Below are 285,120 nucleotides of genomic sequence, written 5' to 3'. Positions count from 1 at the left end.
ATATTCGATGATCCGTTGCAGAAGTCGTTCGTCCCGTTGCCATCTTTGGCTTCCTCCTACCTTTAAGGATCTTTTCGTTGTTGTTGTTGTTGTTGTTGTTGTTGTTGTTTAGGTTATTGTATACAGGGACTCTGAGGGTGTTGCCTGCTGTTAATGTTTTGGAGGAAGGAGTAGCCTTGGGGGTGAGACTGACCCCGGTACGATGGACCCAGCGGGGGAGTCCTTGGACTCTCACTGCAGTTGGTGTGCTGAGTATCACAGTGTAGGGGCCTGTCCACTTCGGTTGTAGGTTTTTGTGAGGGTCGGGTTGGCAGATAAACACGTCTGTGCCTGCAAGACAGTTGTGTTGAGAGGACAAAGAGGTGTTGACAGGAAGGGGCATGGCCTCATCTGCTGCTTCATGAATGAAAGACCGTGTCTGGATTAAGGAAGGGAGGTAATTCCTGAGTGGCTCAGCGTCTGGTAAGATGGAGGCCCCAAGACAAAAGTTTGGTCATACATGATTTTGAAGGGACTATAAAAAGAGGGTGACTTTGGTGTTGTGCAGAGTCTCATGAGGGCAAAAGGGAGATTTTTTCCTCCACGCCTGGTGGGTTTCTAGAGCCAGCTTGGTAAGTTGGGCTTTAAGGACAGAGTTAACTTTTTCAACTTTGCCGGAAGATTGAGGCCAGTAGGGTGTGTGGAGGACCCATTTTATACCTAAGGATGTAGAGACACCTTGGGTAATTTGGCTGATGAAGGTGGGCCCATTGTTGGACTGGATGGATGTTGGGAGTCCGAAACAGGGAATTATATGCATGATGAGAGTTTGTGTGACGACATTTGCACCTTCTGAAGTTGTTGGGAACGCTTCTACCCACCCAGAAAACGTACAAAGATTAGAAGACAGTGGAACCGTGTATCAGGCGGCATGTGAGTGAAGTCTACTTGCCAATCTTGCCCGGGTACCCAGTCCTGGGCTTGGTGGGTAGGAAAAGGCAGCGGCCAGAGGGAGCCGTGGGGTGACACTGAGTGGCAGATAGAGCAGGACTGGGTGATTTCTCGAACGTGGCTGGAAAGGTGAGGACGAGTGAGAATAAGGCGGAGAAGTTGTAAGAGAGGTTTGTAGCCGACATGGATTGAGTTGTGGAGACTTTGGAGGATAGGGATTGTTTGAGAGTGAGGAAGAACAAAGCACCCTTCCTTGACATACCATAGTCCTTGCTTTTGAAGGTTTTGGGCTCGGAAGTCCTCCTTTCCTTCTGAGGAATAAAGAGAAGAGAACAAGGACAGGGACAGAAACTGGCCTTGCATGGGTTGTAGGGCTACTAATTTGGCTACCTGATCTGCTAGTGCATTTCTGGCCGATATAGAATTGTCTGGGGTTTGGTGACCCCTGCAGTGAACGATGGCAACTTTCTGTATCGGTTCGAACCCCGAGAGCGCGCCAACAAATAACACAAGTTGGTGTGGAGCAACATGCTGCTTTAATGAGCGCCTGGGTGCAGACGGGCTGAGGCCTAAAATGGCGTCAGCACCAAATGAGGACGGGGCAGGGGTTTATAGTCTCCTGTAAACGGGACGTGTCTCAGTCTGATGTAACTGCTACACAGTACCTGGATGGCCTCTCTCTCGGTCTTCAGGGTGTATGTGTCTTCCGGCCAGCTCTCTTCCTGCTTCTGCTGTCCTGCTGACGCATGCTGCTGGCGCAAGTGGTCTTGCGCCTTGGGACTGGCTCTGAGGAGGGAGGAGTTATTCACCCACCACCCCCAGCTTCCAGGCCCCAGGGAAAGTCTTTCATTCATGTCTGAACATGGCCAAAAATAAGAGCATTCCTGAAATCAAAATGACCAGCGTCCCTCTGTCCTGGCCAATATGAGTGGCTGCTGCTTCTTTACCCAGTAGGGCTCTAGCTGCTTCCTTTTTTTTCTTTCTGGATAAGAATGACCAAGATACTCAATCACAGAATTCCCCACTTCCTGACAGCATCCAAGGCAGAGCAAAGCTAGACTTCCTCAAGTCCTCCCCAAAACACAAATGCAAATTCTCTGTCTTTTCATACCCTCTTACTGAGACTCTCCAAGTTTCCCCATGGTGTGTGTCCTCCAGCACTGCAGTGCGTGGTAAACCCAATATGTTTAGCTCCGGTGTGATCCTGTGGGTCTTTGGCTAAAGACTGATGTCCTCAGCTACTTGCCTTCCAGTTCCTGTGTCACTGAGAAGTGCATTACATTTAGAAAACAAGATGAAACATAACTTCAGTATAAATCACTTAATCCTCCTTTTAAGACTGAGAATTCTTTGTAATTATAACATAAACCAGAGTCAATGGTGGTCAGTGAAAAGACAAGTGCTTTTGCCTAGGAATACAAATTTTAATGAGTGCCTATTAAAACAGGCCCTCCTTTTAACTTCTTCCTTATTTAATACTTAACGTAAGAGGAAGGCCAAGGGGGCTGATAAAGAGTGTTCATGTCTGGAAGGTCAGACCCCAAGGAGGAACATGCAGAGAGCCTGATCCACAAATGCAAGGAAGGAAAAGGCAGGCTCCCCACTGTTCCAGGCGAGAACATAGCCATGAACCAGGGAGACAGGGTCCCTGCTCACTGGAGGCAAGTGTTCTCATGAGAGGAGATAGCAAACAATGAACAGGATAATTTCAGAGAGTCGGCGGGGGCTGGTGGGGTGCGTGACATTAGAGGATGAAGAGGGGTGGACTCATAAAAGATCAGTTCTAAATATTGCTGAAGCATTAGCAAAAGAAGATGAGCTATACCTTTTTTCTACAATGCATATATGCTGTCCAGATGCCACCAGACTTCTGGGAATTTCTATAATGAATTCCAGATAATGTAACAATACTTTGTAAAGCAGTAACTTATACATGGCTGCTGACTAGGAGCTCAGCTGGTGCCATTGACCAGGAACCCAGGCTGTGCCACATTTGGACCAAGGTTATAAATGCAGTTGCTGCCTACCCCTCCTCAGAATGAGTATAGGATGATGACACGCTGAACTGCCACTAAGGTATACAAATATTCAATTTCTAGGTAATTCTTTTTTTTTTTTTTGAGACAGAGGCTCAGTGTGTCACCCAGGCTGGAGTGCAGTGGTGCCACCTCGGCTCACTGTAACCTCCACTTCCTGAGTTCAAGCAATTCTCTTGCCTCAGCCTCCTGAGTAGCTGGGATTACAGGTGTGTGGTAAAGGGAGAACACAGAATTATTATTCCAAGCTCATGTGTCTTATAGACAGTATCATCACAGCCTTCCACTCATTCCATAGCCATTTATGAAGTCCCTATCATGCCCAGGGTCTGTGCTGTGCTATGGATGAAGCATGCGTGAGTGAGACTTGGAGACCCCAGGGTTTCTCAGGGAGCTGGACTGTGTATTGCATGACTCCCGGCTAATTTTTTTTTTTTTTTTTTTAGTGGAGACGGGGTTTCACCATGTTGACCAGGCTAGTCTCAAACTACTGACCTCAAGTGATCCACCCGCCTCAGCCTCCCAAAGTGCTGGGATTACAGACATGAGCCACCACACCTGTCCAATTTCTAGGTAATTCCTTATTGTAGCTATGGAATCACTTATCTTGGAAAAACAATAATCAGGAACATAGATAATTGGGTAATGACGATCTGGGATTGTATTTTTCCATATTGGCTCAAAATCGCTTCACTGAGCCTCCAGAATCCCCAGTGTAGAAGGCCAGCGTGGTGGAGAGGCAAAGCTGCCACTCAGAGCAGCCACTGTCTGTGCGGGTTGGAAGTTTGCCTGCGGCCAGGCAGTTCCCTCGCACTTACGGGTGAGTGCTCCATCAAAGGGGGCCGTTCTGCTTCCAAATACTAAAGGAGCAAAGCATGAGCTGGGGCCAGCAGCTTCAGAGCAAGTTCCCACCATGAGGCTGCCCACAGGGTCAGAAGGAGCCATCGTTCATCCTTCTGTAGAGCCACCCAGCAATGCCCTTGACTTGCATAAAGTCTCTGGCACTCATAGCCTTCTCATCAGCAGCTGCTGCTGCAGCCTGCAACAGGCTAATGGTACCTGGGCTCACCAATAATTACACAGGTGACAGCTCCTCATTTGTAATAAACATCAAGAGAAGGGCTTTTGCTGTCACCCTCACCCCAAAGTGTCAGTCACAGCCGCACAGCACTCCCCCAACCCCTGCCCCAGCCATCTGTACACAAGCCAAAGGCTTCCAATGACTCCCCAGTGACCTAAAAATGAAGGAAGTCAAGAAGCTCCGCACCTGGGCTCTGAACTTCGTTCCAACACAATTTTCTCCCATTCCATATCAGGCTTCCTTTGGTGCAGACTTTCTCCCTTCATTGAGCCTGCACTTTCTCATTCTATGCCTCTGCCCTCAATATCCTTCCCACCTAGGACCCCCTCCCCCAGGTGGGCAGGACCAAATTCCACCTGCCATTATTCAGGTCCTGGTTCTCAGGCTTCCTCCTCCCCAACACCTGCTTGCACCGTCCCAGCGGAGAGGAATCTTGCCTCCTCTGAGCCCCTTGGGACCAGTTCTGGGCTTCCGGCTTTCATGTCTCATCAGCCACCTGCAATACACAGTCCAGCTCCCTGAGAAACCCTGGGGTCTCCAAGTCTCAGTCACACATGCTTCATCCATAGCACAGCACAGACCCTGGGCATGATAGGGACTTCACAAATGGCTATGGAATGAGTGGAAGGCTGTGATAATACTGTCTATAAGACACATGAGCTTGGAATAATAATTCTGTGTTCTCCCTTTACCACTTCTTCCTTTCTTCGTTTGTTTTACTTATGTATTTTTTTGTCACCTGCCTTTGAAATTGATTCTGCCTGTTCCCAATTTTCCACCTCTAAAGTCCTCCACCCATTCCAAGAAATGTTTTCCGTTTTTCCTCCCTTGTATGTCTTTCCATAAAAAATAAAAGTCTTTCACTAGAACAGACAAAAATACAACAAAGAATGAAAAAACCAGAACCCAGGAGGAGATGTGATTTTACCAGGGATATGTCAAGACTCTGTGAACTTGCATAGTTCACAAGCACGTGGAAGCCCATGGTAGGATTCATAGGAGTGTGCTAGGGCCTCTCTAACATCTAACACACATAGGAGTGTGCTAGGGCCTTTCTCCTGCTCAGTGTCAGGGTCCTTTCAGAGACTCCTTATGAGTCTCCAGGCTTTTATCTCTTTCCCTGTTCTGGCCACCAAAAATCAGCCTTCATCCTCTCCTAACAAAGCAGCCCGTCAGTGTCCCCTAGGGCCATTCTCTCCCCATCTGCCTAAGGCCAGTTCACCCATCACCTGCTTTCTCCTCTTCATCTCTTTTGCTGCCCAGGAAGCAAGTGTGTGGAACCTTTTCTTTGTGTGTTTTTGACAGGAAGCAGGCACTAGTCAGCAAGCACACATTTGCAGAGGTTCCGGAAGTTCTTATGCTCATGGTTCCTGAAGGACCCAGTAGACTTGGCCCTCCACTTACATCAAGCTTGAGGTTGGGGCTCACTTGTCCCCTCACCCTCTACCCTTCCCTGAAGGCCGGGAGTCCTTTCCTCCACCATAGTCCTTCTTCCAAGACAATCCGGCAGGACAAGTGTGATCCCCTGTATCAAGCAGGCGACTCTTTGTCCATTTCTACCTAAGGAGCAAATAGAAGTAATGTCAAGATTGTCAGAGTCTCGCTCTGTCGCCCAGGCTGGAGTGCAGTGGCGTGATCTCCGCTCACTGCAAGCTCTGCCCCCGGGTTTGTGCCATTCTCTTGCCTCCCAAGTAGCTGGGACTACAGGCGTGAGCCACCGTGCCCGGCCACAGAGGGGTCACTTTCTTTAGGAAACTTTTAAAACCTGTAGAACCTCATGTATCTGGAATAATTCAGTATCTGCCCAAAGCTAGGGAAATAAATGGACCCGCTGCTCAGAGCCCTGTGGTCTGTAGCAACCACCATTTTGACAGTGTTCTATTTCTTTAAATAGTCACGCCTTCTAGCCCAACACAGTGTCTTCTTAATCACTAATTTGTCATAACATGTGTCTAAGCAGTTGAGAACATCCCAACAGAAACAACTTTAAGAATCCAAGACTCTCAAAGCAATGGATTCACTGGCAGAGGGGCTGGCATGTGGGCTGTGGGTTGCTGAGGAAACCGCTTTCTCCTGGAAGGCATCCCGAGAATGGGAGAAGCTCCCTTACCACTGAAATGTGGATTAAAGCCTAAACTTCCTCCCAGGCCAAAAGAAGAGAGGGGCCCTGTACTGAGAAAGTCAGTCTTCTCTCTTGTGAAGAAACATTTGGATGTTACTTAAAAAAAAATTGTTGCTACTGTGAAGGAACAGTAAGTTGTAAAAGGAGAGAGAGTTTCTACAGCACAGGAGTTAACAGCAAATGGCCTTTGGGCTCAGGTGGCCGTGGCTTGAATTCTGGCTGTGGCACTACTAACTACCTTGTCCCAGTTATTTACCCTTTGTAAGTTTAACGATCCCCAATATAAATGGGAATGAACCTGCAGCCATGTCACAGCACAGCTACACGGCTCCCATGAGAGGCGTCCATGTGACGTGCTTAGCACGGTTGCCCGCACACTGTCGGGGGTGGATTGAGGCGGGCTCATGCTGCTGTTAGGATGCTTATGATGATTACTGTGTTACGCATATGATGCTCCCAGGAAGTTCCAGTTTTTGAGGGGTGGGGAGGAAAGGAGGATTTGTCCCTGGACTAAATTAGAAAGCAGCAGTGAACTCAGAGACACAGAAGGGGCTGTGCTGCTCAGATGTAGGTCCCTGGTGTCTTAGTCCCAAGAAGTTCACAGCTGGACTCCTTGGGACTAACTATACTGCCCAGTGGCCAGAGGAGGATGTGGACGGTAGCCCCAGAACTTGAAGGGTTCTCTAAGCCTTTCCTCTCAAGGCACTCATTCTGGAGTTTTTGTTTTTTTGTTTTTTTGAGACGGAGTCTCTCTTTGTCGCCCAGGCTGGAGTGCAGTGGTGCAGTCTCGGCTCACTGCAACCTCTGCCTCCCGGGTTCAAGCGATTCTTCTGCCTCAGCCTCCCGAGTAGCTGGGATTACAGATGTGCACCACCACACCCAGCTAATTTTTGTGTTTTCAGTAGAGACAGGGTTTCACCATGTTGGTCAGGCTGGTCTCGAACTCGTGACCTCATGATCCACCTGCCTCGGCCTCCCAAAGTGCTGGGATTATGGGCATGAGCCACCACGCCCGGCCCATTCTGGAGTTTTAAAAGAGTAGCACCTCTCTAATCAAGTACCACACATAAAGACCTGCATTCAGCCAGACTTCACAGTCCCAATAAATAACTCCACTGAACCCCTACCCCTCTGAGATGTTGTCAAGGGTCAGATAAAGTAGCTGTCTCTTTGGCCAGGGTAAAAACTAAACTGCTTTGTCTTATTTAACAACAACAACAACAACAACAAAAACGAAAGCAGGCTGGATGCAGTGGCTCACCCCTGTAATCCCAGAGCTTTGGGAGGCTGAGGCAGAGTATCACAAGGCCAGGAGTTCAAGACCAGCCAGGGCAACATAGGGAGATCCCATTTCTAGAAACAAAAATTAAAAATTAGCCAGGTGGTCGGGCTAATTATGAAGTGTATACAGTAGTCCCCCTTATCTGTGGGGGATATGCTCCAAGACCCTCAGTGGATGCCTGAGACTGCAGATAATACTGGGCCCTATATGTACTGTGTTTTTTCCTAAATTGTACACATACACCTATGCACAGTATGGGATTTGCAACCACAACTAATAATAAAATAGAACAATGATAACAATATGCTGTATTAAAAGTTATGTGGGCCAGGCGCAGTGGCTCACGTCTGTAATCCCAGCACTTTGGGAGGCCGAGGCAGGCGGATCATGAGGTCAGGAGATCGAGACCATTCTGGCTAACATGGTGAAACCCCGTCTCTACTAAAAATACGAAAACAAAATTAGCCGGGCATGGTGGCAGGCGCCTGTAGTCCCAGCTACTCAGGAGGCTGAGGTGGGAGAATGGGGTGAGCCTGGGAGGCGGAGCTTGCAGTGAGCCAAGATTGCGCCACTGCACTCCAGCCTGGGTGACAAAGTGAGACTCCGTCTCAAAAAAAAAAAAAAAAAAAAAAAATTAGCTGGTTCTCAGGAGGCTGAGGCAGGAGGATTGCTTGAGCCCAGGACTTGCAGGTTGCAGTGAGCTAAGATTGCACCCACCACTGCACTCCAGCCTGGGCAACAGAGCAAGACCCTATCTCTAATATATATTAAAAATTGTAAAAATAAAAACAACAGCAAGGACACTCTCCATGGGGCAGACATCAACTCTGGAGCTTCTCCTCTTCTGTTTCCCAGACTGAAGGGAGTCAGGGAGCCGTGGAGTCCTGTGGTGCCTCTCTGTGGGGCCTGGTGAGATATGTTTCCACTTCCACATCATTTTCAACAGTGTCACCATGAAGCACATGGGCAGACTGAAGTGGAGCTGAAAACTGGTCGGCTTCCAAAGAAAATTACCATAAATGGGAAACCTGAATATAGCTATTCATCCTCTAGCTTCAGGCTATGAATGGCTCATTAATTAGGGCCAGAAAACAGTGGTGCCGTCTCAGACAGGATGGCAAAAAGGAAATTCTTCTTAACCAGGGGCCATGGCTAAGATTGGTGTTCCCGGTGCCCAGCCCAGCTGTAGGCACATGGTAGGTGGTCCTCACGTGGGGAATGAAGGAATCAATACAAGGTTGGTGTCAAAATATTGGGGTTTAAGCCCCTGCTCCACCATTTCCAGACACCACAAGCCTGCAAAAATCCTTTCCAAATTCCAGATTTCCACCTCTGTAAAGCAGACAATAAACAACACACATCTCAAGAACATTGTGAGAATTATACAGGCTAATTCCAAAGAAAAGGGTTTTTTTTGTTGTTTTTGTTTGTTTGTTTGTTTGTTTGTTTTTTGAGACAAAGTCTCGTTCTGTCGCCCAGGCTGGGCTCACTGCAAGCTCCGCCTCCTGGGTTCACGCCATTCTCCTGCCTCAGCCTCCCAAGTAGCTGGGACTACAGGCGCCCACCACGAAGCCCGGCTAATTTTTTGTATTTTCAGTAGAGACAGGGTTTCTCCGTGTTAGCCAGGATGGTCTAGATCTCCTGACTTTGTGATCCGCCCACCTTGGCCTCCCAAAGTGCTGGGATTACAGGCATGAGCCACCGCGCCCGGCCCAAAGAAAAGTTTTTAAGAGATACAGATTTTATATAAGAAAGAGAGAAAGGAACTGAACATTCCCTTAAAACCTGTATTTCACTAAGCAGACTGAGAAAGACCTTTCACATCCACTGCCCTGTGTAATAGAATACAATGTGGTTTATTATCAAGTATTCATTAATGAAGTGTTGATTGACCTACTTTATAGTGGAGGATTCGGCTGCTTCCTCCAAAGCCATCACTGCTCGTTGGAGTGGTGGGCTGCTCCTGGACCAGTGCTGCTCACAACCTGCCTTCCTTCCACTACCCGGGAAGAGCCGCATCCCTGGGTGGGGAGCTCAGCGTGGATGCTTGGAACTGTAAGCCTTGCTTGGGTGGATTGTGCACCTTCCATCAGGGCCTGGGGCAATGTGACTGACCCAACTCAGAGGAATTGTGCCACCATTTATGATAAATGCTGAGTGTGTTTAATTTATAGTAGGCTCTTTATAATCTAGATTTTCTTGGGCACTCTGGCAGGCAAAATAAACAGGTTCAATTAACTGTTGACTAACAGATCAATAATGGACCTGAAAACAGACAATCCAGGTGGCATTTTAGGGTCTAATAAAACTTCCTAAACATCTGCTTGGCTTCCTCCCCATCTCACTGCTCCCTCTCCCTGATCTCATTCACCTTTTAGAGGGTGGTGAGAGTATGCTGACAAGGAAGACTCCTAAACTTATGTAAGAAGGGACAGCCAGTCAAGAAAGGACCCACCTATTAGCATTGCCGTGAGAGCTGAATTCAGCCATGTGCTTAAATAAAAGAAATAACTTCCATTTACTGAGCCCCCACCATGTGCCAGGCACTGTGCTGGGCACTTTGCATGTGCTGTGCAGAATCCCTGTGAAATAGAAATTATTATTTCTATTCTGCAGATGAGGCTCAAACAAGATAAATAACGTGTCCAAGCCCCCAGAAGTACATTAAATGATAGAATTGAAATCAAATCTGTCTGACTCCTAATCTATGTTTTAACCAATACATCCCCCCCATAGCCTACCTGCTATGGTCTGAATGTCCCCCCAAATTCATGTATTGAAACTGAACTCCCATTGTGGCGGGGTTAAGAGGTGAGACCTTTTGGGGAGTGGTTAAGTCGTGAGGGCTCCACCCTCCTGAGTGGATTAGTGCCTTGCAAAAGGGCTGAAGGGAACTAGCTCAGGCCCTTTTTTGCCCTTCCGCCTTCCACGCCATGGGGACACAGCATTCTCCCCTTCTGCCACATAAAGACCCTCACCAGACACTGAATGCCACACCCTTGAACTTGGACTTCCCAGGCACCAGAACTGTTAGAAATAAATTTCTATTGATTATAAATCACTCAGTCTGTGGTATTTTGTTATAGCAACACAAACAACAAAGACACCACCAATTGCCTCTCACGTTGACAACCCAGTATGTGTGACTTCTGCTCTCCTCCCCTGGAAATGCCAGTAACATAGAGATTAGCCAGTTTCATTCATGACAACTAGCTCAGCAATCAGTTTAAACATCTATACATATTTAATCACAGACCTGCTTGTAAATCGATTTCCCATGAAAACTTAAACTGGACAGGATTTGACAGTCACTCAGATTCCGGTCACTTCTGGGGGTGCAGAAGAGCAAACAACAGGCTTATAGCACAGGAGAGGCCCAGTTTGAATCCTGACTCTGCCTCTTTCTGGCTGCATTGGTTGGGTTTTCATTTGCAAACAGTAGAACCCATCTGTAGCCAAAAACCAGCCTATTGAAAGGGAGCTTATCAAGATGACGGGAGGGCTGGAGATCCACGCTGGCCAACCGCAGAAGCCCGGTGAGGCTGGGCCCAGCCAGGGTGATCACAGGAACATCCTAAAGGATGCCACCCTTGCCCCACTGGGCAGTCGACTCCCTGCTGAGCAGCATCGTGGATTCTCCCCGCCTCTCCTTTCCAAGTCAGCGTCCCGGGAACAGCATCCAGTGCTCATGCTCAGGCCATCACCTGCTGCCTCCCTGTTGGAGGCTGAGAGAGAACATCTGCCCTGCAGGCTCCGCCCTCCCACTGTGGAGCTTAAGGGAGCTCTGTGCTTCACATCGTGCAGGTGTCCCATGAGTGGTAACCCCCTCCCTCTCCCCCTTCCCCTCCCTCCACCACTGATGGCTGTAGCTCCTCCAGTCTACCAGACCCTTGCAAATAGTCCAGCTCCTGCCCAGCCTCTGAGAAGCAGGAACTGGTGACGGTCATCCCATCCTGACACTTCCCCCTCTTCGCTGCTGTGGCCACTTGCTGTCCCCTGGCCACAAGATGTGAGCTTTTCATAGAGTCCCTGAATGGTTCTGCATTGCTGGTCACAAAAGATCTTTGTTTGTTTGGTTGGTTGGTTGGTTTTTTGAGGTTTTTTTTTTTTTTTTTTTTTCTTTGAGATGGAGTCTCGCTCTGTCACTCAGGCTGGAGAGCAAGTGGTACAAACTCTGCTCACTGTAACCTCTGCCTCCCGGGTTCAAGTGATTCTCCTGCCTCAGCCTCCTGAGTAGCTGGGATTGATTACAGGCACATGCCACCACATCCAGCTAATTTTATTATTATTATTATTTTTTATATATATATATTTTTTTTTTTTTTTTTGAGACGGAGTCTTGCTCTGTCACGCAGGCTGGAGTGCAGTGGCACGATCTCGGCTCACTGCAAGCTCTGCCTCCTGGGTTCACGCCATTCTTCCACCTTAGCATCCTGAGTAGCTGGGACTACAGGTGCCCGCCACCATGCTCAGCTAATTTTTGTATTTTTAGTAGAGACAGGGTTTCACCATGTTAGCCAGGTTGGTCTCAATCTCCTGACCTCGTGATCCACCCGCCTCGGCCTCCTAAAGTGCTGGTATTACAGGCGTGAGCCACCGTGCCCGGCCAATTTTTTTATTTTTAATAGAGATGGGGTTTCGCCATGTTGACCAGGCTGGTCTCGAACTCCTGACCTCAAGTGATCTGCCTGCCTCTGCCTCCCAAAGTGCTGGGATTACAAGTGTGAGCCACCGTGCCCGGCCTGGTTATAAAAGATCTTATTAACACTGGGCTACAAGTGAAATGATGGAAAGACAGCAAATCAGTTGCAGGAAATATTCTGAGAATTTCTTTTAGAAGTCATAGGGACCCCAGAGAGAGCATTTCATTTGATGACAAGTGATCTGGGTTCAAAAGCAACCTCTGTTACTAACTAGTGTGACCCTGGGCCTGTGCATTCACCTTCCAATGTTTCTTTCCTCACCTAAGAAATGTAGTAAATAATATTTCCTGAGCAACCTGCAACTTGAAAGTCAACAAGTGCCTCCCATAGAAAGAGCTGCACAAACAAAGGTTGTCTTTGAGAGGGCAGAGGGAGAGCTGTGCAAGGGAAGGACAGGACTGTGGAGGGTGTCTGACCTTCCATATGGCTCCTGCTCTGCTCAGTTCAGCCCAAAGGCAGAGCCAATACAGATTTCCCAGCCATAGGCGCCAGCACACCTACTTGTAGGGGCCTGTCCTTCCTACAACAGCAGTGGGTGCCCAGAATCCTGCCTCTCTAAAACTATATTCACTCTGTCTACATAGCTTTCAAAGTGCATGTTCTGATGCAGTAGGTTTAAAAATCAGCCTTTTTATATGTCTTTTCCCTTTGCTGTGGCTCTATCATGCAAAGCCTCATTGGGAACTGGCTAATACAGCTCACCCTCTGTGACAGACTTGCGGCTCATCCCAGATGACCACTTACACATTCTCACCAACCACATATGAACAGAAGAGCATCTTGTAGAAAGACCGAACCCATGCCCTCCCCTCTTCCCCAGCCTGGAATGAAGTAGCCACGTTTACAGAGGAAAAAGACATAAAAATCAGCTTTTTCAACACTGTCAGCACTATGGGTGGTTTCTTTCTAAAGCCAGAAAATTTGGTAAAAATGAAGGGTAGCTTAAATTTGACTTGGTGAAGCCAAGGGAGAGACAAACATAGTTATCCTAAGCAGTACTGCAGCAAAGTAAAGTATGATTGCTTCCCTTCTTTGAAGATAACTCCAGCCACCATTTTTCTCAGAAGTCCTAACTTTTGCATTATGTGTGGGTATGAACTTATATACCCACGAATATTTATAATTCCAAGATGCAACACTCACGCTTGCATTTTCTAAAGTCAAAGGCATGGAAATGTCTGTGACGCTGTGTTGGAAATCAGATAACTTGCTAGCTGCGTATCACAAAGGAAATGCAAAGAAAACAAAGGATCTACAATTGTTAACTTAATGTCCCCTGTCACTCAAGGGACTTTTGAGAAACACAATTTATAACTGTATTAATCTTTTCCAAACACAGACTTCAAAAATAAGCAATAACCTACTCTGATAATAACTATATAGCTATGAAAAAAATCACTCATTGAATCATAATTTGATTAGTCCTTTTTCAGGAGGCTCTGCGATAAAACTTTGCTTTATATACAGGATCACAGACTTTTGGAGATTGATGAAGCCTTGTTCCATTCCCTAATTTCGTATTCAGATGAGCAAAGTTGACCTGGAACAGTCAACTGGCTGTTCCAGGGTCACCCAGCAATAGTGGGCAAGGGAGAGCAGAACCCGCCCACTACTTTGACACTGGTGTCCCTCCGTTGCCCCACCTGTATACAGCAAGCATTTATTTATTATCACCCCATTTGCTCCACGGAAGATGAAATACATAAAAGGCTCCATACCAGGACCAACAAAGCCTACCTAATGAAAAGAGACAGGTCGCAAAGCATTTGGCAGGAACGGAGTCATTTCAGGTGGTGACTGGTTTTAGTCTAATTTATTTCTGAGTGAGGAAGATGCATTGATTCATTTTTCTCTCAACCTAGTCAGACCACTAGCTTTTCATCATCGTACATATCCATTTGTTACATGTTCTTACCAATGCAAGTTCCTGTTCACAAGTATTTCAAACATCAAGATTTTAAAATGTGTCTTGAACCTAAAACCATTTTTATCATTACAACCTCAACTTATAAACAGGTTGTGTTCAGAAGTCCATTTGCACATCATTTTTGTTTTATTTATTTATTTTTAACTTTTTTTTTTTTGAGACGGAGTCTCGCTCTGTTGGTGGAGCTGGAGTGCAGTGGCGCGATCTCGGCTCACTGCAAGCTCCACCTCCTGGGTTCACACCATTCTCCTGCCTCAGCCTCCCGAATAGCTGGGACTACAGGCGCCCGCCACCACGCCCGGCTAATTTTGTTTTTGTATTTTTAGTAGAGATGGGGTTTCACCATGTTAGCCAAGATGGTCTCTATCTCCTGACCTCGTGATCTGCCCGCCTTGGCCTCCCAAAGTGCTGGGATTACAGGCGTGAGCCACCGCGCCTGGCCTATTTTTAACTTTTTGAGACTGAGTCTCACTCTGTTGCCCAGGCAGGAGTTCAGTGGCATGATATTGGCTCACTGCAACATCTGCCTCCCAGGCTCAAGCAATCCTCCCACCTCAGCCTCCCAAGTAGGTGGACCATAGGTGCACACCACTATGCCTGGCTAATTTTTTGTATTTTTGGTAGAGATGGGATCTCACCATGTTGCCCAGGCTAGTCTCAAACTCCTGAGCTCAAGCAGTCCACCCACCTTGGCCTCCCAAAATGCTTGGGATTAAAGGCGAGAGACACCACACCTGGCCTTGCACTTCATGTTTAGAACCTGGAACTTATTTTCTACCAGAAAGGATTCTAAAAATAGAAATTAGGTGCCCAGCCAGGTCTTCCCAGGAGTCTAACCCACAAAGCCCATAGAGTCACTCAAGCGGCCCCCCGAGGACTCAGGACCCGGGAATCTGAGCCCCTCCTCTTTCCTGCTTCTCCTTCATTCAGGTGAGGACAGTAGTAGGAATCCAGCCCTTTTCCTCTCCCAAAGTCCAGTAAAAGAAAACCCAGAGAGCACACCTGAAATGGAACCTCTTCCATGTGACTGAGAGCCAGTTCAGCCATGGTGTGGCCAAGATTTTCATTTGGATTCCTCCTGCTGCTGGGGGACAAACGGCTCCCCTAGAGCCTCCTTCCTCAGACCAATTGGCTGTGGGCCTTTTGCACTGGAAATTCGGGAAAATCTTGTAATACAAATCTAGCTGACAATGAAGGTTCCTGAAAGTTCTACCACTGTCTTCCTAATTCCAACAAGATAAACAGTTTATACCCACCTCAGTGAGATAAATACAGGCTTTGGAGCCAGACGAAACATGAGTCTAAATCTCTGCCTTCCACTTTCTAGTGAAGTGTCTAGTGTCTCCGTGAGACAGTGCATATGTGGACACTTTTATCCCTGGTGTCCGGTGCTCCCCACTCTATGGCACCAATCTCCCTCAGGAGTCTCCCTTCTCCCAGCAGCATTTCCGGTCACCAGATGCAATGAAAAAGGAGAGAAAGGTAAAGTGAGAAACACTAAACAAAGGAATGGTGATACGGCACAGGTTTCTCTTAGGGCTTAATTCTTCACAGTGTCATGGGGTGAAGAAGGGGAGCTCTCTTTCCCAGGAGGATGGAGGAAGAAAGGAAGGCAGGTTCTATGATCCCCACAAGACCTGGGACTCCCTGCTCACCAAGCCCCATTCTCACTTGGCTTTCCCAAGTGTGCTGAAAGGAAGGATCACAAATACTTGGGAAGGTGAAAGAATAAAACACACTCCACCAGCCTGAGCTCCACCTGCCTTTAGAACTACTGATAAACATCAGGGATTTTTCTGTGCTAGCAAGGAGGGACATAAGTCTAATCATGCACATCTGTTTTACAAAGTTATCCATCTCCTTCTCCCAGCAAACCCCTCTGATTTGAGTTCTACTCCAAATGCCAACCACCTCTGCAGGGTTTCCCATGATGCCTCATTCATTCAGCAGATGCACATTAATCACCTATGATGTGTTCATCATTGTGCCCAGTGCTGGAGTCACCAACCACAGGCCATGCAGATAAGGCAGAGGGCAAGTGTGCTAGCTTGAGATTGGACTTGCTCCTGGGCAGCCCACCTCCGTTCCTTACCAAAGTGCCTTCAATCGCTGGACTCCAGGCTTCAGGCTCCACCAGTTCACACAGCCCTTCACACTCCACTTTTACATGTCTCTGTCACCGAGGGACTGGGACATGCAATCCCTTGCTTGAGTCACATGGTTGGTTAGTGGCACAACAGGAACTAGAATCATGGACCCTCCTCTGCTCCTCCCTGGACCACTAGACCAGGTTTCCTTTGAATTGTCTACTTGGTCAAGGCTGAGGTTGAAAGTAGGAAGACATAGCCGAAGTTTAATGGAAGAAGGAAGGTGTATGAAGCCCAAATCACATCCACACATCAGTTTTCTCCTTGTGCTTTAGTTTCCTTGGATGTGAAATGAAATTGATAAATGAGAATCCGGTCTCCAGATGATTCTCCTGAACTGCCCCTCCTGGCAGAAGAGCAGGAGTGAGTATATGTTTTGCTCCTAAGGAACAAAACCCAGCCCACAGCAGCCCTCTACAAAGCAGTAATTTTTTGATGTTCCTTGTTTTCATTGAAAAAGAAAATCAAGTCCAGTTCTGCATTTTACACCGTAGTACAGTTGGATTTGTTTTAATATAAACAAATATGAATATGCTTATCCTGTACAAATTTTTGACCAAAATGAGTCTCTGGAGCAATGCACCAGCTGACCCTGTGGTTTCTTGCACTTTTGTCACTCATCTGAGTACTAACGGGTACATGGCTCAGTGCAAGATGTGGAGACTTACACATCTCCTAAATCTCACCCGCACATCATGCAGGCCTACACTTGAGCTTCAAATAAAAAGCTGGGGAGTCACACTCAGGTTTGGATAATGAGTACCGAGAAGAGATCAATTCAATAATGATTTTTGCATTTATATGTGCTCCATATAAATGACCTCCCCCTTGCACCCACACCAGCTTGGCCCAGGGCCCAAGTGACCCCTGGAAGAGGTTCAGTCAGGTGCCAGGCAGAGTTGTCCGCTGGAAAGAAACACACCTGCTCCCGCTTAACAAACTAGCATACCGTGGGTCTTCACAATAATGTGGAACAATGAGGGATTGCTTTTCAATGTTTAAAATCACTCCATCATTTACTAATCACTAAAAAGTTTATTGTCAACTTCTTGTGAAAAGCAACCACACTTCTTTTTGATAGCTCTTAGTAACCAAAACTTTTTTTTTTTTTTTTTTGAGACGGAGTCTCGCTCCATCGCCCAGGCTGGAGTGCTGTGGCGCGATCTCCACTCACCGCAAGCTCCGCCTCCCGGGTTCACGCCATTCTCCTGCCTCAGCCTCCCGAGTAACTGGGAATATGGGTGCCTGCCACCACTCCCAGCTAATTTTTTGTGTTGTTTTTTTTTTATATAGACGGGGTTTCACCGTGTTAGCCAGGATGGTCTCAATCTCCTGACCTCGTGATCCACCCGCCTCAGCCTCCCAAAGTGCTGGGATTACAGGCGTGAGAGCTACCGCGCCCAGCCAGTAACCAAAACATTTTTAAAATTGTATTTAAGCACTTCCTTTTGTAGGGTAGCTAATGAACTGTGCAGGTATCTGCTCAGATTTTGGAATTTTCGTATGTCCTCTCTGTGGGATGGATGGATCCCTCATCCATCCACTGAGTTAGAACTGGTAAGAGTTTCCAGCCTTCTGATTTTCTGAACACGCAGTGCTGAGGTTAAGATGGAGGGCAGCAGTTAGTGGGAACCCTTTTGTTATCTATGAGGCTTCATTTGCCTACACTTTCATCATTTCTGAACCTCCATAGGGCAGTTTATTGTATTATAAAAGGTTATTTGCATAAAAATCTTCATTTGTTTTCTTGAAATTATGTTAACAGAAAAAACAGCACATGACAGTATAAACACCTCTCACACAAACAGCTATCAAGAGATAATTTAAATGTTTTCTAGGGAGGCCGAGGTGAACAAATCGCTTGAGGCCAGAAGTTCAAGACCAGCCTGGCCAACATGGTGAAATGCTATCTCTACTAAAAATACAAAAATTAGCTGGGTGTGGTGGTACATGCCTGTAATTTCAGCTACTGCCGCGAGGGGGTGGGGGTTGGGGGTGGGGGGCTGAGGCAAGAGGATTTCTTGAGCCCAGGAGGCAGAGTTTGCAGTGAGCTGAGATTGCCTGGGTGACAGACAGAGACCCTGTCTAAAAAAAAAAAAAAAAAAAAAAAAATTTAAATTTAACATTTATGAGGGCCTTTTTTCTATGAAGTTGCCTGTATTTCCATTTTTTTTTCAAAAAGTATATCTCTATTGGAGTTAAAAATGGTTTGATGGAATAATAATATTTCAACTAATTGAAATTATATTTTAATTATTATCCATCTCCAATATTTATTATAGTCCTAGTGTACGGTTTGTTGAGCCCATATTTTCCCTGAGGACTGAAGTCACTGTGAGTAAACTGCCACAAGGTTATTTTATTTCTGGAGGTTGCCTCCCCTAAGTACTGTGAAAACCTGTCATCTTGACGGGCTGCCAACATGGACATTTTCTCATTCACCGAGTAGGAGAAGTCTGCAGGCACTTTTCATTAATTAAGAATTCATGGCCCGGCGCGGTGTCTCACGCCTGTAATTTGGAAGGCCGAGGCGGGCGGATCACGAGGTCGGGAGATCGAGACCATCCTGGCTAACACGGTGAAACCCCGCCTCTACTAAAAATACAAAAAAATTAACCAGTGCGGTGGCGGACACCTGTAGTCCCAGCTACTCGGGAGGCTGAGGCAGGAGAATGGTGTGAACCCGGGAGGCGGAGCTTGCAGTGAGCCGAGATCCCGCCACTGCACTCCAGCCTGGGCGACAGAGCGAGACTCCGTCTCAGAAAAAAAAAAAAAAAAAGAATTCACAGCAAAAGATAAAAGCTTTTATTTTTGTTATTTATTTTTGTTTTATGAATGTGGCCCTTTCAGCTTTATAAGAACAATCCAAATCGGTGTGCGAAAACCACACACAACCACTCTCCCGAGGAACACACATCCAGGTAGCCGAAGCCTGAATGAAACAGTATGTTTGCCCTTGGTTTTCATGGAAGCCTCAGGTCCTCCTACCGCCTCCCCAAGGCCTGTGCTCATAGCTTTTCTAGGCCCTAGGAGACTGGACCCGGGCAGCTAGCTCACCTCTGCCTCGCTCTTTAACTGCAGCGCCCTCTGGTGTACGTCTTGATTTTAGCAGCCGAAGTCACTGGCCCTGTGTCATGCTGCTGGTGCGTCCTGGTGGTAGTTTTATCTTCTGTTTCTCTCAGGTAGCATCTAGAGATAAGTTAGAACGACAAGAGTTTGTAAGAAAAAAATAACAATAAAAACTCTGGAAGCCAGACTCTCCAATGCCCACCATAAAATGCCAAGGAAATAACCTCACTCTCCCCTAAGGACCTGGAGACATTGGCTTAGGAACTCACCTCAAAGATCATTTAGGGCAACTGCCTCATCTGAAAGACAAGAAATGAACACCCGGAGGAGTTAAGTGGCTTGTCAGGCTGATACAGTGAGTTGGGTTGACCACCTAGGCCTTCTGCTATCTATGATGGAAAGAGCTACAATTCACTGAGTATTTATTACCACGAGCCAAGCACTATGCTAAGTCTATTACAGGCATTGGCTTATTTGAGGCCCACAGCAATATATTGAGGTGGGTACTATCATGATGCCTATTTTACACACAGAGAAGCATAAGCTTTGCGATCAAGACTGAGGAAACGTGCATGCTCCATGTCACACAAACACAGGTTTTGAAGCAGGCAGTCTGACTGCAGGGCCGGTGCTTGAAACCACTACTGATCTTACTGTCTTTGTGGCAATTGTATACTTAGATATGGATATGCACATATGTAGATACATGGATACAGGTGTATGGATGTACATGAATTTACACGTGTATGATATACCAGTAAGCAAGATATGGTATCATTTTGCATATTTTGAAACTTAAACCAAATGGTATTATAATTGTATGTACTTGGAGGGCAGATGGGGGAAGGATAAATCCATTCCACCTGCTTTCTGCTGTGCCTTCCTATACTACAGAAACAGGAAAGCTAAAAACTACATTTCCCAGACTCCTTTACAACCAGAGTCAGGATGTGGTGCAGATTCAGTCACTCTAATGTGGGGGAAATGCAGCAGGGACCAGGCATCTGTTGCTCTTGCTGCCAAGCCCAGCGGGGGAGATATTCAGGTTTCTGGGCAGCATTAGCGGAGGTCTTGGGCTCTGGTCGCTGGCTCTGAGGTGCTGAGAGCAGGGCACGTGGCATCCACTTTGAAGCTGAAAATCTTCGCAGGCACAGTGGGGTCTGGAGCAGGCAACAGCGGATGTGGCTTCTGAGGGTGGTAGGTTTCTGATTATGGATGGGTTCCTTCCTTGTCTTGGTGGCTTCCTAACTGTGGCAGTAGTGATGTGGTAAAGAGTCGGCAGCCTTTTGATCCTAGTGGCTCACATGGGCTTTGGATGGCTTCATGGGGCTATGCAAACAGATGTTGGAGTCCAGAGTCTGCCAAGAGTGGGACTGGACCCTTGGAGTAAAGGTGGACTGAAGGTCAACCAGTCTTCAAACAGAAGGCAGTCCAGGTTCAAGGCTTCTGAATGTCCCAAAATATCTCAATTCCTGCAGCAAAATTCAAACAATTTTATAGCTACCAAGTGCCTGATATAAGCAAATGAAATTCATTTCTGGAGGAAGGAAATATCATCCTACTTTTTTTTTTTTTTTTTGAGATGGGGTCTCATTCTGTCACCCAGGCTAGAGTGCAGTGGCACGATTACAGCACACAGCAGCCTCCACCTCCCAGGCCCAGGTGATTCTCCCACCTCAGTCTCCCGAGTAGCTGAAACTACAGGTGCATGACACCACGCCCAGCTAATTTTTGTATTTTTACTAGAGACAAGGTTTCACCATGTTGCCCAGACTGGTCTCAAACATCTGGCCTCAAGCCATCTGCCCCACCTCAGCCTCACAAAGTGCTGGGATTATAGGAATGAGTCACTATGGCCAGCCCATGCTACACTTTATATTCTGTCAACAGCAATTTTTAAAACATCGTATCCAGAACATAGACAAAGATAACCAACCACATAGGGAGATAAGATAGCAAAAATGAGAACCAGCTGAAATGTGCAACAGAGACAGAAGATACATGGACCCTCTAGATCAGTACTCTGATAGAAATATAATGCAAGCCACAAGTGTAAGCCACACAGGGAATTTTAAATATTCTAGTGAACACATTGAAAAAATAAAAAGAAACAGATGAAATACATTTTTACAATATTTTTAACTCAATATGTTTTAACTCCATTTTTTTAACCAAAACTATTATTTCAACATGTCATCAATAGACAAATGAATAATGAGACATTTGACTTTTTTTTTTTTTTGAGACAGAGTCTCACTGTGTCGCCCAGGCTGGAGTGCAGTGGCGTGATCTTGGCTCACTGCAAGCTTCGCCTCCCGGGTTCACGCCATTCTCCTGCCTCAGCCTCCCGAGTAGCTGGGACTACAGGCGCCCACCACCACGCCCGGCTAATTTTTCGTGTTTTTAGTAGAGACGGGGTTTCACTGTGTTAGCCAGGATGGTCTCGATCTCCTGACCTCGTGGATCCGCCCGCCTCGGCCTCCCAAATGCTGGGATTACAGGCGTGAGCCACTGCACCCGGCCAACATTTGACATTTTTATACTAAACCTTTGAAATTTGGTGTGCACCGTATACTACAGTACATCTCAATTCAAAGTAGTCATATTTCAACCTCTCAATAGCCTCATGTAGCTAGTAACTGCTGGGTTAGACCTCGCAACTTTAGATTTTAGAATTATCTGGCCAGATGTGGTGGCTCACGCCTATAATCCCAGCACTTTGGGAGACCAAGGCAGGAGAATCACCTGAGGCCAGGAGTTCAAGACCAGTCAGGCCAACATCATGAAACCCTGTCTCTACTAAAAATACAAAAATTAGCCGGTGTGGTTGGGCACGTCTATAGACCCAGCTACTCAGGAGGCTAAAGCACGAGAATCAATTGAACCCAGGAAGTAGAGGTTGCAGTGAGCCGAGATGGCACCACTGCACTTCAGCCCGGGCCACCCAGGAGACAGAGCGAAACTCTGTCTCAAAAATAAAATAAAATAAAATAATTATCAGGCAGGGATTTAAAAATAACTATGCTTACTATGTTTCAATAACTTAAAAAAATGAAAAAACAACAGAAAAAAATTCATTACTTCAAATGTAAGATATATGGGCTATGGAATAATCTATAAGTATAAAACTAAATAACTGGAATGAAGAACTCAACAGATGGCTTTAATAGCAAATTAGACAGAGCTGAAAAGAGAAGTGTAAACTGGAAGACGGGTCAAGAGAAACCATCTGGAATGCAGTACAGGAAGACCGAAGGGTAGAAAAATTTAGAAGAGACAGTAAAATTCAGAAGCCACAGCTGCTGTGGCAGACACTATGGAATGGTTCACCCCACATTTAATTGGAATCCTAAAAGGACAGGTAAAAGACAACACAGAAGGCATATTTTGAGAGACAATGGCTGCAAATTTTAAAAACTGGCTAGGAGGCTGTTATCAAATTGTCTTTCCTATTGATTGTATTTTATCAACAGCTGCTTTTAAATTTTTCTCTTTTAAGTTGTTCTCTTCAAAGATATTCTTCTTGAAGACGACCTTTAAGATATTCTGCAATTTCATCACAACGCACCTAGGAGTGAATTTATTTTTATTTATTCTAATTGAGATTTGTTTTGTTTCCTAAAATTGAGAATCTATGTCTTTCATAAAATCTGGAAAGTTCTTAGCCATCAGCTCTTTGAAAATTTCCTCTCCCTCATTTTCTGCTCTCCTTTTGGAAGTCCAATTAGAGGCAGGTTGGCCTTTTTCATTGTACCTCCATATCTTTACACTTCTCTCTTGCAGTTGCAGCATGAAACTCTCTCTCTACCAAATTTTGAATGATTTCTTCAGATCCATCCAGTTCAGTGACTTCATCCTCTATTTAATATGCTGCTTCATCCGTGTGTTGAGTTTCAAATTTTAATTAACATATTTTTCATTGCTGTAAGTGCTGCTTGGTTTTTTCTATTTTAGATACAACTAGTCTTTTTTGACAATGTCTCAATATTTGCAGTGTGTTTTATTCTTTTATGTCTTTAATGATTTAAGGATACATATTTTACTATTTTCTTTGTAGTTCTAATATCTGTAGTTCTTCAGGGCCGAACCTACTCTGTGGGATTGGCTCACTCACTTACTGTGGTTTGACTCGACACATTCTGTAGGTTTCTGAGCTTTTTGTGGCATGGCTTTCTTACTGCAGGAAACCTCTGCTGCCTACGTGAGGTTGTGTTCTGCAGAGATATTATGTTTGATTCTGTTCAATGCCTGTGGATCTCCACAAGCCAGGGATCATTTTTGTTAATTTTTTGGCTTGCACATTCCCGGATCAGTCAGGTAGAAAACATTCTAACCCTTAGGAAAGCTGCAGCAATGAATCCTCGGGGCAGAGTGCTTTACTGGATTTTACATGCATAGTGCTGCTCTCGCTGGTCATCATTGGTGCTGCTGTGGCTCTTTGTTAGTTTCTTGGGTGGAAGAGGCACCTCAGCAAAAAAGCTTTGAAAACAAGATTTGAAATAACTTTATTTTGAGCAAAAGCTTTTCCTGGTTTTCTTGCTCTGTTGTTGCTATGGCACGTGGTGCCTGCCAGTTACAGCTAAACAGTCAGTTTTGCCGTTTCTAGGCAGAAAAATGCTCAAATCCCAAGTAAATGTCCAGGCATCCCAGGAGGTGACTCTGGTAATGTGTATTTTCATTACTCATTTCCACTCTTAAAGGTACAATTCTCCTGATGTTTTAACATTTTCTAGGGTGCCATCCTGTATGTTAAATCCAAAACTGATGATTTCTTCTCAAAGGCAGTGTTACCATAATTGACACAGTTTAGATATATTATAAAAAAGTATTGAAATCTATTCAACATTGTTCATTAAGCTTCTGTTAGGGTCATAAAATATCCTGTCACGTCTGATTAACTCAACTAAGTTCAGTTTTTAAACGACACTGCTGTTCTACAATGTGCTATTTGTTGTTAAAGCCTAGAATTTATAAGTGTTTCCAGTAACTGAAAGAGATTGGGTATTTTACTAAGATATCTATTACAATTATCATAAATTTAAGACTGTGGGCCGATTTTATGAAATCTATAAAATATAGAAATGATAGGAAGTAAAAATGAATTTAATAGAGTTCTAGCATTCATTTTGTCTAAAAGCCAATGTCCAGTGAAAACATTGTTGTTTTTCTCTTCTGCAAACCTGAAGCAAGCACTGCTAGAAATGTGATTTTCTACAGAATTGGCATGTTAGTAAGATGATTCATGACTGAAGTAATATCATTCATCTGTTTAATGTTTATAGCTTGGGAACATGCCTTATCATATGGCCAAATGCCTACATGTTTCAATATACTCCCAAAGATAAGAGACTTTAAGCTCCTATGTTCACAAAGGAGTATTGTCTGTAAATTACATCTCAATAAATTTAATATTTATAAAAGATAGAAGGAGAGAAGACTAGCAGTAGTCGAATAAGAGAAAACCAATAAACTTGTCCAATCTACAAGTGCTTCTATGAAAAGGTAGGTTAAACTAGAAACCATTCTCCACCTCTTTGAGACTGTGACTAACAGCCTGGAACGGTACAAATCCACTGGATGAAGACAGGAAAGAATCTCAGGCTTCTGGCTCCCTCCCCCATATTACCCCAGAGAAACAATGGAAGGAAGAAGGAAACATTTGGCCCTCAGACTACACAACAGCAACCCTGGTTGCAAGATAACAATGGAGTATTCTTTCTAAAATATGAAGGAAAAGAACTTCAGCCTAGAATTTTATATCCAGTCAAATTCTCATTTAAACAGGAAGATATCTTTTCTGTTGCAGCTATAACAAATTGCCACATACTCACCTGCTTAAATCTGTACATCTTTATGATTTCACGGTCCTCTAGGTTGCAAGTCTGAAATGGCTTGATTCGTTTCTCTGCTCCCAGTTCCTCAAGGTCAAGGTCAAGGTCAAGGTGTCCACCCGCTGGGCTCTGATTGGGAGGTTCTGGGAAGCATCTGCTTCCAAGTGCTCTCAGGTTGCTGGCAGAATCCAGTCCTTGGACCTGTGGGACTGAGGTCTCAGCTTCCCTGCAGGCTGTCAGCTGCAGCCCTTCCCTAACTCCTAGAGGCCCCTCTCCAGTCTTGCTCATGGCCCCCACATCTCAGAGCCAGCAACAGTGCATGGAATCCTTCTCATGCTTAGAATCTCTCTGACATTAGACGCTATTTCTTGGCTCCAGCCTGAGCAAATTCTCTGCTTTTTAGAGCTCATGTGATGGCACTGGGCCCACTCAGAGAATCCAGGAAAATCTCTCTATTTTAAGGTCAACTGATGAGTAGCTTTAATTATGACTGTGCAGAGCCTAGACTAGCGGTACCTAGACTCTCAGTGCCCAGACTAGTAGTACCTAGACTCACAGTACCTAGACTAGCGGTGCCTAGACTAGGAGCAGCTGGTTTCTCTAGGCCCCTCACCCCTTATTATCTCCATCCCCTTCTTCCTTGTCCCCTTTCCTTTCCCATTTCCATTCCCACTTTCATATGCATTCCTTCTTTGCTTAAAATACTGGATTTTCCTGCTGCTGGTACGTACCAGGCTCAAACAAACAGGCTAAGACAGCCGTTAGTTGTCCTATCATCAGTGTTTTCTAGAACATATTGTTCTAGAAAGGTACAGGAAACTTGAAGGGGCAGCTGCCGAATCCTGCCCACCACGGTGTATTAGAAATATTCAAAACGTAGAAAACTTGAAGGATATTTGTCTCCTAAAGATCCAAGTTGGAAATAGTTTAGAGGAAGTTACCTCAATAGCAAGAGAAACACAGGAGATGCGACAAGAGAACCGAGGAGGACAAGTGACTAAGGAATCTATTCCAGATTACTGTTATCCCACAACAAGGGGAAATGTGAAGTTAGGATCACAGAAACAGAGAAGTGTAGCTAAGAATAACCGAGAATTACAGCTAGGAAAGATATCAGGAAAATGGGGCTGGAGGTGGCACACGAAAGGGATAGGAAAACATGCTGAGACTTCTAAAATTAGGAATAAAACAAAACCAATAATACCAATAAATGTGACACATATTGGTATGAGTCATAGGTTAAGGGCAGCCACCCTGAGAAGAAAACTAGAATGTATAACTTTTAAACCAACAGAAAAAAACCCTCAGTATACTAAATAGAACACAGTTATGGAGGGGAAATGCCAGCAATAAAAAACACAATAAATACATGTGCACCAGGCACAGTGGCTCATGCCTGTAATCCCTGCACTTTGGGAGGCCAAGGCAGGAGGATCACTTGAGCTCAGGAGTTCAAGACCAGCCTGGGCAATATAGGCAGACCCCATCTCTACAGACAAATACAGAAAATTAGCCCAGTGGGTGGCGCATGCTTGTAGTCCTGGCTACTTGGAGGCTGAGGCAGTAAGATGGCCTGAGCCCAGGAGTTACAGGCTGCAGTGAGCTATGACCACGCCACTGCACTCCAACCTGGGCAACAGAGGAAGACCCCATATCTTAAAAAAAATAAATAGATAGGCTGGGCACGGTGGCTCATGCCTGTAATCCCAGCACTATGGGAGGCAGAGGTGGGTGGATCACGAGGTCAGGAGATTGAGACCATCCTGGCTAACATGGTGAAACCTCGTCTCTACTAAAAATACAAAAAAAAAAAAAAAAAAGAAAATTAGCTGGGCGTGGTGGCGGGCACCTATAGTCCCAGTTACTCGGGAGGCTGAAGCAGGAGAACGGTATGAACCCAGGAGGAGGAGCTTGCATCAAGCCGAGATCGTGCCACTGCACTACAGCCTGGGCGACAGAGAAAAAAATAAATAAATAATAAATAAAAAAGATGGCAGAGCTAAATCCTAAACAGTAGTAATTACAATAAAAGTGAACTACTAAACTTATCACATAAATCACTGAAACTCCCAGGTTGGATTTTAAAATATCGAATAATATACACTATTTTCAAAAGACAATGTTAAATGTAAAGATTAAAAATAAAACGTGCTGTATCTGCGAAGAAAGGCTACTTTTTAATTTTTTTGGTATTTGTTTCTTTTAGCAACTACAATATGCTTTATTGTTCTTGGAAAGGGCTCAGGGTTTGGCTTTAAATCAGGCTGCACGCTTTTCATCAGTCTCGCATCGCTCTCCCCATGCCAAGCTGGCTCTAGCTAGCAATGTCGCATTAAATCCCAGGGCAACCTTCAGGAACTTCCAGAAGCCTCCCCTCTCCTGACCCCCTGCAGTCCAAGACCCCCATATTTGCCCACACCCCTGCTTAGGGTCCAGCCCCAGAACTCACTGCCCCGCCCCAACCTGCCCCGCCCCAACCTGCCCCGGACCAGCCTGGCAGCAGGAGCAGAGGCTGGAGGCAAACACCCAACTTCGCGCCAGCACCTGTGCCACTGGGGACCAGGAGCCCAGGGTGTGACACACCCAGAGGAAGCAGAGAGCCGCTGCGTGAGTCATCCTGGCCCTCAAGGCTGTCACAGCTCCAGTAGCCCTGCCCCGCCCACTTGCAACTCCAGGCCATGGGGCAGGAAATGCTTGAATCCTTGCTACCTCTCAGACCCCAACCCTTCTTTTCTCCTCTTTCCTCCTGGCCCGGTTATCTTTTCCCATTTCCATTCCCACTTTCAGACTCATTCCTTCTTTGCTTAAAAGGCAAGTATGTCAGCCATGCGCGGTGGCTCACGCCTGTAATACCAGCACTTTGGGAGGCCAAGGCGGGCGGATCATGAGATCAGGAGTTCGAGACCAGCCTAGCCAACATAGTGAAACCCCATCTCGACTAAAAATACAAAAAAACTAGCCGGGCGAGGTGGGGGATGCCTGTAATCCTAGCCACTCAGGAGGCTGAGGCAGGAAAATCGCTTGAACCCGGGAGGCGGAGGTTGCAGCGAGCCTAGATCACACCACTGCACACCAGCCCGGGCGACAGTATGAGACAACGTCTCAAAAAAAAAAAAAAAGGCAAGAAAAAGACAAGATTTTCCTGGCCCTGGTGCACTCTAGGCTCAGTCAAACCAACTGAAGACAGCAGTTTGCTGTCCGTCATCACACTATGTTTTCTAGAAGATTCTATCCTGATGAAGCACCCCCAGACTGGTTGAAAACCAAAGTTGCTCTTCCTTGGAAAATCTTTGTGGACACCCAGGTGGAGATTCAAATTTCCAAGTTGGGGCCAGGCGCAGTGGCTCACGCCTGTAATCCCAACACTTTGGGAGGCCGAGGCAGGCAGATCACCTGAGGCCAGGAGTTCGAGATCAGCCTGGCCAACATGGTGAGACCCTGTCTCTACTAAAATTGCAAAAATTAGCCGGGGGGTGGTGGCAGGTGCCTCTAATCCCAGCTACTCGGGAGGCTGAGGGAAGAGAATCGCTTGAACCCGGGTGGCAGAGATTGTAGTGAGCTGAGATCGTCCCATTGCACTCCAGTCTGGGCGACAGAGTGAGACTCTGTCTCAAAAACAAACAAACAAGAAAACAACAAATAAAACCCAACAACTAAAAAAGGCAAAAAAAAAAAAAAAAAAATTACCAACCTCGATGCTGCCACCTTCAGGCCGCTGGGGGTTACAACCTCCTCTCCAGCTCCCCTCTGAACCTGTGCTATTCTTCTGAGTCCCATTCACTCCCACAACTGTCTCATTCATTCACTGGTGCACTCAGTCTCCAACCACACTTACATCATGTCAGGCTCACCAGCTGATGGAGAGAAAAAGCATCCTCTGTGGGTCTGAAAAACATGCCTGAGTCTTGATGGTGGGTCTTGTTTTCATTTCCTCCCCATCACAGCGCCCCCAGGGCCATGAAGAGGCCGTGGCCTGGGCTCAGAGATCCAGCTCTCCTCAGGGTGGGCCTGGCAGTTGCTGACTTCAGGGAGAGCGGGAGGCCTCACAACTGAAATAGGAGACCTGCCCTGGGTCCTTAGCATGTGCAAGGACAGGGTTCCTTGTAGAATCTACTCATTTCATCTGTGTTCATAGCATTTGTCATTTTCCACATGCGGACATCCATTCCTAGAAAGCTGAAGAAGCTTGCACAGGAATATTCAGCCACAATATCAGCTGACTTCCATATCTGAATGCATGATCTCTAGATCCCGGCCATTACAATAACATTTGGGCCACTTCTATCCCCATCCTGGGCAGGCCTGAGTCTGTTGGCCAGATGCCTGCAGCAGGGGTGAGTCAGGAGGGCCCAGGTGTGCACAAAAGCCCCTCCTCCTGTCACCTGGCTGTCCTGCTTGGGGCTCTCCTGCCAGCCTCCTTCTACCTTCCTCCTGTTCCCCCAGTCACTGGCCCAGGTCACCTGGCCTCGGGGTGGTGCTGCCAGGGCCTTCCCAGAGGCCTCCTCCCAGGACTAACCTGGGCTCCTGCCCCCAGCCCTGTACATGGGAGGCTCTTCTCACACACAGATCCTGGGACCCGCCAAGCTCTGCCCCTCCCAAATCTGAGAACTGCCCACCCTTGTGTGTCTGTTGTCCTCCAAACTACCCTCCACATGGCCCCTCCTGCACAGAGGCTCTAGTGCATCAGGCCAGAACCTTCTAGGCTCCTGTGTCCCTGCCCAGTCACAGAGGTGGCTGCCCTCCATGACTCTGTCCTGAAGCAGAAACAGGCCCTGGGCTTTGTCCAGGCCTCCTCCTCTTTCCCACAGCCTCAGGACCCTCGGGATTGATGATCACCAGGTGCAGGTGATCCCAACATGAAGACTGTACGGAGTGGGAGGTCTGTGCCGATTTTTCTCATTCAATAGGGAATGGACTGAGTGGCTGGGGCCTGAGTGGCACTCAAGATCTCTGCCCACTCCTCATCCCAGGCTAAAGCCCTCCCTTGCAGCCAAGGGCCACTGGGCCCATCACCTCCCTCTGGCTTCTGCCCACAGATCTAGATGTTTCCATGGTGACTGAGACGAGGATACACTCGGGTTGCCGCTTTGAGGATGGCTGCAGTCACCATCCAGGGACAGGGCAGAGATGCGCCTGCAGCCATGGATTTGGGTGTAGCTGGCCACAGATGGGTGTGCAGCAAAGTGAGCCCCACGCATGCGTAGACCCTCCCTCGGCTTCTGCTCTCCATGGAAACACAATTGATCATTTGATCACTGATCACGGTAGGCCACTAGGGCTTTCTTTTCTTTCTTTTTTTTCCCAGAAGTCATAAAGGGATATAGAATATACTTTATTCTATATGTATTCTATATATTCCTCATGCTTTTAGTGGAGAGGCAAAGAAGGTCTGCTCCGGACTGGGAAGCAGCTGCGCCCTGGACGGAGAGGGGCGGGGACTCCTTGGCGCAGGCTGAAGGAGGGCAGGTGTCGCTGGCGGAGGCAGTGACGGGGGGACACAGCCGCCACTGAATATCCCTGTGCAAGTTTCTTCGCTTTCCTGTGCATCAGTGCTTACACTGGGGTAATAATAAATGGTGTGTTAAAAAATTAAATGAGGCGGTCAAGAAGGAACCGCGTCCTGGCCCGCGCGGAGCCCGGGGTGGAGGGTAAGGGTTGGCCAGAGGGGGCCGCTGTCAGGCCACGAGCCCGGGGCGGGACGAAGAGGAGCCACAGCAGGCACAGGCTACCCGGGTCCCAGCCTGGGGTGGGGCGGGGAAGGGCGGGACGGGGCGGGATAGGGCGGAGCATCCCTCCAAACATGGGCAGGCATAGGCTCCCCTGGATCCCGGGGCGGGGCGGGACGGGACGGGGCCGAGCACACTCAATCACTAGCTGGCATGCGAGGGCCGAAGTGATTCATCCGCTGGTCTCCACATCGACTGCGCCTTGTGTCCCGGGCGCTCTTGTTCTACAATGGCAGCGGCCGCCAGCCCCGCGATCCTTCCGCGCCTCGCGATTCTTCCGTACCTGCTATTCGACTGGTCCGAGACGGGGCGGGCCGGTGAGTTCGGGGATGGAGCCTAAGCGGGGCGGGGGCCAAACCTGGGGGGGTGTGGACTGCAGCGGGTTTCAGAGGAGGGAAGGCTTCTAGAAGGACCGGCGCTATCTCCCCGGACTGCCCCCACGCTCAGTTCCGATTCGCTGCTCTTTCGCCAGGTCCGCTTCCTGCGGCTGCTGCTTGCCCTGCAGGGCAGGAGGGGGGTCAAAGAAGGCGAAAAAAGAACCGCAAGAGGGTGGAGGGGCCAAAAAGCTGCAGAGGGCAGGTGGGGAGGGGATCCCTGGTGCAACCCCGCAGCCCCACTCGTCCTCGGGAAGGAGAAACCAGAGCCCCCGGAACCCGAGCTGGGGTCAAGACAGGGGTGACGCCAGCGTCATATAGAATAGTCACTAAGCAGACAGGAGTCAGCAAACCCTTTCTAGAAAGGAAAGGCTGAAGGCAGTTTGGTCCTCGCCTACCATGGGTTCTCTGTCTCTGTGTCAAGTCCTGTCCCTTTGTAGAGCAACAGCAGGCAATGGCAACCTGCAAATAAAAGAGAAACCTGAAATGGACCCGGTCCTAGGTTGCAGACTCCAAATGAGGGCACATGCTGTGTCCTGGCAATTGCTGCCCCATCCCCTAGGGTGTCATCTCTAAGTTGTGTAAGTTGAAGAGTCACAAGTGTGTCCTACCCTGCCTGTGGCTTCTGGGAGGTGTGGATGTGATGAATGTGAGGGGGAGTCCCATGGTTCGGGGCCTACTGCTCCCCTCCTTTGTTGCTGAGTAGCATTAACGGTCCTCAGGGGCCATTCAGGGACCCTCCCTGAAGCCTCAGGTGTGACCTGAGGGTGGGGGGGTGTAGCCATGTGGTGTCCTGGGGATCAGAGCCAACTGCTTGTGCAGCTTCTTGGTTCCCTGTGGCCCTGCTCCTGCCCATCCCAGGAGACCCACCTGTGTCTTCTCACTGTGGGGCCTATCTTCCTAATGACCTAAAGGGTGAGGAGCACACCCTGTGATGGGCAGCTCTGAGGCTGTGTGGTCACTGCCCTCCCATAGCTGGAGGCCCATCTCCACAGGGGCCCAGGACCACAGCAGGAGCCACTTTTAAATGAGGGGATTTCATTGCTGTGAGTGGCACAGCTTTGCTTCTGAGCACTAGGGGACCCTGTTGTGATTCTGTGGTTGGGAATAGCCATGAAATCCACATAGCACCTTTTCCAACCACACATGCCTCTGGGATCTTAGGGAGTCCAGGGTCAAATAGCTGTAGTGGCAGGTCCAGCCACACCCCTCATCACAGGGTGTTTATGGCTGCATCCCAGCTACAAGAGCAGAGTTCAGTAGTGACAGGGGAGGTCATATGACCAGCACAACCTATAATAGTTACTACATTAACTACAAACACTATCCATTCCCGGTAGAAATCCAGGAAATGTGAAATTACCGTTGAATGGGTCTATGAACCCAGCACATCCCTCTAAGCTGGACCTGACACAGATGTCCATCTGTTACTTTGCCCCAAATGCACCTCATGAGTAACAGGGGAGCAAGTTAATGCTTCACATCCCTGGGAAGAGCTCGGATCACACACTGTGTCCACTAGGAGTGTCTGAGTATTTGCTGTTTCATGGTGTACGGTTACCAGAGTGACTACCCATCTGGCTCTCTGGGGGAGGCTGAAGGAGTCATTGCAATTGCTGTGGGGTTGAAGGAGCCCACCAGGGGCTCTGGGCTCTCCTTCTAGTAATGGACTCTGGGTCTGAGATGTGGCTCAGTTCTTAAAGCTGGGCAAGGGAGCTCAGTTATTTCCCGGGGTGACAACTTTCAGCCTCCTGGTCATCCATCCTTGCATTTTGTCTTTGTGGTAATTATTTAAATCTAGTAGTATCCGGGTGGAGTCTCCATCTCTTTTGGATCTTGGACCCTTTTGTTCTATGAGCCATGGGCATAGCTTTGTAAGACTGAGATCCCCAGCTAGCATTGTGACTTCTCTAATTATTTCCATCATTGCACCCTCCTTCCTGCTGACAGTTGACGGCCTCCACTTGAGATCTGTTATTTCAGGATTTTCCATCCCCGTTACTACCGGGAGCCCATTTCAGGAAGAGCATCTCCTACCCCTGACCCTGGGCTTCAGCAACAGGCATCCCTGAGCTTCTTGACAGTCTGCTGCCTTCTCCTGGGGCCTTCTTTATATGCTAGGTAAACAGGAGTCTTCCAGGCTTCCCCTGAGCACAGAGGGTGAACATTGTTGTGGATTTTCATACTGCAGTCACTCTGGCATGGGCACTTCTCTTAGTCTTTTGTTCCTTCCTGTACAACCTGCCACGTAAGACCTGGGTTTTCTGTTTCATGCGGTGTGGGTCATTCCTTTTTCCAAGGTTCCAAGGGCAACCTACTAGCAGATGACCACATTCCAGGGAACTTACCATGTCTTGTTACCCATAATAAATGAACTCATCCTTATCCAATGTTGACTACATCGTACCCACTGCACCATGCTCCAACATCCTCAGGGTGCCCTCCCATACTCTCCCGACTCTTGCAGTCCACCTGGGCTGCTCCTGCAGATCCTGCCATCTAAGTCCTTCTTCCTGTAGTGGGCCTGCCACCTCCCTGGCAGGGTCCTGTGCTGATGGATGTGAGTATAGGCCTGGGCAGAGTGGGGAGATGGACATGTTAGCGACCCATGGTTCCTCCACAGGCAGAGACCACCGTCCAGGAAGAGAAATCCATGCTCTGCCAGCCCAGCCCTTCAGGAAACCCTCTTGCTGTCACAGTGTTTGGGGTCTTTCCCCCACCCCAACTCTCTCTGGTGTTTTTTCTTTTTTTCCATAGACACTCACTCTCTCTGGTATAACTTCACCATCATTCATTTGCCCAGACATGGGCAACAGTGGTGTGAGGTCCAGAGCCAGGTGGATCAGAAGAATTTTCTCTCCTATGACTGTGGAAGTGACAAGGTCTTATCTATGGGTCACCTAGAAGAGCAGCTGGATGCCACAGATGCCTGGGGAAAACAATTGGAAATGCTGAGAGAGGTGGGGCAGAGGCTCAGACTGGAACTGGCTGACACTGAGCTGGAGGATTTCACACCCAGTGGTGAGTGAAAGAGACCAAGGACAGAAGGGAGCAGACTGTGGGCTCAGGGGCTGTGCTGTGTGTGGGGAGAAGAAATTAGACATGGGACCTCCATGAAGCCCAGCAGCAAGGGCAGGACTTGGAGGAGACAACAGGACCAGATGAGAATGGTCTCAGCATAGGAGGATGTGGGACAGGGAAGAGAATTTGTAAAGACCAGGGCTGATCTCTTTCTGATTGGGGCAGGACCCCTCACGCTGCAGGCCAGAATGTCTTGTGAGTGTGAAGCCGATGGATGCATCCGTGGATCTTGGCAGTTCAGCTTCGATGGACAGAAGTTCCTCCTCTTCGACTCAAACAACAGAAAGTGGACAGTGGTTCACGCTGGAGCCAGGTGGATGAAAGAGAAGTGGGAGAAGGACAGCGGACTGACCACCTTCTTCAAGATGGTCTCAATGGGAGACTGCAAGAGCTGGCTTAGGGACTTCCTGATGCACAGGAAGAAGAGGCTGGAACCCACAGGTAACTGACAGGAGAGCACGTTGGAGATGCCATCGAGTTACACCCTTGTCTGTCAGTGTCTGAGTATGGTGGGTGTGGGTGTATGGGTGTGAGTGAGTGTGAGTCTATGTGTGTGTGAGTGTGAGTGTGTGTTTGAGTGAGTGTAAGAACATGAACCCCTCATGGGGGCCTCCTCCTTGGGGTGCCTATGCTCTCCCTCCTGACTCCTCTTCCTCACTGCACTTGCTTTTGCTCCACTCACTGTGGATTTCTCACCAGCCTCGAAACTGTGGGCGTCATTGTGTTTCTAGACCTTTCTCCTTAGATTTTCCTCCTCCTAGGCATTACTTTTCCTTTCCTCTCCCTTGGTCTGTTTCTGGAAATACATCAAAACCACCTCGAATGGCAGCCCCGAGACTCTCCTGTCCGGAGCCCTGGGGCATCACATCCTCTTCCGCCACAGCAGGAGGGTGGGCTATGCTGTCACCTTGCTTCCCTCAGCAGCTGTGTGAGCTCCCTGAGGACAGGGGACACCCCCTCTCCCTTCCGACCCCCAGGACCTGTCACAGCGGCTGCCCCACAGCAGGGGAGACAAATCCTCTGCCTTCCCGGATGACCTGGGGTAGCAGGAGCTAAGGAGCCATCTCCTCAGATTTGGGGCATGGACAAGAGTTGTCACTTTTGTGTTTCCCTTTCAGCACCACCCACCGTGGCCCCAGGCTTAGCTCAACCCAAAGCCATAGCCACCACCCTCAGTCCCTGGAGCTTCCTCATCATCCTCTGCTTCATCCTCCCTGGCATCTGAGGAGAGTCATTTAGAGTGACAGGTACTGTGGGCAAAACTGTGAGGGGAACGAGAGACAGATGGGTGAGGTGGGAGGAAGGGAAAGGAGAATTTCCAGAGCCCCACCTCTCCCCATGGCCGGGAGCTTCTCGTTCTGACATGAGACAGGTGAATGAGACCTGGTGTCGCCTGTTGGCAATGATCTGGGCAGCTCAACCTTGAGTTCTGATGGATTCTCACCGTCAGGGCCAGAGGGAAAGGGAGGGACCCATATCAAGGCTCAGGGCCTGTTGAGTTCAAGAGGGTTTAGACAGTTCAGGCCTATTTCACAGCAGGTTTCTATCTGGGAAGGGTAGTGGTGTGTGGCCTGCAGGCAGCAGGAACTCAGGCATGGGCAGTCTGCACAGTAGGAGAGGAGTAGCATGGCCACTTCACCAAGGATGTCAAGGGAAGGGGTGTCCCTGGAGGAGGCTAAGAAGAGAGAAACCTGGGGGAATCCCAGGACGAGGGGTCTGTGAGGGCCTTGGCCCACCCAGTTCCTAAGGCTGCATTCCCAGAGAGAGCACCTTGAGTCCCAGCAGTTAAGGTGGAAGGTGAAGAGTAGAGCGTGTCCAGGATGAGCTTTAGGAAATGGCCGAGCCCCTTGGACCCATGGGATTCCTGGCTGGGCCCTGGGGCGATGCCACTGCCATTCTGCCTCCTGCACACTCCAGATCCTGAGTCAGCTGATGGCCCTGCCTGGAGCAGAGTGGACTCAGATAGGGCGCCTGAGCGCTGCTAGAGGTCCGTGGTCATCACTGAGCTTGGCCAGGAATGAATGGGGTGGGGCAGGGACAGTCCCATTCAGAGCTATGGGTGCAGCTCCCAGGGTGAGGAGAGGCTGAGAGCGAAGGAGAAAGAAGGTTTGCCTACAAACCCACCCAAGGCCAGGGAACATGGATCCAGAGACCTCTCTTTGGACAGGGCTCCCCCAGGTCCTCTAGACCCTTCTATGAAAAGGAGGAGCAGGCCCTGAGTGAGGGTGCAGACCCCTCATTACCAGCCTCAGTTCTGAGCCCCTATGGGCTGTAACAGGACCTGGGCTGCCTCTGTGGTGTGGTAAAGGAGGGTGGAGGTTGGGAAAGGCTGCACAGCCAGGGGTAGGGTTGGAGGGAAAAACATGTTCCTTATCTGGGGGAGAAGCTCCGAAATGGGGAGGGCCTGGGAGGGATCACCCAGGAGAACAGACCCAGGTTTTTCTCAGCCACTTAAACAAACACTTCATCTTTCCTCAAGGTAGAAGATGATATCAAGAAGCCTCTGTTAGCCTGGTCTGGTTCCTGCTCTCCCTTCAGGGAGGCCGCCTGTCTACTCACCACTGTGCCTTTCTGGAAAGCAGGAGTTCAAGCCTTAGCAAGCCCACAGGCCCCCAGCAGATGATGAGGACATTGTCGACTCAACATCTCAGGCCACTCATTACCTTCGCTCATGATCCCAGCAGCCATTTTTCTTAACACCTTCTGCCAGTTTCTCTCGGTGCTAATGGATGGAATTTCTGCACAAGTTTTAACTGAACAAGAAATCCCAGCAAAAGGCATTTTCTTTCTACTTCTTTGATTGTGGAAAAGCAGACATTCCTCTGAAGCATGACCTTATTCTTCGAAACGGTATTGCTAGTAAAATAGCATGCAGGACTTCAGACCTCAGGGATCCTTTCCATGCACTGACCAAGAATTGTATTAATCCTTTTTATCATTATAGTTTTTTTACATTTTCTCATTCTGTCAACCATATTGGAGTGAAGTGGCATAGTCATCACTCACTGTAATCTCCAACTCCTGGGCTCAAGTGATCCTCTAGACTCAGCCTCTAGAGTAGCTGGGACTACAGGCGCATGCCACCATGCCTGGCAAATTGTTTTATATTTAGGTAGAGATTGGGTCTTCCTATGTTGCGCAGGTAATAAAACTGTGAAAATCCTGGAATATAAGCTAACAAATACCAATGTCGACATAGGGCCTGGCAAAGATTTCATGAAGAAGACACTAAAAACAATTGTAACAAAAACAAAAATTGACAAATGGGACCTCATTAAACTAAAGAGCTTCTTCACAGAAAAAGAAACTAGCAACACAGTAAACAGACAGCCTGTAGAATGGGGAAACTATTTGCAAACTCTGCATCTGACAAAGGTCCAATATCCAGAATCTACAAAGTACTTAAACAATTCGACAAGCAAGAAGAAAAAACCCAATTAAAAAATGTGCAAAGACATGAACAGACACTTTTCAAAAGAAGACATACAAGTGGCCAACGAACGTGAAAAAATGTTCAATATCACTAATCATCAGATAAGTGCAAATCAAAACTGCAATGAGTTACGATCTCTTACCAGTCACAAAGTTGGAGATGGTGGTGAGGCTGCAGAGGAAAAGAAACAGACACTGTTGGTGGGAAAGCAAACTTGTTCAGCCGCTATGGAAAGCAGTTTGGAGATTTCTCCAAGAACTTAAAATATAACTACCATTCAAGCCTGCAATCCCACTACTCGGGATATATCCACAGGAAAAGAATTCATTTTATCCAAAAGACACCTGCACCAATATGTTCATTACAGTGCTATTCTTACTAGCAAAGACACAGAATCAACCTAAGTGCCCAGCAACAGTGAATTGAATGAAAAAAATGTGTTACATAAACACCATGGAAATCTATGCAGCCACGAAACACAGCAAAATCATGTCCTTTTCAGCAACATGGATGGAACTAGAGGCTATTACCCTAAGCAACCTAATGTAAGAACAGAAAACCACATACTGCATGTTCCCATTGGAAAGTGGCAGCTACACATTGAATTCACATGAACCAGAGGCACTGGAGATCACTAGACAGGTGAGACAGGAGGGGCACCTGGGCTGAAAAACCACCTGTTGGGTACCATGCTTACTGTTTGAGTGATGAGATCATTGGGACACCAAGCCTCAGCCTCCCAAAATCTACCCATGTAACAAACCTGTATGTGTACCCTTTAATCTATAATAAAGATTAAAATTAAAGATTCGTAAGTAAAATAAAATGACATAGAGCCCTCCAAAAAATGGGGTTAACTGAGTGGAACGAGAGAACTTTGCACTATGAACGCTAACCCAGATCAAAAACTAAACTCTAGTCATTTAAAATAATCGTAAGTTGTATATGATGATAATTGTATAAAAGTTATACGTGAAAGTGCCAAACCCTAAAATTAAACACTGTATAATGAAATTATACAAGATTTCCATTTCCATCTTGTTCTTTATACCCTTACTTTTTTTTTTTTTTTTTTTTTTTTTTTGCCAGTTTCAAGTGACATTTTTTTTGTTTATCCTCAGGAAATCCTTGCTGTCAGCCTTCTCCTTCTACACCCACCCCCTCCTTTTCCACTGTCCACATCAGCTCTTCCTCTGGTCTGGGACTGTGGCATTCTTGGCACTGAAGGCATAAGAGCTGCATTCAGCCTCAGGAGAGACGAGGACACAGGGCAGGTTGTGGAGGTGGTCTCACCATTGGAGGGGAACCTAACAGCTTAGGCCCTCTATCACAGATGGCTATGTTTCTCCACCAGGTTAGCTACAACCAAGCCAACCTTGCCCCTTTCCTCATTGTTTTTTTTCTAATTCTTCCCAACTCGTACTTGAAAATTTATATTCTCCCTCCTAATATTTCTTTGTACTTCTTGTCTTCACAATATATCCTGATTTATTGTGCCCAGAAAACAGTGGACTCACCATGTCCGTGACAGCTGCAAGGCCACAGTCTCCACTCACTGGAGGGGCACGCTGGGCTTGGAGCCCCTCAAAAGCCCCTGCCCCAGAGAACTCTATTTGACTAGTCTGGGACTCACTGGAAAAGCCCCATTCATTGGGTTTGTCATTATTTGACCTGCTGAGGTCTCTCTCTAGGGGAAAAGCCAGATCCTCAGACCACTGGCTAAAAGCAATCATTCCAACTGTACAACCTCACCGTTTGCATGTGGGACAAACAAGAGCCTAGTGGGGGAAATTGAGAGAAAGATTTGGGGAATAAGATGTGCATAGGGGCTGGCACGTGCCCAGGAAGCACCTGAGAAGGCCACATCTCTGACCTTTGGCTGACCTGGATGTTGTGTGCAGGCAGGAAGTGGAGCTGCAGTGGTGACATCAGCTGCTCGCCTGAGTGCGGCAGGGGCAGGAGTGCACCACACACACAAAGCCCTCCGCACTGGGGAGAGACTCACCGGCTCAAGGCATTGATGCAAACCTCTGTCCAACCTCACCTAACTGAGCAGAGACTTCAGGGTCCACCTGTGACAGGGAATACAGATGTTATAAGATCCATTCAGGAAAGTCACTAAACAAGCAGCAGCAACACACCTTGAAGAGAGGGGACATCTGATTCTCAGAGATGCCACGTTGTATTCTTGTAAACGTTCAGTTTCATCTCAAAAAACATAAGATGTGCAAAGAAGCAGGGAAGGATCCCCAGACACAAACAAGGAACCAGCCCTTGGAACTGTCCCCAAGGAAGCCCAACCATTGGCCTTAGTGAGTTACTCACTGTCACTCCGAGGCGATGGCAGTCAAGGGGAGACTGTGTGGAGGAGGCTGTCCAGCTTCCTCATTTCCATGGAGGACTCAACAGATGTGGTGCTAGAGACTGAATGTCTATGTCCCCCCAAACCTAATCCCCAATGTGTACTAGGAGGGGGAAGTTTGATAGGTCATTAGGTTTTGAGAGAAAAGCTTTCAAGAATGGGGTTGGAGGGCCAGGCATGGTGGGGTCATACCTGTAATCCCAACATTTTGAGGGCCTGAGACCAGAAGATCACTTGAGGTCAGGAGTTCAAGACCAGCTTGGCCAACAAGGTGAAACCCTGTTTTTGCTAAAAATACAAAAATTAGCCATGGTATGGTGGCAGGCACCTGTAATCCCAGCTACTCGGTAGGCCAAGGCAGGAGAATCACTTGAACCCAGGAGGTGGAGGTTGCAGTGAGGCAAGATCGCGCCATTGCACTCCAACCTGGGCAACAAGAGGGAAACTTTGTCAAGGAAGGAAAGGGAAGGGAATGGGAAAGGGAAATGGAAACTGAAAGGGAAGGTAAAGGAAGGGAGAAGGAAGGAAGGAAGTTAGGAAAAGAAGGAAGGAAGGAAAAGGATATAAAAGGAAGGAAAAGAAAGAGAAAGAAAAGAAAAAAGAAAACATGGAAGTAAATCCTTGTGACGTTGGGTTTGGCTAAGGCTGCTTAAGTACTGTATGCCAAAGCACTAGTGACAAAAGAAAAATACTAATTTGACTTATTCCAATGGTAAAACTTCTGTGCTTATAAAAGAATGCCATTTAGAAAGTGAAAAGACAACTTACAGCATGGAGAAAAAATGTGCAAATTATATATCTGGTAAGGGACTGGTATCCTGAATCTATAAAGCACTCTTACAACTCAATATTGTAAAGATAAATAATGCAATGTAAATATGTGGAAAGGATTTGAATGGACATTTCTCCAGAGAAGTATACATTGGTCACTAAGCCCATGAAAACAGGCTCAATACTAACAGCCATGAGGGAAACGTAAATCACACCCACAAGGAGATGCCACCTCACAGCCAGTAGGAAGGCTGTCATCATAATCACAGTGAGGACATGGAGAGACTGGATCCTTCACCCCTTCCAGGGGCAGAGCAAAGAGAGATGGAGTCGGGGTGGAGTGTGGGCGAGAGTGTGGTCTGCAGGGCTGTGATGGTGAATATTAGGTGTCCAGTGTGGATGGTCACCATACCATGGACTGCCAGCGGGGCTAGAGGAGAGCAGGCGGGAGAGGGTGGGGTGACTCTGCGGGTGGAGCTCTCTGGCTTCTCTTTGCCTTCCCTGAGAGTTCTTGCTTCCTTCCTCCTTGGACATCAGACTCCGGGTTCTTTGGCCTTGGGGCTCTGGGACTTGCACCAGCAGTTTCCGACTTTCGGGGTCTCTGGGACCTTTGGCAGGGGCTGAAGGCTGCCCTGTGGGCTTTTCTGGTTTTGAGGCTTTCTGACTTGCACTGGCCTCTGCTGGCTTGTCTCCTCCCCAGCTTGCAGACGGTCTACCATTGGACTTTGTCTTGAAATCGTGTGCACCAATTTTCCCTAATAAATTCCCGTTCATATATATACCTATATCCCGTTGGGGCCGTCACTCTGGAGAACCCTGACTAACTGGGGGTGGGAGGTTGTCCCTGTGTCACCCTTTCCCCATTTTCGGGGCGAGGGTTTCTTCTGGTTCTCCTGCCACCTGTTTCTCCTTCCCTTTTTCCCGTCCTCTCTCTGAACGTACTTTTCCACACGTTCTGGGCTCAGGACGTCCAACCTGGAAGGGGCCTCAGCCCAGCGGAAGAACCAGGGACCCTGTGCTGCAGGCGACGGGGTGGGGAAGGGGATGACTAGAAGCTCCTGGCCCGACCCGTGGACCCTAAGGACCAAGTGGATCACGGGCGCCACCCACCAGCACCGTCAAAGCAAGCAGGAGGGGGATCCGCGTGGGAGCCGCTCTGTTGGAGCCCCAAGGACCCCAGCTGGAAGGTGACGTCTCCGCAGGAGCCAGGTGTAAAGTCCTCCCAGCTCCCCGCACCAGGCTGTGGGAGGAAACCAGCAGTCACCTCTGATTTCCCCTCATCTCAAGCCCCAAGAAAAAAACTTATCCCTGCCACGATGGGCTAGTCCTCCCACGTCTTCCAAAGGCGTTTCTGCCCGCAGTGACCCGCCCGGGGCCAGTCCCTCCCGGTGGGACATCCGCGGCAGCCGGGCGCCCCCTGTGGGGCATCAGGCTAGTGGAGGCCCCAGCCTAGTAGTTCATCTACCTGAAGAGATAAAAGATCTTTACAGGAGAACTACAAAACACTGCTAAAAAAAAAAAAAAAAAATCAGACACAACACAAATGAATGGAAAAAAATATTTCATGCTCATGGGTTGGAAGAATCAATATAGCTAAAATGGCCATACTTCCCAAAACAATGTATAGATGCAAAGGTATCACTATCAAAATACCAATATTGTTTTTCACAGAATTAAAACAATCTATTCTAAAATTTATTTGGAACCAAAAGGAAAAAAAAGTTCAAGCTGTCAAAACAATCCTGAGCAAAAAGGACATGTGGAGCTCACATGGTTCCAACCCTCAGCCTAAAGTCAAGCCCAGAATAGATCAGCCTAAGCCCAGCCAAACCAAAGGTCCGGGAGAGAAAAGCAAATGCTAACTGTCTGTGACACTGACCTTCAAAGGGGCCTGTCACGTTATGTGGGTCATCCCAGCAACAATGAAGATATTTCTGTATCAGTCAGTCAGTAAATAATTATTGACAATGTGCTAGAAAGGTGGAGTGATTTGAGTAGATTTTCTCCCTATTCTCATAGAGATTACTTTCTAGAGGGGAAGACAGATGATGGATGAATAAATATAAATTATTCTCTCACGTTGGTGCAGCGGTAATCTCGGTTTTTGCCATTAAAAGTAATGGCAATAAAAAGCAGGGAGGAGCCGGTGCTGCAGTTCATTAAAAGTAATGGCAAAAACTGTGATGACTTTGCACCAACCTGATAGAATGATTACGAGTGTGCAAAACACTGCAATGGGAAAGTTCCAAGAGCTAGAATAGCATCTAGCTTCCTGGAGTCAGGAGACAGGGGTTGGCAACCTAACCAAGGTTAAGTCCAAGTGATGGGGGCAGGCAGGGAGTGGTATTTCAGTGGAGACTCCAAAGATAAATGGTAATTAGAAAAGTGAACCCAGACGATGAGAGAGGGAAGTGTTTCAGGCAGAGAGAATAGCGTCTGCAAAGGCCTATGTGGGGAGGATGTCGTGTGTTCATCGACCTGAGGGGTGCTCTGCAGGCTGGAACTGAGCAGGCTGAGAGGAGGATGGGGAGCCGGGGAAAGGCACCCCACGCAGAGGGCACAGCAGAGTCAGAGGCCCGGAGTCGGGCCTGAGCCTGTGTGGTTTGAAGAACTGACAGAGGCCTTTCTGGCAGGAAAGAGAGCAGGGCCGTGCTGGGCACTGTGGGCTGTGGATGGGAGCTGGCATTTATGCTCGAGTGATGGGAACGTGTTAGAAGATTTTAAGGAGGGCAGTAATATTTGGGGATAATGTGTATTCTGGGAATCTCAACAAACTAAATTCATAGTTTGAATGTTCATAAGACTTCTGCACAGGCAGAGAGAAATAAGATCATTTCTACAGCTGTGACATAAGATCATATTAAAAAATATTACTAAGTTTTTAAAGGTCATTTCAAATGGTGGATTTCTATCTTATATTTGAACACAAGTAGATTGCAAGGTTGGGGAAAGCAGAAAAGTTTCCTGACCTGTGTGAACGTAAAAGAAATATCAATCTGAAAGCAAAACATTTATTCATTTACATCCTCTGCAGTTTTCTTGACTGCTGAATTTCATAAGAAGGGATTGTTCATGAGGGTCATGGAGCTGGGGACCTGGGGAGGAGCCGGTGTTGATCTTCTTTGAGGGTCATGGAGCTGGAGATCCGAGGAGGAGCCGGTGTTGTTCTAGTTTGAGGGTCGTGGAGCCGGAGACCCGGGGAGGAGCTGGTACTGTTGTTCTGGTTTGAGTGTCGTGAAGCTGGAGACCTGGGGAGGAGCCAGTTTCGTTCTAATTTGAGAGTCGTGGAGCTGGAGACCCGGGGAGCAGCCGCTGTTTTTTTAGTTTGAGGGTCGTGAAGCTGCAGACCTAGGGAGGAGCGCTGTTGTTCTAGTTTAAGGATCGTGGAGCTGGAAACTCAGGGAGGAGCCGGTGTTGTTCTAGTTTTCAGGTCGTGGACCTGGAGACCTGGGGATGAGTGGTATTGTTCTTGTTTTAAGGTCATGGAGCTGGAGACCCAAGGAGGAGCCATTGTTTTTTTAGTTTTAGGGTCATGGAGCTGGAGACCCAAGGAGGAGCTGGTATTGTTCCAGTTATAGAGTCGTGGAGCTGAAGACTCAAGGAGGAGCTTGTGTTGTACTAATTTGAACGTTGTGGAGCTGGAGACCCTGGGAGGAGCTGTGTTGCCCTTGTTTGAGGGTTGTGGAGCTACAGACCCAGGGAGGAGCAGTGTTGTTCTAGTTTGAGGATCATAGAGCTGGAGAACCAGGGAGGACCTGGTGTTGTTCTAGTTTGAGGATTGTGGAGCTGGAGACCTGGGGAGGAGCTGGCGCTGTTGTAGTGTGAGGTGCATGGAGTGGAGACCCAGAAATCAGCATTATTGTTTTAGTTTGAGAGTCATGGAGCTGGAGACTCAAGGAGGAGCTGGTGTTGCTGTTTAAATTTTAGTGTTGTGGAACTGGAGAACCGGGGACGAGTTGGTGCTGCTGTTCTAGTGTGAGGGTCATGGAGCTGGAGACCTGGTGAGGAGCTGGTGCTTCTGTTGTTTAATTCAAAGGGTGGTGGAGCTGTAGACCAAGGGAGGGGCTGGTGTTTTTCTAGTTTGAGGCTTGTGGAGCTGGAGACTCAGGGAGGAGCCGGTGCTTCTGTTCTAGTGTGAGGGTTGTGGAGGTGAAGACCCAGGGAGGAACTTTGTTGTTCTAGTTTGAGGGTTGTGGAGCTTGAGACCCAGGAGGAGCTGGTGCTGCTGTGGTTTCAGGTTGAGGGTCATGGAGCTGGAGACCTAGGGAGGAGCTGTGCTGTTGTTCAATTCTGGGGGTCGTGGAGCTGGAGGGCGGGGAGGAGCTAGTTCTGGTGTTCTAGTGTGAGGATCATGGAGCTGTAGACCCAGGCAGGAGCCAGTGCTGCTGTGTAGTTTGAGGATCGTGGAGCTGGAGACCTAGGGAGGAGCTGGTGCTACCACCATTTAAGTCAGAGGGTCATGGATCTGGAGGTTTGGAGGAGGAGTCCATGCTGCTGTTCAACTGTGGGTAGGATCCAGTGCTTCAGTTGAAGTCTGAGGGTTTGAGAGCTGGAGATCCAGGAAGGAGCCGATGCTGTTCTATTTTAAGGGTCGTGGAGCTGGAGACCCTAGGGAGAGGCTGGTGCTGCTGTTGTAGTTTGAGGGTCATGGAGCTGGAGACCCGGGTAGGAGCCGGTGCTGCTGCTGTTCATGTTTGAGGGTTGTATAGCTGGAAACCCAGGGAGAAGCCAGTACTATCGCTTTTAAAGTTTGAAGGTCATGGAGCCTGAGACCTGGGGAGGAGCCAGTGCTGCTCTTCAAAGGGCTCCTCCTCAGATCTCCATTTCCACGACCTTCACACTAGAACAGCAGCAGCAGTTCCTCCCCTGGTCTCCAGCTCCATGACCCTCACACTAGCAGCACTGGCTGCACCTTGGGTCTCCAGATCCACCACCCTCAAACTAGAACGGCAGCAGCAGCTCCTCCCCGAGTCTCCAGCTCCACAAGCCTCAAACTAGAACAGCAGCACTGGCTCCTCCCTGGGTCTCCAGCTCTATGACCCTCAGACTTGAGGAGCTGGAGACTCAGGGAGGAGCCAGTGCTGCTATTCTACTTTGAGGGTTGTGGAGCTGGAGACCCAATGTGCATCTGCAGCTGCTCTTCTAGTTTGAGGGTCTTGGAGCTGGAGCCTTTGTGAGGACCTGGTGCTGCCTTTCAAATCTGAGAGTCGTTAATCTAGAGATCCAGGGAGGAACCGGTGTTGCTGTTGTAGTCTGAGGGTTGTGGAGCTGGAGACCAAGGTAGGTGCTGATGCTGCTGCAATTCAAGTTTGAGGGTGGTGAAGCTAGAGACCCAAGGAGGAGTCAGTGCTGCTGTTCCTGTCTGAGGGTTGTGGAGCTGGAGACCCGGGGAGAGGCTCATGCTGCTGTTCTAGTTTGAGGGTCATGGAGCTGGAGATCCGGGGAAGAGCTGTTGCTGCCGTTCAAATCTGTGGGTCCTGGAGCTGGAGCCCTGGGGAGGAGCCGGTGCTGCCATTCATGTCTTAGGGTCATGGAGCTGGAAACCTAGGGAGGAGGCAGTGCTGCTGTTCTAGTTTAAGGATTGTGGAGCTGAAGACCCAGACAGGAGCTGGTGCTACCGCTGTTTAAATCTGAAGGAAGGTCGTGGAGCTGGAGCCTTGGGGAGGTACCGGTGCTGCCTCTCAAGTCTGAGAGTCATTGAGCTGGAGATCCAGGGAGGAGCCGGTGCTGCTGTCACAGTTTGAGGATCGTGGAGCTGGAGATGGGAGGAGCTGGTGCTGCTGTTCAAGTTTGATGGCTGTGGAGCTGGAGACCTAGGGAGGAGCTGGTACTACCACTGTGTAAGTCTGAGGGTCGTGGAGCTGGTGGCCCTGGGGAGGAGCAAGTGCTACAGTTGAGGGTCTACAGTTTTGAGGGTCAGGGAGCCGGAGACCCAGGGAGTAGCTGGTGCTGCTGTTTTAGTTTGAGGGTCTTGAAGCTGGAGCCTTGGGGAGGAGCCAGTGCTGCCTCTCAAGTCTGAGAATCATTGAGCTGGAGGGAAGCTGGCGCTGCTGTTGTAGTTTGAGGATCGTGGAGCTGTAGACCCGGGGAGGAGCTGGTTCCGCAGTTGAAGTTTGAGGGTCGGGGAGCTGGGGAGCTGGAGATCTTGGGAGGAGCCAGTGCTGCTGTTTAAGTCTGAGGGTCGTGGAGCTAAACATGGAGCCAAATTTGGGGAAGTAGAGAGAGAGAGTCACAGGACGCCACTTGAAACTTTAGATGTAGCTGTACCCCAAGCAAGTTAAGCTTGGGAACTTCTCAATTCTAGTGATTAATACATTCTTTTTCCTCTTACACACTTTGGATTTGTTTTCTGTCTCATGAGACGGAAAGACAATGATTAATACCCTTAAGAATTGAAAAGCTTAAAAAAACTAAATGATGTTGGTAATAATAATAATAATAATAGGAATTAAACCATCATTATCCTGACTGACAGAGACGAAATTACACACACACACTATATATATTTTCAATGTTAGTAAAATAAAAAAGGAATTGAAAAATAGACCCAAGCAAAGCTATAAAATCTTCTTTCATGGAGACGCAATGGAGGACAGAGATTAATCTGAGAGCTGCTGTTAATGGAGAAACTGAGAATTTACCATTTTTCCTGTGAGGTTTTGGTGCAGAATGATATTCTGTGAGTTCTGGCAGCTGAGTCACTTTGCACAGCCTGGTGATGCAGTTGGTGTCACAGAAGGACCCTGTCCCAGCTGATCCTGCCTCTCTGCTATGATGAGTGTGGCCTCTTATGCCCGACAACTGACTGTGTCTTGAGAGGAGACCAGGCCCATGAGCACAATGGTATCCATGGTGAGGTTCCATGGATGGAACACCATGGGTGTTCCTGATGTTCCTTCCTGATGTGTATCTGCCAACTTGCTATTTAATGGATCTTTTTTATAATTGCCTTCTAAACATTGAACAGAAGTAAGTATTTATACAATATGGGTAGAATATCGACACGTTGGACACACAGGACCTCCACCAAGTTTAGGAAATAGAATCTGAAGAGACTTAACTTTGGATGCTCCCTGGAGGCCCCTCCTGAATCCCAGTCCCTTCCCTTGTACAGAGGGAATCACTTTCTGCTTTAGTCTTTATTATTCCCATACTTTTCTTCTTAGTACATTTCTTTCACCATGTATGTGTACATCCCTAAACAATATGCCATTTAGTTTTTGAACTTTCTGTTGTCTTTTTGAGACAGGGTCTTGCTCTGTTGCCTCAGCTGCAGTTTTTGAACTTTGATGTGAAGGAATTCTTTTGTGTGGCTGCAATGGGTCTGAGCATTTGCTTGATGTCTATTTTTGTCCTCCATTCTCTTCCTGAGACCCACCCACATTGACGTGATTCATTTTCATTGCTGCGTGATCTTGATCTTCCGTGGTATGAGGGGAACATGGGAAATGTCTTCATTTTCCTGTTGATGAGTGTTTGGCCAGGTTGGGGCCCTTAGGGCTGTGTTGCTAGAACGTTCTTGAGCATTTCTTTTGTACAGAAGTGCAAGTTTCTTCTGGTCTGTAGCTTTCAATTTTTAAAACTTCATCCCTGGTAAGACATGTAATTTTCCTCATAACCCGCAACACACATCCTTTCATATACAAGTATACTAAAAAAAAAAACAAATTCACAACCATTCTTAGAAGGGGCTGAGTGTTCTTGTTGCTCTCCGTTCTCCCCAACCCTTGCATTTATTGGATTGTGGGGTTTTTGCCAGTCTAGTGGGTGTCACGTGATACCTCATCTTGTTAGGCTGAAACCCTCTTCATGTTTTTATTGGCCATTCCTTCACATTTTCTCTTCTGTGAAGGGCTGGTTCAACTCTTTTGCCCATTTTCCCTTCAGTTGTCTGAATTTTTGCCTTTTTCTTTTATTATTATTATTTGAGATGGAGTCTCACTCTGTTGCTCAGGCTGGAGTGCAATGGCATGATCTTGGCTCACTGCCACCTCTGCCCTCCTGGTTCTAGTGATTCTCCTGCCTCAGCCTCCAGATTAGCTGGAATTACGGGTGCATGTCAAACTCTCCCTTCTGGCTGGCAGCCTGTGCATCACTCACTCTTCATTTCTAGACCACCAGGAATTCAAGCCTTAGCAAATCCAGAGGCCTCCAGCAGATCAGGATGACCCCATAGACTCAGCATCTCAGGAGCCTTAATCCCTTTGGCAATAATCCTATTGCTGGAATTTCTTAAAATGCTTTGCCATTTTCTCTTGTGCTACCTGATGGAAGAATTCCTGCACTTAAAGTTTTAACTTATTGAAGAAGAAATCTCAACCAAAAGAACATTTTCTGTCATCTTCTTTGGTTGTGGAAAAACAGATGCTTCTCTAAACCATGATTTTGTTCTTCTAAAGCATTGCCACTGAAATACCATGGCCGACTTCAGAACACCAGGGATTCTTTTCATGTCGTGAATCAGAATTTTCTAATTTGTTCATAAGAAAATATATAGGCATGATTCTTTCCTTTGGTAATTTATCTGCTACTGATATTTAATTAAAAATATCTATTTTCTTTCTTTCTTTCTTTCTTTTTTTTTTTTTGAGAGGCGGAGTCTCGCTCTGTGGCCCAGGCTGGAATGCAGTGGCGCGCAATCTCAGCTCACTGCAAGCTCCGCCTCCTGTGTTCCTGCCATTCTCCTGCCTCAGCCTCCCGAGTAGCTGGGACTACAGGCGCCCACCACCATGCCTGGCTAATTTTTTTGTATTTTTAGTAGAGACGGGGTTTCACCATGTTAGCCAGGATGGTCTCGATCTCCTTGACCTGGTGGTCCGCCTGCCTCTGCCTCCCACAGTGCTGGGATTACAGGCGTGAGCCACTGCGCCTGGCCAAAAATCTCTATTTTCTAAAATATTTATTGACTTCTGAATTTTGTGTTATAATCCAGTAGAGAATTAATGGGATTTCATTCTTTCTTCATGTGATTGAGTAATAAGCTAGGGATTCCGCTAGACTCTTTGGGAAGAAGGTAACTAAACAATACTTCTAAATTACAGGACCTCTGACTGTCAGTCTTGAACATTGTCCTAATACTTGACAGACACCAATGTTCCTATTCTTAAAAGACGTGACTGGCTGGGCACGGTGGCTCACGCCTGTAATCCTAGCACTTTGGGAGGCCAAGGTGGGTGGATCACCTGAGGTTGGGAGTTCACTACCAGCCTGACCAACGTGGAGAAACCCCGTCTACTAAAAATACAAAATTAGCTGGGCCTGGTGGTGGGCGCCTGTAGTCCCAGCTACTTGGGAGGCTGAGGCAGGAGACTCGTTTGAACCCTGGAGTTGGAGGTTGCAGTGAGCCGAGATCGCGCCATTGCACTCCCACCTGGGCAACAAGAGCGAAACACTGTATCAAAACAAACAAACAAACAAAAACAGGCTGGGCGCGGTGGCTCACGCCTGTAATCCCAGCACTTTGGGAGGCCAAGGTGGGTGGATTACAAGGTCAGGAGATCGAGACTATCCTGGCTAACACTGTGAAACCCTGTCTCTACTAAAAACACACACAAAAAAATTAGCCGGGCGTGGGGGCGGGTGCCTGTAGTCCCAGCTCCCCGGGAGGCTGAGGCAGGAAAATGGTGTGAACCTGGGAGGCGGAGCTTGCAGCGAGCCAAGATCGCACCACTGCACTCTAGCCTGGGCAACAGAGCAAGACTCTGTCTCAAAACAAAACAAACAAACAAACAAAAAACCTTTTTCTGGTTTGGCCCCAGTACACTACACCCTGGGCAGTGACGTTCCTTGTCATCCCTCAGCCCTGACCACAACTAATTCTATTAGAAGTAATCTCCACATCAGATTAATCTCTATTTTTAAGAGTTATTTTATTGCTCTGTGGACAAAAGATCAGATTTGGAATGTATAAAAAACTCCTTCAAATAAATAAGAATACATCTAATTCTCCTACGATTGGGCAAATGCCATGAGCAGTTCAGAGATTCCGAAGAAGCCCATGAAAGATTTGACATGTCCCACATAATCAAGATAACACACATGAAAGGACAATGCAATGCCCTCTCACACCCATTCTACTGACAAATGTTTAAATCTCTCTACACCAGGTGGTGGGCAGGAAGTGGAACATCAGAGACTTCTTCCATTGTGGGTAAGAGTCTATATTGAATCGTTCCTTTGACATAGACTCAGGTGATATCCAGGACAGTGGACGCTGTGCTCATCCCACTACCCAGCAATCTGAGTCAGTTTCAGGCTCCAAGCGTGTTCCAGAAAGCATGGAGATATTTGGTTGTTTACTTTACTGTTGTTTTCATATTAAAAAGTTAGCAATAAAACATTCCACTAAAGTACAGCATGTTTTCTCATGTTGGTGTTAGATTTCTGTTTCTATGTCAGACTAGAACATCTGAACTAGCAAAAGATTAAGCAACCAAAACGCTGGATAAAAAGATGTTAAATCTTTCAAATATATTAATGAGGACCTCTGAGTGACACACAGGAAGAAGTACCACATCAATCCAAATCTCTCCTCATATTTCCAGAAATACAGAGGTCAAGTAATGGGGCAAATAAAACACCCTGATCTGTATTTTCAGTAAAATAAGTAGATAAAAAATGCCTAAAGCCATCAGATCCTTGTTGGTAAAACAGATAATCAAAACAACTGGTGAACTTTGAGTGGTGTCTGAGCATGAGATGGATGTAACGTATGGATGTGAAATCTGTTTTGGTGATTGTATTGTGCTTATTAGGAGAGTGTCGTGGTTGTTAGGAAGAACACTAAAGTATGGGGCATGAGGTGGCATCATTAAAGATGAGGCATCAGCGTGGCAGCTCCCTCTCAAGTAGTGCAGGCAGAGAAGTTCTCTGGATTCTGCCTGCAAATACTTTGCAATTCTTGCTTGTTTCAAATTTTGTTGTTGTTGTTGTCGTTGTTTACTAGTTGAAAATAGGAACTTAAGAAAAATGTACTTTTCAGAAACTGATGTAAAGATATAAATCCCTCAATAAATCCACTATGGTTTCTTCTCCTCCTCCGAAGCCAGGGCCTCCAGGTGTTTCCCTCTCACCCTCTGTTCTCTGCTTGAGGCAGCTTCTCCTCCCTTCTCCTCTCCTGCAGGCAACTCCTAGGTCCTTCTAGAGCCTGAAGCAGCTCAGCCCAAAACAGGAGCTGGGGTCATTCAGGTTCACAGGCCTTGACCCTCACTTGAATGCAGGAGCTGGCAGGAGGTGAGTCAGATAAAAGGCTCAGCAGCTATTCCGAGATTAGATCAGCTGTCTTAGCTGCCTAGGTGTGTTCATGCGTGTGCATTGTATGTGTGTATGTGTGTCTGTGTCTGTTTATGTGTGCATGTGTGTGCATTGTATGTGTGTATGTGTGTCTGTGTCTGTTTATGTGTGCATATGTGTTTCCATGGATTTTCTGGCTGGAACTCATGACTATAATAGGAATTTCCCACACATCCTCCCTGTCCCTTCTCACCTCCTGACATCTCTTCTTTTCTGATCCTCTATAGTCAAACCCTCCTGGCCTACTCCTGGTCCTATCTAGTTGCCTTCAGGCTTTCTGTTCTGGTGCATCTTCTGGCAGGTATCATATTTCCCACCAGCTCAGAGCCAGTCATGCTTTAAAAGTTGGGCACAAATGTCATCTCCCGTTAGGTTAGCCATACCTTCTTGTACTAGGATTCTCCAGAGAAACAGAAGCAAGTGTGTGTGTGTGTGTGTGTGTGTGTGTGTGTGTGTGTGTGTGTGTAGTGGGGGAGAGAGAGAGAAAGAGATTATTAGAAATTGCCTGTCGCTAATATGTGACTGGCAAGCCCACAATCTGCAGTGTGGGCCACCCGGCTGGAGACCCAGGAGAGCTGATGGGGCAGGTGCAGTCTGCGGAGAATTTTTCTTTTTTGGAGAGGCCAATCTTTTAGATGTTTTCAAGACTTCCACTAATTAGATTCAAGCCCACCTCTGTTACAGGGGTAATCTGCTTTACTCGGCGTTCACCAATTTAAACGTCAATCTCATCCAAATCACCTTCCAGGTTGACACATCACATCACACCTCCCCAGGCTAAATTATTCCCCCCTCCTGTGTCCTGAACCCACAGTGAGAGGATTTCACTGTGTGAGATCAGATTGAATGAAGAAAATGTGGCCCATATACACCATGAAAATCTATGCAGCCGTGAAAGACAACAAAATGAAGTTCTTTCCAGCAACATGGATGGACCTGGAGGCCATTATCATAAGCAACCTAACACAGGAGTAGAAAACCACATGCTGCAGGTTCCCATTTACAAGTAGGAGCTAAACATTGAATACACATGAATGTAAAGATGGAGACACTGGAGATCACTAGACAGGGGAGGGAGGAGGGGAACGTGGGCTGAAGAACCACCTGTTGGGTACCATGCTTACTGGCTGAGTGATGGGATCACTAGGACCCCAAGCCTCAGCCTCCCACAATTGACCCATATAACAAACCTGCATGTGTACCCCTTACAATAAGAATTGAAATAAAAAATGAATAAATAATTAAAATGACATGAGGCCAAAAAAAAATAATTAAGTGGTAGGAGCAAGAGAGAGCTCTGCACTATGAACTCTATCCCTGCTCTAAAAATATACACTCTAGTCATTTAAAATAATTCTAAGGTGTATGATCATAATTTTATAAAAATTACATATGATTACACCAAAACCCTAACATTAAACACCGCGTGATAGAATTTCAGATGATTTCCACCTTGTTCTTTATACCCTTCTTTTTTGTCATATTTTCCAGTGATATTTTTTGTTTATTCTCCACAAGTCATTGCTTCCAGGCGTCCCCTTCTGCACCCACTCCCTCCTTTTCTACTGTCCACCTCAGCCCTTCCTCTGGCCTGGGACTGTGGCTTCCTTGGCACCGAAGGCACAAGAGCTGCATTCAGCATCAGGAGAGAAGAGGATGCAGAGAAGGTTGTGGAGATGGTCTCGACATAGCAGAGAAACCTAACAGCGCTCAGTCTCTATTGCAGATAGCTGCGTTTCTCCACTATGTTAGCTGCAACCAAGCCAAACTTGCCCCTTTCCTGATTGGTTTTTCTCTCACTCTTCCCAACTCCCACTTGAAAATTCACATTCTTCCACCTACCATTTATTTCTACTTCTTGTCTTCACAATATATTCTGATTTACTGTGCCCAGAAAACACTGGTCCCACGATGTCTTAAGTTACCATCTAAAGTGTAGTGAATGAATGAACAAGAAAGAAGCCCCTGCCCCAATCACTGCCTCTGATTTATTCACTCACAGGGTTAGTATAGCCTCAGCACCAACAATGGGCTGTGCTGCGGATGCTTCCCTGAGGAAAACAGACAAAATCCCTGCTCCAGTGGGGACAGCAGGTGAACGTAATGAGCAGGTGCATTGCCTCAGGCATAGGAAGGTGACAGATGATTCGGGGGCGGGGAACAAGGTTGTGGGGAGGAAGAGTGGGAGGGGAGCCCCCAGGTCCTCAGTAGCCTGAACAGGAAGTTCTCCCAAGAAGGTGACCTGTGAGTCCTGGCTTCAAGGAGGTGAGCATTCCCTCAGGAGGCAGAGCCGGCGAAATGGCCTAGAGTGGTCCAGGGAAAATCCAGAAGGTGCCTCCGTAAGATTTTCAAGACAACCTTAAAACAAAGGCTGGGTGCGGTGGCTCACAGCTGTAAATCCCAGCACTTTGGGAGGCCAAGGTCAGTGGATCACGAGGTCAGGAGATCAAGACCATCCTGGCCAACATGGTGAAACCCTGTCTTTACTAAAAGTACAAAACTTAGCTGGGCATGGTGAGGTGTTCCTGTAGTCACAGACACTCAGGTGGCTGAGGCAGGAAAATCACTTGAATCCAGGAGATAGAGGTTGCAGTAGGCCGAGATCACGCCACTGCACTCTGGCCTGGGGACAGAGCGAGACTCTGTCTCAAAAAAACAAAACAAAAGAAAACAAAAAACAAAACAAACAAAAAAGAAATACCGGAGAATGTATTTTGTAAGTAATTAGGACCAAAAAATCAATATTTATCACCGAGCAATTTAATCATGATTTAAGAAAATATTTCACATGAATTGAAAAAGTAGTATGTTTATTTCGTTTTTTTTTTGTTTTTTTTTTTTTTTTTTTTTTTGAGCTGAAAGGGCCAGGGGTCATTAATTAACAGCAGTTTATACACATTTGTTTCCTTCCCACGGTTGTTTCCTTCCCAGGGCAGGCCCAGAGCCCTTGAGAAGGGCAGTCTCTGAATGAGGGAGCCAGGAACGCAGGTTGGACACATCCTCGGCGGCACATCCAGCCCCAACAGTATACAATCCTTCAAGTTGGAATTCCGTTGGGTATTTGAGAGGGACCAAGGTTGGGGGTAGAGAGGGAGTCTTCAACAGGACTCACATCTCAGTCCAGGCCTCCTCACTATCCAAGTCCATACAAGTTTTAGGACCCTGAGGGGCAACAATCAGGCCTACCCACCTCAACAGGGGCAAATTCTTCCATCTGTGCCCAGTTCACACACACCCGCTTCCACTGGTCGCACAGTTCAGGAGAATCACCCTTATGGTAAGACACAGACCACGTCCTCACTGCCCCTCCCCGGCACCTCTCTTCAGCGGCACCTGTGCAGGAACTGCTGGGAAGATTGAGACCTGCCTTCTAAGTTCAGCCACATGTGCCCTCATCCACAAATCTTTCATCAGTGACAGGATGAAGGCCACACGTGGACCCAGGTGGACACCTGTGCTCCCCAGTCCATCACACGCTGCCCTGCCTGTGTGCTGCCAGCTGCTGGTTCCCAAGCCAAAGCTCCAGCAGACCCCGAATTGGGACCTAAAGCCAGTTTGCATAGGCACTTGGCAATTTTTGGTAGGGAGGTGGATAAAAAAGTAGATGGGTGTGAGAAGAATGAAAGAGTTTCATTTGATAGACTAATTAGAGATCTGAAGTGATTTTACTTTTCTTTCCTTCACTTTAAGCAAATCATGAAATTTCACAGTCATTTCTGGGGAGGGGGCAGAAGGAAGGCGGTGTTAAGAATCATCGGGTCTGTGGGCCGTCGGTCCATGGAAGTGAAGGCAGGGTGGGCCCTCACTGGGGCAGCTGGAGGAGCACGGACCGCCCCGCCGGCAGGTAGGTGATGTTCCGAGAGCCTGAGAGCTGGTGCGCCATGTCCTCTGCAGCTTCCAGCTTGCTCAGCTCCATCAAGCTGTCCCCTGAGGTGGCCAGTTCGTTGGCAATCAGCTCAGCTTCCTTGGAGTCGCCCTCAGTAGAGATGATGGCCACCTTTTTCTGCTGCTCAGCCTTTTCCACAATTCTGGCCCTCTCTGCTTCCTGCTGAGCCACCTGTTTGGCTTCCACCGCTTCTGTGAACAACTTCTCGAAGGCCAGATGTGTCCAGGACACAAAGATGAGCCCAAAGATGGCTGCTTGCTCTGTAAGGTCGTCGCTCACCTGCCTGGAAACCAGCTCTCTCTGGGTGATTAGTTCTCCAGCATCAAAACGAGCCACCACTGACTTGAGGATCTCAGTCATGATGGACGTCAGCACACGCTCATCATAGTCCTCTCCGATGATGGCGAAGATGCGAGGAAGCTGGCTAGAGACGGGCCGGAAGAGGATGCACAGTGTGATGTTGACATTCTGTAAATGTTTGCTACCAGTAATGACTGGCACAGTATGTGGTCGAGAACAGCAGTCAAAGATCACTGATTTCTGTACCCATGGGATGAGAAAGTGAGTCCTTTCCCTACCACAATGTCTGGTAATCCACGGAATCATTCAAAGATGACAGCTCTGTGCCCAGCATCCGTATTATATAAGCCTGACTTCACCATGCCTCCTGCAACAGCTAAGGCCAGGCCAAACTTGCCGATGGACTCAAACACTTTGGCAGCCATGTTTTCTTCTGCTGGATCCTCTCACACCTGTTTCCACTCTGACCTCCACAAGAATTCCCCCTATTTCATTCTTAAATAAACACATGTGTTTATTAATGGACATGTGTACCTGTTGGGCACTGAGCAACTTCTCAAACCTTGCAAGCAGATTGGACACAGCCATCCTCATTTCCTATTTCATACCGATTTTTGCAGTGGTTCTTGGTTTTTTATAACAACAACTGTTGAAATCACAGATTTTAAAAATACTATGTCATCTAAAGCAATGTTCCATAGTCTAATGTTGAAATTATAAAAAATCTTGGACTAGTACTTTCTAGTGTGGTCCAGCACACTATTTCAATAGGCCGAGAGGGTTTGCTCAAGGTGCGTTTGTGCCCTGAGCTCCTTGGCACACAGCTTGGGATCCACAGCCAAGGGCTACAGAGAAGACAAAACAGACGTTGACATCATGGTGGATGAGGGGTCCATAAAGAGTTCCTTTTTAGGGGTTGGGGCAGTTCCTCCCACCCTGCAGATCAAGATGCTCTGAGAGTAAAGAGCAGAGGGGTGCTCTCTGGTGGCCCAGCAGTTCTGCCCCACGGGAGAGGTTTCTCGTCTGCTGCAACGTAAACCAATAGGACTCTGCTTCATCCCAGAACCAAGGGGACCAGGAAGGAAGGTCAGAGTGAGGAGCTGTCTGAGTGTTTCAGATCACACAGTGACATCCTGATTGACGACTTCAGAAATCCTTCATGAGTGAGGAGGCAGCCCCTGAGGTGACAGGTGAGTGGGCAGGATGGGCCAGACATGACAACTCTTGAGATGACACCCAGTTTCTTCTGTGTGTTTATGTGTCTTTGCATGTGCACGTGCATTTGTGTGTCTGTGTCTGTATTTCAGCATACATTTGTGTATGTGTGTGTCTTTGTGTGAGTGTATGCATATGTGTGGTGTGAGTGTGTGAGAGACTGTGCGTGCATATCTCTGTGTGTGTTTGCGTGTGTGTGTGATAACATACATGTATGAATGGTGAATTGATTTCCTGGTTGATTTGCTGTGGATGGAGACAGGGACTCCAGGGGGGTTCCTGCCCACCCCTCCTTCCCTATCTTCCCTCCTGACATTCCCTCCTCCCTGTGGAAAGAGTCTACCCCAGTAACTGAGGGTTCGTTAGTGCAGACTTCTCACAGATTCCCAACGTTCTATGATATTTGTACCCCCAGGCCACCTCCTCATCCTTGTCCCTCTGCCAGGTGCCCTGTTTTCTCTTCCCACCTGGCTATGCTGTATTCTTCCCATTCCCAAAAGAAGAGTCTGAAATGCCACCTCCCGAGAAGCCTCCATGCAACTCCCCAGGCAGAATGCATCACCCACCTCTTCTGTACTCTGATAGCCCCAACCACCTCGAGGACATCACATCAGCAGTAGCAGCCACGTGGGCATTTGTTTCTGTCCCTGGATTCTAAGTTCCTGAAGGACTGGACACATCCATCACCCACATGTAAACCCAGCACCTAGCACAGTGGCTGCCATACAATAGGGTTTAAGACACATGGGAGGAATCCAATCATCAGACTACCCCAGGGCTGCTAGAACTCAGAAAGGGATCCCCATCATTTGGGTGATTGGACGAAGGTCTTCATTTCTGTTCTTTCCAGCACCAACCTCCATGGCTCCGCTCATCCCTACTCCTTCCTCCTGTTAAGATTGGCCGGTCAGGAGAGGTGTAGAGGCAGGAGCAGCTACACCTTGTCTCCTCCACCACCCACAGTGGGGTGCACCCTTGATGGGACCTGGTGAGCATGACAGCCCCTGAGCCGTGGGGACCTGGAGCCTCTGCAGCCCCACAGAGACCAGGAGGAGCTGTTCAGCCACTTGCAGAGACAGCCAGAGAGTGCTTCAAGGACTGCATGGAGCTCTGCAGAAGCGGGGAGTTCAGGGGCCTCTTTTGAGGGGCATGAGATATTTAGGCAGGATCATGTCTACAAAAGAGGCTGTCACTTTGGCTTATCAATACTTTCACCTCCTTACCCCTTCCAGATCAGAGTGGGCGCTTTACTTGTTTTTATGGATTATTGTGTCAACCAAAATGAGAGGTCAGAATCACCCTAAACACTTGAAACTTCTTCAAGATTTGACGAATGCACAACATTTTAATACCACTTCTATCTTTAGGAAGCTGTGGCTAAAGAAAACATTTTATTATATAGCATTCCCCAAATTACTTATACAGAATTTTAAAAATCTACATAATGTCATACAACCATGTGAAAAGTAAAAACTAAAAAGCAATAACTTTTTGGGCCAGGAGTGGTGGTTCGTGTCTGTAATCCCAGAACTTTGGGAGGCCAATGCCGAGGATTGCTTGGGGCTAGGAGTTGGAGATGAGCCGTGGCAACATGGTGAGACCCTGTCTCTACAGAAAATTTTAAAATAGACCAAGTGTAGTAGCATGTGACTGTAGTCCCAGCTCCTCAGGAAGCTAAGGTGGAAGGATCACTTGAGCCTGGGAGTTTGAGGTAGCAGTGAGTCATGGTGGTGCCACTGCACTCCAGACTGGGTGACAGAGTGAGAGCCTGTCTCAAAGAAAACAACAACAACAACAGCAACAATAACAGCAGAAATAACAAAAAAAAATTTAAACTCCAATAAGCTAAATTGACAGAAGACTTGTGGGACCCAAATGACCAAATCATGCAATTTCTTACTTTTGAGGTATTCAGGGGTGTGCTGAGTGTTACTATTCTCAGAAGGTTACATCTCATGAAATATAATTTCCTCTGGCAAATCCACTCCTTAGTCCAGGTCCTCTGAGAAGCAGATGCCTACATAGGATTCATGAGGGGACTTCATTGGTGGAAACCCTGGGAGAACCATTCAGCAGGAGGCAGTTCTGACACCAAGTGCAGGAGGAGGGACAGGAGGTGGGGCAGGTGCATCCTACACTGCAGTGAATGGTGCTGGGACAACTGGATGCCGCATGCAGAAGAATGAGGCTGACCCCTTCCTTACAGCACACACAAAAACTAGCTCTAGATGAATGGCAGATGTCCACCTAAGACATGAAACTATGACAGTCTCAGAAGAAAGTAGAGCAGTAAATTTTTGTGACCCCAGATTTGGCTAATGCTTCTTAAGTACTGTATGCCAGTAGCATAAATGGCAAAATAAAAGGTAGTTTAATTTCATTTCATGCTAATGTAAAACCTCTGTACTTCAAAAAGGCTTCCATTTAGAAGGTTAAAACACTTTAAAAATTTAGAAAATGTTTGAAAATCATATATCTGGTAAGGGGCTGCTATGCTGAATAAATAAAGAACCCTTGCAACTCAACATTATAAAGCAAAATAACCCAAGTTAAATATATGCAAAGGATTTGAATAGATATTTCTCCAAAGTGAGACACAAAGTGGTCACAAAAGAATAGAAAATTTTAGGCAGCAGTTTCAGGTGACTAGCAAAAGGAATTTGTTGAAATATCTGTTAGGCTCTGGGCTGATAAAACCCTAAAAGACAGGATGTGGACCAAGCTGGCTAGGAAAGAGTAGACCAAACATGGCCCTGGATTTGACCTAGGTTTCACCTAGGACCTCATTATATGCTCATTAACATACTAAACACACACCCACCAGTGTCCTGGCAATTCTGAGAATACCCATATTGGGTGTAAAAATGGGTGGCACCACAGTTCTGAGAAATCTCCACCTTCTTCCAGGAATTTTCATGAATATTCCACCCCTTGGTTGAAGAAACGCTGAAAGTTGGCAGCCCCAAACCCCCTTGCCCCTGCCTCTCTCTTGAGTTCCCCTGCACTCCCTTTACTTGACTGTGTACTTTTCCTTTTACAATAAATCTCCATCCTTTCTCTATTTTCCTACTCGTCCTTGAATTCATTTCCTCATGCGGTGTCAAGAGCCCCACACCGGCTAGAGTCGGGGTCCCATCAGCGTTTGGGGACCTCCCCTTGCCCACTGGCATCAGAAGAAGAATGCAAATGGCAGTGAGCCCAGGAAAAGGTGTTCAGTGTTCACAGCCCTCAGGGAAATGCCAATCGCACCCACAAGAGGAAGCCTCATCCCGCTGAAATGGCTGATCCCAAACACAGTGAGGGTGGAGGGGATGGGGCTTGCGTTCCTTACAGGGCAGAGAGCAGGAGACGGAGAGTCGGTGGAGTGTGGGGGCTGTGCGTGTCACCCTCTCCCCATTTTCGTGGTGGGGGTTTCTCATTGTTCTCCGGCCTTACCTGCTTCCTTCCTCTCCCTTTCTCCCGCCCTCCCTCCGATCCTTCTTTTCCACCCATCCCAAGGTTTTCTCTGCCTCACGACGTCCATGCTCCGGGCGCCCAGCCCAGCGGAGAAACCAGCAGCCCTGGACCGCGAGCGGCGGGGTCGGGGAGGCGACAACGGGAAGCCCCTGCCGGACCCTGGACACTCAGGACCTAGTGGGTCCCGGGCGCCCTCCCGCAGCAGCCCCAGGGCAAGGAGGATGGGGGTGCTCGCGGAGGCCACACTGCCGGAGCCCCACGGATCCAAGCGGGACGGTGAGGTCTCCACACTGAGCCGGTGGCAAAGTCCCCGCGAGGATGAAGTAGGAACCCCGTGCTCCTCACCCCACCAGGCCCCGCATTTCCTGGCTCCTTCCCTTGCCGCTACCGGCGAGTCCTCCCAGGTCTTCCAAAGGCCGTTTTGTCCGGACGCTGTGGACCCGGAGGCCCGGGGGCATCGGCCGGAAGCGGGGCACCAACTCCGCGGTCTCCACTGGGCAGGACCCGGGTCCAGAGCTCGGGGACAGCGGGCGCCCTGGGAGGAGCGCGCAGAACTCGGAGAGGACGCGGCGGGGTAGAAACTGAAACCCCCAGGAGAGAACTTTCCCCGAAAGTCATCTGTGGTTGAAATCAGCAATCACCTGTAATGTCCCCCCTGTGACAACACCATTGGGTAAATATCTAGAACCAGCGCCTCATCACTGCAGCAGCCTCGTGCGACTCTGCCCAGATTGCCCGTCCCCGGACTCTCGTAGCCCACAACAGATCAGGCGAGCTCAACTGGTGACCGTCGCCGGGGCTCCCGGCCCCACCCTTCCTTACTACTTCACCTCCATATATTCACGTGTATCAGGATCCAAACCATGAAAAGTCATGTGTGAAAGGCTCCCCGGCCCCTGCCTGCGTCCACTCTCATTGGCCACACAGACGAAACTTTATTGGATTCTTTTCATCTTTCCAGGGAATCTTTGCTCCATTTCAAATGCATATGAATACATATTCTTCATTCAGACTTGGATATTTTTGACTCTTGATGAACCCTGTCACCTTGTCCCTCAGGAAGCCTGTACCAGTTTCCCCTCCCTCTACAGTGGATGTTTCACCATCCTCTGCCCAAGCTGGGTCATCACAATCACAGACAAGAGTGTCACCAGCATTGCCATCCCGTGACATGAGACGCTTTAAAGGTGCATTACTTTGCACAGCAATTCTGTGTCTGGAAATCTATTCTACACAATTGAATTGAGATTCATTCAAGCACACTTTCTGCAGCATTTGGTTTCTGTAAAAATAACTGACTGGAGACCATCTGGATCTTCAGACATAGACACTGGTTACATTTGTTGTGATGCAGTCATTCTATACAATATCGTGCAGAGAAAAAAAGGAAAAGAATCTGTATGTGTGGGTCTTGGAAGATCTTCAGAGTGTTTTATTTTGAGATAGAACCTGCATGCAGCAGAGTGCCTATGGGCTTATATTTAAAAACCAGCATTGATATGTATACACATCTCTACTGTTAGTAAGGAAAACAGTGTTTCCACAACTTATTGCTAATCTGTTTATCCGTTTTAGGAAAAATCAATATAGTTGAAAAGCCATGGTGGCAGGAATTGGTCATCACCGATCCAGATTCTACACTGCCCTACAGATGATCCCAACTGAGGTTGCCAGAGGAACAGGATGTGGAATGCAGTCACGTTTCAGAAAGGAACGTAAAGTCAATCTGGACCAGGAGTCTTGCCCTGACCTCTGCCTCTTCACCCAACCCCCACCTGGTCAGGCAGTGCCCTAGAGGGGCTGGGAGGATGCTGGGAGGGCAGTGATGATGGGGAGCCAATGGTGAGAGCATGGTGAACACAGTGAGCCTGGACCCTACAGTGTCTGGGAAGGAGCTGGTGTGATGCTGGGAGCATTGGGAAGGCAGCGAGCCTGGGCTCAGCACTCACTGCTCCTCCCATCTGGGACAGGATTGGGGTGGCTGATGAGAAAATTTTCCTGAGTAGCACAGTCCCCAAGCCTGGCAGAATGACTCGCCCCGATTGCACTCACAGCCAAGACCCACTTGGACCCTGGGCCGATCTACCACATGGCATGGTAAAGGCAGGAGTGTGACTACTACTGAGGCTTCTGCTAGGGCATGGGGAACAGCAACCCGAGGGGCTCAGAGGGAGGCTCAGACTACCCTGCACCCCACTCTCCCACACTGAGTGGGGAGAAAGCCTTGAGCCCAGGAGATTGAGGTTTCGGTGAACTATGATCGTGCCACTGCACTCCAGACTGGTCATACACATGCTCACACGCACAAATTAAATTGTGGCATGATACATGTAACATGAAAGTTTGCATCTTAACCATTTTTAAATGTAAAGGCATCTTTTTCAAAATGCAATATTTCCACCTGCCTGAGCAATCCTAGGCCTTCTTCACCTGAATTTTTTCTTCCTAAAGCAAGGACCACTTTAAAACAGACAGTGTTAGCTTTCAATAGCTGTTGTAAAAAAATACTGCAAATTTAGTGGCTTAGCACAAGACATATTGATTTTCTTATGGTTCTGGAGCTCAGAAGTCCGAATTGTCTCAGGGGGATAACGTCACTGCGCTGTCAGACCTGTGTTCCTTCAGGAGGCTCTCAGAGAGAACCTGTCTCCTCCTTTCCTTTTCCAGCTTCTCCAGCTGCCCACATCCATGGCACAGGACCCATTTCCCACCTACAAATGGAGCTCCACCAGGCTGGGTCCTCAGTGTGCCCTCTGTCTCGTTCTCCCTCTTCTGTCCCCATCTTCCTATATAAAGATCCTGTGGTTACAATGGACCCCTGGGAAATCCAGAGAATTACCCCATATCCAGGACAGATGATGAGCAACCTCAGCTCCATCTGCAGCCTTCATTCCCCTTTCCATGGAACCCATTGCAGAGGTTCCAGGGACTCGGACCCGCATCTTGTCAGGGAGGTGGGGGTGAGGGTAGAATGATTCTGCCCAGCACCCATATCGTATACTTTTTATATTTATCATTTTTCCACCTTAAAATGGCAGAGGGAGCAGAGCAATCTTGGAGAAGAGATTTTGCATCCTATTAAAATTAAGCATGCAGCTCATCCCTCTGCTTTTAGCACTTTGTAAGGCCAAGGAGGAAACATTGCTTGAGCCAGGAGGTCAAGGGTGCAGTGAGCTATGATCACACCACTGCATGCCAGCCCAGGTCAGCCCAGGAGGTCAAGGGTGCAGTGAGTTATGATCATGCCACTGCATGCCAGCCCAGGTCAGCCCAGGAGGTCAAGGCTACAGTGAACTACGATCATACCACTGCATGCCAGCCTTGGTCTGCCCAGGAGGTCAAGGCTGCAATGAGCTATGATCTTGCCACTGCATGCCAGCCTGGGTATCAGAGTGAGACCCTGTCTCAGAAAATAAAATAGCATAAAATAAGATTAAAAGTTGTTTTTAATCCAATCTAGGTTGTGATAAATTAATATATTAATTGCTATTCCCCAGGAAAACCACTAAGAAAGTAAGATTTTAAAAATAATCAAGGAAAAAGAAACAAAAGGAAACCAAAGTGATGCAGTAGAAAATATCTATTTAACACAAAGGAAGGAAATAATGGTGGAAAAGACCAACAGGAAAGATATAGGACACATGGAAAAGTAAGAGCAAGGTGACAGGTGTAAATTCTGCCTTAGCAGTAATTCCATTAACTCTCAAACTATTAAATACTCAAAAGCAAAAGCAGAGGTTGACAGAATGCATTGTATAAATGATCTAAAGATACAATATAGATCCAAAGATACAAGTAGGTTGGAAGTAAAACTATGAAAAAGATAAAGCACACCAATAGTAAAGAAAGACAGTTGAGATTGCTAGTAACAATTTTTTGTCTGTGTTTCTAGAGACAGGGTCTTGATTTGTTGCCCAGGCTGGCCTTGCTCCTGGGCTCAAGCAATCCTCCGATCTCGGCCTCTCAAAGTGCTGGGATTACAGGTGTGAGCCACAGTGCCCGGCCTGAAATTAATAATATCAGGCAATATGGTCTTTAAGACAAAAATATTTTCCAAAACACTCTTTGAAAACGAAATGATCAAGAAGAAAATGACAAGGAAAATCAGAAAATACTTTAAGGTGAATTAAAACAAAAACACAGTATATTATAACTTATGAGAAGTAGCTAAAGCAGTCCTTAGAGGGAAATGCATTGCTGTCAGTGTGAATATATTGAGAAAGAGAAAAGAAACAAAGGAGTAATCTCAAATTGAGAACCTAATATTTCACTTGAAGAAACTCAAAAAAGAAGCCATCTACTCAAAATAAATAAACAAAGAATAGAAATTAGAGTGTAAATAAATGAAGTAGAGAAGAGAAAAACATTGGAGAACTCAACAAAACCAATAGCTGAGTCTTTGAAAAGCTTGTTCATTGGCATTGGAGGTGGCTTTGATGGATTTCTAGAAACAGACCACAGAGAGGAAAGGAAAAGTAATTCTCAAGAGAGGGAACACTAAGGAGAAAGGTCTGAAAACACAGTGACACCCACAGTTTTGAGGCTCGTGAGAAATCCACAGTGAGTGGAGCAGAAGCAAGTGCAGTGAGGAAGAAGAGTCAGGAGGGAGAAGAGAGAAGAGGATGGGAGAGCACAGGCACACCAGCATGACTAGGAGGAGCCTCCCATGAGGGGGTCATGTTCACAGTCGCACACACACTCACACACACACTCTCACACATAAACCTACACCGCCCCCCCCCACACACACACAAGGGTGTACTTCAACGGCATCTCCAGGGTGCTCCCAGTGCTCCCCTGTCAGTTACCTGCGAGCTCCAGCCTCTTCTCCCTGTGCATGGGGAAGTCCCTAAGCCAGCTTTTGCAATGTCCCTTGGAGACCTTCTGGAAGAACATGGTCACTTCCCTTCATTCTTCCACTTCTCTTTCTTCTGTCTGCCTCCAGCATGAATCACTGTCCACTTTCTCTTCTCTGAGTCAGAGAGGAGGAAGATCTGTCTATCAAAGTCTAAATGCCAAGATCCACTACTATGTCCATCACCTTCCCGCTCACGAGACATCCTGGCCTGCAGGGTGAGGGGTTCTGCCCCCTTGGAAAGAGATTAGCTCTGGTCTTGACACATCCTGTGCTACCACCCTGTCCCACTTCCAACCTCCTGCTGTTGCTCTCGCTGCCACATCCTGTCCTTGCCTCTGGCCCTCTCGGATTTATATTGCTACAGGAAATCAATAATTGCCTCCAACCTACTACTGTGTCTGCTCCCTCCTGTCCTGGACCATTTTAAACTTATCCCTGGGTGTGTCATTCTCCAGCTGAATGTCCAGCAGTTGCTCTGTGAGCATGTCCACCACCTTTTTCAGTACTGGATTCTGTGCTTTCCAGGCCCGTGTGACATTTATTTTCTTTTGCAGGGAACTGAAGGATTTAACTGTGTTGTTGCAACAGTCAGAGAGAAGAAAAATCTTTTTATCCACCTGACCTTGAACCTCGCACTACCGTGGTTCAGATCTGAACTTAGGGATGATGATGACATCATAGCAAAGAGAGTGAGGGCCTGAGCAGGAGAAATGTAGGTGACGGTTGGGTGGGAGTAAAAGGACAGCTAGACACCACTCCCCCACACTGTGACAGCAAGAGGATGCCTCTGGAGAGATGGGTTGGCCAAGTAAGAAGTCCCCTCCTGGCCAGGCATGGTGGCCTATGCCTGTAATCCCAGCACTTTGGGAGGCCGAGGTGGTCAGATCACCTGAGGTCGGGAGTTTGAGACCAGCCTGACCAACATCGAGAAACCCCATCTCTACTAAAAATACAAAATTAGTCAGGTATGGTGGTGCATGCCTGTAATCCCAGCTACTTGGGATGCTGAGGCAGGAGAATCGCCTGAACCCAGGAGGCAGAGGTCGCAGTGAGCCAAGATCACGCCATTGCACTCCAGCTTGGGCAACAAGAGCAAACTCCATCTCAAAAAAAAAAAAAAAAAAAAAGAAAGTGAAAAAGAAGTCCCCTCTCCAGGGCTATGGCCTCCACCAGGTATAGGCGAGTGCTCCTCCCTTGCTTGAAGACAAGGAGGAGGAGGAAGACCCTGCCTGCTGAGAAACCACATGTCCCAGGAAATGTCCCAGTGCCCCTATGTCCACATTGTTAACACATGACCATGCCGGGGAGGTGCCTGGCCTGCTAGAGGAGGAAGGGCCTGGATGGCAAAGGATCCTTGGCAGCAGCCCATGTGGATTGCGGGAGGTGGGAGAGGGGAGGGGCTGCCTCTGAGGATGCTGAACATGTTGAGGGTGGGGTGAGGACAGAATCCAAGTTGGATGATGGAGAGGTAATTATCATGGTCACAGGATTTAACATGTCGGTAAAGCACCCGGTGATGGTGCTCATCTGCTGAGAGGATGCATTCTGGCAACCTTGAACAAAGAGATGATCCATACAGCAAAAAACGGAAAATCCAGAACTTCTAAGGCAGGGAACAGAGCAAGGGATCAAAGAGTCAGAGAAGTGCCCATGCTGGAGGGGTCTGAGTGTGAAAATCCAGAACAATGTCCATCTACGGTGCTCATGGGAAGCCTGGAGGACTCCTGTTCACCCAGCATATAAAGAAGGCCCTGAGAGAAAGCAGCAGAATGGGAAGAAGCCCAGGGATGCCTGTTGCTGAAGGCCAGGGTTGCAGACAGGAGATGCTGTTTTTGAAATGGGCTCCCAGGAGTAATGGGATGAAAAATCCTGGGCTCAACTATCAGTAGCATGGAAGGTGCAGTGATGGAAAGAATTGGAGAAGTCACAATGCCAGCTCGGGACGTAAGCCACAGAGAGCTATGCCAATGGCTCATATAAAACAAGGAGATCTGAGAGGCAAGCAACACAGAGACCCAGCCCGGATACAGCTGGATTGATATAATTATAACAAGTGAACATTAAACACAAGGATGGATGACCTGGAGGCTGAAACTAGGCAGTCTATTAAAAACCGGGCTTCTCTGACCAACTTGCAAAACCAAGCCACTTCTCAGACTCTGAAGCCATTACTAGAAGGAGACACCAGGTTCCAATGAGGAAGGACCTTTCAACCCCACCTCAAGTGCAATGAGTCTTTCTGGCCTTCCGCATAGATATTTATGGCCTCTAGAGTTTGCTGTGAATGGTGATTTTGTAAACTCTTAAAGGTTTGCAGGGAATATATTCTCTGTCATAACTACTTAACTCTGCTGTTGTAGCTCAAAAGCACTCACAGACAATCCATAAATGATGAAGGAGGCTGGACCTGTTTTGAGCATCCTAGGACCCAGGACACCCTAATCTCCTAGAGGTACCTGTGGTTGCAATTACTAATTGGAAAATCACAACATGGATGGTTAGTGTTACAGAGGCAAGGCAAGGACACTGACAGCAGGGAAATCCCAACATTAAAAAGTGGCTCCTGTAGAGTACTGGCAGAGATGGGGCCTTTAGCCATGGGAGGGCAGTGATCACACAGCCTCAGAGCTGCCTGTCACTGAGTGTGCTCTTCACTCTCTAGGTCATTAAGAAGATAGGCCTGGCAGTGAGAATACGAAGGTGGTTATCCTGAGATGGGCAGAAGCAAGGCCACAGGGAACCAAGAAGCTGCACAATCAGTTGGCTCCGATGCCCAGGACACCACATGGCTGCAATCCCTCACCCTCAGATCACAGCTGTGGTTTCTGGGAGGATCCCTGATGGCCTCCATAGAGCAAAGAAGCTACTCAGCAGCCAAGGAGTGGAGAGTAGGCTTCAAACCATGAAACCCCACTGCCATTACATCCAACCACCCAGAAGCCACAGGCAGGGTGGGAACCACTTCTGATTCTTCAACCAGCAGCTGAGACACCACTTGGAGATGACACCTTAAGGGAAGGGGCACCAATTGCTGGGACACTGTAATCCATTTATTTGGGTCAGCAACCTAGGACAGTGTTCAAATCTGGTCCCTCTGTCATTTGCAGGTTGTCCTGGCCTGCTGTTGCTCTATAAAGGAACAAAACTTGACACAGAGACAGAGAAACCATGGCCTGCAAAGATCAAAGTGCCTCCCACCTTCCCTTTCTAGAAAGGTTTTGCCAACCCCTGTTTACATAGTGACTATTTTCTATGATGCTGGCTCCCCATTAGGAAGAACAGGCAGGGCTGGGACCCAAGGGAAGAGTGGGTGCCTCTACTCACCAGCGTTCCAAGGGTCACGAACAAAACAATGAAAGAATAAAAAGGAAAAATGAAAGCACAGACTTACTGAAATTAAAGTACACCTGACCGAGTGGTAGCTGGCTGGGGGAAGCCCCTCAAGAATGCAGCTGGTTACAGAATTTTCTGGTGTTGGAATACCCTTAGTGGTTTCCCATTGGTTACTTGGTTACACTCTATGCAAATGAGAGAGTGGCCTGTGCCCAAGGGAACAATCAGAGACTGAAGTGAAGTTACAAAGTTACACCCTATGCACCTGAAGACTGGTTGCAGAAGGGGACCAATCAGAGGTAATTTCAGCTTTTCATCTGCAAGAGAGTGGAAAGTGGAGAGGTCGCGGATTGTCAAGGGAGTATCCTCTGGTCCTTTTGTTGCTTGGGCACAGAGAGGTGGGGCTCCTTTTGATTCACTTCTTTTTTTTTTTTTTTTTTTTTTTTTTTAACCCTGAGTGGACACAGCACATGTTTCAGAGAGCACAGGGTTGGGGGTAAGGTCATAGATCAACAGGATCCCAAGGCAGAAGAATTTTTCTTGTACAGAACAAAATGAAAAGTCTCCCATGTATACTTCTTTCTACGCAGACACGGCAACCATCCGATTTCTCAATCTTTTCCCCACCTTGCCCCCTTTTCTATTCCAGAAAACCGCCATCGTCAACATGGCCCATTCTCAATGAGCTGTTGGGTACACCTCCCAGACGGGGTGGTGGCCGGGCAGAGGGGCTCCTCACTTCCCAGTAGGGGCAGCCGGGCAGAGGCGCCCCTCAGCTCCCGGACCGGGTGGCTGGCCAGGCGGGGGGCTGACCCCCCCATCTCCCTCCCGGACAGGGCGGCTGGCCGGGTGGGGGGCTGACCCCCCAACCTCCCTCCCGGACGGGGCGGCTGGCCGGGCGTGGGGCTGATCCCCCCACCTCCCTCCCGGACGGGACGGCTGGCCGGGCGAGGGGCTGAGCCCCCCACCTCCCTCCCGGACGGGGCGGCTGGCCGGGCGGGGGGCTGACCCCCCCCACCTCCCTCCTGGACGGGGCAGCTGGCCGGGTGGGGGGCTGAGCCCCCCACCTCCCTCCCGGATGGGGCGGCTGGTCGGGCGGGGGGCTGACCCCCCCACCTCCCTCCCGGATGGGGTGGCTGGCTGGGCGGGGGGCTGACCCCCCCACCTCCCTCCCGGACGGGGCGGCTGGCTGGGCAGAGGGGCTCCTCACTTCCCAGTAGGGGCGGCCGGGCAGAGGTGCCCCTCACCTCCCGGACAGGGCGGCTGGCCGGGCGGGGGGCTGAGCCCCCCACCTCCCTCCCGGATGGGGCGGCTGGCCGGGCGGGGGGCTGAGCCCCCCACCTCCCTCCCGGATGGGGCGGCTGGCCGGGTGGGGGGCTGACCCCCCCACCTCCCTCCCGGATGGGGCAGCTGGCCGGGTGGGGGGCTGACCCCCCACCTCCCTCCCGGACGGGGCGGCTGGCCGGGCGGGGGGCTGACCCCCCACCTCCCTCCCGGATGGGGCGGCTGGCCGGGAGGGGGCGCTGACCCCCCCCACCTCCCTCCCGGACGGAGCGGCTGGCCGGGCGGGGGGCTGAGCCCCCCACCTCCCTCCCGGACGGGGCAGCTGGCTGGGCAGAGGGGCTCCTCACTTCCCAGTAGGGGCGGCCGGGCAGAGGTGCCCCTCACCTCCCGGACGGGGTGGCTGGCCAGGCGGGGGGCTGAGCCCCCCACCTCCCTCCCGGACGGGGCGGCTGGCCGGTCGGGGGGGCTGACCCCCCCCCACCTCCCTCCCGGACGGATCGGCTGGCCAGGCGGGGGGCTGACCTCCCCACCTCCCTCCCGGACGGGACGGCTGGCCAGGTGGAGGGCTGACCCCCCCCCACCTCCCTCCCGGACGGGGCGGCTGGCCAGGTGGGGGGCTGACCCCCCCACCTCCCTCCCGGACTGGGCGGCTGGCTGGGCAGAGGGGCTCCTGGCTGGGCAGAGGGGCTCCTCACTTCCCAGTAGGGGTGGCCGGGCAGAGGCGCCCCTCAGCTCCCGGACCGGGTGGCTGACCAGGCGGGGGGCTGACCCCCCCACGTCCCTCCCGGATGGGGCAGCTGGCCGGGCGTGGGGCTGACTCCCCCACCTCCCTCCCGGACGGGGCGGCTGGCCGGGCGGGGGGCTGACCCGCCCACCTCCCTCCCGGACGGGGCGGCTGGCTGGGAAGGGGCGCTGACCCCCCCCACCTCCCTCCCGGATGGGGCGGCTGGCTGGGCAGAGGGGCTCCTCACTTCCCAGTAGGGGCGGCCGGGCAGAGGCGCCCCTCAGCTCCCGGACCGGGTGGCTGGCCAGGCGGGGGGCTGAGCCCCCCACCTCCCTCCCGGACGGGACGGCTGGCCGGGCGGGGGGCTGAGCCCCCCACCTCCCTCCCGGACGAAGCGGCTGGCTGGGCAGAGGGGCTCCTGGCTGGGCAGAGGGGCTCCTCACTTCCCAGTAGGGGCGGCCGGGCAGAGGCGCCCCTCACCTCCCGGACGGGGCGGCTGGCCGGGCGGGGGGCTGACCCCCACCTCCCTCCCAGACGGGGTGGCTGCCGGGCGCAGACGCTCCTCACTTCTCAGACGGGGTGGCAGCCAGGCGGAGGGGCTCCTCACTTCTCAGACGGGGCGGTTGCCAGGCAGAGGGTCTCCTCACTTCTCAGATGGGGCGGCCGGGCAGAGATGCTCCTCACATCCCAGACGGGGTCGCGGCCGGGCCGAGGCGCTCCTCACATCCCAGACGGGGCGGTGGGGCAGAGGCGCTCCCCACATCTCAGACGATGGGCTGCCGGGCAGAGACGCTCCTCACTTCCCAGGTGGGATGGCGGCCGGGCAGAGACGCTCCTCACTTTCCAGACTGGGCAGCCAGGCAGAGGGTCTCCTCACATCCCAGACGATGGGCAGCCAGGCAGAGACGCTCCTCACTTCCCAGACAGGGTGGCGGCCGGGCAGAGGCTGCAATCTCCGCACCCTGGGGGGCCAAGGCAGGCGGCTGGGAGGTGGAGGCCGTAGCGAGCCGAGATCACGCCACTGCACTCCAGCCTGGGCACCATTGAGCACTGAGTGAATGAGACTCCGTCTGCAATCCCGGCACCTCGGGAGGCCGAGGCTGGCGGATCACTCGCGGCTAGGAGCTGGAGACCAGTCCGGCCAACACAGCGAAACCCCGTCCCCACCAAAAAAACACGAAAACCAGTCAGGCATGGCGGCGCGCACCTGCAATCGCAGGCACTCGGCAGGCTGAGGCAGGAGAATCAGGCAGGGAGGCTGCAGCGAGCCGAGATGGCAGCAGTACAGTCCAGCTTTGGCCCGGCATGAGAGGGAGACCGTGGAAAGGAGAGGGAGAGGGAGACAGGAGAGGGAGAGGGAGAGGAAGACGGGAGAGGGAGAGGGAGACGGGGGAGGGAGAGGGAGATGGGAGAGGGAGAGGGAGAGGGAGACGGGAGAGGGAAAAAGCTTGATTCACTTCTAAGAAGTCAGAGCAAATCACCCTTAGGTTCCCTACATCCAGACCCTATTCTCCTGCCTCACTGAAGCCTCCTTCAATGGATTTGGGGGTGAGGTGGGCCTATGGGGTGACGAAAGGTGACAAGGTTGGGTAGAGAGGGAGTAAAAGGATGTGACTTGGGTGGTGGCAGTGAACGGTGAGGGGAGGGGTGGGAAGTGTCTGCTGATCTCCTGGATGCAGGTAAGTGTCTGCAGCAAAGTGCAGGGGGAAGTTCAAGGGCAGGGAGCCCTGGGGGTGCTGGAGAGTTTGTGAGGTGGAGAGTGGATGAGAGCAGAGCAGGCCTGTGGCTGCTGAGGGCGGGGGTCTGGGGTTGACTCCCTGCGGAACCATCCACTTTCCCATACCCCTAGCCACACAAGGTCCCCCGCCTCCCGCACCAGACATGACCAGGGAAGAGTAACCTTGGTTTACAGATGCTCTCCGGCCCCAGCTGTATAGAATCTGCCAGAAAACATTTCATCCCTCCTCACCTCCCTCTTCCCCACCACTCCAGACTACAGCTCCCTGCTGCTGGCTAGGGCTCCCAGTTCCCAAGGGCAGGTGAGGCTGGAGAGGGGGCGCTTTGCCATCATCTCGCCCTCTCCAGCCCTCTCACTGCTCCCCTCCTGCCATTACTCCTTCGAGGACCAACTCGGTGATGGTGGCCACTGCTGCTGGGAACCTGGAGCCAGGAGGAGGACAGCCCAGGAGGAAGCACAGTGGCAATGCTGAGTCTCAACCTCGCCCCCCAGGCTTTTACAGGGCTAGGTTCGGCATGTTCCCAACCACCAGCTGGAGCCAGTCCACGCCCCACCCACCTGCTCTTTCTCCAGATCCAGAGGAATCGCTCTGACCCTTTTTTTGTATCTGCCCCTCACCCCTTCTTTTCTCCTTCCCTTCCCTCCTGACCCTTCCTTTTCCCATTTCCATTCCTGATTTCAGGCTCGTTTCTTTAAACAAAGTTTAAAGGGCAAGGTTTTCCTGCCCCAACCACTCACAATTGTACCCTCTGGGTTCAATCAAAGGGGCTAAAGAGAGCAGCTTGCTGTCCTTCTTCAATAATGTTTTCTAGATTTTATCCTGCTGGGGCCCAGACCAGCTGCAAACCAAAGTTATTCTTCCTTGGAAAATCTTTGTGGCCGCCCAGGCGGGCATTCACATTTCCAAATTGTGCCAGCAGTGAGGTCTCCAACCACGATATCCTCACCTTCAGGCCTCTGGGAGTTACAACCTCCACTCCAGCTCCACTTCTGCACCTGGGGTTTTCCCCTGAGCCCCATTCACTCCCACAACTGTCTCATTCATTCAGTCATTTACTCAGCCTCCAGCCACCCTTAAATCATGTTAGGCTCACCTGGTGATGGAGAGTAAAACCACCGTCCTCTCTGGGTCCAGTCTTTGACTTCATTTACACCCATTCAAAGAGCCCCCAGGGCCATGAAGAGGCCATGGCATGATCGCAGGGCTCCAGCTGTCATCTGGTTGGGTCTGGCCTTTGCTGATGTTATGGAAGGCAGGGCTCAAATGTGAAATAGGAAACCTTCCCTGAGTCCTTAGCATGTGCAAGGACAGGGTTCCTGGCATAAACTGCTCATTTCCTCTGTGTTCATAGTATTAATTTCCACATGTGGACATCCATGCCCAGAAAGGTGAAGAAACTTGCACAAGAATATTCAGCCACAATGCCAGCTGACTTCCATGTCTGAATGCATGCTCTCTAGATCACGGCCATTATAATCACCTTTCAGCCACGTCTATCCCCATCCTGGGCTGGCCTGAATCTGGTGGCCGAGAGTCTGTAGCAGGTGTGAGGCAGGAGGGCCCAGGTGTGCACAGAGTCCCCTCCTACTGTCACCTGGCTGTGCTGCCTGGGACTCTTCTGCCAGGCTTCTGCCTTCCTCCTGTTCCCCCAATCCCCCAGTCACTGGCCCAGGTCACCCAGCCTCAGGGGTGGGGGCTGCCAGGGCCTTCCCAGTACTCTCCTTTCAAATGCTCCTGTTCCCAGCCCTATGCATGGGAGGCACTTCTCACACACAGATCCCTGGACCTGCCAAGCTCTGCCCCTCTCAGATCTGAGAACTGCCCACCCCCGTGTGTCTGTTGTCCTCCAGACCACCCTCCACATGGCCCCTCCTGGACAGAGGCTCTAGTGCATCAGGCCAGAAACTTCTAGGCTCCTGTGTCCCTGCACAGTCACAGAGGGGCTGCTATCCCATCCCCCTGTGCAGAAGCAGAGACAGTCCCTGGGCTTGGTCTAGGCCTCCTCCCCTTTCCCGCATCCTCAGGGCTCTGGGGATTGCTGGTCACCAGATGTGCATCCTCCCCACATGGCAACTGTGTGGAGAAGAAGGTCTGTGTCTATTTTACTCATTTAATAGGGAGAAGGCTGAGTGGCTGGGGGCAGTGTGGGACTCAGGGGCTCTGCCCATTCCTTATCCCAACAGCCAGGGATCGCTGGGCCCCCCACCTCCCTCTGCCTTCTGCCCACAGGTCTAGATGCCTTCATGGTGACTAAGACAAGGGGGCACTTGGGGTTGCCCCTTTGATAATGAGTCCAGTGACCATCTAGGGGCTGAGCAGAGGTGTGGGTGCAGCCATGGATTCAGGTGTGGTTGGCCACGGATTGGTGTGCTGGAAAGTGAACCCCATACACGTGTAGACTCCTCCCTCGGCTCCTGCTCTTCGTGGAAACACAACTGATTACATGATTGAGCAAGTTGTTCACTAGGTCTTTTTAGGAAGGGATGTAGTATATTCTCAAAGACCTCATGCTTCTAGCAGAGAGGCAAAGAAATGTGTGAGCAATTGTCACACAGGGAGATCTGGATGCACCCACTGTGAACCCAGGTCTCAGGGAGCAGGAGGGTGTTCTGTATTGTGGGAACATGCGGGACACACATGGGAGGGGGTATTTGTGCCCGGCTTTGAAGGATGGCTGGCTCTTTGCCCAGGGGGAAGAGGCCAGCAGAATGCGCTGACAGTTGGGAACCACCAGGAACTTTCAGTTGAACCTGCTCTGCTGAGCCCCCTGTGCCATCCGTGGACCTGGGCCAGGGCGGCTGCTGAACTGGGAGCTCAGAGGTAATCTCTCTGAGGAGCTTTCTAAATCAGCAAGCGTGTCACAGGTTGAGATTCTAGGGATGAGGTCCTCAGTGCTGTCCTCGATTTTAATGAGCAGCCTTTTGGCCAGTCTGCACTGGGTGAAGCAGAAGCAAGACATAAATTTTTAAGATAATTTTTAAAGCTGCTTAATTTTGGTAAAAACGTAGAACACAGAATTTACCATCTTGACCAATTGTTTACTATACAATATGTTGTTTTGAACCTCTGAAACCCTACCTGCTGTTTCTGTAATAAAACCTAGCCCAGGCCGGGCACGCTGACTCATGCCTGTAATCCCAGCACTTTGGGAGGCCGAGGTGGGTGGATCACCTGAGGAAAGGAGTTTGAGACCAGCCTGGCCAACAAGGTGAAACCCCATCTCTACCAAAACTACAAACAATTCGCCGGGCTTGGCGGTGGGCACCCGTAATCCCAGCTACTCCAGAAGCTGAGGCAAGAGAATCGCTTGAACCCAGGAGACAAGGCTGCGGTGAGCCGACATCGGGCCGCTGCACTCCAGCCTGTGCAATAAGAGAGAAACCCCATCTCCAAATAAATAAATAGATAAAGAAATAAAAAATAAAACCTAGCCCGGACTGTAACCACGCCCACCGGGGACGGGGGAAGTAGTGGAGGGGATACGAACAGACCCATGGCTGTGCCCAGGGCGGGGTGAGCCAGGGACCCCGCGGCGCAAGGGGAAGGAGGGAGAGTGCCGCGGACCCAGGCGGGGACAAGGAGACGCCGAGGCCGCTGAATATTCCTCTGCACGTTTCTTCACCATTAATAAAAAATGCTATAATGATTAAATGAGTCTGTCGTGGAAGGAATCGTGTCCTGGCAGGAGTGGGGCCGGGGCACGAGGCCACCAAGCTGCCGGAGCGGGTGAAGAAGGGAAGGGACACTAGCATGGAAACTGGACTTTGTCCAGACAATGAAACGAAGAGGTGGAACGCGCCCAGTAACTACGCCCAGTAGCACTAAAATCTGGCTTTTCAGAACCGAGGTGACTCATTCCCCGGTACATTCCCCAGTAACTAACAGTATATAAGCCAGCCTTTCAGCACAGAGGTGATTTCATCTTCCAGGATCCACGTTGATTAAGTCTCTTGTCCCCAGCCCTCCTGGTCCCCAATGGCAGCAGCCGCCATCCCAGCTTTGCTTCTGTGCCTCCCGCTTCTGTTCCTGCTGTTCGGCTGGTCCCGGGCTGGGCGAGACCGTGAGCTGGTGGATGGAGCCTAAGCGGGGCGGGGGCCAAACCTGAGGGGCTGTGGACTGCAGCGGGTTTCAGAGGAGGGAAGGCTTCTGGAAGGACAAGGGAGATCTCCCCGAACTGCGCCCCCCGCTCAGTTCCCCTCCTGGGCTCCTTCCCGCCGGGTCCACTCCCCAGGGCTGTTCTTGCCCCAGGAGGGGCAAAAAAGAGCAGGGTGAAAATGAGGCTGGCAGGAGGGTGGAGAGGCCAGAGGGCTGCGAGGGCTAGGTGGGGCCCGGATTCCTAGTGCAGCCCGGCAGTCCCACCCGCCTTTCGGAAGGAGAAACCAGAGCCCCCCCGGGAACAGAGCTGGGGTCAGGACTGGGTGTAGGGGGGTTCCACAGGGATACAATCACAGACGCCCCCACCAGCCACAAGCCTGCTCTGCTCTCACCTGCTCTCTACCACACAAACCCTCCAGCACCCCCAGGACTCCCTGCCTTTGTTTTCCCTGCACTTTCCTGTAGACACACTCACCTGCACCCAGGGGCTCAGCAGATACCCGCCACCCCTCCCCTCACCATCCACTGCCACCACCCAGGTCACATCCTCTTACTCCCCACCTCAGCCCAGCTGGTCACCCCTGAGGTCTCCCCATCCATGAAGGGGCCCTCACCACCTCCTATACCACGTAGCATCTTCTGCTTCTTGGCTGAGGACACACCCCAGCAAGCACACCCCAAGATCCCCTCAGAACCTGTGCAGGGGGGATGGGAAGCACCATTTCCTCCAGGATGACCCTGGGAACTCTGGTGAGTAGAGGCACCCACTTCTGCCCTTGGGGCCCAGACCGCCTGTTCTTCCTACGGGGGTGCCAGCATCATAGAGAATAGTCACTGTGTAGACAGGGGTCAGCAAACCCTTTCTAGAAACGGAGGAAGGATGCCCTGTGATCTTTGCAGGCCATGGGTTCTCCGTCTCTGTGTCTAGTCCTGTCCCTTTGTAGAGCAACAGCAGGCAATGGCAACCTTCAAATAGGGGGGACCAGATTTGGACCCTGTCCTAGGTTGCTGATCCCAGATCAGGGGATTACAGTGTCCCAGTGCCCCATCCCCTAGGGTGTCATCTCCAAGTGATGTCTCTGATGTCAGTTGGAGAGTAGAAGGTGGTCCTACCTTGCCTGTGGCTTCTGGGTGGTGTGGATGTGATGGGAGTGGGGGTCCCATAGTTGGGGGCTTATTCTCCCCTCCTTTGTGCTGAGTGGCATCCACGGGGACCATCAGGTACCCTCCCTGAAGCCTCAGGTGTGAGCTGAGGGTGAGGGGGTGCAGCCACGTGGTGTCCTGGGGATCGGGTCCAACTGCTTGTGAAACTTCTTGGTTCCCGGTGGCCCTGCTCCTGCCCATCCCAGAAGAACCACCTGCGTCTTCTCACTGCTGGGCCTATCTTCCTAATTACCTAGAGGGTGAGGAGCCCACCAGTAATGGGCAGCTCTGAGGCCTTCAGCAATAGGCATCCCTAAGCTTCATTCCATTCTGGTGCCTTGTCATGGGGCCTTCTTTATATGCATGGCAAAAGGCCCCATCTCTGCCAAGGTGCAGTACTCTACAGGAGCCACTGCTTAATGTTGCGATTTCCTTGCTGTGAGTGGCATTGCCTTGTCTCTGAACATTCACATGGAATCTCTGTTGTGATTCTCCAATTAGACATTGTGACCACATGTACCTCTAGGATCTTAGGGGGTCTTGGGTCATTGGGCACTTAAGGTAGGTCCAGCCTCGCTCATCATTCACGGATTGTCTATGGCTGCTTTTGAGCTTCAACAGCAGAGTTGAGTAGTTACAATGGAGAATATATTCCCTGAAAACCTTTACATGTTTACAAAATTGCCCTTCACAGCAAACTCTATTCGCCATAAATATCTCTGGAGAAGGACACAAGAACTCACTGTCCTGGCTGCAGGGTTAAAGGGTCCTTCCTCAGTAGAAACTGGTGTCTTCTTCTAGTCATGGGTTCAGGGTCTGAGAAGTGGCTTCCTTCTGCAAATTAGGCAAAGCAGCCTCGTTCTTGATGGACTGGCTACTTTCAGCCTCCTGATTTGGTTTATCTCTGTTTCTTGTAATTATTTAAATCCAGCAGTATCCGGGGTGGGTTTCCATCTCCTTTGGACTTTGGACCCCTTTGTTCTATGAGCCATGGGCATAACTTTGTATAACTGAGGTCCCCAGCTGGCATTGTGACTTCTCTAATCATTTCCATCATTGCACCCTCCTTGTTCCTGACAGTTGACAGCCTCCACCTGGAATTTGTAATTTCAGAATTTTTCATCCCATTACTCTGGGAGCAGATTTCAGGAACAGCATCCCTACCCCCAACCCTGGCCTTCAGCAATAGGCATCCCTAAGCTTCATTCCATTCTGGTGCCTTCTCATGGGGCCTTCTTTATATGCTGGGTCAACAGGAGTCCTCCAGGTTTCCCATAAGCACAGTGGATGGACATTGTTCTGGATTTTCACACTTAGACCCCTCTGGCATGGGCACTTCTCTGAGCCTGTGATCTCTCCCTCCACTAACTGCCTTAGAATTTCAGATTTTCCATTTCTTGCTGTGTGGACCATCTCTTTGTCCAAGGTTTCAGGAAGGCCTCCTCATAGCAGATGCCTGCCATCACCAGGGGCTTTGCCAACATGTTAAATCCTGTGACCATGATAATTAACTCTTCTTTATCCAATGGGGTTCCATCCTCACTCTGTTCAACCACGCACCAGCATCCACAGGGGTGGACCCACACCCTCTCCCACCTCCCGCAGTCCACGTGGGCTACTGCTGAAGATCCTCTGCCATCCAGGCCCTTCCTCCTCTCTTGCTAGAGAGGCCTGGCACCTCTCTAGCAAGGTCATGTGTTGACTGATGTGGGCAGAGGGGCAGTGGGACATGTCTGGGGACATGTGGTTTCTCAGCCGACAGAGACATCCTCCTCCTCCTCCTCCTTGTCCTCATGCAAGGGGCGAGCACTCGCCTTAAACTTGTAGACACCACAGTTCTGGAGGGGGCACTCCTTCCTGGGCCAGCCCAGCCCGCCAGAGGCATCCTCTTATTGACACAGCGTGGAGGGGGGCTAACTAGGGGTCTTTTTCTCCCCACCCACCCCTCACCTGCCTTTCTCCACAGACCCTCACTCTCTTTGCTATGACATCACCGTCATCCCTAAATTCAGACCAGGACCATGGTGGTGTGCGGTTCAAGACCAGGTGGATAAAAAGACTTTTCTTCACTATGACTGTGGCAACAAGACAGTCACACCCGTCAGTCCCCTGGGGAATAAACTAAATGTCACAAAGGCCTGGAAAGCACAGAACCCAGTACTGAGAGAGGTGGTGGACATACTTACAGAGCAACTGCTTGACATTCAGCTGGAGAATTACACACCCAAGGGTAAGTTTCAGATGGCCCAGGACAGCAGGGAGCAGATACAGTGGTAGGTTAGAGGCATTTATAGTTTTCATGTAAAAATACAAAAGGGTCCTGGGCACGGTGGCTCACGCCTGTAGTCCCAGCACTTTGTGAGGCAGAGGTGGGCCGATCACAATGTCAGGAATTCGAGACCAGCCTGACCAACATGGTGAAACACTGTCTCTACCAAAAATGCAAAAATTAGCCAGGCATGGTGGTGCATGCCTGTAATCCCAGCAACTTGGGAGGCTGAGGCAGGAGGATCCCTTGAACCCAGCAGGCAGACGCTGCAGTGAGCCGAGGTGGTGCCACTGCCCTCCAGCCTGGGCAACAGAGTGAGACTTTGTCTCAAAAAAAAAAAAAAAAAAAAGCCAGGTGTGGTGGCTCAAGCCTGTAATCCCAGCATTTTGGGAGGCTGAGGCAGGCAGATCATGAGGTCAAGAGATCGAGACCATCCTGGTTAGCACAGTGAAACCCTGTGTGTACTAAAAATACAAAAAATTAGCCGGGTATGGTAGCGGGCACCTGTAGTCCCAGCTACTCTGGAGGCTGAGTGAGCCGAGATCGCGCCACTGCACTCCATCCAGCCTGGGTGACAGAGCGAGACCCTTTCTCAAAAAAAAAAAAAAAATACAAATGGGAAGGTCATCTTACCCCTCAAGAGTCTAGAGGCAAGGCCAAGATGTAGCAGAGAGAGTAAGGCCAGGAAATTGTAAGGGGAACAGGATGGGGGTGCAAAATTTGTCAAGACCAGAGCTGATCTCTCTCTGATGGGGGCAAAACCCCTCACCCTGCAGGCCAGGATGTCTTGTGAGCAGAAAGCCGAAGGACACAGCAGTGGATCTTGGCAGTTCAGTTTCGATGGACAGATCTTCCTCCTCTTTGACTCAGAGAAGAGAATGTGGACAACGGTTCATCCTGGAGCCAGAAAGATGAAAGAAAAGTGGGAGAATGACAAGGATATGACCATGTCCTTCCATTACATCTCAATGGGAGACTGCACAAGATGGCTTGAGGACTTCTTGATGGGCATGGACAGCACCCTGGAGCCAAGTGCAGGGGGTAACAGGAGAAAAAGAAACGGGGATCTCAAATGAGATCAGAAATGGTGATCTCAAGAAATTAGTTCTTGAGTTCAGCTTCAATCATCCCAGTGTACACGTTTATGGTAAAATGACCTCCTCGTGGGGTGCTCCTCCTGGGGGTGCTGGCATGCCTGTGCTCTCCCACCTTCCTCTTCCTTCTCCCTCCTGACTCCTATTCCTCACTGCACTTGCTTCTGCTCCCCGCACTGTGGATTTCTCACCAGCCTTGAAACTGCAGGTGTCACTGTTTTCAGACCTTTTTCCTTAGTGTTTCCTCTTTTGAGAATCACTTTTCCTTTCCTTTCCCTGGTCTGGTTCTGGAAATCCATCAGAACCACTTCCAACACCAGCCCAGAGATCCTCCCCTCCCCAACTCTGGGTCATCACCTCCTCTTCCCCCACAGCAGGAGGGTGGGGTGCGTTGTCACCTTGCTTCCCTCAGCAGCTGTGTGAACTCCCTGAGGACAAGACACACCCCGTCTCCCTTCCTAAGCCAGGACCTGTCATACTGGCTGCCCCACACCAGGGGGGAGGGGACAAAACTTTTGCCTTCCAGGATGAGCTAGGGTGGCAGGAACTGAGGAGGTGTCTCCTCAGATTTGGGGCCTGGACAAGGGTTGTCACTTTTGTGTTTGCATTTCAGCACCACTCGCCATGTCCTCAGGCACAACCCAACTCAGGGCCACAGCCACCACCCTCATCCTCTGCTGCCTCCTCATCATCCTCCCCTGCTTCATCCTCCTTGGCATCTGAGGACAGTCCTTTAGAGTGACAGGTACCGTGGGCAGAATTGGAAGTGGAGCAAGGAGCAGGTGGGTGAGGAGGCAGGATGGGGAAAGAGAATTCCCGGAGTCCCGCCCCTCCCTGTGGCTGGGACCTTCTCATCCTAACATGAGACAGGTGAATGAGACCTTGTGTCGCCTGTTGGCAATGTTGGCAATGACCTGGGCAGCTCAGCCCTGAGTTCTGATGGATTCTCACCTTCAGAGTCCAGAGGGAAAGGGAGGGGCCCATACCAAGGCTCAGGGTCTGTTGAGCTTGAGAAGGTTTAGCAAGTTCAGGCCTGATTCAGAGCAGGTTCCTATTCAGGAAGGGTGTGTGGCCTGCAGGCAGCAGGTATTCAGACATGGGCAGTCCTCTTAATTGGGTTAGGTGCATCATGGTAGCTTTACATGAGGTGTGACAAGGGAAAGGGGATTCCATCTCTGAGGCTAAGAGAGAGATCTGGGTGTAATCCCAGGAGGAGGGGGCTGGGAGAGCCTTGGTACACCTAATTGAAAAGGAGGGAGTGCAGGGCTGCCTTCCCACAGAAAGTGGCTTAGGTTCCAGGAATTAAGGTGGAAGGTGAAGAGTAGAGGCTGTTCAAGAGAAGGATTTTTAAAAAGTCAGTCCCATGTACCCGTGGGGTTTGAGTCTGGGCCCTGAGGCAGCTCCCCTGCCATCACCCTCCTGCACACCCCAGATCCTGAGCCCAGTCATAGCCCTGCCAGGAGCAGAGTGGACTCAGAGGAAGGGGCATCTGAGCTGCTGCTGGGGTTCCACGGGCACCACTGGGCTGGATAAGGAATGGATAAGGTGGAACAGGAACAGTCACCTTCAGAACTATGGGTGCTGCTCCCAGTGTGAGGTGATGCTCAAGAAGAAGGGGAAAGAAGGATGTTTGCCTGCAGGCCCACCAAAGGCCAAGGGCACAGGAATACAGAGCCCTCTCTTTGGAAGTCTGCCCCACCCCTTGCCATGTTTTAGACCCTGTCATCAGATGATAAAGAGGGCCTTGAGTGAGGGCGTGGACCCATCACTACCAGCTTCAGACCTGTGGGCCCCTCCACTCCATCCCCTGGTCAGGTGCAGGGCCTGGGCTGACTCTGTGATGTGACAAAGGAGGAAAGAGGTAGGTCCAAGCTGCAGTCGCCAGGGTTGAGGCTCAAGGGAAAAATAGGTCCCTTAGTGCAGGGGGTTCTGAGACATAGAGTGACTAGGGAAAGATTACCGTGGAAAAGTGATCCGGGTTCTCTGCCTCTTAAACCAATATTTGGGTCCTTTCTGAAGGTTAAAGATGATACCAAAAAGCCCCTGTGAGCACGGTTTGATCAAACTCACCCTTCTGTCTGGCCAGCTGCCCACCACCTACGGTGTATGTCCAGCGGCCTCCAGCAGATCATGATGACACCATGGACCCAATAGCTCATTCACTGCCTTGATTCCTTTTGCCAACAATTTAACCAGTGATTATTCCTAACGTATTATGCAATTTTCTGTTGGTGCTACCTGATGGAATTCCTGCACTTAAAGTTCTGGCTGACTAAACAAGATATATCATTCTCTTTCTTCTCTTTTTGTTTGGAAAGTCAAGTACTTCTTTGAATGATGATCTCTTTCTTGCAAATGATATCGTCAGTAAAATAATCACGTTAGACTTCAGACCTCTGGGGATTCTTTCCGTGTCCTGAAAGAGAATTTTTAAATTATTTAATAAGAAAAAATTTATATTAATGATTGTTTCCTTTAGTAATTTATTGTTCTGTACTGATATTTAAATAAAGAGTTATATTTCCCAAAAACCTACTGAGTTTAGAATTTTGTTGTATTACTCAGTAGAGAATTAATGTTATTTCATTTTTCCTCCATGATATGGAGTAATAAATGAGTGATTCTGCCAGACTTTGTGTGGAAAAAGAGAATCTACAAAACATGGCTGAAAAAAATCAGAGACAACACAAATACATGGAAAAATATTTCATGCTCATGGGTTGGAGAATCAATATAGCTAAAATGGCCATACTTCCAAAAGCAATTTATACATGCAACACTATCTCTATCAATACCAATGTCATTTTCCACAAAATTAGACAAATCTAATCTAAAAGTTCTTTGGAGTTAAAAAAGAGCCCAAATAGCCAAAACAATCATAAGCAAAAAGAACAAAGCCAGAGACACCACATAGCCTGACTTCAAACTATAATATAAGGCTACGGTGATCAAAACAGAATGGTACTGGTACCAAAATAGACACTTAGATCAGTGGTACAGAATAGACAGCTCAGAAAGAAACCTTCACACCTTCTAACTTTCAACAAAATCAACAAAAAAAGCAATGAGGAAAGAGTCCTAATTCAATAAATGGTGCTGGGATAACTGGCTAGCCATGTGTAGGAGAATGAAACTGAACCTCTACCTTTCACCATATATGTAAAATAACTCGACATGAATTAAAGATTTAAATGTAAGTCCTAAAACTATAAAAATCCTGGAAGATAACCTAGGAAATGCCACTTTGGACATACGGCCTGACAAAGATATCATGATGAAGACACCAAAAGCATTTGCAACCAAAAACAAAAATTGACAAATGTGACCTCATTAAACTAAAGCGCTTCTCCACAGTAAAAGAAATTAGCAACACAGTAAACAGCCTATAGAATGGGAGAAATATCTGCAATCTATGCATCTGGCAAAGCTCTAATATCCAGAATCTACACGGAACTTAAACAACTCAACAAGCAGGAACAAAATTGCAATTAAAAAATAAGCAAAGAATGTGAACGGACACTTTTCAAAAGAAGACCTGCAAGTGGCCAACGAACATGAAAAAATGCTCTTTAGGAAGCCGTGGTGGGCAGATCATGAAGTCAGGAGTTTGAGACCAGCCTGACCAACATGGTGAAACTCCGTCTCTATTAAAACTACAAAAATTAGCCAGGCATGCTGGTGCATACCTGTAACCTGTAATGGTGCATAGTCTAACGTTGAAACTATAAAATACCTTGGACTGGTACTTTCCAGTCTTTTCCAGCAGATGGCACTGCTCATCTTTCAAATATTTCAATAAGCCCAGAGGGTTTGCCAACAGCGAGTTTGTGCCCTGAGCTCCTTGGCACACAGCTTGGGATCCACAGCCAAGGGCTAGAGAAGACAAAAGAGACATTGACATCATGGTAGAAGAGGAATCCATAAAGAGTTCATTTTTGAGGACTGGGGCAGTTCCTCCCACCCTGCAGATCAAGATGCCCTGAGGGCAAAGAGCAGAGGGGTACTCTGGTGGCCCAGCAGTTCTGCCCTGGGGGAGGATTCTCTTCTGCTGCAGTGAAAACCAACAGGACGCTGCTTCATCCCAAGGGGACCAGGAAGATAGATCAGAGTGAGGAGCTGTCTGAGTGTTTCAGATCACACAGTGACTGCCTGCTTGATGGCTTCAGAACTCCTTCATGAGCTGGGAGACAGCCCCCAAGGTGAAAGGTGTGTGGGCAGGATGGGCTCGGCATGACAACTCTCAAGATGACACGCAGTTTCTCCCATGTGTTTCTGTGTGTCTTTTTGTGTGCCCGTGTATGTGCATGGCTGTGTCTGTATTTCTGCATGCATTTGTGTATGTGTGTCTGTGTGAATGCGTGTGCCTGTGTGGTGTGAGTGTGTGTGAGAGATTGTGCCTGCATGTCTCTGTGTGTGTGCATGTGTGTGTGTGTGAGATAACATGCATGTATGAATGTTGAATTGATTTTCTGGTTGACTTGCTGTGGAGGGAGACAGGGACTCCAGGGGGCTTCCTGCCCAACCCTCGTTCCCTGTAGCCAGTAGCACAAATGGCATAATAAAAGGTAGTTTAATTTCATTTCATGCAAATGTAAAACTTTTGTGCTTCCAAAAGAACTCCAATTAGAAGATTAAAAAAAAAACTTCCAGAACGAGAGAAAATCATTGAAAATCATATACCTAGTAATGGACTGTTATTCTGAATATATAAAGAACTCTTCCAACTCAATATTACAAAGGGAAATAACCCAATTTAAATATATGCAAGGAATTTGAATAGACATTTCTCCAAAGTGAGACAGGTATACTACACGGTGGTCTCAAAAGAATAGAAAGTTTTGGGCAGCAGTTTCAGGTGACTAGCAAAAGGAATCTGTTGAAATATCTGCAGCGGCTCTGGGCTGATAAGTTGCTGAGAAACAGCATGTGGACCAAGCTGACTAAGAATGAGTGGATCCAACATGGCCCTGGATTTGACCTAGGTTTCACCTGGGACCTCATTACATGCTGATAAACACACTAAACACACACTAGCCAGCTCCCTAGCAGTTCTGAGAATACCCATATTTGGTGTAAAAATTCGGGGCACCAGAGTTCTGAGAAACCCTGTCCTTCTTCCAGGAATTTTCATGAATATTCCACCCCTTGGTTGAAGAAACCAGGAAAGGTGGCAGCACCAAACCCCCTTGCACCTGCCTCTCTCTTGAGTTCCCCTGCACTCCCTTTACTTGAGTGTGTACTTTTCCTTTTACAATAAATCTCCGTCCTTCCTCTATTTTCCTACTGGTCTTCGAATTCACTTCCCCAAGCGCTGCCAAGAGCCCCGCACCGGCTGGGGTCGCGGTCCCACCGGCGTTTACGGACCTCCCCTTGCCCACTGGCATCAGAAGAAGAATGCAAATGGCAGTGAGCCCAGGAAAAGGTGCTCAGTGTCCACAGCCGTCAGGGAAATGCCAACCGCACCCACAAGGCGACGCCTCACCCCGCTGGAATGGGTGACCCCAAACACTGTGAGGCTGGAGGGGGTGGGGCCTGCGTTCCTTACAAGGCAGAGAGCAGGAGACTGAGAGTTGGTGGAGTGTAGGGCTGTGCGTGTGTCATCCTCTTCCCGTTTTCCTGGCGGAGGTTTCTCTTTGTTCTCTGGCCCTCCCTGCTTCCTTCCTCTCCCTTTCTCTGGTTCTCCCTCCCATCCTTCATTTCCAACCATCCCAAGGTTTTCTCCGCCCCACGACATGCATGCTCGGGGCCCCCAGCCCAGTGGAGAAACCAGGAGCCCTGGACCGCGAGCGGCGGGATCCGGGAGGCGACAACCTGACGCCCCTGCCGGACCCTGGACACTCAGGACCTAGTGCGTCCCGGCGCCCTCCTGTAGCGGCCCCAGGGCAAGGAGGATGGGGTTCCTCGCAGGGCCCACACTGTCGGAGCCCCACAGATTCGAGCGGGACGGTGAGGTCTACACACTGAGCCGGTGACAAAGTCCCCGCGACGATGAAGGAGGGACCTCGTGCTCCTCACCCCACCAGGCCCCGCATTTCCTTGATCCTTCTGACACGGGAACCGCGGGTCCCTTGCCGCGACCAGCGAGTCATCCCAGGTCTTCGAAAGGCCGTTGTTTTCCGGACGCTGTGGACCCGGAGGCCCGGGGGTATCGGCCGGCAGCGGCGCACCCACTCCGGGGTCTCCACAGGGCAGAACCTGGGTCCGGAGCTCGGGCGAAGCGGACGCCCTGGGCGGAGCCCGCAGAAGCCAGAGTGGACGCGGAGGGGTGGAAACTGAAACCCCCAGGAGCGGAACTTTCCCCCAAAGTCATCTGTGGTTGAAATCAGCAATCGCCTATAACATCCCCGGTGTGTCAACACCGTTTGGTAAATATCTAGAACCAGTGCCTCGTTACTGAAGCAGCCCCGCACGCCCCTGCTTGGGTTCCGCGTCCCAGGACCCTCGGGGCCCTCAACAGATCAGACGAGCCCATCTGGTGACCCTCCCTGAGGCTCCGGCCCCACTCTTTCTTACTTCTTCACCTACATATTTTCACGTGTTTCAGGATCGAAACCATGAAAAGTCATATGCGAAAGGCTCCCCCGCCCCTGCCTGCATCCAATCTCATTGGCCACAGCCCGGAATGAGACATGATTGGATTCTTTGAATCTTTCCAGGGAGTCTTTATGCCATTTCAAACGCATATGTATAGATATTCTTCATTCAGACTTGGATATTTTTTGCTCTTGATGAAACCTGTCTCCCTGTCCTTCAGTTTCCCCTCCCGCTATAGTGGATGTTTCACCATCTTCTGCCCAAGCTGGGTCATCACAATCACAGACAAGAGTGTCGCCAGCATTGCCATCCTATGACATGAGACGCTTTAAAGGTGCATTAATTTGCACAGCAATTCTGTGTCTGGAAATCTATTCTACACAATTAAGTTGAGATTCATGCAAGCACAGTTTCTGCAGCATTTCGTTTCTCTAAAAGTAACTGACTGGAGACCGTCTGGATCTTCAGACACAGACACTGGTAACATTTGTTGTGATGCAGTCATTCTATGTAATGTGCAGAGATAAAAAGGAAAAGAATCTGTATGTGCAGGTATTGGAAGATCTTGAAAATGTGTTGAGATAGAATCTGTGTTCAGCAGAGTGCCTATGGGCTTATATTTGTTTTAAAAATCAGCATTGATACATGTACACATCTCTACTGTTAGTAAAGAAAACAGTATTTCCATAACTTATTGCCAGTCTGTTTGTCCGTTTTAGGAAAAATCAATATAGCTGAAAAGCCATGGTGGCAGGAATTGGTCATCACCCGCCAAGATTCTACACTGCCCTACACATGGTCCCAGCTGAGGTTGCCGGAGGAACAGGATGTGGAATGCAGTCACGTTTCAGTGAAGAACCTGAAGTCAAACTGGACCAGGTGTCTTGTCTTGATCTCTGCCTCTTCACCCAATCCCCACCTGGTCAGGCAGTGACCCTGGAGGAGCTGGGACCATGCTTTGTGGGCAGTGAAGATGGGGAGCCAATTTTGGGAGCATGGTGAACACGGAGAGTCGGGACCCCACAGCAACTGGGGAGGAGCTGGTGTGATGCTGGGAGCACTGGGAAGACAGGGAGCCTAGGCACAGCACTCACTGCTCCTCCAGTCTGGGATAGGATTGGGGTGGGTGATGAGAAAAGTTTCCTGAGTAGCACAGTTTCCAAGCATGGCAGAATGGCTGGCCCCGGTTGCCACTATGCCCAGCCCATCCTACACTTTATATTCTGTCAAGAGCAATTTTTAAAACACTGTATCCAGAACATAGACAAAGATAACCAACCACATGGGGAGATAAGATAGTAACAACAGGAACCAGCTGAAATGTGCAACAGAGACAGAAAATACATGGAACCTCTAGATCAGTCCTCTGATAGAAATGTAATGCAAGCCACAAGTGTGAGCCACACAGGGAATTTTAAATATTCTAGTGAACACACTGAAAAAAGTAAAAAGAAACAGGTGAAATATATTTTTACAACATTTTTAACTCAATATGTTTTAACTAAATTTTTTTAACCAAAATTATTATTTCAACATGTCATCAATGGAAAAATGAATAATGAGACATTTTGACATTTTTATACTAAACCTTTGGAATTTGGTGTGCACCATATACTGACAGTACTTCTCAATTTAAACTAGTTGTATTGCAAGCTCTTAATAGCCTCATGTAGCTAGTAACTGCTGGGTTAGACTTTGCAGCTTTAGATTTTAGAATTATCTTGCTGGGCGCGGTAGCTCACCCCTGTAATCCCAGCCCTTTGGGAGGCCAAGGCGGGTGGATCACCTGAGGTCGGGAGTTCGAGACCATCCTGACCAACCTGGTGAAACCCCTTCTCTACTAAAAATACGAAAATTAGCTGGGTATGGTGGTGCGCGCCTATAGTCCCAGCTACTCAGGAGGCTGAGGCACAAGAATCAATTGAACCCAGGAAGTGGAGGTTGCAGTGAGCCGAGATCATGCCACTGTACTTCAGCGCTAGCCAGCAAGTGAGACTCTGTCTCAAAAAAAAAAAAAAAAAAAAAAAAAAATTAGAATTATCAGGCACGGACTTAAAAATAAATTTTCCTGGTTTTCTTGCTCTGTTGTTGCTATGGCACGTGGTGCCTGCCAGTTAGAGCTAAACAGTCAGTTTTGCTGTTTCTAGGCAGGAAAATGCTCGCATCACAAGTAAATGTCCAGGCATCCCAGGAGGTTTCTCTGGTAATGTGTATTTTCATTAGTCAATTCCAGTCTTAAAGGTACTATTCTCCTGACTTTTTTAACGTTTTCCTAGGGTGCCACCCTGTATGTGAAATCCAAAATTGATGATTTCTTCTCAAAGGCAGTGTTACCATAATTCACACCATTTAGACATATTATAAAAAAGTGTTTAAATCTATTCAACATTGTTCATTAAGCTTCTGTCAGAATCATAAAAATATCTTGTCATGCCTGATTAATTCAACTGAGTTCAGTTTTGAAACAGCACTGCTGTTCTACAATGTGCTATTTATTGTTTAAGCCTAGAATTCATTAGTGTTTCCAATAACTGAAAGGGATGGAGTATTTTACTAAGATATCTATCATAAATTGTAATAAATTTAAGACGGTGGGCCGGTTTTATGAAATCTATAAAATATAGAAATGATAGGAAGTAAAAATGAATTTAATATGGTTCTAGCCTTCATTTTGTCTAAAAGCCAATGTTCAGTGAAAACATTGTTGTTTTTCTCTTCTGCAAACCTGAAGCAAGTAATGCTAGAAATGTGATTTTCTACAGAACTGACAGGTTGGTAAGACGATGCATGACTGAAGTAATATCATTCAACTATTTAACATTTATAGCCTGGGAACATGCCTTATAATATGGCCAAATGCCTACAAGTTTCAATATACTCCCAAAGATAAGAGACTTTAAGCTCCTATGTTCACAAAGGAGTATTGTCTGTAAATTATATCTCAGTAAGTTTAATATTTATGAAAGGTGGTAGGAGAGAAGACTAACAGTAGCTGAATAAGAGAAAAACAATAAGCTTGTCTGATCTACAAGTGCATCTATGAAAAGGTAGGTTAAAGTAGAAACCATTCTCCACCTCCTTGAGACTGTGACTAACAGCCTGGAATGGTACAAATCCACTGGATGAAGACAGGAAAGAAGCTCGGGCTTCTGGCTCCCTCCCTCATATTACCCCAGAGAAACAATGGAAGGAAGAAGGAAACACTTGGCCAACAGACTACACAACAGCAACCCTGGTTGCAAGATAACAACGGAGTATTCTTTCTAAAATATGAAGGAAAAGAACTTGAGCCTAGAATTTTTTATCCAGTCAAATTCTCATTTAAACAGGAAGGTATCTTTTCTGTTGCAGTCATAACAAATTGCCACATACTTACCTGCTTAAATCAGTACATCTTTATTATTTCACAGTCCTCTGGGTTGCAAGTCTGAGAGGGCTTGATTGGTTTCTCTGCTCCCAGTTCCTCAAGGTCAAGGTCAAGGTGTCCACTTGCTGGGCTCTGATTGGGAGGTTCTGGGAAGCATCTGCTTCCAAGTGCACTCAGGTTGCTGGCAGAATCCAGTCCTTGGACCTGTGGGACTGAGGTCCCAGCTTCCCTGCTGGCTGTCAGCTGCAGCCCTTCCCTAACTCCCAGAGGCCCCTCTCCAGTCTTGCTCATGGCCCCCACATCTCAGAGCCAGCAACAGTGCATGGAATCCTTCTCATGCTTAGAATCTCTCTGACATTGGACGCATCTTTCTTGGCTCCAGCCTGAGAAAATTCTCTGCTTTTTAGAGCTCATGTGATGGCACTGGGCCCATTCAGAGAATCCAGGAAAATCTCTCTATTTTAAGGTCAACTGATGAGTAGCTTTAATTATGACTGTGCAGAGCCTAGACTAGCGGTACCTAGACTCTCAGTACCTAGACTAGCGGTACCTAGACTCTCAGTACCTAGACTAGTGGTGCCTAGACTAGGAGCAGCTGGTTTCTCTAGGCCCCTCACCCCTTACTCTCTCCATCCCCTTCTTCCTGGCCCCCTTTTCTTTCCCGTTTGCATTCCCACTTTCATACTCCTTCCTTCCTTGCTTAAAATACTGGATTTTCCTGCGGCTGGTACGCTCCATGCTCAATGAAACAGGCTAAGACAGTGGTTCGTTGTCCTATCATCAGTGTTTTCTATAACATATCGTTCTAGAAAAGGTACAGGAAACTTGAAGGGGCAGCTTCCAAATCCTGCCCACTGCAGTGTATTAGAAATATTCGAAATTATAGAAAACCTGAAGGATATTTGCCTCTTAAAGATCCAAGTTGGAAATAGTTTAGAGGAAGGTACCTCAATAGCAAGAGAAACACAGGAGATGCGACAAGAGAACCAAGGAGGACAAGTGACCAAGGAATCTATTCCAGATTACTGTTATTTCACAACAAGGGGAAATGTGAAGTTAGGATCACAGAAACAAGGAAGTGTAGCTAAGAATAACCGAGAATTACAGCTAGGAAAATTATCAGGAAAATGGGGCTGGAGGTGGCACGTGAAAGGGATAGGAAAACATGCTGAGACTTCTAAAATTAGGAATAAAACAAAACCAATAATACCAATAAATGTGAATACATATTGGTATGAGTCATAGGTTAAGGGCAGCCACCCTGAGAAGAAAACTAGAATGTATAACTTTTAAACCAACAGAAAAAAACCCTCAGTATACTAAATGGAACACAGCTACGGAGGGGAAATGCCAGCATTAAAAAACACAATAAATACATGTGCACCAGGCACAGTGGCTCACGCCTGTAATCTCTGCACTTTGGGAAGCCGAGGTGGGAGGATCGCTTGAGCTCAGGAGTGCAAGACCAGCCTGGGTAATATAGGCAGACCCCATCTCTACAAACAAATACAGAAAATTAGCCCAGTGGGTGGTGCATGCTTGTAGTCCTGGCTACTCGGAGGCTGAGGCAGTAAGATGGCCTGAGCCCAGGAGTTAGAGGCTGCAGTGAGCTATGACCACGCCATTGCACTCCAGCCTGGACAATAGAGAGAGCTAGTATCAAAAAAAATACAAAATAAAAAAATGGCATAGCTAAATCCTAAACAGTAATAATTAACAATAAACGTGAATTACTAAACTCATCACATAAATCAGTGAAACTCCCAGGTTGGATTTTAAAATATCGAATAATATACAGTATTTTCAAAAGGCAATGTTAAATGTAAAGATTAAAAATAAAAGGTACTCTATCTGCCAAGAAAGGCTACTTTGTTTTTTTGTATTTGTTTCTTTTAGCGACTACAATATGCTTCATAGTTCTTGGAAAGGACTCAGGGTTTGGCTTTAAATCAGGCTGCACGCTTTTCATCAGTCCCACATCTCTCTCCCCATGCCAGGCTGGCTCCAGCCTGCAATGCTGCATTACATGCCAGGGATACATTCAGGAGCTTACAGAAGCCTCCCCTCCTCCTGACCTCCCTGCAGTCCAAGAACCCCCATGACCCCTGCTTAGGGTCCAGCCTGGAACTCACCGACACGACCCACCCTGGACCATCCTGGCACCAGGAACACAAGCTGGATGCAGACACCCAACTCTGTGCCAGCACCTGTGCCACTGGGGACCTGGAGCCCAGGGCGTGACACACCCGGAGGAAACAGAGGGCCCCCACGTGAGTCACCGCGGCTCTGGATGCTGTCACAGCTCCAGTGGCCCCACCCCGCCCACTTGCAACTCCAGGCCCTGGGGCTGGAAATACTTGGATCCTGGCTCCCTCTCAGACCCTAACCCTTCTTTTCTCCTTCACTTTCCTCCTGGCCCCCTTATCTTTTCCCAGTGCCATTCCTGCTTTCAGACTCATTCCTTCTTTGCTTAAATACAAGATTTTCAGCCAGGGCGTAGTGGCTCACAACTTTAATCCCAACACTTTCGGAGGCCAAGGCTGGAGGATCATGAGGTCAGGAGTTCGAGACCAGCCTGGCCAACATAGTGAAACCCCGTCTCTACTAAAAATAAAAATAAAAAAAATTAGCCAGGCGTGGTGGTAGGTGTTTGTAATCCTAGCTACTGAGAAGGCTGAGGCAGGAGAATCACTTGAACCAGGGAGGTGGAGGTTGCAGCGAGCGAAGATTGTGCCACTGCATACCAGCCCGGGCAACAGTACAAGATTCTGTCAATAATAATAATAATAATAATAATAATAACAAAGGTAAGATTTTCCTGGCCATGGTGCACCCTAGGCTCAGTCAAACCATATGAAGACAGCAGTTTGCTGTCCATCATCACACTATGTTTTCTAGAAGTTTCTATCCTGATGAAGCACCCCAGACTGGTTGAAAACCAAAGTTACTCTTCCTTGGAAAATCTTTGTGGACACCCAGGTGGGCATACAAATTTCCAAGTTGTGGCCGGGAGCAGTGGCTCACACCTGTAATCCCAGCACTTTGAGAGGCCGAGGCAGGTGGATCACCTGAGGCCAGGAGATCGAGACCAGCCTGGCCAACATGGTGAGACCCTGTCTCTACTAAAATTGCAAAAATTAGCCGGGCACAGTGGCAGGCGCCTATAATCCCAGCTACTCGGGAGGCTGAGGCAGGAGAATCGCTTGAATCCAGGAGCCAGAGGTTGCACTGAGCTGAGATCGTCCCACTGAACTCCAGCTTGAGCAATAGAGCAAGACTTCATCTCAAAAAAAAAAAAAAGTAGGGACATGGATGAAGCTGGAAACCATCATTCTCAGCAAACTATCCCAAGGACAAAAAACCAAACACTGCATGTTCTCACTCATAGATGGGAATTGAACAATGACAACACTTGGACACAGGAAGGGGAACATCACACACCAGGGCCTGTTGCGGGGTAGGGGGAGGGGGAAGGGATAGCATTAGGAGATATACCTAATGTAAATGACGAGTTAATGGGTGCAGCACACCAACATGGCACATGTATACATATGTAATAAACCTGCATGTTGTGCACATGTACCCTAGAACTTAAAGTATAATTAAAAAAAAAAAAACTAAAACACGAAAAATGGGCAAAAAAATTTACCAACCTCGATGCTGCCACCTTCAGGCCCCTGGCTCCCCTCTGCACCTGTGCTATTCCTCCCAGCCCCATTCACTCCCACAACTGTCTCATTCATTCACTGGTTCACTCAGTCTCCAACCACACTTACATCATGTCAGGCTCACCAGGTGATGGAGAAAAAAATCATCCTCTGTGGGTCTGAAAAACATGCCTGAGTCCTGATGGCGGGTCTTGCTTTCATTTCCACCCCCTCACAGCACACTCAGGGCCATGAAGAGGCCACGGCCTGGGCTCAGAGCTCCAGCTCTCCTCAGGGTGGGCCTGGCAGTTGCTGACTTCAGGGAGGGCAGCAGGGCTCACAACTGAAATAGGAGACCTGCCTTGGGTCCTTGGCATGTGCAAGGACAGGGTTCCTTGTAGAATCTGCTCATTTCATCTGTGTTCATAGCATTTGTCATTTTCCACATGCGGACATCCATGCCCAGAAAGCTGAAGAAGCTTGCACAGGAATATTCAGCCACAATATCAGCTGACTTCCATGTCTGAATGCATGATCTCTAAATCACAGCCATTACAGTCACTTTTGGGCCGCTTCTGTGCCCATCCTGGGCTGGCCTGAGTGTGGTGGCCAAATGCCGGCAGCAGGGGTGAGGCAGGAGGGCCCAGGTGTGCACAGAGGCCCCTTCTCCTCTCACCTGGCTATCCTGCTCGAGGCTCTCCTGCTGGCCTCCTTCTGCCTTCCTCCTGTTCCCCCAGTCACTGGCCCAGGTCACCCAGCCTCACGAGTGGTGCTGCCAGGGTCTTCCCAGTGGCCTACTTCCAGGACTAACCCGGGTTCCTTGTCCCCAGCCCTATGCATGGGAGGCTCTTCTCACAACACAGATCCCCAGACCCACCAAGCTATGCCCCTCCGAAGTCTGAGAACTGCTCGCCCCCGTGTGTCTGTTGGCCTGCAGACCGCTCTCCATGTGGCCCTTCCTGGACAGTGGCTTTAGTGCATCAGGCGAGAACCTTCTAGGCTCCTGTGTCCCTGCTCAGTCACAGAGGTGGCTGCCCTCCCATGACCCTGTCCTGAAGCAGAGACAGGCCCTGGGCTTGGTCCAGGCCTCCTCCTCTTACCCACAGCCTCAGGACCCTAGGGATTGCTGGTCACCAGGTGAAGGTCTCCCCACATGAAGACTCATTCAATGGGGAACGGGCTGAGTGGCCGGGGGTAGAGTGGGCTCAGGAGCTCTGCCCACTCCTCACCCCAGGCTAAGCCCTCCGTTGCAGCCAGAGGCCACCGGGGTCTCCACAGGGCAGAACCTGGGTCCGGAGCTCGGGAGAAGCGGACGCCCTGGGCGGAGCCCGCAGAAGCCAGAGTGGACGCGGAGGGGTGGAAACTGAAACCCCCAGGAGCGAACTTTCCCCGAAAGTCATCTGTGGTTGAAATCAGCAATCGCCTATAACATCCCCCGTGGGACAACACCGTTTGGTAAATATCTAGAACCAGTGCCTCGTTACTGAGGCAGCCCCGCACGCCCCTGCTCGGGGTCCGCGTCCCAGGACCCTCGGGGCCCACAACAGATCAGGCGAGCCCATCCGGTGACCCTCCCTGGGGCTCCGGCCCCACTCTTTCTTACTTCTTCACCTACATATTTTCACGTGTTTCAGGATCGAAACCATGAAAAGTCATGTGTGAAAGGCTCCCCCGCCCCTGCCTTCGTCCACTCTCATTGGCCACAGCCCGGAATGAGACATGATTGGATTCTTTGAATCTTTCCAGGGAGTCTTTATGCCATTTCAAACGCATATGTATAGATATTCTTCATTCAGACTTGGATATTTTTTGCTCTTGATGAAACCTGTCTCCCTGTCCTTCAGTTTCCCCTCCCGCTATAGTGGATGTTTCACCATCTTCTGCCCAAGCTGGGTCATCACAATCACAGACAAGAGTGTCGCCAGCATTGCCATCCGTGACATGAGACGCTTTAAAGGTGCATTAATTTGCACAACAATTCTGTGTCTGGAAATCTATTCTACACAATTAAGTTGAGATTCATGCAAGCACAGTTTCTGCAGCATTTAGTTTTTCTAAAAGTAACTGACTGGAGACCGTCTGGATCTTCAGACACGGACACTGGTAACATTTGTTGTGATGCAGTCATTCTATGTAATGTGCAGAGATAAAAAGGAAAAGAATCTGTATGTGCAGGTATTGGAAGATCTTGAAAGTGTGTTATTTTGAGATAGGATCTGCGTTCAGCAGAGTGCCTATGGGCTTATATTTACTTTAAAGACCAGCACTGATACATGTACACATCTCTACTGTTAGTAAGGAAAACAGTATTTCCATATCTTATTGCCAGTCTTTTTAGGAAAAATCAATATAGCTGAAAAGCCATGGTGGCAGATATTGGTCATCACCCGCCAAGATTCTACACTGCCCTACACATGGTCCCAGCTGAGGTTGCCGGAGGAACAGGATGTGGAATGCAGTCACGTTTCAGTGAAGAACCTGAAGTCAAACTGGACCATGTGTCTTGTCTTGATCTCTGCCTCTTCACCCAACCCCCACCTGGTCAGGCAGTGACCCTGGAGGAACTGGGACCATGCTTTGTGGGCAGTGAAGATGGGGAGCCAATTTTGGGAGCATGGTGAACACGGAGAGTCGGGACCCCACAGCAACTGGGGAGGAGCTCATGTGATGCTGGGAGCACTGGGAAGACAGGGAGCCTAGGCACAGCACTCACTGCTCCTCCCATCTGGGACAGGATTGGGGTGGTGATGAGAAAAGTTTCCTGAGTAGCACAATTCCCAAGCATGGCAGAATGGCTGGCCCCGGTTGCCACTATGCCCAGCCCATCCTACTTTATATTCTGTCAAGAGCAATTTTTAAAACACTGTATCCAGAACATAGACAAAGATAACCAACCACATGGGGAGATAAGATAGCAACAACAGGAACCAGCTGAAATGTGCAACAGAGACAGAAAATACATGGAACCTCTAGATCAGTCCTCTGATAGAAATATAATGCAAGCCACAAGTGTGAGCCACACAGGAAATTTTAAATATTCTAGTGAACACATTGAAAAAATAAAAAGAAACAGGTGAAATATATTTTTACAACATTTTTAACTCAATATGTTTTAACTAAAATTTTTTAACCAAAATTATTATTTCAACATGTCATCAATGGAAAAATGAATAATGAGACATTTGACATTTTTATACTAAACCTTTGGAATTTGGTGTGCACCATATACTGACAGTACTTCTCAATTTAAACTAGTTGTATTGCAAGCTCTTAATAGCCTCATGTAGCTAGTAACTGCTGGGTTAGACTTTGCAGCTTTAGATTTTAGAATTATCTTGCTGGGCGCGGTAGCTCACCCCTGTAATCCCAGCCCTTTGGGAGGCCAAGGCGGGTGGATCACCTGAGGTCGGGAGTTGGAGACCATCCTGACCAACCTGGTGAAACCCCTTATCTACTAAAAATACGAAAATTAGCTCGGTATGGTAGTGCGCGCCTATAGTCCCAGCTACTCAGGAGGCTGAGGCACGAGAATCAATTGAACCCAGGAAGTGGAGGTTGCAGTGACCTGAGATCATGCCACTCCACTTCAGCCCTGGCCAGCGAGTGAGACTCTGTCTCAAAAAAAAAAAAAAAAAATAAAATAAAATAAAAATTATCAGAGTTATCAGGCAGGGATTTACAAATAATTATGCTTACTATGTTTCAATAGCTTTAAAATAATGAAAAAAATCATTGAGCAAAAAATTTTCCTGGTTTTCTTGCTCTGTTGTTGCTATGGCACATGGAACCTGCCAGTTAGAGCTGAACAGTCAGTTTTGCTGTTTCTAGGCAGGAAAATGCTCACATCACAAGTAAATGTCCAGGCATCCCAGGAGGTTTCCCTGGTAATGTATATTTTCATTAGTCAATTCCAGTCTTAAAGGTACTATTCTCCTGACTTTTTAATGTTTTCCTAGGGTGCCATCCTGTATGTGAAATCCAAAATTGATGATTTCTTCTCAAAGGCAGTGTTACCATAATTCACACCATTTAGATATATTATAAAAAAGTGTTTAAATCTATTCAACATTGTTCATTAAGCTTCTGTCAGAATCATAAAAATATCTTGTCATGCCTGATTAATTCAACTGAGTTCAGTTTTGAAACAGTACTGCTGTTCTACAATGTGATATTTATTGTTTAAGCCTAGAATTCATTAGTGTTTCCAATAACTGAAAGGGATGGAGTATTTTACTAAGATATCTATCAAAATTATAATAAATTTAAGACTGTGGGCTGATTTTATGAAACCTATAAAATATAGAAAGAATAGGAAGTAAAAATGAATTTAATATAGTCCTAGAATTCATTTTGTCTAAAAGCCAATGTTCAGTGAAAACATTGTTGTTTTTCTCTTCTGCAAACCTGAAGCAAGTAATGCTAGAAATGTGATTTTCTATAGAACTGACAGGTTGGTAAGATGATACATGACTGGAGTAGTATCATTCATCTGTTTAACATTTATAGCCTGGGAACATGCCTTATAATATGACCAAATGCCTACAAGTTTCAATATACTCCCAAAGATAAGAGACTTTAAGCTCCTATGTTCACAAAGGAGTATTGTCTGTAAATTATATCTCAGTAAGTTTAATATTTATGAAAGGCGATAGGAGAGAAGACTAACAGTAGCTGAATAAGAGAAAAACAATAAGCTTGTCCGATCTACAAGTGCATCTATGAAAAGGTAGGTTAAGCTAGAAACCATTCTCCACCTCCTTGAGACTGTGACTAACAGCCTAGAACAGTACAAATCCACTGGATGAAGACAGGAAATAAGGTCAGGCTTCTGGCTCCCTCACCCAAATTACCCCAGAGAAACAATGGAAGGAAGAAGGAAACACTTGGCCAACAGACTACACAACAGCAACCCTGGTTGCAAGATAACAATGGAGTATTCTTTCTAAAATATGAAGGAAAAGAACTTGAGCCTAGAATTTTATATCCAGTCAAATTCTCATTTAAATAGGAAGGTATCTTTTCTGTTGCAGTCATAACAAATTGCCACATACTTACCTGCTTAAATCAGTACATCTTTATTATTTCACAGTCCTCTGGGTTGCAAGTCTGAGAGGGCTTGATTGGTTTCTCTGCTCCCAGTTCCTCAAGGTCAAGGTCAAGGTGTCCACTTGCTGGGCTCTGATTGGGAGGTTCTGGGAAGCATCTGCTTCCAAGTGCACTCAGGTTGATGGCAGAATCCAGTCCTTGGACCTGTGGGACTGAGGTCTCAGCTTCCCTGCTGGCTGTCAGCTGCAGCCCTTCCCTAACTCCCAGAGGCCCCTCTCCAGTCTTGCTCATGGCCCCCACATCTCAGAGCCAGCAACAGTGCATGGAATCCTTCTCATGCTTAGAATCTCTCTGACATTGGACGCATCTTTCTTGGCTCCAGCCTGAGAAAATTCTCTGCTTTTTAGAGCTCATGTGATGGCACTGGGCCCACTCAGAGAATCCAGGAAAATCTCTCTATTTTAAGGTCAACTGATTAGTAACTTTAATGATGACTGTGCAGAGCCTAGACTAGCGGTACCTAGACTCTCAGTGCCTAGACTAGCAGTATCTATACTCACGGTACCTAGACTAGCGGTGCCTAGACTAGGAGCAGCTGGTTTCTCTAGGCCCCTCACCCCTTATTCTTTCCATCCCCTTCTTCCTGGCCCCACTTCCTTTCCCATTTCCATTCCCATTTTCATAATCATTTCTTCTTTGCTTAAAATACTGGATTTTCCTACCGCTGGTATGCACCAGGCTCAAACAAACAGGCTAAGACAGCCGTTAGTTGTCCTATCATCAGTGTTTTCTAGAACATATCGTTCTAGAAAAGGTACAGGAAACTTGAGGGGGCAGCTTCCAAATCCTGCCCACCACGGTGTATCAGAAATATTCAAAACATAGAAAACTTGAAGGATATTTGCCTCCTAAAGATCCAAGTTGGAAATAGTTTAGAGGAAGGTACCTCAATAGCAAGAGAAACACAGGTGATGCGACAAGAGAACCGAGGAGGACAAGTGACCAAGGAATCTATTCCAGATTACTGTTATCCCACAACAAGGGGAAATGTGAAGTTGGGATCATAGAAACAAAGAAGTATAGCTAAGAATAACCGAGAATTACAGCTAGGAAAATTATCAGGAAAATGGGGCTGGAGGTGGCACACGAAAGGGATAGGAAAACATGCTGAGACTTCTAAAATTAGGAATAAAACAAAACCAATAATACCAATAAATGTGACACATACTGGTATGAGTCATAGGTTAAGGGCGGCCACCCTGAGAAGAAAACTAGAATGTATAACTTTTAAACCAACAGAAAAAAACCCTCAGTATACTAAATGGAACACAGCTACGGAGGGGAAATGCCAGCATTAAAAAACACAATAAATACATGTGCACCAGGCACAGTGGCTCATGCCTGTAATCCCTGCACTTTGGGAGGCTGAGGTGGGAGGATCGCTTGAGCTCAGGAGTTCAAGACCAGCCTGGGTAATATAGGCAGACCCCACCTCTACAGACAAATATAGAAAATTAGCCCAGTGGGTGGCGCATGCTTGTAGTCCTGGTTACTCGGAGGCTGAGGCAGTAAGATGGCCTGAGCCCAGGAGTTAGAGGCTGCAGTGAGCTCTGACCACGCTGCTGCACTCCAGCCTGGGCAGCAGAGGGAGATCCCATATCTTAAAACAAACAAACAAAAAAGATGGCATAGCTAAATCCTAAACAGTAATAATTATAATAAAGGTGAATTGCTAAACTCATCACATAAATCAGTGAAACTCCCAGGTTGGATTTTAAAATATCAAATAATATACACTATTTTCAAAAGGCAATGTTAAATGTAAAGCTTAAAAATGGAAGGTATCTACCAAGAAAGGCTACTTTATTTGTTCGTTCGTTTCTTTTAGCGACTGCAATATACCTTATTGTTCTTGGAAAGGGCTCAGGGTTTGGCTTTAAATCAGGCTGCATGCTTTTCATCAGTCCCACATCTCTCTCCCCCTGCCAAGCTGGCTCCAGCTAGCAATGCCACATTAAATTCCAGGGAGACCTTTAGAAACTTCCAGAAGCCTCCCCTCCTCCTGACCCCCCACCCCTGCAGTCCAAGATCTCCCATGTTGGCCCACGACCCCTGCTTGGGGTCCAGCCTGGAACTCACTGATCCGACCCACTCCGGACCAGCCTGGTAGCAGGAGTAGAGGCTGGAGGCAAACACCCAACTCTGCGCCAGCACCTGTGCCACTGGAGACCTGGAGCCCAGGGTGTGATATGCTTGGAGGAAGCAGAGGGTCCCTGTGTGAGTCACCCCGGCCCTCAAGGCTGTCACAGCTCCAGTGGCCCCACCCCGCCCACTTGCAACTCCAGGCCATGGGTCCAGAAATGCCTGGATTCTTGCTCCCTTTCAGACCCCAACCTTTCTTTTCTCCTTCTCTTTCCTCCTGGCCCCCTTATCTTTTCCCATTTCCATTCCCACTTTCAGACTCGTTCCTTATTTGTTTAAAGCACAGATTTTCGGCTGGGTACTGTGGCTCATGCCTGTAATCCCAGCACTTTGGGAGTCTGAGGTGGGCAGATCACGAAGTCAGGAGTTCAAGACCAGCCTGGCCAACATAGTGAAACCCCGTCCCTACTAAAAATACAAAAAAATTAGCTGGGTGTGTTGGCGGGCACCTGTAATCCTAGCTACTGGGGAGGCTGAGGCAGGAGGATCTCTTGAACCTGGGAGGCGGAGGTTGCAGCGAGCCGACATTGCACAACTGCACACCAGCCCCTGCGACAGTGAGAGACTCTGTCCAAAAAAAAAAAAAAAGGCAAGATTCGTTTGGCCCTGGTGCACTCTAGGCTCAGTCAAACCAGCTGAAGTCTATCATTATGCTGTCCATCATTATGCTATGTTTTTCTAGAAGATTCTATCCTGTTGAAGCACCCCAAGACTGGTTGAAAACCAAGTTACTCTTCCTTGGAAAATCTTTGTGGACACCCAGGTGGGCATACAAATTTCCAAGTCTTGGCCAGTTTCAGTGGCTCACACCTGTAATCCCAGCACTATGGGAGGCCGAGGCAGGTGGATCACCTGAGGCCAGGAGTTTAAGACCAGCCTAGCCAACATGGTGAGACCTGTCTCTACTAAAATTGCAAAAATTAGTTGGGCACAGTGGCACGCCCTGTAATCCTAGCTACTTGGGAGGCTGAGTTAAAAGAATCGCTTCAACCTGGGAGGAGGCGGTTGCACTGAACTGAGATCATCCCACTTCACTCCAGCCTGGGCAACAGAGTAAGACTCAGTCTCAAGAAAAAAAAAAAAAAAGACAAAAAAGTATTACCAACTTGTGCCAGCCATGAGGTCTACAACCTCGATGCTGCCACCCTCAGGACGCTGGGGGTTACAACCTCCACTCCAGCTCCCCTCTGAACCTGTGCTTTTCCTCTGAGCCCCATTCACTCCCACAACTGTCTCATTCATTCATTGGTTCACTCAGCCTCCAACCTCCCTTAAATCATGTCAGGCTCACCAGCTGATGGAGAGAAAAATCATCCTTTGTGGGTCTGAAAAACATGTCTGAATCCTGATGGTGGGTCTTGCTTTCATTTCCACCCCCTCACAGCACACTCAGGGCCATGAAGAGGCCATGGCCTGGGCTCAGAGCTCCAGCTCTCCTCAGGGTGGGCCTGGCATTTGCTGACTTCAGGGAGGGTGGCAGCGCTCACAACTGAAATAGGAGACCTGCCCTGGGTCCTTAGCATGTGCAAGGATAGGGTTCTTTGTAGAATCTGCTCATTTCATCTGTGTTCGTAGCATCTGTCATTTTCCACACACGGACATCCATGCCCAGAAAGCTGAAGAAGCTTGCACAGGAATATTCAGCCACAATATCAGCTGACTTCCATGGCTGAATGCACAATCTCTAGATCCCGGCCATTGCAATAACCTTTGGGCCACTTCTATGCCCATCCTGGGCAGGCCTGAGTCTAGTGGCCAGATGCCTGCAGCAGGGGTGAGGCAGGAGGGCCCAGGTGTGCACACAGGCCCCTCCTCCTGTCACCTGGCTGTCCTGCTTGGGGCTCTCCTGCCAGCCTCCTTCTGCCTTCCTCCTGTTCCCCCAGTCACTGGCCCAGGTCACCCGGCCTCAGGGGTGGTGCTGCCAGGGACTTCCCAGTGGCCTCCTCCCAGGACTAACCTGAACTCCTGCCCCTAGCCCTGTACGTGGGAGGCTTTTCTCACACACAGATCCCTGGGCCCACCAAGCTATTCCCCTCCCAAATCTGAGAACTGCCCACCCCCGTGTGACTGTTGTCCTGCCGACCACCCTTCATGTGGCCCCTCCTGGACAGAGGCTCTAGTGCATCAGGCCAGAACCTTTTGGCTCCTGTGTCCCTGCTCAGTCACAGAGATGGCTGCCATCCCATGTCCCTGTCCTGAAGCATAGTCAGGCCCTGGGCTTGGTCCAGGCCTCCTCCCCTTTCCCACAGCCTCAGGACCCTGGGGATTGATGGTCACCAGGTGAAGGTCTCCCCACATGAAGACTGTGTGGAGTGGGAGGTCTGTGCCTATTTTTCTCATTCATTGGGGAACGGGCTGAGTGGCTGGGGGCAGAGTGGGACTCAGGGGCTCTGCCCAGTCCTTACTCCAGGCTAAGCCCTCCCTTGCGGCCAAGGCCCCCCACCTCCCTCTGGCTTCTACCCGCAGATCTAGATGGTTCCATGGTGACTCAGAGGAGGATGCACTCGGGTGTCCCCTTTGAGGATGGCTGCAGGGACCATCCAGGGACTGAGCCGAGGTGCGGATACAGCCACGGATTTGGGTGTTGTTAGACACAGAAGGGTGTGTAGCAAAGTGAGCCCCACGCATGCGTAGACTCTTCCCTCGGCTTCTGCTCTCCATGGAAACACAATTGATCACATCATGATTGATCACCGTAGCCCTCTAGGGCTTTCTTTCTTTTCTTTTTTTTTTTTTCCAGAAGTCATAAAGGGATATAGAATATACTCAAAGTCCACCTCATGCTTTTAGTGGAGAGGCAAAGAAGGTTCGCTCCGGAATGGGGAAGCGGCTGCGCCCTGGACGGAGAGGGGCGAGGACTTCGCGATTGCAGGCGGAGGGAGGGGGTGTGTCGCTGGCGCAGGCGGTGACAGGGAGACACCGCCGCCACTGAGTATTCCTATGCAAGTTTCTTCACCTTCCTGTGCATCAGTGTTTACACTGGGGTAATGATAAATGCTGTGTTGAAAAATTATTTGATGGGGCCATGGAAGGAACGGAAGGAACGGCGTCCTGGCCCGCTCGGGGCCCGCGCACGCCGCCCCCAAGCCGCGGGGGCGGGTCGGAGGGGAGAGTTGCGTCAGCCAGGCCGCTGTCAGATGACGAGCCCGGGGCGTGACGGGGTGGAGCATCCCCAAAAAAGGGCATGCCTAGGATCCCGCCCAGTATATCTTTGCGCGCGGCGGAGCGGGGCTGGGCAGCTTTATAAACAGCCGTGGTGTGAGCCTCGAAGGGAACCATCAGCGCCTCCTGTCCACGGAGCTCCAGGTCTACAATGGCAGCGGCCGCCAGCCCCGCGTTCCTTCTGTGCCTCCCGCTTCTGCACCTGCTGTCTGGCTGGTCCCGGGCAGGATGGGACGGTGAGTTCGGGGATGTAGCCTAAGCAGGGCGGGGGCCAAACCTGGGAGGTTGTGGACTGCAGCGGGTTTCAGAGGAGGGGAGGCTTCTGGAACGACTGGCGCGATCTCCCTGAACATCGCGGTCTCCCCGAACGTCGCGGTCCCTCCGAACGTCGCGGTCTCCCCGAACATCGCGGTGCCCCCGAACATCGCTGTCTCCCCGAACATCGCGATCTCCCCGAACATCGTGATCTCCCCAGACATGCCCAGCTGAAGGCACTCAGTTCCCCTCAGTGGCTCCTTTCCGCCGGGTCCGCTTCCTGCGGCTGCTGCTTGCCCCGCAGGCCAGGAGGTTTCTGGAAGGACCGGTGCTGTCTCCCCGAACATCGTGGTCTCCCCGAACATCGCGGCCTCTCCGAACATCGCCCTCTCTCCGAGCAACGCGATCTCCCCGAACATCGCGGTCTCCCCGAACATCGCGATCTCCCCGAACATTGCCATCTCCCCGAGCATCCCGATCTCCCTGAACATGCCCGGCTGAAGGCACTCAGTTCCCCTCCGCGGCTCCTTTCCGCCGGGTCTGATTCCTGCGGCTGCTGCTTGCCCCGCAGGCCAGGAGGCTTCTGGTAGCACCGGCGCGATCCCCCCGAACATCGCGTTCTACCCGAACATCGCGATCCCTCCGAACATCGCGGTCTCCCCGAACATCGCGGTACCCCCGAACATCGCCGTCTCCCCGTACATTGCGATCCCCCGAAACATTGCGATCTCCCCGAACATCGCGATCTCGCCGAACATGCCCGGCTGAAGGCACTCAGTTCCCCTCCGCGGCTCCTTTCCGCCGGGTCTGATTCCTGCGGCTGCTGCTTGCCCCATAGGCCAGGAGGCTTCTGAGTGGACCAGCGCAATCTACCCGAACATCGCGGCCCCCCCGAACATCGCGGTCTCCCCGAACATCGCGATCCCCCAGAACATTGCGGTCCTCCGGAACATCGCGGTCTCCCCGAACATCGCTGTCTCCCCGAACGTGCCCGGCTGAAGGCACTCAGTTCCCCTCCGGGGCTCCTTTCCGCCGAGTCCGCTTCCTGCAGCTGCTGCTAGCCCCGCAGGCCAGGGGGAGTGTCAAAGAAGGCTGAAAAGGAATTGCAGGAGGGTGGAGGGACCAAAAGGCTACAGAGGGCAAGGTAGGGCGGGGATCCCTGGTGCAGACCCGCAGCCCTACTGGCCCTAGGGAAGGAGAAACCAGATTCCCGAACCCTAGCTGGGGTCAGGACAGGGGTAAAGGGGAGTTCCACAGGGACGCGATCACAGACTCCCCCATCAGCCACAGCCCTGCTCTGCTCTGACCTGCTCTTCACCACACAAAGCTTCCAGCAGCCCCAGGGCTCCCTGCTCTGGAACTTCACCCCTACACTTTGCTGCAGACACTCACCTGCACGCAGGGGCTCACCAGACACTTGCTACCCTTCCCCTTACCATTCACTTTCACCACCCAGGTCGCATCCTTTCACTCCCCATCTCAGCTCACCCCTGTCACCACACAGGCCTCCCTCACCTCCCCATCCATGAAGGAGCCCTTAGCACCTCCCCCACCAACTAGCACTTTCTCCCCTTTTGCCTGAGGACACACCCCAGCAAACACACCCCAGGCTTTCCACAAAACTTAGTGCAGGGGGGATGGGAAATCCCATTTCCCCCAGGATGACCCTGGGAGCGCCCTTGAGTAGAGGCGCCCACTTCTTCCCTTGGGTCCCAGACCCGCCTGTTCTTCCTACTGGGGAGCCAGGGTCATATAGAATAGTCGCTACGCAGACAGGAGTCAGCAAACCCTATCTAGAAAGAAAAGGCTGAAGGCACTTTGGTCCTTGCTGGCCGTGAGTTCTCTGTCTGTGTGTCAAGTCTTGTCCCTTTGTAGAGCAACAGCAGGCAATGGCAACCTGCAAATAAAAGGGAGACCAGATGTGGACACTATCTTAGGTTGCTGACCCCAGATGAGGGCACATGCTGTGTCCTGGCAATTGTTGCCCCATCCCCTAAGGTGTCATCTCCAAGTTGTGTAAGTTGAAGAGTCACAAGTGTGTCCTACCCTGCCTGTGGCTTCTGGGTGGTGTGGATGTGATGGATGTGAATGGAGGTTCTATGGTTCTGGGCCTACTGCGCCCCTCCTTTGCTGCTGGGTGGCATCATAGGTCCCTCAGGGCAATCAGGGACCCTCCTTAAAGCCTCAGGTGTGAGCTAAGGGTGAGGGGGTGCAGCCATGTAGTGTCCTGGGGATCGGGGCCAACTGCTTGTGCAGCTTCTTGGTTCCCTGTGGCCCTGCTTCTGCCCATCCCAGGAGACCCACCTGTGTCTTCTCACTGTGGGGCCTATCTTCCTAATGACCTAAAGGGTGAGGAGCCCACCCTGTGATGGGCAGCTCTGAGGCTGTGTGGTCACTGCCCTCCCGTAGCTGGAGGCCCATCTCCACAGGGGCCCAGGACCACAGCAGGAGCCACTTTTAAATGAGGGGATTTCACTGCTGTGAGTGGCACAGCCTTGCTTCTGAGCACTAGGAGATCCTGTTGTGATTCTGCGGTTGGCAATTACCATGAAATCCACATAGCACCTTTTCCAACCACATATGCCTCTGGGATCTTAGGGAGTCCAGGGTCAAATAGCCGTATTGGTAAAGGTCCAGCGTCACCCCTCATCACAGAGTGTGTATGGCTGCATCCCAGCTACAAGAGCAGAGTTGAGTAGTGACAGGGGAGGTCATATAACCAGCACAACCTATAATAGTTACTACGTTAACTACAAACACTATCCAGTCCTGGTACGAATCCAGGAAATGTGAAATTACCATCGAATGGGTCTATGAACCCAGCCCATCCCTCTAAGCTGGACCTGACACAGGTGTCCATCTGTTACTTTGCCGTAAATGCACTTCATGAGTAATAGGGGAGCAAGTTAAGGCTTCAGGTCCCTGGGAGGAGGTTGGATCACACACTGTGTCCACTAGGAGTGTCTGGGTATTTGCCATTTCATGGCATACAGTTACCAGAGTGAATGCCCATCTGGCTCTGTGGGGAACTCTGAGGGAGTCATTGCAGTTGCTGTGGGGTTGAAGGAGCCCACCAGGGCCTCTGGGCTCTCCTTCTAGCAATGGACTCTGGGTCTGAGATGTGACTCAGTTCTCAAAGCTGGGCAAAGGAGCTCAGTTATTTCCTAGGTTGACTCCTTTCAGCCTTCAGGTCATCCATCCTTGCATTTTGTCTTTGTTTGTTGTAATTATTTATATCTAGCAGTATCCGGGTTGAGTTTCCATTTCTTTTGGATCCTTGACCCCTTTGTTCTATGAGCCATGGGCATACATTTTTAAGGCTGAGGTCCCCCACTGGCATTGTGACTTCTTTAATTATTTACATCATTGCACCCTCCTTCCTGCTGACAGTTGACCGCCTCCACTTGAGATCTCTTATTTCAGGATTTTCCATCCCCATTACTACTGGGAGCCCATTTCAGGAAGAGCATTTCCTACCCCCAACCCCAGCCTTCAGCAACAGGCATCCCTGGGCTTCTTGATAGTCTGCTGCCTTCTCCTGGGGCCTTCTTTATATGCTGCATATACAAGAGTCCTCCAGTCATCCCATGAGCACAGAGGATGGACATTATTCTGGATTTTCATACTGCAACCACTCTGGCATGGGTGCTTCTCTGAGCCTTTTGATTCTTTCCCTTACACCCTGATGTAGAAGTTCTGAGTTTTCAACTTCTTGCCCTGTGAACCATCCCTTTACAAGGTTCCAGGAATGCATGCTCATAGCAGATGGGCATCTTCACTGGGGCTTTGCCAACGTGTTAAATCATGTGACCCATGACAATAATCATTTGCTTATATAAACTTAATTCTGCCCTCACCCCACTCACTGTGCTGGAGCATCCCAGGGCAGCTCCCACACCCTCTCCCACCTCCTGCAGTCCACATGGGCTGCTGCTGAGGGTCCTCCTCATCCAGGCCTTTTCCTGCCACAACAGGCCTGGCACCTCCACCACAAGGTCATGTGCTGACTGATGTCGGCACAGAGCAGGTGGGACATGTCTGGAGGGGACATGTGGTTTCATGGCTGCAGGAACCTTCCCCTCTGTGTACTCAAGCAAGGGAGACGCTCTAGTCATTAACTAGTTTTCATGACAGTCCTGGCTGGGTCATATCTTGCTCTGCCAGCCCAGCCCCTCAGAGGCCTTCACTTGCAGTCACCATAAGCGGGAGGAGGGGATACAGGTTCCATTTCCTCCCACACCAACCCCCTCCTGTGTTTTTCTTCCACAGACACACACTGTCTTTGCTATGACTTCATCATCACTCCTAAGTCCAGACCTGAACCACAGTGGTGTGAAGTTCAAGGCCTGGTGGATGAAATGCCTTTTCTTCACTATGACTGTGTTAACCACAAGGCCAAAGCCTTTGCTCCTCTGGGGAAGAAAGTCAATGTCACAAAAACCTGGGAAGAACAAACCGAAACACTAAGAGACGTGGTGGATTTCCTTAAAGGGCAACTGCTTGACATTCAAGTGGAGAATTTAATACCCATTGGTAAGTTTAAAATGGCCCAGGGAGCAGACACAGTAGTAACTTAGAGTCATTTATTGATTTCATATAAAAAATAAATCAGAAGTTTGTGTCACCCAAGAGGTTGAGGAGCATGGGCCGGATGCAGCAGAGAGAGCAAGTCCAGGAGCCAGGAAAGGAAGCAGGGTGGGGCTCAGGCTTTGTCAAGATCAGAGCTGATCTCTTTGCAATGGGGCAGAGCCCCTCACCCTGCAGGCCAGGATGTCTTGTGAGCATGAAGCCCATGGACACGGCAGAGGATCTTGGCAGTTCCTCTTCAATGGACAGAAGTTCCTCCTCTTTGACTCAAACAACAGAAAGTGGACAGCACTTCATCCTGGAGCCAACAAGATGACAGAGAAGTGGGAGAACAGGGATGTGACCATGTTCTTCCAGAAGATTTCACTGGGGGATTGTAAGATGTGGCTTGAAGAATTTTTGATGTACTGGGAACAAATGCTGGATCCAACAAGTAAGTGAGAGGGGGATAAATGGAAGCTGTCTCGAGTTCAGATCTTATCAGCCGGTGTATGTGTGTGAGTGCGTGTGTGTGTGTGTTTGAGTGAGTATGAACATGACCCCCTCATGGGGGGCTCCTCCTGGGGGTCCTGGCATGCCTGTGCTCTCTCATCCTCCTCTCCCTTCTTCCCCCTGACTCCTCTTCCTCACTGCACCTGCTTCTGCTCTACCCACTGTGCATTTCTCACCAGCCTCAAATCTGTGGGTGTCATAGTGTTTCCACACCTTTTTCATTAGTGTTCCTTCCTCCTAGAATCACCTTTTCTTTCCTCTCCCCTCGTCTGTTTCTGTAAATCCATCAAAATCACCTCCAATGCCAGGGCCTGAGGCCCTCCCCTCCCTGGCCCTCGGACATCACCTCCTCTTTCTCCACAGCAGGAGGGTGCACTGTGCTGTCACCTCGCTTCCCTTAGCAGATGTGTGAGCTCCCTGAGGGCAGGGGACACCCCCTCTCCCTTCTTACCCCAAGACCTGTCCCAGAGGTTGCCCCACAGCAGAGGGGGACAAAAGGTCTGCCTTCCAGGATGACCTGGGGTGGCAGGAGCTGAGGAGACATCCCCTAAGATTTTGAGCCTGGACAAGGGTTGTCACTCCTGTGTTTCCATTTCAGAACCACCCTCTCTGGCCCCAGGCACAACCCAACCCAAGGCCATGGCCACCACCCTCAGTCCCTGGAGCCTTCTCATCATCTTCCTCTGCTTCATTCTAGCTGGCAGATGAGGAGAGTTGTTTAGAGTGACAGGTACTGTGGGCAATATTGGGAGGGGAGCAAGAGGCAGATGGGTGAGATGGGAGGATGTGGAAGGAGAATTCCCAGAGTCCCAGAGGCTGGGAACTTCTCATCCTGACATTAGACAGATGAATGAGACCTGCTGTCACCTGTTGGCAATGACCTGGGCAGCTCAACCTTGAGTTCTGATGGATTCTAACTGTCAGAAGCCAGAGGGAAAGGGAGGGACCCATACCAAGGCTCAAGGCCTGTTGAGCTTGAGAGGGTTTAACCAATTCAGGCCTGTTTCAGAGCAGGTTCCTATTCGGGAAGGGTAGTGGTGTATGGCCTGCAGGCAGCAGAAACTCAGGCATGGGCAGTCTGCACATTAGGAGAGGAGTAGCATGGCCGCTTCACCTAGGAAGTCAAGGGAAAGGGCATATCTGGAGGAGGCTAAGAAGAGAGTGATCTGGGAGAATCCCAGGATGAGGGAGCTGTGAGGGCCTTGGCCCACCCAGTTCCAAAGGCTGCATTCCCAGAGAAAGCAGCTCGGGTCCCAGCAGTTAAGGTGGAAGGTGAAGAGTAGAGCGTGTCCAGACTGAGGTTCAGGAAAAGGCCAGGCCCCTTGGACCCATGGGAGTCCTTGCCCGGCCCCGGGGGCGATGCCCCTGCCATTCTGCCTCCTTCATACTCCAGATCCTGAGCCAGCTGATGGCCCTGCCTGGAGTAGAGTGGACTCAGGCAGGGGAGCTGAGCTGCTGCTGGAGTTCCATGCTCACCACTGAACTTGGCCAGGAATGAATGGGGCGGGGCAAGGACAGTCCCATTCAGAGCTATGGGTGCAGCTCCCAGAGTGAGGAAAGGCTGAGAGTGAAGGGGAAAGAAGGTGGTTTGTCTACAAGCCCACCCAAGGCCAGGGAACGTGGATAGAAAGAGCTCTCTTTGGACAGGGCTCCCCCAGGTCCTCTAGACCCTTCTATGAGAGGGAGGAGCAGGCCCTCAGTGAGGGTGCAGACCCCTCATTACCAGCCTCAGTTGTGAGCCCCCCTGGGCTGTAACAGGACCTGGGCTGGCTCTGTGGTGTGGTGAAGGAGGGTGGAGGTTGGAACAGGCTACAGAGCCAAGGGTAGTGTTGGAGGGAAAAACATGTTTCTTATTTGTGGGAGAGGTTCCGAAATGGGGAGGGCCTGGGAAGGATCACCCAGGAGAACAGACCCAGGTTTTTCTCAGCCACTTAAACCAATGCTTCATCTTTTCTCAAGGTGGAAGATGATATCAAGAAGCCCTTGTTAACCTGGTCTGGGTCCTGCTCTCCCTTCAGGGAGGCCGCCTGTCTACTCACCACTGTGCCTTTCTGGAAAGCAGGAGTTCAAGCCTTAGCAAGCCCACAGGCCCCCAGCAGATGATGACATTGTCGACTCAACATCTCAGGCCACTCATTAGCTTTGCTCATGATCCCAGCAGCCATTTTTCTTAACACCTTCTGCCACTTTCTGTCGGTGCTAATGGATGGAACTCCTGCACAAGTTTTAACTGAACAAGAAATCCCAGCAAAAGGCATTTTTTTTCTACTTCTTTGATTGTAGAAAAGCAGACACTTCTCTGAAACATGACCTTATTCTTCCAAACAGTATCGCTAGTAAAATAGCATGCTGGACTTCAGACCTCAGGGATCCTTTCGATGCACTGACCAGGAATTGTGATATTCCTTTTTATTTTTATGGCTTTTTACAGTTTCTCATTCTGTCAACCATATTGAAGTGAAGTGGCATAATCATCACTGACTGTAATCTCCACCTCCTGGGCTCAAGTGATCCTATAGACTCAGCCTCTAGAATAGCTGAGACTACAGGCACATGCCACCAGGCCTGGCAAATTGTTTTATTTTTAGGTAGAGATAGGGTCTTCCTATGTTGCCCAGGATGGTCTTCAAATCTTGGTCTCGAGCAGTGCTACCACCTTGGCCTCCCAATGCTCTGGGATTACAGACATGAACCACAGTGCCTGCTGTAGAAATTTTTAATTATTTAATATGAAAATATTACATTCATGATTATTTTATTTAGTAAATAAAATAATAGAGAGCCCAGAAATCAACCTGCAGACCTAGCGCCATCTAATCTTCAATAGAAATGGGCAATGTGGGAAAGACTCCCTATTCGAAAATTAGTGCTGGAATATCTGGCCAACCATATGCAGAAGAATGAAACTGCATATATATTTTACATATACTTCTCCCCATATATGTAAAATAATTCAATATGGATGAAAGATTTAAATATAAGTACTAAAACAGTAAAAATCCTGGAATATAACCTAAGAAATACCAACGTGGACATAGGGCCTGCAAAGATTTCATGAAGAAGACACTAAAAACAATTGCAACAAAAAAAGAAATTGACAAATGGGGCCTCATTAAACTAAAGAGCTTCTGCACAGAAAAAGAAACTAGCAACACAGTAAACAGACAGCCTGTAGAATGGGGAAAACTATTTGCAAACTCTGCATCTGATGAAGGTCCAATATCCAGAATCTACAAGGAACTTAAACAATTCAAGAAGCAAGAAGAAAAAACCCAATTAAAATTGGGCAAAAGCATGAACAGACACTTTTCAAAAGAAGACCTACAATTGGCCAACAAACATGAAAAAATGCTCAGTATCACTAGTCATCAGATAAGTGCAAATCAAAACTGCAATGAGTTACCATCTCTTACCAGTCACAAAGTCAGAGATGGTGGTGAGGCTGCAGAGCAAAAGAAACAGACACTGTTGGTGGGAAAGCAAACTTGTTCAGCCGCTGTGGAAAGCAGTTTGGAGATTTCTCCAAGAACTTAAAAATAGAACTGCCATTCAATCCCGCAATCCCACTACTTGGGATATACCCACAGGAAAAGAATTCATTTTATCGAAAAGATACCTGCACCAATATGTTCATTACAGTGCTATTCTCACCAGCAAGGACAGAGAATCAATCTAAGTGCCCAACAACAGTAAATTCAATGAAAAAAATGTGGTACATAGACACTATGGAAAACTATGCAGCCATGAAACACAAGAAAATCATGTCCTTTTCAGCAACATGGATGCAACTAGAGGCTATTATCCTAAGCAATCTAATGCAAGAACAGAAAACCACATACTGCATCTTCCCATTGGAAAGTGGCAGCTAAACATTAAATTCACATGAACCACAGATGCTGGAGATCACCAGACCGGGGAGAGAAGAGGGGTACCTGGGCTGAAAAAACACCTGTTAGGTATCATGCTTACTGTTTGGGCGATGGGATCATTGGGACACCAAGCCTCAGCCTCCCAAATTCTACCCATGTAACAAACCTGTATATGTACCTTGTATTATATAGGTTGAAATTAAAGATGAATAAATAAAATAAAATGACACAAGGCCAAAAACAAATGGGTTTAACTGACCAGAGCGAGAGAACTCTGCACTATGAACCCAAACCCAGCTCAAAAAGATAAAATCTAGTCATTTAAGATAATCATAAGTTGTATGATGATAATTGTATAAAAATTTGTATGATGATAATTGTATAATAATTACACATGAAAGTGCCAAAACCCTAAAATTAAACACTGTATAATGGAATTACAGATGAGTTCCATCTTGTTCTTTATACCCTCACTTTTTTTTCCATTTTCAAGTGACATTTTTGTTTATCCTCAGGAAATCCTTGCTGTCAGCCTTCTCCTTCTGCACCCACCACCTCCTTTTCCACTGTCCACCTCAGGCCTTCCTCTGATCTGGGACTGTGGCTTCCTTGGCACTGAAGGCCCAAGAGTTGCATTCAGCCTCGGGAGAGAGGAGGATGCAGGGCAGGTTGTGGAGGTGGTCTTGACATTGCAGAGGAACCTAACAGCTCGAGCACTCTATCTCAGACAGCTGCGTTTCTCCACCAGGTTAGCTACAACCAAGCCAACCTTGCCCTTTTCCTCGTTTTTTTTCTAATACTTCTGAACTCGTACTTGAAAATTTATATTCTTCCTCCTAACATTTCTTTCTACTTCTTGTCTGCACAATATATCCTGATTTATTATGCCCAGAAAACACTGGACTTACCATGTCCATGACAGCTACAAGGCCACAGCTACAAGTCTCCACTTGCTGAAGGGGCACCAGGGGCTTGGAGCCCTTCAGAAGCCCCTGCCCCAGAGAACTCTATTTGGCCTGTCTGGGACTCACTGGAAAAGCCCCATTCATTGGGTTTGTCATGGTTTGACCTGCTGAGGTCTCTTTCTAGGGAAAAGCCAGATCCTCAGAGCATTGGCTAAAAGCAGTCACTGCAACCATGCAACTCCACCGTTTGTATGTGGGGCAAACAAGAAGCTAGTGGGGGAAATTGAGAGAAAGATTTGGGGAATGAGATGAGCATAGAGGCTGGCACATGCCCAGGAAGCACCTGAGAAGGCCACATCTCTGACCTTTGGCTGACCTGGAGGTTCTGTGCAGGCAGGAAGTGGAGCTGCAGTGGTGACATCAGCTGCCCGCCTGAGTGCGGCAGGGGCAGGAGTGCACCACACACACAAAACCCTCCGCACTGGGGAGAGACTTGCCGGCTCAAGGCATTGATGCAAACCTCTATCCAACCTCACCTAACTGAGCAGAGACTTCGGGGTCCACCTGTGACAGGGAATACAGATGTTATAAGATCCATCCAGGAAAGTCACTAAACAAGCAGCAGTAACACACCTTGAAGAGAGGAGACATCTGATTCCCAGAGCTGCCACATTGTATTCTTGTAAACATTCAGTTTCATCTCAAAAAATGCAAGACATGCAAAGAAGCAGGGAAGGATCCCCAGACACAAACAAGGAAACGGCCCCTGGAACTGTCCCCAAGGAAGCCCAGCCATTGGCCTTAGTGAGTTACTCACTGTCACTCCGAGGCGATGGCAGTCAAGGGGAGACTGTGTGGAGAAGGCTGTTCAGCTTCCTCATTTCCATGGAGACAGGACTCAGCAGAGGTGGTGCTAGAGACTGAATGTCTATGTGCCCCTAAACATAGTGCCTAATGTGTACTAGGAGAGGGAGGCTTTGATAGGTTATTAAGGTATGAGAGAAAAGTCCTCAAGAATGGGGCTGGCTGGCCAGGTGTGGTGGCTCACGCCTGTAATCCCAGCACTTTGTGAGGCTGAGGGGGGTGGACCACTTGAGGTCAGGAGTTTGAGACCAGCCTGGCCAACATGGTGAAACCCCATTTCTGCTAAAAATACAAAAATTAGCTGTGCATAGTGGCAGGTGCCTGTAATCCCACCTACTCGGGAGGCTGAGACAGGAGAATTGCTTGAACCTGGGAGACAGAGGTTGAAGTGAGCCAAGACCGCACCATTGTACTCCAGCCTGGGCAACAAGAGTGAAACTTTGTCAAGAAAAGAAGGAAGGAAGGAGGGAAGGAATGAAGAAAAGAAGGAAAGAAGGTAGGAAGGAAAGGGAAGGAAAGGAAGGAAGGAAGAAGGAAGGAAGGAAAAAGGAAGGAAGGGAAAGAAAAAAAAAGAAAACATGGAAGTAAATCTTTGTGACTTGGGGTTTGGCTAAGACTGCTAAAGTAGTGTATGCTAAGGCAATATTGACAAAAGAAAAATAGTTTCATTTGACTTATTCTAAAGGTAAAACTTCTTTGCTTCAAAAAGAATGTCATTTAGAAAGTGAAAAGACAACTTACAGCATGGAAAAAATATGTGCAAATTATATACCTGGTAAGGGACCAGTATCCCAACTATATAAAGCACTCTTTGCAACTCAATATTGTAAAGAGAAATAATGCAATATAAATATGTGGAAAGGTTTTGAATGATCATTTCTCCAGAGAAGTATACATTGGTCACTAAGCCCATGAAAAGAGGCTCAACATCAATAGCCATTAGGGAAATGCAAATCACAGCCACAAGAAGATGCCACCTCACACCTAGTAGGATGGTTGTCATCATAATCACAGTGAAGACAGGGAGAGACTGGATCCTTCACCCCTGCCAGAGGCAGAGCTCAGGGAGTTGGGGTCGGGGTGGAGTGTGGATGAGAGTGTGGTCTGTGGGACTGTGATGGTGAATATTAGGTGTCCAGTGGATTGGATAAGGGATGCCTAGATGGCCGGTAATGTATTCTTTCTGGGTGTGTCTGTCAGGGTGTTGCCAGAGGAGACTGACATTTGAGTCGGGGGACGGGGAGAGGAAGACCCCTATCAGTGTGGGTGGGCACCATACCATGGGTTGCCAGCTGGGCTAGAAGAGAGCAGGTGAGAGAGGGTGGGGTGACTCTGTTGGCGGAGCTCTCTGGCTTCTCTCTGCCTTCCCTGCAGGTTCTTGCTTCCTTCCTCCTTGGACATCAGACTGCAGGTTGTTTGGCTTTCCCTCCTCCTGACAGGTGACAGCCTCCACCTGGGATCAGTTATTTCAGATCATTACTCCTGGGAGTCATTTAGGGGACAGCATTTCCTACCCCCAACCCTGGCCTTCAGTAACAGGTATCCCTGAGCTTCTTGACAGTCTGCTGCCTTCTCCCAGAGCCTTCTTTATATGCTGGGTAAACAAGAGTCCTCCAGGCTTCCCATGAGCATAGAGGACGGACATTGTTCTGGATTTTCACACTGACACCCCTCTGGCATGGGCACTTCTCTGAGCCTGTGATCCCTTCCTCTATGCCCTACCTTAGAAGTTCTAGATTTTCTACTTCTAGCCTTGTGAACCATCCCTTTTCCAAGGTTTCAGGAATGCATCTCATAGCAGATGGGCAGCATCGCCAGGGGCTTTGCCAACTTGTTAAATCCTGTGACTATGACAATAATCTCTTTATTATACAAATTGGATTCTGTCCTACCCCACCCACTGTGCTGGAGCATCCTAGGGCAGCCCCCACACCCTCTCCCACCTCCTGCAGTCCACAGGGGCTGCTGAGGAAGATCCTCCTCATCCAGGCCTTTTCCTGCCACAGCAGGCCTGGCTGCTGACATGACAAGGTCATGTGCTGACCGATGTGGGCAGAGCCCAGGTGGGATATGTTTTGGGAGGACACGTGGTTTTATGGCTGCAGGGACCTTCCTCGCCTTGTACTCTAGCAAAGGAGACACTCTAGTCTTTAACTAGTTGACATGACAGTCCTGGCTGGGGCACATCTTGCTCTGCCAGCCCAGCCCCTCAGAGGTATTTACTTGCAGTCACCATAAGGGGGAGGAGGGGTCTCAGGTTCCACTTCCACCCACACCACCCCCCTCCTGTGTTTTTCTTCCACACACACACGCTGCCTTTGCTATGACTTCATCGTCACTCCTAAGTCCAGACCTGAACCACGATGGTGTGGAGTTCAAGATCAGGTGGATAAAAGGCCTTTTCTTCACTATGACTGTGTTAGCCATAAGGCCAAAGCCTTTGCTTCTCTGGGGAAGAAAGTCAATGTCACAAAAGCCTGGGAAGAACAGACTGAAACACTAAGAGACGTGGTGGATTTCCTCAAAGAGCAACTGCCTGACATTCGAGTGGAGAATTGAATATCCAGTGGTAAGTTTAAAATGGCCCAGGACAGGAGGGAGCAGACACTATAATAGCTTAGAAACCTTTAATGTGTTCATGCAACAAATAAATCAGGTGGGCATCCCAGCGTGTGTGTGCCTAATCTCAGCTGGTCCACCTGAGACAACCTGAACACCAACCCTAGTCTCCCACGCGGCCCCTTATCCACTCCGACAAGATGAAAGAAACAATCATGAACCAGGAAAAACTTGCCGAACTGCAGGCACAAGTGTGCATTGGTGGGAAAGGACCTGCTTGCAGAAAGAAGAAGGTGGTTCATAGAACAGCCACAGCAGAAGATAAAAACTTTCAGTTCTCCTTAAAGAAGTTAGGGGTAAACAATATCTCTGGTATTGAAGAGGTGAATATGTTTACAAACCAAGGAACAGTGATCCACTTTAACAACCCTGAAGTTCAGACATCTCTGGCAGGGAACACTTTCACCATTACAGGCCCTGCTAAGACAAAGCAGCTGACAGAAATGCTACCCAGCATCTTAATCCAGCTTGGTGTAGACAGTCCGGCTAGTTTAAGGAGACTGGCTGAAGCTCTGCCCAAACAATCTGTGGATGGAACAGCACCATTTGCAACTGGAGAGGATGATGATGATGAAGTTCCAGATCTTGTGGAGAATTTTGATGAGGCTTTCAAGGATGAGGCAAACTGAATTGAGTCAACTTCTGAAGATAAAACTTGAATAAGTTACTAGGAACTGCTATTTTATATTATGACTGCTTTTTAAGAAATGTTTGTTTATGGATGTGATAAAATCTAGGTGTCTAATACTTTTGAGCCCAAGCCTCTTGGACACTGAGCTCTTTTCAGTTTTTGCATATACACAATTTATTCTTTGCAGCTAATTAAGCCAAAGAAGCCTGAGAATAAAGTTTGAAAAAAAGGTTAATAATGTTCTTAGCCTAGTTAAAAAATAATTAATTAATTAAAAATAAACAAATAAATCAGGTTTATATCACTTGAGAGGTCAAGGAGCAAGGGCAGCAGAGAGGAAAGGAAGCAGGGTGGGGCTCAGAATTTGTCAAGATCAGAGCTGATCTCTTTCCAAAGGGGCAGAGCCTCTCACCCTGCGGGCCAGGATGTCTTGTGAGCACAAAGCCCATGGACACAGCAGAGGATCTTGGCAGTTTCTCTTCAATGGATAGAGGTTCATCCTCTTTGACCCAAACAACAGAAAGTAGACAGTGCTTCATCCTGGAGCCAAGAAGATGAAAGAGAAGTGGGAGAAGAATGGGGATGTGGCCATGTTCTTCCAGAAGATTTCACTGGGAGATGGAAACTTGGCTTGAGGAATTCTTGACACACTGGGAAAAAATGCTGAAGAGAACAAGTAAGTGGGAAGAAAACAAAGGTAGCTGTCCTGAGTTCAGATCTAATCAGTCCAGTGTGTGTGTGTGTGTGTGTGTGTGTGTGTGTGTGTGTTTGAGTGAGTGTGAACAGGACCCCCTCATGGGGGGCTCCTCCTGGGGGTGCCTGTGCTCTCCCATTCTCCTCTCCCTTCTCCCTCCTGACTCCTCTTCCTCACTGCACTTGCTTCTGCTCCCCTCCTTGTGGATTTCTCACCAGCCTTGAAACTGCGGGTGTCACTGGGTTTCCAGACCTGGAAAAGTGATCCGGGTTCTCCTTCACCATTTAAACCAACATTTGTATCCTTTCTGAAGGCTGAAGATGAAACCAAAAAGCCCCTGTGAGCACGGTCTCGATCAAACTTTCCCTTCTGGCTGGCCACCTGCCCACCACGTACTGTGTATGTCCAGAGGCCTCCAGCAGATCATGATGACACCATGGACCCAATAGCTCATTCGCTGCCTTGATCCCTTTTGTCAACAATTTTACCACCGGTTATTCCTAACATCTTATGCTATTTTCTCTTGGTGTTACCTGATGGAATTTTTGCACTTAAAGTTCTGGCTGACTAAATAAGATATGTCAACATTTTCTTTCTTCTGCTTTTGTTTAGAAAATCAGTTACTTCTCTGAATGATGACCCTGTTCTTCCAAATGATATTGTCAGTAAAACAATCATGTTAGACTTCAGACCTCCAGGGATTCTTTCCATGTCCTGAAAGATAATTCGTTAAATATCTAATAAAAAATTATATTAATGATTGTTTCCTTTAGTAATTTGTTGCCCTCTACTGATATTTAAATAAAGAGTTCTATGTACCAAAAACCTACTGAGTTTGGAATTTTGTTGTATTACCCAGTAGAGAATTAATGTTATATCATTTTTCCTCCATGATATGGAGTAATAAATGAGTGATTCTGCTAGATTTTGGGTGAAAACAGAATCTACAAAACATGGCTGAAAAAATCAGAGACAACAAAAATACATGGAAAAATATTTCATGCTTATGGGTTGGAGAATCAATATAGCTAAAATGGTCATACTTCCAAAAGCAATTTATAGATGCAACACTGTCTCTATCAATACCAATGTCATTTTCCACAAAATTAGAAAAATCTAATCTAAAAGTTCTTTGGAATTAAAAAAGAGCCCAAATAGCCAAAACAATCATACGCAAAAAGAACAAAGCCAGAGACATCACATTGCCCGGCTATGGTGCCGGGCGCGGTGGCTCACGCCTGTAATCCCAGCACTTTGGGAGGCTGAGGCGGGCGGATCACGAGGTCAGAGATCGAGACCATCCTGGTTAACACGATGAAACCCCGTCTCTACTAAAAATAAAAAAAAAAAAAATTAGCCAGGCATGATGGTGGGCGCCTGTAGTCCCAACTACTCGGGAGGCTGAGGCAGGAGAATGGGGTGAACCCGGGAGGCGGAGCTTTGAGTGAGCCGAGATCGCGCCACGGCACTCCAGCCTGGGTGACAGAGCGAGACTCCATCTCAAAAAAAAAAAAAAAAAAAAAAAAAATATATATATATATATATATATGGCTATGGTGATCAAAACAGAATGGTACTGGTACAAAAATAGACACTTAGATCAGTGGAACAGAATAGAGAGCTCAGAAGGAAACCTTCACACCTACAGCCATCTAACCTTCAACAAAATCAACAAAAATAAGCAATGGGGAAAGACTCTCTATTCAACATATGGTGCTGGGATAACTGGCTAGTCGTGCAGAGGAATGAAACTGAACCACTGTCTTTCACCATATATGTAAAATATCTCAACATGGATTAAAGATTTAAATGTAAGTCTTAAAACTATAAAAATCCTGGAAGATAACCTAGAAATACCACTCTGGACATAGGACCTGGCAGAGATTTCATGATGAAGACACCAAAAGCAACTGGAACCAAAACCAAAAATTGGCAAATGGGATCTCATTAAACTAAAGAACTTCTTCACAGCAAAAGAAACAAGCAACACAGTAAACAGCCTATAGAGTAGGAGAAATATCTGCAAACTATGCATCTCACAAATGTCTAATATGCAGAATCTACAAGGAGTTTAAACAACTCAACAAGCAAGAGGAAAAAACCCAATTAAAAAGTAAGCAAAGAACATGAACAGACGCTTTTCAAAGAAGACCTGCAAGTGGCCGACAAACATGAAAAAATGCTCAATATGAATCATCATCAGAGAAATGCAGATCAAAACCACAGTGAGCTACCATCTCATACCAGTCAAAACGGCAATTCTTTTTTTTTTTTTTTTTTTTTGAGACGGAGTCTCGCTGTCTCCCAGGCTGGAGTGCAGTGGCGCAATCTTGGCTCACTGCAAGCTCCGCCTCCCGGGTTCACGCCATTCTCCTGCCTCAGCCTCCCGTGTAGCTGGGACTGCAGGCGCCCGCCACCAGGCCCGGCTAATTTTTTGTATGTTTAGTAGAGACGGAGTTTCACGGTGCTAGCCAGGATGGTCTCAATCTCCTGACCTCGTGATCCGCCCGCCTCGGCCTTCCAAAGTACTGGGATTACAGGCGTGAGCCACCGCGCCCGGCCCAAAACGGCAATTCTTAAAAAGTCAAAAAAACCACAGATGTTGGTGAAGCTGAGGAGAAAAGGGAACACTTAGACGCTGTTGCTAGGAAAGCAAACCAGTTCAGCCACTACGGAAAGCAGTTTGGAGATTTCTCAAAGAAGGTAAAATAGAACTACCATTCAACCCAGTAATCCTGTTGCTGGGGATATATCTAAAGGAAAATAATTTATTCAATCAAACAGACCCATATGTTCATTGCAGTGCTATTCTCATGAACAAGGACGCAGAACCAATCTAAGTGCCCAGCAGCAGGGGACTGAATGAAGGAAGCGTGGTATGTATGCACCATGGAAATCCATGCAGCCACGAAAGAGAACAAAATCATGTCCTTTTCAGCAACATGGATGGAGCTGGAGGCCATTATCCTAGGTGACTTAACAGAAGAACAGGCAACTGCATTCTGCAGGTTCTCGTTTATAAGAGGAGGGCTAAACATTAAATATATATGAATATAAAGATGGGAACCACAGACACTGGAGATCACTAGACAGGGGAGGGAGGAGGGGCATGTGGGCTGAAGAACCACCCACTGGGTACCGCGTTTACTGTCTGGGTGATGGGATAGTTGGGACCCCAAGCCGCAGCCTCCCACAATTGACCCATGTAACGAACCTGCACGTGTACTCTTTAATCTATAAAAAGAGTTGAAATTAAAAATGAATAAAGAAAATAAAATGACATGAGGCAAAAACAAAAAATGGGTTTAACTGACAGGGGTGAGAGAGAACTCTGCATTATCAACTCTAACCCTGCTCTAAAAAAATATACTCTAGTCATTTAAAATAAGTGTAAGGTATATGACCATAATGTTATAAAAATTACATATGATTATACCAAAACCCTAACATTAAACACTGTGTAATGGAATTATGGATAATCGCCATCTTGTTATTTATACCTTTCTTTTTTGTCCCATTTTCAAGTGACATTTTTTGTTTATCCTCAGGAACTCATTGCTTCCAGGGGTCCCCTTCTGTACCTACCACCTTTTCCACTGTCCACCTCAGCCCTTCCTCTGGCCTGGGACTGTGGCTTCCTTGGCACTGAAGGCACAAGAGCTGCATTCAGCCTCAGGAGAGAGGAAGATGCAGGGCAGGTTGTGGGGGTGGTCTCAGCATTGCAGACGAGTCTAATAGCGCCCAGTCTCCATTGCAGACAGCTGCATTTCTCCACCATGTTAGCTACAACCAAGCCAACCTTGCCCCTTTCTTGTTTGGTTTTTGTCTCACTCTTCCCAACTGCTTCTTGAAAATTCGTATTCTTCCACCTAACATTTCTTTCTACTTCTTGACTTCACAATGTACACTGATTTGTTGTGCCCAGAAAACACGGGTCCCACCATGTCGTAAGTTACCATCTAAAGTGTAGTGAATGAATGGACAGGAAAGAGGCCCCTGCCCCAATCACTGCCTCTCATTTATTCACTCACAGGGTAAGTACAGCCTCAGCACCAACAATGGGCTGTGCTGCGGATGCTTCCCTGAGGAAAACAGACAAAATCCCTGCTCCAGTGGGGACAGCAGGTGAACGTAATGAGCAGGTGCATTGCATCGGGTGTAGGAAGGTGACAGATGATTCTGGGGGCGGGGAACAAGGTTGTGGGAAGGAGACTGGGAGGGGAGCTCCCAGGTCCTCAGTAGTCTGAACAGGAAGGTCTCCAAAGAAGGTGACATGTGAGTCCTGGCTTCAAAGAAGTGAGCATTCCCCGCAGGAGGCAGAGCCCGCGAATATGGCCTTGAGTGGTCCAGGGAAAATCCAGAAGGTGCCTCCGTAACATTTTCAAGACAACCCCAAAACAAAAGAAATATCGAAGAATGTATTTATTAAGTAGTTAGGACCAAGAAAGAAATATTTATGACCTAGCAATTTAATCACCATTTAAGAAAATATTTCACATGAATTGAAAAAGTAGTATATTTATTTCATTCTCTCTCTTTTTTTTTTTTTTTTTTTGAGCTGGAAGGGCTGGGTGTCTTTTTTTTTTTGAGCGGGAAGGGCTGGGTGTCTTTTTTTTTTTTGAGCTGGAAGGGCTGGGTGTCTTTTTCTTTTTCTTTTTCTTTTTTTTGAGCTGGAAGGGCTAGGTGTCTTTTTTTTTTTTTTTTTGAGCGGAAGGGCTGGGTGTCTTTTTTTTTTTTTGAGCTGGAAGGGCTGGGTGTCTTTTTTTTTTTTTTTGAGCTGGAAGGGCTGGGTGTCTTTTTCTTTTTCTTTTTTTTTGAGCTGGAAGGGCTGGGTGTCTTTTTTTTTTCTTTTTTTTTGAGCTGGAAGGGCTGGGTGTCTTTTTCTTTTTCTTTTTCTTTTTTTTGAGCTGGAAGGGCTGAGTGTCTTTTTCTTTTTCTTTTTTTTTTGAGCTGGAAGGGCTGGGTGTCTTTTTCTTTTTCTTTTTTTTTGAGCTGGAAGGGCTGGGTGTCTTTTTCTTTTTCTTTTTTTTGAGCTGGAAGGGCTGGGTGGAAGGGCTGGGTGTCTTTTTCTTTGTTTTTTTTTTTTTTTGAGCTGGAAGGGCTGGGCGTCTGTTTTTTTTTTTTTTTTGAGCTGGAAGGGCTGGGTGTCATTTATTGACAGCAGTTTATACACATTTGTTTCCTTCCCATGGTTGTTTCCTTCCCAGCACAGGCACAGAGCCCTTGAGAAAGGTAGTCTCTGAACCAGGGAGCCAGGAACGCAGGTCAGACACATCTTTGGCAGGCAAGTTCAGCACCACCAGGATGCAATCCTTCAAGTTGGAATTCCGTTGGGTATTTGAGAGGGACCACGGTGAGAGGTAGAGAGGGAGTCTCCAACAGGACTCACATCTCAGCCCAAGCCTCCTCATTATCCAAGTCCGTACAAGTTTTAGGACGCTGGGGGACAACAATCAGGCCCATCCACCTCAACAGGGGCAGATTCTTCAATCTGTGTCCAGTTCACACACATCTGCTTCTGCCGGTCGCACAGTTCGAGAGAATCAGCCTTATGTTAAGGGACAGACTGCCTCTTCTCTGCCCTTCCCTGGCACCTCTCTTCAGCGGCATCTGTGCAGGAACTGCTGGGAAGATGGACACATAGACACTGGTTACATTTGTTGTGATGCAGTCATTCTGTGCAATATTGTGCAGAGATAAAAAGGAAAAGAATCTGTATGTGTGGGTCTTGGAAGATCTTCAAACTGTTATTTTGGGATAGAATCTGCGTGCAGCAGAGTGCCTATGGGCTTATCTTTGTTATAAAAACCAGCATTGATACGTACACACATCTGCACTATTAGTAAGGAAAACAGTGTTTCCATAACTTATTGCCAGTCTGTTTATCCGTTTTAGGAAAAATCAATATAGTTAAAAAGCCATGGTGGCAGGAATTGGTCATCACCAGCCCTGATTCTACACTGCCCTACACATCATCTCAACTGAGGTTGCTGGAGGAACAGGATGTGGAATACAGTCACGTTTCAGAGAGGAACCTAAAGTCAAACTGGACCAGGGGTCTCGTCCCGACCTCTGCCTCTTCACCCAACCCCCACCTGGTCAGGCAGTGACCCTGGAGGGGCTGGGATGATGCTGGGAGGGCCGTGAAATGGGGAGCCAATGGTGAGAGCATGGTGAACACAGAGAGCCCAGACCCCACACCATCTGGGGAGGAACTCATGTGATGCTGGGAGCACCGGGAAGGCAGGGAGCCTGGCTGCAGCACTCACTGTTCCTCTCATCTGGGACAGGATTGGGGTGGATGATGAGAAAAGTTTCCTGAATATCATAGTTTCCAAGCCTGGCAGGATGACTCACCCCGGTTGCACTCACAGCCAAGACCCACTCGGCCTCTGGACCAATCTACCGCAGGGGATGTTAAAGTCAGGAGTGTGAATACTACTGAGCCTTCTGCCAGGGCATAAGAAACAGCAAGTATAGGATGACCAGCAGGAGGCTCAGACTACTCTGCCCCCCACTCTCCCACTTTGAGTGGGGAGGAAGCCTTGAGCCCAGGGGGTTGAGATTTCAGTGAACTATGATCGTGCCACTGCACTCCAGACTGGTGACAGAGCAAGACTCTGTCACACACATGCTCACACACACAAATTAAATTGTGATATAATACATGTAACATGAAAGTTTCCATCCTAACCATTTTTAAATGTAAAAGTGTCTTTTTCAAAATGCAGTATTTCCACCTGCCTGAGCAATCCTGGACCTTCTTCACCTGAATTTTTTCTTCCTAAAGCAAGGACCACTTTAAATCAGACTGTATTAGTTTTCAATAGCTGTTGTTACAAATTACTACAAATTTAGTGTTTTAAAACAACATACATTCATCCAGGCACGGTGGCTCACGCCTGTAATCCCACCACTTTGGGAGGCTGAGTTGGGCAGATCACGATGTCAAGAGATCCAGGCCAACATCACAAAACCCCGTCCTACAAATAATACAAAAACTAGCCAGGCGTGATGGCATGTGGCTATAGTCCCAGCCACTCAGGAGGCCGAGGCAGGAGAATCATTTGAACCCGGGAGACGGGGTTGCACTGAGCCGAGATCATGCCGCTGCACTACAGCCTGGTGACAGAGCGAGACTCTAACTCAAAAACAAAACAAAACAAAACAAAACAAAAACACACATTGATTTTCTTAAATTCTCCTATGGTTCTGGAGCTCAGAAGTCTGAATGGTCTTTTGAGGCTAACATCACTGCGCTGTCAGAGCTGTGTTTCTTTGGGAGGCTCTTGGAGAGAACCTGTCTCCTCCTCACCTTTTCCAGCTTCTCCAGCTGCCCACATCCATGGCACAGGACCCATTTCCCCACCTTCCAATGGAGCTCCACCAGGCTGGATCCTCAGGGTGCCCTCTGTCTTGTTCTCCCTCTTCTGTCCCCATCTTCCTGTATAAAGATCCTGTGGTTACAATGGACCCCTGGGAAATCCAGAGAATTACCCCATCTCCAGGACAGATGATGAGCAACCTCAGCTCCACCTGCAGCCTTCATTCCGCTTTCCATGTAACCCAGTGCAGAGGTTCCAGGGACTCGGACCTGCATCTTGTCAGGGAGGTGGGGGTGGGGGTGGGATGATTCTGCCCAGGACCCATACCATATACTTTTTATATTTATCATTTTTACAGCACAAAATGCAGGAGGGAGCAGAGCAATATTGGAGAAGAGATTTTTCATCCTATTAAAATTAAGCATGAGGCACACATCTTTGCTCTCAGTACTTTGGGAGGCCAAGTAAGAAATATTGCTTAAGCCCAGGAGGTCAAGGCTACAGTGAGCTATGATCATACCACTGCATGCCAGCCTGGGTCAGCCCAGGAGGTCAAGGGTGCAGTGAGTTATGATCACGCCACTGCATGCCAGCCCGGGTCAGCCCAGGAGGTCAAGGCTACAGTGAATTATGATCATGCCACTGCATGCCAGCCTGGGTCACAGAGTGAGACCCTGTTTCAAAAATAAAATGACATAAAATAAGATAAAAAGTTGCTTTTTATCCAATCTAGGTTGTGATAAATTAAGATATTAATTGCTATTCCACAGGAAAACCACTAAGAAAGTAACATTTTAAAATAATTAAGGGGCCAGGTGTAGCGGCTCATGCCTGTAAACCCAGCACTTTGGGAGGCTGAGGCGGGCAAATCCCCTAAAGTTGGGAGTTTAAGACCAACCTGACCAACATGGAGAAACCCTGTCTCTACTAAAAAATACAATAAATACATATGGAAAAGTAAGAACAAGGTGACAGGTGTAAATTCTGCCTTAGCAATACTTCCATTACCTCTCAAACTATTAAATACTCAAAAGCAAAAGCAGAGGTTGACAGAATGCATTTTATAAATGATCTAAAGATACAATGTAGATCCAAAGATACAAGTCGGTTGAAAGTAAAAGTATAAAAAAGACAAAGCACACCAATAGTAAAGAAAGACAGTTGAAATTGCTATTAATGATTTTTTGTCTGTGTTTCTAGAGACAGGGTCTTGATTTGTTGCCCAGGCTGGTCTTGCTCCTGGGCTCAAACAATCCTCTGATCTGGGCCTCTCAAAGTACTGGATTACAGGTGTGAACCACAATGCCCAGCCTGAAATTAATAATATCAAGCAATGTGGTGTTTAAGACAAAAATTTTTTCTGAAACACTCTTTTAAAACTAAATGATTAAAAAGAAAATCACAAAAAATCAGAAAATAAGATAAATTAAAACAAAAACACAGCATATTATAACTTATGAGAAGTAGCTAAAGCAGTTCTTAGAGGGAAATGCATTGCTGTCAGTGTGAATATATTGAGAAAGAGAAAAGAAACAAAGGAGTAATCTCAAATTGAGAACCTAATATTTCACTTGAAGAAACTCAAAAAAGAAGCCATCTACTCAAAATAAACGAACAATGAGTAGGAATTAGAGTGTAAATAAATGAAGTAGAGAAGAGAAAAACATTGGAGAACTCAACAAAACCGATAGCTGAGTGTTTGAAAAGCTTGGTCTTTGGCATTGGAGGTGGCTTTGATGGATTTCTAGAAACAGACCAGGGAGAGGAAAGGAAAAGTAATTCTCAAGAGAGGAAACACTAAGGAGAAAGGTCTGAAAACACAATGACACCCACAGTTTCGAGGCTGGTGAGAAATCCACAGTGAGTGGAGCAGAAGCAAGTGCAGTGAGGAAGAAGAGTCAGGAGGGAGAAGGGAGAGGAGGATGGGAGAGCACAGGCACACCAGCATGACTAGGAGGAGCCCTGTGGGGTGACATTGCTGGGCTGAGATTGAAGGTGAAAGGATGTGACCTGTTTGGCGGCAGTGGGTGGTGAGGGGATTGGGAGGGAAGCGTCTGCTGGGCCCCTGGTTGCAGTTGAGTGCACCAAGTGCAGGGCGAAGTTTAAGGGCAGGGAGCCCTGGGAGTGCGGGAGGGTTTGTGTGGTGGAGAGCCGGTGGGAACAGATCATCTGTGTTTGTCCGGGATGTGTGTGCTCCTGTTTCTGCGACATCCCCTCCCTCACCTCTGGTCATGCCTGTGTCCTGGTAGCTCAGGCTCCTTCAGCCCCAGGGCGCAGTGGAGGTTCCAGCCTCAACACAGAGTCCCGCCGTGTCCTCTGGCCCCCTCCAATCCTCTCGTCCCTCCCATCCTCCTGCTATTATAGAAGATAGAAAGAAATCATTTACGTAGATAGGGTAAAGAGAGTCCCCGTCAAAAAACTTTCCTCCGAACAAAAAGCACCTCAGAAATTGCTCCCTTTCTAAGCTCAAGCAGTTCAAAGAAATCACTTGTCTTCTAACAAAGAGCATCCTAGAAGATCAGGCTGTAAAACACAGATAAGCAACTCACAGAAGGAGCACATAATAGGCACAGAAGGGGGAGCTTCCTGGATAATGACCGAACTTCACATACAGAAGATGGAAACGGAGCCTCAATGAGCACATTCCTGTCCTTTTTTTTCTTTTTCTTTTTTTGAGACGGAGTTTCGCTATTGTCGCCCAGGCTGGAGTGCAATCGCGCCATCTCGGCTCACCGCAGCCTCTGCCTCCCGGGTTCAAGCGATTCTCCTGCCTCAGCCTCCCAAGTAACTGGGATTACAGGCGCCCGCCACCATGCCCAGCTAATTTTTGCATTTTTAGTAGAGACGGGGTTTCACCATGTTGGCCAGGCTGATATCGAAATCCTGACCTCAGGTGATTCACTGGCCTCAGTCTCCCAATGGGCTGGGATTTCAGACATGAACCACTGCGCCTGGCCTCTGTCCATTTCTTTAGGCACACTGAGATAGGGAAGCCGGAAGCGCGCATGGGGTGGGGATGCCTGCAGCTGCAAGAAGGTGCCTGGGAACAGGCACAGAAACTCTTCATCCCCTTTTGTCACAGGCAGGTAAGCAGCGCAGAGCAACACAAACCAAGAGCCTGACTGTATGATCAAAGAATGGGGTGTGGGCTGCTAGAGACTCTGCCCTATGCAGATAGCACACCTGGTCCTAACCGCTTCTTCGGGCCCTATGGAGATAAGACACCCCCTCCTCACTGGCCCATTTATAAAAACTCTGACATTTTTACTACAACCTGGCAACCCGTTCGGGACACCTCTCTGTGACAGAGAACTGTTCTTTCCTTTCGCCCATAAAACTCCTGCTCCAATCTCACTACGTGGATTTGCGTCCCCGTCCTTGATTTCCTTGGCCGCGAGACCAAGCATTTATTCCAGACGACCAGCTGTTTCACTGCCCTTAGTTTCTGGTCTCGTTTCCGCCACTGTGTTTTCTCGGGCCGGGAGAAGCAGCCCCAGGGACGCGACAGGGGCAGAAGGAGCCCTGCGTGGGGAATTGAGAAGGGTGCGGCGCGGTCAGAAAGATCCGTCCTCCGCGACGCCCTCTCCTCTTTCTCCGACCCATTCCTGGAACTCACCGGCTCGCGCCGTCCAGGGACAGTCCTGCAGCAGAAGCAGAGCCAGGATGCAATGAATCAACGTGGGGCCCTCAGCCAGCGCCTTTGGGACCGGGACCTGGCGACGGAATGCCGAGGACACCGGTGTTCGCCGCGCAGGGGAAACTGCGGAGCTTCCCGCTGAGCCGTCTGGGGCTTTGGTCACCCGGGTGGAGCCGAAGCGCGGAGAAAAGTCCTGACCTTTCACTCCTCCTGTCTCCTGCTTCCCATCCTTCCCAGGAGATCATTTCACTTCATTGTTTTGCAAATCTTTTCTCCCATCTGAGCGCTACTTCTTTGTTGTCTTAAATGAGTGTTTCACAAAGAGCACGGATTGGGTTTTGTACTTTTTTTGTGTGGTTCGTTTTTGTGTGTCTGTGGGTGGTGAAATCGGGTCGGAGTCGCTCTAAAGTCATTTTTGTCTCTTGCGCGCCTCAGGGAGGATATTAAAGGCTTTTGTGGATTTCAACCGCTAAAGCCTTTCCTCAAAGTTCATTGCGAGGGGTTTCAGTTCCGCCCGGCAGCATCCCTCAGGGTTCTGCGCGCTCCCGTGGCACCGTCTGCGCCCGAGCTCCGGTCCCGTCCCGATTGCCTGATGCCCCGCAGGGAGCGCCCAGCGGCCGCCGATGTCCCACCAGCAGGCACCGGGCGCCTTGCGGGACCCGCGGGCGGAACTGCCTTTGGAAGACGCGTGAGAACTCCACCCCATCGCGGCAGGGGACAGTTATTATCTCCGAGCTTGAGGTGAGGGGAAATCAGAGGCGGCTGATGGTTTCCTCCTACAGCCTGGTGCGGGGCGCGGGGAGGACTTTACACCCAGCTCCTGCCGAGACGTGACCTTACAGCTGGGGTCCTTGGGGCTCCAAAAGTGCGGCTTCCGCGCGGATCCCAGTCCTGCTTGCTTTGAGGCTGCTGGTGAGCGGCGCCTGCGCAGGGGAAGTTGTGTGCCCGAGTTGCTTACCTGTGTTTTATTGATCTTCTAGACCGCTCTTTGTTAGAAGAGAAGTGACTTCTTTGAACTGCTTGGGGTTAGAAAGAGAGCAATTTCTGAGCTGTTTTTTGTTAGAAGGAAAATTTTTTGCCGTGGACTATTTTTACCCTATCTACCTAAATGATTTCTTTCTTATCTCCTATAACAGCAGGAGGATGGGAGGGACGAGAGGATTGGAGGGGGCCAGAGGACACGGTGGGACTCTATGTTGAGGCTGGAACCTCCACTGCGCCCTGGGGCGGAAGGAGCCTGAGCTACCAGGACACAGGGGTGACCAGAGGTGAGGGAGGGGATGTCGCAGAAACGCAAGCACAGAAATCCCAGACAAACCCAGATGCTCTGTTCTCACCGGCTCTCCACCACACAAACCCTCACGCACCCCCAGGGCTCCCTGCCCTTGAACTTCCCCCAGCACTTTGGGTCCAGGGGTCGGGCCAGGGGCTTCTCGTCGTTCACTTCCCTACCCCTTCGCCTGCGGTCCAGGGCTCCTAGTTACTCCGCTGGGCTGGGGCCCCTTCCAGGATGGACGTACTGAGGCTGAGTAAAGCCCGGGACGTGTGGAAAAGTAGGTACGGAGAGAGGACAGGAGAAAGGGAAGGAGAAGCAGGTGGCAGGAGGACGAGGAGAAACCCCCGCCCCGAAAATGGGGAGAGGGTGACACAGGGACAACCCCCCCACCCCCGGGTTAGTCAGGATTCTCCAGAGGGACTGCATCAATAGGATATAGGTATATATATATATATATATATATATATATATATATATGAAAGGGAGTTTATTAGGGAGATTTCGCGCACGCGATTTCAAAGCGAAGTCCAATGGTAGACCGTCTGCAAGCTGGGGAGGAGACAAGTCAGTAGAGGCCAAAGTCAGAAAGCCTCAAAATCGGGGAAGCCCACAGGGCAGACTTCAGCCCCCTGCCAAAGCCCCCAGAACCCCCAGAAGTCGGAAACTGCTGGTGCAAGTCCCGGAGGCCAAAGGCCAAAAACCTGGAGTCTGATGTCCAAGGAGGAAGGAAGCAAGAACCCGCAGGGGAGGCAAAGAGAAGCCGGAGAGCTCCGCCTACGGAGTCACCCCACCCTTTCCTGCCTGCTCTCTTCTAGCCCGGCTGGCAGCCCATGGTATGAGGCCCACCCACACTGATAGGGGTCTTCCTCTCCCAGTCCCCGGACTCAAATGTCAGTCTCCTCTGGCAGCACCCTGACAGACACACCCAGAAAGAGTACATTACCAGCCATCTAGGAATCCCCCAATCCAATGCACTGGACACCTAATATTCACCATCACAGCCTCGCATGCCACACTCTCATCCACACTCCACCCCGACTCCATCACTCTGTGCCCTGCCTCTGGCAGGGGTGAAGGATCCAGTCTCTCCATGTCTTCACTGTGATTATGATGACAGCCATCCTACTAGGTGTGAGGTGGCATCTCCTTGTGGGTGTGATTTGCATTTCCCTAATGGCTATTGATGTTGAGCCTCTTTTGATGGGCTTAGTGACCAATGTGTACTTCTCCGGAGACATGTTCATTCAAAACCTTCCCACATATTTATATTGCATTATTTCTCTTTACAATACTGAATTGTAAGAATGCTTTATATATTCAGGATAACTAGTCCCTTACCAGCTATATAGTTTGCACATATTTTCTCCATGCTGTAAGTTGTCTTTTCACTTTCTAAATGACATTCTTTTTGAAGCACAGAAGTTTTACCTTTGGAATATGTCAAATTAAACTATTTTCATATTGTCAATAGTGCCTTGGCATACACTACTTAAGCATCCTTAGCCAAACTCAAAGTCACGAAGATTTACTTACGTGTTTTCTTTCTCTTCCTTCCTTTCTCCCTTCTTTCTTTCCTTCCTTCCTTCCTTCCTTCCTTCCTTCCTTCCTTCCTCCTTTTCATGACAAAGTTTCACTCTTGTTGCCCAGGCTGGAGTACAATGGCAGAATCTTGGCTCACTTCACCCTTCATCTCCCAGGTTCAAGCGATTCTCCTGCCTCGGCCTCTCAAGTAGCTGGGATTACAGGTGCCTGCCAACATGCATCTCTAATTTTTCTATTTTTAGCAGAAATGTGGTTTCACTATGTTGGCAAACCTGGTCTCGAATTCCTGATCACAAGTGGTCCGCCTGCCTCAGCCTCCCAAAGTGCTGGGATTGCAGGCGTAAGCCACCACACCTGGCCATCCAGCCCCATTCTTGAGGACTTTTCTCTCATACCCTAATAACCTATCAAAGCCTCCCTCTCCTAGTACACATTAGGCACTATGTTTAGGGGCACATAGACATTCAGTCTCTAGCACCACCTCTGCTGAGTCCTGTCTCCATGGAAATGAGGAAGCTGAACAGCCTCCTCCACACAGTCTCCCCTTGACTGCCATTGCCTCGGAGTGACAGTGAGTAACTCACTAAGGCCAATGGCTGGGCTTCCTTGGGGGCAGTTCCAGGGGCCGTTTCCTTGTTTGTGTCTGGGGATCCTTCCCTAGTTCTTTGCACATCTTGCATTTTTTGAGATGAAACTGAATGCTTACAAGAATACAATGTGGCAGCTCTGGGAATCAGATGTCCCCTCTCTTCAAGGTGTGCTACTGCTGCTTATTTAGTGACTTTCCTGGATGGATCTTATAACATCTGTATTCCCTGTCACAGGTGGACCCTGAAGTCTCTGCTCAGTTAGGTGAGGTTGGACAGAGGTTTGCATCAATGCCTTGAGCCGGCGAGTCTCTCCCCAGTGCGGAGGGTTTTGTGTGTGTGGTGCACTCCTGCCCCTGCCGCACTCACTGCAGCTCCACTTCCTGCCTGCACAGAACCTCCAGGTCAGCCAAAGATCAGAGATGTGGCCTTCTCAGGTGCTTCCTGGGCACGTGCCAGCCCCTATGCACATCTCATTCCCCAAATCTTTCTCTCAATTTCCCCCACTAGCCTCTTGTTTGCCCTACATGCAAACGGTGAGGTTGTATAGTTGGAATGATTGCTTTTAGCCAATGCTCTGAAGATCTGGCTTTTCCCCTAGAAAGAGACCTCAGCAGGTCAAAGGAGGACAAACCCAATGAATGGAGTTTTCCAGTGAGTCCCAGATAGGCCAAATAGAGTTCTCTGGGGCTGGGGCTTTTGAATGGCTCCAAGCCCAGCATGCCCCTTCAGCAGGTGGAGACTGTGGCTTTGCAGCTGTCACGGACATGGTGAGTCCAGTGTTTTCTGGGCATAATAAATCAGCATATATTGTGCAGACAAGAAGTAGAAAGAAATGTTAGGAGGAAGAATATAAAGTTTAAGTACGAAGGGAAGAATTATAAAAAAAAAAAAAAAAAACCAATGCGGAAAGGGGCAAGGTTGACTTGGTTGTAGCTAACCTGGTGGAGAAACGCAGCCGTCTGCAATAGAGGACCAGAGCTGTTAGGTTCCTCTGCAATGCCGAGACCACCTCCACAACCTGCCCTGCGTCATTCTCTCTCCCGAGGCTGAATGCAGCTCTTGTGCTTCCAGTGCCAAGGAAGCCACAGTCCTAGGCCAGAGGAAGGGCTGAGGTGGACAGTGGAAAAGGAGGAGGTGGGTGCAGAAGGAGAAGGCTGACAGCAAGGATTTCCTGAGGATAAACAAAAAATGTCACTTGAAAATGGAGAAAAAGTAGTAAGGGTATAAAGAAGATGGAAATCATCTGTAATTCCATTATACAGTGTTTAATTTTAGGGTTTTGGCACTTTCATGTATAATTTTTATACAATCAGCATCACAGAACTTATGATTATTTTAAATGACTAGAGTTTTTTTTTTAAGCTGGGTTTGGGTTCATAGTGCAGAGAAAAATGGGGTTAACTCTGGTCAGTTAACCCCATTTTTTTGGCCTTATGTCATTTTATTTTATTTATTCATTTTAATTTCAACCTATATAACTGATTAAAGGGTACACATACAGGTTTGTTGCATGGGTAGATTTTGGGAGGCTGAGGCTTGGTGTCCCAGTGATCCCATCGCTCAAACAGTAAACATGGCACCTAACAAGTGTTTTTTTTAGCCCAGGTGCCCCTCCTCTCCCTCCCATCTAGTGATCTCCAGTGTCCATGGTTCATGTGAATTCAATGTTTAGCTGCTAGTTTCCAATGGGAACATGCAGTATGTGGTTTTCTGTTCTTGCATTAGGTTGCTTAGGATAACAGCCTCTAGTTCCATCCATGTTGCTGAAAAGGACATGATTTTCTTGTGTTTCATGGCTGCATAGATTTCCATGGTGTCTATGTACCACATTATTTTTTCATTCAATTCACTGTTGCTGGGCACTTAGATTGATTCTGTGTCCTTGCTGGTGAGAGTAGCACTGTAATGAACATATTGGTGCAGGTGTCTTTTTGATAAAATGAATTCTTTTCCATGGATATATCCCGAGTAGTGGGATTGTGGGATTGAATGGTAGTTCTATTTTAAGTTCTTGGAGAAATCTCCAAACTGCTTTCCATAGTGGCTGAACAAGTTTGCTTTCCCACCAACAATGTCTGTTTCTTTTTCTCTGCAGCCTCACCACCATCTCTGACTTTGTGACTGGTAAGAGATGATAACTCATTGCAGTTTTGATTTGCACTTATCTGATGATTAATGATATTGAGCACTTTTTCATGTTTGTTGGATACTTGTATGTCTTCTTTTGAAAAGTGTCTATTCATGTCTTTGCCCATTTTTTAATTGGGTTTTTTGTTCTTGCTTGTTGAATTAAGTTCCTTGTAGATTCTGGATATTGGACCTTTATCAGATGCATAGTTTGCAAATAGTCTTCCCCATTCTACAGGCTGTCTGTTTACTGTGTTGCTAGTTTCTTTTTCTGTGCAGAAGCTCTTTAGTTTAATGAGGCCCCATTTGTTAATTTTTTGTTGTTGCAATTGTTTTTAGTGTCTTCTTCATGAAATCTTTGCCAGGCCCTATGTCCGCATTGGTATTTCTTAGGTTATATTCCGGGATTATTACAGTTTTGGTACTTACATTCAAATCTTTCATCCATATGTAGTTATTTTACATATATGGGAAGAGGTAGGGGTTCAGTTTCATTCTTCCGCATATGGCTGGCCAGATATCCCAGCACTATTTGTCGAATAGGGAGTTTTTCCCCCATTACTCATTTCTGTTGAAGATTAGATGGCTTTAGGTGTGCAGGTTTATTTCTGGGCTATTTTGTTCCACTCATCTAACTGTCTATTTTTGTACCAGTGTTGGTCTGTGTTGGTCACTGTAGCCTTATAGTATAGTTTGAAGTCTGACAATGTGATGCCTCTGGCTTTGTCCTTTTTGCTTAGGATTTTGACAGTTCGAGCTTCCTTTCTTTTTTTCTTTCTTTCTTTTTTTTTGGCTCTAAACAAATTTTAGAAGAGATTTTTCTAATTCTGTGAAAAATAATATTGGTATTTTAATAGAGATAGCTTTGCATCTATAAATTGTTTTGGGAAGTGTGGCCATTTTAGCTATATTGATTCTTCCAATCAAAGAGCATGAAATATTTTTTCCATTTATTTGTGTTGCCTCTGATTTTTTTCAGCAGTGTTTTGTAGTTCTCTTGTAAAGATCTTTCATCTCTTCAGGTAGATGAACTACTAGGTACTGCACTTTCCTTGTGGCTGTTGTAAATAAGATCGTGTTCTTGCTTTCATTCTCAGCTAGAATGTTGTTGGTGCATAAGAATGCTACTGATTGTGTACATTGATTTGGTATCCTGAAACTTGACTGAATTCATGCATCAGTTCCAGGAGCCTTTTGACAGAGTCTTTCGGGTTTTCTTTTTTTTGTTTTTTGAGATGGAGTCTTGCACTGTTGCCCGGGCTGGAGTGCAGTGGTGCGATCTCGGCTCACTCCAAACCTCCGCCTCCTGGATTCAAGCAATTCTCCTGTCTCAGTCTCCCAAGTAGCTGGAATTACAGTTGCCCGCCACCACGCCCTGCTAATTTATTTGTATTTTTAGTAGAGATGGGGTTTCACGATATTGGCCAGGCTGGTCTCAAACTCCTGACCTCGTGATCCACCCACTTGGGCCTCCCAAAGCGCTGAGATTACAGGTGTGAGCCACCATGCCGGGCCGTCTTTCGGGTTTTCTATGTATGGAATCACATCATGGCAAAGGGAGGTGCTTTGGCTTGTTCTTTTCCTATTTGAATGCCTTTTCTTTTTTTGTCTTGCCTTATTCTTCAGCTAGGATTTTCCTGCTGCCTCCTTCAGGCCTCTGGGGGTTATAACCTCCATGCCAGCTCCCCTTCTGCACCTGGGGTTTTCCTCTGAGCCCCATTCACTCCCACAACTGTCTCTTTCATTCACTTGCTTGCTCAGCCTCCAGCCACCCTGAAATCATGTCAGGTTCACTTGATGAAGGAGAGAAAAACCAACCTCTGTGAGTTTGAAAAGGACTCTGGATTCCTGATAACTGTGTCCTGGGTCCCCGTGGTTGCTGGAGGAGGTGCATAATTGCTAGATCACAGCCATTACAGTCACCTGGCTGCTTCCATTCCCAGCTTCCGTGGGCCTGAGTCTGGTGGCCAGGAGCCTGCAGCAGGGGTGAGGCAGGAGGGCCCAGGTGTGCAGAGATGCCCCTCCTCCTGTCACCTGGCTGTGCTGCCCAGGACTCTCCTGCCAGCTTTTTGTCTTCTTCCTGTTCCCCCAGTCACTGGCCCAGGTCACCCAGCCTCGGGGTGGGGGCTGCCAGGGCCTTCCCACTGGCCTCCTCCCAGGACTAAACCGGGCTCCTGTCCTCAGCCCTAGGCATGGGAGGCTCTTCTCACACACAGATCCCGGGACCCACCAAGCTCTGCCCCTCCCAAGTCTGAGAACTGCCCACCCCCGTGTGTCTGTTGTTCTCCAGACCACCCTTCACATGGCCTCTCCTGGACAGAGGCTCTAGTGCATCAGGCAAGAACCTTCTAGGCTCCTGTGTCCCTGCACAGTCACAGAGGTAGCTGCCATCCTATGCCCCTGTCCGGAAGCAGAGACAGGCCCTGGGCTTGGTCCTGGCCTCCTCCTCTTTCCCAAAGCTTCAGGGCCCTAGGGATTGATGGCCACCAGGTGAAGGTGATCCCCACATGAAGACTGTGTGGAGAGGGAGGTCAGTGCTTACTTTTTGTCATTTAATGGGGAAAGGGCTGAGCGGCTGTGGGAAGAGTGGGACTCAGGGGCTCTGCCCAGTCCTCACCCCAAGCTAAGCCCTCCCCACCAGCCAGGGGCCACTGGGCTCTTCATGTCCCTCATATTTCTGCCCACAGGTCTAGATGCCTCCGTGGTGACTGACACGAGGATCTGCTGGGGATTCCTCAGTTGTGGTTAAATGAAGTGACAACATGGATGAACCAAATGGAGAGGAGGTACAGCTGCAGACTCAGGCCTGGGCGACCATCGATGGCTGTGTGGTAAAGCGAGCCCCAGGCGGAAGGAGAACCCTCCCTCAGCTCCTGTGCCCATGGAAATCCAACCCTTCACAGATCTGAGTCTCATCTGGATTAGGCCATATATTTAGGTGATGAAGGGACTCTGGGCCTGAGCTGCTTCATTCTCTAGAGGGGCCTGGGGGCTGCCTGCAGATGAGGAGGGGGCAGGAGAAGCTGCCTGAGGCTGAGGGATGAGAAGGAAATGCCTGGAGGCCCTGGCTTTGCAGGAGGGGGAGGAGCTCTGCAGCCATTTATGGAGGTATTCACATCAATTTCTGAAAAGTAAGTTTTTCTTCAATTTCTATCTTCAACTAGTAAAAGAAATATGAAACAATCAGAATGAACAGAGTGGTTGCAAGCACATTACGGAGAACTTCTCTGCCTGCGCTACTTGAGAGTGAGCTGTCACACTGATGCCCCATCTTAATGATGCCACCTCATGCCCCATACTTTACTGTGGTTTCCTTGCAAACCAGGACAATCTCCAGATAACCACTGTGCAAACTCCAAATTAGATTTCACTCTAGACATTACGAACACCTCATGCTCAGATGCCACTCCGGGTTCAGCAATTGTTCTAAGAATGTCTTTAATCACCAGGGAGCTGATATATGTGGGCATTTCCTACCCCCTTATTTTCCTAAATATATACATTATGGTGTTCTATTTGTCCCAGTGGTAGATCTATATATTTTTGGAAATATGGAAAGTGATCTAAATTGATGTGATTATTTTTATTGCGTGTAAATCTGCAATCCTCACTAACATGTTGGAAAAGTTTAACATTTCATCCTGCATTTGGATTGGTTCATTTTTGCCAGTTCAGATTTTGTAGTCTGATGTAGAGCAAAAGAGAAATCTTTCATCAACATTGAAAAGCATCCTGTACTGTACTAGCATATTTCATTGCTAACTTTTTGCTATGGCAAAGAACAGCACAGTCCGCAGTCTAGTATCTCCATGCTCTCTGGAACGTTTGGAGCCCCAAACTGACTCTGGGATTGCTGGTTAGTGGGATGAGCACAGCGTCCGCTGTCCTGGATACTGCCTGAGTAGACGTCAAAGTAGTGATTCAATCTGGACTCCTACCTACAATGTAAGAAGTCTCTGATATTCCATTTCTTGTCCACCAATTGGTAGACACAGATTTAAAAAATTATCAGTAGGATGGGTGTGCAGGGGTAGACCATTGTTCTCTTTATTGTGTCAGAGCTATGAAAGCTTTCACAGGTTTCTTCAGCATCTCTGAACTGCTCAGAGCATTTGCTCAAGAATTAGGTGTACTTTATTAATTTCTAGGAGTTCTTTATGTAGTCTGCTCCTGATCCTTCATCTGTGGGGGAATACAATAACTTTTACAAATAGAGATGTACCTGTGGTGAGGATTTCTTCTACTAGAAGGAGCGTGGTCAGGGCTAAAGAATGATGAGAAAAGCCACTGCTGAGCATGGAGTGGGCTGGGGCCAAACCAGGAAGCATCACATTCTGGAAGCAGGGATAGAGGCAGGAATATCTGCCAGCCCCCAGGGCATCAGGACAGTAGTGAAGACTGATAGCAAGGCTGCTTGTAAATAGACTGACAGCCAGCCTGCTTGTAAATTAAAAGTGATCTTTAAAGTCTCTGTTTCCAAAAGATATCTAGCAGCATCCCTAGTTGTATTACTAAAAACAACATGGCAGAATAATGAAATTCCATTAATTCTCTACTGGGTATAAACCAAAATTCCAAAGTCAATAAGGTTCTTTGAAAATAGACATCTTTATTTAACTATAAGTCTAGGCTAATAAATTACTAAATAAAATAATCATGAATGTAATACTTTTCCGTATTAAACAATTTAAAATTTCTACAACAGGCACTGTGGTTCATGCCTGTAATCCCAGAGCATTGGGAGGCCAAGATGGGAGGATTGCTTGAGGCCAGGAGTTGAAGACTAGCCTGAGCAACATAGGAAGACCCAATCTCTACCTAAAAATAAAACAATGTGCCGGGCATGGTGGCATGCGCCTGTAGTCCCAGCTATTCTAGAGGCTGAGTCTAGAGGATCACTTGAGCCCAGGAGCTGGAGATTACAGTGAGTGAAGACTATGCCACTTCACTCCAGTATGGTTGACAGGATGAGAAAATGTAAAAAACCATAAAAATAAAAAAATTAATACAATTCTTGGTCAGTGCATCGAAAGGATCCCTGAGGTCTGAAGTCCAGCATGCACTGGAAGAATAAGCAATACTGTTTGGAAGAATAAGGTCACGCTTCAGAGAAGTGTCTGCTTTTCCACAATCAAAAAAGTAGAAAGAAAATGCTTTTTGCTGGGATTTCTTGTTCAGTTAAAACTTGTGCAGGAATTCCATCCATTAGCACTGAGAGAAAATGGCAGAAGGTGTTAAGAAAAATGGCTGCTGGGATCATGAGCAAAGGTAATGAGTGGGATGAAATGTTGAGTCGACAATGTCCTCATCATCTGCTGGGGGCCTCTGGGCTTGCTAAGGCTTGAACTCCTGCTTTCCAGAAAGGCACAGTGGTGAGTAGACAGGCGGCCTCCCTGAAGGGAGAGCAGGACCCAGACCAGGCTAACAGAGGCTTCTTGATATCACCTTCCACCTTGAGAAAAGATGAAGCATTGGTTTAAGTGGCTGAGAAAAACCTGGGTCTGTTCTCCTGGGTGATCCCTCCCAGACCCTCCCCATTTTGGAGCCTCTCCTCCAAATAAGGAACATGTTTTTCCCTCCAACCCTACCCCTGGCTCTGTACCCTGTTCCAGCCTTCACCCTCCTTGAGGCTGGGAATGAGGGGTCTGCACGCTCACTCAGGGACTGCTCCACCCTCTCATAGAAGGGTCTAGAGGACCTGGGGGAGCCCTGTCCAAAGAGAGGTCTCTGGATCCATGTTCCCTGGCCTTGGGTGGGCTTGTAGACAAACCACCTTCTTTCCCCTTCACTCTCAGCCTTTCCTCACCCTGGGGGAGCTGCACCCATAGCTCTGAATGGGACTGTCCTTGCCCTGCCCCATTCATTCCTGGCCAAGCTCAGTGGTGAGCATGGAACTCCAACAGCAGCTCAGCTCCCCTGCCTGAGTCCACTCTGCTCCAGGCAGGGCCATCAGCTGGCTCAGGATCTGGAGTGTGCAAGAGGTGGAATGGCAGGGGCATCGCCCCAGGGCCCAGCAAGGACTCCCATGGGTCCAAGGGGCCTGGCCTTTTCCTAAATCTCACCCTGGACACGCTCTACTCTTCACCTTCCACCTTAACTGCTGGGACCCGAGCTGCTTTCTCTGGGAATGCAGCCTTAGGAACTGGGTGGGCCAAGGCCCTCACAGCTCCCTCGTCCTGGGATTCTCCCAGATCACTCTCTTCTTAGCCTCCTCCAGGGACGCCCTTTCCCTTGACATCCTTGGTGAAGCAGCCATGCTGCTCCTCTCCTACTGTGCAGACTGCCCATGCCTGAGTTCCTGCTGCCTGCAGGCCACACACCACTACCCTTCCCGAATAGGAACCTGCTCTGAAACAGGCCTAAAATGGCTAAACTCTCTCAAGCTCAACAGGCCTTGAGCCTTGGTATGGGCCCCTCCCCTTCCCTCTGGTTCTGACAGTGAGAATCCATCAGAACTCAGGGCTGAGCTACCCAGGTCATTGCCAGTAGGTGACACTAGGTCTCATTCATGTCTCATGTCAGGATGAGAAGGTCCCAGCAATGGGGATGGGTGGGACTCTGGGAATTCTCCTTCTGCATCCTCCCACCTCACCCATCTGCTTCTTGCTCCCCTCCCAATATTGCCCACATTACCTGTCACTCTAAAGAACTCTCCTCAGATGCCAGGGAGGATAAAGCAGAGGATGATGAGGAGGCTCCAGGGACTGAGGGTGCTGGCCATGGCTTTGGGTTGGGTTGTGCCTGGGGTCAGAGAGGGTGGTTCTGAAATGGAAACACAGGAGTGACAACCCTTGTCCAGGCCCCAAATCTTAGGGGATGCCTCCTCAGCTCCTGCCCACCTCAACTCATCCTGGAAGAGCTTTTGTCCCACAATGCTGTGGGGAAGCTGCTGTGACCGTTCCTGGGTTGGGAAGGGAGGGGGGTGTCCCCTGTCCTCAGGGAGCTCACACAGCTGCTGAGGGAAGCAAGGTGACAGCACAGCCCACCCTCCTGCTGTGGCGGAAGAGGAGATGATGCCCCAGGGCCAGGGAGGGGAGGGTCTCGGGGCTGGCATTCTAGGTGGTTTCGATGGATATACAGACACAGAGACAAGGGGAGAGGAAAGGAAAAGTGATTCTAGGAGGAAGGAACACTAACGAAAAAGGTCTAGAAACACTATGACACCCACAGATTCGAGGCTGGTGAGAAATGCACAGTGGGTTGAGCAGAAGCAAGTGCAGTGAGGAAGAGGAGTCAGGGAGAAGAAGGGAGAGGAGGATGAGAGAGCATAGGTACGCCAGCACCCCCAGGAGGAGCCCCCCATGAGGGGGTCATGTTCACACTCACTTAAACACGCACACACAGACACACACACACACACACGCACTCACACAACGGGCTAAGATCTGAACTCAAGAGAGCTGCCTTTTTTCACCTCTCACTTACTTGTTGGATCCAGCATTTGTTCCCAGTATATCAAAAGTCTTCAAGCCATGTCTTACAATCCCCCATTGAAATGTTATGGAAGAACACGGTCACCTCCTTGTTCTCCCACTTCTCTGTCATCTTCTTGGCTCCAGGATGAAGTGCTGTCTACTTTCTGTTGTTTGAGTCAAAGAGGAGGAAAGTCTGTCCATTGAAGAGGAACTGCCAAGATCCTCTGCCATGTCCGTGGGCTTCATGCTCACAAGACATCCTGGCCTGCAGAATGAGGGGCTCTGCCCCATTGCAAAGAGATCAGCTCTGATCTTGACAAATCCTGAGCCCCACCCTGCTTCCTTTCCTGACTCCTGGACTTGCTCTCTCTGCTGCATCCGGCCCATGCTCCTCAACCTCTTGGGTGACACAAACTTCTGATTTATTTTTTACAGGAAACCAATAAATGCCTCTAAGATACTACTGTGTCTGCTCTCTGCTGTCCTGGACTATTTTAAACTTACCGATGGGTATTACATTCTCCATTTCAATGTCAGGCAGTTGCCCTTTGAGGAAATCCCCCACATCTCTTAGTGTTTCAGTTTGTCTTAGTGTGCTTGTGTGGGAGAGAAGGGAGAAATCTCTTAGTGTTTCAGTTTGTTCTTCCCAGGTTTTTGTGACATTTACTTTCTTCTGCAGAGAAGCAAAGGCTTTGGCCTTGTGGTTAACACAGTCATAGTGAAGAAAAGGCCTTTCATCCACCAGGCCTTGAACTTCACACCATCGTGGTTCAGGTCTGAACTTAGGAGTGATGATGAAGTCATAGCAAAGACAGTGTGTGTCTGTGGAAGAAAAACACAGGAGAGGGTTGGTGTGGAGGAAAGTGGAATCTGAGACCCCTCCTCCCCCTTATGGTGACTGCAAATGAAGGCCTCTGAGGGGCTGGGCTGGCAGAGCAAGATGTGCCCCAGCCAAGCCTGTCATGTCAACTATTAAAGACTAGAGTGTCTCCCTTGCTTGAGTACATGGAGGGGAAGGTTCCTGCAGCCATGAAACCACATGTCCCCTCCAGACATGTCTCACCTGCCCTGTGCCAACATCAGTCAGCACATGACCTTGTGGTGGAGGTGCCAGGCCTGTTGTGGCAGGAAAAGGCCTGGATGAGGAGGACCCTCAGCAGCAGCCCATGTGGACTGCAGGAGGTGGGAGAGGGTGTGGGAGCTGCCCTGGGATGCTCCAGCACAGTGGGTGGGGTGAGGGCAGAATTCAGTTTAGATAAACAAGTGATTATTGTCATGGGTCACATGATTTAACACGTTGGCAAAGCCCCAGTGAAGATGCCCATCTGCTATGAGCATGCATTCCTGGAACCTTGTAAAGGGATGGTTCACAGGGCAAGAAGTGGAAAATCCAGAACTTCTAAGTCAGGGTGTAGAGGAAAGAGCCAAAAGGCTCAGAGAAGCACCCATGCCAGAGTGGCTGCAGTACGAAAATCCAGAACAATGTCCATCCTCTGTGCTCATGGGAAGCCTGGAGGACTCCTGATTACCCAGCATACAAAGAAGGCCCCAGGAGAAGGCAGCAGTCTATCAGGAAGCCCAGGGATGCCTGTTGCTGAAGGCTGGGGTTGAGGGTAGGAAATGCTGTTCCTGAAATGGGCTCCCAGTAGTAATGGGGATGGAAAATCCTGAAATAAGAGATCTCAAGTGGAGGCCATCAACTGTCAGGAGGAAGGAGGGGGCAAAGATGGAAATAATTAGAGAAGTCAATGCCAGGTGGGGACCTCAGTCATACGAAGGTGTGCCCATGGCTCATAGAACAAAGGGGTCAAGAATCCAAAAGAGATGGAAACTCAACCCGGATGCTGCTAGATTTAAATAACTACAACAAACAAAGACAAAACACAAGGATGGATGACCTGGAGGCTGAAAGGAGTCACCCCAGGAAATAACCGAGCTCCTTTGCCCAGCTTTGAGAACTGAGTCACATCTCAGACCCAGAGTCCATTACTAGAAAGAGAGTCCAGAGGCCCTGGGGGGCCCCTTCAACACCACAGCAACTGCAATGACTCCTTCAGCCTCCCCCAGAGAGTCAGATGGGCATTCACTCTGGTAACTGTACACCATGAAACAGCAAATACCCAGACACTTCTGGTGGACACAGTGTGTGATCCAACCTCCTTCCAGAGATCTGAAGCATTAACTTGCTCCCCTGTTACTCATGAGATGCATTTGGGGCAAAGTAACGGATGGACACCTGTGTCAGGTCCAGCTTAGGGGGATGTGCTGGGTTCATAGACCCATTCGATGGTAATTTCACATTTCCTGGATTTCTACCGGGAATGGATAGTGTTTGTAGTTAATGTAGTATCTATTATAGGTTGTGCTGGTCATATGACCTCCCCTGTCACTACTCAACTCTGCTCTTGTAGCTGGGATGCAGCCATACACACTCTGTGATGAGGGGTGACGCTGGACCTACCAATATGGCTATTTGACCCTGGACTCCCTAAGATCCCAGAGGCATGTGTGGTTGGAAAAGGTGCTATGTGGATTTCATGGCAATTGCCAACCGCAGAATCACAACAGGATCCCCTAGTGCTCAGAAGCAAGGCTGTGCCACTCACGGCAGTGAAATCCCCTCATTTAAAAGTGGCTCCTGCTGTGGTCCTGGGCCCCTGTGGAGATGGGCCTCCAGCTATGGGAGGGCAGTGACCACACAGCCTCAGAGCTGCCCATCACAGGGTGGGCTCCTCACCCTTTAGGTCATTAGGAAGATAGGCCCCACAGTGAGAAGACACAGGTGGGTCTCCTGGGATGGGCAGGAGCAGGGCCACAGGGAACCAAGAAGCTGCACAGGCAGTTGGCCCCGATCCCCAGGACACCACGTGGCTGCACCGCCTCACCCTCAGCTCACACCTGAGGCTTCAGGGAGGGTCCCTGATTGCCCTGAGGGACCGATGATGCCACCCAGCAGCAAAGGAGGGGGGCAGTAGGCCTGGACCCATGGAACCTCCATTCACATCCATCACATCCACACCACCCAGAAGCCACAGGCAGGGGAGGACACACCTGTGACTCTTCAACTTACACTACTTGGAGATGACACCCTAGGGGATGGGGCAGCAATTGCCAGGACACAGCATGTGCCCTCATCTGGGGTCAGCAACCTAGGACAGTGTCCACATCTGGTCTCCCTTTTATTTGCAGGTTGCCATTGCCTGCTGTTGCTCTACAAAGGGACAGGACTTGACACACAGACAGAGAACTCATGGCCAGCAAGGACCAAAGTGCCTTCAGCCTTTCCTTTCTAGAAAGGGTTTGCTGACTCCTGTCTGCGTAGTGACTATTCTATATGACCCTGGCTCCCCAGTAGGAAGAACAGGCGGGTCTGGGACCCAAGGGCAGAAGTAGGCACCTCTACTCACGGGCGCTCCCAGGGTCATCCTGAGGGAAATGGGATTTCCCATCCCCCCTGCATTAAGTTCTGTGGAAAGCCTGGGGTGTGTTTGCTGGGGTGTGTCCTCAGGCAAAAGGGGACAAGGTGCTAGTTGGTTGGGGGAGGTGCTAAGGGCCCCTTCATGGATGGGGAGGTGAGGGAGGCCTGTGGGGTGACAGGGCTGGGCTGAGATGGGGAGTGAAAGAATGAGACCTGAGCAGCAGAAGTGAATGGTGAGGAAGTGGTGAATGGTGGGAAGTGTCTGGTGAGCCCCTGGGTGCAGGTGAGTGTCTGCAGCAAATTGCAGGGGAAGTTCCAGGGCGGAGCCCTAGGGGTGCTGGAGGGTGGAGAGCGGGTGAGAGCAGAGCATTTCTGTGGTTGGTGGGGGAGTTTGTGACCGCATCCCTGTGGAACCCCGCTTCACCCCTGTCCTGACCCCAGCTAGGGTTTCGGGGGCTCTGGTTTCTCCTTCCCGAGGGCGAGCAGGGCTGCGGAGCTGCATCAGGGATCCCCGCTCCACCTTGCCGTCTGCAGCCCTTTGGCCCCTCCACCCTCCTGTGGTTCCTCTTCCGCCCTCTTTAAAAACCCTCCTGGTCTGCAGGGCAAGCTGCAGCCGCAGGAAGCGGACCCAGCGTAAAGGAGCCGCAGCGGGGAACTCCGGGGGCGGGGGGGCCGATGCTCGGGGAGATCGCGCCGGTCCTTCTAGAAGCTTCCCTTCCTCTGAAACACGCTGCAGTCCACAGCCCCCCAAGTTTGGCCCCAGCCCCCGATTAGGCTCCATCCCCGAACTCACCGGCCCGCCCTGACCCGGACCAGCCGGAAAGCAGTAGCAGAAGCGGGAAGCACAGAAGGAACGCGGGGCAAGCGGCCGCTGCCATTGGGGACCTGGGGCGCAGGGGACGGGAGTCGGGGTCGAGGCAGATATGGGCGGAGGAATCGCCTGGTGCCTCCCATTCAGGCTAGTGAATTGGACCGCTCCGCCCCGTCCAGCCCCGTTCCGCCCCGCCGCAGGCTGGGATCCAAGGGGCGTGATCCGACGGCTGCCCTTGTTTGGGCATGCTCCACCCCGCCCTGCTCCGGGGCTCGTCACGTGACAGCGGCCCCGGCGGGCGAACCCTCCCTCTCCACCCCAGCCCCGCGGCTTGGTGGCTGCGTCACCGGGCTCCGCGCGGGGCAGGACACGGTTCCTTCCATGACCGCCTCGTTTAATTTTTCAACACAGCATTTATCATTACCCCAATGTAAACACTGATGCACAGGAAGGTGAAGAAACTTAACAGGAATATACAGTGGCGGCGGTGACCCCGTCACCGCCTGCGCCAGCGACACACCCCCTCCCGCGCCAGCGACACACCCCCTCCCTCCGCCTGCGTCGCGGAGTCCCCGACCCTGTCTGTCCAGTGCGCAGCCGCTTCCCCAGTCCAAAGCGGACCTTCTTTGCCTCTCCACTAAAAGCATGAGGAGGTCTTTGAGTATATTCTATATCCCTTTATGACTTTTGTAAAAAAAAGTAAAGAAAGCCCTAGAGGCCTACCGTGATCAACCATCATGTGATCAATTGTGTTTCCATGGAGAGCAGAACCCGAGAGTAGGGGTCTACGCATGGGTGGGGCTCACTTTGCTGCACACCCATCTATGTCCAACCACACCCAAATCCATGGCTGTATCCGCACCTCGGCTCAGTCCCTGGATGGTCCCTGCAACCATCCTCAAAGCGGACACCCGAGTGCATCCTCCTGTGAGTCACCATGGAACCATCTAGATCTATGGACAGAAGCCAGAGGGAGGTGGGGAGCCCAGTGGCCTCTGGCTGCAAGGGAGGGCTTAGCCTGGGGTGAGGAGTGGGCAGAGCTCCTGAGCCCACTCTACCCCCGGCCACTCAGCCCGTTCCCCATTGAATGAGTCTTCATGTGGGGAGACCTTCACCTGGTGACCAGCAATCCCTAGGGTCCTGAGGCTGTGGGAAAGAGGAGGAGGCCTGGACCAAGCCCAGGGCCTGTCTCTGCTTCAGGACAGGGTCATGGGAGGGCAGCCACCTCTGTGACTGAGCAGGGACACAGGAGCCTAGAAGGTTCTCGCCTGATGCACTAAAGCCACTGTCCAGGAAGGGCCACATGGAGAGCGGTCTGCAGGCCAACAGACACACGGGGGTGAGCAGTTCTCAGACTTCGGAGGGGCATAGCTTGGTGGGTCTGGGGATCTGTGTTGTGAGAAGAGCCTCCCATGCATAGGGCTGGGGACAAGGAACCCGGGTTAGTCCTGGAAGTAGGCCACTGGGAAGACCCTGGCAGCACCACTCGTGAGGCTGGGTGACCTGGGCCAGTGACTGGGGGAACAGGAGGAAGGCAGAAGGAGGCCAGCAGGAGAGCCTCGAGCAGGATAGCCAGGTGAGAGGAGAAGGGGCCTCTGTGCACACCTGGGCCCTCCTGCCTCACCCCTGCTGCCGGCATTTGGCCACCACACTCAGGCCAGCCCAGGATGGGCACAGAAGTGGCCCAAAAGTGACTGTAATGGCTGTGATTTAGAGATCATGCATTCAGACATGGAAGTCAGCTGATATTGTGGCTGAATATTCCTGTGCAAGCTTCTTCAGCTTTCTGGGCATGGATGTCCGCATGTGGAAAATGACAAATGCTATGAACACAGATGAAATGAGCAGATTCTACAAGGAACCCTGTCCTTGCACACGCCAAGGACCCAAGGCAGGTCTCCTATCTCAGTTGTGAGCCCTGCTGCCCTCCCTGAAGTCAGCAACTGCCAGGCCCACCCTGAGGAGAGCTGGAGCTCTGAGCCCAGGCCGTGGCCTCTTCATGGCCCTGAGTGTGCTGTGAGGGGGTGGAAATGAAAGCAAGACCCGCCATCAGGACTCAGGCATGTTTTTCAGACCCACAGAGGATGATTTTTTTCTCCATCACCTGGTGAGCCTGACATGATGTAAGTGTGGTTGGAGACTGAGTGAACCAGTGAATGAATGAGACAGTTGTGGGAGTGAATGGGGCTGGGAGGAATAGCACAGGTGCAGAGGGGAGCTGGAGCGGAGGATGTAACCTCCAGGGGCCTGAAGGTGGCAGCATCGAGGTTGGTAAATTTTTTTGCCCATTTTTCGTGTTTTAGTTTTTTTTTTTTTAATTATACTTTAAGTTCTAGGGTACATGTGCACAACATGCAGGTTTATTACATATGTATACATGTGCCATGTTGGTGTGCTGCACCCATTAACTCGTCATTTACATTAGGTATATCTCCTAATGCTATCCCTTCCCCCTCCCCCTACCCCGCAACAGGCCCTGGTGTGTGATGTTCCCCTTCCTGTGTCCAAGTGTTGTCATTGTTCAATTCCCATCTATGAGTGAGAACATGCAGTGTTTGGTTTTTTGTCCTTGGGATAGTTTGCTGAGAATGATGGTTTCCAGCTTCATCCATGTCCCTACTTTTTTTTTTTTTTGAGATGAAGTCTTGCTCTATTGCTCAAGCTAGAGTTCAGTGGGACGATCTCAGCTCAGTGCAACCTCTGGCTCCTGGATTCAAGCGATTCTCCTGCCTCAGCCTCCCGAGTAGCTGGGATTATAGGCGCCTGCCACTGTGCCCGGCTAATTTTTGCAATTTTAGTAGAGACAGGGTCTCACCATGTTGGCCAGGCTGGTCTCGATCTCCTGGCCTCAGGTGATCCACCTGCCTCGGCCTCTCAAAGTGCTGGGATTACAGGTGTGAGCCACTGCTCCCGGCCACAACTTGGAAATTTGTATGCCCACCTGGGTGTCCACAAAGATTTTCCAAGGAAGAGTAACTTTGGTTTTCAACCAGTCTGGGGTGCTTCATCAGGATAGAAACTTCTAGAAAACATAGTGTGATGATGGACAGCAAACTGCTGTCTTCATATGGTTTGACTGAGCCTAGGGTGCACCATGGCCAGGAAAATCTTACCTTTGTTATTATTATTATTATTATTATTATTATTGACAGAATCTTGTACTGTTGCCCGGGCTGGTATGCAGTGGCACAATCTTCGCTCGCTGCAACCTCCACCTCCCTGGTTCAAGTGGTTCTCCTGCCTCAGCCTTCTCAGTAGCTAGGATTACAAACACCTACCACCACGCCTGGCTAATTTTTTTTATTTTTATTTTTAGTAGAGACGGGGTTTCACTATGTTGGCCAGGCTGGTCTCGAACTCCTGACCTCATGATCCTCCAGCCTTGGCCTCCGAAAGTGTTGGGATTAACGTTGTGAGCCACTACGCCCTGGCTGAAAATCTTGTATTTAAGCAAAGAAGGAATGAGTCTGAAAGCAGGAATGGCACTGGGAAAAGATAAGGGGGCCAGGAGGAAAGTGAAGGAGAAAAGAAGGGTTAGGGTCTGAGAGGGAGCCAGGATCCAAGTATTTCCAGCCCCAGGGCCTGGAGTTGCAAGTGGGCGGGGTGGGGCCACTGGAGCTGTGACAGCATCCAGAGCCGCGGTGACTCACGTGGGGGCCCTCTGTTTCCTCCGGGTGTGTCACGCCCTGGGCTCCAGGTCCCCAGTGGCACAGGTGCTGGCACAGAGTTGGGTGTCTGCATCCAGCTTGTGTTCCTGGTGCCAGGATGGTCCAGGGTGGGTCGTGTCGGTGAGTTCCAGGCTGGACCCTAAGCAGGGGTCATGGGGGTTCTTGGACTGCAGGGAGGTCAGGAGGAGGGGAGGCTTCTGTAAGCTCCTGAATGTATCCCTGGCATGTAATGCAGCATTGCAGGCTGGAGCCAGCCTGGCATGGGGAGAGAGATGTGGGACTGATGAAAAGCGTGCAGCCTGATTTAAAGCCAAACCCTGAGTCCTTTCCAAGAACTATGAAGCATATTGTAGTCGCTAAAAGAAACAAATACAAAAAAACAAAGTAGCCTTTCTTGGCAGATAGAGTACCTTTTATTTTTAATCTTTACATTTAACATTGCCTTTTGAAAATACTGTATATTATTCGATATTTTAAAATCCAACCTGGGAGTTTCACTGATTTATGTGATGAGTTTAGTAATTCACGTTTATTGTTAATTATTACTGTTTAGGATTTAGCTATGCCATTTTTTTATTTTGTATTTTTTTTGATACTAGCTCTCTCTATTGTCCAGGCTGGAGTGCAATGGCGTGGTCATAGCTCACTGCAGCCTCTAACTCCTGGGCTCAGGCCATCTTACTGCCTCAGCCTCCGAGTAGCCAGGACTACAACCATGCGCCACCCACTGGGCTAATTTTCTGTATTTGTTTGTAGAGATGGGGTCTGCCTATATTACCCAGGCTGGTCTTGCACTCCTGAGCTCAAGCGATCCTCCCACCTCGGCCTCCCAAAGTGCAGGGATTACAGGCGTGAGCCACTGTGCCTGGTCCACATGTATTTATTGTGTTTTTTAATGCTGGCATTTCCCCTCCGTAGCTGTGTTCCATTTAGTATACTGAGGGTTTTTTTCTGTTGGTTTAAAAGTTATACATTCTAGTTTTCTTCTCAGGGTGGCTGCCCTTAACCTATGACTCATACCAATATGTATTCACATTTATTGGTATTATTGGTTTTGTTTTATTCCTAATTTTAGAAGTCTCAGCATGTTTTCCTATCCCTTTCACGTGCCACCTCCAGCCCCATTTTCCTGATAATTTTCCTAGCTGTAATTCTCGGTTATTCTTAGCTACACTTCCTTGTTTCTGTGATCCTAACTTCACATTTCCCCTTGTTGTGAAATAACAGTAATCTGGAATAGATTCCTTGGTCACTTGTCCTCCTTGGTTCTCTTGTCGCATCTCCTGTGTTTCTCTTGCTATTGAGGTACCTTCCTCTAAACTATTTCCAACTTGGATCTTTAAGAGGCAAATATCCTTCAGGTTTTCTATAATTTCGAATATTTCTAATACACTGCAGTGGGCGGGATTTGGAAGCTGCCCCTTCAAGTTTCCTGTACCTTTTCTAGAACGATATGTTATAGAAAACACTGATGATAGGACAACGAACCACTGTCTTAGCCTGTTTCATTGAGCATGGAGCGTACCAGCCGCAGGAAAATCCAGTATTTTAAGCAAGGAAGGAAGGAGTATGAAAGTGGGAATGCAAACGGGAAAGAAAAGGGGGCCAGGAAGAAGGGGATGGAGAGAGTAAGGGGTGAGGGGCCTAGAGAAACCAGCTGCTCCTAGTCTAGGCACCACTAGTCTAGGTACTGAGAGTCTAGGTACCGCTAGTCTAGGTACTGAGAGTCTAGGTACCGCTAGTCTAGGCTCTGCACAGTCATAATTAAAGCTACTCATCAGTTGACCTTAAAATAGAGAGATTTTCCTGGATTCTCTGAGTGGGCCCAGTGCCATCACATGAGCTCTAAAAAGCAGAGAATTTTCTCAGGCTGGAGCCAAGAAAGATGCGTCCAATGTCAGAGAGATTCTAAGCATGAGAAGGATTCCATGCACTGTTGCTGGCTCTGAGATGTGGGGGCCATGAGCAAGACTGGAGAGGGGCCTCTGGGAGTTAGGGAAGGGCTGCAGCTGACAGCCAGCAGGGAAGCTGGGACCTCAGTCCCACAGGTCCAAGGACTGGATTCTGCCATCAACCTGAGTGCACTTGGAAGCAGATGCTTCCCAGAACCTCCCAATCAGAGCCCAGCAAGTGGACACCTTGACCTTGACCTTGAGGAACTGGGAGCAGAGAAACCAATCAAGCCCTCTCAGACTTGCAACCCAGAGGACTGTGAAATAATAAAGATGTACTGATTTAAGCAGGTAAGTATGTGGCAATTTGTTATGACTGCAACAGAAAAGATACCTTCCTGTTTAAATGAGAATTTGACTGGATATAAAATTCTAGGCTCAAGTTCTTTTCCTTCATATTTTAGAAAGAATACTCCGTTGTTATCTTGCAACCAGGGTTGCTGTTGTGTAGTCTGTTGGCCAAGTGTTTCCTTCTTCCTTCCATTGTTTCTCTGGGGTAATATGAGGGAGGGAGCCAGAAGCCCGAGCTTCTTTCCTGTCTTCATCCAGTGGATTTGTACCATTCCAGGCTGTTAGTCACAGTCTCAAGGAGGTGGAGAATGGTTTCTACTTTAACCTACCTTTTCATAGATGCACTTGTAGATCAGACAAGCTTATTGTTTTTCTCTTATTCAGCTACTGTTAGTCTTCTCTCCTACCACCTTTCATAAATATTAAACTTACTGAGATATAATTTACAGACAATACTCCTTTGTGAACATAGGAGCTTAAAGTCTCTTATCTTTGGGAGTATATTGAAACTTGTAGGCATTTGGCCATATTATAAGGCATGTTCCCAGGCTATAAATGTTAAATAGTTGAATGATATTACTTCAGTCATGCATCGTCTTACCAACCTGTCAGTTCTGTAGAAAATCACATTTCTAGCATTACTTGCTTCAGGTTTGCAGAAGAGAAAAACAACAATGTTTTCACTGAACATTGGCTTTTAGACAAAATGAAGGCTAGAACCATATTAAATTCATTTTTACTTCCTATCATTTCTATATTTTATAGATTTCATAAAACCGGCCCACCGTCTTAAATTTATTACAATTTATGATAGATATCTTAGTAAAATACTCCATCCCTTTCAGTTATTGGAAACACTAATGAATTCTAGGCTTAAACAATAAATAGCACATTGTAGAACAGCAGTGCTGTTTCAAAACTGAACTCAGTTGAATTAATCAGGCATGACAAGATATTTTTATGATTCTGACAGAAGCTTAATGAACAATGTTGAATAGATTTAAACACTTTTTTATAATATGTCTAAATGGTGTGAATTATGGTAACACTGCCTTTGAGAAGAAATCATCAATTTTGGATTTCACATACAGGGTGGCACCCTAGGAAAACGTTAAAAAAGTCAGGAGAATAGTACCTTTAAGACTGGAATTGACTAATGAAAATACACATTACCAGAGAAACCTCCTGGGATGCCTGGACATTTACTTGTGATGCGAGCATTTTCCTGCCTAGAAACAGCAAAACTGACTGTTTAGCTCTAACTGGCAGGCACCACGTGCCATAGCAACAACAGAGCAAGAAAACCAGGAAAATTTATTTTTAAGTCCGTGCCTGATAATTCTAATTTTTTTTTTTTTTTTTTTTGAGACAGAGTCTCACTCGCTGGCTAGCGCTGAAGTACAGTGGCATGATCTCGGCTCACTGCAACCTCCACTTCCTGGGTTCAATTGATTCTTGTGCCTCAGCCTCCTGAGTAGCTGGGACTATAGGCGCGCACCACCATACCCAGCTAATTTTCGTATTTTTAGTAGAGAAGGGGTTTCACCAGGTTGGTCAGGATGGTCTCGAACTCCCGACCTCAGGTGATCCACCCGCCTTGGCCTCCCAAAGTGCTGGGATTACAGGGGTGAGCTACCGCGCCCAGCAAGATAATTCTAAAATCTAAAGCTGCAAAGTCTAACCCAGCAGTTACTAGCTACATGAGGCTATTAAGAGCTTGCAATACAACTAGTTTAAATTGAGAAGTACTGTCAGTATATGGTGCACACCAAATTCCAAAGGTTTAGTATAAAAATGTCAAAATGTCTCATTATTCATTTTTCCATTGATGACATGTTGAAATAATAATTTTGGTTAAAAAAATTTAGTTAAAACATATTGAGTTAAAAATGTTGTAAAAATATATTTCACCTGTTTCTTTTTATTTTTTTCAGTGTGTTCACTAGAATATTTAAAATTCCCTGTGTGGCTCACACTTGTGGCTTGCATTACATTTCTATCAGAGGACTGATCTAGAGGTTCCATGTATTTTCTGTCTCTGTTGCACATTTCAGCTGGTTCCTGTTGTTACTATCTTATCTCCCCATGTGGTTGGTTATCTTTGTCTATGTTCTGGATACAGTGTTTTAAAAATTGCTCTTGACAGAATATAAAGTGTAGGATGGGCTGGGCATAGTGGCAACCGGGGCCAGCCATTCTGCCAGGCTTGGAAACTGTGCTACTCAGGAAACTTTTCTCATCACCCACCCCAATCCTGTCCCAGATTGGAGGAGCAGTGAGTGCTGTGCCTAGGCTCCCTGTCTTCCCAGTGCTCCCAGCATCACACCAGCTCCTCCCCACTTGCTGTGGGGTCCCGACTCTCCATGTTCACCATGCTCCCAAAATTGGCTCCCCATCTTCACTGCCCACAAAGCATGGTCCCAGCTCCTCCAGGGTCACTGCCTGACCAGGTGGGGATTGGGTGAAGAGGCAGAGATCAAGACAAGACACCTGGTCCAGTTTGACTTCAGGTTCTTCACTGAAACGTGACTGCATTCCACATCCTGTTCCTCCGGCAACCTCAGCTGGGACCATGTGTAGGGCAGTGTAGAATCTTGGCGGGTGATGACCAATTCCTGCCACCATGGCTTTTCAGCTATATTGATTTTTCCTAAAACGGACAAACAGACTGGCAATAAGTTATGGAAATACTGTTTTCTTTACTAACAGTAGAGATGTGTACATGTATCAATGCTGATTTTTAAAACAAATATAAGCCCATAGGCACTCTGCTGAACACAGATTCTATCTCAACACATTTTCAAGATCTTCCAATACCTGCACATACAGATTCTTTTCCTTTTTATCTCTGCACATTACATAGAATGACTGCATCACAACAAATGTTACCAGTGTCTGTGTCTGAAGATCCAGACGGTCTCCAGTCAGTTACTTTTAGAGAAACGAAATGGTGCAGAAACTGTGCGTGCATGAATCTCAATTTAATTGTGTAGAATAGATTTCCAGACACAGAATTGCTGTGCAAATTAATGCACCTTTAAAGCGTCTCATGTCATAGGATGGCAATGCTGGCGACACTCTTGTCTGTGATTGTGATGACCCAGCTTGGGCAGAAGATGGTGAAACATCCACTATAGCGGGAGGGGAAACTGAAGGACAGGGAGACAGGTTTCATCAAGAGCAAAAAATATCCAAGTCTGAATGAAGAATATCTATACATATGCGTTTGAAATGGCATAAAGACTCCCTGGAAAGATTCAAAGAATCCAATCATGTCTCATTCCGGGCTGTGGCCAATGAGATTGGATGCAGGCAGGGGCGGGGGGAGCCTTTCGCATATGACTTTTCATGGTTTCGATCCTGAAACACGTGAAAATATGTAGGTGAAGAAGTAAGAAAGAGTGGGGCCGGAGCCCCAGGGAGGGTCACCGGATGGGCTCGTCTGATCTGTTGAGGGCCCCGAGGGTCCTGGGACGCGGAACCCAAGCAGGGGCGTGCGGGGCTGCTTCAGTAACGAGGCACTGGTTCTAGATATTTACCAAACGGTGTTGACACACCGGGGATGTTATAGGCGATTGCTGATTTCAACCACAGATGACTTTGGGGGAAAGTTCCGCTCCTGGGGGTTTCAGTTTCCACCCCTCCGCGTCCACTCTGGCTTCTGCGGGCTCCGCCCAGGGCGTCCGCTTCGCCCGAGCTCCGGACCCAGGTTCTGCCCTGTGGAGACCCCGGAGTGGGTGCGCCGCTGCCGGCCGATACCCCCGGGCCTCCGGGTCCACAGCGTCCGGAAAACAACGGCCTTTCGAAGACCTGGGATGACTCGCTGGTCGCGGCAAGGGACCCGCGGTTCCCGTGTCAGAAGGATCAAGGAAATGCGGGGCCTGGTGGGGTGAGGAGCACGAGGTCCCTCCTTCATCGTCGCGGGGACTTTGTCACCGGCTCAGTGTGTAGACCTCACCGTCCCGCTGGAATCTGTGGGGCTCCGACAGTGTGGGCCCTGCGAGGAACCCCATCCTCCTTGCCCTGGGGCCGCTACAGGAGGGCGCCGGGACGCACTAGGTCCTGAGTGTCCAGGGTCCGGCAGGGGCGTCAGGTTGTCGCCTCCCGGATCCCGCCGCTCGCGGTCCAGGGCTCCTGGTTTCTCCACTGGGCTGGGGGCCCCGAGCATGCATGTCGTGGGGCGGAGAAAACCTTGGGATGGTTGGAAATGAAGGATGGGAGGGAGAACCAGAGAAAGGGAGAGGAAGGAAGCAGGGAGGGCCAGAGAACAAAGAGAAACCTCCGCCAGGAAAACGGGAAGAGGATGACACACGCACAGCCCTACACTCCACCAACTCTCAGTCTCCTGCTCTCTGCCTTGTAAGGAACGCAGGCCCCACCCCCTCCAGCCTCACAGTGTTTGGGGTCACCCATTCCAGCGGGGTGAGGCGTCGCCTTGTGGGTGCGGTTGGCATTTCCCTGAGGTCTGTGGACACTGAGCAGCTTTTCCTGGGCTCACTGCCATTTGCATTCTTCTTCTGATGCCAGTGGGCAAGGGGAGGTCCGTAAACGCCGGTGGGACCGCGACCCCAGCCGGTGCGGGGCTCTTGGCAGCGCTTGGGGAAGTGAATTCGAAGACCAGTAGGAAAATAGAGGAAGGACGGAGTTTATTGTAAAAGGAAAAGTACACACTCAAGTAAAGGGAGTGCAGGGGAACTCAAGAGAGAGGCAGGTGCAAGGGGGTTTGGTGCTGCCACCTTTCCTGGTTTCTTCAACCAAGGGGTGGAATATTCATGAAAATTCCTGGAAGAAGGACAGGGTTTCTCAGAACTCTGGTGCCCCGAATTTTTACACCAAATATGGGTATTCTCAGAACTGCTAGGGAGCTGGCTAGTGTGTGTTTAGTGTGTTTATCAGCATGTAATGAGGTCCCAGGTGAAACCTAGGTCAAATCCAGGGCCATGTTGGATCCACTCATTCTTAGTCAGCTTGGTCCACATGCTGTTTCTCAGCAACTTATCAGCCCAGAGCCGCTGCAGATATTTCAACAGATTCCTTTTGCTAGTCACCTGAAACTGCTGCCCAAAACTTTCTATTCTTTTGAGACCACCGTGTAGTATACCTGTCTCACTTTGGAGAAATGTCTATTCAAATTCCTTGCATATATTTAAATTGGGTTATTTCCCTTTGTAATATTGAGTTGGAAGAGTTCTTTATATATTCAGAATAACAGTCCATTACTAGGTATATGATTTTCAATGATTTTCTCTCGTTCTGGAAGGTTTTTTTTTAATCTTCTAATTGGAGTTCTTTTGGAAGCACAAAAGTTTTACATTTGCATGAAATGAAATTAAACTACCTTTTATTATGCCATTTGTGCTACTGGCTACAGGGAACGAGGGTTGGGCAGGAAGCCCCCTGGAGTCCCTGTCTCCCTCCACAGCAAGTCAACCAGAAAATCAATTCAACATTCATACATGCATGTTATCTCACACACACACACATGCACACACACAGAGACATGCAGGCACAATCTCTCACACACACTCACACCACACAGGCACACGCATTCACACAGACACACATACACAAATGCATGCAGAAATACAGACACAGCCATGCACATACACGGGCACACAAAAAGACACACAGAAACACATGGGAGAAACTGCGTGTCATCTTGAGAGTTGTCATGTCGAGCCCATCCTGCCCACACACCTTTCACCTTGGGGGCTGTCTCCCAGCTCATGAAGGAGTTCTGAAGCCATCAAGCAGGCAGTCACTGTGTGATCTGAAACACTCAGACAGCTCCTCACTCTGATCTATCTTCCTGGTCCCCTTGGGATGAAGCAGCGTCCTGTTGGTTTTCACTGCAGCAGAAGAGAATCCTCCCCCAGGGCAGAACTGCTGGGCCACCAGAGTACCCCTCTGCTCTTTGCCCTCAGGGCATCTTGATCTGCAGGGTGGGAGGAACTGCCCCAGTCCTCAAAAATGAACTCTTTATGGATTCCTCTTCCACCATGATGTCAATGTCTCTTTTGTCTTCTCTAGCCCTTGGCTGTGGATCCCAAGCTGTGTGCCAAGGAGCTCAGGGCACAAACTCGCTGTTGGCAAACCCTCTGGGCTTATTGAAATATTTGAAAGATGAGCAGTGCCATCTGCTGGAAAAGACTGGAAAGTACCAGTCCAAGGTATTTTATAGTTTCAACGTTAGACTATGCACCATTACAGGTTACAGGTATGCACCAGCATGCCTGGCTAATTTTTGTAGTTTTAATAGAGACGGAGTTTCACCATGTTGGTCAGGCTGGTCTCAAACTCCTGACTTCATGATCTGCCCACCACGGCTTCCTAAAGAGCATTTTTTCATGTTCGTTGGCCACTTGCAGGTCTTCTTTTGAAAAGTGTCCGTTCACATTCTTTGCTTATTTTTTAATTGCAATTTTGTTCCTGCTTGTTGAGTTGTTTAAGTTCCGTGTAGATTCTGGATATTAGAGCTTTGCCAGATGCATAGATTGCAGATATTTCTCCCATTCTATAGGCTGTTTACTGTGTTGCTAATTTCTTTTACTGTGGAGAAGCGCTTTAGTTTAATGAGGTCACATTTGTCAATTTTTGTTTTTGGTTGCAAATGCTTTTGGTGTCTTCATCATGATATCTTTGTCAGGCCGTATGTCCAAAGTGGCATTTCCTAGGTTATCTTCCAGGATTTTTATAGTTTTAGGACTTACATTTAAATCTTTAATTCATGTCGAGTTATTTTACATATATGGTGAAAGGTAGAGGTTCAGTTTCATTCTCCTACACATGGCTAGCCAGTTATCCCAGCACCATTTATTGAATTAGGACTCTTTCCTCATTGCTTTTTTTGTTGATTTTGTTGAAAGTTAGAAGGTGTGAAGGTTTCTTTCTGAGCTGTCTATTCTGTACCACTGATCTAAGTGTCTATTTTGGTACCAGTACCATTCTGTTTTGATCACCGTAGCCTTATATTATAGTTTGAAGTCAGGCTATGTGGTGTCTCTGGCTTTGTTCTTTTTGCTTATGATTGTTTTGGCTATTTGGGCTCTTTTTTAACTCCAAAGAACTTTTAGATTAGATTTGTCTAATTTTGTGGAAAATGACATTGGTATTGATAGAGATAGTGTTGCATGTATAAATTGCTTTTGGAAGTATGGCCATTTTAGCTATATTGATTCTCCAACCCATGAGCATGAAATATTTTTCCATGTATTTGTGTTGTCTCTGATTTTTTTCAGCCATGTTTTGTAGATTCTCTTTTTCCACACAAAGTCTGGCAGAATCACTCATTTATTACTCCATATCATGGAGGAAAAATGAAATAACATTAATTCTCTACTGAGTAATACAACAAAATTCTAAACTCAGTAGGTTTTTGGGAAATATAACTCTTTATTTAAATATCAGTACAGAACAATAAATTACTAAAGGAAACAATCATTAATATAAATTTTTTCTTATTAAATAATTTAAAAATTCTCTTTCAGGACACGGAAAGAATCCCCAGAGGTCTGAAGTCTAACGTGATTATTTTACTGACGATATCATTTGCAAGAAAGAGATCATCATTCAAAGAAGTACTTGACTTTCCAAACAAAAAGAGAAGAAAGAGAATGATATATCTTGTTTAGTCAGCCAGAACTTTAAGTGCAGGAATTCCATCAGGTAGCACCAAGAGAAAATTGCATAATATGTTAGGTATAACTGCTGGTAAAATTGTTGGCAAAAGGAATCAAGGCAGTGAATGAGCTATTGGGTCCATGATGTCATCATGATCTGCTGGAGGCCGCTGGACATACACCGTAGGTGGTGGGCAGGTGGCCAGCCAGAAGGGTGAGTTTGATCGAACCGTGCTCACAGGGGCTTTTTGGTAACATCTTTAACCTTCAGAAAGGAAACAAATGTTGGTTTAAGGGGCGGAGAACCCGGATCACTTTTCCAGGGTAATCTTTCCCTAGTCACTCCATGTCCCAGAGCCCCCTGCACTAAAAAACCTATTTTTCCCTTGAGCCCCAATCCTGGTGACTGCAGCTTGGACTAACCTCTTTCCTCCTCTGTCACATCACAGAGTCAGCCCAGGCCCTGCACCTGACCAGGGGATAGAGTGGAGGGGCCCACAGGTCTGAAGCTGGTAGTGATGGGTCCGCCCCCTTACTCAAGGCCCTCTTTATCATCTGATGTGAGGGCCTAAAATAGGCAAGGGGTGGGGCAGACTTCCAAAAAGAGGGCTCCATATTCCTGTACCCTTGGCTTTGGGTGGGCCTGCAGGCAAACATCCTTCTTCCCCCTTCTTCTTGAGCCTCTCCTCACACTGGGAGCAGCACCCATTGCTCTGAAGGTGACTGTCCCTGTTCCACCTTATCAATTCCTTGTCCAGCCCAGTGGTGCCGGTGGAACCCCAGCAGCAGCTCAGACCCCCCTTCCTCTGAGTCCACTCTGCTCCAGGCAGGGCCATCAGTGGGCTCAGGATCCGGGGTGTGCAGGAGGATGATGGCAGGGGAGCTGCCTCAGGGCCCAGACTCGAGCTGCACGTGTCCATGGGACTGACTTTTTAAAAATCCTTCTCTTGAGCAGCCTGTACTCTTCACCTTCCACCTTATTTCCTGGAACCCAAGCCACTTTCTGTGGGAAGGCAGCCCTGCACTCCCTCCTTTTCAATTAGGTGTACCAAGGCTCTCCCAGCCCCCTCCTCCTGGGATTACACCCAGATCTCTCTTAGCCTCAGAGATGGAATCACCCTTCCCCTGTCACACCTCATGTAAAGCTACCATGATGCACCTAACCCAATTAAGAGGATTGCCCATGTCTGAATTCCTGCTGCCTGCAGGCCACACACCCTTCCTAAACAGAAACCTGCTCTGCATCAGGCCTGAACTTGCTAAACCCTCTCAAGCTCAACGACACTGAGACTTGGTATGGGCCCCTCCCTTTCCCTCTGGACTCTGAAGGTGAGAATCCATCAGAACTCAGGGCTGAGCTGCCCAGGTCATTGCCAACATTGCCAACAGGCGAAACAAGGTCTCATTCACCTGTCTCATGTTAGGATGAGAAGGTCCCAGCCACGGGGAGGGGTGGGACTCCGGGAATTCTCTTTCCCCATCCTGCCTCCTCACCCACCTGCTCCTTGCTCCACTTCCAATTCTGCCCACAGTACCTGTCACTCTAAAGGACTGTCCTCAGATGCCAGGGAGGATGAAGCAGGGGAGGATGATGAGGAGGCAGCAGAGGATGAGGGTGGTGGCTGTGGCCCTGAGTTGGGTTGTGCCTGAGGGCATGGCGAGTGGTGCTGAAATGGAAACACAAAAGTGACAACCCTTGTCCAGGCCCCAAATCTGAGGAGACACCTCCTCAGTTCCTGCCACCCTAGCTCATCCTGGAAGGCAGAAGTTTTGTCCCCTCCCCACTGGTGTGGGGCAGCCAGTATGACAGGTCCTGGCTTAGGAAGGGAGACGGGATGTGTCTTGTCCTCAGGGAGCTCACACAGCTGCTGAGGGAAGCAAGGTGACAATGCACCCCACCCTCCTGCTGTGGGGGAAGAGGAGGTGATGACCCAGAGTTGGGGAGGGGAGGATCTCTGGGCTGGCGTTGGAAGTGGTTCTGATGGATTTCCAGAACCAGACCAGGGAAAGGAAAGGAAAAGTGATTCTCAAAAGAGGAAACACTAAGGAAAAAGGTCTGAAAACAGTGACACCTGCAGTTTCAAGGCTGGTGAGAAATCCACAGTGCGGGGAGCAGAAGCAAGTGCAGTGAGGAATAGGAGTCAGGAGGGAGAAGGAAGAGGAGGGTGGGAGAGCACAGGCACGCCAGCAACCCCAGGAGGAGCACCCCACGAGGTCATTTTACCATAAACGTGTACACTGGGATGATTGAAGCTGAACTCAAGAACTAACTTCTTGAGATCACCATTTCTGATCTCATTTGAGATCCCCGTTTCTTTTTCTCCTGTTACCTCCTGCACTTGGCTCCAGGGTGCTGTCCATGCCCATCAAGAAGTCCTCAAGCCATCCTGTGCAGTCTCCCATTGAGATGTAATGGAAGGACATGGCCACAACCTTGTCATTCTCCCACTTTTCTTTCATCTTTCTGGCTCCAGGATGAACCATTGTCCACATTCTCTTCTCTGAGTCAAAGAGGAGGAAGATCTGTCCATCAAAACTGAACTGCCAAGATCCACTGCTGTGTCCTTCGGCTTTCTGCTCACAAGACATCCTTGCCTGCAGGGTGAGGGGTTCTGCCCCCATCAGAGAGAGATCAGCTCTGGTCTTGACAAATTTTGCACCCGCATCCTGTTCCCCTTACAATTTCCTGGCCTTACTCTCTCTGCTACATCTTGGCCTTGCCTCTAGACTCTTGAGGGGTAAGATGACCTTCCCATTTGTATTTTTGTTTTTTTTGAGAAAGGGTCTCGCTCTGTCACCCAGGCTGGATGGAGTGCAGTGGCGCGATCTCGGCTCACTCAGCCTCCAGAGTAGCTGGGACTACAGGCACCCGCCACCATACCCGGCTAATTTTTTGTATTTTTAGTACAGACAGGGTTTCACTGTGTTAACCAGGATGGTCTCGATCTCTTGACCTCGTGATCCGCCTGCCTCAGCCTCCCAAAATGCTGGGATTACAGGCTTGAGCCACTGCACCTGGCTTTTTTTTTTTTTTTTTTTGAGACAAAGTCTCACTCTGTTGCCCAGGCTGGAGTGCAGTGGCACCACCTCGGCTCACTGCAGCGTCTGCCTGCCGGGTTCAAGGGATCCTCCTGCCTCAGCCTCCCAAGTTGCTGGGATTACAGGCATGTGCCACCATGCCTGGCTAATTTTTGCATTTTTGGTAGAGACAGTGTTTCACCATGTTGGTCAGGCTGGTCTCGAATTCCTGACATTGTGATCGGCCCACCTCTACCTCACAAAGTGCTGGGACTACAGGCGTGAGCCACGGTGCCCAGGACCCTTTTGTATTTTTACATGAAAACTATAAATGCCTCTAACCTACCACTGTATCTGCTCCCTGCTGTCCTGGGCCATCTGAAACTTACCCTCGGGTATGTAATTCTCCAGCTGAATGTCAAGCAGTTGCTCTGTAAGTATGTCCACCACCTCTCTCAGTACTGGGTTCTGTGCTTTCCAGGCCTTTGTGACATTTAGTTTATTCCCCAGGGGACTGACGGGTGTGACTGTCTTGTTGCCACAGTCATAGTGAAGAAAAGTCTTTTTATCCACCTGGCCTTGAACCGCACACCACCGTGGTCCTGGTCTGAATTTAGGGATGATGGTGATGTCATAGCAAAGAGAGTGAGGGTCTGTGGAGAAAGGCAGGTGAGGGGTGGGTGGGGAGAAAAAGACCCCTAGTTAGCCCCCCTCCACGCTGTGTCAATAAGAGGATGCCTCTGGCGGGCTGGGCTGGCCCAGGAAGGAGTGCCCCCTCCAGAACTGTGGTGTCTACAAGTTTAAGGCGAGTGCTCGCCCCTTGCATGAGGACAAGGAGGAGGAGGAGGAGGATGTCTCTGTCGGCTGAGAAACCACATGTCCCCAGACATGTCCCACTGCCCCTCTGCCCACATCAGTCAACACATGACCTTGCTAGAGAGGTGCCAGGCCTCTCTAGCAAGAGAGGAGGAAGGGCCTGGATGGCAGAGGATCTTCAGCAGTAGCCCACGTGGACTGCGGGAGGTGGGAGAGGGTGTGGGTCCACCCCTGTGGATGCTGGTGCGTGGTTGAACAGAGTGAGGATGGAACCCCATTGGATAAAGAAGAGTTAATTATCATGGTCACAGGATTTAATATGTTAGCAAAGCCCCTGGTGATGGCATGCATCTGCTATGAGGAGGCCTTCCTGAAACCTTGGACAAAGAGATGGTCCACACAGCAAGAAATGGAAAATCTGAAAGTCTAAGGCAGGTAGTGGAGGGAGAGATCACAGGCTCAGAGAAGTGCCCATGCCAGAGGGGTCTAAGTGTGAAAATCCAGAACAATGTCCATCCACTGTGCTTATGGGAAACCTGGAGGACTCCTGTTTACCCAGCATATAAAGAAGGCCCCATGAGAAGGCACCAGAATGGAATGAAGCTTAGGGATGCCTATTGCTGAAGGCCAGGGTTGGGGGTAGGAGATGCTGTTCCTGAAATCTGCTCCCAGAGTAATGGGATGAAAAATTCTGAAATTACAAATTCCAGGTGGAGGCTGTCAACTGTCAGGAACAAGGAGGGTGCAATGATGGAAATGATTAGAGAAGTCACAATGCCAGCTGGGGACCTCAGTTATACAAAGTTATGCCCATGGCTCATAGAACAAAGGTGTCCAAGGTCCAAAAGAGATGCAAACCCACCCCAGATACTGCTGGATTTAAATAATTACAAGAAACAGAGATAAACCAAATCAGGAGGCTGAAAGTAGCCAGTCCATCAAGAACGAGGCTGCTTTGCCTAATTTGCAGAATGAAGCCACTTCTCAGACCCTGAACCCATGACTAGAAGAAGACACCAGTTTCTAGTGAGGAAGGACCCTTTAACCCTGCAGCCAGGACAGTGAGTCCTTGTGGCCTTCTCCAAAGATATTTATGGCCAGTAGAGTTTGCTGTGAAGGGCAATTTTGTAAACATGTAAAGGTGTGCAGGGAATATATTCTCCATTGTAACTACTCAACTTTGCTGTTGAAGCTCAAAAGCAGCCATAGACAATCCATGAATGATGAGCGAGGCTGGACCTGCCTTAAGTGCCCAATGACCCAAGACCCCCTAAGATCCTAGAGGTACATGTGGTCACAATGTCTAATTGGAGAATCACAACAGAGATTCCATGTGAATATTCAGAGACAAGACAATGCCACTCACAGCAAGGAAATCGCAACATTAAGCAGTGGCTCCTATAGAGTACTGCGCCTTGGCAGAGATGGGGCCTTTTGCATATAAAGAAGGCCCCATGACAAGGCACCAGAATGGAATGAAGCTTAGGGATGCCTATTGCTGAAGGCCTCAGAGCTGCCCATTACTGGTGGGCTCCTCACCCTCTAGGTCATTAAGAAGATAGGCCCAGCAGTGAGAAGACGCAGGTGGTTCTTCTGGGATGGGCAGGAGCAGGGCCACCGGGAACCAAGAAGCTGCACAAGCAGTTGGACCTGATCCCCAGGACACCACGTGGCTGCACCCCCTCACCCTCAGCTCACACCTGAGGCTTCAGGGAGGGTACCTGATGGTCCCCGTGGATGCCACTCAGCACAAAGGAGGGGAGAATAAGCCCCCAACTATGGGACCCCCACTCCCATCACATCCACACCACCCAGAAGCCACAGACAAGGTAGGACCACCTTCTACTCTCCAACTGACATCAGAAACATCACTTGGAGATGACACCCTAGGGGATGGGGCACTATTCACTGGGACATTGTAATCCCCTGATCTGGGATCAGCAACCTAGGACAGGGTCCAAATCTGGTCCCCCCTATTTGAAGGTTGCCATTGCCTGCTGTTGCTCTACAAAGGGACAGGACTGGACACTGAGACGGAGAACCCACGGCCTGCAAAGATCACAGGGCATCCTTCCTCCCTTTCTAAAAAGAGTTTGCTGACCCCTGTCTACACAGTGACTATTCTCTATGACGCTGGCACCCCCGTAGGAAGAACAGGCGGTCTGGGCCCCAAGGGCAGAAGTGGGTGCCTCTACTCACCAGAGTTCCCAGGGTCATCCTGGAGGAAATGGTGCTTCCCATCCCCCCTGCACAGGTTCTGAGGGGAGCTTGGGGTGTGTTTGCTGGGGTGTGTCCTCAGGCAAGAGGCAGAAGGTGCGACGTGGTGTAGGAGGTGGTGAGGTCCCCTTCATGGATGGGGAGACCTCTGGGGTGACCAGCTGGGCTGAGGTGGGCAGTAAGAGGACGTGACCTGGGTGGTGGCAGTGGATGGTGAGGGGAGGGGTGGCGGTTGTCTGCTGAGCCCCTGGGTGCGGGTGAGTTTCTACAGGAAAGTGCAGGGAAAAATTCAAGGGCACGCAGCCCTGGGGGCGCTGGAGGGTTTGTGTGGTGGAGAGCGGGTGAGAGCAGAGCAGGCTTGTGGCTGGTGGGGGTGTCTGTGATCGCGTCCCTGTGGAATCCCGCTTCACCCCTGTCCTGTCCCCAGCTCCGGTTCCGGGGGCTCTGGTTTTTCCTTCCCGAGGGCGGGTGGGACTGCCAGGCTGCACCAGGGATCCCCGCCCCACCTCGCTCTCTGCAGCCCTCCGGCCCCTCCACCCTCCTGCCAGCCTCCTTTCCACCCCGCTCCTTTTCGCCTCTTCCTGGGCAAGAAGCAGCCTCGGGGAGTGGACCCAGCGGGAAGGAGCCGCCGACCGGAACTGAATGGGGGCACAGTTCGGGGAGATGTCCCCCGTCCTTCTAGAAGCCTCCCCTCCTCTGAAACCCGCGGCAGTTCACAGCCCCCCAGGTTTGGTCCCCGCCCGGCTTAGGCTCCATCCACGAACTCACCGGCTCGCCCAGCCCGGGACCAGCCGGACAGCAGGAGCAGAAGCGGGAGGCACAGAAGGATCTTGGTAGCGGCGGCTGCTGCCATTGGGGACCCAGAGAGCTAGGGAGGAGAGACTTGATGGAAGGAGAGCCTGGAAGATGAATCACCTCAAGGTTTTAAAGCCTCCCTATGTATGGGCGCGCCCCACGTTTCCCGCTGTCATAGCGTCACGCGGCTAGAAATATGATTGGCTGCCCTGACGGTGTCCCTCCCCTTTCCGGGCGTCCCTCCCCTTTGTCCCAGCCCCCTTCGGGTTGGTGTCTGGGTGTCAGCCCGGCTCCTGCCAGGACACGGTTCCTTCCACGACAGACTCATTTAATCATCACAACTTTTTTTATTGAAGGTGAAGAAACTTGCAGAGGAATATTCAGAGGCGGCGGCGTCTCCCTGTCCCTGCCTGGGTCCGCGACACTCTCCCTCCCTCCGCCTGCGCCGCGAGTTCCCTGGCTCATCATGCTCTGGGCGCAGCAACGGGACTGATCGCGTCCCCTCCACTACTTCCCCAGTTCCCAGTGGACGTGATTACAGTCCGGGCTAGGTTTTATTATTCATTTATTTATTTAGAGACGGAGTTTCGCTCTTGTTGCCCAGGCTGGAGTGCAGTGGCGAGATCTCGGCTCACCGCAATCGCCGCTTCCCGGGTTCAAGGGATTCTCTGGCCTCAGCTTCCGGAGTAGCTGGGATTACAGACGCCCTCCACCAGGCCCGGCGAATTGTTTGTATTTTTGGTAGAGATGGGGTTTCATCTTGTTGGCCAGGCTGGTCTCAAACTCATGACCTTAGGTGATCCACCCATCTCGGCCTCCCAAAGTGCTGGGATTATAGGCGTTAGCCACCGCGCCTGGCCCGGGCTAGGTTTTATTACAGGAGCAGCGGGCAGGGTTCCAGAGGTTTAAAACAACATATTGTACACTAAACAACTGGTCAAGATGGTAAATTTTATCTTCTATGTTTTTACCAAAATTAAACAGCTTTAAAAATATATATTAAAAATTATGTCTTGTTCCTCCTCTGCCCAATGCAGATTGGCCAAAAGAGTCTACTTATTAAAATCGAGGACAACATGGAGGACCCCGTTCCTAAAATCTCAACCTGTGACACACTTGCTGATTTAGAAAGCTCCTCAGAGAGATGGGCCCTGAGCTCCCAGTTCAGCAGCCTCCCTCGCCCAGGTCCACGGATGGCACAGGGGGCTCAGCAGAGCAGGTTCAAGTGAAAGTTCCTGGTGGTTCCCCACTGTTAGTGCATTCTGCTGGCCTCTTCCCCCTGGGAAAAGGGCCAGCCACCCTTCAAAGCTAGGCACAAATGCCCCGTCCCATGTGTGTCCCTCATGTTCCCACAATACAGAACACCCTCCTGCTCCCTGAGACCTGGGTCCACAGTGAGTGCATCCAGATCTCCCTGTGTGACAACTGCTCACACAATTTAATTTGTGTGTGTGAGCATGTGTGACAGACTCTTACTCTGTCACCAGTCTGGAGTGCAGTGGCACGATCATAATTCACTGAATCCTCAACCTCCTGGGCTCAAGGCTCTCAATATTGGAGAGTGTGGGGCAAGATAGTCTGAGCCACTAGCTGAGCCGTCCTCTTGTTACTGTTTCCTATGCCCTGGCAGATGCCTCAGTAGTATTCACTCCTGGATTTACCATGCCCTGTGTTAGATTGGTCCAGGGGCTGAGTGGGTCTTGGCTGTGAGTGCAACTGGGGTGAGTCATTCTGCCAGGATTGGGAACTGTGTTACTCGGGAAACTTTTCTCATCACCCACCCCAATCCTGTCCCAGATGGGAGGAGCAGTGAGTGCTGTGTCCAGGCTCCCTGCTTTCCTAGTGCTCCCAGCATCACATGAGCACCTCCCCAGATGGTGTGGGGTCTGAGCTCTCCATGTTCACCATGCTCCCACCATTGGCTCCCCATTTCACGGCCCTCCCAGCATCATCCCAGCCCCTCCAGGGTCACTGCCTGACCAGGTGGGGGTTGGGTGAAGAGGCAGAGGTCAGGGCAAGACCCCTGGTCCATTCTGACTTTAGGTTCCTCTCTGAAACGCGACTGCATTCCACATCCTGTTCCTCTGGCAACCTCAGTTGGGATCACCTGTAGGGCAGTGTAGAATCCTGGTGGGTGATGACCAATTCCTGCCACCATGGCTTTTCAAGTATATCGATTTTTCCTAAAATGGATAAAGAGACTGGCAATAAGTTATGGAAATACTGTTTTCCTTACTAACAGTAGATACGTGTTTATGTATCAATTCTGGTTTTTAAAACAAATATAAACCCATAGGCACTCTGCTGAACACAGATTCTATCTCAAAATAACACACTTTGAAGATCTTGCAATACCTGCACATACAGATTTTTTCCTTTTTATCTCTGCACATTACATAGAATGACTGCATCACAACAAAAGAAACCAGTGTCTGTGTCTGAAGATCCAGACGGTCTCCAGTGACTTTTAGAGAAGCGAAATGCTGCAGAAACTGTGCTTGCATGAATCACAATTTCATTGTGTAGAATAGATTTCCAGACACAGAATTGCTGTGCAAAGTAATGCACCTTCAAAGCGTCTCATGTCACGGGATGGCAATGCTGGCGACACTCTTGTCTGTGATTGTGATGACCCAGCTTGGGCAGAGGATGGTGAAACATCCACCGTAGAGGGAGGGGAAACTGGTACAGGCTTCCTGAAGGACAGGGTGACAGGGTTCATCAAGGGTCAAAAATATCCGCGTCTGAATTGAGAATATGTATTTATATTCGTTTGAAACGGCATAAAGACTCCCTGGAAAGATGAGAAGAATCAAATAAACTTTCCTCCCTGGCGTGTGGCCAATGAGAGTGGACGCAGGCAGGGGCGGGGGAGCCTTTCACACATGACTTTTCAGGGTTTTGATTCTGAAACAGGTGAAAATGTGGAGGTGAAGTAGTAAGGAAGAGTGGGGCCGAGAGTCCCAGGGACGGTCACACGGTGGGCTCGCCTGATCTGTTGGGGGCCACTAGGGTCCGGGGAGGGGAACCCGGGCAGCTGCGTGCGGGTCTGCTGCAGTGGCGAGGCACTGGTTCTAGATATTGACCCAACGGTGTTGCCACAAAGGGGATATTATAGGTGATTTCTGATTTCAACCACAGATGACTTTCGGAGACAGTTCGCATATGCGGTTTCAGTTTTCACCCTGCTGCGTCCTCTCCGGGTTCTGCGCGCTCCTCCCAGGACGCCCGCTTCGCCCGAGCTCCGGACCCGGGTCCTGCCCGGTTGAGACCGCGGAGTGGGTGCCACGCTGCCCGCCGATGCTCCCGGGCCTCCGGGTCCACAGCCTCCGGACAAAACGGCCTTTCGAAGACCTGGGAGGACTCGCCGGTCGCGACAAGGAACCGTGGCAGGAGACAGGAAATGCGGGGCCTGGTGGGGTGAAGAGCACGAGGTTCCTCCTTCATCCTCGCGGCGACTTTGCCACCGGCTCAGTGTGGAGACGTCACAGTCCCGCTCGGATCCCTGGGGATCCGACAGTGTGGCCCCCACGAGGACCCCCATCCTCCTTGCCCTGGGGCTGCTGCAGGAGGGCGCCCATGGCGCACTAGGTCCTGAGTGCCCAGGATCCAACAGGGGCTTCCCGTTGTCGCCTCCCCGACCCCGCCGCTCGCGGTCCAGGGCTCCTGGTTTCTCCACTGGGCTGGGGGCCCTGAGCATGGACGTCGTGAGGCAGAGAAAACCTTGGGATGGTTGGAAATGAAGGATGGGAGGGAGAACCAGAGAAAGGGAGAGGAAGGAAGCAGGGAGGGCCAGAGAACAAAGAGAAACCTCCGCCAGGAAAACGGGAAGAGGATGACACAGGAACAGCCCCCTACACTGCACCAACTCTCCGTCTCCTGCTCTCTGCCTCGTAAGGAACGCAGGCCCCACCCCCTCCAGCCTCACAGTGTTTGGGGTCACCCATTCCAGCGGGGTGAGGCGTCCCCTTGTGGGTGCGGTTGGCATTTCCCTGAGGGCTGTGGACACTGAGCACCTTTTCCTGGGCTCACTGCCATTTGCATTCTTCTTCTGATGCCAGTGGGCAACCGGTGGTCCCCAAACTCTGATGAGACCTCGACCCCAGCCGGTGTCGGGCTCTTGACACCGCCTGGGGAAATGAATTCTAGGACCAGTAGGAAAATAGAGAAAGGACGGAGATTTTTTTGTAAAAGGAAAAGTACACACTCATGTAAAGGGAATGCAGGGGAACTCAAGAGAGAGGCAGGTGCAAGGGGGTTTAGGGCTGCCACCTTTCTGGGTTTCTTTAACAAGGGGTGGAATATTCATGAAAATTCCTAAAAGAAGGTGGAGACTGCTCAGAACTGTGGTGCCACCCATTTTTACACCAAATATTGGTGTTCTCAGAATTGCCAAGACGCTGGTGTGTGTGCGTTTAGTATGTCAATTAGTGTATAATAGGGTCCTAGGTGAAACCGAGGCCAAACTCAGGGCCATGTTGGGTCCACTCATTCTTAGCCAGCCTGGTCCATACCCTGTCTTTTAGGGTCTTATCAGCCCATAGCCTCTGCAGATATTTCAACAGATTCCTTTTGCTAGTCACCTGAAACTGCTGCCTAAAGTTATTTCTTCTTTTGTGACCACACTGTATTATACCTGTCTCACTTTGGAGAAACATCTTTTTGAATTCTTTGCATATATTTAAATTGGGTTATTTTGCTTTATAATGTTGGGTTGCAAGAGTTCTTTATGTATTCAGGATACCAGTCCCTTACTAGATATACGATTTTCAAATGCTTTCTCTCATTCTATAAGGATTTTTTTAACCTAAATGGAGTCCTTTTTGAAGCACAAAAGTTTTACATTTGCATGAAATGAAATTAAACTACCTTTTATTTTGTCATTTATGCTACTGGCATACAGTACTTAAGAAGCATTAGCCAAATCCGGGGTCACAAAAATTTACTGCTCTGCTTTCTTCTGAGACTTTCATAGTTTCATGTCTTAGGTGAACATCTGCCATTCATCTAGAACTAGTTTTTGTGTGTGCTGTAAGGAAGGGGTCAGCCTCATTCTTCTGCATGCAGCATCCAGTTGTCCCAGCACCATTCACTGTAGTGTAGGAGGCACCTGCCCCACCTCCTATCCCTCCCTCCTGCACTTGGGGTCAGAATTGCCTCCTACTGAACGGTTCTCCCAGGGTTTGCACCAGTGAAATCCCCTCATGTGAATCCCATGTAGGAACCTGCTTCTCAGAGGACCTGGACTAGGGAGTGGGTTCGCCAGAGGAAATCATATTTCATGAGATGGAACATTCTGGGAATACTGACACTCAGCATACCCTTTAATTCATCAAAAGTGAAAAATCACATTATTTGGTCATTTGGGTCCCACAATTCTTCTGTCAATTTAGTTTACTTGGGTTTATATTTTTTGGTTGTTGTTTCTGCTGCAATTGTTGTTGTTTTCTTTGAGACAGGCTCTCACACTGTCACCCAGGCTCAAGTGATCTTCCTACCTTAGCCTCCTGAGGAGCTGGGACTACAGTCACATGCTACTACACCTGGTCAATTTTTTAAATTTTCTGTAGAGACAGGGTCTCACCATGTTACTTGCCATGGCTGATCTCCAACTCCTAGCCTCAACATTGGCCTTCCAAAGTTCTGGGATTACAGGCATGAGTCACCACTTCTGGCCCAAAAAGTTATGGCTTTTTAGTTTTTACTTTTCACATGGTTGTATGACATTATGTAGATTAAAATTCCATATAAGTAACTTGGGTAATGCTATACAATAAAATGCTTTATTCAGCCACAGCTTTCTAAAAATAGATGTGGCATCAAAATGCGCATTCATCAAATCTTGAAGGAGTTTCAAATCTTTAGAGTGACTCTGAACTCTCGTTTTGGTTGACACAATAATCCATAAAAACAAATAAAGCACCCACTCTGATCTGGAAGGGGTAATGAGGTGAAAATATTGATAAGCCAAAGTGACAGCCTCTTTTGTAGACGTGATCCTGCCTAAATTTCTCATGCCTCACAAAAGAGGGCCCTGAATTCCCTGCTTCTCCAGAGCTCCACGCAGTCCTTGAAGCACTCTCTGACTGTCTCTGCAAGTGGCTGAACAGCTCCTCTTGCTCTCTGTGGGGCTGTGGAGGCTCCAGGTCCCCTAGGCCAGGTGCTGTCATGCTCACCAGGTCCCACCAAGGGTGCACCCCACCGTGGGTGGTGGAGGAGACCAGGTATAGCTGCTCCTGCCCCTACCCCTCTCCTGACCAGCCAATCTTAGCAGGAGGAAGGAGCAGGGATGAGTGGAGCCATGGAGGTTGGTGCTGGAAATAACAGAAATGAAGACCTTTATCCCATCCCCCAAATTATGGGGATCCCTTTCTGAGTTCTAGCAGCCCTTTGGTAGTCTGATGATTAGATTCCTCCCATGCGTCTTAAACCCTATCGGATGGCAGGCACTGTGCTAGGTGCTGGGTTTACACGTGGGTGATGGATGTGTCCAGTCCTCCTGGAACTTAGAAACCAGATATGTCCAGTCCTCCAGGCACTTAGAATCCAGGTACAGAAACAAACATCCACATGGCTGCTGCTGCTGATGTGTTGTCCTCGAGATGGTTGGGGCTATGAAAGGGCAGAAGAAAGGGTGACTCATTCTGCTTGGGAAGTTGCATGGAGGTTTCTTGGGAGGTGGCATTTCAGACTGCTCTTGTAGAAACTGGAAGAATACAGTGTGGCCAGGTGGGAGGAGAAGACAGGGCACCCAGCAGAGGGACAAGCATGAGGAGGAGGCCTGGGGTGCAAATATCATAGAACTTTGGGGAGCTATGAGAAGTCTGTTGTAATGAACCCTTAGTTACTGGGGTAGACTCTTTCCACAGGGAGGAGGGAATGTCTGGAAGGAAGGTAGGGAAGGAGGGGTGGGCAGGAACCTGTCCTGGGGTCCCTGTCTCCCTTCACAGCAAATCAACCAGGAAATCAATTCACCATTCATACATATACATATAGCATACACTCCCACACACACACAGACACACACACAGAGATATGCACATGTGGTCTCACACACACAGAGAGACATGCATGCAGTCTCACACAAACACACACAGTCGCATGCACAGTCTCACACACACACTACACAGGCACACACACATATGCACACACAGGCACACAGACACACACACACACACATACAAACGTTCATGCACAAATACAGACACACACGCACGTGCACACACAGACATACATAAACACACGGGAGAAAGTGGGTGTCATCTCGAGAGTTCTTGTGTCTGTCCCATCCCGCCCACTCACCTGTCACCTCTGGGGCTGTCTCCCAGCTCATGAAGGATTTCTGAAGCCATCAAGCAGTATGTCACTGTGTGATCTGAAACACTCAGACACCTCCTCACTCTGACCTTCCTTCCTGGTATCCTTGGTTCTGGGATGAAGCAGCGTCCTGTGGGTTTTTGCTGTAGTAGAAGAGAAACCTCTCCCCTGGGGCAGAACTGCTGGGCCACCAGAGAGCACCCCTCTGCTCTTTGCCCTCAGGGCATCTTGATCTGCAGGGTGAGAGGAACTGCCCCAATCCCCTGAAATAAACTCTTTATTGATCTCTCATCCACCATGATGTCACAATTGTCTCATCCACCACGATGTCACAATTGTCTCATCCACCATGATGTCACAAACTCACTGTGAGCAAACCCTCTGGGCTTATTGAAATATTTGAAAGATTAATGGTGCCATCTGCTGGACACCGCAGGAAGTACTGATCCAAAGTATTTTATAGTTTCAACATCAGACTATGCACCATTGCTTTAGATGACTGTAGTTTTACAATCTGTGATTTCAACAGTTGCTGTGATAAAAAACCAAGAATCCCTGCAAAAATAGGTATGAAATACGAAATCAGGGTGGCTGTGTCCAATCTGCTTCCAAAGTTTGAGAAGTTGTTCAGTGCCCAGTAGGTACACATGTCCATTAGTAAACATTTGTGCTTATTTAAGAAAGAAATAAACATACTACTTTTTCAATTTATGTGAAATATTTTCTTAAATGGCAATAAAATTGCTAGGTCATAAATATTTATTGTTTGCTCCTGACTACTTAATGAATACATTCTTGGGTATTCTTTTTTTGTAGGGTTGTCTTGAAAATGTTACAAAGGCACCTTCTGGATTTTCCCTGGACCACTCCAGTACATTTCATGGGCTCTGCCTCCTGCAGGAATGCTCACCTCCATGAAGCCAGGACACACATGTTACTTTTTTGGGAGTCCTTCCTGTTTAGCCTATTGAGGACCTGGAGACTCCCTTCCCACTCTTCCTCTCCATTACCTTGCTCCCCACCGCCTGAATCATCTGTCACTTTCCTACACCCGATGCAATGCACCTGCTCATTACGTTCACCTGCTGTCCCCACTGGAGCAGGGATTTTGTCTGTCTTCCTCAGAGAAGTATCCACAGCACAGCTCACTGTTGGTTCTGAGGCTGTACTTACTCTGTCAGTGAATAAATGAGAGGCAGTGATTGGGGCAGGGGCCTCTTTCCTGTCCATTTGTTCACTACACTTTAGATGGTAACTTAGGACGTGGTGTAGACCAGTGTTTCCTAGGCACAATAAATCAGAATATATTGTGAAGACAAGAAGTAGAAAGAAATGTTAGGTGGAAGAATATGAATTTTCAAGTAGGAGTTGGGCAGAGTGAGAAACCAATCAGGAAAGTGGTAAGTTTGGTTTGCTTGTAGATAACATGTGGAGAAATGCAACCATCTGCAATGGAGACTGGGCACTGTTAGATTCGTCTGAGCCGAGACCACCTCCACTACCTGCCCCTGTCCTCCTCTCTCCCGAGGCTGAATGCACCTCCTGTGCCTTCAGTGCCAAGGAAGCCATAGTTTCAGGTCAGAGGAAGAGCTGGGGTGGACCCTGGAAAAGGAGAGGGTGGGTACAGAAGGGGACAGCTGGGAGCAATGAGTTCCTGAGGATAAACAAAAAATGTCACTTGAAAATGGAACAAAAAAGGAATAAAGAACAAGGTGGAAATCATCTGAAATTCCATTATGCACAGTTTAATGTTAGGGTTTTAGTAGAATCATCTTCAATTTTTATAAAATTATGATCATACACCTTATAATTATTTTAAATGACTAGAGTTTATTTTTCTAGGGCAGGGTTAGAGTTTATAGTGCAGAGTTCTCTCTTGCCTGTGTCAGTTAAACCCACTTTTTTTTGCCTCATGTCAATTTGTTTATTCATTTTTATTTTTAAATTTTACTTTAAGTTATTGGATACATGTGCAGAACACGCAGGTTTGTTACATAGTTATACATCTGCCATGGTGGTTTACTGCAACTATCAATCCGTCACCTAGGTTTTAAGCCCCACATGCATTAGGTATTCGTCCTAATGCTCTCTCTCCCCTTGCCCCCCACCCCCTGACAGGCCCCGGTGTGTGATGTTCTCCTCCCTGTGTCCATGTGTTCTCATTGGTCAACTCCCACTTATGAGTGAGAACATTCGGTTTTCTGTTCCTGTGTTAGTTTGCTGAGAATGATGGTTTCCAGCTTCATGTCCCTGCAAAGGACATGAACTCATTCTTTTTTTTTTTTTCTTTTTTTTGAGATGGAGTCTCACTCTGTCACCCAGGCTGGAATGCAGTGGCGCAATCTCGGCTCACTGCAAGTTCTGCCTCCTAGGTTCACACCATTCTCCTGCCTCAGCCTCCCGAGTAACTGGGACTATAGGCGCCTGCCACCAAACCCGTCTATTTTTTGTATTTTTAGTAGAGACGGGGTTTTGCCGTGTTATCCAGGATGGTCTTGATCTCCTGACCTCGTGATCTGCCCGCCTTGGCCTCCCAAAGTGCTGGTAGTACAGGCGTGAGCCACCGCACCCGGCCTGAATTCATTCTTTTTTATGGCTGCATACTATTGCCTGGTATATATGTGCCACGTTTTCTTTATCCGGTCTATTATTGATGGGCATTCGGGTTGGTTCCAAGTCTTTGCTATTGTAAATAGTGCTGCAATAAACATACCTGTGTATGTGTTTTCATAGTAGAATGATTTATGATCCTTTGGGTATACACCCAGTAATGGGATTGCTGTGTCAAATGGTATTACTGGTTCTAGATCCTTGACAAATCACCACACTGTCTTCCACAAAGGTTGAACTAATTTACACTCCCACCAACAGTGTAGAAGAGCTCTTATTTCTCCACATCCTCACCATCATATTTATTCATTTTTATTTTCAACTTTTATTATAAAGAGTACACGTGCAGGTTTGTTACATGGGTCAATTGTGGGAGGCTGCGGCTTGGGGTCCCAATAATCCCAGACAGTAAGCATCATACCCAGTGGGTGGTTCTTCAGCCCACGTGCCCCTCCCCACTCCCCTGTCTAGTGATCTCCAGTGTCTGTGGTTCCCATCTTTACATTCATGTGTATTTAATGTTTAGCTCCCACTTATAAACGGGAACCTGCGGTGTGCAGTTGCCTGTTCTTGTGTTAGGTCACCTAGGATAATGGCCTCCAACTCCAACCATGTTGCTGAAAAGAACTTGACTTTGTTGCGTTTCATGGCTGCATGGATTTCCATGATCCATATGTATCAGGTTTTCTTCATTCAGTCCACTGCTCCTGGGCACTTAGATTGATTCTGTGTCCTTGCTAGTGAGAATAGCACTGCAATGAACATACGGGTCTATTGGACTGAATAAATTATTCTCCTTTAAGTATATCCCCAGCAGTGGAATTGCTGGGTCAAATGGTAGTTCTATTTTTGGTTCTTTGAGAAATCTCCAAGCTGCTTTCCATAGTGGCTGAACTAGTTAGTACTAGTTTGCCTTTCCAGCAAAAGTGTCTAAGTGTTCCCTTTTCTTCTCAGCCTCACCAATATCTGTGGTTTTTTTGAAATGTTAAGGATTGCCATTTTGATGGGTATGGGATGGTACCTCACTGTGGTTTTGATCTGCATTTCTCTGATGATTGCTCATATTGAGCATCATTTCATGTTTCTTGGCCACTTGTAGGTCTTCTTTTGAAAAGTGTCTGTTCACATTCTTTGCTTATTTTTTAACTGGGTTTTTTGTTCTTGCTTGTTTAATTGTTTAATTTCCTTGTAGATTGTGCATATTCAACGCTTGTCAGATGCATAGTTTGCAGACATTTCTCCCATTTTATAGACTGTTGACTGTGTTCCTAGTTTCTTTTGCTGTGCAGAAGCTCTTTAGTTTAATGAAGTCCCATTTGGCAATTTTCAGTTTTGGTTGCAATTGCTTTGGGTGTCTTCATCATGAAATCTTCGCCAGGCCCTATGTCCAGAGTGGTATTTCCTAGGTTATTTTCCAGGATTTTTATAGTTTTATGACTTACATTTAAATCTTTAATCCATATCAAGTTATTTTACATATATGGTGAAATGTAAAGGTTCAGTTTCATTCTTCTGCACATGGATATCCCAGTACCATTTGTTGAATGAGGAGTCTTTCCCCATTGCTTATTTTTGTTGATTTTGTTGAAGGTTAGATGGCTGTAGGTGTGAAGGTTTCTTTCTGAGTTCTCTATTCTGTTCCACTGATCTAAGTGTCTATTTTTGTACCAGTACCATTCTGTTTTGATCACTGTAGCCTTATATTATAGTTTGAAGTCAGGCAATGTGATGTCTCTGGCTTTGTTCTTTTTGCTTATGATTGTTTTGGCTATTTGGGCTCTTTTTAAATTCTCAATAATTTTTAGGTTAGATTTTTCTGTGAAAAATGACATTGGTATTTTGATAGGGATAGCGTTGCATCTATAAATTGCTTTTGGAAGTATGGCCATTTTGCCTATATCGATTCTTCCAACCCATGAGCATGAAATATTTTTTCCACTTATTTGTGTTGTCTCTGATATTTTTTCAGCCACGTTTTGTAGTTTTCTTGGAAAGATCTTTCATCTCTTTGGTTAGATTAACTATTAGGCATTTACTTTTCTTTGTTGGTTTTGTAAATGCGATTGTGTTCTTGCTTTCATTCTCAGCTAGAATGTTATTGGTGTATAAGAATGCTCTTGATTGTGTACATTGATTTTGTATCCTGAAACTTTACTGAATTGATATGTCAGTTCCAGGAGCCTTCCGACAGGGTCTTTAGGGTTTACTATGTATGGAATCACATCACTGGCAAAGAGACATGTTTGACTTTTTCTTTTCCTGTTTGAACGCCTTTTCTTTCCTTCACTTGCCAATGGCTCTGGTTAGGATTTTTCTGTCCCAAGTACACTCTGGTCTCAATCAAATGGGCTGAAGACAGCAATTTCCTGTCCTGTGATCAACAAGTTTATTAAAAGATTCTATGCTGATGGAGCTCTATACCTGTTGTAAGCCAAAATTTCTCCTCTTTGGAAAAACTCTGTGGGCACCCAGGTGACTACACATATTTCCAAATTCTGCCCAGCCTGGAGGTCTCCAACCACGGTACCGCCACCTTCAGGCCTCTGGGGGCTACAGCATCCACTGCAGCTCCCCTTCTGCACCTGGGGTTTTCTTCTGAGCCCATTCACTCCCACAACTCTCATTCATTCAGTCGTTCCCTCAGCCTCCAACCACCACTTAAAGTATGTCAGGCTCACCTAGTGCTACACAGAAGAATCATCCTCTGTGGGTCTGAAAAAGACTCTGGATTCCTGGTAAGTGGGTCCTGGGTCCCCCTGGTTGCTGGAGAAAGTGGTGAGGACCCTTCATGGATGGAGAGGTGAGTGAGGTTTGTGTGGGTAAAAGTGCCAGGCTGAGATGGGGAACTAAAGGATGTGACTTGGGTGGTGGCAGTGAATAGTGAGGAGAGGGGTGAAAAATGTCTGGTGAGCCCCTGGGTGCAGGTGAGTGTCTGCAGCAAAGTGCAGGGGAAAGATCAAGGGCAGAGAACCCTGGGGGTGCTGGAGGGCTTGTGTGGTAGAGAGTGTGTGGGAGCAGACTGTGTGGTTGTTGGCGGAAAGTTGACAAGCAACTTCAGCAAAGTCTCAGGATACAAAATAAACGTGCAAAAATCACAAGCATTCCTATACACCAATAATAGACAAACAGAGAGCCAAATCATGAGTGAACTCCCATTCACAATTGCTACAAACAGAATAAAATACCTAGGAATCCAACTTACAAGGGATGTGAAGGACCTCTTCAAGGAGAACTATGAACCACTGCTCAACTAAATAAAAGAGGACACAAAAAAATGGAAGAACATTCCATACTCATAGATAGGAAATTGTGAAAATGGCCATACTCCCCAAGGTAATTTATAGATTCAATGCTATCCCCATCAAGCTACCACTGACTTTCTTCACAGAATTGGAAAAACTACTTTAAACTTCATATGGAACCAAAAGAAAGCCTGCAGAGCAAAGACAATCCTAAGCCAAAAGAACAAAGCTGGAGGCATCACTCTACCTGACTTCAAACTATACTACAAGGCTACAGTAACCAAAACAGCATGGTACTGGTACCAAAACAGATATATAGACCAATGGAACAGAACAGAGGCCTCAGAAATAACACTACACAACTACAACCATCTGGTCTTTGATCTGACAAAAACAAGCAATGGGGAAAGGATTCCCTATTTAATAAATGGTGCTGAGAAAACTGGCTGGTCATATGTAGAAAGCTGAAACTGGATCCCTTCCTTATACCTTATACAAAAATTAACTCAAGATGGATTAAAGACTTAAATGTTAGACCTAACACCATAAAAACCCTAGAAGAAAACCTAGGCAATACCATTCAGGACATAGGCATGGGCAAAGACTTCACGACTAAAACACTAAAAGCAATGGCAGTAAAAGCCAAAGTACACAAATGGGATCTGATTAAACTGAAGAGCTTCTGCACAGCAAAAGAAACTATCATCAGAGTGAACAGGCAACCTACAGAATGGGAGAAAATCTTTGCAATCTACCCATCTGACAAAGGGCTAACATCCACAATCTACAGAGAACTTAAACAAATTTACAAGAAAAAAAAAACAACCCCATCAAAAAGTGGGCAAAGGATATGAACAGACACTTCTCAAAAGATATTTATGCAGCCAACAGACATACGAAAAAATGCTCATCATCACTGGCCATCAGAGAAATGCATATGAAAACCACAATGAGATACCATCTCACACCAGTTAGAATGGTAATCATTAAAAAGTCAGGAAACAACAGATGCTGGAGAGGATGTGGAGAAAGAGGAACGCTTTCACACTGTTGGCGGGAGTGTAAATTAGTTCAACCATTGTGGAAGACAGTGTGGTGATGCCTCAAGGATCTAGAACTAGAAATACCATTTGACCCAGCAATCCCATTACTGGGTATATACCCAAAGGATTATAAATCATGCTACTGTAAAGACACATGCACATATATGTTTATTGTGGCACTATTCACAATAGCAAAGAATTGTCCATCAGTGATAGACTGGATTAAGAAAATGTGGCACATATACAACACAGAATACTATGCAGCCATAAAAAAGGATGAGTTCATGTCCTTTGCGGGGACATGGATTAAGCTGGAAATGATCATTCTAAGCAAACTATCACGAGGACAGAAAACCAAACACCACATGTTCTCACTCATAGGTGGGAGTTGAACAATGAGAACACATGGACACAGGGCGGGGAACATCACACACTGGGCCCTATTGGGAGGTGAGGGGCTGGGGGAGCGATAGCATTAGGAGAAATACCTAATGTAAATGACGAGTTGATGGGTGCACAACCGAACATGGCACATGTATACCTATGTAACAAACCTGCACGTTGTGCACATGTACCCTAGAACTTAAAGTATAATTTTAAAAAATTATTTAAAAATTAAAAAATAAATAAATAAATAAAATTTAAAAAATAAAATAAAAATCATATATCAGGTAAGGGACTGGTATTCTGAATATATAATATTGCAACAAAATATAATTGCAATTATATATTATATATAATATATAATGTTGCAACTCAACATTATAAAGTGAAATAACCCAATTTAAATATATGCAAGGAATTTGAATAGACATTTCTCCAAAGTAAGACAGGTATACTACACGGTGGTCGCAAAAGCAGAAAATTTCAGGCAGCAGTTTCAGGTGACTAGCACAAGAAATCTGTTGAAATATGTGCAGAGGCTCTGGGCTGATAAGATGCTGAAAAACAGCGTGTGGACCAAGCTGGCTAAGAATGACTGGACCCAACAAGGCCCTGCATTTGACCTAGGTTTCACCTAGGACCTCATTACATGCTGATTAACATACTAAACACACACCAGCCAGCTCCTGAGCAGTTCTGAGAACACTTATATTTAGTGTAAAACTGCGGGGCACCACAGTTCTGAGAAATCTCTACCTTCTTCCAGGAATTTTCATGAATATTCCACTCCTTGGTTAAAGAAACCCAGAAAGGTGGCAGCCCCAAACTTGCACCTGCTTCTCTCTTGAGTTCCCCTGCACTCCCTTTACTTGACTGTGTACTTTGCCTTTTACAATAAATCTCCCTCCTTTCTCTATTTCCTACTGGTCCTTGAATTCATTTCCCCGGCAATATCAAGAGTCTGGACACTGGCTGGAGTCGAGGTCCCACCGGCGTTTGGGGACCTCCCCTTTCCCGCTGGCATCAGAAGAAGAATGCAAATGGCAGTGAGCCCAGGAAAAGGTGTTCAGTGTTCACAACCCTCGGGGAAATGCCAATCGCACCCGCAGGGGGATGCCTCACCCCGCTGAAATGGCTGATCCCAAACACAGTGAGGGTGGAGGGGGTGGGGCCTGTGTTCCTTACTGGGCAGAGAGCAGGAGACGGAGAGTCGGTGGAGTGTGGGGGCTGTGCGCGTGTCCCCCTCTCCCCATTTTCGTGGTGGGGGTTTCTCATTGTTCTCCGGCCCTGTTTCCTTCCTCTCTCTTTCTGCCGCCCTCCCTCCAATCCTTCTTTTCCACCTATGCCAAGGTTTTCTCCGCCTCACGACGTCCATGCTAGGGCCTCCCAGCCCAGCGGAGAAACCAGCAGCCCTGGACCGCAAGCGGCGGGGTCAGGGAGGCGACAACGGGAAGCCCCTGCCGGACCCTGGACACTCAGGACCTAGTGCGGCCCGGGCGCCCTCCCGCAGCAGCCCCAGGGCAAGGAGGATAGGGGTGTCCTCGCAGGGGCCACACTGTCGGAGCCCCACGGATCCGGGCGGGACGGTGAGGCCTCCACACTGAGCCGGTGGCAAAGTCCCCGCGAGGATGAAGGAGGAACCCCGTGCTCCTCACCCCACCAGGCCCCGCATTTCCTGGCTCCTCCTGTCTCAGGAACCGCCTGTCCCTTGCCGCGACCGGCGAGTCCTTCCGGGTCTTCCTAAAACAGTTTCGTCCCGAGGCTCTGGATCTGGAAGCCCAGGGGCATCGTCCGGCAGCGGGGCACCCACTGTGCGGTCTCCGCCAGCCAGCACTCAGGCCCGGAGCTCGGGGACAGCGGGCGCCCTGGGAGGAGCACACAGAACCATATCAAGGCTTAGGTCCTGTTGAGCTCTAGAGGGTTTAGCAAATTCAGGTCTGTTTCAGACTGTGTCTCTGGTCATAAGGAACCCCCACGGTGCGTGGTGTGCAGACAGCAGGAGCTCAGGCATGTGCGGTCCTCACATTTGAGTGGGGCAGCAGATTGGTGGCTCCAGATGCTGTGTGTCAAGAAGGAGATTCCATCCACTGGAGAAGAGCAGAGGAACTGGGTGTAACCCCAGGAAGGAGAGGCTGCCAAGGACTGTGACGACCCAGAGGACAATACTGGAGTTAATTCCCAGGGAAGGTGCCTGGGTCACAGCCTTTAAGGCAGATGTTGACTGAAGAGACTGTATACAAGTAGGAGGTCAGGTCTCTGGGAACCCTCAGAATACGGCTCAGTCCTGGGGCAATGCCCCTGCCATCCGGCCTCCTGCACACTCCAGATTCTGGCCCTGCCTGGAGCAGAGCTGACTCGGAGACAGGGGTACTGAGCTGCTCCTGGAGTTCCAAGGTCACTGCTGAGCTGGACCAGGAGTGGATGGGGCGGGGCAGTGACAGTCTCATTCAGAGCTTTGGGTACAGCTCCTAGGGTGAGAAGAGGCTGAGAGAGAAGGGGAAAAGAGGATATTGCCTGAGTGGCTGGGGGCAGAATGGGACCCAGGGGCTCTGTCCAGTCCTCACCCTAAGCTAAGCCCTCCACAGCTGCCAGGAACCACTGGGACCCTCACCTGTCTCTGGCGTCTGCCACCACTTCCAGATGCCCTCATGATAATTAAGACAAGGATACAATTGGGGTTTCCTTTTGAGGATGGCTGCAGGGACCATCCAGGGACTGAGCAGAGGTGTGGGTGCAGCCATGGATCCAGGCATCAATGGTTGGCCACAGATGGGTGTGCTGCAAAGTGAGCTCCACGCATGCATAGACCCCTCCCTTGCCTCCTGCTCCCATGGGAAACACAATTGATCACATTCTAATTGAGCAACAGTAGGCCACTAGGGCTTTTTTCCCTCAAAAGCTGTAAACAGATCTAGTATATTCTCAAAGACCTCATGCTTCCAGTAGAGAAGCAAAGAAATGTGTGAGCATTTGTCACACAGGGAGATCCGGATACGCTCCATCACTGTGGATCCAGGCCTCAGGGAGCAGGAGGGTGTTCCTTCATGTGGGAAGATGAGGGACACACATGGGAGGGGGTATTTGTGCACGGCTTGGAAGGATGGCTGGTCCTTGCCCAGGGGGAACAGGCCCAAAGCAAGCGCTGGCAGTTAGTAGCTATGGGGAGCTTTCATTTGAACCTGCTCTCCTGAGTCCCCTGGGCCATCCCCACACCTGGTGGGGCACTGTTCTAAGGGGAGCTCAGGGCCAATCTCTGATGTGCTTTCTAAATCAGCAAGGTGTCTCACAGGTTGTGATTTTAGAGACAAGGTTTTCAATGCTTTGCATTAAAATGCAAAGATTTTAATGAGCAGAGTCTTTTTGCCAATCCGCATTGGGCAGATCCCAGCAAGACATATATTTTTAAGATAATTTTTAAACCTGTTTAATTTTGGTAAAAAAAGTAGAACATAAAATTTACTATCTTAACCAATTGTTTAGTGTACAATATCTTCTTTGAAGCCTCTGAAAACCTGGTGCTTCTGTAATAAAATCTAGCCCCGGGCCAGGCGTGGTAGCTCACCCTTGTGATCTCAGCACTTTGAGAGGCCGTGTCGGGCTGATCACTTGAGCCCAGGAGTCCAAAGCCAGCCTGGGCAACATGGTGAAACCCCGTCTCCACTAAAATACAAAACTTAACCGGGCTTGGTGGTGCGCACCTGTGGTCCCAGCTACTTGGGAGGCTGAAGCAAGAGAATCGTTTGAATTCGCGAGGCAGAGGTTGCAGCGAACCCAGATCGCGCCGCTGCACTCCAGCCTGGGCGGCAGAGCGAGACTCTGTCACGAAGAAAAAAAAGAAAAGAAAGAAAAACCAACCAACCAACCAAACAAACCTAGCCCAGGCTATAACCACGTCCACTCGGGATTTGGGATGAGGCCGCGGGGATGGGACTGGGCTTGGGTCTGCGCACAGGACGGTGGGTGGGGGGCACTCTGCAACGCAGGGAGAGGGAAGGCGGGCGTCGCAGGTACAGGCGAGGACAGGGAGACCCTGTCGCGGCTGAACACTTCTGTGCATTTTCTTCACCTTTCTGTGCATCGGTATCCACATTGGATTAATACAAAATGAAAAAATTGCGGTGATGATTACATGAGGGGGTCATGGAAAGAAGCCTTTGGCAGGACTGGTCCCGGGCAGGCAGCCAGCAAAGTCTGACTGGCTGAAGCAGGGGGAAGTGCGCGAGCGCTGAAATAGAAAGTGAGGTAGACTTGGTTGAGCAACTTGGCTGAGAGACACCTGATTGGCTAGCGGCTCAGCAAAGGGGGTGTGTTTCCTCCGAGGGGCGGGGCAGAAGGAGTGCTAGAGTTTAGGGCTTACTGTAGGTTAGGGCTGCATTCAGACAGCCTGCGAGCCGCCAGGTGATCCACGGGCTGGGCTTCGCTTCTGCTGTCCCCTGCGATCCAACTCCCCAATGGCAGCGGCCGCCAGCCCCGCGTTCCTTCTACGCCTCCCGCTTCTGCTCCTGCTGTCCAGCTGGTGCAGGACCGGGCTGGCCGGTGAGTTCGGGGATGGAGCCTAAGCGGGGCGGAGGCCAACCGTGGGGGGCTGTGGACTGCGGGCTTCAGAGGAGGGGAGGCTTCTGGAAGGACCCGTGCGATCACCCCGGACTGCGCCCCCGCTCAGTTTCCCTCCGCGTCTCCTTCCCGCCGGATCCGCTCCCGGAGGCTACTTATCCTCCGAGGGGAGGAGCTGGTCAGAGAGGAGGCTGGAAAGGAACCCCCAGAGAGTGGAGGGGCCAGAGGGCTGCAGAGGGCGACGTGGAGCGGGGATCCCTAGTGCAGCCCGGCAGTCCCACCCGCCCTCGGGAAGGAGAAACCAGAGCCCCCAGAACCCGAGCTGGGGTCAGGACAGGGGTGAAGTGGGGTTGCACAGGGACACAATCACAGACACTCCCACCAGCCACCAGCCTGCTCTGTTCTCACCCGCTCTCAACCACACAAACCCTCCAGCACCCCCAGGGCTGCGTGCCCTTTAATTTTTCCCTGCACTTTCCTGTAGACACTCACCTGCACCCAGCGGCTCAGCAGACACTTCCCACCCTCCCCTCACCATCCACTGCCACCACCCAGGTAACATCCTCTTACTCCCCACCTCAGCCCAGCTGGTCACCCCAGAGGTCTCCCCATCCATGAAGGGGCCCTCGCGACCTCTTACACCACGTGACACCTTCTGCCTCTTGCCTGAGGACACACCCCAGCAAACACACCCCAAGCTCCCCACAGAACCTGTGCAGGGGGCATGGGAAGCACCATTTCCTCCAGGATGACCCTGGGAACTCTGGTGAGTAGAGGCACCCACTTCTGCCCTTGGGGCCCAGACCTGCCTGTTGTTCCTACTGGGGCGCCAGCGTCATAGAGAATAGTCAGTGTGTAGACAGGGGTCAGCAAACCCTTTCTAGAAAGGGAGGAAGGATGCCCTGTGATCTTTGCAGGCCATGGGTTCTCCGTCTCAGTGTCCAGTCCTGTCCCTTTGTAGAGCAACAGCAGGCAATGGCAACCTGCAAATGAGGGGGGACCAGATTTGGACCCTGTCCTAGGTCGCTGACCCCAGATGAGGGGATTACAGTGTACCAGCAAATAGTACCCCATCCCCTATGGTGTCATCTCCAAGTGGTGTCTCAGGTGTCAGTTGGAGAGTAGAAGGTGGTCCTACCTTGCCTGTGGCTTTTGGGTGGTGTGGATGTGATGGGAGTGGGGGTCCCATGGTTCAGGGTCTACTCTCCCCTCCTTTGCTGCTGAGTGGCATCTATGGTCCACGGGGGCCATCAGTGACCTTCCCTGAAACCTGAGGTGTAAGCTGAGGGTAAGGGGGTGCAGCCACGTGGTGTCCTGGGAATTGGGGCCAACTGCTTGCGCAGCTTCCCGGTTCCCTGTGGCCCTTCTCCTGCCCATCCCTGGAGAACCACCCGTGTCTTCTCACTGCCAGGCCTCTCTTCCTAATGACCTAGAGGGTGAGGAGCCCACCTGTAATGGGCAGCTCTGAGGCTGGATGGTCACGGCCCTTCCACGGCTAAAGGCCCCATCTCTGCCAAGGCCCAGTACTCTACAGGAGACACTTTTTAATGTTGAGATTTCCTTGCTGTGAGTGGCGGTGCCTTGCTTCTGAACATTCACATGGAATCTATGTTGTGATTCCCCAATTAGACATTGGAACCACATGTACCTCTAGGATCTTAGGGGGTCTTGGGTCATTGGGCACTTAAGGCAGGTCCAGCCTCGCTCATTCATGGATTGCCTGTGGCTGCTTTTGAGCTTCAACAGCAGAGCTGAGCAGTTACAATGGAGAATATGTTCCCTGCACACCTTTACATGTTTACAAAATTGCCCTTCATAGCAAACTCTAGTGGCCATAAATACGTTTGGAGAAGCCCACAAAGAATCATTGCACTTGCTGCGGGGTTAAAGGGTCCTTCCTCACTGGAAACTGGTGTCTTCTTCTAGTCATGGGTTCAGGGTCTGAGAAGTGGCTTTATTCTGCAAATTAGGCAAAGCAGCCTCGTTCTTGAAGGACTAGCTACTTTCAGCCTCCTGGTCATCCATCATTTGTTTTATCTCTGTTTCTTGTAATTATTTAAATCCAGCACTATTCAGGTTGGGTTTCCATCTCTTCTGGATCTTGGACCCCTTTGTTCTATGAGCCATGGGCATAGCTTTGTATGACTGAGGTCTCCAGCTGGCATTGTGACTTCTCTAATCATTTCCATCATTGCACCCTCCTTGCTCCTGACAGTTGACAGCCTCCACCTGGAATCTGTTATTTCGGGATTTTTCGTCCCATTACTACTGGGAGCCCATTTCAGGAAGAGCATCTCCTGCCCCCAACCCTGGCCTTCAGCAATAGGCATCCCTGAGCTTCATCCCATTCTGGTGCCTTCTCATGGGGCCTTCTTTTTATGCCAGGTAAACAGGAGTCCTCCAGGCTTCCCACGAGCACAGCAGATGGACATTGTTCTGGATTTTCACACTCAGACCCCTCCAGCCTGGGCACTTCTCTGAGCCTGTGATCCCTCCATCTACTGCCTGCCTTAGATTTTCAGATTTTTCTATTTCTTGCTGTGTGGACCATCCCTTTGTCCAAGGTTTCAGGAAGGCATCCTCATAGTAGATGAGCACCACCACCAGGGGCTTTGCCAACGTGTTAAATCCTGTGACCATGACAATTAACTCTTCTTTATCCAACTGGGTTCCATCCTCACTCCGTCCCACCATGCACCAGTATCCTCAGGTGCAGCCCCCACACCCTGTCCCACCTCCCACAGTCCACGTGGGCTACTGCTGAAGATCCTCTGCCATCCAGGCCCTTCCTCCTCTAGCAGTCCTGGCACCTTTCTAGCAAGGTCATGTGTTGACCGATGTGGACAGAGGGGCAGTGGGACATGTCTGGGGACATGTGGTTTCTCAGCAGGCAGAGACCTCCTCCTCCTCCTCCTCCTCTTTGCCCTCATGGAAGTGGGGAGCACTCGCCTTAATCTTGTGGACACCACAGTTCTGGAGGGGGCACTCCTTGCTGGGCCAGCCCAGCCCTCCAGAGGCTTCCTCTTATTGTCACAGTGTGGAGGAGGGGTATCTAGGGGTCTTTTTCTCCCCACCCAACTCTCACCTGCCTTTCTCCACAGACCCTCACTCTCTTTGCTATGACATCACCGTCATCCCTAAGTTCAGACCTGGACCACGGTGGTGTGCGGTTCAAGGCCAGGTGGATAAAAAGACTTTTCTTCGCTATGACTGTGGCAACAAGAGAGTCATACCCATCAGTCACTTGGGGAAGAAACTAAATGTCACAAAGGCCTGGAAAGCACAGAACCCAGTACTGAGAGAGGTGGTAGACATGCTCACAGAGCAACTACTTGGCATTCAGCTGGAGAATTACATACCAAGAGGTAAGTTTCAGATGGCCCAGGACAGGAGGGAGCAGATACAGTGGTAGGTTAGAGACATTTATAGTTTTCATGTAAAAATACAAATAGGAAGGTCATCTTACCCCGCAAGACGTCTAGAGGCCAGGCCAGGATGTGGCAGAGCAAGTAAGACCAGGAAATTGCAAGTGGAAGAGGATGGGGGCTGAATATCTGTCAAGGCCAGAGCTGATCTCTCTCTGATGGGGGCAGAACCCCTCACCCTGCAGGCAAGGATGTCTTGTGAGCAGAAAGCCGAAGGACACAGCAGCGGATCTTGGCAGTTCAGTTTCGATGGACAGATCTTCCTCCTCTTTGACTCAGAGAAGAGAATGTGGACAACGGTTCATCCTGGAGCCAGAAAGATGAAAGAAAAGTGGGAGAATGACAAGGATATGACCATGTCCTTCCATTACATCTCAATGGGAGACTGCACAGGATGGCTTGAGGACTTCTTGATGGGCATGGACAGCACCCTGGAGCCAAGTGCAGGAGGTAACAGGAGAAAAAGAAACGGGGATCTCAAATGAGATCAGAAATGGTGATCTCAAGAAGTTAGTTCTTGAGTTCAGCTTCAATCATCCCAGTGTACACGTTTAGGTTAAAATGACCTCCTCGTGGGGTGCTCCTCCTGGGGGTGCTGGCATGCCTGTGCTCTCCCACCCTCCTCTTCCTTCTCCCTCCTGACTCCTATTCCTCACTGCACTTGCTTCTGTTCCCCACACTGTGGATTTCTCACCAGCCTCGAAACTGCAGGTGTCACTATTTTCAGGCCTTTCTCCTTAGTGTTCCCTCTTGAGAATCACTTTTCCTTTCCTCCTCTGGTCTGTTTCTGGAAATCCATCAAAACCTCCTCCAAGGCCAGCCTCGAGACCCTCCCCTCCCCCACCCTGGAGCGTCACCTCCTCTTCCGCCACAGCAGGAGGGTGGGCTTTGCTGTCACCTTGCTTCCCTCAGCAGCTCTGTGAGCTCCTGAGGCCAAGGGACACCCCCTCTCCCTTCTTACCCCAGGAACTGTCCCAGGGGCTGCCCCATAGCAGAGGGGACAAAACCTCTGCCTTCCAGGATGACCTGGGTCAGCAGGAGCTGAGGAGGCATCTCCTCAGATTTGGGGCCTGGACAAGGGTTGTCACTCTTGTGCTTCCATTTCAGCACCACCCACCATGTCCTCAGGCACAGCCCAACCCAGGGCCACGGCCACCACCCTCATCCTTTGCTGCCTCCTCATCATGTGTCTCCTCATGTGCCCCAGGCACAGTCTGACCCAAAGCCATGGCCACCACCCTCAGTCCCTGCAGCCTCCTCCTCATCCTCCCCTGCTTCATCCTACCTGGCTGCTGAGGAGAGTCCTTTGGAGTGACAGGTATGGGGGCAGAATTGGGAATGGAGCAAAGGGCAGGTGGGTGAGGAGGGAGGACAGGGATGGAGAATTCCCAGAGTACCACCCCTCCCGATGGCTGGAACCTTCTCATCCTGACATGAGACAGGTGAATGAGACCTTGTGTTGCTTGTTGGAAATGACCTGGGCAGCTCTGCCCTGAGTTCTGATGGATTCTCACCATCAAAGGCCAGAGGGAAAGGTGCAGTGGTGCCATACCAAGGCTCAGGGTCTGTTGAGCTTGAGAGGGTTTAGCAAATTCAGGCCTGATTCAGAGCAGGTTTCTGTTCAGGAAGGGTGTGTGGCCTGCAGGCAGCAGGAATTCAGACATGGGCAGTCCTCTTAATTGGGTTAGGTGCATCATGGTAGCTTTACATGAGGTGTGACAAGGGAAGGGGGATTCCATCTCTGAGGCTAAGAGAGAGATATGTGTGGGCGGCAAGCCACCCAGGTGCCAAGGCAAGAGACTGAAGGCACAAGCTGTTCCAGTATAATAAAGAAAATACTTAAAATAAGAATAGTTGTATTAGACATAGAATATAGACATGATTATCTATGAATATTATCAATCATTAGTCTGTAGTGTTACTCTTTTTTCCAATGTTATAATAATCTCTGTTCCACAATTATAACCTAGGAAAAACCAGGCCATGCAGAGACAGGAGCTGAAGGGACACGGTGAGAAGTGACCAGAAGACAAGAGTGTGAGCCCTCTGTCATGCCCAGACAGGGCCAGTAGTGGGCTCCTCGGTCTAGCGGTAGCGCCAGTGCCTGGGAAGGCACCTGTTACTTAGCAGACCGGGAAAAGGAGTTTCCCTTTCCCCGGGGGAGTTAGAGAAGACTCTGCTCCACCACCTCTTGTGGAAGGCCTGACATCAGTCAAGCCTGCCCGCAGCCATCCGGAGGCCTAAACGTCTCCCTGTGATGCTGTGCTTCAGGGTCACGCTCCTGGTCCGCTTTCATGTTCCGCCCTGTACACCTGGCTCCGCCTTCTAGATAGCGGTAGCAGAATTAGTGAAAGTATTGAAGTCCGACAAATACATAGAAGAAACAATGACGTAAGCTGTCCTCTCTCTCTCCGCCTCAGCTACCAAATAGCGAAGCGCCCCTTGTCTGGTGGACACGTGACTCGCGTGACGTTACCTATCATTGGAGACGACTCACACTCCTTACCCTGCCCTCTTGCCTTGTATACAATAAATAACGGCGCAGCCAGGTATTCGGAGCCACTACAGGTCTCCATATCTTGGTGATTCCCTGGGCCCAGCTGTCTTTTCTTCCGTCTCTTTGTCTTGTGTCTTTATTTCTACGATCTCTCATCTCCGCACACGAAGAGAAAAACCCACAGGCCCTGTAGGGCTGGTCCCTACAACTATGAGTGTAATCCCAGAAGGAGGGGTCTGGGAGAGCCTTGGTACACCTAATTGAAAAGGAGGGGGTGCAGGGCTGCCTTCCCACAGAAAGTGACTTGGGTTCCAGGAATTAAGGTGGAAGGCGAAGAGTAGAGGCTGCTCATGAAAAAAATTTTTAAAAAGTCAGTCCCATGGACCCATGGGGTTCGAGTCCAGACCTTGAGGCAGCTCCCTTGCCATCACCCTCCTGCACACCCCAGATCCTGAGCCCGCTGATGGCCCTGCCAGGAGCAGAGTGGACTCAGACATGGGGGACCTGAGCTGCTGCTTAAGTCCATGGGCACCACTGGGCTGGACAAGGAATGAACAAGGTGGAACAGGGACAGTCACCTTCAGAGCTATGGGTGCTGATTGCAGTGTGAGGAGAGGCTGAGGAAGAAGGGGAAGGAGGAATATTTGCCTGCAGGCCCACCCAATGCCAAGGACACAGGAATACAGAGCCCTCTCTTTGGATGGGCTCCCCCTACCCCTTGCCATGTTTTAGGCCTTCTCATCAGATGGTAGAGAGGGCCTTGAGTGAGGGAGCAGGCCCATCACTACCAGCTTCAGTCCTGCAGGCCCCTCCACTCCATCCCCTGGTCAGGTGCAGGGCCTGGGCTGACACCGTGATTTGACGAAGGAGGAAAGAGGTTGCTCCAAGCTGCAGGTGCCAGGGTTGGGGCTCAATGGAAAAACGGGTCCTTTAGTGCAGTGGGCTCTGAGACGTGGAGTGCCTAGGGAAAGACTGCCCTGGAAAAGTGATCCAGGTTCTCCTTCATCTCTTAAACCAACATTTGTGTCCTTTTTGAAAGTTAAAGATGATACCAAAAAGCCCCTGTGAGCAGGGTCTTGATCAAACTCGCCCTTCTGTCTGGCCACCTGCCCACCACCTACTGTGTATGTCCAGTGGCCTCCAGCAGATCATGATGACACCATGGACCCAATAGCTCATTCACTGCCTTGATTCCTTTTGTCAATAATTTTACCAGCGGTTATTCCTAACATCTTATGCTATTTTTTATTGGTGCTACCTGATGGAATTCCTGCAATTAAAGTTCTGGCTGACTAAACAAGGTATGTCAACATTTTCTTTCTTCTGCTTTTGTTTGAAAAATCAAGTACTTTTTGAATGATGACCTCTTTCTTCCAAATGATACAGTCAGTAAAACAATCATGTTAGACTTCAGACCTCCAGGGTTTCTTTCTGTGTCCTGAAGGATAATTCTTTATTTAATAAGAAAAAATTATATTAATGATTATTTCCTCAGCAATTTATTGCTCTGTACTAATATTTCAACATAGAGTTCTATTTCCCAAAAACCTACTGAGTTTAGAATTTTCTTGTATTACCCAGTAGAGAATTAATGTTATTTCATTTTTCCTCCACGATGTGAGTAATAAATGAGTGATTCTGCTAGATTTTGTGTGGAAACAGAGAATCTACAAAACGTGGCTGAAAAAAATCAGGGACAATACAAATACATGGAAAAATAATTTATGCTCATGGGTTAGAAGATACAATATAGCTAAAATGGCCATACTTCCAAAAGCAATTTATAGATGCAACACTATCCCTATCGAACCAACATCATTTTTCACAAAATTAGAAAAATCTAATCTAAAAGTTATTTGGAATTAAAACAGAGCCCAAATAGCCAAAACAATCATACGCAAAAAAAAAAAAAAAAAAAAAAAAAAAAAAAGCCAGGGGCATCTCACTGCCAGACTTCAAACTATAATATAAGGCTACAGTGATCAAAACAGAATGGTACTGGTACAAAAATAGACACTTAGATCAGTGGAACACAATAGAGAACTCAGAAAGAATCCTTCACACCTACAGCCGTCTAACCTTCAACAAAATCAACAAATAGTGCTGGGATAACTGGCTAGCCATGTGTGGAAGAATGAAACTGAAGCCCTGCCTTTCACCATATAAGTAAAATAACTCGACATGGACTAAAGATTTAAATGTAAGTCCTAAAACTATAAAAATCCTGGAAGATAACCTTGGAAATATCACTCTGGAAATAGGGCCTGGCGAAGATTTCATGATGAAGACACCCAAAGCAATTGCAACCAAAACCGAAAATTGCCAAATGGGACTTCATTAAACTAAAGAGCTTCTGCAGAGCAAAGGAAACTAGCAACACAGTAAACAGCCTATAGAATGGGAGAAATAGCTGAAAACTATGCATCTGGCAAAGCTCTAATATCCAGAATCTACAAGGAACTTAAACAACTCAACAAGCAAGAACAAGCAAGGCCTTCTGGGTTTGGCCTCTTCAATTTGGTGTCCACATCAGCCTGGACCTCAGAGAGGGAGTGTACAGGGAAGAGCGCCGAGCATGCCGTCAGTCCTCCACATCCTTTTGCAGCTGGCCCACTCTCTGAGCATTTTCCTGGATCTTGGCTTCAAATTTACCACCAAGCTCCTGGCAGTCAGCCCTGGCCACAGCACTATCCTGGACCATCGTGATGGCCTGGTGGTTGGCCTCCACATCAAGAAACAGATTTGTTATGTCCGGGGAAAAGCCATGCAGGCTTTCCTTTAAGCCCTTTCAGATGGGGCCAAAATGCACTTGCAGGAAGGTGTCCATGTGGGGCAGCAGCACCCGCTCCAAGGATCTACCAGACAACTCCAGCTCTGTTTGATTTGCCACACTGCAGCTGTGAGGTTACTAGCCAGGGCTTTCCCCGGGCCTGGTAGGCTGTCACCTGGGGGAATGTCATCCTGGAGATCTCCCAGGAGGGATTCCTGCTGCTCCTGTTGCACTTCAGCCTCATTGATCTCCACAGCCAGGTGGCGTGACTTTAACTTCCTGGCCGTCTGGAGCACCCTGTGGACATGGCTGCTGTGAGTGGATGTAGAATTTCTCTGTTTTGCAAGCAGCTGTGAAGGTAACCAGCTAGGACTTCTGGAAAAGCCTTGTTTTCACAGCCCCTTAATCTCAGGCTGGCTCCCTCTTTATGCCTTCCCTTGGGGACCCCTGCTGGGTGCCCTCATCTCTCAGTGAGCTACTGAGAGGCAGGTGCCTGCCCAGAGTGAATGTGAAGCTCCTGCAGTCTGATTTGGGCCTGCACTTGGCCTGCCATGGCCCCAGCCTGCTGCCCTGCCACAGCCAGGAGCCATTTCAACCGTTTTCAAATGCACAGGCATCTATTTAAAATGGCAGTATCTGTGCCTGCTCAGGCAATCCTGAACCTTCTTAACCTGAACTTTTTCCTCCTAAAGCAATGACCACTTTAAAACAGGCAACATTAGCTTTTGATTGCTATTGTAAGAAATTACAAATTTAGTGGCTTAAAATAACACAAATTTGTTCTCTTACCATTCTAGAGATCTGAAGTTGGAATGGATCTCAATGGGCTAACATCACTGTGTTGTCAGGGCTGTTATTTCAGGAGACTCTCGGGGAGAACCTGTTTCCTTCTCCCCTTTTCCAGCTTCTCCAACTGCCCACATCCATGGCTCAGGGCCCATTTCCCCATCTTCAAAGGCAGTTCCATCAGATTAAGTCCTCACTGTGCCCCTCATCTGGTTCTCCCTCTTCCGTCTGCCTCTTCCTCTATAAAGATCCTGTGATTACATTGGAACCCCAGGGAAATCCAGAAAATCACCCCGTTTCCGGGGCAGATGATGAGCAACCTCAACTCCATCTGTAGCCTTCACTCCCCTTTCCATGTAACCCAGTGGAGGGTTCCAGGGATTCACACCGGCATCCTCTGGGATTGGCGGGAGTGGGTGGGGGTGGCAGGTGATTATTCTTTGCAAAACACATGCCATATAATTTATGTATATATCATTTTTATACCACAAAGATGGGGGAAGAAGCAGAGCAATATTGGAGCAGAGATTTTGCATCCTGTTAAAATTAAGTTGGTTTTAATATGATCTAGGTTGTGGTAAATTAAGATATTAATTGGAATCCCCTGAAATGACTAACAAAATAACTTTTTTAAATAAAAAATGAAAAAGAGACAATAAAGGCAGTAAAATGATGCAGTAGAAAATATCTGTTTAACACAAAACAAAGCAATAGTGGTGGAAAAGATGAAGAAAATGACATAGTGCATATGGAAAACTAAGAAAAAGGCGGCAGACATAAATTCTGTTCCACCTTAGCAGTAATTCCCTTACATGTCAAAGTGATAAACATTCAAAAGAAAAAGCAAAGATTCTCAGAATGCATTTTAAAAATGATCTAAAGATACAATGTAGATCCAAAGATACAAGTAGTTTAAAAGTAGACATATGGAAAAGATAAAACACATCCATAGTAAACAAAGACAACTGAAATTGCTATTAATAATATCAGGCAGAATCATCTTTAAGACAAACAATTTTATAAACACTCTTAGAACCAATCAACGAAAGGGAAACTCACAAGGAAAATTAGAAAATACTTTGAGATGAATGGAAACAAATACACAGCATACTATGATTTATAAGAAGCAGATAAAGCAGCACTTAAAGGAAAACTTACTGCTATAAATGCCAGTATACTGAGAAAGAACAGGACAAAGAAAGGATTATGTCAAATTAATAACTTGATATTTCACTTTAAGAAACTCAAAGAGCAAAGTGACCTAAGCCCCAAATAACAAATGGAAGGAAATAAAAATTGGAGTGTAAATAAATGAAATAAAGAATAGAAAAACATTGGCGAACTCAATAAAACCAAAAGTTGGTTCTTTGAAAAGATCAACCAAATTGTCAAACCTTAACCTAGAATGACTAGGTAAATGGTGGAGGGATAAAACTCAAATGACTAATACCAGGAATGAAAGAAGAAACATCCCTACCAACTTTACAGAAACAAAAAGGATTATAAGGGAATACTATGTACAACTGTATGTCAATGAATTCAAGAACCTGGATGAAATGAACATCTTTCTTTTCCATTTATTTTCCAGTTATTATTGAGCCACTTTTGATTGTATCCTCCCCTCTCTACCAGAAAGGACAAAGGTTGATCACCAAAGACAATTTCAGACTCTTGTCAGGCCTAGGGACAGCAGCAGAGGCACCACAAGCTTCTCTGATGCCGTAGATTGGCCTTCCCATGATCTGCCACTTCTCTAGACGTTTATTGTTTTCTGTTGAAGATGCTGGAGTTCTAAGCCAGCACTTTAAGGATTACTTGTTTTCTCCAGGTGTTTCCTGTGTATATACAAGAGATGATAGATAGATAGATAGATAGATAGATAGATAATAAACTCCTGTTTGTTTTTTTCATGAAAATCATTTTTCCTCCCCGCAGTACAAAGGCTTGTCAAATGCACACTAATGAGCAGCTGATCTGACTCCTCCAACCGATGAACTCTGTGCTTGGCTCTGTTTGGAAACACACTGAGGAGCCCCGCCTCTTTGGCTGCCACAGGATACATTTCCAGAAACACCTGTTAGGCGTCTGTGGGTGAGGAAGGCGTCAGGCCTTCCTACCTGAAGCCTTATTGACTCCTGCAAGTGCTAAAGAAACCCCTGGGGACAGGCTAGGCTGCCTGTTCCTACTGGATTTTAGGCCTGGAGACTTCTGGTGGGGGCAGCCCAGGCAGGGAAATCAGGAGCTGTGGACAGGGAGTGGAGGAGATCAGGAGGGGATGGCAAGACCCCCAGCCTGACCCCAGTCCCCAGTGCCCTCTAGCAGCAGAAATAGGAAAAGGAGGTTGAGGGCAGGCAATACTGCAACCTCCTGTGCTGAGCATACAGATAGGTCCAGCCTGGTGGCCCCGCACCTGCAGATTCAAGGCAGCCCTGCCCTGCACTAACCCTGCACCTCCCAGGCCCACTGCTCTCCCACTGTGACCCCATCCGGAGACTGGTCTATCCAAAGACCAGGGCATTGACCAGCAGCCCAGTGCTCTGCTCCACAGCCTCTGTCAGGCAGGACGGAGCTGGAGCCCAGGCAGAGATGAAGACAGGGGAAGATGGCCCTTGTGAGCCAGGGATGTTCTGTCCTGCTGGGCATGGGGCCTCTCTCACAGAGAACCTACGTGATCTTGCTTCCCCCACTTTCTTATCTCATAGGCCCTACATATTTGCCAGAAACCACCTGCATTCCTAACTCTTTGCCAGATGTCAGGGGCCAGCCGCCAGGGGAACTGCGTGGCAGAGCCCCTGTGACAATGGCCAGAGAAATTCAGGAGTTCCCAGAAAACAGAGGGTGCTGGAAATCCAGGTGGGAGAGCTGCTCCTTGTGCCAAGATTTTCCTCAGAGGCTCCTTCTCCGGTGCCCTGAGCAGGGCTGAGCCTGGCGAATATTAGAATTTCTGCTGGGCTGAGAAAACAACAGCAAAAGGAGAAGCAGTCTGGGGGGTGACTTGGAGGTGGAAACTGGGTGCGGTCAGAAAAGTGAGTGGAGCCTGGAGGCCAATGAGCACCCCACCCTGGCAAGTCACAGCAGGACAGGGCAGGGGACCAGGCATAGAATTGGGCCAGTTGTAACCTGCACAACCTGGAAAAGGATTTGTATTTGTATTTCATGTACCCATTGGGTAAGGTGGCACATATCTCCAGCTTCCTTGAGGTGACCTCAGTTTAGGAAGTTTCTTTTCGACTGAACTGTGTCAGGAATCTCGCCAATGCCTGATGCTGCCCACCACATCTCTTTTGCTACTGCTGCGGCTGGAACCTGCCTGGGAGGCACTGGCTGTGAAGGCTGGAGACCCAGGGAGGCTGCCCTGACACCTCTCCTTGTTCCCTGAGCCAGGGGGCCCCTCTGAGCCCCTTCACCCCTGGGGAGCTGTTTTCTGTGCCTTGTATGAGGTTTTTGTCTTCACAGAAATGGCATTCTAGTAAGAGATAGAAATTTTAAATGGATAGATATGTAAATTATATGGTATGTGTGTTGGGCAGAAGAATTCCCTCTCCAACCCTCAGGATGGCAGATCCAGTCCCTGGAACCTCTGTGTTGGGGTACATGGAAAAGGCAGTGAAAGCTGCGGATGGAGCTGAGATGGCTAATCAGCTGCCCTGGGAGAACCAGCCAGGGAGGGGTAGTGTTCTCATGTGAACCAGGACTCAGCCTGGTGGAGCTGCCTTTGAAGATGAGGAAATGGGGTCCTGAACCAGGGACGTGGGCAATTGAGCAGCTGGAAAAGGCGAGGAGGAGACAGGTTCTCCCCGAGAGCCTCCGAAAGGAACACAGCCCTGACAGCACAGTGATGATAGCCCCGTGAGACTATTCAGACTTCTGAGCTCCAGAATGGTAAGAGAATGAATGTATGTTGTTTTAAGGCACTAAATTTGCAGTAATTTGTTGCAACCACAATTAAAAGTTAATAAGGTCTGTTTGATTGTTTGTTTATTGGGATAGAGTCTCATTCTGTTGCCCAGGCTGCAAAGCAGTAGCGTGATCTCGGCTCACTGCAACCTCCGCCTCCCGGCTTCAAGTGATTCTCCTGACTCAATAACCTGAGTAGGTGGGATTACAAGCACTGGCCACCACACCCGGCTAATTTTCATATTTTTAGTAGAGACAGGGTTTCAACATGTTGGCCAGGCTGGTCTCAAACTCAACCTCAGGTGATCCAGCCGCCCTGGCCTCCCAAAATGCTGGGATTACAGGTGTGAGCCACTGTGCCCGGCTTACTAAGGTATGTTTTAAAGTGGTCATTGCTTTAGGGAAACAAGTTCAGGTGAAGAAGGTCCAGGATGGCCCGGGCAGGCAGAGGTCTCCCATTATGAAATAGAGGCCTTTACATTTAACAGTGGTTAAGATGAAAAATCACGTTACATGAATCATACCACAATTTTAAAAAAAGAAAGAAAGAAAGAAAGAAATACGAGGATTCCAAATGGGAGGGGCGGGGAGAACCAGGCGTGGAAGGGTGTGCCACCTGGGAGCAGGAGTGGGAGTGAGCCGGGCAGATGCCTGAAGGGCAGTCCATGCTGAAGGGAGGGCAATGCAAAGTCCCAAGGCACGGGGACATCTGCAGGGCTCTGAAGACCAGCAAGGAGGCCGAGGGTGGAGGTCGGAACTGAGCGAGTGAGGGGGCATAACGGACAGCTGGCCAGACTGCGCAGGGCTCTCTAGGCATCTGCAGTGACTTTGGTTTTACTGAGAGAAAAGGGGCACTTTTGGAGGATTGGAGCAGAGGGGGGCGTGAGTGATGAGGTTCTGAAGCATCACTCTGGCTGCTCTGTAGCCATTTGGGAGGTGGGGACAGGCACGGAGAACCAAGTAGGGCAGCACTGCAATCACCCTGGCCAGGAGGACGGTGGCCTAGAACCAGGGTCGAGTACTAGATGACAGTGTGGTCAAATCATAGATATTTTATTTCTAGTCCAAAGAAGAGATAAGAAAGAGGTCGAGCAAATAGGTGATTTTTTTTTTTAATTCTTCACAGCCTTACAACATAACCTCTAAATCTTCAGTAAAGTTGGCTACATTCACAAGTAGCTGGTGTCACTTTGGTGGGGGCTTTGTAAGGAAGTGGGCAGGGTGTCTTTTAAGGAAGACTCAGGAGAAGTGCTGGTCTTCCAGTTGCAGAGGGGAATGGAGTTGCAAGAAGAAAACAGCGAGGTTTGGTGACACACAGTGGGAACACGAGCTCAGGGGGCAGGAGCTCCAGGTCTCAAGAGGGCAGGACGATAATGCAGTGTTTGCACAGAAACCAAGCAATAGAGGGAGCCAGCACCCACCAGAAATGAGGTAGGGCCGCTGTCACAGCTATGCCAGGACCGGCAGAAGCCTAAACCCTGAAAAAAGGTGGGGGCCCCCACCTACATATTAAGGAAAACATATGTATGCCATTACATGCTGGTCTCCAACAACTGCTAAAATTACATTAAATCTTTTCTAGAATTTCGTGGCTGGGACTTGAGTCTGGTCTTGATCCTTTTACTGATGGTGAATCCAGTACTGAATTGGATGCAATTCTGGACGAGGTACCCTGTCCTAGAATCACTCAGACGTGACAGTTGACAGGTGGCCCCACCGGGTTTGCAGGGTGGACGGGTGTTCTGCTAGGCCGGCCTCTCCACGCCCAGAGAGACTGAACTGGTTTCTGCTCCTCAGAGAGTTTGCACAGAGACTCTGAGGAAGCAGTCACCTCAGGCCTCTCCATCCTAGAGACGGCAGAAGGACAAACATCTCCTGCTGGCACAAGGTAGGGGGTGGGGGATGGCTGGTGTTCCAAACACCAGTGCAGAGGCAACGTGTGCATGTTTGGGAGTGAAGGAGGAAAGCAGGGGCTCGAGTGGTGAGAGAACCAGGGGCAGATAATGAAGTAAAAGTGGGGTTGGGGGAGATGCTGGGGGTGTGGCGGCGGGGATGCTGGATAAGGCAGGGAGGACGGGGTGGCTCTGCGGGTCCTCTGCCTCCACACCAAGCACTCAGGGATCCGTGCCTCCCTCCAGTCTGGAGTCCCAATCGCCCCTCTCTCCAATTTGGGGGACAGGGATTTCTCCTTGTTCTCCCGCCCTAACTCCTTCTTTCCGACTTCTCTTGTCCCATTCTCCCTCAGATCCTCCCTTCCGCTTATGCCAAGGCTTCCACAGCCTCGCTCTGCCGGGCCTTGGCATTCCTAGCCTGAGTGTTGAAACCATTGGCCGGGACCTCAAGGCAGCTGGGGCAGGGAGAGGATGGTTAGAAGCCCAGGGCACACTGCCACAAAAAGGCTGTGACTCATTTTCAGGGATTGAAAACTGCAGTCCAATTCATTTTAAAATTTTTGTCTCTCTTTGGACTTCAGGCTGAAAGTTCTTTATAGCAACGGGCTTCCAGGGACTACGTGAAATTATTGGTTTCACTTTCCTTATCACCTGCTTCTTACTTCAATTAAAATTCCACTTCAGCCGAGTGTGGTGGCTCACTCCTGTAATCCCAACACTTTGGGAGGCTGAGGGGGGAGGATTGTTTGAGCCCAGGAGTTCCAGATCAGCCTGGGCAACGTGACGAGACCCCATCTCTACACCAAAAATTTAAAAATTAGCTGGGTGTGGTGGCTCACGCCTGTAGTCCCAGCTATTCTGGAGGCTGAAGTGGGAGGACTGATTGAGCCTCGGAGTTCAAGGCTGCAGTGAGCCATGCTCATGCCACTGCACTCCACCTGGGTGACAGAGCAAGACCTGGTCTCAAAAAACAAAACAAACAAAAATCTACTTCATATGTAACCATTACTTTGGTTTTGAAACCATTGCCTGAAGCTGACATTTTGCAGTAGGAAAATGGCTATTCCTTCCCATCTTCAGGTTGGCTCAGGCCAAGCTGAGACTCAGGACCACAGAGGGCAACAAAGGTGGAAGGGCCCCTTTCCCCTTTCTGTATATTTTTCCCAGCCTGTCTGCAGCTCTTTCTTTTTATTCAGTGTTAGGTCGGCATCCCAGATGTCAGGACCCAAGTATAGGCCTGGTGTGCTCCTTCCTGTGAGTCATCAGACTTGTAGAAAATATTGGCCCTGCTAAGGAGCTACTCAGTGGTCATATCACACATATGCACGCACACACACACACACACACGCACCCATGCACGTGCACACACACACACAAACACACACATACACTCTGTTCTTGGCCCACCCCCACTGGTGTCCCCACAGCAGCAGCATTGGCAGGGCGGTAGCAGTGAGTTCCTCTCCGTGTACTCTCAGGGCCTGGATGTGTACAGAACAGGCTCCACTCAGGACAGATTTGAGACCCCTTCTCCAGACCAAGAGGTGGAAGTGCACCCTCAAAACTGAGGTTCTTTAACCTTAGCAGCCAGAGAACCACATAGGGGACATGTAAAAAATGTGCATTCCTCGGCTCCTTCAAACGCTTGACCCACTGTCCTCTGAGCAGACAACCCCTTATCCCCCAGCCGCAGAGATAGAGCCCTGCCGATAGTCCATGGTTACTTTCTTTGAAGTCTGTTCCATCTAGTTAAGAAAGGACAGTGGTACAGACCCACTTACCTTACCAGGCATCATGAGGGCCCCAGCATCTGAGTCACAGGATGTCACCCTCTGGGTCTGACATGCACTTGAATTAACTGGCATACTGCCCGGCACACAGAGGGAACCTAGATGTGGAACGGATATGGGTGATGTTACAGGCCGCATGTTTGCCTGCCTTCCAAATTCATATGCAGAAATCCTAATTCTCAAGGTGATGCTATTTAGGAAGTCATAACTCATGTGAGTGGAGCCATGTGGGATTATGAAGTGATAGGAGAGCTTGCTGTCAGTCTCTGCTCTCCACTGTGTGAGGATACAACAGGAAGACAGCCATCTGGTGAGGAAGAGAGGGCCCTCACCAGATACCAGACCTGCTGACACCTTGATCTTGGACTTCCCATCTTCCAGGATGGTAAGAAATAAATGCTTGGTGTTTCAGCCACCTTGTCTATTCTGTTGTAGCAGCCTGAACCGGCTAAGGTAGCAGGGTCTGATGATCAAATGGGACAGCTGTAAAAGTGAGGTGGGAAGGGGGTCTACAGATACTAAGTTTTATGAGGAAAACTTGTGCTTTATTTGAAAATGACACAAAATTTTGTTCTAAGAAAAATTTTCAGAATTCAAAACTTAGAGCCCTAAGACTTTTCCCAATGATAGACTTGGCTTTCCTTGAGGTCTTGGCCCCAGTAGGACTGCTGGAGTCTATTATAAAACTCATCTGGAAGGACCTCTGCCGTTGCTGAGGCTTGAGTAAATGGTTTTAAGGTCACAGCGTAAACAAAACTGCTGGGAAGTTGGAACTGGGCGGAGCCCACTGCAGCTCAGCAAGGCTGCTATGGCCAGACTGCCAGATTTCTCCTCTCTGGTCAGGGCATGTTGGTAAACAAGGCAGCAGCCCCAATCAGGGGCTTATAGCAGACTTAAATGTCCCCGCCTGATGGCTCTGAAGAGGGCAGCAGACCTCCCAGCACAGCATTCGAGCTCTGCTAAGGGTCAGACTGCCTCCTCAAGTGGGTGCCTGACCCCCACATATACTGACTGGGAGACACCTCCCAGTAGGGGCCGACAGACACCTCATACAGGAGAGCTCTGGCTGGCATCTAGCAGGTGCCCCACTGGGTCAAAGCTTCCAGAGGAAGGAACAGGCAGCAATCTTAGCAGCTCTGCAGCCTCCGCTGGTGATACCCAGGCAAACAGGGTTGGGAGTGGACCACCGGCAAACTCCAGCAGACTGGCAGCAGAGGGGCCTGACGGTTAGAAGGAAAAGAAACAAACAGAAAGGATTAGCACGTCCCCTCAAAGACCCCATCTGAAGGTCACCAACATTAAAGATCAAAGGTGGATAAATCCACAAAGATAGGAAAAAACCAGCGCGCAAAGCCTGAAAATTTCAAAAACAAGAACGCCTCTCCTCCTCCAAATGATCACAACTCCTCGCCAGCAATGGAACAAAACTGGACAGAAAATGAGTTTCACGAACTAACAGAAGTAGCCTTCGGAAGGTGAATAATAACAAACAACTCCGAGCTAAAGGAGCATGTTCTAACAAATGCTAGGAAGATAAGAACCTTGAAAAAAGGTTAGTCGAATTGCTAATTAGAATAACCAACGTAGAGAGGAACATAAATGACCTGATGGAGCTAAAAAACAGCATGAGAACTTTGTGAAGAATACTCAAGTATCAATAGCCGAATCAATCAAGCGGAAGAAAGGATATCAGTGATTGAAGATCAACTTAATGAAATAAAGAGAGAAGACAAGATTAGAGAAAAAAGAATAAAAAGGAATGAACAAAGCCTCCAAGAAATGTGGTACTATGTGAAAAGACCAAATCTACATTTGATTGGTGTACCTGAAAGTGACAGTGAGAATAGAACCAACTTGGAAAACACTCTTCAGGTTATTATCCAGGAAAACTTCCCCAACCTAGCAAGGCAGGCCAACATTCAAATTCAGGAAATACAGAGAACATCACAAAGATACTCCTCAAGAAGAGGAGTTCTGAAACTATTCCAAACAATAGAAAAAGAGGGAATCCTCCCTAACTCATTTTATGAGGCCAGCATCATCCTGATACCAAAACCTGGCAGAGACACAACAAAAAAAGAAAATTTCAGGCCAATATCCCTAATGAACATTGATGCGAAAATCCTGGCAAACAGAACCCAGCATTACATCAAAAAGCTTATCCACCACGATCAAGTTGGCTTCATACCTGGGATGCAAGGCTGGTTCAACATACACAAATCAATAAACGTAATCCATCACATAAACAGAACCGATGACAAAAACCACATGATTATCTCAATAGATGCAGAAAAGGCCTTTGATAAAATTCAACACCACTTCATGCTAAAAACTCTCAATAAACTAGGTATTGATGGAACATATCTGAAAATAATGAGAGCTATTTATGACAAACCCACAGCCAATATCATACTGAATGGGCAAAAACTGGAAGCGTTCCCTTTGAAAATCAGCACAAGACAAGGATGCCCTCTCTCACCACTCCTATTCAACACAGTATTGGAACTTCTGGCCAGGGCAATCAGGCAAGAGAAAACAATAAAGTACATTCAAACAAGAGGAGAGGAAGTCAAATTGTCTCTGTTTGCAGATGACATGATTGTATATTTAGAAAACTCCATCATCTCAGCCCAAAATCTCCTTAAGCTGACAAGCAACTTCAGCAAAGTCTCAGGATACAAAATCAATGTGCAAAAATCACAAGCATTCCTATGCAACAATAACAGACAAACAGACAGCCAAATCATGAGTGAAGTCCCATTCACAATTGCTACAAAGAGAATAAAATACCTAGGAATCCAACTTACAAGGGATGTAAAGGACCTCTTCAAGGAGATCTACAAACCACTGCTCAAGGAAATAAGAGAGGACATAAACGAATGGAAAAACGTTCCATGCTCATGGATAGGAAGCACTAATATCATGAAAATGGCCATACTGCCCAAAGTAATTTATAGATCCAATGATATCCCCATCAAGCTACCACTGACTTTCTTCACAGAACTGGAAAAAACTACTTTAAACTTCATATGGAACCAAAAAGGAGGCCGCATATCCAAGACAATCCTGGCTGGGCAAGAAGAGCAAAGTTGGAGGCATCGCGCTACCTGACTTCAAGCTATACTACAAGTCTACAGTAACCAAAATAGCATGGTGCTGGTACCAAATATATAGACCAATGGAACAGAATGGAGGCCTCAGAAATAACACCACGCAGCTACAACCATCTGGTCTTTGACAAACCTGACACACACAAGCAATGGGGAAAAGATTCCCTGTTTAATAAACGGTGTTGGGAAAACTGGCTAGCCATATGCAGAAAACTGAAACTGGACTCCTTCCTTACACCTTATACAAAAATCAACTCAAGATGGATCAAAGACTTATAAGACCTAGGACCATAAAAATCCTAGAAGAAAACCTGGGCAATACCATTCGGGATATAGGCATGGGCAAAGACTTCCTTTCTAAAACACCAAAAGCACTGGCAACAAAAGCCAAAATTGGCAAATGGGATCTAATTAAACTAAAGAGCTTCTGCACAGCAAAAGAAACTATCATCAGAGTGAACAGGCCACCTACAGAATGGGAGAAGATTTTTGCAATCTATGCATCTGACAAGGGGCTAATATCCAGAATCTACAAAGAACTTAAACAAATTTACTAGAAAAAAAACAACCCCATCAAAAAATGGGCAAAGTATATGAACAGACCCTTCTCCAAAGAAGATATTTGTGCAGCCAACAGACATATGAAAAAATACTCATCATCACTGGTCATTAGAGAAATGCAAATCAAAACCACAATGAGATACAATCTCACGCCAGTTAGAATGATGTTCATTAAAAAGTCAGGAAACAACAGATGCTGGAGAGGTTGTGGAAAAATAGAAACGTTTTTACACTGTTGGTGGGAGTGTAGATTAGTTCAAACATTGTGGAAGACAGTGTGGCAATTCCTCACGGATCTAGAATGAGAAATACCATTTGACTCAGTGATCCCATTACTGGGTATATACCCAGAGGATTATAAATCATGCTGCTATAAAGACACACGCACACGTATGTTTATTGTGGCACTATTCACAATAGCAAAACTTGTCCATCAATGATAGATTAAGAAAATGTGGCATGTATACACCATGGAATACTATGCAGCCATAAAAAGGGATGAGTTTATGCCCTTTGCAGGGATGTGGATAAAGCTGGAAACCATCATTCTCAGCAAGCTATCACAAGATCAGAAAACCAAACACCACATGTTCTCACTCATAGGTGAGAGTTGACCAATGAGAACACATGGACACAGGGAGGGGAACATCACACACCAGGGCCTGTCACGGGGTAGGGGGCTAGGAGAGGGGTAACATTAGGAGAAATACCTAATGTAGGTTATGGGTTGATGGGTGCAGCAAACTACCAGGGCACGTATATACCTATGTAACAAAACTACACGTTCTGCACATGTAACCCAAAACTTAAAGTATAATTTAAAAAAAAAATTTTTTTTTGTAGAGATGGAGTCTTACTATGTTTCCCAGGCTGGTCTTGAACTCCCGGCCTCAAGTGATCCTCCGGCCTCATCCTCCCAAAGTGCTGGGATTATAGGCATGAGCCACTGTGAGGGCCTGGCCATTTCAGTTTCGTTAATTAGCATCTATGATAGTGCCTGATACATGTAGTAGACACTCTGTAAGTGTTTATTGAGTGACTCAATATGTTTTATTACAATTACACACACACACACACACACACACACACACAAAACCCATCTGTCATGGTAGACCAGTTGCTGCCTGTTTGCAGCTAGTTTAATTAATATTGGGGTGTGCTTGGTGAGAGAAAATCTCAACCATTTAAGAGGAAAGAGTTTGAATGTGTTAGGGATAGTGGGAGAGGGGAGAATGGAGATGGGAGAAAATACAGGAATGGGGAGGGGGTACCAGGAAGAAAGGGAAAAGCAAAAGAGGCAGGGAGGAGAAGGGAAGAGGAAACTGGAGGAAAGGAGAAGGAGCTCACATAACCTCCAACCATCCTGCTCACACCAGAGGGGGTTTTTTTGCAGAGGCAGCAGGGACAGGAGAGGAGAGAGAGTTTATTCAAAGTTAATTTTGTTTTTAAATGTCTTCTTTTATTTTTCAATAAATAATTATATTCTGAATACTTGGAAAACACTCTCTTCACAAAACTGTTCTTTAATTGGGTCTCTACAGGCCTGACCTCAGTTGTTCCAGGGTAAAGAATTTGGGCAGTGCCCACACCCACGCTGTTGGATAACATTTCTTCACCATACCAGTGAGGGTGAATGTGTACACGCCCAGCTTCCTGCCTGTTACTCTCCACAGTATGCGAAGAATATCCCTGACTTCTAGCCCTGTGCGCCTTCTTTTGCTTCTACTGTTGCTACTAATAGCCTTGGAGATCATGGTTGGTGAGTGTCCTGAGATCACAAGAACTGGCTGAGGACAAGGAGGAGGGAGAAAGGTAGGGGGTAGGCGAATGGGGCTTCATGCAGGCTTCAGACAAGTGGGTGCCTGCTCTTAAGGATGAGGTGAGGGAGAGGATCCCTGGGATGTTACACCCAGTTCATGGGAGACCACAGCCTGAGGCCCTAGGCCAGGCACTGGCTCACAGAGGGCAGTTCTACAATGCTACCCCCCACCCTCTACTCCAGGACACTTTTCTGAACATCTGGGACCCCGCAGGAATTCAGCGTGTGTCCTGTGATAAATGCCTCTTTTTCCTTTCTATTGAATGTCATGTGTGTTCAGCTAGAGTTTAAGTGTCAGGAGGTCATACACTGGCTTGTCTGTTTTGTGCCTCAGAACTTGGTAGATGTTGCTAAAAGTACTTGTGACATGAATCCTCCTGTTAACACCATTAACACTAAGTGCACCCCAGGGGTCCCTGGTACCATCAAGTATCTTACCCCAGACAGTCAGGGGGAGATGGGAGCAGGGATCCAGAAGGTTGAGGGAGTCTGGGATGGAGCTGCCCCGCCTCTGCTAGCCTGGCCCAGTCCAGGGAGTCTTGGGTCACAGAAGCGCAGGTTCTAATGGGCCTCTTCCCCTGTCCTGGACCTCACCTGCATCTTTCTCTCACAGGTGGTCACTCTCTTTGCTTCAACTTCACTATTAAATTATTGTCCAGACCTGGACAGCCCTGGTGTGAAGCGCAGGTCTTCTTGAATAAAAATCTTTTCCTTCAGTACAACAGTGACAACAACATGGTCAAACCTCTGGGCCTCCTGGGGAAGAAGGTAAATGCCACCAGCACTTGGGGAGAATTGACCCAAATGCTGGGAGAAGTGGGGCGAGACCTCAGGATGCTCCTTCTTGACATCAAACCCCAGATAAAGACCAGTGGTAAGTGTGGAATGGGGTGGGGAAACGGAGGCAGGCAGTAAGAGAGGGGAGGGAAGAACACAGATGGGGAGGGCTTTAGGTATATTTGTGTATTGATCATTGGCCCAACCATAGAGGCACATGGGACCCAATGGGCAGGAAAGGACAAGTCTGGGCAGAAAGAATACAGACCCCTAAATGTGCAGAGAAACACTTGACCTATTGGAAGATGATGGACCTCTCAAAGAGTGGAGAATGATGGCTTTGTGTTTGGATTGCAGGTCCTTCCACTCTGCAAGTCGAGATGTTTTGTCAACGTGAAGCAGAACGATGCACTGGTGCATCCTGGCAGTTCGCCATCAATGGAGAGAAATCCCTCCTCTTTGACGCAATGAACATGACCTGGACAGTAATTAATCATGAAGCCAGTAAGATCAAGGAGACATGGAAGAAAGACAGAGGGCTGGAAAAGTATTTCAGGAAGCTCTCAAAGGGAGACTGCGATCACTGGCTCAGGGAATTCTTAGGGCACTGGGAGGCAATGCCAGAACCGACAGGTAACTGAGCTGGGTGGGAGAATGTGGCAGCTCCCTTTGAAGGTCAAAAGCCTTCCCTGTGTGGGTGTCAGTGTGTGTGTGCGATAGAAAATTTGATTGACTTCTCCGTGGGCTTCCTGTCTGGAGAGTCAGCGATGGCCATAAGGATTTCCCACCATCCTCCCTTTCCCATCCCACCTCCCACTGTTTCTTCCTCAGTGTAGAAACCCCTTCCCATTAACCAATGATCCAGTCACAATGACCCACTGCTAAATGGTCCCAAGTCTATCTGTGTCATTGCAAACATCCAGGCCTTCTCTTCCTCTATTATAATTACCCTTCCACCAGCTCTAATGCCACTTCTTAGGAAGCCTTCCCCACCTTCCCCACACAGAATTAAGCACCACCCATTGTGTCATCCTCCAAACAGTTCTAACCACAGTAATCATGTGAAACTGTGTGGTAATCAGATGGATATTTGCTACCTCTCTCAGTAGAAATCTGAGCTCCGTAAGGACAAGGCACAACCCCTATTCATCTTCATGGCCCAGGGCCTGGTAGAGTGGCTGTCATATGAGCCAGTGATTATGTGGGGCACCATGTGTTCCTGGGGAAAGCAGGGGCTAAGGAAAGCATATTTTTATGCTTTTTTTTTTTATGTGACAGGGCTTGTGCTTTCTTTTTTTTTTTTTTTTTTTTTTTAGTGTCACCAGTAAATGCTTCAGATATCCACTGGTCTTCTTCTAGTCTACCAGATAGATGGATCATCCTGGGGCCATTCATCCTGTTAGTTTTAATGGGAATTGTTCTCATCTGTGTCTGGTGGCAAAATGGTGAGTGGCAGGCTGGTCTCTGGCCCTTGAGGACGTCTTAGTCTGGTAAGGACTCAAGAGAGGTGAATCATGGGTCTCATCCAAGCCCCCGCTCCCTGATCCATCTCTCTCCACAGAAATGGTGCACTGCCTTAGTCTTGAGCCCCCACACTACACAGCAGGGCTGGCAGCACAATGTGCAGTGAGAGGAGGGATGAAGCAATCATCTCCTCTCGAGGAGGGGCAAGGTCTAAGATCTGGAACGCCTGCCTGGGGTGTTGTCTCCTTGCCATCCGGCCCAGGTTTCATCCAGCTCTTTGACGGAAAGTTTGTTTGCTGTCTGCGTTTACCGTGATTTAACTCAGCAGGTCCCATCCCCTTTTCCTGTTCACCCTGAGAAGACTTGCTGGTGGCGCTTGTGGCTGCAGCATTTACTCCCAGATAACATACAAGATGTGGTATAAGAAATCCTTTCACCACCCTCTAAACATTACAGTGCCGAACTAAATCCTACATTTTTAGTAGAGATGGGGTTTCTCCATGTTGGTCAGGCTGGTCTTGAACTCCCGACCTCAGGTGATGCTCCCGCCTCGGCCTCCCAAAGCGCTGGGATTACAGGGGGAGCCAACACACCTGGCTGAGAGAACTATTATATGCCAGACACATTGCCAGACATCTTCTGCTCTTTGGTCCTGTTTCTCCGCCACTGCTCTGACATGAAGAATTCATTTCTTTCCTTCATTGCTGTCTTTGTCCTCATAGTGTCTTCTCTAAATTGACCCAGGCAGACCTCAACATTTTCAAGTACGGTAATTTGGAAAAGTTAAGTAGAGCTCTAGGGTTCAAGTCACAGTTCCTGGGGCTCTCTCTGTGGAGTTCAAAGTTAGGATTCCCTCTAATGAGAAAAATAGACTACTCCATCTGACTCACTGAGGATCAATGTTTCTGATGTAAGAAATGATTCTACCCTTTTCATTGCTTAAACAAATACCATGACTCAGATCTGTGTCTGTTTTGCAGGGGCCCTGACATGAAAAGTGAGTTTGCCAAGATCAGTGTCACAACAGGCTTGGCAAGATATGGCTTGAGTCAGATAAGGGCCACTGGTCCAGAAGGGGCTCATGTGGTGGGTGGTGTGATGGCAGCAGGAACCCACGGAGTGAATATGCTGAGATGGGAAGGGGTCCCACCCACAGAGCTGCAGGCAAAGGGGTTCCACCTTAATCCCTGGTGGAAGGTGACTGAGAAGGACTTAACTGCCCCAACCAAGCAGGCTGGGACTTCAGTGCCATTGACAATAGTGAAGGGGATTGGTGAGTAGGAAGGGAGGCAAAAGAACAGTTTTAGAAGCTGGGTCTGAACAGTAGGGATTTAAAGGAGGTGGGACCTCCATAGACACCTGGGAGTTCCTGGCCTCTAGCCTCATCCTAGCAACCGAGTCGGCTGCTGAAGGGCTTCCTGTCTGGGCAGGAGCAGGCAGGGATCAAGCGCCGGTGGAGGTCAGTGCCCACAGCTGAGCTGAACAGAAGTAGGAGGCAGAGTGGGCCTGGGGAAAGGTGTGTTACAATTCAAGTGGAAAAAAATGTATCTGCCACCCTTTGGGGAGGGCCTCCCCATTGTGTCGCATGGATTTCTCTGTCACGGGGAGGAGCAGCACCCAGGGAAAAAGAGCTTTGTGTGCCCATGACACATTCCTATTTTGTTGTCTCTGGCATTTCTGGGCATTGTTTCTGCTGAAGTGACAGAAGAGAGAAAAAGCTGATCAAAACTAAATGACAGAGCAAAGGGGTTGACAGGGAGTGTCTTTTCAAATACACAGGGACATTCACCAAGAAGGGCCATTTTTGGATCATAAAATAAATCTCATCTGGACGTGATAGCTCACTCCTGTAATCCCAGCACTTTGGGAGGCCAAGTTGGGTGGATCATTTGAGGTCAGGAGTTTGAGACCAGCCTGGCCAACATGGCGAAACCCTGTCTCTACTAAAAATACAAAAATTAGCCGGGTGTGGTGGCATGGGCCTGTAATCCCAGCTACTCGGGAGGCTGAGACAGGAGAATCGCTTGAACTCAGGAGGCGGAGTTTGCAGTAAGCTGATATTGCGCCATTGCACTCCAGCCTGGGTGACAGAGTGAGATTCCATCTCAATAAATAAATAAATAAATAAATCTCAACATATGTAAAGGGTTAAAATCATGCGAAGCATCTTGTCCAAGCACAATGGAAATAAACTAGAAATCAACAGCAGGAAGCTATCTGGAAAAATCCTCAAATGTTTGGATATCAAATAATATGCTTCCAAATAACTATATATCAAATTAAAAAGTACAAGGAAAACTAGAAAGTATTTTGAAATAAATGAAAATGATAATACAAAATATCAAAATCTATCAGACACAGATAAGAAAATGTCTAGAGGCATCCGCACTGAACTTTCTGATCTCTAAATCACCGTGCATCATTGCTGCCAAATTTTTTGCTCATGCTCATCTCTCTGCCTGGAATTTTATTTCCTACCTGATCGAATTCCAGACAGCTATCCAAGTCCAGTTTAACTGTCACCTCATCTAAGAAGTCACCATTCTTCCTGGATAGGATTAACTACCCCCACTCCTAGCTCAGAAACTCTGACCACAGAAAAATTATCACATTGTTTTATGATTGGGTGTATGTCAGTAAATTGATGCGCTTACTTGAGGACATTACTTTTGTAACCTGAGAATCTATCATGGCTGCTATATAGTAGACGCTCAGGACATGTGAGGACTTGAGTGGCAGCGGAGGTAAGGGTCATCTCCTGGGTATGGAGCTTGGACAAGAACCTGCACTCTTCTGTTCCATTTCACCTCAACCATCCATGTCCCCAACCACATCTCCACCATCCTACCTGTACCAAGTGCTAATCCTTTGAATCACGTCAGTGACTATCTTCAGCTCAATCCCAATCACAGGTCAGGAGGGAGGGCATCAGGTATACTGTGAGCAAAACAGAGTATGAGATGGGGCCAACTGGCCTCTGGATTAGGGGCAGGGCTTGTCCCGTATGAGGACAGGGAGAAATGAGGTTGCTAAGTCTCCCCAAGACCCCTGCCAAATCTCCCCATAGACATAAGATGAGGTGAATTTCATTTATCGCCTGGGCATTCACGACCTGAGAGGCTTAGCTCTGGGTCAAGTTGAGCCCTCTCTGTCCCTGGCCAACAGGAGAAAGGCAAAGGCTGAATGAGTCTCGGGGACTGTCTCTGCTTTGCAAGTGGGCCCTGAGGTGAACAGGGACCTTTCCAAATTAATGCATCCACAGCAGTTTGGCAAAGTCAGGCTTTAAACCAGGGTCACTCTCCAGGGGTTGCCTATGTGATGGGTGGTCTGATGGACAGAAATACAGAGGGTGGGCAAGACACAATTTTGGGTGGGGCAGCAGCTTGATGATCTGACCATCTGACCATGGTAAAGTATATCACATGCCAAAGGTTGAGGGGTCTCTAGGTTTCATTCCTAGGAGGACATAATTAAGAAGGCTGCCTGGGCTCCAACAAAGCAGGCTGGAGGCAGGGCCACACAGACCGTGGGAGAGGGGATTGTGAGCAGAAGGGAAGGCTGAAAGTGAACCCTAGACACTCTGTGAGGACAGCAAGGACTAGAAGGTGGGATTCCTTTGACACCTGGGTTTCTGGTTCACCCCTGACACAGGAATCCTGGCAAATGGCGTCGTGCCAAGCCCCACCCTCAGTGCTCTGGACCTGCCGCAGGGATACCCTTGCCCACAGCTGGAAGACTCTTGCCCCCGCTGTGGGCTTTCCCACTGTGTTCCCACTGATACTTTGCCTTCCTTGGCTCTGAACCCCTAAAATCTCTGCTGGGGTCTGGGTCTAACTAATGATGAAGTAACGGAAAGTGAACAATCATAAACTAGATGACAGAGAGGCAGGATGTGAACAATAGGGGCTGATCTCTCCCTGAGAGAGAGGTGGGATCTGAGTCCTGAGAGATCATGGAGGGGTCAATCCTGAGCTGATCTGACCCCAGGTTCTGCACTCTTTTGTCTCCTTCCTAAAGGCAGAAGATCCACCTAGAGGTGATACCACGGCGGCGCAGAGTTGTTCACCTGTGGTCCTCGATCGCTGACAGCCTTGGCTCCCACTGCTGTGTGTTCCCTGAATCAAGTGGAGGCGGAGCCTGCAATGAGACGAGATCGCGCCTCTGCACTCCAGTCTTGGCAACAGAGCAAGACTCAGTCTCAAAAAAAAAAAAATTTTTTTTCAGTACATATTTTTTAAAAGATAGGGCTGGGCACAGCAGCTCACATCTATAATCCCAACACTTTGGGAGGCCTAGGCAGGAGGATCACTTGAGCCCAGGAATCTGAAGCTGCAGTGAGCCTTTGCTCGTGAGATTGTGGACCTATGATCCTACCACCAGCCCACCTGGTTCTAACACCCCCTCCTCTATGTGTGAGAGGGAGAGAAGAAAAGTGAGGGAGAAAAGAGAGATAAGCAAAGAACAGGGAGGAAAAATGGAAAATAAGAGGAAATTGGGGGAATTAAACAGAGGGGAGGGCATGGATCCCCGGGAGTTAGAAGAGTAGCAGCTTGTGGATTACTATGCAGTGGAGGAAGAAGAGTTGTTGGAAATTATTTGAGAGGTAGTATAATCATTTGTGAGGCAGTTTTCTGCATTCACCATTTCTCACAGACTAAGTCACTCATAAGCAAACGTGCAATTCACATTACACTGAAATTCTTCCCTAATACATCATTTGCATTGGAATAAAGTACGGTTTTCAAACAACCTGATATAGCAGAACTGACTGTATAAATTATGTGAGCACAGTGCAAGTAATTCTTTTTTTGTTTGTTTGTTTGTTTTTTTGAGACAGAGTCTCACTCTATCTCCCAGGCTGGAGTGTAGTGGTGCAATCCCGGCTCACTGCAACCTCGATCTCCCAGGCTCAAGCGATTCCCCTGCCTTAGCCTCCTGAGTAGCTGGGATTACAGGCATGTGCCACCACGCCCGGCTAATTTTTGTATTTTTAGTAGAGACGGGGTTTCACCCTGTTGGCCAGGCTGGTCTCGAACTACGGACCTCAGGTGATCTGCCCCCCTCGGCCTCTCAAAGTGCTGGGATTATAGCATGAGCCACTGAGCCCAGACACAAGTAGTTCTTTCTGATAAACACTTTAACACTGAATGAAAAAAAAAAAATTGTGTGTGCACTTTTTTCTTATTTTACTTTAAAATAGACACACCAAACATGTTTCTAAATAAATGTAATATGGAAATCTTTCTTTTTCTCCTCCATTCTCAGTGATGATATGGTTGTAAATTCTTATTATCTGATAATTTTTATCAGATCTTTACAAATTATAAACTTATTTGCAACTCTGTTTTCAGACTATCCCTTCTATTATAATCATGAAACTGAATTAAACAGGTAGCTATTTTTTTGACTTTTACTCCTTTATTTTTATTTTCATAGTTTTACAAGAATATAATGTATGTAATCTGTCTTCCATTTTAAACCTAAAGTCTTCCTAATCTCTTCTTCATAGTTTCAACAAACATAAAGGTAACAATTCAAAGCACCTGTCGCTTCGACAAGAAGATATTTTACATATTTAAAAAAACAGATAACAATTTTAAAATACTTGCTATAAGAATAAAATTGTATCTAATAAGTAGAACTAAAATTTTGACTGATGTTGCAATAGATCTGGTGGGGGCTTTTTTTGTGGGTGTTTTTTTTTTTTTTTTTTTGAGACAGGGTCTTGCTCTGTTATCCAGGCTGGAGTACAGAGGTGTGAACGCAGCCCACTACAGCCTTGAGCTCCTAGGCTGAAACGATCCTCCTGCTTCAGCCTCCCATACTGCTGGGACCACAGGCGTGAGCCATCCCACCCAGCTAATTTTTAGATTTTTTTAATAGATATGGGCGTTTCACTATGTTGCCTAGGCTGGTCTCAAACACCCGGGCTCAGGTGATCCCCTGCCTCAGCCTCCCAAATCGCTAGGATTACAGGCATGAGCCTCTGTGCCTGGCCTCTTTATTATCATTATTATTTTATATTTTCAAAGTAGGAAAAAAGCTATGCAGTAACAGAAAATTCTAGTTATATTTAAAACAGGATTGTAAGAGAAACATGTTAATGTAATTTTGGTTTTCTCTTTTTTATAATTTTAACATTTTAGATTCAGGGAGTACATGTGCAGTTTTGTTACATGGATATATTGTGTGACACTGAGGTTTGAGATATGAATGATCTCATGTAGTGAGCAGCAGCACCATACTCAATGGCAGTTTTTCAGTCCTCACCCCTCCATCTCTCCCCTTCTCATAGTCCTCAGTGTCCACTCTTCCCATCTTTATGTCCATGTGTACCCAAAGCTTAGCTCCCACTTAAGAATGAGAACATGCAGTATTTGGTTTTCTGTTCCTGTATTAATTCACTTAGGATAATGGCCTCCAGTTGCATCCATGTTGATCCAAAGGACACAATTTTGTTCTTTTTTATGGCTGCATAGTATTCCATGGTGTATATGTGCCTCATTTCCCTTATCCAATCCACAATTGATGGGCATCTAGGTTGATTCTACATCTGCTGTTGTGAATAGTGCTGCAATGAACATGTGAGCATGTGTGTCTTTTCGCTAGAATGATTTCTTTTCCTTTGGGTATATGCCCAGTAGTGAAATTGCTGGGTCAAATGGCAGTTCTGTTTTAAGTTCTTTGAGAAACCTCTGAACTGCTTTCTGCAGTGGCTAAACTATTTTACATTTTCACCAGCAGTGTAAAGTGTTCCCTTTTCTCTATAGCCTCATCACCCATATGCTATTTTTTGACTTTTTACCCCCAAAGTCTCAAGTTTTATTTAAATAGCCTCCAGTGAGAACAGAGTGGGCCAGTGACTACCCCTTCCTTGTAAAGTCTATTAACCAAACCAAGGAGAGTAAGCACACCCTGCCAGCCAGTCATGTGATAGGCGGGGTGCCTCTCAATGGGGGCGGCCACGACCACGGCCCCAGCTAGCTGCTGGGGGAGCATCCACAGTCAATCGGGGTTCTTGATGGTTTCATCCACAGACACAATCAGGCACACAGCCTAAGAGGCCACTGCCAGGGCATTGATCCATACCAAAGCTGGCTCCCACACGAAGGCCTCAAAGTTGTCAGCAATGTCCTCGTTGTTGATGTCCACCTCATATCACGTGCCCCTGCCGTGCCTGCAGCTTGTTGAGAATCTTTGTGGCTCCAAAGCCAGCATTGTTGTACAGCTGGAATGAGACAATCTCCAAGGCCTTGGCATATGCCCCAATCAACAGCTGTTGTTTTCCTGGAATAGTCTTTGAGGAATCCTGGAGGTATTTGGAGAACTCCCTCTCAATGGCCCTGCCACCAGCCACCACTGACTCATTCCCGATGGCCCTCCTGATGATCATGATGGCATCACACAGGGACCGCTCCGTCTCCTCAATAAACTGCTCACTACCACCATGGAGGATGAAGGTGCATGTCTTGGCTTTGAGGCAGCCAGTAAAAAAGTTGTACCTCTCACCTTTAATCTGGGTCTCTTCAAACACCTGGCATCGACCCAGCACATCTGCTAAGAAAGCATTCGTACTGGTCTGGATTGAGCCTCCACAGGCCATCATCGTCCTCTTCAGATTCTCCTCAGGTACTTGGCCAGCACAGAACACGTTCCTGTCAGCAAAGTACTGGGAGGCCACATCTCCAGCGGGGAGTTCGGACAAGACAACTTTGGCTCCAGAATGATAGATCCTCTCTAACTTGTCATAGAGAATGTTCCACTCGGCATCAACAATCGCCTGATAATCCTCAACTGTGTGGACTTTTATCTCAGCATTATCTTTCTCAGCTTTCAATTCGAGCTCAACATTCAAAAGGGCAATCTAGGGATTTTGGTATTTTTGGGGGGGTTGCATTTTAAACCCAGCATAAGAGAAAGTCTTCTTAAATGCAACACCAGCTGGGCTCCATCCTGTACCTTCTTGATTCCAATCATTTTAAGCTGCAGCAAATCATCACACGTCATCACTGCATCCACCACCATCTTAGCAAAGAAAGCTTTCTGCTATGAGATCAGTTGGAGCTCAGAGTGGTCCTGGCACACTACTCCAGCAGCTTCCTCTACTCCACTTTATCTGCCTTCTTCACAGTCACAGCAATCTCTTTGATCGTGTTAACTACCAACTGGGTGACTGTGCAGACAGCTCGAATGTTGAGCTGAGGGTGTAAACCATCCTTCACCTACAGTTTCACCTGCTTCAGAAACTCTGCAGCCAGCAAGGTCACTGAGATGGTGCCATCACCGACCTCAGTGTCTTGGGATTTGGCAATGTCCACTAAAGTCTTTGCTGCAGGATGGACAACATGAAGAATTTTCAGAATTGTGGCCACATCGTTAGATATTGTTGCTTTGCCTCCGCCATCCACAATAAGCTTGTCCATGCCACAGGCACCCAGGGTGGCTCTTACAGCCTTGGCAATCACCTGGCAGGCACTGAGGTTATTCACAAGCTGGGGGATGCCTTGGGAGCTATCAGTCCCCTCTTTCAACAGGATAACTAGTGTGGGCATCATTTTGGAAGCTTATTCAGTGGCCCACTACTCTCCTCTCTTCTCTGTTACGGGTCCGCCCAGCAATCCACCTAATTTTTGACTTTTTAATAATCACCATTCTGGCTGGTGTGAGATGGTATCTCACTGTAGTTTTGTTTTGCATTTCTCTGATGATTAGTGATGCTGAGAATTTTTTCATGTTTGTTGGCCACTTTGTATGTCTTCTTTTGAGAAGTGTCTGTTCCTGTTCTTTGCCCACTTTTTCATGGGGTTATGTGGTTTTTGCTTGTTGAATTGTTTAAGTTTCTTACAGATTCTGGATATTAGACCTTTGTTGGCTGCATAGTTTGCAAATATTTTCTCCCATTCTGTAGGCTGTCTGTTTACTCTGTTGAGAGTTTTGTTGGTTTTTTTTTCCCTGCAGAAGCTCTTTAGTTTAATTAGGTCTCACTTTTCAACTTTTGGTTTTGTCGCAATTGCTTTTGAGGACTTGTTATAAATTGTTTCCCAAGGCCAATGTCCAGAATGGTATTTCTGAAATTTTCTTTTAGGATTCTTATAGTTTGAGGTCATATATTTAAATCTTCAATCTGGCTGGGTGTGGTGACCCTCAACTGCAATCCCAGTACTTTAGGAGGCTGAGGCAGGTGGATCACCTGAGGTCAGGTGTTCGAGACCAGCCTGGGCAACATGGAGAAACGCAGTCTCTACTAAAAATACAAAAATTAGTTGGGTGTGGTGGCAGGTACCTGTAATCCCAGCTACTCGAGAGACTGAGGCAGGAGAATCGCTTGAACCCAGGAGGCAGAAGTTGCAGTGAGCTGAGATCATGCCACTGCACTCCAGCCTGGGCGACAAGAGCAAGACTCCTTCTCAAAAAATAAAAAATAAATAAATATTCAATCCATCTTGAGTTGATTTTTGTATATAGTGAAAGTTAAGGGTCCCGTTTCATTTTTCTGCATATAAATAGCCAGCTACCCCAGCACCGTTTATTGAATAGGGAATACCTTTTCCCATTGCTTATTTGTGTCAGTTTTGTCAAAGATCAGATGGTTGCAGATGTGCAGCTTTATTTCTGGGTTTTCTGTTCCAGCCATTATCCTAAGTGAATTATGCAGGAACAGAAAACCAAATACTGCATGTTCTCACTATGTACCAGTACCATGTTGTCTTGGTTACTGTAGCCTTATAGGATAGCTTGAAGTCAGGTGATGTGATTGAAGTCAGGTGATGTGATGCCTCTCCCTTTTTTTTTTTTTTTTTTTTTTTTGGCTTAGGATTGCTTTGGCTAATGGGGCTGTTTTTCAGTTCCATATGAATTTTAGAATAGTTCTTTCTAATTGTGTGAAAAATAACATTGGAAGTTTGATAGGAATAGCATTGAATCTGTAGATTGCTTCGGGCAGTATGGCCATTTTAACGGTACTGATTCTTCCAACCTGTGAGCATGGAACGTTCTTCCATTTGCTTGTGTCATCTATGATTTCTTTCAGCAGGATTTTGTAGTTATCCCTGTAGAGATCTTTCATCTCCTTGGTTAGATGTACTTCTAGGGGCGTGTGTGTGTGTGTGTGTGTGTGTGTGTGTGTTGTAAATGGGACAGCATTCTTGATTTGGCTCTCAGCTTGAACATTATTGGTGTATGGAATAACTAATTTGTATACATTGATTTTGTATCCTGAAACTTTACTGAAATCATTTATCAGTTCTAGGAGCCTTGTGGCAGAGTCTTTAAGGTTTTCTAGTTACTATCATGTTGACAGTGAAGAGTGACAGCTCGACTTCTTTTCCTATTTGGATGTCTTTTCTTTGTTTCTCTTGCCTGACTGCTGTGGCTGGGACTGCCAGTACTATGTTGAATAGAAGTGGTGAGAGTGGGCATCCTTGTCTTGTTGCTGTTCTTAAGGGGAATGTTTCCAGCTTTTGCCCATTCAGTATGATGTTGGCTGTAGGTTTGTCACAGACAGCTCTTATTATTTTGAGGTATGTTCCTTCAGTGACTAGTTTGTTGAGAGTTTTTGCCATGAAGGTATGTTGGATTTTATTGAAAGCTTTTTCTGCATCTACTGAGATGATCATATGGTTTTTGCTTTCAATTCTGCTGATGTGGTGAATCATATTTATTACTTTGCATATATTAAACCACCTTGCATCCCAGGAATAAAGAAAATAGGCAGCTATTGTCAGGCAGTGGACAACAGACAGTGCAAGACTGCTATCCTTGAGAGAGGGGACATTCCCATGGTGAGCCCTACAACTGTCTGCCGGGGACAGTTCCCCATGGTGCTATGAGCTGAAGTCCAAACACAGCACAGGGGCCTCACTAGCATAGAAGGCAGAGATCAGAGATTGGGGCAGCTAAAGTGACTGGAATTTGCAGGACAGGTCACCAAAGAGGGAATTGCGAAGTGGAGAGGAGGGGCAGAAGTCTGTCGGGGGAGTCCTTGGCCAAGTAGTGCTTGCTCAGAGTGAGACCTTCTGAAGTTTGCCAGAGAACCACTGCTATGGGGTTGAAACAGAGATAGTAGAGGCAGAGCCGTGTTGCAGGACATTGGGGGCCAGCCCAGCCAGAGAGGAGAGATATTGTTAATACTTTATTAACACCATGAACATCCTAAGGCCATAGCTTAGAAATAAGGGTCACATCCCAGAGTAAGATCTACCCAACAAAGCTTAAAATCAATCCCTGTCAAGATGAGCAGGGGAGACAGAGTTTTGAAGTTGCATTTAGAAGGTCATAGGAACTGCGTGGACTTTCCACAGATCTACCTAATAGAGCATAAAACCAAGCCTTCTAAAGTTCAAGATGGTTAACAGGTCATTGAATTGCCTACTGGAACAAAAATCAACACAGTTCAGAGGAAAACAACAGAATCCAGAGTTTCTACAATGTGTCATCAATAATAGTCAAGATATAATAATGAAAAATCTCTGGACAGTATGGTGGTTTTGTAAAATGGCTGCCAATTCTTTGACACACTTCCCATCAAGAGGTAGAATCTCTGCCTTTTCCCCTTGATTCTCGGTGGGTGCTATAGTCTGAATGTGTCCCCCAAAATTCATGTGTCAGAAACTTAATCCACAATGCAACAGTGTTGGGATGTGAGGCCTTTTGGGAGATGTTTAGGTCAGACCACTCAGGCCAATGGTGTGAGAAAGCCAAGCCACATGTGGGTAGTAAAGTCAGTGGGCCTAGACATCAAATCATCTTAACCCAGGCATCAGACATGCTAGTAAAGGAATCTCCATGTCATTCCACCAAGAACTGAGTCACCACTTTCTGGTCTTTCCAGCCATGGAACAGAGACAGACAATAGTTATTGTGCCCTCTCCAAATTTCCTGACCCACAGAATCTATGAGAACCCATAAAATGGTTGTTGTTTTAAACTATTAATCTTTGGAATGGTTGTTTAGTTTTGTTTTCTTTAAAAAGCAAAAATCATCAGTGCAACCTGCAAAGTAGCAAGAAAATGTTGCTCAAGAAAAAAAGCAGTCAATAAAAACAAACTCTGAACTAATCCAGATGTTGGATTTAGCAGACAAAGCTTTACTACGTGCACAGTCATTCATGTCATCTGAAAAGAGAAACAGTTTTCTTTCTTTCTCTCCAGTCCTCTCCAGTGTCTGGCCCCTACCCCTTTCCTATCACCTATTCAATCAGAAATACTGTCAGCTTCCAGTATTTTATAGGTGCCATGGAAACTTAGGTGCTTGGGCATTGAGTATTTCTTTTTTGGCAAAGGGAACGATTTTCAGACTAACCAGGGAGAACAAACACTAGTTAGGGGAGGAACGAACATCAGGGAGTCCTAACTGCTGTCGGTGAGCCCAGGTTTCCTGATCTACATGAATAACAGTCCCAGATACCAATTTGCAAATGAGAGGACTGGACCATTGTTTGTGACCTTTGAGAGATTATGGACATTATCAAAGGTGTCTAGACTACAGAAATGGGCAAAAGTTATCCAAACGTCAAGAGGGGAGTATAGTTTATTTTGCAAAGACTATGCCAGTCCAATATCAATCCTGTACAAGATTCCAGCAACAGTTTTTGAGGGCCTATTTGGAAAATTATGACAAAAAAATGATGCTCATCAGAACCTTAAATTGCTTACTAAATTCCCCAATATATTTTTATTTTTTAAATTGCTGTTATAAATTGGCAAGTATGAGAATACAATAACCTCAACTCCAAGATTTTCAACAATTTTGCATATGTTTGTGGAGAAGATGGAAATACATGGGCTGGATAAGGGCAACTGGGTGGATTAATAAACTAATAATTGCCGGGCACGGTGACTCATGCCTGTAATCCCAGCACTCTGGGAGGCCGAGGCGGGCGGATCACCTGAGGTCAGGAGTTTGAGACCAGCCTGACCAACATGGAGAACCCTGTCTCTACTAAAAATACAAAATTAGCCTGGCATAGTGGCGCATGCCTGTAATCCCAGCTACTTTGGGGAGGCTAAGGCAGGAGAATTGCTTGAACCCGGGAGGCGGAGGTTGCTGTGAGACGAGATTACGCCATTGCACACCTAGGCAACAAGAGCGAAACTCCATCTCAAAAAAAAATTAAAATAAAATAACCTAATAATCATAGTTAGAGGATTCAAATTAATGAATTGATATCAATGTTGGCATAAGTCTTTAATGAAGTGTCTCAAGGCTCTCCCCTTGGCCTTCTCATAGTCCATATTTTACATGGATTTTTTGGATGAAGACATAGAAGGCAGGATCATCAGTTTATAGAGGATACAAAGCCAGGTGAGCAAAAAGTATCTTGAGACAAACAAAATGGAACCACAACATGCTAACACTTACATAATGCAGCAAAAGCAGTTCTAAGAAGGATGTTGCTATTGTCTAGATGTGTTCTCTCCAAAATTCAGGTGTTACCAATGTGATAGTGTTAAGAGGTGGGCCTTTAAGAGTTGATTAGGTCACGAGGGCTCCTCCCACCTCGATGGGATTACTACTCTTAGAAAAGGGGTTTCATGTGCCATTTGGCTAGCTTGTCCTTCTGCCTTCCACCATGTGGGGATGCAGCAAGAAGGCCATCCCTAGACACCAAATGCCAGTGCCTTGATCTTAAACTTCTCAGTTTCTAGAATTGTGAGAAAATAAATTTATGGTATTTATAAATGACCCAATCTCAGGTATTTGTTATAGCAGCACCAAACAGACTAAGACAGCTGTTTATGGCAATAAATGCCTAGATTAAAAAAGATTCAGCAGAACATTGTCTAATAAATAAATAATAATAAAAGAAAAAAGGAAGATCTCAAATAATGTAACTTTAAACTCCAAGGAACTAGAAAACAAAAGCAAACTAAGTTGATAGTCAGCAGAAGGAAGGAAATAATAAAAATTAAAGCAGAAATCGATGAATTTGAGACTAGAAAAACAATAGAAGAGACAAACGAAACTAAGAGTTGGTTTTATGAAAGATAAAATTGACAAACGTAGACTAATGAAGAAAAACAGAGAAGACTCAAATGATTCAAATTATAAATGAAAGACATCACAATTGATATCACAGAAAGACAAAAGATCATGAGAGACTACTATAAACAATTGTGCACCCACAAATTGGATAACCTAGAAGAAATGGATAAATTGCTAGAAACATAACCTATCAAGACTGCATCATGAAGAAAGAAAACCAGAATAGACAATTAGTGAGAAAGGAGATTGAATCAACAATCAAAAATCTCCTCATGAAGAAAAGGCCAGGGTCAGATGGCTTCATGAGTAAATTCTACAAGACATTTAAAGAAGAAATAACATCTGTTTTTCTCAAACTCTTCCAAAAAATTGAAGGAGATGGAGCACTTCCAAACTCCTTTTACAAGGCCAGCATTACCCTCACACCAAAGCCAGATAAGAAAAATATAAGAAAAGAAAATTACAGGCCAATATCCCCAGTGATCACAGATGCAAACATTCTCAACAAAATACCAGCAAACTGAATTCAACAGCACATTAAAAGGATCATACACCATGATCAAGTGGGATTTATCCCTGGGATGCAAGAATGGTTCAACATGCAAAGCAATAAATGTGACACACCATATTAACATAATGAAGGATAAAAATTATATGATCATCTCAACAGACACAGAAAAAGCATTTGACAAAATTTAGCATCTTTTTATAAAAAAACTCTCAACAAATTAGATGTAGAAGAAATGTATCTCAACATAACAAAGACTGTATACAACAAGCCCACAGCTAACATCATACTCAAAGGTGAAAACCTGAAAGCTTTCCCCCAAAAATCAGGAAAAAGACAAGAATGCCCACTCTCAGTGCTTCTATTCCAGAAAGTATTAGAAGTCCTAGCCAGAGCAATTAGGCAAGAGAAGAAAATAAAATATTCAGATGAGAAAGGAACAAGTTAAATTGTCTTTGTTTGCATATGACATGATCTTATATATAGAAAACTCTAAAAACTACTCCCCTAAACCATTAGAACTAATAAATAAATTCAGTAGGCCAGACATGGTGGCTCACAACTGTAATCCCAGTACTTTGGAGGGCTAAGGCAGGAGGATTGCTTCAGGCTAGGAGCTTGAGACCCGCCTGGGCAACATAGTGAGACCCTCATTCTCAGGAGGCTAAAAATGGGAGGATCACTTGAGCCCAGGAAGTCAAGTCTGCAGTGAGCCATGATTGTACCACTGCACTCCAGCCTGGGTGATAGAGTGACCCTGTCTCAAAAATAAATAAGTTAATTTATACAACAAAGTTGTAGGATACAAAATCAACATACAAAAATCAGTTGGATTTCAATACACTAACAATATATTATCTAAAAAATAAATTAAGACACATTTATAATTGCATCAAAAAGCATAAAATACTTAGGAATAAATTTAACCAAGGAAGTAAAAGGTCTGTACACTGAAAAATATAGACATTGATGAAAGAAATTAAAGTAGACACAAATAAAAGGAAAGATATCCTGTGTTCATGGATTGGAAGAATTAATATTGTTCCAATGTCCATACTACACAAAATGTTTTACAGGTTCAATACAATCCCTATCAAAATTCCAGTGACATTTTTCACAGAAATAGAAAATACAATCATAAAATTCGAATGGAACCACAAGGCTGGGCACAGTAGCTTATGCCTGTAATCCCAGCACTTTGGGAGGCTGAGGTGGGCTGGTCACCTGAGGTCAGGAGTTCAAGACCAGCCTGGCCAACATGGTGAAACCCCGTCTCTACTAAAAATACAAAAATTAGCCAGGCGTTGTGGTGCACGCCTATAGTCCCAGATACTCAGGAGGCTGAGGCAGGAGGATCACTTGAATCCAGGAGGCAGAGGTTGCAGTGATCTAAGATTATGCCATGAACTCCAGCCTAGGTGATAGAGCACGACTCCATCTCAAAAAAAAAAAAAAAAAAATGGAACCACAAATGAACTCAAATAGCCAAAGCAATTTCAGAAAGAAGAACAAAACTGGAGACATCACACTTCTTGATTTCAAATTATATTACAAAGCTATAGTAATCAAAACAGTATGGTACTGGCATCAATGCAGACATATAGACCAATAGTGGAACAGAACAGAGAGCCCAGAAATAACCCCACACATATATGGTCAACTAATTTTGACAAGGGTGTCAAGAATATGCAATAGGGAAAGGATAGTCTCTTCAGTCAATGGTATTGAGAATAAGTGGTAACCACATCCAAAGAATGAAATTGGACCTTTATCTTACAACCTATACAAAAGTTAACCCAAAATGTATTAAGATTTAAATGTAAGACCTGAAACTGAAACTACTAGAAGAAAACATAGGGAAAAAGCTTCTTAACATTGGTCTTGGTAATAATTTTCTTGATGTGACACCAGAAGCACACAAAAGCAAAAATAAACAGCTGGGACTGCATCAAACTAAAAAGCTTCTGCACAATAAAGGAAACAATCAACAGAGTGAAAAGACAACCCACAAAATGGGAGAAAATACTTGCAAACCATGTATCTGATAAAGAATTAATATCCAATGTTCGTCTTTAGCACAGAAAGAACTCATACAACTCAATAGCAAAAACAAAAACAAAACCTGCTTTTCAAAAACTGGCAAAGGACACAAATAGACATTTTATTCAAAGAAAACCTACAAGTGGGTGACAAATACATAAAACGGTGCTCCACATTATTAACAATCGGAGAAATGCGAATCAAAATCACAATGAGATATCACCTTGCATCTGTTAAAGTGGTGTTATCATTTAAAAAAAAACACAAGAAATAACAAGTGTTGGTGAGTGTGTGGAGAAAAGAGAACCCTTGCACACTGTCAGTGGGAATGTAAATTGGTATAGCCATTATGGAAAACAGTACAAAAAAAAGTTCTATTAGAAACAGAGCTAACATATGACCCAGCAATCCCACTTCTAGGTATGTATCCAAAGGAACTGAAAGCAGTATCTCCAAGAGATATCTGTGCCCCCATGTTTATTGCAGCACTGTTCACAATAGCCGAGATATGGAAACAACCTAAGTGTTCACTGACAGGCCAATTAAGAAAATGTGATATAGATACACAGATAGATGTAGATACAGATAGATACACAATGGAGTATTATTCAGCCATAAAAAGGAGGAAATCCTGCCATTTGTGACAATATGGGTGAATCTGGAGAACATTAGGACATTATGCTACTTAAGTAAGCTAGACATCAACATAAAATATTATATGATTTTTCTTGCATGTGGAATCTAAAAAGTCAAACTTAAGCAGAGAATAGAACGGTCATTGTCAGGGGCTGGGGGAGATGTTGCTCAAAGGGTCAAACTTTAAAGTTGGTCAAACTTTCAGTTATAAGATGTGTAAGTTGGATCTAATGTACAGCATGGTGACTATAGTTAATAATACTGTATTGTTTACTTGAAATTTGCTAAAAGAGTAGACCTTAAGTACCCTCGCCACACACACAACACACACAATGGTAACTGTGTGTGGTGATGGATATGTTCATTAATGTGATTGTGGTAATCATACACAATGTATATGTACGTAAAATGGTCATGTCATATTTGTCAAATACATACAATTTTTTTTTTTGAGGTGGAGTCTCACTCTGTTGCCCAGCTGGGGTGCAGTGGCACCATCTCGGCTCACTGCAACCTGGGCCTCCCAGGTTCAAGCGATTCTCCTGCCTCAGCCTCCCGAGTAGCTGGGATTACAGGTGCCAGCCATTAGGCCCAGCTAATTTTTTTTTTGTATTTTTAGTAGAGATGGGGGGTTTCACTATGTTGGCCAGGCTAGTCTTGAACTCCTGACCTCGTGATTTGCCCACCTCAGCCTCCCAAAATGCTAGAATTACAGGCGTGAGCCACTGCTCCAGCCTACAATTTTTATTTGTCAGTTATACCTCAGTAATGCTGAAAAACGCAACAATAACGAAGCCAGGTGGGATAGAAAACAGGTTAGATGACGGAATGGAGATCTGCAAGCCTCACGATGTGATGAATCGATGAGCTGAGAGGGGATGATCCCAGCTAACACTTAGGAGCCTTTAGCGCACTCGCCATTGTGCCAAGTGCTTTATGTGCTGTGTTTCACTTAAACCTCACCACACTTGTGGGAAGCAAGGTGAGGCAATTATTCCTATATTACGGCGGGGTGATCTGGTGCTTGAAGAGGGTAGGTGACTTGCCCAAAGTCACACAGCCAGCAGGTGTTTGACACTGCTGTCATAAGCCACACTCAACACTGTGCTGTACTAAGCAAGCTGAGTTGCCTGAGCTTCAATGGCATTTTAAAATTATTTAAAGGACTATCACTTGGGAGTAGGTATAGGTTGCTCTGAGTGGTCCCAAGAGAAGGAACTGGGACAAATACTTGGAAGCTACAAAACAGATTGTAACTGAATATAAGGAAAACATTCTAATGAATAGTAAGAGTTGCCCAAAGATGGAAGGAGCTTTGGTGTGTGAAGGTGAAACTAGCTCAATTTCCCCCGAGAACTGATGTTTGCCATTTTTTTCCTATTAAAGCTAGAAATGGACCCTGCTTTTCTTAATGCTTAAAACTTACATTTGTCTTATCTGAATTCCTTTTTCAGGAAACCCTCCGACTTCCAGATAATATCGAGGAAGTAAAACTCACATCACCACATCCAGATAATGAGACACAAGACTCCTCTCCTTACTCCTCCATAATTCCTGTTTTCCTAACCAACCATCTGCTTCCTGTTGACCAATTGTTCTTCCTTACCCCTCCTTAATTCCTGTTTTCCTGTGGGTAGCTACACCCCTTCCCCACTATATACACCCCAATTTAAGTTGGTCGAAGATCTGAGACTTATCTCCACTTATCTTTATTTGGCAGCACCAAAGAAAGCCTTCTTCCCCCAAAAATACTTGATCCAGTGATTGGCTTTCTGTGCTGCAAGCAACAGGACCTAAACTGAACCCCTGGTGTTTCAGTAACAAAATGTTGCATTCCCTACCTGTGAATTGGGGGTAATACTAGCACATGCTGCATAATTGTTGTTTTAAGTAAATAAGTGACTGTGCAGAACTCAGAACGGTTCCTGGTAGTCATAGCACAGTACTTTTTATAAGCGTTTCTTAAATTTAAAATGAAAATTAATGAACATGTTCAAGCAGACATAGGGCATTGCCTGAGTCAACGCAGAAGACAACTTCTCAGGATTTTCCCCAGTTACTACCACGTCCTTCCTCTAAGAACGGCCTCTCTTTCCATCCTCAATGAGGAGAGGGAAGGCCATGTTTGTAGCCCTGTTTGTGCCTCATGGTCTCTGCACACTAACCTCAGTTTAGGGTGGACACAGGACCAAGCTAGACTCATCAGAGTCTCTCTCTTGGTACTGATGGTCACTGTTCTGAGTTTCTGTTCATTGCTGCAGGTGAGGTGAGATAGACTCAGGCTCTGTGCATGGAGGGCAGAAAACTCCAGACTCTGAGAGAAGCATGAATCAGATGTGCAGAGAGAAGTGGAGATCTCAGACTACTTGGTCCCAGAAGAGAGAAGCAGCAACTGGGAGATCAGCTGCCTGACTGCTGAGGGTTCTGCCATGTCTGGTCCAGGCCCTCCCAAGGCCTGGCTGCATTTCCTCCCTGCCTGTGAGTGCATGTGTGTAAACACGGTAGCTATTTTTTCTTTAAACCAATCTAAAATGAGTTTCTGTTGTTTGCAATCCACAGAGATTTAACTAGGACGAACCTAGATCACTGAGCTGCAAGGCAAGAACTCCATGAGAGGAATTCCAGGTAGGCCAAGTAGGTGCTCAGGGGAGAGATTTGAGACCAGAAAGTGTCAGGCAACTCCTGTCTTCACTCCCTCCCTCTCTCAAGGCTATGTATGCACTGTTCTCTATTTCCTCTTTTCACAGTTCCATTTGTCCCCCTCTGCTGAACAGGTTCTCTCTGCTATCATCCCCTTCCATGTCCCCTGGAGCTCACCTGGCTTCCCAGCTACACTTCCCTCCCTGACTCAATTTGTTGAGTCAGTTTGTTGAGTCTATTTGCTGAGTCAGTTTGTTTCTCAATTCTGTTTTTACATTCCTTGGAGAGAGTATCTGATTGGCTGTGCTTGGGCCAGGTGTTCATTATTGATTCCATCCCTAGTGAACAGGGGGTGTGGCCACCTGGGGGTTGGGGCTGCCCCTTCCAGGGACGTGAGCAGAGCAGATTCCATGAAAGGGGTATGGAGAAGGAAGAATCTTAGTGCAACGGCCACTGAGCTGGAATGCTGTAAAGGAGATTCAGGCTTCAAGTGGTTTCATGACTTCTAATCTTAGGAAAGGTCCTTCATTTCTGTTGTAATAACAACAACAACTAGCATTTATTGAGCTTCTATAATGTGTCAGATGCCCTTCTAAGCACTTCACATGCACTGACTTAACTTATTCGATGCCTGTAAAAGTATTTAGATGGGCAGTAGTGGGGAGGGGAGGGCAACAAAAAACGATGTCACTAGGGTGTTGCTATAGATTGGATGTTTGTAACCCCCCAAAATTCCTATGTTGAAACCTAATGTGATGATGTTTGCGGTGGAGAATTTGGAAGATGATTAGGGCATGAAGGTGGAGCCCTCATGAATGGGATTAGTGTTCTTATAAAAAAGATCCCAGGCCAGGCACGGTGCCTCATGCCTGAAATCATAGCACTTTGGGAGGCTGAGGCAGCCAGATCATAAGGTCATGAGTTCGAGACCAGCCTGACCAACATGGTGAAACCCAGTCTCTACTAAAAATACAAAAATTAGCCGGGCGTGGTGGTGTGCGCCTGTAATCCCAGCCACTCAGGAGGCTGAGGCAGGAGAATCGTTTGAACCCAGGAGGCAGAGGTTGCAGTGAGCAGAGATTGTGCCTCTGAACTCCAGCCTGGGCAACAGAGCGAGACTTTGTCTCAAAAAAGAAAAGAAAAGAAAAGAAAAAAATCCCAGAGAGCTCCCTAACTCCTCCCACAAGGTGAGGACTCAGTGAGAAGACTGCTGTCTATGAACCAGGAAGTGGGCCCTCACCAGATATCAGCGTCTGCCAGCACCATGATCTTGAACTTCTCAGCCACTAGAATTGTGAGGAATAAATTTCTGTTGTTTAGAAGCCTCCCAGTCTGTGGTATTCTGTTACAGCAGCCCAGCTAAGACACAGGTTATCTCATTCCAACATTCAACAAACTGACCTACGAAGTCCAATCTCAATTTGATCCACTCTTACTCTTAATGATCTATCTTATAAAACAGAAACATATCTTCCTGACATTGTCATCCTCACATAAAAATTCTTCTATCCATTGATAAGGTTTTGATGTTTAGGCTTTTAAAACAAAGATAGTTTATTTCTGAAAAAAATTGAAAAGAGAACTAGAAAAAGAAGATAAATCACAATGCACAGTGCAATGAAACTTCGTTTTTAAAAAATAGCCTTATTAACATATAATTGACTATACCCACTTAAAATACACAATTTGATGAACTTTGATCAATGTATTCACCAGTGAAACCATCACCACAATCAAGGTATTGAACACACCTATCACCTGCAAAAGTTTTCATGTGCTTCTCTGTAATCCCTTCCCTTCCTACTCAAACTCATGCCTCTTGTCACAAGGTTTCTCCACTCTGGCTGTTGGGAATGAACTATTGCCTGACCAATGCAAGCTCAGAAGTTTTTCTGCCAGCTTTTTTCTAGTGGTTGCCTCTCTGTCTTGGGAAGTTTCCTCACATGCATGTACCTGGTCGAACTTCTGCTGAAGACTCAGAGGAACCCTGCGCAGATCTCCAGAGCTCCCTCCTTCCGTTGCATTCTCTCCTCTCTGGTACTCTAGCCACCCTGGCCTCCCTGAATTCTCAGCTCTATTTTCCAACTCAGAGTCTCTTTGGGTTCGCCTGTCTGCACTGCAGCTTGGAAACCCTATCCAGGCAGTAAGCTGGAGCAAGCAGCATGTTCACTTCCTTTGTCTCCCTTCTCTTGGGCCCTGCATTGCCTGTTGCCCAATGTCTGAAAACCATTGTTCCATACATTTTTTTCACAGATTTTTCATTTCAGGTCACAGAGTAAGTCCAGTCCTTGTCGCTCCCTCTTGGCTGAAGCAGATGTCAACACTTATTTTTAAAAAATAGAAAATCATTTACAACAAGCTCATTGCAAAAAAAAAATTCAACAGATATAAAGTCTTATAAATTATAAAAGTCAATATTTCCCCTTCAGTACTTGCAACTCACAGCCCAGAAATAACCACTGCTCACGGTAAACACAACATTAAATAATTTCCACTTCGGCCGGGCGCGGTGGCTCACGCCTGTAATCCCAGCACTTTGGGAGGCCGAGGTGGGCGGATCACAAGGTCAGGAGTTCGAGATCAGCCTGACTAACATGGTGAAACCCCGTCTTTACTAAAAACACAAAAATTAGCTGGGCATGGTGGCACGGGCCTGTAATCCCAGCTACTCAGGAGTCTGAGGCAGAAGAATCGCTTGAACCCGGGAGGTGGAGGTTGTGGTGAGCCGAGATAGCGCCACTGCACTCCAGCCTGGGTGACAGAGCGAGACTCCGTCTCAAAAAAAAAAAAAAAAAAAAAGTAATTTCCACTTCTCCCAAAAAGACCTATTGTAAAGTTGCAGATGCAGGAAAATCTTTGATGGTGCTGGAGGGATTTAGAAATGAATGCCCCTGAGAAATGCTGTCCTCTCCCCTGTCCACTTCCCTACCACGGAACATGTGAGCTAGGGCTCACTCTATACTGACTTCTCTTTCACGGTCCCAAAGGCAGGAGTGAGGTGGTCAAAGTCTCTGTGAAGGCACATAAAATCATGTATGTGAAAGTGTTTGGCAAACTTTGAAATCATGTACAATTCTTAGTTAATATTATATATTATCATGTTATTTTTAATATTAATAACTTATATAACAACTAGTCCTTGGAGGGTTTGATGATACCCTCAGTCAGCATTTTCATCACTAGTGAAAGTTTCTCCTCATAACAATCCTGCTCAAGCTCTCCAAGGTCTATGGCAAAAAATAAAAATAAAAAATAAAAAGCATTATGTTGCTTCAAGGTCATCTTACAATGACTGCAGTTGTGTGGGATGATTATGCCATATGAGGAAGAATCTCCAGGCCGAAGTGGTACAGTCCAGACACGGCCTTTAGAGCTAAGAGGCCATTTCTTTTAGCCTCAAAAATCACTCAAATATACCCCTGCAAAAACTTTATAATTTCTCCCTTTGATGGGATGGCAAGTTACATCGAGCTTTTTTCTTTCTTTTCTATTGCTACCTTTTAATTTTACCTCCTACTCTGGTCTGGATCTGCAAGCAATGGGTTCCTAAATGTCAACTCTGGAGATAATAAACACATAGCAGAGACTGATATTTTCCCACCAATTATTTATTCTTTCCCTCCTAAAAAATACAGACACTTAACAGTGTTCTATTTACAATGTGCGCATCCAGGCAAAAATTTCCGGACAGGCTAAAAAGCAAGAAAATGCGATCCATAATCAGGAGAAAAATGAATCAACAGAAACTGATTCAGAAACAAACAAGATGCAGACGCTGCTCACAGAAGTCTAGAACGCCAAGGTGAAGCCCCCACTGGGTTGGACATTTTCTTATTCCTTATGTCATTTAAAGCAGAACTCCCGAGATTTTACGTGATATAACCGCTAGAGGCCTCTCTGTCACAGGCTGTATTACTCCCAGGTCCCCATGTTGGCTGTGTTCAGATTTTTAGTTATATTTGTGGAAATCTGAGTGCATGTGACGACTGCTATTTATGGGTTTTGTTTTTATTTTTAAAGACAGGGTCTTGTTCTGTCCCCCAGGCTGGAGTACAGTGGTGTGATCACAGCTCATTGCAGTCTCGAACTCCTGGGTCCAAGCCATCCTCCCAACTCAGCCTCAGGACTTACAGGCGAGTACCACCTCACCAGGCTTGATTTTTGTGTTTTTAAACAGACTGAACATCTTTCAGTACTTCCCATCCCCACCCCTCCCGGCCCCGACTCCGCCACCCCAACCCCGCCCCACTTTGTACTACCCAAGCACATCTTGGGAACATGATGCGGAAAGTCAGGGACGCTGGAGGTGAAGGACTGATGACGCGCTACGGTGGTCCTAGGTGCGCGTGCCCCCTCTCTGGAGTAGTCCCGGGGGTCACGAGGATTTGAAGACAGGCCCTCCCTTCCCACTGCCCCCATTCCCCCGAATGCCAAGCCCCTGTGGGCAGGCGCCCTGGGCAGGTGTGGTTGGTTGCTAAAGCCTGCTGGGCCCAGACATGAACCCTGCCCTAGCTGGGCAGCGGCGCGGGAGCAAAGTTGTTCTGAGGCTGCCCTCCCCGGGGCCTGCTCTCCCAGCCCTGGAGGAGCCGGCGCGAGACGCGCGGGGGCGGGGCCGCGCGGAGGGGCGGGGCTCACCAAGGCTCCACCCCGCCGCGGCCACTGTTCGCACACACCTGGTGCTGATCAGCGCCGAGGCCGACTCGCCGCCACCCAGCGCGCCGCAGGCCGGGGCGGAGAGGCGCAGGGCGCTGGGCAGTCTCCGGCGAGGGCAAGGAGCGGTGCCCGGCTGGCCCGGCTATGTCTCCCGCTACTGCGGTTCCCGCCGGCGCCCGCGACCTCGGGGGAGCAGCCGGGTTCGGGGACGCCGCGCTGTGAGGCCGGGGCCTAGAGCCAGCCGCGGCCGCGCAGGAGGGGCCCAGGGCCCGCGCTCGCCCGCGCCCGCGTCCCCGCCTTCCTCCCGCGCTCAGCCCCGCCTCGGCTCGCTGACCTTGGCTCTCGTCGACATGGCCTCCGTCGCCCGGGAGAGCGCGGGCTCGCAGCGCCGGCTACCGCCGCGTCACGGGGCGCTGCGCGGGCTGCTACTGCTCTGCCTGTGGCTGCCAAGCGGCCGTGCGGCCTTGTCGCCCGCGGCGCCGCTGTCCGAACTGCACGCGCAGCTGTCGGGCGTGGAGCAGCTGCTGGAGGAGTTCCGCCGGCAACTGCAGCAGGAGCGGCCTCAGGAGGAGCTGGAGCTGGAGCTGCGCGCGGGCGGCGGCCCCCAGGAGGACTGCCCGGGCCCGGGCGGCGGCGGCTACAGCGCAATGCCTGACGCCATCATCCGCACCAAGGACTCCCTGGCGGCGGGTGCCAGCTTCCTGCGGGCGCCGGCGGCCGTGCGGGGCTGGCGGCAATGCGTGGCGGCCTGCTGCTCCGAGCCGCGCTGCTCCGTGGCCGTGGTGGAGCTGCCCCGGCGCCCCGCGCCCCCGGCAGCCGTGCTCGGCTGCTACCTCTTCAACTGCACGGCGCGCGGCCGCAACGTCTGCAAGTTCGCGCTGCACAGCGGCTACAGCAGCTACAGCCTCAGCCGCGCGCCGGACGGCGCCGCCCTGGCCACCGCGCGCGCCTCGCCCCGGCAGGGTAAGCGCGCGACTGAGGGGCCGGCCTTGGCCAGAGCGCTCGAGACCCGCAGCGCCCTCGCCAAGTTGGAAGCGAAACACACTCGTGCCAAGTTATTTTAGCCGCGGGCACCCAGAAGAGTTTCTGGCATGGGTTTCTCTGTCTTAGGGAAGAGGAAGCCCAGTAGATTGGCAGAAGCGGGCGGGCGGGCGCGGTGACGTGCTACTGGAATTTTTCTAGGCTTGAAGAGAAAGGCTGATCTGAGAGGATTCGTGGAAATATGACTTAAAAGGGGAGAAATGCTGAGAGAAAAAAGTTTGTTTTAGCCTCATGGGTTGTATAAGGCATGGTTTGTGTTAAGTAATTGCAAGAGCAAAATCTAATTAGATGCCGGGCTTCTCGTAACACCCACTCCTGTTTCTTGACGTGGCTCTCCTGACTTTGCCTGCGGTGGCTTTCATCATACAAAAATGGGAGGAAAACTACTGGTCCCTTTTATAAAAAGTGAAAAGAGGGGACTTGATTTTCGTTGAAAATAAGAAACTTTAAGGCCGGGCGTGGTGGCTTATGCCTGTAATCCCAGCACTTTGGGAGGCTGAGTGGGGCGGATCACCTGAGGTCAGGAGTTTGAGACCAGCCTGACCAATGTGATGAAACCCCATCTCTACTAAAAATACAAAAATTAGCCAGAGCTGGTGGCATGCGCCTGTAATCCCAGCTATTCGGGAGGCTGAGGCAGGAGAATCGCTTGAACCTAGGAGGCGGAGGTTGCAGTGAGCCGAGATCGCGCCATTGCACTCCAGCCTGGGCAACAAGAGTGAAACTCCGTCTTAAAAAAAAAAAAAAAAAAGTAAAAGAAAATAGGAAACTTTAAAGCGTGTTTCTTAAGGACTAAAAATGATGCTGATTCGACGGTTTGACTTTTTGTAGATGCTCTGAATGAGAGAATCAGGACACATACAGGAGGCACAAAAATGGTAGTGGTTGGACATGAATGTCACGGAGGGAATAAGAGACCTTGACTGTGCCCACGTGTGGTCAGGCTCCGTGTGTTTAATCATGCCCTGTTGCTGTTTGATTTATAATAGCACGAATGATACCAGCAAGATGGGGGCGGAGCTCAGCCCCTTTGGAAGTGTGGATTCTCCAAAACCTGTGGATCCATTGAAAGAGTCTGGAAATCTGTGTCCATCACATCCTGCCTCCCTCCCCACCTCTACCTTAGATGAGGCTCAGAATCCTTGTCAGGGGAGCAGATATCAAAGGGTCGCCCTGCGACTGCTTGGCCTTGAGGCAAACACTAGGAAGGACTCCATAGCTTTCCCTCTGAAGTGGAGGCAGGCAGCACTTTCACTTGGACCCCCCACCAGCATCTCTGAGGCCCACCACGGCTATTCCACACACATCCTCTCTGCCCAAACACAGACCAAAATATCCCAGCAGCAAAGAAACAAAGTCTTTTCTCTGTGTTCTCACTACTTACCTGGAAGAAACTGACAATGCCAAAGTGAGCTTTCCTGTAAACCCAGAGGAAACCTTTGAAAAGGAAAATAAACAAGGAAAGAATATGCCATAGAACAAAAATTTTAAAGTTTAGATTACTTTGAGACGCCAGGCACGGTGGCTCATAACTAACCCCAGGACTTTGGGAGGCCAAGGCGGGTGAATCACTTGAGGCCAAGAGTTAGAGACCAGCCTGGCCAACATGACAAAACCCGTCTTTACTAAAAAAAAAAAAATAAACAAAAATTATCCTGGCATGGTGGCGCCTGTCTATGATCCCAGCTCCTCGGGCGGCTGAGGCAGGAGAATCGCTTGAACTGTGGTGGTGGAGGTCGCAGTGAGTACAGATTGCGCCACTGCACTCCAGCCTGGGCAACAGAGGGAGACACTGCCTCAGAAACAGAAACAAAAACTTCAGGTTACTATGAGAAGTTTCTGGGTTGTTTTTCTCTTGCTTGCTTCGTTGCCCTTCCTTTCCCCAGGGGAGTTTGTCTAGGAATTGTTTTGTAGATGTTTGGGATGAAAATAGGCGAGCACGGTGCTGGTCCTCATTTCTGGGAGAACACTGCTGTGCTCAGACTTCCTGAGGTCCCAGCAACATGGAAACGCGGAAGGTGCGGGTCAGGTTCCTGTAGAGGCTCATTTGTTCTCTCTGCGTGGAGGTCAAAAATTGTTCCCCAGTGTCCTGTGTGTCCCCTGCTCAGATGCTTGACAGGTTGAAGTTGTTTATGCTTCTGAGACTAAGTTTTTCCTTCTTGAATTGTTCGTTTTTGGGTTGTGAGCATGTGAAAATGGTTTAGAAGAGCCCTTGGAGAGGAGCTGTGACTGGATCCATCTGAGGTGGATGAAAGCACCATGAAGAAATGGTGATGGGATAGCACGAACTTACAGCAGGACACACCAGCCCTGTTTTCATGCCCACATTTGTTGACTTTGGTGTTAGGTGCTGTCCTCAGCCCTTTGCACGCATGAACTCACTCTGTCCTCACAACAACACAAAGGCCTAGGTTCTGTTATGATCCCTAGTGTATACAAGGCTTGGCAAGCGAAAGTAACCTGCCCAAGGGTCACACAGCATGGGGTTGTGGAGCCTGAACTCCTATGCTTTCTCCAGCAGCACCAGCAGAAGCTGAGAAAGGGATCACTAGGCTGGGACTGCGAGGGTAGAGGTAGGGAAGGCGGGAGGATGCAGGAATGAGTGAGAGATGCTGGAGAGAGGTGTCTTGTAGTGACTGAGCCTGCCTGCTAGAATCTGTAGAACAGAGGAGGGTGCTTGAAGTTCTGGGGCCTGGCGTCTCCACAAACAAGTCCCTGCTCATGCCCCCAGGACTTGGTGTCTGCTTGTCCTCCATCCCAGGCTGTCGTGAGGTTCAAGGGGGGACATGCTTTGTGAGTTAGGAAGGTGGCACGCATGTACATGATACTGTTCTAGGAACCTGGTTGGGTCATGCCCATGACTGGAGGGTTGGGGGACTGGATGTCATGATAAAAAGTGAAGAACAGCAGGAGGGAGGGAGGGAGGGAGGGAGGAGAGGTAGAAGCTAGAGCTGCTAGGATTCCAGAAGAGCAGGGAATATAACCTCCAAGGACTCAAGGACAATAACCTTTATGTGGTTTTTGCTGGATATTCAGCCTGAAGTCCAGTATCTCGGGGAAGAATTTGGGAAGTGGGCCCCTTGCCTTGTGTGTCAGGGAAAATCAAAGCTGTTAGGCAGAGGTCTGCTCTCCTCTCTGCAGACCCACCTGCTGCCACCCCCAGCCTTTCCCTGTCTCCGCCAAGTGCAAACAAAAGAGTTGACCTTCCCATTCAAGGTTAATCCCTCTGCAGATGCTTGACCACTCTCCCTCTCCAAGGGCCTTACTTTCTCACATTCTTATCTTCTCCCTTTTGTGTTATAAACAATTATATTTAATAAATAATAGTAAGATAACTGGTTGGCAGTGTCAGGGAAAATACATTTAGACCTACAACTCTGACCATACACAAATTCCAGATGGATTAAAGAATTAAATTTTTTTTAAATTAAGCCATAGATTACTCCATACATAAAAAAACTTAAAGGAAATAAACTTCCATATCTGGAAGGAAGACAGGTTTCAAATCAATTAAAGAGATCACAAAGAAAGGGGATAGATTATATGCACATTTATAAAAAACTTCATATCAAGAAACAAAAGGAATTGCAAACAAGAGTCTGGGAAAAATGTGACATTATTTATTCATAGAGTTTATGGGCCAGGCACAGTGGCTCACACCTGTAATCCCAGCGCTTTGGGAGGCCAACACAGGTGGATTGCTGGAGGCCAGGAGTTAGAAACCAGCCTGACAAACATGGTGAAACTCCATCTGTACTAAAAATAGAAAAATTAGCCTGGTTTGTTGACACACGCCTGTAGTCCTAGCTACTGGGGAGGCTGAGACATGAGAATAGCTTAAACCCTGGAGTCGGAGGTTACAGTAAGCTGAGATTGCAACACTGGACTCCAGCCTGGGCGACAGAGCAAGACTCGGTCAAAAAAAAAAAATATATATATATATATATATATATATGAGTCAGCAAGAAAAATAAAAATGGGCAAAGGACATGAGCAGACACTTCCCAGAAGAGGAGGTATGGTGGATAAACATGGAAAAATGTTCGACCTTAGAATCAAAGAAATGTAAATAAGGCCAATTTTCATTTATTAACTTGGTAAAAATAGGTTTACTGATATTGGCATGCATATGGGAAACTTCATATACACTTCTATGCTCACCGATGGTGTAAATTGCTACTTCCCTCTTGGAAACCAGTTGGGAAATATGTGGCAGAGACCATTAAAATATTCATTTCATACTTCTGGAATATTTTAGGAAAAGGAACCATGCTGAAGAGAACATATGAGCAAAAAAGTGTTTTACTCATATTGACATGCATATGGGAAACTTTATATACACTTCTAGCTCACTGATGGTGTAAATTGGTACTTCCCTCTTGGAAAGTAATTGGAAAATATGTGGCAGAAACCATTAAAATATTCATACTTCTGGAATATTTTTTAGGAAAATGACCTATGCTGAAGAGAACATATGAGCAAAACATGTTTATTATGGCATTATTTATAATGGTGAAAAAAACAGTAACAAAGTAAATGTCCAGTAGTACAGATTAGGAAACTCAAGTGGCAATTGTGAAGCTTATGTTATCACATGGGCAGTGCTAAGATATATGAAGAAATATCAATAACAGGAATATACCAATAAGTTGATGAATTAAATTCAGGATGTAAAATTATATTTATTGTAACTGGAATACACCTAGGGTTGTCTCGAAGTATAGTGGAAGGATAGAACCTTTGAGTTAGAAATAACTGGGCTGCATTCCTGGGTATATATTCAAAGGATTATAAATCATGCTGCTATAAAGACACATGCACATGTATGTTTATTGTGGCACTATTCACAATAGCAAAGACTTGGAACCAACCCAGATGTCCATTAATAATAGACTGGATTAAGAAAATGTGGCACATATACACCATGGACTACTGTGCAGCCATAAAAAAAGGATGAGTTCATGTCCTTTGCAGGGACATGGGTGAAGCTGGAAACCATTCTCAGCAAACTATCACAAGGACAGAAAACCAAACACCGCATATTCTCACTCATAAGTGGGAGTTGAACAATGAGAACACATGGACACGGAGGAGAACATCACACACCGGGGCCTGTCAGGGGGTGGGGGTCAAGGGAAGGGATAGCATTAGGACAAATACCTAATGTAAATGACGAGTTGATGGGGGCAGCAAACCAACATGGCACATGTATACCTATGTAACAAACCTGCAGGTTGTGCACATGTACCTTAGAACTTTTAAGTATAATAATAAAAAAATAATTAAAAAGAAGTATCTGATCTGACAAATTTATCGCCTGTGTGATGTAACTTAGCCCTCTGAGCCTAGTTTCTGCATCGGTATTATGCAGATGATAATACCTACCTCAGAGATTCGTTGTGAAAGTTAAGTTCTTTCTGTAACTTCACCTGGCCTGGTACCTGGTACAAGGAAATTGTAACCGCCCAATGGGTTCTCCTTGCCCACTGCCTACACAGAGCCGATTTATCAAGACAGGGGAATTGCAATAGAGAAAGAGTTTAATTCACAAGGAACTGGTTGTGCGGATAAAACACAAGACCAGATGAGCCAGTTTATCAATCTAGGTACTGCCAACGGGGTGCTGCCAACCATCGAGGACAGGGTCTATAAAATATCTCAAGCCCTGAACTTAGGTTTTATAATAGTGATGCCTAAACCATAATTTCTAATCTTGTGGCTTATTTGTTAGTTTTGCAAAGGCAGTCCAGTCCTCAGGCAAGAAAGGGGCTTATTTGGGGAAAGGGCTGTTACCATCTTTGTTTCTTTTTACTTTTTTTTTTTTTTTTGACACAGGGACTCACTTTGTTATGCAGGCAGGAGTGAAGTGGCACAGTCTTGGCTCACTGTAGCTTTGAATTCCTCAGCCCCCCAAGTAACTGGGACTATAGACATGTGCCACACATCAGGCTACTTTTTGTATTTTTAGTAGAGATGGGGTTTCACCAGTTCCAGGCTGGTCTGGAACTCCTGGGCTCAAGCAGTCTGCCCACCTCAGCCTCCCAAAGTGCTGGGATTACAAGCATGAATCACCACACCTGGCCGCGTCTGTTTCAAAGTCAGACTTAAACCAAGTTCCTCCCAAAATTAGTTCGGCCTATGCCCAGGAATGGACAAGGACAGCTTGGAGATTAGAAGCCACATGGAGTCAGGTCAGATCTCTTTCACTGTTATAATTTTCTCAGCTATAATTTTTGCAAAGTCAGCTTCAAAATCCCTCAGTAAATGGCAACTATTATAATTATTATCAGCAGCACCATAGGGAGAAGGACTGGATCAGTACATACCAAAAATCACAATAATCATATTGGGGTTGCGGATAATTTTTTTTTGGAAGTGTTGCGGTTGGAAATCCATGATGGATTTTGACCGCGTGTATCTGAGCCTCTTCCCCTAGTCTGGCCCCACTTCCGTACCCTGACTTCAGGGTTCTTTCCAGTTGCTCCGCCTGAGCTATACCATTCGTTCCCACACAGCACAGAATGTCTTCTTTGTCATGGAGGCTCTGTGCACAGTAGCGTGTTGTGAGTGAGGCTGGTTGATATTATATTACACTTCTCTGAATAAAATGCCACCTTGATTTGCTCATTCTAAATTGGCAGGAGTCTTATTCCACCTCTGTAGGTCTTACTAAGTGTGTTTAGTTTTCAAAAGAAACCAGTGTTTCCCTAGTACTTAACATGGGTTTATTACATTTTTTTGACAAAAATTCAAAATTACATATATGTTGTTCTTCATTAGCAAGTCACACATTTTAAAATGGCACACTCCCTTCCTCTTCCTGTTGTTATTTGTTTATTTTAAGGACTGTTTCTGGGTAGATAAGCTCTGGGTTATTTTAAAATACATTTTACAATGGAAATGGCCTGGACTTGAACTGAAAAGGAAACATTATCTGTGTTATTTCAGACACATCAGTGATCAGTTTAGAAGATAGGATGATTTCACTAAGCTTATAATTCATCTTAAAGCTCACCTAAGTAAAAGTAAGTGACTAAAATGATCTTTTTCTTCCAGGAGAGGTAGGATTAATTAATTGTATAGTGTGTGGAATATTTCAGCGCTTATCTGATTCTTCCATCTTAAATCTTCGAGAGTTTTAAAAAAATTATGTGTCCATTACTGTTTATATCACATAGACATATTTTCATTTGTCTACTTAAAAAATGTATTTTTAACAAAGTTTAAATAGCTGCTAGCTGTAATGTATAACTGCTGAGTTATAAGATGCTTTCCAGAATTATAAAGTCATAAACCGTTGTGTGGAAACAATGAACCTTTCAGAACCAAAGAAAAGATCAACACTATGAAAGGACTATCAAAATAATGCAAGTGTCCTATCTCTCCTTACCTGGCAGAAGCAGCATAAAGACATCAGACACTCCGTGTTTGTTCAGAGGTGGAAAAAGTCAGAAGAACAAGTTTCTTCCTAGGCAGGGGATTGTTTACTTGGCTTATTTAAATCACAGTTACTAGTCCTCACTCTTAAGTGACTGGAAAAATGGGACACGTCTTCTCCATAGTTAGCAATAGCATGTAAAAAGCAATTGTGCTTAATTCCTCGTAATGTGCTTTAAAAAAAAAAAAAAGGCATCTTCCCTTTGTGGCTGGCAGCAGCATTCTCATTCAGAAAAGCCGCATCTCTAAGAGCCCCAGACCCCTCACATAAATCCCCTTATTCCTGGATGGTCAAGATCCAGCTGCTTTTTCTTGCTTTCCAATGAGATGCAGACAGACTGGGAAAGAAGGGAGTTTATTTCTGCAACTGGTGACAGGAAGATGGTGGGAGTGACTCACCAGACCAACTCAAAGTTACAAGTTTTTCTTCAGTGTTTATTTACATTCAATTCAACCTCTATGCCTGTGTGAGAGTGTGCACCTACAAGCAGGAGTGTTTCATTCAGTCTAATCTTTAGGGTCTGGGGTCTGGAAAGTTTCTCTAGAGCCTTGGAAAATTTTCTTTAATCTTAAGTTGCCTTGATACAAGGTATATGTGTAAGAATGCCTTCGATCAGATGATGGGGTCTGAGAAAGTCCAGGCGAGGTCTTAATGTATTTGTTTTCACATTCCAGGCCTTGTACTCAGGCACCAGTTTCTCCAGCTTGAATGTTTAACTTATGCATTCATCAGAATTACAGGAAAGGGTTAGTGGAAACTGGCTGCTCTGCTTGCTGATGACAACCTGTTGCCACACCCTGGTGCTGGGCATTGAGGGAACCACTAGAAGAGAAGAGAATCCTGGAGGGTTAGGTCCTAAACATCTGAAAGGCAATGGTAACTTGCTGAAGGGTTTTTCCTACTCTCAGAATGACCCCGTCAGATTAGCATTCCAGAAGAGTCATTTCAGCTGCAATGTATCAAGAGTGGTCACCTTTTGTTCCGTAATGAGACACTGAGGTGGGATTGCAGTAAGCCCCGGAACTCAAGCACTGGGATGTGTGGCTTGGCCCTTTAGAAGTTTGTGTAGGTAGCAACATTGGCCCCTGTGGAGGAAAATGATGGGCTCGAAAGCAGGAGGAGAGGCGGTGCCTTGCAGCACTGTGCAGGGTGAGCCAAAGAGGGGCAAGCCCAGCCAGCACTCGAACCAGAGCTTTGGCACTGAAGGAATGGGGAAGTGGATGCCAAAGAGGGCGTGGTACACAAACCTGTAGAGTTTTTCCAGTTCTGTTGCTGTTTCTTTAAAATATGTGTGCATTTGGGTGAATTTACTAAGAAGCTTACATCAATTAAAATTTTGGTAACTATGCTCTTAGAAATGTTTTCTTTGTACAGCTTATCCTTTCGGTCATCCCTGTAGCAGCTGTCAGTAAAGTATTAATATTGAAATAAACATAATTAACCTTATATTATTTAGTACCATTCTAGGTTAAAGGTAAATATAGGCTGGGTGCAGTGGCTCACACTTGTAATTCCAGCACTTTGGGAGGCTGAGGTGGGAGGATCACTTGAGGTCAGGAGTTCAAGACCAGCCTGGGCAACTCTCACTACAAAAGAGTGAAAATAGGTGGGAAGGTTAGCACACACCTACAGTCCTAACTACTCGGGAGGCTAAGGCAGGAGGATCACTTGAGCCCAGGAGTTGGAGGCTACAGTGAGTGAGCTATGATCGTGCACCAGCCTGGGTGATAGAGAACCTGTCTCAAAAGCAAAACAAAACAAAAAGGTAAATACAGATTTATTTTGCTGTTGTAGTCATCTGAGCCTGCTGGCTTCTATTATAAAAATTAGTTATTAGAAACGGTGAACCTCTTCAATTTTCCTAGATGAAAAATTGGATTCCAGAGAATTTCCATGCAGGCTTTATTTTGTATGGCTCTAAAAATTTGCCTTAACTTTTCAAACTTAATATATTTCCCATTCATTGAATACTTTATATCACTCCTATTTTTAAAACTTGAGGATAAGAAAAAAAGAAAATCCATATTAGAGGTGAATTTGGTGTTTTTCAGGTTTGTTTTAATAATCTTTTCAAGGCCAGGAGCAGTGGCTCACGCTGGTAATCCCAGCACTTTGAGAGGCCGAGGCAGATGGATCACCTGAGGCTAGGAGTTCGAGACCAGCCTGGCCAACATGGCAAAACCCTGTGTCTACTAAAAATACAAAAAACAATTAGCAGGATGTGGTGGCACACACCTGTAATCCCAGCTACTCGGGCGGTTGAGGCAGAAGAACCGCTTGAACCCGGGAGGGAGAGGCTGCAGTGAGCCGAGGCTGCACCATTGCACTCCAGCCTGGGTGACGAGCAAAACTCCATCTCAAAATAATAATAATCTTTTAAAATAAATTTATTTAACAGTACTTTGAACTTAAGTGATTTTAAAATTAAGTGAAAAATCCACTCTAGAAAATAAAACTGCTTCTCCATATTTACATATTGGTGAGACCTCGTATGCTGCCTTGTACCCAAAATTGCTACCAGCCAACACTCCACACAGCCTCTTCTGCGCATATTATAGCTAAATTCCACGATCATAAAATAAATAGAAAAATAATTTCCATTTAATATGGATTCTCTTAGCAGTTATTTGCTGAATCATATCTATTCAGCAAACAAGATACCTCTCCATAAATTAGAAAAAATAAATCATCTTTTATGAATTATTTATTTTCTTTCTCAGAAAAGGATGCGCCTCCACTTAGCAAGGCTGGGCAGGATGTGGTTCTGCATCTGCCCACAGACGGGGTGGTTCTAGACGGCCGCGAGAGCACAGATGACCACGCCATCGTCCAGTATGAGTGGGCACTGCTGCAGGGGGACCCGTCAGTGGACATGAAGGTAATGCATGTTGTCACTGCTAACAAAAACGAGTATTTCAGTGAAGTGGTCTTTTGTAATGTCCTGCCACTTCATGCTCCCTAAATGTCTGTACGCTAGCAGAAGGCATAAAATGGAGACTGTATAAAACTGATTATGCCAAAATGGTTTATTATCTCAATGTGCTTTTCTGCTGAGTGAGCAGCAATCTCGATCATTTGTCTTGGAGCCTACCCTCCTTCTTGCTGCTGTTTGTGACTTGTCTAGAGGACAAAGACACTTCAAGGAAGAAGGCTCATGCTTTGTTTTAATGACTCAGATTACTTTTTTAAAGTTATATTTCTTTTTCTGAGCTCAAGATCCAGGTAGAAAATTTGAAACTACAAAGGAGTCTAAAGAGGACAATAACAATAGGATGAACTTATCCTTCACATGAGCCGGAAAGTAGACAGCTTACCTGGCAGCTAGGTCTGCTGGGGCACACCGAGCCTGTGAGGGAGGGAGGCCAGCATGCGGTGCTCCTGCCCGGGGCTCCTGGGATTGCCGCCGATGGAAATCAGCCATGTGGCTGGTGGCTGCCTATGCTCAGGAAGTCTTGGGTGGTGAGACAAGTGGCTTTTTATTCACCCTCTCAGGGTGAATTCCTGGCTTAGGCAAATAAGCACTTCCTGGTTTAGGCAGATAAACTGCATCCAAACCACTTCAGTTAGAGGAAGTGGAGAAAGAGGGTGAGGTAAGGAGGCACTGATTTGTACTCTACTGGAACCAAAACAAAAACAAATCTGGAAGTCCCTCACCACTGATTTAAGTAAGAGTGATTTTACTCCCTGATTATATTGCATTAGAATTGGACTCACCCTCGTCCAGTATGGTTTGCCTTTGTCCCCACCCAAAAATCTCATCTTGAATTGTAATCCCCATAATCTCCACGTGTCAAGGGAGAGACCAGGTGGAGGTTACTGAATCGTGGAGGCAGTCACCCCCATGCTATTCTCATGATAGTGAGTGAGTTCTCGCAAGATCTGCTGGTTTCATAAGTGTTTGGTTGTTTCTCCTGCCACCTTGTGAAGAAGGTGCCTTGCTTCCCCTTTGCCTTCTGCGGTGATTATACTAGTAAGTTTCCTGAGGCCTCCCCAGTCATGTGGAACTATGAGTCAATTAAACCTCTTTCCTTTGTAAATTACCCAGTTTCGGGCAGTTCTTTGTAGCAGTGTGAGAATGGACTAATACACCCAGCATCCTTCCCAGCCTCTCCTCCAAACAAGAGTGCCTTCCACAACACCCCTTCCAAGGCTCATCTGCCATCTGTCTGACTTTTCCAAGGGCAGAAGCTCACTACTTCACATCATGTCCATGACATTACTCATCACTGTGTTGGGCAAGCAGGCTACGCCTCCCCTTACTTCTGTGCATTGGTGTTGGGTCTTCCCTTTGGAAAAACACTGAACTCATCTTTTTATCCTGTGTAAAAGCTTTGGAAGTCTTTGAAAAAAAGAAAGAAAAGAAAAGAACATCACCACTTGGTATGCTGTTCTCAGAACTCAGCACCCCACAGTTTGTCAGATGTTCCTCATATGAATTGATTTTTCAGGCCCACCACTATCCTGCCTTGTCTGGATTTTCTCATATTAATCCATACCCTTCTTAACATCTAATACCCCTAATTGAACCCCATATTTAAGCTTTGGTTTTCTGACTCATTCATTACCTACTGTGATCCAGATATTGCCTCTCCTTCTATTAATGAGCTTCGTTACATGAACTGTGTCAGTAGCTGCATCACACAGTGGGTTCGTGCTGCGTTTTTCTTGCCTTCAAGAGGAAACTCTGAACCAGTTCCCAATCGTGTATAACAGTGACGGCAGGTAGACCTCAAGTTATGAAGCCATCATCTAAATGACAGGGCCTGCACTAGGGGAAACATCTGTTACCAATTTGTGACTGTCTTAGAATGATATACATTCATGAATGTCCCCCAAAGTTAACACTCATCCTGCTGAGACTTCATCATAATCAAAGCCCCCATGGATTGAGCTCCCACTGAGTGCCAGGCAGCTTAGAGAGATCTGTAATCCACTGGACACCCTCACTTGTAGGCACATCCCCATTTGGTGGATGAAGACTGTCAGGAAACATTGTGGAAGACTTTGAGGTGGGCAAAATATTACTAAGTACCTTTCAATGGAATGCTGGGTTGGTTAGTGGATCCTTCAAGGTTAACATCTATAAGTTGCAGAAAACTGATAGTAACCAAATGATTCTTGTCCATAGAAATGCAAAAAAAAAAATTAGGTATATAGGGGTAATTGACTTTCACCCTGGAGAAAATAAGATTTCAAACATGACATTTTAGTACATGTAGATACTAACCGATCTATTAGTAGATTCATTTCAGTACCGATTAGCAAACCCATTTCAGTTTTGCATCTCCTAGCAACTTCTTTTTGGCATTCATGATTGCCTGTATATGTGTAGTCTTCAGATTCTTTAAATCAGTTGAACACCTTATTGGTTCCCTCTTTAACTAATGTCTTTGAAAAATATTCATATTATATTTGTGTGACAGTCATAGCTTTACTATTTTGAGAATTTTCCTTTAACAGTAATTAACCCTTAGGAGCTATGCCTCTGATCCCTTTAACTTGAGCAGCCTTATTTCACACCCCAACATTTCTGCCAGGAGAATTGGGCCTCTCAAATCAAATTCCTTTTTCTCTGAGAATGGCTTCCTGCTGACTGGAACACTGATGCACTCCGCCCTCAAGCTGCAAAATGGGGCTAAGTTTGAAGGTTGTTGAGAATAGAGGGAGGGCAGTCACACAGCAAAATAGTTAAGTTAAAACCTGTTGTTGGATGCCCTTGTTCCTAAGTCCCTTGACTGTCCCTAGCACCCAAGAGTGTCCATTGATTGGGCTTTCCCCTGAGCGCCCACCTCCTCCTCTTCTTGAGCCATTCATCCCTCCTCTCATCTCCCCTGCTCTCCACCATCTGCACGGGCTCCTCACCCTTGCTCTCTGTTCTCAGGCAGAGTAGTGATCTCTCCCTTTGCCTTGTGATACTTTAAGATCAGCTTCTAGGGCCCATCTTTTCATGTCCAAGTGACCCAGACAGGTATTCAACCTGCAAGGAATTATGCTGTCAGATTAGTTATGAAACAATTAATAGTTAATTTTTAAGCATCTGGTATGTGTCCAGTACTGTACTAGGCACTAAGCATACAGGAAAGCTCATGTTCCTGACTTGTCTCATTCATTCGTTTATTCACTCATTCATTCATTGACAGGGTCTCAGTCTGTTGCCCAGGCTGGAGTGCAGTGAGTGGCACAATCATAGCTCACTGCAGCCTCAAGCAGTCCTCCCACCTCAGCCTCCTGAGTAGCTGGGACTATAGTCATGGCTAATTTTTTTTTTAACTTTTTGTAGAGATGAAGTCTCACTATGCTGCCCAGGCTGATCTCAAACTCCTGGGCTCAAGCAATCCTCCCTCCTTGGCCTCCCAAAGTGTTGAAATTACAGGCATGAGCCACAGCACCTGATCTGTCTTTTTCATTTGTGAAGACAGAATGGATGATTGGTCAGAACCAAGAGGCTATCCACTGGATTTAAAGTTATATATTTTATGCCCTTGAACAGGATATTTTACATCCACTTAACTGAATATTTATAATACATCAAAATGCAAGATGACACATATTTTTCAGGCAGCCCATTAAATGATGCTGACTTTCATGGTTATTAAACATAATACATTTAAATCTGAAGTCAGAATGTAAAATGTGACATTTAGGAACATGATACAAAGTAGGACATTCAGGAGATTTGGAATTCATAAATCAGTATATTGATTTACATTCGTCAGTTGCTTAAAATTTTCTAAATGATTATCTTAGTCCATTTGGTCTGCTATAATAAAACACCATGACTGGGTGGCTTCTAAAGAGCAGAAATGAATTTCTTTCAGTTCTGGATGCTGGGAAGTCCAAAATCAAGGTACAATCAGCTTTGGCGTCTAGTGAGGACCCATTTCCTATTTTATAACCAACCATCTTCTCACTGTGTCCTCATATGGCAAAAGAGGCAAGGCAGCCCTCTGGGGCCTCTTTTATTTTATATTTAAACATATTTTAACTTTTAGGTTAAGGGGTACATGTGCAAGTTTGTTATATAGATAAACTTATGACTTAGGGGCTTGGTGTACAGATTATATCCTCACCTGGGTATTAAGCATATTACCCAGCAGTTTTTTTTTTTCTAAACCTCTCCCTCCTTCCATCCTCCACCCTCAAGTAGGTCCCAGCGTTGTGCTGTTCCCCTTTCTCTGTCCATGTGTTCTCATTTAGCTCCCACTTATAAGTGAGAACATGTGGTATTTGGTTTTCTGTTCTTGCATTAGTTTGCTGAGAATAAGGACCTCCAGCTGCATCCATGTTCCTACAAAGGACATGATCTTGTTGTTTTGTATGGCTGCATAGTATTCCATGGTGTATATGTACCACATATTCTTCATCCAGTCTACCGTTGATGGGCATTTAGGTTGATTCCATATCTTTGCTATTGTGAATAGCGCTGCAGTGAACATATGCATGCATGTGTCTTTATAGTAGAACAGTTTGTATTCTTTGGGTATATACCTAGTAATGGGATTGCTGGGTCAAATGATAGTTCTGTTTTTAGTTATTTGAGGAATTGTCACACCACTTTCCACAGTACACCACTTTTCACAATGGGTGAACTAATTTGCACTCCCACCAGCAGTGTGTAAGTGTTCCCTTTGCTCCACAACCTCACCAGCATCTGGTGGGGTTTTTTTTGTTTTGTTTTGTTTTTTACTTTTTAATAACATGGGACCTCTTTTATAAGGGCACTAACCTCATTCATGAGCACGTATCTCCAAACGCCATCACACTGGGCGTTAGGTTTGAACATGTGACCTTGGGAGGGCACTCAGCCATTCAGTCTACAGCAGTGACTTCAGAAAACCACACGTAAGGAAGCTTGCTAAAGGATGGGCATTATTTAAACCAACAACTTCATTATTAAATTAAAACTAACTGCATCCTGGCCTACCTGCTGTACATAATTTTTTTAAATAGACAGGTATTACTAAGTCTTTGTAACCAAGTATATACAATGTGTGTGTGTGTGTGTGTGTGTGTCTGTGTGTGTGTAATTTAGTTTAGACATATATGAGAAGCCCAAACGTGTATTGCTAGCCACTGAATTCCTAGCTAGGAAGATGGGGTTGAGTCAGACAACAGGCTGAGTCATTCATTGATTTGGCCAGAAGCCAACCACCAAAGGCTGTTACTGCTGAACAGGGATCTTGAGCAGAGATTGGGAGCTCCTGGTTTATGATCATGTCTTTTTCCAAGTTACAAATTGGATATGTTGTGTGTACATATGTAGATAGTTTTTTATCCTGATACTTGGAACATGTCTGTGAAACACTGTAAACCCTCTCTCCAATGTCATCCTAATGGGAGAAAATGTATAGAAGGGTCACCTGGGCCCTTAAAGGGAAAGCATCCGTGTGACAGTTCTACATCTTCTAAATATCTGAATGCAGGAGAGACAGCTCTCGTTAGCTAAAAGAGCTAGGGAAGGGACATTCAATCTGGATAGATCTAAACTGGAGTGTGCTCAGGAGGCTGAGGTGATTATCATCATCTGCATCTGGACCCAGTGTTGCCTGTATCAGAGAGGCAGTGCCTGGGCAGGCAGGGGGGAAGCATGCCAAGGCCAGGTGTGAGGATGGCCCCTGACCCAGGGATGCTCTGTCCTTTCAGCCCCAGTGTTGACAAGAGGCTTGCTAGTGAACCGCAGGCCTGCAGAGTTTAGTCTGACATTGGCACTCTGAGCTTTGACGCCCAGAAGCTCAGTGACTCACTGACTTTTGCAGGGAGCTCTGGCACAGGGTGATGCCAGCAGCCTCATGGATGGTACACCCAGCTCCCTGGCCTCAGTGCTTCCTTGGTTTATTCTATTCTATTCTATTCTATTCTATTCTATTCTATTCTATTCTATTCTATTCTATTATTTTATTTTATATTGAGATAGGATCTCGCTCTGTCACCCAGGCTAGAGTGCAGTGGTGCAATCTTGGCTCACTGCAACCTCTGCCTCCTGGGTTCAAGAGTTTCTCATGCCTCAGCCTCCCAAGTAGCTGGGACTACAGGCACACACCACCTGGCTAATTTTTGTATTTTTAGTAAAGATGGGGTTTCACCATTGTTGGCCAGGCTGGTCTCGAACTCCTGGCCTCAACTGATCCACCCACCTCAGCCTCCCAAAGTGGTGAGATTACAGGCGTGAGCCACTGTGCCCGGCCCCTTGGTGTTTTTTAAAATCTCTGTTAACTTTGTCTCCACTCCGATGTCCACTCTCAGAATCTGGTCATGACTCAGCATCCCCCTGTCACACCAACCTTCTAAATCTCTGCTCCGAATCAATCCTGCAGCCCACGCCTCCACTCACATACCATGGCAGGGGGCCAGCACCTGCTGCTCCCTGGCAGTCTCAGGGCTTCTTGTCTGCTTTCAGGCGGAGCAGCTGGGACAGAGCAGCTTTCTTGTGTCACCTTACTTGACTGAAGGCTGCAGGGTCTCACCTAGACATACTCCAGCATGCCTGTCATTTGCAGCCATGCTCCCTTGTGTTCCTAAGTCCCAAGAGACAGTAAATGAGGGCATAAGCTATTGCACTGCTGCCCACCAGTCTGGTTCTGAGCTAGGATTAAAGAGAGCCAGAGCCTGCGACACACCCGCCCACCTCTCCACTTATGCAGCTCTGAGCTTCACCACCTGCACCTTGCCCTGTCTTTGTCTTGCCTTGGTTCAGCCTGGTGCCTATGGGAAGAGGCCATAACTGACCTTCCTCTCACTGCGGATGAAGGTGGGAGGAAAAGTTTCCAGAAAAAAGGAGACAGCAGACCCTGGTCTTCCCAGAGCTCAGGCCTCCTGGCCACTGCAGTGACCCAGGCAAGAGACAGGCTGGGGTCAGAGCAAGGTGGTACCCGCGGACAGGGTGATACATGGTCAAATTCTGGATGTGTTTTTAAGGCAGACCCCATGGAAATTCCTGATGGATTGGAGGTGAGATAGAAGGATCATTAAATGCAATCTTAAGGTCTCAAACCAGAGTTCTAGTCTTGTTTTCAGTCTTATTTATCTGATTCTCTGATCTTATCTGACCAGATAAGACCTGGTCTTATCCGACAGATAAGACCTGAGCCCCAAGTCTTATCTGATCAGATTAAGACATTATCCGGTCTTGTCCTATCTCAGACTGACTTCTACTTTTATTTCAGTGGGTTCTGATTCCTAGCATCAGCAGCCCACTCCAGGCTCTTTGGAAGTTCTCTTATTGTCATTAGAGCTCTCTCTGCTGCCCTTAGTATTTTAGCACTCACGTAAATGACCCGTTTGGCATTCTGTCAGTGTAGTTGGGCCTGAAGGTAATGTAACAGCGTGGCAGTGAGCACTGCTTAACATCTCTTTGAAATAAACAACAAAAGGCAGGTGGCCGTCATTGCCAGCCCTCCAGAGTAAGGCTTTTGCAGGGAAAGTGGTGGACAGCTTGTAGGCCAGTGTAGACTGTTTTACAACTCGAGGTCTCAATTCTGTCACTGTCGCAGTGAATGAAAATCACTTCACGGGGATTCGTTTCTTTGTCTGTAAAGAGTCATTTGTAATGTTCAGTTAGAGATAAGAATCAACCAGTGGAGATGGTGGATATATTTAAGCGCTTACTATGGGCCAGGCCCAGCTCTTTTACATGAGTTACTTTATTTGATCCTCATCAGATAGGTGCTATTATTACTTCCATTTTACAAATGAAAAAAATGAGGTTTGGAGACGTTAAGTGACTTGTACATTATCAGCCAGCTGGTACGGGGTAGGGCTGGCATTCAAACCCATGTCTATTGGACACCGGGTTGTGTGCTCTTAACCACGCACCAGTGTTTCTTTCAGTGTGATCATGGGTCACCTGGGTGGGCTTGGTAAGTGTAGAATCCTGGGTCCTGCTCTCCTGACCAACCCACTGACTCTGACTCTCTGAGGCTGGGACCTGGAAATCCATACCTTAGCTAAAGTGGCATAACATATGACAACCACGGTAATCTCATTATGTCTAAATGATTGTAAAGCATCCTGTGGGTGTGTATATGTAATGTTGACAAATCCTCTAAGCCTAAGTCAGTCCAAATTCTAGGATTTCCTAATTAAAAACAAGCAGATAGTTCTTATAATAGTACAATCCCATCCTCTGTAATTTCCAAAGTCCATTATTAACGCATCAATGTAATAGAATGTCGAATGGTCAGCATTCTGCAGAGGACAATATCCACACTAGTTCATTTAAGCAGAAAGGAATTTTTTAAAATAGAATATTAAATAGGTAATAGAATCATTAGGAGAGCTGGAAAAACAGTCTTCAGGCTGACTGTCCAGCAGTGACTCCCAAAATCCCACCACAGAGCTGAGCTTCAGAAGCTGTTGCTCCAGCATGCTCAGCAAGCTGCCTGTGAATGTTGGGAGAGCAGAGGGCAAGCATGGAGCCCTGGGTTAGGGAGTGATCAGAACTGAAGCCCAGGAGGGCCTCTGCAATGAATGACTGGGGGAACTTGGATAGAAAAGGAGGCCAAGGAAGCAGGGGTTTTCAAACAGCCAAAGTGGCCAGCATGGCCAGATACAGTAAGAGGGCCAGTTAAACATGGATTTTTTTTTTTTTTGAGATGGAGTCTTGCTCTGTCAGCAGGTTGGAGTGCAGTGGGTGATCTTGGCACACTACAACCTCTGTCTCCCAGTTTTAAGCGATTCTCCTGCCTCAGCCTCCCGAGTACCTGGGACTACAGGCACACGCCACCATGCCCAGCTGATTTTTGTATTTTTAGTAGAGATGGGGTCTCACCATGTTGGCCAAGATGGTCTCCATCTCCTGACCTCATCATCTGCCCGCCTTGACCTCCCAAAGTGCTGGGATTACAGGCATGAGCCAGCGTGCCCAACCAAGCATGGATTTTTTAAAAATAGTATTGTTGGTCTTGACACCTAGGTGACTTTTGCTAGGTCAGTTAGTGAGTTTTGCCAGCACTGTTTCAGGGGGATGGTGGGGAAAGCAGCTACATTGGGTGGGCGAAGACTAAATGGGAAGTGAGCAAACAGAAACAGCAAGCACGGCACAGCCAGGCCTTTCAGGGAGCCAAGTGGAGATGGGAAGGAAGCGGGGCTGTGGCTGGTGAGCCCTTGGAGCTCAGGGAATTTTTTTTATTTGTTGTTTTGTTTGTTTCTTAGGATGAGAGAAACTTGAGCATAGTAATAGCAGAGCCATTTGAAAGAGAAATGAGTCAATTTGTCAGTGTTCTAAAGGTCCTAGAAAGAAAGGGGGCAAGGACTAGAAGGAGGGGTTGGCCTGGAACACAGGAGGGACAGCTCCTCCCTGCTGGCTGTCAGAAGGAGGTGACAGTGGGTACAGGTAGGGTACCAGGAGGAGGTGGGTGGTGGAGCCCTAGTCATGGTCCTGATTTTCTCCCTGAAGCTGATGAGTCCCCCTGCTGAGACGGCAGGGCCTGGATCCTGAGCGTGAGGCTGGGGATGAGGTGCAGGTTTGGAGCAGCAACTGCTGCAGACAAGTGAAGGGATTGTCAGTCAAGGCCTTGGCCACCTAAATAAACTAGAACTTATGAGTTCAAGGTGGGCCAGCTGCCAACAGTGTGTGATGTAGTTCAGCAGCCTTGGGCTGGAGTGCAGAGGCAGGTCCTGGGGCTGCTCTGAGGACATGGACTTTCGGTTGAGGATGATGTTGGGCTCGGAGCTCAGGTCTGCTGCTCGACGTGATGTGTCCCATCTGTGTGGCAGGTGCCTCAATCGGGAACCCTGAAGCTGTCCCACCTACAGGAGGGAACCTACACGTTCCAGCTGACCGTGACGGACACTGCCGGGCAGAGAAGCTCTGACAACGTGTCAGTGACAGTGCTTCGCGCGGCCTACTCCACAGGAGGTGAGAAGAAAGTCCTTCCCTCGCTTCCCACTGCTTGTGGAAGGCAATGTCGGGTTGGCGCTTTGTCCTCTGGCTCTGCACTCCATGGGCTCTTCCATTTTATTTATGGTTATTGCTGAATGAGAGAGTCTTTGCTAAAAACACAATAACAAAAGCAGGCTCTCTTCTGTTTTGGGCTTAGCCGGTGCTACTGGGTTGGGGTGGAGGGAGCACTCCAGGGGATGAGAAGAGATTCTCCCGCTCCTCTTGACTTGATTTCGTCAAAGACAATTGCCTGGCTATTCTGGGAGAGGACTTTGTTTACAGATGGATGGTCCATTTGCTGCATCTGTTCCAAGAGGGAAGCTAAGGAGTTTAGTGAAACCAGTTGAACTCGTGGAAGCAGAGAGTGGAATGGCAGTTACTGGAGGCTGTGCGGGGGACGGACTGGGAAAGGAGAGATGCTGGTCAAAGGGTACAAAGTGTCACTGAGACCGGAGGAACAGGTTCTGGTGATCTGTTGTACAGCATGGTGACTATAGTTAATGATAATGTATTGTCTGTTTCAAAATTGCTAAAACAGTAGGTTTTAAATGTTGTCATCACAAAAAGATTACAAGTAGGGGAGAAGATAGATGTGTCAATTAGCTTGATGTAATCATTCCACAATGCAAACATATATCAAAACATCACATTGTGCCTCATAAATATATACTCTCCTTTTTTGTCAATTAAAAATACATATTAAAAAAACAAGGAAAAGGCATACCACAGGATTGAAGAAAGACTTGGCTCTTGGGTGTAATCAATTGCTGATACAATAAGTCACTTCAAAAATTTTAGAAAGAGAAAAAGAGTGCAGCTAAGGAGTACGGTTAAAATTAATTGAAATACGCAAAGGACCCGTCAATTTGAAAGTGCTACCTACACATTTTCATAGACACTTTACACAGATGCATAGTTATATTAATAATATAACTTTAAATACATATGATGGTTCTCACATTCTGTTGTACAATGTAACAATGTAAAACTTATTTCATTCATCTATGTTTCTTACTTTTCTAAACATCTACATTTTTTTTTTGAGAGGGAGTTTTGCTCTTGTTGCCTAGGCTGGAGTGGGAGTGCAGTGGTGCAGTCTCGGCTCACTGCAACCTCTGCCTCCTGGGTTCAAGTGATTCTCCTGCCTCAGCCTCCCAAGTAGCTGGGACTACAGGTGTGCACCACCACGCCCTGCTAATTTTGTATTTTTAGTAGAGACAGGGTTTCACCATATTGGCCAACCTGGCCTCGAATTCCTGACCTCAGGTGATCCACCCGCCTCAGCCTCCCGAAGCACTTAGACTACAGGCGTGAACCACCACGCCCAGCCCAACGTCTACATGTCTAAGAAAGATTAGGTCATCAAATTTTTAAAAATATCCATTGCATGGAACTTAGCGACACTAAAGATATTGTAGTATTGTAGAGGGAACCCCTCACCACACACACAGTTCACTTCTGGAGAGGTGCTAAGGTCTTGTACATTTAAATATCCTGTTACTCGGTCATCGTGTATTTTCTTAGTGTATGCAGTGTGCAGGGACCTTGCCAGGCACTGGGGATAGAGTGGTGCACTGGTGGTCCCTGACTCTGGTAAACTTGCAGTAAGTCTGTGATATTTTTGAATTCTCAGTATTCAATACTCAGGATCCAGATGGTAATTAAGCCAGCAGAGTGCAGAATGAGGATAAAAGAGTTGGAACAGGACTGTGATTTACTTGTACTATATTGGATCTAGCCTTCTATCAAAAACTGAGGTTAGTATGCATACTGGAAATGAAACTTTCTAAGGAGTTAGAGATTTTAGGATCCTAAGGACTTGTCAACTCTGATAATTTTCATAGGCGGCATTAAAAATTTGTTTGGCTGATGACAACCTGTCCAGCCAGGGGTTAAGCTTACTGTAAGGAAGCAGGGTAACCATTCACAGACAGGACAGGCATCAAACTCCAGCCCATGCCAGCACTGTGAGGTCACCAGTGATAGCGAGTAAACAGTCTGTCCAGCTCAGCCCGGATTCCGTCAGCCCTGCTAATTCATTGCAGCTGGACAGGAGAGCCAGCCAGCTACTCAAAACATTGTTGAGTCCCTTTGCTGGGCAGCTACTCAAAACATCGTTGGTCCCTTGGCCACCAGGACCAGTGGAGACATGACATTGTCTCCAGCAGGGATGGCTCACTTCTGTAGAACTGGGCGCCCTCTAGAGGGCTTTCCCCCTGGGTACCAAGACTCACCTGGACAGGGTCTGAGTCAAGTGCTGACTCTGGGAGGAAAGGACTCTTGGGAAAAAGACACAGATACCCTGTCATCCCCCACAGAAATCAGAAAAGGATTGCTCTTGTACAGCTGAAGTGCCTGGGAGGGAGGAAGGGCCTGCACTGATATGAGCAGATGGCCAGCACCTCACCGGCCACTTGTTTGCCCTGGTTTATTTCCTCAGGCAGCTTTCCGGGCTCCAGAGGTAAATTGCCAGCTGTAAATTTCTGGCCCTTCTCCAAGATGATAATAAACTGTATTTGAAGTAGCAGAGAGTGGTGTGTGAATCATTTTTGATTACTCAGTGGCCGCTTGAGTATAGGTCTTGTGTGGGTAACTTTATATGGAAAATAAAAAGGAATTGGTGTAGTACTAACTGCTGTCTAGAATCACTTAGTGGTTATATTGGAATAACATGCTATGAATTAAAGTTAATAAAACACCACAGAGAGACATTGGAAAATAGAGGTAGAAGAGACAAGTGTTTCCCTCCCCTCCATTGTATGTATTGGTCTTGCAATGAATGACCCAGATGTTATGGTAACCAAGGGTGACACCAGCTGAGGTAGACAGATGAGCAGGTACCCTGCTTATATGATCATAACTTGGTTCAATTTTTAATAAGTTGACATTTTGAACATTTTTCATGCTTAGAAAAATGATCAAACAGCAAGCCAGCAAGCTCTTCCAACATGATCTAACTCAGCAGTCTCCAAACAGGATGCCCCTGAGTTGTTCAAGACATTTTTAGGGTGAGAAAGAAGATAGCAGAGTTTATATTTTTGCTGATTTTTAATTTTTTTCCTTAAAATTTGAGTATATTTTATAAGATACACCCCATGTTAGTACAGTAGTATGCACGTATTATTTATAAATAAACCGGACTAGCCGGATGTGGTGGGACACCCCTGTAATCCCAGCTACTCAGGAGGCTGAGACATGAGAGTCAGTTGAGCCTGGGAGCTGGAGGCTGCAGTGAGCTGAGATTGTGCCACCGCACTCCAGCCTGGGCGACACAGCGAGACTCCGTCTCAAATAAATAGATAAATAAATAAACTGGAGATGCCTGTTCAACATTATATTATTGATCAGGATGCATGATCAAAAAAGTTTGGAGGCTGCTAATCCAAAAATAGATAGAAAATTTACAAATATGGATCCATCTCCAAAATCACCAAGGAATAAATAAAACCTTGAGATATTTGGGATTTTCATGCCATGAATTTAAGAAACCTGACGAGGAACTGTATCCTGCTTGATATCCAGCGTGTCCCCCACCTCCTCTCCCTGCTTCTTCCCAGTGGCCGGAGCTGACTCTCCTTCAGGCCTATGTTCTCAGTCATAACTGCAGGCTCTTTACTTCCTCTTCTTCCGCAGGAGCTTCTATCAGCATTTATTTTCTTTAACCTCTCTTCCTCCTGGATCAATATATCTTCAAATTGCCTCACACCAAGATAGACTCCTTTTCCAACCTCTTGATTTAACCACGTTTCAATAAAAGATGTGTCCAAGGCCGGGTGCAGTGGCTTACACCTGTAATCTCAGCACTTTGGGAGGCCGAGGCAGGAGGATTGCTTGAGTCCAGTAGTTCAAGACCAGCCTGGGCAACATAGTGACACCCTGTATCTACAAAAAAAAAAACCAAGTGTATGTCCAAGATTTCACTTGGGTTTGTGAACTGTGCTCAGCCATTTGGTTTTGAAGGAATATCATATAATCTGCCACTTCCCCATGTTCCTGAGAGAATTGTCTAGTCCACTCTGTCCCTGTAAAACTGTGGAGCTCCTGTGACCTGCTTCTAGCCTTGTGCCTTAGTCCATGTTTCCAGTACCAGATAGTCACCCGGTTCTCCTCTGGCTAAGTCTAATAAAGTTGGCTTAATCAAGGGAGAGGGAAAATGCATTTCAGGAAAATATTTGTAGCTCCTATGAATTGCACTGCAAATTAAAAGCTCCTAAGAACTCCAGAAGGGAGAAATGTCATTATTTCTTTTTTTTTTTTTTTTTTTTTTTTTTTGAGACAGAGTCTCCCTCTGTCGCCCAGGCTGGAGTGCAGTGTCACAATCTCGGCTCACTGCAACCTCTGCCTCCCAGACTCAAGTGATTCTCCTGTCTCAGCCTCCCGAGTACCTGGGACTACAGGTGCATGCCACCAAGCCCGGCTAATTTTTTGTATTTTTAGTAGAGACGGGGTTTCACTGTGTTAGCCAGGATGGTCTTGATCTCCTGACCTTGTGATCCACCTGCCTTAGCTTCCCAAAGTGCTGGGATTACAGGTGTGAGCCACCGTGCCCGGCCAATGTCATTATTTCATGAAACTAAATTCATGCCAGCCCATAACTAAATTTTGCTTATTCTCTACAGTACCAGGGATGTTATGATAATCAACAAATAGGATTCAATAGTAAAAACTTAATCTCAGTGAAAAGTATTACTTAGGAGACAAGAATGTAAGACATAGCATATGTAAAATAGTACCTCTGGGCCAGGCACGGTGGCTAACACCTGTAATCCCAGCACTTTGGGAGGCCGAGGCAGGTGGATCAGTTGAGGTCAGGAGTTCGAGACCAGCCTGGCCAACAAGGTGAAATCCCATCTCTACCAAAAAACACAAAAATTAACCGGGTGTGGTGGTGCATGTCTGTAGTCCCAGCTACTCCAGAGGCTGAGGCAAGAGAATCTCTTGAACCCGGGAGGCGGAGGTTGCAGTGAGCCAAGATTGTGCCACTGCACTTCAGCCTGGGTGACAGAGTGAGACCTTGTCTTAAGTAAGTAAGTAAATAAATAAATGGTACCTCTGTTAAAACATAGCCAACTGCCATCCAGGGGATGGGATGGTATTAGGTGCCCTCCTGCAGAGCAATCGACAGCCAGAAGAGGTTCCAACAATGGCTTCTATGAATGAATGAATGAAGAGGGAGACAGCTGAGGCGGGGAATCGAGGGTAGAGAGAGACCTGGGCTGTTGCTTCTGTGTGCCACCTCCTGGCAAGGCAAGCATGGAGAACAGCCCTCAGACCAACAGCCCCTGAGGAGTCTGAAGAATTAAGTCGGGAGGCTCAAAAAGAGCCCTCCAACCTCTCCAGAACCTGTTGCTGGAATTGTTAGGTTTGCCTCATTATTTGCATCTCTTCCCCGAAGTGCATTTTATCATCCCCACAGACTCCCCTTTGTCATCCCCATCTTGAGAGTCTGAACTTCTGCACTCGTGTGACTTGAGATTTGTTTACAAATAGGATGTTTGCACACTTGCTCGCGCTACCACTTCTTCTGTGACGATGGCTGCTGCATTGACATCACGCTCGCCTGCGATGGAGTGCAGCAGTGTCCTGATGGGTCTGATGAAGACTTCTGCCAGAATCGTGAGTTGGCTATGTCACATTGCTAGGCAGTGGCTGGAAGGGATGGAGTTGGGAGGTCTGTGTTCTGAGAATGAAATGCAAACACAGTGTCCTTCCCCTGCTTGATTTTAGTTATAACTTTACATGTAAAAGCTATGCCTTAAATGAGAATTCAATATGTCTCTAGTCTAAGTCTCAAATGTCAAATTTTCAGTATTGCTTATGTTTTTAATTTTTTTCAATTTTCCAGGTTCTTTCTATCCTAAAAATGCTGCATGTCATGTGCTTTCTTAAAAACTGAAGTGATTTGATGCTTTGTTTTGATAATTTTTTAAAGAAAATTTACGATACACCAGGGTGTGGCTAAGTCAGAGCTATAAATCAGTCTTATAATATCATACACATAGAAATACCCTGTAAGAAAGAAGAAAAACTGAAGAAAATGTAATGAAGTATGGATTTGAGGAAGGACGAAGAGTCTCAAAACCTTAAGTTTACGTTTAGTCTTTGTCCATTTCTTTTTTTTTTTCTTTTCTTTCTTTTTTTTATGAGACCAGTTCTCACTCTGTCACCCAGGCTGGAGTGCAGTGGCATAATCATGGCTCACTGCAGCCTCGACTTCCCCAGCCTTAGGTGTTTCTCCCACCTCAGCCTCCCCAGTAGCTGGGACTGCGGGCATGTACCACCATGCCCAGCTAATTTTTGTTAATTTTTTGTAGAGATGGGGTTTTGCCTTGTTGCCCAGGCTGGTCACAAACTCGTGGGCTCAAGTGATTGCCTACTTCTGCCTCCCAAGGTGCTAGGATTACAGGCATGAGCCACCGTGCTGGGCCCCGTCCATTTCTTTATGTGTAACATTTGGAAAGCTGACTATTGGAAGAAGAAAGAACAGATTACCCATTTGAAAATGTGAGAATAGATTTTTATGGTCCTCTGACATGTCTTAGATGAGTGGGCTGTCATATCCAAATATCCGTGATTTTAAATCAGCTGCAGATGTAGTGTTTTTAGTATTAAAGCTCAGAAAAGAAATCCAGCAACTAACAGTAGCTCTTCCACACTTCAGTGGGCCTGGACCGCAAGATGGTAACCCACACGGCAGCTAGTCCTGCCCTGCCAAGAACCACAGGGCCGAGTGAAGATGCAGGGGGTGACTCCTTGGTGGAAAAGTCTCAGAAAGCCACTGCCCCAAACAAGCCACCTGCATTATCAAACACAGAGAAGAGGAATCATTCCGCCTTTTGGGGACCAGAGAGTCAAATCATTCCTGTGATGCCAGGTAAGGATTCACGGTGGGTTCTCAATGAAGAACCTTGTTTTCTGTAGCGAAACTTGGCTCACAATTAAGTTTATGTTTGAAGAGTGTTAAGGAAGTATCTTGAAATAAGAGTTAAAATTAAGAATTTGGCCAGAAAGGCGGGGGGAAATCTTGACATTTGCACTAATTTGTAGTAAGGGACACTTACTAAATACACTCATATACCTACTCCAGAGATACCAATACATTTATTTGTAAATACATTAACACTTAGCTTACATAAACCAATACCCAAAGTGTTAAATTTTAGGTTGTTTTGAGATGAAACAGCATAACCATTATGTATTTGTGTAAATCCTCTTCACCCAAGCAAGTGAACATTTAAACAAGTTGTCTTGAAAGAGATGCATGTGCTAGTAATTCAACATTATGCCTCCAATTTAACTAAATCTATCACTAAAAAAAGTAAGGCTAATGAGATTTATTTTTTTTTTTTTGAGACAGGGTCTCACTCTGTTTCCCAGGCTGGAGTACAGTGACGCGATCACAGCTCACTGCAGCCTCAACCTCCCAAACTCACATGATCCTCCCATCTCAGCCTCCTGAGTAGCTGGGACTATAGGCGTAGTAGCTGGGACCACCATGCCTGACTAATTTTTGTATTTTTTATAGAAACAAGGTTTTGCCATGTTGCCCAGGCTGGTCTTGAACTCTTGGGCTCAAGCAATCTGCCCACCTTGGCTGGCCTCCCAAAGTGCTAGGATTATAGGTGTGAGTCACTGCACCTGGCCTAAAATACATTAACATGACTAAAGCATTACAGAATTTAGCCAGATGCAGTGACTCACCTATAATCCCAGCTACTCTGGAGGCTGAGGCAGAAGAATTGCTTGAGGCCAAGAGTTTGAGACCAGCCTGGGCAACATAGTGAGACCTTGTCTCAATCAGTCAATCAATAAGTATTACAGGATTCCATCATTTTTTACACACTTATTATTTGCATGATTATGTGACATGAGACAGAAATAGAGATTATCACATTTCCAAAAGCTTTTGTAATGTCTTTTAAGACTCTGCATAAGTTGTATTGAAATAACCTGACATGATTTTAGTAAGTTTATTAAGAAAAATTTTTGTTCATTGTACAAGATACGGAAGATGCAAAATAATTTAAGAAGGAAAGTGAATTTAAAATACCACCTCTTTTGAAAACTGCTTTTAATATTTGTTATATTTCCTTCCACTCTTGTTTATGTGCCTTGTAGATTTTAAGTGCCTCCATAAAAATATGTCTGCAAAACATTGCATTCTATCAGGGGCTTTTCTTTCTGAGTTTTGGTTAAGAATGCTGCCAAGTGTCTGCTTTTTTGGTCCATTCCTGGTTGGTACTGCCACCTACTGGTAAAATCGGTCACTACATGCAAGCCTTTGGATGTGGTTTTAGTGGGTTTTCTCTGCTTAAGATAGTTTGTATGGAGAAGAGCATCACAATCTAAGAAACAGAGTTGGGCAGACCAGGCATCTTTGGCAGGACTGCCGAAGGGGTGAAGAGTTTATGGAGAGATCTGTGTTATCAGAGGCCAGGATGGATGAATTCCTACCACATTACTGTGGTGGAGAGAACCACGTGAGCATGAACAAATTAGCTGAAAGTAGAGTCGAGACCAAAGCCCAGGTCTTGGCTCTACCTTTAGAACCTTGAATAAGTCACTTCATATCTCTGGACCTCAGTTGCCTCATCTGTTAATAAGGGACTTCAACCAGATGTCCTCCAAGGTGCTGTCCAGCACTGAGGAATGATAAATAGGCTGACATTCATACTTTACCCCATGAGCCCTTACCCATGCTAGGTGTTACTCATTGGTCCCAGCACTGTCCCATGGGGAATGTGGACTTAGCTCAGAATCCTTTTGAAAATAGTGCTCCAGGCTAGAAGCCATTATTCTCAGCAAACTAACGCAGGAACACAAAACCAAATACTGCATGTCCTCACATTAGAAATGGAAGCCGAATGATGAGAACACATGAACATATGGAGGGAAACAACACACACTGGGCCCTGTCAGAGGGTGGGAGGTAGGGGGAGGGGGAGCATCAGGAAGAACAGCTAATGGATGCTGGGCTTAATACCTAGGGATGGGATGATCTGTGCAGCAAACCACCATGACACGTTTACCTGTGTAACAAACCTGCACATCCTACACATGTACCCCGGAACTTAGAAGTTGGAGGGAAAAAAAAGAAAATAATGCTCCAGGCTGCCACCTGCGGCTGATGGGAGTCAGCACCCAATTTCCAATCTATTTATGATCTCTCCTTTTGCTTTTTGATAATCAGCCTTTGGATTTGGTTATGAAGATGTAAAGAATGGTCTTTCACAGATGCAGAGAGATTAGATGTACAGTTATTATATTAGGGTTTTTTCTAATTATTAAAATAATATGGATTTGCTGTAGAAAATATAGAAAAATACAAAGAAAGTTAAAAGCATCTAGCAAAACTCACCATTAAAATTTTGTCGCATTTTCTTCTGGTTACTTCTATTCATACACATATACATATTTATTCATTTTTAACAAAAGCAGGATAATGCTTTTATAAAACTTTTCTTACTCATGAGCATTTTCATGTATTATTAACTATTCATCAAAAACACACTTTTTGAAAGTCCTGGGGTGAAGAAAGTGGGAAGAAAAAAACAAAACTCTGAAAATGTTAGAAAGAGCCCTCACATCCTGTAGTTTCTGTTCAGACAGTAGCTGTCCCTGCCCTCCCCCTCTGCTGTCCCTAAGACCACCAGACTAGAGTCCTCAGCCTCTGATTTCATGTAAGTTAAAGACCCATAAGTAGATTTAAAAGTGCATTATTGGCCAGGCACGGTGGCTCACGCCTGTAATCTCAGCACTTTGGGAGGCCGAGGTGGGCGGATCATGAGGTCAGGAGATCGAGATCATCCTGGTTAACATGGTGAAACCCCATCTCTACTAAAAATACAAAGGCCAGGAATGGTGGCTTACGCTTGTAATCCCAGCACTTTGGGAGGCCGAGGCAGGCGGATCACAAGGTCAGGAGATCGAGACCATCCTGGCTAACATGGTGAAACGCTGTCTCTACTAAAACTACAAAAAATTAGCTGGACGTGGTGGCAGGCACCTGTGGTCCCAGCTACTCGGGAGGCTGAGGCAGGAGAATGGCGTGAACCCGGGAGGTGGAGCTTGCAGTGAGCCAAGGTCACACCACTGCACTCCAGCCTGGGCGACAGAGCAAGACTCCGTCTCAAAAATAAAATAAAAAAATAAAAATAAAAATACAAAAAATTAGCCAGGCATGGTGGCGGGCGCCTGTAGTCCCAGCTACTTAGGAGGCTGAGGCAGGAGAATGGTGTGAACCCAGGAGGCAGAGCTTGCAGTGAGCTGAGATTGCGCCACTGCACTCCAGCCTGAGCAACAGAGCAAGACTCCATCTCAAAAAAAAAAAAAAAAGTACATTGTTGTTCATGACACATGCCTGGGTTTTAAGAAGACCATCAGCTAGTACAATAAATATGAATGAGTTAAATTCACTGCTGCCTCCTTCCTGCACAGACATGTGGTGAGGACAAATAAGACTTAGCTCGGCTGGGCACGGTGGCTCATGCTTGTAATCCCAGCACTTTGGGAGGCCGAGGCAGGCAAATCACGAGGTCAGTTCAAGACCAGCCTGGTCAACATGGTGAAACCCCATCTCTACTAAAAATACAAAAAATTAGCTGGGCGTAGTGTCAGGCACCTGTAATCCCAGCTACTCAGGAGGCTGAGGCAGGAGAATCACTTGAACCCAGGAGGCGGAGGTTGCAGTGAGCCAAGATTGCGCCACTGCACTCCAGCCCAGGTGACAGAGGCACCACTGCACTCCAGCCCAGGTGACAGAGTGAGACTCCGTCTCAAAAAAAAAAAAAAAAAAAAGACTTAGCTCATGGAAGACTTGTTAACAAGATACTAAGATTAATACTAACAGTGTAGCATGCAAAGTAGTGAGATGTAGTTTTTCACCTGTCACATTGACAATGATGAAGAATTATAATAATTAATGTTTCTAAGAGTAGAGAGAAACAAGTCTCACACTCTGCTGGTAGCAATGCAATTAGTACGTCCTTCCAGAGGCCAGTTTCTGAAGGCTTAAAACTATGTATATGATCGGGTGCAGCAGCTCACACCTGTAATCCCAGCACTTTGGAAGGCCAAGGCAGGTGGATTGCTTAAGGCCAGGAGTTCTAGACCAGCCCTAGCAACATGGCAAAACCCCATCTCTACAAAAACTACAGAAATCAGCTTGTGGTATTCACCTGTAATCCCAGCTACTTGAAAGGCTGAGGTGGGAGAATCGCTTGAGCTTGGGAGGTCAAGGCTGCAGTGAGCTGTAATCCCACCACTGTACTCCAGCCTGGGTGACAGAGTAAGACCTCATCTCTAAAACAAAACTATGTGTGCCTTGACCCAATTGTCCCACTTTTGGGGATTTATTCCACACAGGTTACTGAGGATAAAATGAAGGTACGTGCAGACATTCAGTTACACCAGCGAATGCATGCTCAGTACACTCTGAGCCACCGGGCAGGAGGAGCACAGAGCTCCAGTGTGGCCTGTGTTTGCTCAGCATGTAAAGGCACAATGGCTGGATTGTTGACCATGGTCATAGCCGTAGGGCCTGTTCTCTGTGTGGTCCATGTCATTCATTAACAATTCCACCCTCTTGTATCCAAGCTACCCCGAGGAAAGAAATCTGGTTTCCAGCCCTACAAAGGGCTAGAAAAGTGGTGCTACATCCACATTCACGTGGAATCTGATTTTTTGAAACTTGAGAATTCCTGGGCATGTTAAAGTATTTCTTCCGGATCATGCCTGCGTGCTCTATGGCAGCTGGAAATGAAATGAAAACAGCTTCCATCCAGCTGCCAGTTCCCTCTGTGAATGTGTCGCCATGCATAGTAAACATAATACATTCAGAAGAAAGGAAAAATGGTCTCCTAAGACATGTAACTCTTCCAGAAGGATCATTACCAAAAGTAACTATTTCCAGAAGCAAGTGATGTCATTGTTTTGTTTTGTTTCGATTCGCCACACTGGCAAGAGCCTGTGATTGGATGTGTGAAAGTGAAGCATTTCTCTATGGTGTTCCTTATGCTGAAATCTAGGAAAAATGAATCAGGCAGACTGGGAAATCATAGGGAATTCCTCATGGAATGTAAACAGCAGAAATTCACATTTCAGTTACCCAGAAGGCAGGGCCAGGTTCCTGGGTAATCCTAGAGTCCGGGGCAACTGCGCCTTCTGAAGTCTCCCATGCACACTGCCCGCTGCCTGATACCTGATCCCTCCCTACATCGCCATCTTCCTCTCCCCAGGGAATAAGGGCATTTAAGAAAATGCTGTTTAAAAAAAATTTTTTTAAAGAAAGAAAGTGCTCTTTAATTTTGACAACTGAAGATTCAGAAAGAATTTGCATAGTTTTTTACATGAACCCACCTGTGAGGTTAGGTCCCTTTTGCAAGTACAGTTAGCCAATTTCTCTACTGCATCCTTAATAAAGCTTTGTCCAAAACCTTCCTAAAAATCATTTAAAAGTGTGTGATTTTGCCTGGGTATGAGTAAATAAATATAGTATTGACTTGGTTCTTGGAGTAAAAAACTCGTATTTGCTAGTTGTGACCTTGAGAGCAGTATGGTTCAATGGAAAACTGCTTTGGATCAGTCCTGGGTTCTAATTCCAGCACCACCAATTACTAGCTACTAGGTAATCAACTTCTCTAAACTTCATTTCCTTACCTGTAAGAGGATAATAATCTCAGCTGGGCACGGTGGCTCATGCCTGTAATTCCAGCACTTTGGGAGGCCGAGGCAGGTGGATCACCTGAGGTAGGGAGTTCGAGACCAGCCTGGCCAACACGGAGAAACCCCATCTCTACTAATAATACAAAAATTAGCCAGGCGTGGTGGTGCATGCCTACAATTCCAGCTTCTCGGGAGGCTGAGGCAGGAGAATCGCTTGAACCCAGGAGGTGGAGGTTGCAGTGAGCCGAGATTGCGCCATTGCACTCCAGCCTGGGCAACAAGAGTGAAATTCTGTCTCAAAAAAAAAAAAAAAAAAAAAGAGGATAATAATCTCTCATAATATGGCTACAAAGATTGCATGAGATATTATATGTAAATATAATTGATGTCTCTCAGTAAATGTTAGTGCTGTTTGAATTTTTGCTAGAACATTCAAGTCCAGTGGTATTCGCTAGGAAACCAGGGTAAGAGAGCGCCAAGTGTATAAGGCAGTTAATTCAAATAAAAAATAGAAATAGTGCAGTAGTGTTTCCAGTACTGCATTCCTTTAAGAATTAAGATGAGCAAGCTCTCATCTTCATTGGGAAGAAACAGTGGGGTGAACATTGTAAATGCAGTTATCTTATGTTTTTTCATTGGGTGAAAGACAAACCAGTTAGTCCTCTGAAAAAAATCGGGAGTTGGTGAATTTTGGCACTTTGTTTTTATTCCTGGCTCATTTTTAATTTTATTTTTATTTTTATTTTGTTTTATTTTATTTATTTTTTTAGATGGAGTCTCGTTCTCTCACCCAGGCTGGAATGCAGTGGCGCTGTCTGGGGTCACTGCAACCTCCACCTCCCAAATTCAAGCGATTCACCTGCCTCAGCCTCCCAAGTAGCTGAGATCACAAGCGTGTGCCGTCATTCCCAGCTAATTTTTGTATTTTTAGTAGAGATGGGGTTTCACCACGTTGGCTAGGCTGGTCTCGAACTCCTGACCTCAAGTGATCCACCCGCCTTGGCCTCCTAAAGTGCTGGGATTACAGGCGTGAGCCACCATGCCCAGGCCCTGGCTTATTATTTTTAAAAAGTAGGACTTGAGTTTCCCACCATGTGATCTTCCCACTTCCAAATTTATTATTGGAGAGAGAGATAAAGCAGAATGCATAGGAGTTCCTTTGCAAGCTAACCTGGCAGTACGGCATGGGGGAGGAGGAAAGGGATGAAGGGAGAAGTGCCACAAGTGGTTTTTAGGTAATTTAGCAATTTGATTTCCAAGCTGTTTCAGGGCTGCTAGTTTTGTGTGTGCGGCTGCTGGATGGACTGTTTTGCATATCACTGATTTATATCTCTACAGAACAAATCTTGTGTTTCTTTTGGAGATCCACGAGCAACTGGCATTTGAAAAAATCAGGCATTATTGACTTTAAAACACAGTAATGTTTTCTATATCTCTACCAAGCAAAAGCTCAGGAACATTCACTGGAGTCTCTGTAGTAATCTAAACAAGGCTTACATTGAACCTTCAAAATGCTATTGAAAATATTCATATTTTTAGGTCAGGTGCTGTGGCTCACACCTGTAATTCCAGCACTTTGGGAGGTCAAGGTGGGAGGCTTGCTTGAGCTCAGGAGTTCAAGACCAGCCTGGGAAACATGGCAAAACCCCATCTCTACAAAAAAATAGAAAAATTAGTCAGGTGTGGTGATGCTTACCTGTAGTCCCAGTTAGTTGGGAGGCTGAGGTGGGAGGATCACTTGAGCCTGGGAAGTCGAGGCTGCAGTGAGCTGAGATTGCACCACTGCACTCTAGCCTGGGCAACAAAGGGAGACCCTGTCTCAAAAAAAAAAAAGAAAATAAAACATACTCATATTTTCAATATGGATATCAACACCATGAAATTTGCACCATAAAAGCAGTGGTTAAATATGTACCTATTAACTACCTCACCCCTGAGAAAAAGTGTAAAAATTACTTGCGAAAAAAATTGCACTCTGGTCTGTCTACTAGCAGTAAAAATATAATAAAATAAAAAAGCTGCATGGTCTTATTTTTCTGTATTAAATAGTGCTTTCCTATGTCAGCAGCTGTTTACAGTACTTCTAGTATAGCTTCCTAGGCCAGAATCATATATAATAAAATCTTTTTTTTTTTTTTTTGAAAAGGAGTCTCACTCTGTTGCCCAGGTTGGAGTGCGGTGGCACGATCTTGGCTCACTGCACCCTCCGCCTCCCAAGTTCAAGTGATTCTCCTGCCTCAGTTTCCCAAGTAGCTGGGATTACAGGCGCCCACCACCATGCCTGGCTAATTTTTTTTTTTTTTTTGAGACGGAGTCTTGCTCAGTCGCCCAGGCTGGAGTGCAGTGGCGCGATCTCGGCTCACTGCAAGCTCCGCCTCCAAGGTTCACGCCATTCTCCTGCCTCAGCCTCCCCAGCAGCTGGGACTACAGGCGCCCACCATGCCTGGCTAATTTTTTTTGTATTTTTAGTAGAGACAGGGTTTTGCCATGTTGGCCAGGCATGAGCCACTGCGTGTGGCCCTTATGTAATACAATCTTATAGAACTACCTGGCCTGGGATCAGGTATCATATAAGAGAATCCAGGTAGCTGGAGAGGTCCTTGGTGACCACTGTCGTGGCTACTGCAGTGAGTTGGACAGTAACAGAACTCTTTTTGCAGGGAAATCTGATCCTGCAGCCTATGAGCAATGGCTGTGCTTTCCTCATCTCTCTCCTTCTGTCTGAGCTCAGAGTTTATGGAGAAAGCCCAAATTATTGGCTGTATGTAGGACCAACATACATGGAACTTTCTAGAGTAACAAGACACAGTAGACTGTCCCCAAAGTGCCAGGATTATAGGCATGAGCCAGTGCACCTGGCCAACTTTGTGACTTAGTAAATTTGCAAAATGCAAGTTACCAAAGAATTTTATATACTACCTTTAAATAGTCTTATTTCATTTGTAGGAATTAGGAACATTTATGTTGATGCCATATGAGTAAAGAAGCTTTAAAAATTTTCTCAATAAAATTTGTCAGTAGATTATTTCTAATTCATTGCCATTAAGCATTGTAATACTCAAAAATCCCACTTGAGGCTGGGCATGGTGACTCACGCCTGTCATCCCAGCACTTTGGGAGGCTGAGGTGAGCGGATCACTTGAGCCCATCTGGGGAACATGGCAAAACCCCGTCTCTACTAAAAATACAAAAATTAGCGAGGCATGGTGGCACGCGCCTGTAATCCCAGCTACTCGGGAGGCTGAGGCAGGAGAATTGCTTGAACCCAGGAGGTGGACGTTGCAGTGAGCCAAGATCGTGCCACTGCACTCCAATCTGGGCAACAGAGACTCTGTCTCAAAAAAAAAAAAGTAAATAAATAATAATAATTTCCCCCTCAGTATTATAACTTAATAGTTAAGTAATATATCATTAAATTAGAAGTACTGGTCTCTACCAAGAAACCAGTTTGCATCCCAGGCCTGTGACCCACTTACTTGTGTGAACCTAGGTAGGAACCTGACTCTGAGCCTAACCAGAAAGAAAATTGAGCTATTTATACCTGCCATCCAGAGTTGTGGTGAGAAAGAGAAAGAGCATGTCTAAATGCCTTATATATGCCCATTGCTTATTCTTCAAAGAAAAACCTTTCTGGTTTCTGCTTTTCATGGCGTGATATCCAGAGACTCCCTGTGACTCTTCTAGCCTGAGATTTCCCTTCTCCAAGAGGCGTGGTGGTAGTTCCGGTGCAGGGTGTGTCTTCCGCTCTCTCTGTCGGTGGTTTCATATTAGCTGCGTACTTTGCTTTATTCAGTGGGTCACCTTAGTTATTTACTGCTTAACTATCAAACACAGGCCTTTGTTTAGTAGAGAAATAAACAGTTCTTCTCTAAGTCCATCTTAAAAAAAAATAAGGCTGTATTTTCACATTTGTTTCCTGAAGTTTCTGATGCATACACCTTCAATATATGTTCTCTTTCTTTTCTGCAGATAGTAGTTCCTCAGGGAAGAACAGAAAAGAGGAAAGTTATATATTTGAGTCAAAGGGTGATGGAGGAGGAGGGGAACACCCAGCCCCAGAAACAGGTAAACGTCTACCTTGGAAACCCTTTGCAGACTGTAGTCTTCTCAGAACTGCATGCCCTCTGGCTGAGGATATTCCGTGAGGCCATGAGAGCTCAGGACAGGAGCAGTCCGTCAGTGGACCGAAAGAACTGTCTCCTCGTTGCTTGTATTGCACTGCGTCTTGGGGCTCCTGATAGTAACCTTCCATCTTTGGACCTCAGCTGCCTTTTCTATACACCCTTCCAGGTGTGACACCTGTGGAAAATGTCATACTTGTGGCATGGTGGGAGAACACAAGCTTTAGAGTCAGATGCCACAATTCAAATCCTTGCTCAAAGCTGGGCACAGTGGCTCACGCGTGTAATCCCAGCACTTTGGGAGGCCAAGGCAGGAGGATCGCTTGAGCTCAGGAGTTCAAGACCGGCCTGGGCAATATGGCAAAATCCTGTCTCTACAAAAAATACAAAAATTAGCCAAGTGTGGTGACATTCGCCTGTAGTCCCAGGGAGGCTGAGGTGGGAGGATCACTTGAGCCTGGGAGGTCGAGGCTGCAGTGAGATAAGATTGTGCCACTGCACTCCAGCCTGGGTGACAGAGTGAGACCGTCTCAAAAAAAAAAAAAAATTCTCACTTACCCACTAAACTGTATGACCTTGAGCAGGCTATCTTATCTCTCTGGATCTCAGTTTCCTCATTCGTAAGATGAGGATAGTAACAATACCTGCCTCATAGGGTTGCTGAGAAGAATATATGGGATAATTAATCTCAGGCATTGAATGCACTGTGTGGCTCATATGATGAGCCAAATATAGAAACGATGGCAGTTATTACTCAGTTATTTACGATGAAAGAAGAGTAAAGGTCTTAGAATACCTAGTTCTCTTTCCAGGTGCCCTAGTGACAAAGACAGAAGACAGCAGAAATGAGGGAAGGGTGTAGGAAGTAGAATATTTACTAAGTGGAAGAAGAATACAATAATTTCTTTAATTTTGGTTGATTTTAACTAGGAAGAAAAGACTTTGGACACCATCCTTTAGAAAGGCAGGCTTTAGTCTTAAATCCCACAAACTAGTAAAAGAAGCTTTAGAAGAACAAAATATAAGCTTAAGTTATAAACATTGAGAAAACTTTCTTTTTACCCTATTTATAATATCAGGACAATATTAAAATATAATGTTTAAACAATAGATAGCTAAGAATAATCCAGATGTCAAGTACCTGGGTGACCCCCTTGGTCTGCTGGCCTCCTGGACTTAGCCTGTCCCAAGATATTTGAATAAAAGGGGCCCTGTCCCCTATCAAGGGAAGAGGGAAACCAGCCTGCCTCTTGCCTCCCCACACATATGTATCCAGAGAGTCTCAGCTCTAGTTGGCTGTTGCCTATTCTGGTTGTTACATATTTTTGTTTTGTTTTGTTTTTGAGACATCGAGTCTCACTCTGTTGTCCAGGTTGGAGTACAGCGGCGCGATCTCAGCTCACTGCAGCCTCTGCTTCCCGGGTTCAAACGATTCCCCTGCCTCAGCCTCCCTAGTAGCTGGGATTACAGGTGCATGCCACCACGCCTGGCTAATTTTTGTATTTTTAGCAGAGATGGGGTTTTGCCATGTTGGCCAGGCTGGTCTCAAAACTTCTGACCTCAAGTGATCCGCCTGCCTCAGCCTCCCACCATGCTGGGATTACAGGTGTGAACCACTGTGCCCAGCCTGTTACATATTTTAAATGTCACCCCCATTCATATGAACAGAATACATAATTCATCACCTTAGCTGGTTACTGAGAATAGCATCATGGTGTGTTTTAGAAGGAGCTAGAAAGTTGTAAATCTCAAATTATCCAAACTAAGCCAACTAAATATTAAAAGTCAAGAATAATTTTCAATATTCTGGCAAGTACTTTTGGGAGATTTCATTTTCCTTGTCATAAAAGCATTAAACAGGAATCAGATCAGACAGTTCAGCAGCCTCATATCTGACTTAGCAAATAGAACATTTTCCCAGATCTCGTCTGTTTTATTGTTACCATAGCTAAACCTGAGTCCCGGCATTGGGATTGGCATCTTCAACCACAGCTTCATAACCCTTTAGCCTAAATGCTGATGCTCATCTTTAAGCAAGTCCCCCGGACTGGGGCTGGGTGTTGCGGTCCAATTCATGAGAAATGATTTGGGGTTCCTGGGGTTTTCTGTGGGTATTGACCAAAGTCTCTTTTTTTGTCCTGTTCCTTTGTAACATATGCAACTTATAGGAAGGTGGAGGGAGAATGACACCTTGGGGCCAATTAGCCTTGTCAGAACTTCTTTCATCAGGTGGAGACTAGGAGGCAGTAGTAGCTACTGAGGCCCCAAACTGCTGGCATGGAGAGACCAGGCAGCCATCTTGACACCTCCAGAACTGCTGTGTATGGAATGAGACAGCCATAGAATCCAATTCCAGTCCATAGGGTTATCACCGATTTGTATCTTTCACAATTCTCTGGAGGAATGCTGGCCTCTTCCAGAACTTTGTTTGATACCTAACAGTCTCTAAAGCAGCTTTCCCATCCCCTCCTCCGGCAACCAGACACTTTCAAACTGTTCTTGAGAATCTTGTTCAGGAGTTTTACCTGGGATTCTAAAAATACCCCAGAGTTGAAGTGCCATGAGTGTGTCATCAGCTCCAGGTCCTCTTGCCTTCAAGAGGCGGCCAACTATACCTGGGACCAGTTTTAAGCCCAGTAAATCAAGACTGTCTGGAGTGAACTTCCTCAGCTACCTGCCCCCCAAATGTAAAAACTCATCTGGTTGCATTCACCCCTCTTCCTCCCCTCCAGTACTAAAGGAAGAGGTGTCCCCTCTTTCCAAGTTCTCTCTCCCTGATCTGGCTAAAGCCCCTGATTTCCTCAGGTTCATTTCTCATCATCTCCTAGCTCTCCCATGTTTTTCATCTCTGTTTCTTTACTGGCTCATTCTCCTGACTGTGATCATGTTCAGATTTCTTAATATGTAAAGAAACAAAGTAGCATCCTCCATCTTCTGTACTCCCATAAATGAATTACCAATTGCTAAATCCAGGGGGCTCTCCAGGCTTCACCTCACTTGACATTTCCTTAGCATTTGATTCAGCTGAGGACTTTCTTCTTGGACGTCTCTTTCCTCAGCTTCCAAAAGCCCACTCCCTACTATGGCGGTCGTCCTCCTATTTCTCTGACTGGTCTTCTTCTGTTTTTTTTGGTCCTCTGCTTTTGTCTGCCCTCTAAATGCTGGTGTTTCCCAGGACCTTGTTCCTGGCTCACCTTTCTTCTTCCTTTCTCTCTGGCTGTCCTACCCCCTATCGTACTGCAGCTACCACCTTTATGCTAAAGGCTCCCACATATTTAGGCCCAGCTAATCCAAAAGCCTAAGAGAAAATTCCACCTGATCGCTGATAGGCATCTCAATCTGAAAATGTCAAAAAATAAACTTACCTCCTTCAGCCACCCAACAGTCTCTATCATACATCAAAATCACTCAAGCAAAAATCCTACAGACCAGGTAGATGGACCACCTATTTTATTAATACATCTATGCTTCATATATAATTCTATCATAGTAAGGATAACACTTTGTTGCATTTTTTCCCATTTAAATGTCTGTCTACCCAGACTTATTCGTTCAAAAACTGTCTCATTTACATTTTGTAGAAGTAGAGTACCATAGTGGATAGAACCACAGGCTCTGGGGCTGTCCTGTCTGGGGTTATTTGCTAGCTCTGCCACTTAACAATCTTAGACAAGTCACTTCAGTCTCTCTCTCTCTTTTTTTTTTTTTTTTTTGAAGACAGGATCTTACTTTGCCACCCAAGCTGGAGTACAGTTTAAGAGCTCACTGAAGCCTCTACCTCCCAGACTCGAGTGATCCTTCTGCTTTAGCCTCCCTAAGTATTGGGATTATAGGCATGAGCCACTGTGCCCAGCCTCACTTCTCTTTTTTTTTTGAGATAGGCTTTCACACTGTCACCCAGGCTGGAGTGCAGTAGCCTGATCATGGCTCATAACAGCCTCAACTTTCTGGGCTCAGGTGATTCTCCTACTTCAGCCTCCCGAGTAGCTGGGACTGCAGGTGCATGCCACAACTGGCTAATAATTTTTTGTAGAGACAAGGTCTCGCCATGTTGCCCAGGCTGGTCTCGAACTCCTGGGATCAAGCAATTTGCCCACCTCTGCCTTCCAAAGTGCTGGTATCACAGGCCTGAGCCACCGTGCCTGGCCCTCACTTCATTGTTGATGCCTTAGCTCCCTCATTTGTAAAATGGGGATAATAATAGCACCAACTTATGTGGTGGTTGTGAGAATTCAATGATTTAAGCTATAAAGCTGGTATTCTTGGCCTTAGCTTATCTTGAGGGAGGTGGTATTTATTTACAAATAAAAGGATTATCAGCACTTAGCTCAGTGTCTGGCACATGGAAGAAGGCTTTTAATGAATGCAGAATGAATGAATAAATGAGAGCAAATGGTATAGAATGAGCCTACACAAAGGAGATGTTTCTCCTCTAGTTCTACCAGTTGGCAAGATCCCTACAGCTAAAAACAGTTCCACCATACAATCTCCAGACCTGGCCTGGCCACAGTAGATCAGACTAAAAATAGAGCCTGCTAAGCTTGATAAAAAAGACTGATATTGGCACACCCTGTCCTTCCAGACTCCTGCAAGCCTTGCTACTTCTACTCTGGTGTCTAGAATCCACCTCACAGGAAAAACTAAAGAAATGTTTTCCTTTAATGTCCAAAATCACACCAGCATATTTGGAAGTTAGTTTTCAACAAAGGTTCTACTGACTGAGTCAGTTCCCTGGATTTAGAAAGGAAATAAATTTCTTAAGCCCTAACTAGAACAAGAAATCAGGAGTTAGTTCATACTTAGTTGAAGAATGATCATGTATGAATTCATAAATATAGTCAATGACTACAACAAAAAAATTTCGTGATCAGAATGCCTATTTCAGTTGGATATGAGTGATCAGATGGTAGTATGTGTACCCATTGATGCCATACAAATTTTGTAGGAAGCTGGTAGAGAATTTGATTTTAAAGAGGTCTGTGTTGGCCGGGCACGGTGGCTCACGCCTGTAATCCCAGCACTTTGGGAGGCCGAGGCAGGTGGATCACGAGGTCAGAAGTTCGAGACCAGCCTGGCCAAGATGTTGAAACCCCGTCTCTACTAAAAATACAAAAATTAGCTGGGCACAGTGGCAGGCACCTGTAATCCCAGCTACTCGGGAGGCTGAGGCAGGGGAATCGCTTGAACCCAGGAGGTAGAGGTTGCAGTGAGCCGAGATTGAGCCATTACACTCCAGCCTGGGCAACAGAGCAAGACTCCATCTCAAAAAAAAAAAAAAAAAAAAAGTCTAGGTTTGGGACCTGAACCTACAACTTACAGCCTCCTAGGCAAATAAGCAAATTACTTAACCTTGGTACACCTTAGTTAATCTGCAAAATAGTGATAATACTAATAACAATTTGTTTGGATTAAATAAAATAGTGCATGCAAAGCGCGTATCATATAGTGACCAGTAGCTGTCACTGTGACTAATCACTGGCTTGCCCTCTTCATGTCTAACCTTCTCAAAGGTGCAGTGCTACCCCTGGCGCTGGGTTTGGCTATCACTGCTCTGCTGCTTCTCATGGTTGCATGCCGACTACGACTGGTGAAACAGAAACTGAAAAAAGCTCGTCCCATTACATCTGAGGAATCGGACTACCTCATAAATGGGATGTATCTATAGTAATGTAATTTCAATACCTTGGGGCAGGGACATGTTTTGTTTATAATTTATACATCTATTAAGTTCTGGATATTTACAGCTTCTTTTGTTTTTAATTGGGCCAGAAGATTCTGCAAATCCCAAATCTTTCTTTATTATTTATTGTAAAAAAATGTTCCTTAGGAAGTCATAAAATATTTTGAAATTTAGAGAGGAATTCATGATTAAAGATTCCTAAAAATATAATTCTGATTTATGTAAGCTGTCCCTGAAAATAGAAATGTGTACTTAGCTGAGAGAAAATTCAGCATCTCAGGAGGTGGTATTAGGATGACTGTGTTAACCCATTACCTTTTAGAAGCCAACTGTTGGCCCCTTACCATGCTGGACTGCTATAGGCCCAGCTTCCCCTTGTTCTGTGGCCCTTTTCTTCCTCCTTGAAGCTCCCAGTATTCTTTTTCTTTTCCCCTCTAAACCTGTTTCTGAGAGTGGATCTCAAGCGAGTTCATGCCTTCAATCAGATGTTACTTAGGGTGGGTATACCTAAATTATAAACCTTATGTACAAGTCAGTGAGCCTTAGGGAAGGTGAGTGTGGGTCCTTCCTAATCCCTCTGACATCATGTCATATAGGTGGCTGCCTCCTTAGACTGACCTTTGGGAGAAAAAAAACCCAGACTTTGAATTAGTAACAGCTCTAAGATGGTCATGCAGTGAGATAGGAAATCAAGATGGAAGCAGAGAATCTGGCATGCCAAAAACTAACAGAAACTTAGTTGAAGGCAAAGAGAGCAAGGAGAACGTTTAATACTTCGTTACATCAAGTCAACACTGCTCCATGGTGAGAGCACAGCAACTCATTTATATATATATATAGCCTTTGTTGATGAAAAACGACAATTGAAGAGAGGACGTTGAGTGGATTCCTGGGTACAGCTTTTGTAAAAATGTCACCATGGCTTTCATCCAATGGAATGAGTCGATGTTTTTTAGTGCTATAAAATGTTAGAATGTGCCATCAGCTAATGCCAGGCTTACGTATTTCTAGACCATAAAGCAGTTTTTCACAAATTCATCTTTATAGAAAACCAGCATCTAGCTTAGCATCTTTCCCCTTTTAATTTGTAGGCTTTTAAAGGCAAATCATTCCCACCATCACTTAATGCCGGGATTATACACATTCTAGAAATGATTCTGAGAGGAATGTATAGTATGGTGCCTATCTACACTCACATGATATTCTTATTCACGTTTTTTTTTTACCATAAGTGGCAAATATTTTTAAATATTTGAAAAACACTCCAGAATCTAGTACACTTTATTTTTAGACTGAACCTAAAGTAGGTTGTTCTTTTAACAAAGGGTTTAATTTGGGTGGGGAATATAACATATCAAAATACATGAACAAATAGAAAGTTACTTCTAGAAAAGCAAAGAAATTGGGTATCATTTTTGTTTCTTGGGAAGCTAATTTTGTTGAATGTTTAGAATTGAGCAAAGATGTAAATTTTTGAAGGGCAATTTAGAAAAATTAACTTTGTGAATGAACTTAAGATGTCTGTACTCTATATGTGATGCTGTGCAGTTTGTTTTTATATGGAAAGATGTCAACTATAGCCATAACCAATAAAATAAAAACTGATGAGGCATGCAGCTTTCAGCACATCTTTTATACATGAAGAAATTAATTCTGTGTTGCTATGGTGTTGAAATATCCAAGATGTTCTGTATCTATGTAAACATGATTCCTTTAATAAATTGTATTTTATTATTAAGGCTTTTTTTCCTTTTAATATAATCATAAGTTGCTATTATTGACTGAGCTGTTACTGCATTATTTGGATTCAATCATACCAACCCTATTTTACAACGGGAGAAATTGAGTATTAGAGAAAGTGACATGCCCAGGGCCACATAAAGCATACTCGAGGGAAGGAGAATCAAGGTCTACAAAATATTTATATTATCAGGTAGACTGAATGTGACTTTTAAAAGTGATCTTACCTGTAGATTATCTGATTGAAGGGGTTCTGCATCTAAGACAGTGGAAACATAATTTTAAAGGGAAAGGTGTCCACAATTTCTCTCTTTACATATCTTTTCCTAAGGCTCACTAACTCCTCCTGAACACTTAAAACTTACTTACTTTTTCCTTTCATTCTTAGTAGATAGCAGCTACTCCTCCAGCCTTCCACAGCATTTTACTGTTTCAAATCAGCTGAGTACCCAATACATTCTCTTCCGTAGGAAAATAACAGGATTTTTTTCATCTTGCTCCCAATGACTTCAAAACCTGTGTTCTGGCCCCACAACTCAGTGCCACTCAGCAACACCTCTCTTCAGTTACTGATGGCTGTTCACATTGCCCTTTACTAGATTTTCCTTTGACCCACACATAGAGATGCTCTTTTTCTTTTTTTGGGACCGAGTCTCACTCTGTTGCCTAGGCTGTAGTGCAGTGGCGTGATCTCACCTCAGCTCACTGCAACCTCCGCCTCACAGGTTCAAGCAGTTCTCGTGCCTCAGCCTCCGATTAGCTGGGACTACAGGTGTGCGCCACCATGCCCAGCTAATTTTTGTATTTTTTTTGGTAGAGATGGGGTTTCACCATGTTGGCCAGGCTGGTCTCAAGCTCCTGACCTCAGATGATCCACCCACCTCGGCCTCCCAAAATGCTGGGATTACAGGCGTGAGCCACCATGCCTGGCCGAGATGCATATTTCTATTTCCCTTTCCATTTTGCTGTTCAAGGCCAACTCTGTTGATTACTTCACCTTGTAAACAAACAGGTGTGCTGTGCCCCAGAACACAAGCCACCATCCTTACCTTCAGATGTTCCCTCAACATCATGTTGATGATGCCTCTTAACACAGCATCTGAGTCTGAGATTCTGTAATTTGGGCTCCTTGTTAAATTCAACGATAGCATCTCAAAACAATTTCATGTTTTGGCTTACTTTCTCAAAATGGATTATGCCACTTTATTCCTAGCAGAATTACTTTAATGTTTTGTTTTCTGGACTCCAGGTTTTCTACAACTTTTCAGATTAAAATTGAACGAGAATTTCTAACGAACTGCCCAAGCTGAATACAAAGAGGGAGAAGCTTAGTTTGCAGTTTGCCATTCACAAATTTCTCATCTCGTTGGCTTTTTAAGCATCTGTGTTGCAGACTTTTCTGTTCCTGTCCCCATTTTCCGACCTACTGGATTCTAGTATTCTAAAAATAAAATGAATATTTTAAGTTATAGCTACTTTAGTGGATAAACACAGATTCTCCAGCTAAATAGAAAACCACCAAGGACAAAAATAAGGTTCGACATCCCAAAGCTGAATGTTTTTGGGAATTGACTGGTTAGAACTGAGCCTTCTCCTATATTTCCCATATTTAGGTCTAAGCATATCTTCCTTCCTACTTATTTTAATTCTCAAATCACATCAGTTTTTAAAATGTCATCACCCTGCAAATTGGAAGGAGATCAATTTATAGTATTATTCAGCTTAAATCCTTTTATGAAGTTATTTCAAAATTTAGGAAATTTCTCAAAATATTTTAATACAAAAATAATGTTAACTTTTACAAAAATAGGGAAATTGGACCAGGTGCAGTGGATCATGCTTGTAATCCCAACACTTCGAGAGGCGAGGTGGGCAGATCGCCTGAGGTCAGGAGTTTGAGACCAGCCTGGCCAAAATGGTGAGACTAAAAATACAAAAATTACTAAAAATACAAAATTAGCTGGGCATGGTGGCAAGCCTGTAAAGCCCAGCTATTTGGGAGGCTGAAGTGGGAGAATCGCTTGAACCCAGGAGGTGGAGGTTGCAGTGAGCTGAGATTGTGCACTCCAGCATGGGCAACAGAGCAAGACTCCATCTCAAAAAAAAAAAAAAAAAAAAAAAAAAGGCCACGCGCAGTGGCTCACACCTGTAATCCCAACACTTTGGGAGGCCGAGGTGGGCAGACCACGAGGTCAGGAGTTCGAC

General features: G+C 47.4%; 8 protein-coding genes and 3 pseudogenes across 29 annotated transcripts; 7 read left to right on the top strand and 4 right to left on the bottom strand.

Moving 5' to 3' along the window:
• The first annotated feature begins 30,958 nt into the window (after positions 1–30,958).
• Positions 30,959–38,548, top strand: ULBP3 (UL16 binding protein 3). 2 transcript variants are annotated; one of them, XM_008963903.6, is made up of 5 exons: positions 30,959–31,171; positions 33,986–34,249; positions 34,475–34,750; positions 35,428–35,556; positions 36,789–38,548. In XM_008963903.6, the coding sequence occupies exons 1-4, from the start codon at positions 31,084–31,086 to the stop codon at positions 35,532–35,534; spliced, it is 735 nt and encodes a 244-aa protein (XP_008962151.3). In that variant the 5' UTR covers positions 30,959–31,083; the 3' UTR covers positions 35,535–35,556; positions 36,789–38,548. The 2 variants fall into 2 exon arrangements, with proteins under 2 accessions (XP_008962151.3, XP_008962152.3); XM_008963904.6 differs by having other exon boundaries at positions 31,030–31,171; positions 36,793–38,548.
• Positions 38,549–55,946: 17,398 nt separating this feature from the next.
• Positions 55,947–56,832, bottom strand: LOC100985969 (prohibitin 1-like; annotated as a pseudogene).
• Positions 56,833–76,937: 20,105 nt separating this feature from the next.
• On the top strand, positions 76,938–82,771 carry RAET1L (retinoic acid early transcript 1L). The gene is made up of 4 exons (XM_034961336.3): positions 76,938–77,022; positions 80,167–80,430; positions 81,229–81,510; positions 82,177–82,771. The coding sequence occupies exons 1-4, from the start codon at positions 76,938–76,940 to the stop codon at positions 82,284–82,286; spliced, it is 741 nt and encodes a 246-aa protein (XP_034817227.3). The 3' UTR covers positions 82,287–82,771.
• A 22,844-nt stretch (positions 82,772–105,615) lies between these two features.
• On the top strand, positions 105,616–115,166 carry ULBP1 (UL16 binding protein 1). Of its 4 annotated transcripts, none has more exons than XM_034963080.3 (5): positions 105,616–105,757; positions 110,046–110,309; positions 110,524–110,796; positions 111,553–111,585; positions 112,815–115,166. In XM_034963080.3, the coding sequence occupies exons 1-4, from the start codon at positions 105,673–105,675 to the stop codon at positions 111,561–111,563; spliced, it is 633 nt and encodes a 210-aa protein (XP_034818971.1). In that variant the 5' UTR covers positions 105,616–105,672; the 3' UTR covers positions 111,564–111,585; positions 112,815–115,166. The 4 variants fall into 4 exon arrangements, with proteins under 4 accessions (XP_034818971.1, XP_003811560.1, XP_008962153.1 ...); XM_003811512.7 differs by having other exon boundaries at positions 111,454–111,585; XM_008963905.5 differs by lacking the exon at positions 111,553–111,585.
• Positions 115,167–119,216: 4,050 nt separating this feature from the next.
• On the top strand, positions 119,217–119,841 carry LOC100986632 (transcription factor BTF3-like). Its single transcript, XM_034961335.3, has one exon. The coding sequence runs from the start codon at positions 119,253–119,255 to the stop codon at positions 119,739–119,741; it is 489 nt and encodes a 162-aa protein (XP_034817226.1). The 5' UTR covers positions 119,217–119,252; the 3' UTR covers positions 119,742–119,841.
• Positions 119,842–141,567: 21,726 nt separating this feature from the next.
• On the bottom strand, positions 141,568–148,645 carry LOC100984745 (UL16-binding protein 1-like; annotated as a pseudogene).
• A 13,216-nt stretch (positions 148,646–161,861) lies between these two features.
• Positions 161,862–237,826, bottom strand: LOC100985629 (UL16-binding protein 2). Of its 13 annotated transcripts, none has more exons than XM_063605025.1 (8): positions 187,908–188,050; positions 187,249–187,775; positions 171,062–171,137; positions 168,928–170,233; positions 165,516–165,779; positions 164,439–164,720; positions 163,644–163,775; positions 161,862–162,373 (listed from the first exon to the last, which is right to left on the bottom strand). In XM_063605025.1, exons 4-7 carry the CDS (start codon positions 169,010–169,012, stop codon positions 163,666–163,668), a joined length of 741 nt encoding a protein of 246 aa, XP_063461095.1. In that variant the 5' UTR covers positions 169,013–170,233; positions 171,062–171,137; positions 187,249–187,775; positions 187,908–188,050; the 3' UTR covers positions 161,862–162,373; positions 163,644–163,665. The 13 variants fall into 13 exon arrangements, 7 of the variants coding, with proteins under 7 accessions (XP_063461095.1, XP_063461096.1, XP_063461097.1 ...); XM_063605026.1 differs by having other exon boundaries at positions 168,928–171,137; positions 187,249–187,366; positions 187,617–187,775; XM_063605027.1 differs by having other exon boundaries at positions 168,928–171,137; positions 187,249–187,366; positions 187,680–187,775.
• LOC100988536 (UL-16 binding protein 5) lies at positions 187,885–194,145 on the top strand. 2 transcript variants are annotated; one of them, XM_003811514.6, is made up of 5 exons: positions 187,885–188,086; positions 191,206–191,469; positions 191,698–191,979; positions 192,637–192,847; positions 193,950–194,145. In XM_003811514.6, the coding sequence occupies exons 1-5, from the start codon at positions 188,002–188,004 to the stop codon at positions 194,113–194,115; spliced, it is 1,008 nt and encodes a 335-aa protein (XP_003811562.1). In that variant the 5' UTR covers positions 187,885–188,001; the 3' UTR covers positions 194,116–194,145. The 2 variants fall into 2 exon arrangements, with proteins under 2 accessions (XP_003811562.1, XP_063461091.1); XM_063605021.1 differs by having other exon boundaries at positions 187,930–188,086; positions 193,500–194,145.
• Positions 203,142–218,539, top strand: RAET1E (retinoic acid early transcript 1E). Of its 3 annotated transcripts, XM_063605024.1 has the most exons (6): positions 203,275–203,367; positions 210,374–210,591; positions 211,265–211,525; positions 211,786–212,061; positions 212,745–212,873; positions 216,910–218,539. In XM_063605024.1, exons 2-6 carry the CDS (start codon positions 210,507–210,509, stop codon positions 216,924–216,926), a joined length of 768 nt encoding a protein of 255 aa, XP_063461094.1. In that variant the 5' UTR covers positions 203,275–203,367; positions 210,374–210,506; the 3' UTR covers positions 216,927–218,539. The 3 variants fall into 3 exon arrangements, with proteins under 3 accessions (XP_008962155.2, XP_063461094.1, XP_063461093.1); XM_008963907.5 differs by having other exon boundaries at positions 203,142–203,367; positions 212,745–218,156; XM_063605023.1 differs by lacking the exon at positions 203,275–203,367 and having other exon boundaries at positions 210,210–210,591.
• LOC134730520 (T-complex protein 1 subunit eta-like) lies at positions 219,507–229,821 on the bottom strand (annotated as a pseudogene).
• LRP11 (LDL receptor related protein 11) lies at positions 237,703–282,913 on the top strand. 3 transcript variants are annotated; one of them, XM_003811513.6, is made up of 7 exons: positions 237,703–238,315; positions 248,552–248,709; positions 258,546–258,687; positions 264,202–264,327; positions 265,373–265,585; positions 275,344–275,439; positions 281,006–282,913. In XM_003811513.6, exons 1-7 carry the CDS (start codon positions 237,703–237,705, stop codon positions 281,158–281,160), a joined length of 1,503 nt encoding a protein of 500 aa, XP_003811561.3. In that variant the 3' UTR covers positions 281,161–282,913. The 3 variants fall into 3 exon arrangements, with proteins under 3 accessions (XP_003811561.3, XP_008962154.2, XP_063461090.1); XM_008963906.5 differs by lacking the exon at positions 275,344–275,439; XM_063605020.1 differs by lacking the exons at positions 264,202–264,327; positions 265,373–265,585; positions 275,344–275,439; positions 281,006–282,913 and adding an exon at positions 258,994–259,073.
• The last annotated feature ends 2,207 nt before the right edge of the window (positions 282,914–285,120 follow it).

Source organism: Pan paniscus, chromosome 5 (genome assembly GCF_029289425.2).
Source record: "Pan paniscus chromosome 5, NHGRI_mPanPan1-v2.0_pri, whole genome shotgun sequence".
NCBI classification, from domain to species: domain Eukaryota; kingdom Metazoa; phylum Chordata; class Mammalia; order Primates; family Hominidae; genus Pan; species Pan paniscus.
Note: the sequence above shows the minus strand (reverse complement) of the source record. Positions and strands in the feature narration are given on the sequence as shown.

Bases quoted from the DNA above. Each gene is read 5' to 3' on its own strand.
- ULBP3 (XM_008963903.6), top strand. From the start codon at position 31,084: ATGGCAGCGGCCGCCAGCCCCGCGATCCTTCCGCGCCTCGCGATTCTT. The intron at 31,172-33,985 runs GTGAGTTCGGGG...TTTTTTCCATAG, and splicing joins GTCCGAGACGGGGCGGGCCG to ACACTCACTCTCTCTGGTAT. The intron at 34,751-35,427 runs GTAACTGACAGG...TTTCCCTTTCAG, and splicing joins GAAGAGGCTGGAACCCACAG to CACCACCCACCGTGGCCCCA.
- RAET1L (XM_034961336.3), top strand. From the start codon at position 76,938: ATGGCAGCAGCCGCCATCCCAGCTTTGCTTCTGTGCCTCCCGCTTCTG. The intron at 77,023-80,166 runs GTGAGCTGGTGG...CTTTCTCCACAG, and splicing joins GTCCCGGGCTGGGCGAGACC to ACCCTCACTCTCTTTGCTAT. The intron at 81,511-82,176 runs GTAACAGGAGAA...TTTGCATTTCAG, and splicing joins CCTGGAGCCAAGTGCAGGGG to CACCACTCGCCATGTCCTCA.
- ULBP1 (XM_003811512.7), top strand. From the start codon at position 105,673: ATGGCAGCGGCCGCCAGCCCCGCGTTCCTTCTGTGCCTCCCGCTTCTG. The intron at 105,758-110,045 runs GTGAGTTCGGGG...TTTCTTCCACAG, and splicing joins GTCCCGGGCAGGATGGGACG to ACACACACTGTCTTTGCTAT. The intron at 110,797-111,453 runs GTAAGTGAGAGG...TTTCCATTTCAG, and splicing joins ACAAATGCTGGATCCAACAA to AACCACCCTCTCTGGCCCCA.
- LOC100986632 (XM_034961335.3), top strand. From the start codon at position 119,253: ATGAAAGAAACAATCATGAACCAGGAAAAACTTGCCGAACTGCAGGCA.
- LOC100985629 (XM_055114220.2), bottom strand. From the start codon at position 169,012: ATGGCAGCAGCCGCCGCTACCAAGATCCTTCTGTGCCTCCCGCTTCTG. The intron at 165,780-168,927 runs GTGAGTTCGTGG...CTTTCTCCACAG, and splicing joins GTCCCGGGCTGGGCGAGCCG to ACCCTCACTCTCTTTGCTAT. The intron at 164,721-165,515 runs GTAAGTTTCAGA...TGATGGGGGCAG, and splicing joins GGAGAATTACATACCCGAGG to AACCCCTCACCCTGCAGGCA.
- LOC100988536 (XM_003811514.6), top strand. From the start codon at position 188,002: ATGGCAGCGGCCGCCAGCCCCGCGTTCCTTCTACGCCTCCCGCTTCTG. The intron at 188,087-191,205 runs GTGAGTTCGGGG...CTTTCTCCACAG, and splicing joins GTGCAGGACCGGGCTGGCCG to ACCCTCACTCTCTTTGCTAT. The intron at 191,470-191,697 runs GTAAGTTTCAGA...TGATGGGGGCAG, and splicing joins GGAGAATTACATACCAAGAG to AACCCCTCACCCTGCAGGCA.
- RAET1E (XM_008963907.5), top strand. From the start codon at position 210,507: ATGCGAAGAATATCCCTGACTTCTAGCCCTGTGCGCCTTCTTTTGCTT. The intron at 210,592-211,264 runs GTGAGTGTCCTG...TTTCTCTCACAG, and splicing joins AGCCTTGGAGATCATGGTTG to GTGGTCACTCTCTTTGCTTC. The intron at 212,062-212,744 runs GTAACTGAGCTG...TTTTTTTTTTAG, and splicing joins GGCAATGCCAGAACCGACAG to TGTCACCAGTAAATGCTTCA.
- LRP11 (XM_003811513.6), top strand. From the start codon at position 237,703: ATGGCCTCCGTCGCCCGGGAGAGCGCGGGCTCGCAGCGCCGGCTACCG. The intron at 248,710-258,545 runs GTAATGCATGTT...TCTGTGTGGCAG, and splicing joins ACCCGTCAGTGGACATGAAG to GTGCCTCAATCGGGAACCCT. The intron at 275,440-281,005 runs GTAAACGTCTAC...ACCTTCTCAAAG, and splicing joins ACACCCAGCCCCAGAAACAG to GTGCAGTGCTACCCCTGGCG.